The 263,316-nt window shown below is 37.5% G+C and overlaps 10 protein-coding genes and 1 long non-coding RNA gene across 25 annotated transcripts; 6 read left to right on the top strand and 5 right to left on the bottom strand.

Moving 5' to 3' along the window:
• Positions 1 to 4,542: 4,542 nt before the first annotated feature.
• mapk10 (mitogen-activated protein kinase 10) lies at positions 4,543 to 44,973 on the bottom strand. 6 transcript variants are annotated; one of them, XM_038274964.1, is made up of 13 exons: positions 44,679 to 44,973; positions 28,194 to 28,265; positions 25,601 to 25,770; positions 21,713 to 21,842; positions 21,240 to 21,298; positions 20,798 to 20,936; positions 17,981 to 18,146; positions 17,398 to 17,469; positions 13,842 to 14,024; positions 11,839 to 11,963; positions 11,689 to 11,752; positions 11,362 to 11,439; positions 4,543 to 6,675 (listed from the first exon to the last, which is right to left on the bottom strand). In XM_038274964.1, exons 1-13 carry the CDS (start codon positions 44,679 to 44,681, stop codon positions 6,533 to 6,535), a joined length of 1,404 nt encoding a protein of 467 aa, XP_038130892.1. In that variant the 5' UTR covers positions 44,682 to 44,973; the 3' UTR covers positions 4,543 to 6,532. The 6 variants fall into 6 exon arrangements, with proteins under 6 accessions (XP_038130892.1, XP_038130897.1, XP_038130894.1 ...); XM_038274969.1 differs by having other exon boundaries at positions 6,522 to 6,680; positions 44,679 to 44,972; XM_038274966.1 differs by having other exon boundaries at positions 6,533 to 6,675; positions 28,177 to 28,265.
• A 3,963-nt stretch (positions 44,974 to 48,936) lies between these two features.
• ptpn13 (protein tyrosine phosphatase non-receptor type 13) lies at positions 48,937 to 101,275 on the top strand. 5 transcript variants are annotated; one of them, XM_038275073.1, is made up of 49 exons: positions 48,937 to 49,278; positions 58,429 to 58,548; positions 61,302 to 61,468; positions 63,736 to 63,801; positions 64,715 to 64,900; positions 65,004 to 65,091; positions 67,085 to 67,717; positions 78,036 to 78,128; positions 79,633 to 79,729; positions 81,061 to 81,265; positions 81,936 to 82,010; positions 82,090 to 82,267; positions 82,666 to 82,816; positions 82,932 to 83,070; positions 84,182 to 84,334; positions 84,651 to 84,833; positions 84,954 to 85,116; positions 85,811 to 86,243; positions 86,701 to 86,807; positions 88,061 to 88,114; positions 88,232 to 88,321; positions 89,059 to 89,166; positions 89,254 to 89,385; positions 89,478 to 89,956; positions 90,312 to 90,428; positions 92,265 to 92,358; positions 92,432 to 92,517; positions 92,614 to 92,755; positions 94,000 to 94,214; positions 94,297 to 94,395; positions 94,472 to 94,839; positions 95,300 to 95,456; positions 95,536 to 95,691; positions 95,949 to 96,120; positions 96,229 to 96,439; positions 96,531 to 96,616; positions 96,696 to 96,757; positions 97,250 to 97,405; positions 97,572 to 97,737; positions 97,827 to 97,913; positions 98,001 to 98,107; positions 98,192 to 98,247; positions 98,347 to 98,444; positions 98,572 to 98,720; positions 99,296 to 99,386; positions 99,482 to 99,819; positions 99,898 to 100,113; positions 100,189 to 100,251; positions 100,343 to 101,275. In XM_038275073.1, exons 2-49 carry the CDS (start codon positions 58,434 to 58,436, stop codon positions 100,418 to 100,420), a joined length of 7,665 nt encoding a protein of 2,554 aa, XP_038131001.1. In that variant the 5' UTR covers positions 48,937 to 49,278; positions 58,429 to 58,433; the 3' UTR covers positions 100,421 to 101,275. The 5 variants fall into 5 exon arrangements, with proteins under 5 accessions (XP_038131001.1, XP_038130999.1, XP_038130998.1 ...); XM_038275071.1 differs by having other exon boundaries at positions 98,344 to 98,444; XM_038275070.1 differs by having other exon boundaries at positions 90,312 to 90,443.
• A 4,510-nt stretch (positions 101,276 to 105,785) lies between these two features.
• sdad1 (SDA1 domain containing 1) lies at positions 105,786 to 115,214 on the top strand. Its single transcript, XM_038275068.1, has 22 exons — positions 105,786 to 105,994; positions 106,068 to 106,172; positions 106,253 to 106,351; positions 108,161 to 108,271; positions 108,566 to 108,637; positions 108,722 to 108,822; positions 108,896 to 108,953; positions 109,038 to 109,112; positions 109,213 to 109,314; positions 111,518 to 111,587; positions 111,662 to 111,765; positions 111,876 to 111,933; positions 112,004 to 112,062; positions 112,137 to 112,213; positions 112,566 to 112,663; positions 112,779 to 112,855; positions 113,101 to 113,230; positions 113,327 to 113,418; positions 113,505 to 113,692; positions 114,387 to 114,471; positions 114,877 to 115,038; positions 115,132 to 115,214. The coding sequence occupies exons 1-22, from the start codon at positions 105,905 to 105,907 to the stop codon at positions 115,174 to 115,176; spliced, it is 2,058 nt and encodes a 685-aa protein (XP_038130996.1). The 5' UTR covers positions 105,786 to 105,904; the 3' UTR covers positions 115,177 to 115,214.
• Positions 115,215 to 117,911: 2,697 nt separating this feature from the next.
• Positions 117,912 to 127,922, top strand: klhl8 (kelch-like family member 8). Its single transcript, XM_038275074.1, has 12 exons — positions 117,912 to 118,010; positions 120,054 to 120,273; positions 120,364 to 120,425; positions 123,473 to 123,638; positions 123,770 to 124,090; positions 124,445 to 124,631; positions 124,849 to 124,992; positions 125,153 to 125,264; positions 125,372 to 125,540; positions 125,614 to 125,773; positions 126,099 to 126,300; positions 126,697 to 127,922. The coding sequence occupies exons 2-12, from the start codon at positions 120,076 to 120,078 to the stop codon at positions 126,818 to 126,820; spliced, it is 1,845 nt and encodes a 614-aa protein (XP_038131002.1). The 5' UTR covers positions 117,912 to 118,010; positions 120,054 to 120,075; the 3' UTR covers positions 126,821 to 127,922.
• A 2,644-nt stretch (positions 127,923 to 130,566) lies between these two features.
• Positions 130,567 to 158,977, top strand: LOC119776533 (macrophage mannose receptor 1). The gene is made up of 50 exons (XM_038274975.1): positions 130,567 to 130,769; positions 133,474 to 133,619; positions 133,700 to 133,812; positions 133,937 to 134,067; positions 136,240 to 136,463; positions 136,567 to 136,670; positions 136,759 to 136,877; positions 136,960 to 137,095; positions 138,334 to 138,416; positions 138,505 to 138,624; positions 138,707 to 138,808; positions 138,885 to 139,043; positions 142,584 to 142,666; positions 142,765 to 142,909; positions 142,990 to 143,034; positions 143,115 to 143,282; positions 144,454 to 144,573; positions 144,654 to 144,764; positions 144,852 to 144,884; positions 144,987 to 145,121; positions 145,208 to 145,354; positions 145,487 to 145,621; positions 145,730 to 145,887; positions 149,122 to 149,266; positions 149,346 to 149,400; positions 149,483 to 149,549; positions 149,658 to 149,791; positions 149,869 to 149,912; positions 149,997 to 150,170; positions 150,260 to 150,414; positions 150,498 to 150,611; positions 150,736 to 150,851; positions 151,339 to 151,493; positions 151,566 to 151,771; positions 151,849 to 152,026; positions 152,095 to 152,319; positions 152,418 to 152,587; positions 152,678 to 152,748; positions 153,629 to 153,729; positions 153,820 to 153,939; positions 154,107 to 154,244; positions 154,335 to 154,489; positions 154,574 to 154,673; positions 154,769 to 155,004; positions 155,661 to 155,844; positions 155,927 to 156,175; positions 156,274 to 156,456; positions 156,561 to 156,617; positions 158,076 to 158,221; positions 158,314 to 158,977. The coding sequence occupies exons 1-50, from the start codon at positions 130,715 to 130,717 to the stop codon at positions 158,356 to 158,358; spliced, it is 6,495 nt and encodes a 2,164-aa protein (XP_038130903.1). The 5' UTR covers positions 130,567 to 130,714; the 3' UTR covers positions 158,359 to 158,977.
• aff1 (AF4/FMR2 family, member 1) lies at positions 158,976 to 179,763 on the bottom strand. 2 transcript variants are annotated; one of them, XM_038274976.1, is made up of 19 exons: positions 179,538 to 179,763; positions 171,491 to 171,602; positions 169,227 to 170,006; positions 168,172 to 168,213; positions 167,884 to 167,967; positions 167,282 to 167,315; positions 166,903 to 166,960; positions 165,636 to 165,777; positions 164,747 to 165,532; positions 164,566 to 164,654; positions 164,285 to 164,477; positions 164,088 to 164,182; positions 162,771 to 162,834; positions 162,541 to 162,677; positions 162,278 to 162,349; positions 162,048 to 162,141; positions 161,912 to 161,952; positions 161,603 to 161,817; positions 158,976 to 160,944 (listed from the first exon to the last, which is right to left on the bottom strand). In XM_038274976.1, exons 1-19 carry the CDS (start codon positions 179,552 to 179,554, stop codon positions 160,823 to 160,825), a joined length of 3,177 nt encoding a protein of 1,058 aa, XP_038130904.1. In that variant the 5' UTR covers positions 179,555 to 179,763; the 3' UTR covers positions 158,976 to 160,822. The 2 variants fall into 2 exon arrangements, with proteins under 2 accessions (XP_038130904.1, XP_038130905.1); XM_038274977.1 differs by having other exon boundaries at positions 164,768 to 165,532.
• Positions 179,764 to 183,581: 3,818 nt separating this feature from the next.
• Positions 183,582 to 187,106, bottom strand: gsdf (gonadal somatic cell derived factor). Of its 2 annotated transcripts, none has more exons than XM_038275075.1 (5): positions 186,880 to 187,106; positions 186,390 to 186,547; positions 186,215 to 186,301; positions 185,785 to 185,915; positions 183,582 to 185,525 (listed from the first exon to the last, which is right to left on the bottom strand). In XM_038275075.1, exons 1-5 carry the CDS (start codon positions 186,999 to 187,001, stop codon positions 185,376 to 185,378), a joined length of 648 nt encoding a protein of 215 aa, XP_038131003.1. In that variant the 5' UTR covers positions 187,002 to 187,106; the 3' UTR covers positions 183,582 to 185,375. The 2 variants fall into 2 exon arrangements, with proteins under 2 accessions (XP_038131003.1, XP_038131004.1); XM_038275076.1 differs by having other exon boundaries at positions 186,215 to 186,298.
• Positions 187,107 to 194,786: 7,680 nt separating this feature from the next.
• On the top strand, positions 194,787 to 207,416 carry LOC119776558 (serine/threonine-protein phosphatase with EF-hands 2-like). The gene is made up of 20 exons (XM_038275024.1): positions 194,787 to 195,039; positions 195,152 to 195,214; positions 195,300 to 195,371; positions 195,482 to 195,499; positions 195,611 to 195,619; positions 195,862 to 195,989; positions 199,127 to 199,181; positions 199,278 to 199,453; positions 199,590 to 199,704; positions 199,782 to 199,828; positions 199,903 to 200,069; positions 200,926 to 200,962; positions 201,053 to 201,202; positions 201,291 to 201,638; positions 204,098 to 204,283; positions 204,397 to 204,539; positions 205,226 to 205,332; positions 205,417 to 205,580; positions 205,686 to 205,773; positions 206,908 to 207,416. Exons 2-20 carry the CDS (start codon positions 195,193 to 195,195, stop codon positions 207,090 to 207,092), a joined length of 2,217 nt encoding a protein of 738 aa, XP_038130952.1. The 5' UTR covers positions 194,787 to 195,039; positions 195,152 to 195,192; the 3' UTR covers positions 207,093 to 207,416.
• An 816-nt stretch (positions 207,417 to 208,232) lies between these two features.
• nup54 (nucleoporin 54) lies at positions 208,233 to 217,565 on the bottom strand. 3 transcript variants are annotated; one of them, XM_038275026.1, is made up of 15 exons: positions 217,459 to 217,565; positions 216,975 to 217,082; positions 213,582 to 213,662; positions 213,242 to 213,406; positions 212,202 to 212,285; positions 211,652 to 211,807; positions 211,216 to 211,442; positions 210,633 to 210,820; positions 210,328 to 210,524; positions 210,192 to 210,246; positions 209,893 to 209,986; positions 209,430 to 209,537; positions 209,127 to 209,246; positions 208,889 to 208,999; positions 208,233 to 208,732 (listed from the first exon to the last, which is right to left on the bottom strand). In XM_038275026.1, the coding sequence occupies exons 1-15, from the start codon at positions 217,499 to 217,501 to the stop codon at positions 208,604 to 208,606; spliced, it is 1,866 nt and encodes a 621-aa protein (XP_038130954.1). In that variant the 5' UTR covers positions 217,502 to 217,565; the 3' UTR covers positions 208,233 to 208,603. The 3 variants fall into 3 exon arrangements, with proteins under 3 accessions (XP_038130954.1, XP_038130955.1, XP_038130956.1); XM_038275027.1 differs by having other exon boundaries at positions 208,591 to 208,732; positions 213,371 to 213,406; XM_038275028.1 differs by lacking the exon at positions 213,242 to 213,406 and having other exon boundaries at positions 208,591 to 208,732.
• Positions 217,566 to 221,503: 3,938 nt separating this feature from the next.
• LOC119776546 (lysosome membrane protein 2-like) lies at positions 221,504 to 259,332 on the bottom strand. 2 transcript variants are annotated; one of them, XM_038275000.1, is made up of 13 exons: positions 258,906 to 259,331; positions 244,006 to 244,163; positions 241,721 to 241,868; positions 241,435 to 241,620; positions 241,228 to 241,319; positions 239,742 to 239,861; positions 231,101 to 231,279; positions 229,046 to 229,164; positions 226,205 to 226,278; positions 226,056 to 226,107; positions 225,104 to 225,256; positions 224,928 to 224,969; positions 221,504 to 223,124 (listed from the first exon to the last, which is right to left on the bottom strand). In XM_038275000.1, the coding sequence occupies exons 1-13, from the start codon at positions 259,026 to 259,028 to the stop codon at positions 223,026 to 223,028; spliced, it is 1,545 nt and encodes a 514-aa protein (XP_038130928.1). In that variant the 5' UTR covers positions 259,029 to 259,331; the 3' UTR covers positions 221,504 to 223,025. The 2 variants fall into 2 exon arrangements, with proteins under 2 accessions (XP_038130928.1, XP_038130929.1); XM_038275001.1 differs by lacking the exon at positions 224,928 to 224,969 and having other exon boundaries at positions 258,906 to 259,332.
• Positions 259,333 to 259,514: 182 nt separating this feature from the next.
• On the top strand, positions 259,515 to 260,585 carry LOC119776547. Its single transcript, XR_005279793.1, has 3 exons — positions 259,515 to 259,754; positions 259,961 to 260,080; positions 260,169 to 260,585. It is a non-coding gene; the product is annotated as an uncharacterized LOC119776547 (long non-coding RNA).
• The last annotated feature ends 2,731 nt before the right edge of the window (positions 260,586 to 263,316 follow it).

The raw sequence follows: 263,316 nt of genomic DNA, 5'->3' as shown, positions 1-263,316 counted from the left end.
TTGCTCTCTGTCCATCCATGTCTCACCTGGTGACTCATGCGCCCCCTCTATCCCCATAAGGTTTTTTTGTGTTTTTTATTTTGGATAGAGCTTCCATTTTATCTGGGACCGTTAGCAGGCTGTCTCAGACTTTATATACATCTGTCTGCAGAAAGTTTTATTCATCTTTCTTTTCTCAGCTTTGTTTCAGTTATATATACATCTTTCTGTGTGAATTGATGGCTTGTTTTTATACCCTGCAGTTCCCTCATTGGAATCTATTTCAGTGTTAGTTTTATCTATAGTTGGTGTGGTTGGCTCTTGCATCCGATGGTGGCCACATAAAGTCATTTAGGATTACCAAAAGCGTTATTTATAACAAAAAAAAAAACATCAATCTACCAAATACTAATACTTCTTTAATATGGGTCAAATGTTTGAAGTATCCTTCTACAAGCTTTTCACGATAGTGTTGGGATGTAGGCATACTGGTTAGACTATCTTCCTCTTTCAGTCCATTAACTTTTATGCCCTTGATCTACTTTATTTAATCCATAATCCTAAAATCTACATTGGCCCCTACCGCAACCAAAATCAGACTACATTAATAAGTTATCAAATCATTGATTTTTATTACCCTATGTGCAGCTGTGAGCAAGAAAAGTATTTTGTTTTTTCTCTGCCTACTACCAACTGGACATAACTAAAGATTTTTCAAACTATGTGAAACTGTCGGCTCTTACATTGTTATTTAGAGTCTCTAGCCATAAGCTATAATGCTCTTTACTCATGATGTCTAATTATGCACCAGTCCCTGCTGATTCAAACACTCACACAGCATGATACCACCATCTCTGTACTTGACAGCTTCCTCCAAATGTGACATGGCTAATTCTGGCCAAGCAATTCAATTTTAAGCAGCAGGAAACAAGACAGGTCTCTAAATTAAAGCTTTTGTCCCAGCATGTCATACAAACCATATCTAGCCTTATTGTGTATTTTTAAAGCAATGGCTTCTTCCTTTCTGAGTGTTTTTTCAGGTCATGCCCATACTCGGGTGGTTTTACTGTGGATATTGACAGACACCACAGATGGCTCTTGAAGAGAAAATACTTGCAGATAACAAGTGTGCTAATTGTGCAATAAAGAAGAAGTCCGGTCATATTCAGAATTAACACCTCTGAAAGTACTTGAAATACGAAATGTTTGCATACTGTTTAATAAATGAATTTTTTTTTTAATCAAGAGTAATTTTCATCTGAATGTGCTTTACTGGAGGCATCCATCTTTGTCAAAGAAGATTACTGCCACCTACTTGTTTGTGATGTCACGGTGCGATATCGGCTGTTGAGCAAGTCCCAATGCTGTATCTGGTGTTTTTCACAATGAGCTATTATCTAAGTGAACTTGAAAACATTCTCCTTTGAAATGTAGGCTACATATTATGTGTTTTTTCTCTGGCCAGAAGTTTGATGGCAAATCCTCCCTCTTCAAGTTGGCAATCCAACGTCGAACCCGTCTGTGCAGGATCATGAATCGGACAGGTGAAATAACTAATTTTTTTCTCTTTTTTTTTCTCCCGATGCATTACAACATCCAACTGCCTTACACGTGAGTATTGTCAGTTTAACTATTGTTCTCGCAAATTTCAATGGTGAAGTCCTCTCAAAATCGTAAATAAAGGTTGATTGCAGATGTTTCTACTAGTTCCACACTGTGATGCCACTGCCGGAAGATGTCAGGAGTGAGGTGTTGCTATATTTAGGCAAAATTGGCCGCTACCAGACTCAGTGATCTCAACTAAAATTGTTGTTTTTACTTTTTTAGTGATTAACACTAAATTCATTAAATCACCACAAACAAACGTTAGTTAGTTTTAGGTATAGAAAATGATCCATTGTTTATGCCTTGCTGACCGGACTTCTCCTTTAATAGCTCAGAATAGAGATTTATGTCATTTGATACTTTTTTTTATATCAAATTCTCCAAATAAAAAGAAAAACAAGTCAACAACAGTCCAAGATCAAAGGTTTTCTTTATTTTCAATTACATACATATACTTTTTTTACATACACAGTTCCTTTAAAATGTTGTGTTTACAGTAACAGCTTTCAGTAAGTTTTTTTTTGTTGTTTTGTTTTGTTCTGTTTCTCGTTTTCTTTTCCTTTGCGTTAATTTTGACTTTTACTGGAAACGCTATAGCCTGAAGCTTTGAGATCAGCGGGAAACAAATACATTTTCTTTTTGTTTTCAACCTGACGATGTCAAAAAGAAAGACTCATTTCAAACAGCACAGAGCAAAAGAATCAAGAGAGAAATCGGAAAAGAACCGAAGAAGGTCACCTGATTCAGATGAGCTATACAGGGTTTCATTGTTGTAGACTCTTCATCTGACCCTCACAGTAGCTTGCCTCCCTGTTCGAGAGCAATAAAAATGTTTATTGCATTTCTGGAATAGTGAGAATTAGTATTTACAGCTGAATTCAAGAGAAAGTAAAAGATTGGGGATAACTACTACAAGACGTATCCTACCCGGTGACGTGTAGTCTTTTTTTTTTTTTCAGTATTTGAAATAGTATTATGGCTAAATAACAAGTCAGTCATCCTCAGATTACAAATGAAAGGCTGAGAGATTTTAAGATTTTAAGCACATAAGAGATTACTTTCAGATCTTTTTGCAAAACTGTATCAGTGTTGACAGTAAAGTTTTTGAATCCAGTGGTTAATGTAACTGAACACCTATTATCACACAAACAATCTTCAAACAGACACCTTGGCTCTTCTTTAACATTCTTGTAAGCGATCACATCAAGACTCGGGTTTGGGTCACATCTAAAAATGATCTTGTGTTGTTTGCTGGTCAAATTCAAAGACAATGACACGCATGCTTGTGAAACCCTTTGTTTCTACATTCAGTGCTGAAAAACAACCAGAAGTTTGTGTGTCTGAACCCTCTTCATCAGTAGCATTAACCAGGATCAAAAGCACCTTTAATCACAAGAAAATTGTTCCGAGGGATGTTGAATAAAAAGATCAAAAGTTCACATTCATTAAAAGAGAAAAAAATAAAGAGATTAAGATGTGTCAATATTTCTACTAAGTGACCAGGAATATGTCATGATACAGAAAATAGAGAGAGATTACATGGATCAAAATGCCCTGTAGAAAAGCTGTAACACTACTGTGTGCGTTTGTGGTACAAAGGAGCCACCTCAAGCTGTGGATCTCCTTAGGTGAAAACATTTTGAAAACAAAGTATATTAAAGTCGCACCCTGTTTTTGAAAGACAGCCCTGACCCAGACCCTGTACAGAAAGCCCAGCTAGTCGTAGCTTATTCTAGAGACACCGACGTCAGTCCCAATCTTCCCTCCGGGAAGGTTTCTACATTGTGCACTGGCTTCAGGAGTGTTAACAAAGTAGCTGTTTGAATCCAAACATTTTTATGAAATCAAATCAAAAAGTAATATAGTGGAATGATTAAATACAGTACAGAAAGACAGACACAGCCATTCTGCTTTACTAATAGATGTAGAGCATTTGATCATCGGAACTTTGAATTTACTATTTATATTGCAAACTAGGAGTTTGTTTAGCTCATACAGCACAGTTTAAGTAATGTTTTTGTTTAAAAATAATTTAACAATTGGGTAATTGGGTCGTTTATACCAGCAGGGAAAATTTGATCGTTTTTGTTTCTCTGATTCTTTTGATTTCTTATGTTTTCGTCCAGTCCTCTGTTCCTCTTTCTACCTAAGCCAGGAGTCGGCAAAGAGCCATATTGGACCAAAAAAGAAAAACCACAAAAATGTAAAAGTCTTATATATGCCTTGTATATCAACACGGGCTCTAAGTTTATTATCACACAGTAGCAAAGGACTATGTGGGCTTAAATATATAATAAGCATTCATGATTAAATGTTTATCCTGGAGCAAATATCACATAGCAGCATGAGGTGAGGGAGGCGCAGTGAGCACTTCCATCCCGTGCCGCTTCACTGCCCTTCACCGCGAAATTGTGTTGTTGCATTGATGAAATTATAGAAACACGAAAAAGGAATCTTTCTATGATGGACGTGTTTCTATTGGAAGGAGCTGATTGAGTCATGAGGAACCAAGCAGGAACTGACCTCCATCAGAGCAGAGCTCTCTAACCCTGAAATCCCACATCCTCCATCACCATCATTCCATGGTGTTATTTATATTTTTAGGATTTGGGGGAAAATGGAAGAAGTTCCCATCCCTTCATCAGAGCGCTACCTGTTGGATCTGTGGACGGTTTTCCATCCTTGCAACCAAACTAGCAGAAGTATTGGAGATGCAATCCACTTCTTAAATCTATCTTTGCACTCCTCTAATTTATCCAGAAGTTCTGCAGCCGCAATTTTTCTCTCACTCCCAACTTGGTGGTCAGCTGTATATTTAGCTCACCTTCCCTGGAAATGCTTTTCCAAATGTTTATTTTTTATTACAGAGCACAAATGCAGGCAATCCTTCTGCATTGTTAATGAAAACAAATGATTCACTCCATTCTTTGAATTCTCTTTTCTCATTAGCAATCTTCCTTTTTTTCCCTTTGGGATCCATGGTTCGAGACAAGCCTGCAGCTTTATTTGCCTGGCACCGCGCCACACTGGTTGCAAGTTATGAAATTATTGTTTAAATATATCATACAAATTTTAAAGCATTGTAAAACATAATTCCTTTTTATTTGACCTCCTGCACACAATATTAAAATAAACAAAAAAAAACGATTTTCATAAATTTATGAAAAAGCTCCAGGGAGCCGCAAGGGGGACGCTAAAGAGCCGCGGGTTGCCGACCCCTGACCTAAGCACATACAAAGTTAAAAACTGGATGGCTGCTTGATTTTTTTGAAAAAAAGATGTCAAGAGCCTATAATTATTTCTAACAATAGTTCATTTTGTAACCCTGTTTATATAGGACCAACATTTTAGCATTTTGTAGACAAAAAAAAATTACTAATTTGATGGATAATTGAACAGAGCAGAACAATTAAGAGCTAAATCTGCAAAGACTTGTGGAGGTAAAGCTAGGAAAGGGCTCACCGACTGATGTTATCCTGAAAACAATGGAAGATAAACAGGACCTTCCCCGAATCCTTGCACCAAACTGTGGTTTGGGGACTTTTTTTTTTCTTTGGTAATTTCTGCAGCTGCAGTCCTAACAAAAAACAAAAGCTTGCCATATCCAGATTCCTCCCACTGGTATAAATAAATAGATGAGCCATGAGGCTTAAAATCATAAAGTGAAAAAATAAAAAATACCAGATGTACTGTATCCAGCTGCCTTTTTAAAACGTGTTGGATTAGTTTGCCGTAAAATTAAGAACAAGTTTATTTAACAGGTAAGTCACAACTACAAGGTTAACACTCCTCACCTGGCCCTAAAACTCCCCACTGCTTCTCGTTTGTCTCATAAAACTGTTAAAGGAGTCCAATGAAAGGAGGATTTCTCTTTGTGGTTACACCACAATGAAACTGATCTAACTCTCTTAACCCTGGAGGGTTACACAATGACATGCAGAGCTGTTGACCAGCCTGTGGGGTGGTGGAGGGACCCATTATAGCGCATGGGGAAATAGCAAGTTGACTCAGAAATCGGCTGCATTTCAAGCCTGATTTTACAAGCTTGTCCATGTTTTACCGACACACCCTAGTCCTACTGAGGCCATATCTGCAGTTTACATTGTACAAGAATAAAAGTGTGTACAGACTGCTTTTTTTTTAGAATATGGTGACTTTTGTGTTGTTTTAATCTAATCATGCACAACTACAGCGATAGGCAGAGGGGAAACTGAGATGGGAAGCAGTAATGTGGCAAGGTGCGCGCTAGTCAGATAAAAAAAATAAAGAAACAACCTCCCAGTGTACTGGCCTTCAGTCCCAATCTGTTATTCCTTCAGCTGTACAGAATTAGAGTATTTACAAGCAGTGGTGGGTTAGAGCAACTGCACATTCCCTGAAGACGTACAAAACGAACAAACAATCCAGGCAAAACTACATTTCAACTCGTGTTGGGGTGGGAGGGAGTCTGTAGGGGGTTAAGAGTTGAATGCAGATTAAAAAGGCATTTTTTTTCTGTTAGCAAAAGCAATGAAGACGATGGCAGCCCACCTTGCCACAATGATCGGCCTCAGACGCTTGTGGAAGTAATCAGGAGTCATAACGCACTGTACAGGAGGTGCAGGTTTACTGTATGGATGCCAGGTACTAGACACACGTGTGATGGGGGGATAGAAGCAAAGCAACTAGAGGATCAGTAACATATTTCTCAGCTCATTTACTTCGGCTTAATACCAATGCTGCTTTTTGAATGACAATGCGCACGCTTTGAGTATCATCATGTCAGCCTGTTCCCATAGCTTATATTTTTGTTTAGAATATACTGATGTTGATCTTTATTTTATTACATATTTTATTCTTTTGCCTCTTTTTATATTCATTTTTCAATATTTTTATTTTATTTTGTCGGTCGAATACGTTGGGTTCTTCATCTTCGGAAGAACATGGGGTTGCGCAGGCAGGCGGATAGTCACCTGCAACACCCCAGGGGTCCGGCGGAGGTCTCCAGGCTGCTGTCAGTGTCTGAAGCCAGGGTCTGGTCTGTGGACATGGAGGAGATGTCGTTGATAGAGGAAGAGGGAGGGAGGCTCTCGCTGCTGTTCACGGCTGCACCTGTGCTACGGGAATCAACAGCAGCAGGAGGGTTAAAACGGAAGAAAGTCCCAAAGAGAGCAAAGAAGTAAAAATATAAAGGCAGAAGACTCAATTTGCAAGCACAGACAGACTGCACAGGGGGATGAATACAACATTATCTACAAGAGCTACAGCTCTGATCAGAAGATTACAGGCAGCCGTTGGGGACATGAATGTTAGATTTGTTTAATGATCCGTTTAAAGGGTATTTGTACCAGACTGAACAGGTAATACAACAAACAACATGGTTGATATTTAAAAAGAATAAGGAGCACAAGTTTGACTTTATTATGGAATTACACCTCCAGGGTTAAATATGCACATTTATTCTCACTAATAATTGGTTCGATGTACCAAAGCAAGTTCCAACTTAACCATCTACTTTTTTCTGCAATCAACAAAAAGCAAAGTTTTAGTAAAATTTGTTGATTTGTTGGGTTGAGTTTAGGGCTCAACAAAGCACTGTCAGAGGCTTAAGGTTGGACTTACTCATCCTTTCTAATAAAATGCTTTAATTTGTTTTTGCTCATTGTCTAACTTCCAATAGGTAAATTTAATATCACACCACTTGCTATGTGCCAAAAATAACCAAATACATTGGTTTTATAACTTCTAAGTTCCCAAATATCATGAGACCCAGTTATATAATTTTGCATCAGGTTAGGGATTTGAAATTTTATGTAGAAATACTTTGCAAATGTACCTGTTTCTGCTAATTCAGGCTAATCCCACTGAGCTTGTCAATAAATAAATAAACTAGCAAACTTACCCATGTTTTTAATCTTAGAAACTTCTAGGGAATATTCAAGTCATTTGACATACATTCATACTTATATTAATGACATTCAAGCAATCAGCCCTTTACTATGATCCCAGCGCTCTGGCTTTAGTTCTTTATAACTTAATAACAATGTACATGGATGGATGGATGGATGGATGGATGGATGGATGGATGGATGGATGGATGGATGGATGGATGGATAGATAGATAGATAGATAGATAGATAGATAGATAGATAGATAGATAGATAGATAGATAGATAGATAGATAGATAGATAGATAGATAGATAGATAGATAGATAGATAGATAGATAGATAGATAGATAGATAGATAGATAGATAGAGCATTGAAATAAACAACTAGAAGAGCGCACAAAAGCTTGTTGATTGCTGCTGCCTCTACAAATGGCTTTGATTCAATCTATTTATCTTATATTTTGGCCCTGTTTGGATTTGAGAACATTTAGAATACATCAAAAATTGTGCACCAACTTCTTGTTTTGTAGTTTTTTTTTGTAAGTTTTTGATGTTGTATTGTTATCCATAATTTCAGCCTGGACAAAGCATTGTTCAAACAAATCATCAAGTTACCAAACTATTATGACATTCATGTTAATGACTGTATCCAAACGTCTGACCAGAAGTGTACAGTGAGCGCGTGAAGAGAGGAGAGTGATTAAGGTTTGGGTTCTGTGGGTTTTCAATAAAAGACCATTAAAGGCTAAAAAACATTCAGCCTTCTACAGGCAGGAGTTGTTTTCTCCACATTCTGTATGATTTCTGTCTTCAGAGGCTTCATGAAACTCAGACTGTTGCAGCATCAGTCACATCGGTTCATTATGAAGTCATTTAAACAGTTTTCCAATTTTCTTTCATTGATGGGTTTTTTGTAGTTAGAATCAATCAGCAGCAACATTAACCAGACCTCATCAGAGGACTCTTTAATCCAACCTGCAGGCCTGTGATTTCCCCAGTAACAGAGATTTACTGTAGTACTGAAATTAAGAATAGCTTCTGAAAATAGGAACTGAGATCCTGTGGATGCAAGAGAATCATGTTGCATCTGCAGGTTTTCTTCTTATACAGTGATGGATGATATATATCAATAATTGTCATCACAGATTAATCATATGGAAGCAGTTGACTTAACTTTGTAACACAACACCAATCTGTATACTTTAGGAGGTAACTTTCCCAGGCAGGTGGAATAACATAACTTACAGTAAGTTTAATACAGCATTCCAGCTGCAAATTATCAATTTATAATATATGAAGGATGAATCTAATTTAAAGTGCAACAGTTTGTTGATGAAGGCCAACAAGGAAACATGCTCCATCATCTATCAATTTAAGCAAACATTTGGGGTTTTTTTCTTCCTGATCAGACTTTTCAAACAGGACTATGCTAGATGCATGTGGCTTATTGGCAGCAAAGAAATCTGTGAGCAATTACTTAACCAAATGTATCTATTCTGGAAATGTGGGTAAGGTTAAAGAAAATACATAGGTTAAAAAGAGACAAAAACATTTAGAAATGTGGCTTTAAAATAAAAAACTAACAGAAAGGAAGACAACATACCTAATGCCATGGAAACAATAGTAAACAGTGAGGGAGTAAGTTGACAAACAACACAGGACCTGGTATTGTTTATGGGAATAAATGTCCCACAATGTTGTCTTATATCCTTCAACAATAGAAAAAAGCTGCTACCTGATGATCTTCATCATAAATAAATCAATAAGCCTCCTTTCCGATGTTCTTCCTCCATGTTTACTAAATATAACTAACTACTCTAGAAAGTTGTTTATTCTTCTGAGCCCAGAGAACCACAGATTGTATGTCATTACTTTGAGTTTTGTTGTTAAACAACATGTCTAAACAGCTGACATCATTTTGGTGAAAGATTCCCTGGATAATATTTGACAGCAGCTGAACATTACGGTTACGTAAGTAAACTGCCAAAAGTGAAACAGACTCAATGTGCGTAAAAAATAAGACTTACAGTATCACTGCATTTGGTTGACACTAACTAGGCTATGTCGGCAACACAGGAGAAGTTAGAGGCCCACTGGAGTAACAATGCAGGTCTATCTGAATGCTACCAGAATGAAACATTATTGTAATTTGTTTGGTCAGCACTTGTCATTCAATACATTTACTGTAAAGTGCATTTAGTTGGTGTTAAAACAAAGAAAGTCAATTGAATTGAACTACTATGGGGAATTACAGGCAAACTGGGCTTGCAGAGGAAAGCGTTTAAGCAATTGTCTGTCAGAGATACAGTAAACTTCCTCCTCCTCACTGGCATCTGGGTCCTGGATAGATGTCAAAACCTCTTCAAAAAACTGAGTGAAACTTTGGTTGCCTTCTATTTAAAGTCTGTTTTGTGGTTGCCATGACTGTGATTTGACACAGGCAAACAATTATGCAGTTAGTCAAATTTGCAGGTGGGTGTTAGCTACATAAATGAGACCATCAGTGAGATGTTTGGCTGGGTGTATTTCTGTCATTTTCTATTCTAAATGCCAGTGACGCCAGGTCGGCTACAGTTGTGAGTCATAAATGAGATTAAGCACTTTAATGTGTGTGTTGTTCACCTTGATTTTAGGCATATAACATTTTGGCTGGTAAAAAAAACAAACAAAAATCTCTGTGGCAGGTGGATTTCACAAATACCTGTAACAGTGGATGGTTGCCAATACCAAACTTCAGGCCCTGCTCTCGAACAATAATGCAACCATGCTTGATTTCAAACATGGCCATTTTGCATGTAAAAATGATATGCCCTTTAAATACAGTCTTATAATTTGCCTACTTAGCTAATACTTTGCATAACATAAGCGCGCTGTTGTTCAATTAGTGGAAAAACAGAAATAAAATTAAAAAAAAAAAATGCTGAAAACGTAGAAGTGAAAGTTCATTTAGGTGTGATTCTGATTGGTGTCATGTTTCCACCAGGTCCTAACATATATGTTATGAAAACAAACTGGTTCACAGTATTACAGATATGAAATTGTCAACTTCTGACTGAGGCACCATATGTGCTCTCTCTCCCTCGACTCCCTGCTGCAGTGAAATACTGTCTGCAGCTCCTGCACTGCGTCTGATACGCTCAGCATCAGACATTACACAGCAGCCAATCTAATTACGAGATGCAGATGGGGAAAGGATGACACTGTAAACTAGTCAGGAATAAAGGTATAATGGTGCCGAGAGCAGAAAAGTATGTTACAATGCTTTTAAAGAGGTTTAAGTCTTGGTGAAATACTTTAATACTAATGACTGACATGGATTTGTTTTGCTTTCTTATAGTCAAAGGAAATGTATTTTCTTTGTCTTAATCACCCTTATCAACATACTGGTGTTAAGCTGATTCTCTCATTATATTTGCAGAGGATTGTGTCTGGTTTTCTTGTCCAAACACCTGACTCTTTACTGCCCCCATGTGGTGGCTTGTATAAAGAGCAGTCATTGTTATTCCATGAATATTTATGTATAAGTTTAGTATACTAGCTAGCAAGGTACACCACACAGCCCAAACCTTAAACATGACACATTATATACACAAATACAAGCATGCACATGTTTTTTATTTTATTTTTTTTTATAGGTTTTGCCATAATTTCTTTTTTTGTACCAGAAAGAAGGTTTACTAGTAGAAGATTTCCTTCTGTCTTCATTTACCAAATACTTTAAAAAAAACACACACAAGAGCCATTTAAAGAAAATAACAATAATAGAAAAAACACACTCAATCCGAGATGCAAGAGATGGAGACATATGGTCAACAACACAATGGGAATCTCTATATACAAGGGATAACTCCATTTAAGGTTATAGTAAATTCACTTACAGAGCGATTAGGCTTATGCACTGAGAGTACCTGAAGGTGAAGGCTGTCCCTTCACAACGCCATTCTTCGTTCTTTCCTCAAAGTTCATCACCTCTTTATAGATTAGCTCTGGCAATGTGCACAATCGAGGAGAAAAATCAGAAAAGCACACACTGGCACAAATTTACTTTGCATTATCTGTGTAAGTCGCTGCATAAACATGAAAAAAAGAGAGGGGGGTGATTTGTGCACTTTGAAACTGCAAAAAAGTTGGGATAAAAAAAGAAAACATTTCCTAATTAACATATGAGCTAACTAGAGCAAAATCATCAACTTTAACATTTAGCTTTTAGTGTTGGTGATATTAGATCATTTTACCTTTCCACTCATCTATAGAGTGTTCTCGTTCATCCAGCTGCTTGTCATAAATCTGAGGTGGAGGCTAAAGTCAAAGCAGAGGCAGTTTGTTAGCCTATGGAACCATGATTGTGGTTTAACTACACACACACACACACACCACCTACTCACCGCCTCCACCTCAGCTGGATCGTACCACACATTAATGTAGGGATGCTGTAAGGCCTCATCCACTGATATCCGCTTAGCAGGGTCGATGATCAGCATCTTAGACAGCAGGTCTCTGGCTTGGCTTGCTGAGGTGGGAAAAAAAAGCAAAAAGGTAAAAGCTGATTTCAAACTGAAGAGACAGTATCACAAGGCTTTTCAACCCGGAGAAGGAAATATGAAATAACCTCGGAGGAAAAAGAGGCACATTTAAACACAAAGTTATTCCCATCTTATAGAAACTAATTAGACCTGGAAGATACGACTTAAATATAAATTAATTTCAAAATGATAAATTAAACAATTAGTAAAATAAAACACACACACCAACAGCTTTAAACAGTTTACTTTATCCTACAAAACGTTCCTATTTTTGGATATTTCCTTCTTCTTTTTTAGAGTCAAAGGTGCTAGCAGCGATTCTGTGATGATATTACTCAGGAGATCCCTACAAAAACCAAGTGTGTATTTGAAGTTCCTCTCTAGAAAAAAAAACCTGTCAAAGTATAACAGGAGAAGAAGGCAAAGCTAGAGCAAATCCAAAGGCACACTTTCATCACAAATATCTTGGAAATTGAAAAAAATGTTTAAAAAAAAGGAAAGAAACTAGGACCCATCCATTCTTTTTTTTTATATAAGCAGGATGAACAATATTTACTTCAGTTTCTCAACATTTTGGAATAAATAATAATGAAAAATGGCAAATGCAAATAAACATCTACATATCCCTACATTTAGATATCTAGTTCTTCTGAATTTCTCTCTTTTTACAGCAAAAAGGATCTTTTTTAATATAGACTAATTGTATAAGTTGATGCCCTGGGGTATGTCTGAATGGAGTTTTAGGACTTGCAATGCAGTTTGTATTTCCAAGCATTTTGAATTAAGAGATGAAAGTCTAGTTAACAGGGATTCCTTCCTCCTACTGAGAAGGCTGCATTGAACTGATTTCTCACTTCCAGCAGCTCCACAGCAGCTATGGAGCAAAGAGGCAGAGAAGACGGATGTCAAAGAAGAGAAAGGATATCTTTTATTGTTTCCTACTCTCCTCCTGAGGTTCTTTCTCTATTGCATCACTGTCTGTCAGAATCTAACAAACCAAAGACAAAAAGCAAAGAACAGTAAGTGTTCTCCTTTTTATTCAACCTGCAGCCTTCCCACTGTGCCTCTTCGGGTGCGTTTCCTTTAATATTGTCACCTCAACACTAAGCAGCTGAAATACAATTCATAAGTGTTTAACAACTCAAGAGCTTAGAAGTAGGAACATAGGTACATATCTTGTGAAATGGGCGCTCCGTCTCCTCCTTTCTCAGGTGGGAGAGCAAAAGATGATGCAGAAGTTGATCATTTGTAGAAGTGAAGTCAAATGGGAGTTCAGAGCTCTTAGTTTTAATAAGGAAGCTAAAAGGTAAGGATTTTACCCATCTACCAGGGATAGAGAATTCTGGGATTGTTTTTTTTTTATGTGTTGAACAAAACTTCCTTTTTGTATTAAAAAAAAGTTGAATACTTCTTTGCATTCAGATTTTATGTTTTTCAATGCAGTAACTGATTAATTACAATGTGAAAAAAATAGTTTACAGATACATCTGTTGGGATATAATGTTTGGGTTTATCTGGAAATGTACCAGTAACTTTCTGCCTCTCGGCAAATCTCTAACCTCTAACCCAAAAAGTGCGGATGTTGCGGATGTTGTGTAAAATATAGAAACTTCAAAAAACACACCAGTATTAAAAAACAAAACAAAAAAACCCTCCTGCATTGTTTCACTGCTGCTTTTACCCAGAACACCTTTGCTGCCAAAGATGCATCATCTGAGTAGATGCCTTTTATTACTCCACATAATTACTCACCACATAATTATGTCAAAATAAATCAATAAAGGAAGGGATTATAAAGGCTTTCAGTCTGTTTCATTAAGAGGTGCCCCTTGAGCATTGTGCCATGTTTGAACATTGCCTCTCACCTTTGAGTTTGTTGTGCTCAGAGTCAGCAGGGAAAAGGCAGTCTGGGAATAGCTTGGGGAAGGTGAGGCCTGCGTACTTTGGCCGGTTCTCCACGTAGTTCCTCACCGTGGGCTGCAGCTTTTTCAAGAACTCCGGAGAGGGCGTGCCCAGCTGCTCTATCACCTTGTTCCACTGGTCAATGTCTGGCGTGGCAGGTCAAGGATAAAGGAAACACACCTGGAATATGTAGGATCATATCATCCAGAAATGTCATAGAAAGTTGTTGTTTTTTTTGTTTTTTGTTTTTATGATATGAGCTTCCTAAAACCCCATCTTTCGGAAGGAAATTTAGCAGCTTAGGTATGTAAAAGGAAACAAGAGAAAAAAATTCCTGTTGAAACACTTATCGGTCACACCTTGTATCAACACTCTTTCATTTTACCAACCGATATGTTGCTTCTTTCCATTCATGTTTGTAATGACCAAGGCACCCTACAGTAACAGTCCAGTCAAGCGCCAGCAGAATGGCCTGGGCGTGCTTTTTTTTTTACTGTGACTCCACCCTTTCACTGAATTACAGGGTCTGACCAGGAGATGATGCTTCTCTTTAGATCTTAATGTTCACAAATCATTACAAAAATAATATTTTAGTACAAAGATTGATGTTTAAAAAGAAATTGCAGAGGACCAGCCAAGGATCCATCAAGGAACTAGGGGACATTTTGAATGGCTACTACTGTAGATCTCTGCTACTTTGTTTTTAATAGCTGGAACTCTTTCTCCACCTCCTATGCTTTTTTATCTTTTCTTCTAGAGGTTGGAATCATCAAACAGCCTGGGGTGCTTTTTCCTCAGGGCATCACATCCACAATGTTGAAGATGCATCATACAGAGCATTCATACAGCAAACTATGAATCAGAGTGAGGTGGTCTCTGAGGGTGGAAGGATACGGTCACTTCCAGGGAACAGCACTGTCCCCCTTATCAGCTCTCCAAAGATGCAGCCCACTGACCACATGTCCACTGGTGTCACAAAACATATAAGTCATGCGTTCCTGACCGAGATGAAATAAATAATCCATTGAGGTTGTTAACCTATTCTTTTTGTTTTGATATTTTTCTTTACTTTCAGAGAGAGCGCTTCATGGTTTTCAGTAATAAAGAAAAAGAAATTGAAAGCTAAAAGCTGTCAGCAGTAGAGACTGATGATTGGCTGAGTGAGATGATGATGCTTACAGGCTCATTGACCTTTGCAGGCAATTTCAAAATCACATTAAAGAAAATCTAAATTGCAAACAGGATGCAGAGCATAAAATAATGAGTCATCGAGCATAAGTCATTGAGCTTCATACACGGTATGTCTGCCATTAAACAATCTACCTGTAAAAATAACCTTCAGATTCCTTTTAACATTCAATCTCCTGCTGCAATAATCTATCCTCAAATAACCACTAACCTTGTGGTCTATAGACCCATGACCTGCCAGAGTGGGGAGATTGCTGCTCTCAATCATCATCTCTTAAACAAAGGAAGGTGTCGACTCAAACTTCAATGATTTCGCTCTAAATGTGTTAAACATAAGGTACTGCATCACCGTCGCCTAAGAAGTTAAAGATTAACCAAAATTTAATCCAAGCACATAAAGATTTGCAGTAAAAAAAAAATGATGAGGGAAGAGGGTAGATATAAGATGACAGCAATTTCAGTAAAGTTGCTGAGCTCATTGCAGGGTTTTCTAACAGTCCAGGCCATTAATCTTCCAGGGGCTGCAGAGCCGTACTCCCACAGACACCTGGTGTCTCATCACTCACTTTTGGCCATTTAACTACTTTAAATTCCAAATTTAAATAAAAAAAAAAAGTGATCTGTTATTCTGTTTTCAAAATATCATACAAAAATAAGTGAATAAAGCTTTGCCTGCAGCACATCCGCATGTTTTGTGTGTGGAAATGTAAAATCCTTTAAAGGTTTGTTGACTGATTGGTTTTAATCTCAAACAGCTCTTTACAAAGAGGAAGACTGCATTCAAGTCCCTGCATGCTGCATCTTTGTAGAACAGTTCTTCTTTTGGCTGTATTCAATCAGATAGCTCTCTAAATGTTAGGAGCATATATTTTAGATAACGGTGTAGAGGTTACATATAGCCAAATGAACCATATCCACTTAATTGCATGAGCAATTGGTGGGTTTGATCTAAAAATGTGTGTGCCCAAAGGATAATAAGTGCAAAACTGGTTGGGAACACCATATTTAAATGAGGAAATTCTGTGAATCTGGTGGTTTAAGTTTGTTTGTAAAAGAGCGGGGACTATCTAAGCCATAGAGCTGGGTACTTTTGATGCCAGTGAAAAAAAAAAATTTTAAAGGAAATAATATTGATAATAAACTTCATACACAATCCTCTGAAAAAGGTACTACTAAAGTTTTTTTTTTTAAAGGATAAAAAGGGCAAAGATTTATGTGAAACCTGAAAAACCTGACTTTGTAAATACTCTTGTAAGCCATCATAAACTGTAGCTTTTTCCATTACACTCAGCCATAAAACATTATTCATTTCTACAATTGCAGTTATAAGGAAGCCTGACCCTTTCTCTGAAAAAATATTGCAATCATGTAATAATGCTTCTCTGTATTTGTGTCAATTTTCGCTCTAACATTTAGACACTCTCTAGTGTCAAGATGTCCTTCATGTTCATACTTTTCCTTGGAAGGGAAAAAAAGGAGGTCTATTTAGCAAAAATACCAACATTCATATCAGAGATTCAATTATACCTCCTCACTGCAACTACACCCTAATAAATAGTGTACTAAAACTAGGAGGGCACTTTTAGATACTCAGAGACAAGCAAAGGGATGTGTTTTTGCCAGAAAAAAGTGTAAGTAAAAGCCAACAAACACAAATAGGAAATGCTGCTAAAAGAAATGTTGGACCTACAAAGTACAGGGTTTTCATGTCAGTGAAACGTGAGAGTGGTTTAGTTTACCTCTGTAGCACACAGCAAAATCAGGTCTGCAGGTCAAAAAAAAAAACTCTTTCAATATCAATTAAAAAGCAAAATGTACATTATATTTTATATTGATTAAGATGCAGTGACTTTTAAAATAGCCTGCTGTAGATTTGCCAGCCTCACAACCACAGACCTCAATATATTTTAAGATATATGTTAATATAAATATAAAGGATAGATTGTTTTTTAATATATATAAATTGAAATCAGATTCTTTGTAAGCACTCCTCTTATTTCCAAATGTCCCCACATTGAGACAGTAAATTAATTTCAATCGTGTTGTACTTTACCTTACTAGCAAGACTATGCAATTACCTTAATGTATCAGTATGTATTCATGGAAATCATCAAAAGAACTGGATTTTACTTTTACATAATTATTTTTGGCATATTCACCCTTAAATCATCTTATTTAGTATTGACTGCGTGCTTTCGATCCAGTCTAGTATTACAAAATGAGGTCAATGCACTATAAAGCCTAATAAGCAGGTTAATAGCTAATTTTGTGGGTTGAAATGACTTTATTGGATTACCATCATGCAATCTGAGTGTATATTAGCAAGGATACAGTCCCGCCCAGGGAAAAGGATTTTGTGGCGCACCATTTCTCCCATGATGCACCCCACCGACCAAATGTCCACTGCACGCAAAGAGGTGAAGGTGGCACGCAGAGAGGAGAGCAAAAAGGAAAGAGGGAGTAGCAAAGGTTAGATGAATCTCAGTGAGAATTAGTGATTATCAGATTATTCAATAGGTGAGAGAGGCAAGTTATGAGTCATTTTCATCCATAAAAAAAAAAAAGCTGAGGGAATAAGAGAAAAGGAAAGCAGAGCATTTGAAGGATTGATTATCTAAAGGAAACTGGATGACAGGCTGTCATTTTATGTTAGAACTCTGACTAATGAATCAGAGCAAAGCTGGCATTCAGTCATGTGTCTTGATGTTCTGGAGGCTTTAATTAATGACTCACTGCTCCAGCACTTCAGCTCTAGTGCAATTCAACCAGAATCAAGTTGTTTCCTTTGCGACACTCAGTTTCTATCACAGGATAAACACGGCTCAGCTGAAAGTGCTAGGCCCTCTAAACTTTCATTTGGAGCATTCTGGTAGGGATCTGTGATTCTCCAAACATAATCATTAGCGAATCTCACCATTTTCTTTGTATCCCATTCCCAGGATGACCTCTGGGGCTCTGTAGTATCGTGTCACAACATACGGGGTCATCATGAAACTCGTGCCTGCAGTTCTAGCCAGACCGAAGTCCAGGATCTTCAGGGTGCAGTCAGACTTCACTACTATATTGCTTGGTTTCAGATCCTGGAGAGAGGGGAAACAGTTTTGCGATCATAAATTATGCTAAAATGATGCTGCTGAGGGGGAGCATCCCAAAGGAAACATCTCTGCTGGGTAATTGGTGGAAGTCTGAGCTAAAACCCAGTGTTAATATGGCGGGGACTACCTCCAATAAAAAGGCTCATACAGCAGGTAGTTGCCATGGAGACTCTGCAAATAGGCTGTTCACAAGAGATTGCCCACCGAAGAGTCTCATGGCTCTTTCACTAAACACTAAATCCCACTCTTATGACAAGAGTTGCTTTTAAATCTCTTAATAGTCTCACACTTTTTATTTCAGAGCTTTTTTAGTGCAAGTTTACAGTTGTGATATTGTATTGTATTATTTTATTTCTTGGTTATATCTGTTTTACTAGGTGACAGTACTTTAAAATTCTTTGTTTGATCAGGTCTACCAGTCTTCTAATGCTACCCTGCATATTTTAGTTATTTCTCAAAACACATGAGATTCTAGAGACAGCAGATCACTTATATAAAAGAAGAAAATACACTTCCACTTTATCTTTGATGAGATACCTCCCTGTCACCAGCAATTATTCTGTTCAATACTACTGACTAGAACACTGTAAAACTACCAGAAGAATAAAAAAGGAGAATCAATAAGAATGGCGGACAGCAGCGGTTCCTAGACAATTAAACAATCAATCAATCTGCAGCTTAATTTTAGCCTCAAATAATCATCAGTTCAATCAGCAGCAGATATAAAATACACAGAGCTTTGAGGTGAGTTTGGGTTTTAGCAAACTATGATAAAACCCGGCTTCAGGTGCAGGATGCACTAGACCCTGCAACACGTGCGGTTATGGCCGAGAGGAAGGGGAGGAGTCCCGAAGAAGACAAAAGGCTTCAAGGCGGAGCTAGCTGTGTGGTAAGTTAGCCAATACAGGGTCCAGAAATGAAGAAAACCTCAGAGTCAGTAAGTTTGCGCCAAGATAACTGGGTTCTCCTCAGTCTTTTGACTCAGGAAAGGAGGAGGAACGGTGCATCCCCTCGGATCTCTGCTCTACTTAGAAATGACGGTGACAGTTTTTGTTCAAGGGCCCTAATACAGAAAATGAGTTGGGAAGTTGCAGATAATCTGTTCATGCTGATTTCAACCCCAAACAAACTTCTCCTTCAAAGGAATGATTAGAAAATGGTCTTACAGCTTCCCCATCCAGAATGCAGCACAACAGCATGTTTCCGAGCACAATGTGCTACAGTTGAGGTTTGTCTTCAAAGCAGTGAGCAGGATGCAGAAGAGGGCAAATGGCAGGTTCCCCCACCTATCATGAGTCACGGTGTATTGTCAGACCTGCTTTGGAGCTTCGGTTATTTTTGTTTTTGGGTACCTCAGCCCAACAACATCGTTCAGGGTTGGAAAGTAACTTCAGACTGCTGTGCCAAATCCAGACAGCCTTTAGCCTCATGGACATCATTACAGGACAGAAAGGCACATGGATGGTGTGAGTAAAATTAGGACTAGACCTTGATGCATCATTTGCACACAGAGTACATAGAATTAAATAATGTATTTCTGTTAAATGCCATGAGGTGGGCTGTGCCTATACGCCCTGCAAAACATTTAGGGATTCCTTATAATAATAACTGAACTTTATTGATCTCACATTGGAGAAATTTACCTCTGCATTTAACCCATCCCCTTGGGGAGCATTGGGCTGTCATTGTGCGGCACTAGGGGAGCAGTCAGGGGTTAAGGGTCTTTTCCCAGAGACCCAGAGCGGGATTCAAACCGGGTACTGCAACCTTCTCAGAGAAGAAGCGCACTGCTCTAACCCACTAGGCTAACACTATCCCCATAGTTCCCAAGTGCAAGATAGGAAGGTCCTATACTATGATAAAAAGCATAAAGCCTCTTTTTCCTAACCCCTTCCTTACTACCGGCACTGTTCGGACAGCACTTATCATGGGGACCACTGATGTACTCCTGCTCTGTGTTAAGAGTCCTAACTTGCTGTATTCGGATTGAGCCCTGGTGATCAGTCATGTGTGTGGAAGCAAGGAGACACCTAAAACATGCAGCAGGGTTGAAACCCGCTGCTATAAGGTCCTGCTTGGTCTTCTAACATCAGGAGGAGCCTTTTAGAAGTTATTTAAAACTTAGCAATACATAATTGACTATCTTTTTTAAGCAAATGCCCTTATCTTTACTGTTTAACTGCTTTTCACAATAAGGTAAATGGTAAATACTAATCCATGATAAGACTAATAGGTTTTAAAAGAGTCCAACATTAAAACAAAGTTTTTACGTAACAAAATATGCTTTTAATCTTTTAGTATCTCCTCTCTGACCAAATATCTTGTCTATGCTTCATAGTTGATCACTTTTTATTTTAAAATCCTTCACTTAACCAACATGAGCTTCATAACTTTGCTAAAGTTTAGTTAGCATAGTGATGCTTCATACAGATGCAGTAGCATACACTGGAAACACTGCATCCCATTTGATATTCTACTAATCTCATTTGTAGTGTCTGATCTTTGAACAGCAAATAGCCTCTCATATTCCTAACACTATGATCCCAGCCAAAGTATTGACCAAGCAAACTGCAGGCTGTAGGACTTTCAAATTAAACAAGTAGAGGAGAAAGGTACAGCTGATTGTCTCCTCTTACCCTGTGAATAATGCCGGCTGAGTGCAGATGTTTGATACCACACAGCATCTGGTAGAGCAGATAGGACATTCTCTCGTGGTCGAGCTCCATCTGAATCACCTGGCACAAGTTGGCATCCATAAGTTCCATCACAAGGTACCTGAGAAAATGAAAGGTGTCAGGTCAGAAAGTGATGCATTTGATGGGTTAACCCTCCATGGATCTTCTTCGTTTTAAAAATGTCTGCATTAAAAATAAAAAAAAACAAGCAGGGCAGGGCTGGGGGAGACTGTGCTAAAAGCAAATGCTCTCATTTATGATTTAGTGTGACAGCTTGAATCAGCTTTAGGTAACACCTCAAGTACTACTCCTGAATGAAAACATACTGGGCTAACAATTTATTATAAAAACACACATTTTTTTTTTTTTTTTATCAAAACAAAGATTACAAAAAAAAACTCACACATCTTGGAATTCCTCTAACGATTTCTGTGGTGTGAAGACATTTAATAAACTGATTATCTGTAAGAGAAAAAGTGCATTTAGTTAATTATTATGCTGTTAATCAAAAAGAGAAAAACAAATTGATTGAAATTGACTGAATGTTATACGCTATGACTGCTATGAAGAACTGGTTTAAGAAAACAAAATGGACTGAAGAGGTGGGATGGAGCCAAGCGAAGAGGATAATATGATGGGACACAGAGAGACGAAAACAAAGTACAGCAGTGGGGATTACTCTTATTCCTCCAAGTGCTCTCTTTTCTCACTCTCGCCACTTTGCTGCACTTCTGCAGGCTAACAGATGCATGGTCACTACATTACATGGGGGCTAGTGTAGACATTGTTTCAGGGAGATTTGGCCAAAAATAGAATCCTGCTGACAGCAGTTGTATTTTATTGTCTTTCTTCAGAAAAAAAAAAAAAACAACTTACATTTTTGTGATTGACACATTTCATGAGCACCAACTCCCTGTATGCCCTCTTGGCATGGGTCTGATTCTGGAAGGGTCTGCTCAGCTTCTTTATGGCTACGTTCCTGTCCAGGACAGCATCATAGCCCGCACTGCAGAGAAAGAGTAAGAGGGAGAGATAGAGCGCACATAATCATCAGTATTCCTTCAGCATTCATAGCTAGGTTGTTATCTGGGTGCGTATGTGTTTCCACGCTAATTGGGATTTGCAGTGACAGTCTGTGATCTCATAAATAAATCGAAAATTCTTTGTATGATAAAGTTTGTTTATGTAGAGGAAACCAATTTCTGTAGATATACGTTGAATAAGATATCTAGATCCTGCTTTGACATTTCTGACATTAAATCAGACTTAACTTTGTCTGTTTAGAGCAAATAGGACAACAGCAATATTTCTATTTGATAAATGATAATGATATGCAAACATGTTGCAGCAAAGTCAGTAGATGAAGAGTGTAAAGAGGACAGGGCTAAACACAGCCCCCACTGCAATAGTATCAGTAGGTTATGTCATATTTATCTCTAGTTTCCACTCAAAAGCTAGCATCCCTGCCTACTATAAGATATGCCAGGACTACATTAATATAAAATATAAAGTTGAGAATTTTATTTTCTCATATCATTTTTTTTCAACAGGACTGTGAAGAAGATGGGACTCAACATTACAGTTTTTTCCAAATATGTTTCCATTAGGAAACTAACATTTAGAAATACAGCAATGAGCAGCATCTTGAGCTCAACTATTCATCCTTTTCTACACTTATTTATTTTTAGTACTAGTTCCTGGACTAAATTGGCAAATGCATGGTGAGAAAAGATTATTTTAACAAAAGAAAGGATGAAGTCACTGAGCACATGCAATTACAGGGACTGGGAGGATAACAAAAGAAAACCTAATGAGGAATAAACAATAAACACTATTTAAATACAAATGAGAAATGACAGGCAGTATAAAAACTGGTGAGTGCAAAAACAACACAGAAAAGGTTTATATTCTGATTAATTCCTTTTATTTTTTATATCATACCTATAAGAAATTGTCACTTTAGGTCTAAAAACATTTGTCCTGCTTTTCATATCTAATGGACAAAAAAATCTTAATCTAACTGATTTAGTTAAAAAAAAACCTGTTTGAGAAAAACATAGGTACCAGCTGGAAAAGGTGTGTAATGCTGGAATTCATTTTGCTTTGCTAGCTTAGTGCAACTCTCCCCCTCCAGAGACCTTTTATATTAGAGCTACTTGCAGCCCGTTATGTTGACTTTCAGAGAAAAGGTGTGGAGAAAAATAAAGCATAAAAATGTCATATAATATTCAGTATTTTTTTTTCTCTATAGTATCCCTTTGATGGTAAAGGGACTTTTGTGGCATTTTATGCTTTACAGAAAATGCTGACTGTAAAGTAGTGTGGAGTTTTTTTTATGTCTCTGTAGAGGATGTATATCATAGATTCATAAAAGCATTTATCCAATAAGGATTTTAGTCGTCATCACTTTTTAGATGAGTGAAAGGTGATGTCATGACCAACTAAACTACTAAAAGCCTTGATCAATCTTTAAGATCCCTATAGGAAAGCTCTAAAATATTTAAATAATTATATTATATGCAAATCCCACTATCCGTTAACTAAATTGTATATTTTCTGTATTATATACATTCACATTATTTAGTTGATCCACCTAGATTTCCCTTTAAATGTATTTTTGTACCTGTTGTTATGTTATGTAGAGCAGGTTATTTTTATTTTGTCAGCACAAATATGCAAGAATCTTAATATTCATTTATTCGCATTAAAACACAGAGTAAACATGATAAGATTAGACTATAAAAGCTTTATTTGAGAAAAAATAGTAAGGTGCAGCTGCCTACAGTATGAAAACTACATTCAGACAGAGATCTGTGTGCTATATAGAGAGCAGCTAATCCAGAAATCTTAGTTTCTATGCTAAGGAATATCATTTTCCTCTAAGTATTTTCCCCAACTGATTAACCAGAACTGTAATGACATATGTTGCAAGTTGAACTCTCAATGTGTCAAAATAACGAGTAAACTTCTTAGTGTTAGTTTAATGATTTAAAAAAACAGCTCTGCATAAAAACATACAGAAATAAGACATTCTTAATTAAACTCTAGTATATGTACACAATCCCATTAGTCAAAATAAAGCTGATATCAGGGAACAGGACATCTCTACATTAGTGTTTGTTCAGCCTGCTATGTTTACGGGCAACAATATTAGCAGAATGACTCTTAACTTGTCTCATTTGCATGTTCTCTGGCTATTCTCTGGGAAATTGCCCGATTGCATAAGCAAAGCACAGTGCGCCCTTGCAGACTCAGAGATAATCTTTAGATCCGTCTGCTGGTGAGCACATTGCTTGTTTGATGCTAGCTGTTGTAAGTGAGTCAGACAGATGTTTATGTAAATGTGATTATGTCATCCATCTAAGGATTGGACTAAAGTTGAATAAAAAAAGGATTTTTAATGTTTATTCTCTATTGGATTGAGAAACTATTCAATGTTATACGTAAACAAATGCTGATACCTTTCAGAAAATACATCACTAAATCTGAAAACATCTGAATAAGAAACGTTTCTTGCTTGATCTTTCAAATCAGTCCCTGGGACTTGATTATTACCACCAGATTACACCAGATGACAGCTGTGGGACAGGTACAGTTCCATATACTCCCCGTGCCATCCGTCTCTAAAACATCCTCAAAAATGTGCAACATCTCAGGATTTGCATCAAATGTAAATTCAAAATAATGGCTCTGGAAGAGGGTGGCTAGGGTCGAGGAAGCAAGACATGGGGTAAAAGAGGGCATGTGGAGGGCAAAAGTGCTGATACGTCACCCTGGATCATCTGTGTGGATGTTTCTGAGAGGTTGTATTTTATCCCAGTGACACAACATTAAGATGGACATAAGTTATTAAAGTGTTTGGTGTGTCGACAGAGACGGTGAGAGGCATTTCTTTAAGTGGAGCCTTGGCAGCCGTTGCACTGCATTCTTGCAGAGAAGGCGTGAGGTGAATTATAATGAAATCAGGCTTCCTCTGCAATCTGGATTAAGGATTCATAAGGAGAAATTTATGTTAGACCCTAGGTCCATTTATCCGCAGAGCAAATAGAAGAAACGCTATAAGCTCACATCCTACACCTAAGATAAAAATTAGAACAAAAATGCTGTCCATGTTTTATGTTTCGCCTAAAAGAATTTATTTTTAATCTTTCTACATTCAAAGGTAAAATGTTTGAAAAAAAAATTATCAAAAATGTCAAACTTTTAAGATCTTAGAAAATAAACACACTTTCATTTTAACTGAGTAATATTTGTTTTATAAAATGCATCTGCATCTTATCACTTAAGATAAATATTTCACCAACGTGATGTGATAAACACTTGTTTTTTTTTTCTCTTGTATTAAATAAGTATAATATAAATAAGTATAAATAATCGTCAGAAGATGGCAGAAGTTTGTTTTTCATATATTTAAAAGCATTAATGAACATGAATTTAATCAGGAAGCATTCTGGTTTTACCAGATGTCTAAAACTCTTGGAAATTGTTTAATATGCTCAACATTAAATGGCTTTTCTGAATTACTAATAAATGCAGCTAAAGAGCTTGTTCTTATCCTATTTCCATAAAATAATGCCTGAGGCAGGGTTCCTAAATACTGGCTCCCTCAAATTCACCCTAATTTGTTGATTTAATCACCTGCTGAAAACTGAGATAAACTTTAAAAATGAGCCAACCCAATCATTAAATACAGATAGCCACATCAAACAGCTTCATGCTATTTAAACTAGGATATAAAAAAAATTGGCACAGCTGTGAACTTACCAGACGATTCCCTGAGCTCCGGAACCAATGGGCTTCAAATTCTGGTAACGCTTTAGAACTGTGAAGGTAGAGTCTCCCACTTCCACACTGTAGAACTGGTTGTCCACTTTGCTTTTGCTCATGTTGTAATGTTTGGCGATATATGACACATCCACTTGTTTTCCAAAACCCTGTGTGAGGCAAACGCAGCACAAGAGAGGAGTTACTCTTCATGGAAGAGAAAGCAGCGGCTAACATTTTTAACAGAACAACATAATTAATGCATTCAAGGCAATTAAATACAATCAAATAATACATCACATAGAAATAACATAGATATTGTTTTAATATTTGAAAAATGAACTATTTCAACAGGTATGTTACATTTTACTATATATTTCTGATTACAAGCAATAAAACACATTTTAAGCATTTCAGATGTTTCATGGTCTTCCTTCATATGGTAAATTTAAAATCCCCTTGAAAGATTCGGCTCTAAGCTCTGACTGCCAATTTATTGCTCCATTTTCAGATATATTGCTGAGGTTCCTTTCTCTGCTGATAGGTTTACTATCATTTTAATGTCTGCGTCCACTATGAGGGCAGCATATTTTCTTCATGTAATGTTTAATATCATTCAGATGATGAACATTTAAGCTCCTCCAATACAGTTATTCAACCAAAATAACCTTCCAAAAGGCTTTGGGCTCCTTAATAAATATTTTTGGTCTTATGTTAAGTAAAGAATGGGTCATTTTTGCCAGTTTCGTCATTTTAAACATACATATGCGACATACACTATCTACAACTTAGAAGTAAAGTATGGCATATACTGTTTTTAGTAGGTTTAGTAAAATGACAACAATGGGGACTTATTTGAAAAAAAATTATTTTTATGATTTTTTCTTAAAGGTAAAGAGGAGAATTTTTTGCAGATTTTTGTAAGGGTCTGCCCTATCCACTCCGAAAAAAAAAAAAATGTATGAACATGCACAACCCTTTACCCGCTTCGGAGAGGGAACACCTATTAAACGTGTGCAAGAGCATGGACAAGCATGTTTCTCCTCGTGCACGCTCTGTTTACAAGTTGCTGTTTCTATTGCTGTTTCCATTGCTTACTTTCCAAGAGAAGATTTGCAATTTTTCCACTATGTCAGACTCACCACCACCACGAGCATGAAGAATGGCCTTACATAAACATATCACCAGAATGATTTACAATTAGGAGGACCACTTAATTTGATGATCCACTCGGAAAACGAACATCCTCCACTATACCTTTAAATTTTGTAGTATAAGACTATATCTTAAACTGTATCAGTAAAATCTATCTATTTTTTCTACTCTTCTTTTCTCTAAATGGTTCAAAAATCAACAGCTGGTTTAAGACAGACTTAATTTACTGTAACTCCAGACCTAAATCTGAGTTTAACCAGTCCATCACGCTTACTAAGAAATCCTCTAATATGTCTGAATTAAAACAGTTCTGCAAAGAAAAAACTGCCAAAAATCCTGGCCCTTTGAAGTGTTTGTTACAATTTGGTTGAATATGTTCTTAGTTCAACCAAGTTGGTTTGCACAGAGTTTTATGCTTAAAAAATAAAATCATAAATTGAAAACAGCCTTCCATTTGTCTTGGATAATCCTTGACAGTTAACACTTGTTAGAGGATTTGAAATATGTAAACACAAAAAAGTGCGTACGTAAATAAAAGAAATCCAGTGATTTTTTAAGAAAACATTTTTTTTCAAATCAACATGTAAGTTTGCTCAAAATTAATATTACATGTTCTTCTTTCCCTTCAAGCAACAAAAGCATAGCAGAACAGGCAAAAACATATACTAGCTCTATTATTACATCAGTGCCACTAATTGCGTATCTCAGATAGACTTTATTACATCATTGTGCACACACTAGTCAAGCTTTAATTACTTACGCAACACAGGCGCGGAAATAGTGGTGCAGCAAAATAATAATTACATTAATTACGTACTGTAATTAGGCCACAGCTCTGCTTGGTACTACTGTGTGAGTCCTATAATGGCAGGAATGTCCCAAACCCATGATCGTATTGTTTTAACATCTAGCTGTAACCTTTCATTAAACAGAAGTACCAACGGTGGTTTTAAAATCGTAGATTAGATGCAATCTAACGAAGCCTGAAAAGCGCCAGAGAAACTTAATCTACAGTCAGATGCTGCCCTCCCACACATACTGGATGTATGGATTATGCATTTTAGAAATGAGTTTGACATTTAAGCTATGAAAGCTCAATGGGAGGCTAGAAATTAAGCCCCACTTTAGCCAAATGCCTCAACTACGGATAAACACTGGAGGTGTTGAAATTCAGTATGAAATCGATAGAGACTGAAATAGTTTTGTACAGTTGTAATTGTCAAGATGAGGCTAAAAGCTCTTTATGCTCTTTGAATCCCTTTAGGAAATATATAGGGATTCAGTCCATCACATTTGTTTCTATATTTTACATTAAATGAGTCTGTTTGCACCAAACAACATAGAAATCAAACAAAAAGACAGTAAAACACATGTAGCAAATAAGGGAAAATGGAAGGGAATGAATACTGTACCTTTTTTACCTGTAAGGAACACACACCTGACAAAAAGCTATCTTTACATCCAGGACTGGTTGGCTGCAGTTGTATAAGAAATGTCTGCTCATAAATACCTGGAAGACACAAAAAGGGGAGAAGCAGAGTCAGGGAGGAACACATAGGCAGGAGTGTGCAAATAGCTGTATTGAAATGATTCTCATGACATGAGGGATGACAAAAATGCAGCCTCCAAACATGAGCTCTGCCTATATGGAAAAAAAAGGAAAAAATAAATCTGCACCTTCAGATGGATCAGCTATATGCTAAAATGCAATAAACTGACTCAAGCCATTATAGGGCATCTGTGAAACTAATTCTGTGAAATCCTTCTTTGCAGTTTTTCTCTGCTGTGATATTGACTCCTTTAACAGCATTCACAGCTGTTTTCTCTCTCCTTTTTTGTTTGCCATCGATCACGATGAAAATGACCACGACCCATCCTTCTATAAATATTAACTGATCGATAAATCATTCCCTCATCAGACAGCAATGATCAATTTATATCTCTGCCTGTAGATAATAGAGATATAAGCAAACATTATATATTAATATGAGCTATTAAAGAATAATAATGTCTGATGACCTGAATATGTGAATTAAGTCCATTGAAACTGCATCAGTATAGGTATTTATAAATGCCATTACTTTCCAATTTATTTACCTGCTTACTTCCATATTTGTAAAACCTTTATAAAGTGGAAAAGTGGCCCTTTTAAAGTAGGTAATGTTTTAATGAAAGCATGATTTAATTTTCCAGACTTACATAAGGTACAAAATAAAAAAAAAGATCAGTAAATATTAAGCAACAATTAAACTCTGAGTCATACAAATTTCAAATTGGATTTGTATTATTTGATTAGTGATGTATCAACAACTTGATGACCATGATTATTGAAAATGGGATTGTTCTGCATAAAATTTGTGAAAATGCAATAAACTATGCAATCTGTGCAATTCAATTCCTAAGTAGATTTTTTTTTCCTTAATTATTATTATTCCCAAACCAAATTTCCCAGATATTGCTCTTTTGAAGCATTGCTTTTCAGTGTTTTCCTAAAAAATGTATAGTCATGTAGATATTTATTGGCACTACATAATGTGGATAGATGGACATACTATAGCTTTTGCAGCACCTAATAAGTTAGATTTTAGTATTGCTTAGTTTTAAAATGCCTGTGGCATCCTTTTTCACAAAAAAAGAAACTGAAAAGTATTTCATTGTGACTAAAGATGCAATAAAAGACAATTATGACTCAAAAAAGGAATATGTCTTTGTTAAAATTTGACAGTCCAAACCCGACCAGAAGTAAAGATGAAAGGGAAAATGGGGATCCTTAACTGTACCAATGCCAGTTAAAAACAGTTCAGATAGATGGCAGGCTGAGCAAAAATAACATTAATATGGTAAAACAGTGGAAGGTGCAATTCACGGATCAGTTTGCACCACTTTTCTCTAGTGAACAAGATAAACGTTGTCTCAAACAGAGCTATAAAACTGACAGGGGACGGGTGGGCCGGCCAAATGAATGCGGCCTATTGTAATCTGAGGATTCTTTACCTGTCAGTTACCTGTCTAAGTCTCTCTCTTTTTAAAAAAAATTTTTTTTTTTAAAAGGGATGGACATAGCATAGAAACTGTACTTTAATACACTTTTAACGGTTTCTTCAAACAGCAAGCATTTTATGTTTTATCATTGATCCTCATTACATAAAAATACATTCTAAATCTAGTAGTCTGAAAGTGCTTTCGTTAAGGAGACCTTAACCGCATTTCTGATCACCACTCATTTCAGTTGCAAATAATTTTTTTTAACAGTATTTTAACTGTGCTATTTTCCTCTACATATATTAGAATGTATAAAACGAGAGCACCTTAAACTCCATTTTATATCTCATCAACTCTCACCAACTTCACTTTTCCAATGATATCTTGATCTTCCCACATTTCCAAAGTGGGGAATTCTGTTTTCTGCCTGATGTACAGTATCACTTTTCCACCACACATAGTGATTTGCATGTATGCCTAAGATATTATTTTCTTCTTACCAGACAGGTCAGCTGACAGCCTTGACAAAACCTAAAGAACTGACGAGTGGGGGCCCTTCACTTCATACTTTGTATAGTCTTGATTGATGAATCTTTGAATGAGGTCTTGCCTAAAATTTTTAATTTTTTAAATAACCTTTTCTGGAAGCAAAAGAAACTAATAGTTAATTAAATAAGTGAAGAATATCTAATTCTTTATTCATTAAGGATAAAAAACTATACTTATGTATTTATTGCATGCATCTGAAGTAACATTTAAATGTTTACATTTACAAATAAAGATCTTTCCACTTTTTAATTTATGAAATATGCAACACATTTGGCTTTCCATACCTGCTCCAGTTGTAATTGATCCCATTTGTACATTTCTACTTGTGTGACATGTTTGAATTACTGCCTTGAAGCTGAATTGATAAATATGTACATATAAAAATACATTTTGTGCGTGTTTTTCCCCTTCAATGAGAAACCAAATTAAAATAGTTAATGTTACTAAACAAATGGAAATGAAAATATATTTTGTAACAGCAGTTATAACTAAATAATAACATACACAGTGACTCGCACTGGGGTGATGCAAAAACTCTGTGGCAGCTGTTTGCCTACACTGCAAAAATGTTCTGAAAATGAGTAAAAATGTCTTAAAATAAGTTTATTTATTCTTAATATGACTAGGAAAATAAGATGATCTGCCAATGTAATTAGCATTTTTACCCTTAAATAAGATAATTAGATAAAATGCACTTGAAAAAAGAGACTTCAGTTGTTGTTTTTTTTCTTATTTTCAATGTACATTGTCTTGTTACAATTGGCAAAGAGTTCATTTATCTGCTCAATTCAAGAAAAAAATGCTCTTATTTTAAGAAAAATTGACTTACTTAGATTCTAATTTTTTGCAGTGTAACACAAGTGGTTTGTTGCTTATTAGGAACAACAGGCATCAAAGGGTTAAACCACAAAATGTTCTGGTCAAATCTTTCTTAAGCAGTAAAGTAGGATTGTTTATTAATTCACTGCCACCGCTGCAATGTTGACGATCTAAAGTACTGTTAGATCTAAAGCTGTTCCTGCGGCTGTTGAGCCTCTGTACCCTTCCGGTTAAAGTGATGAAGCTGCTGCCTGACCATGTGAGAAGAGGAAGATTCAGGTTCTGTATTTTCCTGTCTCCACCTGCAGCGCAGTCCGCCTTACATATAGCAGCTGGACAAACATCAGAGAAACTGCGCAAGTGGCATAACCAGTTAGAAGGAATGGCTGGTTGGGGTACTTCCCAATACTGGAGTGGATCATTGAAAGAAACTAATAATAGGAAAATAGTTTATGAAACTTGTCAATAAAGCTCCAATTTCCTTGCAAGCATCTTTAAAAAACAATAAAATTTGTGGCCAAAGATGTGGCAGGCTTGTCCTTCTGACAAACCCATTTTAAGCGTATTAATGCCACAGCTGGAGTGAGAAAGTCAGTGTCTTACTCTTATTAAATGTAAGGCGACCAAAAGTCACAACCTGTAGGATTCAAAAATTGCATTTGTTAAAATTCAATTATACTGCAGTTGCAATTAATTGCCCAACTCTCACTGCCTAGATCTGCCTCTCAATGCACAGTAGCTTACTAACCAACCAACCTAAAGGTCAAAGGTCAGTCGGTTTAAAATCTAGAACACATTTATTGCAATGTATGATTTAAAAAAAACTCAGGTAGAACCAGATTTAATTATTTTAATGCTCAGTTACACTGTTTAACCTGTAGGACCAGTTCATTGTGTAAAACAAAAACATTTCCTGTTGGTTTTAATGTTGACAGAACAAAAACTTGTCCTTATATAATGCGTAAAGAGAAGATAATATAAACTGAAGTAATGCCATAACCACTGCTGTCAATGCAGAATAAAACTAGGTAAAGGGACTATTCATGCTGACACAAACATTGATAAATACATAATTCTCTCAGTATTTCTAACTTTCTTATATTACGTATAAAAAAAGCTTCTGTAAAGAGCACATAATACTTTTACCTGACAGAAGGCAAACAACTCGGTTTTTCTGAAGAAAAGCTTTTGTCGATTTTCTGCTGCTTTCATTAATTAAAAAAGTAAAATAATTTATACAGGAAACTGTATGGATGTTAAGGTATATATATATATAATCTGTGTGACTTTGGTTAAGTTCCAAAACTTTAACAAAATGTAAAATTACCGATGAGAGGATGTACTTTAATAGTTTGGTATGAGTGGAAAAATTTCAAACTTTTTGTATTACCTCTATTCTGCCATCCTGTATTACGGTCACAGCTCACGCTTTGATGTCTGTGCTCAAAATGGAACAGAGCAGCTCTAAGAGAAGAAATGTTGGACACTGAGGTGGCTGATGTATGCTGTGGCTTAATTTTCTGGCCTTTAAAAAAGTAGCACATTTATCCTATCTGGGTTTCATAAGGGATATGAATGTGTAGAATATAATGTCATGAAAAGGGTACAGAGAGGCGCTTTAAGGACGGCCAGTTAATAAATTATTTACAGCCCATCACTCAATAATAGTTACTACACCAACCTTTGTATAGTTGTGGAAAACATCACTGTCGCTACGAAGAATGGCAGATATTTGCAGATAATCAGACTGATCAATACTAAATCACTTTTAGTGGCTGGGCAGATAATGATCTGTGAACACAGATGTCTTAAGATCATTAAGAATGTTAGGAAACGGAATACGGTCAGGAAAATTCCTCCTAAAAGTACTTTTTCTTTCAATTTATCACTTAAATAAATTTAACTTTGTAAACGGAAGGCACATTTATTTGTATATCACAATTCAGTACATGGTGGATTCAAAGTGCTTTACATGAATTAGATAATAAAACAGAAGAAAAATAAAAGCATAATAAAAGAAAAAATATTTGTAAAACAAATAGATCTATTGGATAACAACCTTAATCCTTTATAGGGCACTCAGTGAAATACTTTTAAAATCAACATTTTAAGCCAATAGTGTTATTGGAATCCAGGACAAGACCTTATTACCTTTGTAACATTCAAAAAATATAGATATTCTGATGGCAAAAATAAATTCCAATGGGATAACAAGAAACGCCAACTTGCCTGAATATATTAAGAAAAATAACAAAAGTGCTTCTATAAGAAATTTATGAAAAATAACTTCAACAGTCAAAGGCAGCTCTAAACATTTTTTTTTTTTTACTTTGACTTAAGGAACTCAGACTTTGAGCACTTTTACTGTCTTCTTGCAGTTTTTAAGTGGAGCATAGGAACTAAATGCTACTTCTCCATGTTTGGTTGTAGTTGTGGGTGAACAAACTAGGCTTGAACTAGAAAATGTAACTAGTTACTACCTACTGTCTGATTATAAAAAAAGTGGGGGGAAAAGATCTTTAAATGACAGGATAAAGCTGTAAGTTGTTGTTATTGAATTGCATTAAACGGTTCCAACTCTGGATCTCCATGACAACAATTTTTTTTTTTTTTTTGAGTAAATTTCCAAAAAGAGTCAGTAACTTTTGATTTCATCCTCTTTGAACCGTCTTCTTCATCCATGAAAGGACATTTTTAGGTGACGAGGTGCCTTCATTGAAATAATGTCTGTTTTAACCAGAAGCTGTGACTGAGCAGAGACAATTAAAATCTAACCTATAGCCCACATCTTAGCTTAATGAGTAAAAAAGAGAAGACTGCCCTTTCACTGAAAATAAACCAAACTACTCTAAGTAATTATCCAGGAGGAAATAAACACGGAGAAGTAGACAAAATAAATATTCATGTAAAATCGTTCTTCTTTATTCTGCACATCAGCTCCCCAAGAAAAATGAAAACATTAGATTCTGAGCTTATTTATTCAAAGCTTTAATTCTGCTGATGGCAGTCATGCTTAAGGTGCTGCTCTCACTGTAGCTAAAACTATACTCAGCAGCTTTCCTCAAAAACCAATCTATCACTCTGGCTTTATACAGCTATCCCTATAAGCTGACCAAGAAGAAGGGAAAAACAGCTTAAAACAGATTTTTTTTTTAAGCTCTGCTTCATACAAGACAATGTTACAAGTCATTAATTATCTGTCATTTGTTAACATATGAAAAGATCAGTAGAAAGGACTTTGTTTTTAAAGACATTTAAATGTTTTTATTTCATTAATTGTGCATTGTAAATGTGTTCATTCCCCTTGAATCTTTCTTAGTTTTTACATATTGTAACAGCAAACTTTCATGTATTTTACATTTTATATAATGCAATAGAACAAAGAACAACTAAAAATACTAATCCTGAAAAATAATGACAATTATAAAAATCTTGAAAGTGTGACATGCAGCTCTATTGCCCTGCTCTATTATTTAGTGCATCCTTTCAACCACATAAATTTACAGCCCACTTATTATTGGACAAACATGAAGACCAAGGAAGACAGCAGACAGCTGTTAGAGAAGTTAAAGATGAGGGAGTCGGAGTAGCAGCCTAGTGGTTAGGATATAGAACTTGGAATCCTGAGGTTCTGAGTTTGAGCCCCACTCCCACAGACTGCCACTCTGGGTCTCTGGGAAAGAGTCTTAACCCCACACTGCTCCCCGGGCGCCCCATGATGGCAGCCCACTGCTACCCAAGGGGATTGGTTAAATGCCGAGGTAAATTTCTCCAATGTGAGATCAATAAAGTTAAATTATTAAAAAAAACTAATAGAGAATGATTTTATATTACCGTAAATAGTTTTGAAGAAGCTGGTGTGGGAGAAACTATGGGACTATTAGTCATGCATTCCAAGAAGGAAGGCAATATTGAAAGAAAGCCATAAAAAGTTTTTTAGTGTATCAAAGGGGGCACTCTAAACATCTGGAAGGTGCTCTCCTCATATAAGGAATTTCATGTGTTGGATAACTAGCTCTGTATAGCACACAGAACACACCATCCCCATACACAGTGTAGGAAGGCTCATGCTGTGGGGATGACCAAACAGCTGATTTACCTGTTAGAATGGCAGAGTTAAAGTCCAGACCTAAATCTTAACAGGAACCTGCAGACAGATTTAAAGAAATGTATGTTTGCAGATGTTCTGTATTTGATCTGACTAAGCTTCAGCAATTCTGCACAGAAGAATAAAACATATATTTCTAAACAGTATACAGTTTGTGTGTTACATCTGGGTACTACATGGGGGATGAATAACTATTCACACCAAACTGTTTCAATTTTTTTCTTACAAGTCTTAAACTATTGCATGCAAGCTTTTAGTTGTCACATGACAACATCCAGGAAATTCATAAAAGTTTAACAGGTCTGACAGTTTTTATGCATGAAGTTATCAACAATGATTAGTTCCATATACTATGGTGTCACAGAGAAAAATTGAAAAAAATTACACATACATTTATTGATCATGATTTTTGTCCCAAATCAAGTAATCAACTAAAAGCAATCCTATGAGTCTGTATTTGGCACAGAACACCAGTAACTTGTAGTTTTATTTTTGCTTCTGGCCAAGATGACATAAAACCTGCATATTCCTGATATGTGAATATAGTCAAACACCCTGCCAATGAAACCTTGTTAAATGATGCAAACTGAGATAAACTGCCAGCGACAGTGACAGCTTCACAGGAAGGGTTGGGAGCGAGTTGGCTGATGTAGGAACCATTAGCAGGAGTGTGATAAATGCCCTTGATGCCATATCAACTGAAAGTTGTTGGTTACACTAGATTGAACAGCAAGGTGAGAAATATAAAAACTGTAACAAAATCAGTGCTTTTCAAACTAATCAAAAGAAGGAAATACATAACTTTTTTCATATCTTAAAAAACAAGAATAAATGGTTTTATGTCCATACAACCTAGGTTAATTCTGTAGCCTCTCACAGCAGGCAACCAATACCTGGCAGGAGCTCAGACTTTACGTTTCTATCATGGAGTATCATGGAGTATCATGGAGTTTCATAGATTATAGATTGTAGATAAAGCTGGTCTGCTTCACTGCCATGTCCTGTTTATTGGAAATTTCAGCTGTTGTCAATTTTCCAGCCGACTCACAACCTGAGTCAGTTAAGTAGCCCCTGTCAAAACCATGAAACTGCTGTGCCATCCATTGATAGGAGTCATGAACATCTGGGCCAAGAAAGCTATTTCAGGAACAGACTGATGAATGATATGACACAGCAACAATGCAAAGACTACATCCTTAGTTCCTTTAAATGCAGATTTATAAAACACTGATCTGCCACTGTGTATGGATAGTAATGCATAATCAAAATAACCCAAATTACTTTAAAAGCTCTGACCTAAATGCAGTTTTCTACTCTACAGACTCACAAACAAATGTAATCTAGGCAGCGGCGAAAAGACCAAACTTATTTACAGAGAGAACAATACAATGTGGATAAAGTGGTAGTTTGACTCTCTTAAATAAACTAAGCCATATGCAATGTCCAAATTAACGGTTCCCCTTTCATTCCCATTTTTAAAAAAAGCTTTATGGATGTTAAAGAGGGACAGAATTGGTATCAAGGAATTAGTTACAATTAATGTAGAAAACAGTCCTATAATAAACCATTTTATTGCAAACCATGTTTTGAAAAACAACCTCTAATATAAGCTAATTTGTAGTGCAGAAAAGAAAGTCACACCTTAGGAATAATTGTTTTAAAGAAAGATCTCTGGTGATGCATATGCTGGCACACTAACAACTCTTATAAAATAAATGTAACTCTTGCATTTCGGCATTCATACATTCTATTTTGCTGGGATATAAATACAACGTCTAAATACAACTTTAGCCAGTCTTTAAATGGGAAAGATTGGAATTACTAGAGAGCAGGCTGTTTAAGAAAGGGAAATATGTGTTCTTCTTATCCTGTACTTCTTTAGGGGATGTAAGCAAACCTACAGCCAGAGCAATATTGAACTATGACAAACAATGCTGGGTGAGAACCTAAAAAACATTCAAAGTTTAGTGTTGCAAAAACCTGGAGTTTCCAAGTGTAAAATGCTCAGTAGCATCTGATCAGAGAGTATCGCTGAAGCTGGCCTCCCTAGAGCCAATACTTGAACAGATCCAAAATCAGGAAAAAAGCAGCTAACATCTCTGCAGACCCCACACATACTGGTCATAGGCTTTAAAGACCTTTGCAGACAAAAAAACTGATTTTAATCTGCGTCCCCTCAGGATGGATTCGATTTACCTGCACAGGTTATAAGATAAAGAAGATATTTCAAACCTATATTTGTGTTGTTTTAACCATATTACAGTGAGTAAAATCATAGCAGAAACAGTTACAACGCTAAGTTGAAAACCAACAACATGAATGTAGCATAATTCCCTGTTTGCTTAACAGACGTGGTTCTGAGTGTTTCTAGAAGCAAAAATATGCCACTGGATATGCCGAGTCATCAGATCACTTCATTAGGAGACGAAGTGTAGACATGGGATGGAAAAACACTTTATTCCTTACAGTGAATAAGAAGACACTGTACTTCACTAGAACATGGTGGTGCAGAGGTGGTCCTCCTCATGATGCAAAAAAAAAAGATTAAATATCAAACAAATCTAGATAAACCAAATGTAAAAGATAAAAATGTTTTAAAAAAGGAAATGTCAGAAAAGATTGCAAAAAACAATAATCCGGGAAAACCAAATCCAAATGTTATATTTTGGGGTTTTCCAAGTATGCCTTGAATGCTACTTTATTTTGTCAAAAAAAGTATTGATTTTTTTCATTCTTATGCAGGGATGTTTTTGGGAGTGTTAGAATAACACTTTGTAAATAAATACTTTAATCATGCCACAATCAAGTTACAAATGAAGAACTAACTACTTTATCCTGTCATTTAAAGATCAATTTTACCCTGTGTAGTATTTTTTATTTTAGTTTAATTATAGAAAAGTTCGAAACTAAAATTAAAAACTAAATAATTGGCATAACCAAGCTCAACTTACACTGACAATCAACTTAGTGAATTCAGTTTTACTCTAACCATCTTCTATGAATTAGTATCAGTAGCAGCTCATTAGTATTAAGCAATAAAAATGTTGATAAATGATATACGAAAAAATACCAACAAAAAAGACTTTTAACCTAAACCACAAATAGGTGCAACTGCAAGACTTAAGATATCAACTCATTTAGTTTTGTATCATTATAACAACAAAAGGAGCCTATCGATTATTTTAGAAAAAGGACTAAGTTGATGGGAAAATTTTTACTGATTTTTTTGAAAAATATCCAAATCTACTGAATTACCATCCAAAGTCTCTTTAGTTATGCTGCTATAGGCTTAGACTGCTGGAAGACACAGGGACCGTTTTTCATCATTCTGCTTCATTTTATTTCTATTCTCCTATTTTGTATAATTTGTCAGTTCAATTGCTAGCAGTATGCTCTCTCTGCTTTTTCTCATGGTAGCTTCATCTGGTCTGTTGCTGTTTGACTCTGACACCATCCTGGAGAGAAATATCAGCTGTGCTGCTGCCATCAACACCTTTGTTTATAGATGATTAAGCTTAGCCTGTTTTTCAGTGTAGTCCTGTTTCTCTGACTGTGACTAACTGGATGTGCTCTCTTAATCCTCTGACATGGAAGCTGGCTTGGAGTTCATCTGCCTGGCTGTGTGTTTCCTGGATGGGGCCGCCTGTGGAGCTGGTTGACTGTGACCTTTTGTGTCTCTGCTTTTTTTTTATTGTCCATTTCTGTCTCCTTGAACCCCGGTCGGCCTCCACACTGAGCCTGGATCCACTGGAGGTTTCTTCCTGTTAAAAGTGATTTTTTTTCTTCCCCACTGTTGCGACAAGCATGCTTGGTGCGAGGGATTGCCTTCAAGTCACTGAGTCGGTGCAATCAGCTGGTTTTCCTTTGATAGAAAACTTTGAATCAATTTAAATGTATGATCTGGTTGAATTGTCTCTCTTGAAGTGCCTTGAGATGACATGTGTTGTGAATTGGCGCTATATAAATTAACTGAATCGAAAATTTTATTGAATTAATGTAATAAATAAATAAAAAGTGGGTCCTGTGCAGCTGTCGATATGGGGATGCTTCTCAGTTTTCCGTAGCAGCATTTACAAATTACAGTTGTTGTTTGCGTCTTTTACTTATTGTGAATTAGGTATCAGGTGATTGTTTATTTTGTATGAAAGAAGCAGGACTAAAATATCTTGAAGAAGGGATGTGATAAACCTCATTGCACTTCTTGTTAACTCTAAGTGGGCTTTTAGGTTTTAACGAGCCTGCTAACTCACAGAAAGCTGCTCTAGATTTGCACACAGTGCCTGAGCTGCTGCGAATCATATCTCCATTATTAGCAGTAACTGTTTCGATGCGGTCACACAGGATTTAATCCGGCCATCTTTCTTTTTACTGCACTGAACAAGCTGATAGACGGCTTTAGTTGCCATGATAAAGCACAGTGCACTGGTCCGAATGCCCACAGCAGCCACAGTTATTGCTGCCTCTTGTATCCATCATCTTTTCCTTTCCTTTTGCCGCTCTTTCTCCTCCTGCCAAGGGCCTGAAAGCTACACTCTTTGTGAAAGTCACACAATGCACACCGCAGCATTGTCCGTATCCATCTATGTCTTCACTCCCCTCCATCCTCACTGATCAGGAGAACCTCCCTCTCCTGCCTCCCTGCCTTTGTCCCTCCCTCACTCCCACCACTCCTGCTGCCAGACTCCCAGGCTGCGTTGCATGCGCATCCCCTCCCCCTCCCTCTGTGCTCCATTGTGAGTGCTTGGTTCAGCAACCTCAGCCTCACTTCTTCTGCAGTATGCAGCTCTGTCTCGCTGTGAAGGCTAAGCAGCCAGAGCCAAGCGTGCCACAGCCTCCTATTTGGGCTCAGGGGAGGGGAAGGGAAGCACTTCTATAGCTGCAGGAAAACAAGACAGCAGCAGGACTGTAGAGCTCATCTACAGACAGATGAATGTTTACTAGCCTCTATTGACTTGTAATTTCAGAGCTTCAAAAATCCCTCTCCCTTGCTGTTGCTCTCCATGTTAACATACAAGTATTCAATTTAGGGAAAACGACTGGCAAATCTGCCAGTTCTGATTTTTTTAAGGGATGCATTATCCAGTCAGGACTGAGAATGGGGAACTTTTTCCTTTAAATCAGATTTATTTTCCTTATTCCAGTGAAGACATCAATTTTAATGACTTCCATCATTTTCTGTCTTTAAATACATAAGAAAATCATGTAACATGATATGCCTAAATAAATTAAATAACAAATCATTCAACGCATAAAAGGGGAATTTTTATAGTGGGATTGAAAAACACAGTCAAATCTGGAATCGGCGTATCAGGCTTTGAGGAAAAGAGATAAAAATGGTATTGGTAAGAAAAAGAGAGATTATCGCATTCAGATAAATGTTTTTATAACTATAAACTTTGAGTAAATCAGAAGAAGAAGAGAGAAATTTTATTTCATTTGACAACATTCAAGAAATATTTAGATTTTCTTTTTTTTTTTTTTTACAAAATCAATGTTATGACGAACCCTGGATGTAAAGGATTAGTATGTTATGGGAAATCTAAGTCCAACACATGCGTGCATCCTCATAAGAAACTCTATTAAGATCCTCTCCACATACAAAACCCTATTCACCAATAATGTATAATGTATAAGAACACTAGGAGAACATTTGCTGGTATAATGCTGTTTTCGGTGGCTGTCATTTGTCTGGATTTAATGCCCCTCCTCTAAAACTCATCCGATGGCCCCTGAGCTGCGACAATCTGTGACCTTTGCTGCCTCATAATTCTCTCTGCAGATGTACTCTTGGGGGATTGGGACAAAATCGGACACAGTTTTGAAGTGTTGCACTCAGCTGCTTTTGAAAACACATAAAATAAAGAGAAAAAAATAAAGCTGCATGTTAGGCACGCTAACTATTTATGTAACTCTGAATGTCACTCTACTGCTATGTTTCTGGGTTTTTGTGTGTGTGTGTGTGTGTGTGTGTGTGTGTGTGTGTGTGTGTGTGTGTGTGTGTGTGTGTGTGTGTGTGTGTGTGTGTGTGTGTGTGTGTGTGTGTGTGTGTGTGTGTGTGTGTGTGTGTGTGTGTGTGTGTGTGTGTGTGTGTGGTCACTATTAATGTGGCTAACACCAACAGACTGGGAATATTTGTATTTGTTAAAGTTCAACATCAATGTTTAGGCCGAAATTCAAAATCTTTCATTCAGTAATAGTCCAAAAATCTGCTGTGTATCCCTCTTTCAACATTCTATATTCCTTTATTGTTCATTCTGTAGAAGGTATTCACCAATAAACAACTTGAGGATTAACATAACATTATACTCATTCTTGAATCCCATAAATGTCCCAGAGTTTGTCTGTTTTGCTATTGCATGTTTAAGCCCAGGAACTGAGCCATTTGTTTAACATATAAAACCATATGAACATATGGATCGAAGTAGCAGGACAGTTACCCTCCACTGTTGGTTATTGACTTTTCAGAAGGAGGGATTGCTGTAAAACAGTTTTTTTTTCTATTTTTAAACTAACTAATTAACCAAATTAACCAGCTTGATCCATTTGATTTTACAGCAAAGTTAAATCCAAACACATTTATGCTGTTTACTATACTTAGGCCGGAATGTATTAGTCACCTAATAATACACTTTGAAAATCAAACTGCTCCTTTGTTTTTTTGACAATTTTTTTTTTTCAAAATATACATTATTTCATTATTATTAAATATTTACAATATTTGTAATCAATTATGTAACCTTAAAAAGATTTAAGTCAGATTCAAGAAATGTATAAAATAAATAAAACTTCTAAATAAAGTAATCCACTTCCCAACAGAATAACTTTTCTTACAGTTTTTATATAAAATCTTTAACAATATTTTAGTCTTCATTTTCTGTATTACTCTAATAGAAATGATTATTTAAGGTTGTGGTTTTTATTTAAGTTTGTGAGAGGTCTGAAAAAGGAGCAAAAAAAAATAGAAAATTGTGGAAGTGACAGTATTACTATGGATCATTAGTCATCCTTAAAAAAAAAAAAAAAATCTAGCTTTATGAATATTTAAAGAGTAATGGCAATAAGCCCCCTCATGTGATAACTATACATGTAAAGACAACTCTTTTTGAACTTGACTTATACACTGTGTGTTGTTTTATTTTTGGTTCCATTTGCTTGTGTTACTTTAGGGTTTTTGGATGGACTGGCCATTTTACATCTTTTTACCTTTGTACCTTTTTATTTTTTATGGCTTTTAATTTTATTCATCTCAAGCCTGACCTCAAACCTGAAAAGGAGCTCTCTTTCAAACGACATCTGTTAACCACTAAGAGTCCATTTCTATAGAGTTTAAAAGTAATTATTAACAACCCTGCAATATTCTAGTAAAAAAAAACAAAAAACATTTCTTGGTACAAAAAGGCCCTTTCTGCCAAATGATCATTTGTTCTTGGAAATGCATCATTTTTGTTTTAACTACCAATGATTTAAAGTAACGAAACCAGGGTTTTATGTGTTTATTAAATATAATTTCCCAACCAGAAGTTCTGTTTAGGCTCTCTTATTCAATTAAAAAACAAATGGTTCAAAAAGGAATAAAAACCAGCATAAAAGTTTTCCTAAATCAAAATGATTTAACATTTCCCAACTATGAACCAAACTAAGCCTTACCACAACAAGGTCTGTGTAAGAAACCCAATAATGACATAGAAATACGTATCTGGGATGATAGAGGGCACATTGACCAAAAACTCTTCTTCTTATTCTTCATTTCTTTTTATAGAAAAAAAACAACAACAATATTCTACTTTTACATAAAGCAAAAGAAAAACAAACAATAATATCTCATTGAATATTTCTAATCTAATATTTTAACAGTAGTAGCTCTGCAAAAAGCAAACATACTACTAACATTTGCATTAGATTGGATGAACCACAGAGTTTTTTCACCTTAATATAAGCAGTAAACATGCTCAAGTATATTTCAGCACATGGCTGCCTGAATGATGTCACAGGAGGAGGATGTTTACTCTCCTACTATCACCTGATGTGACATAACTAAGGATGGGCGTTGTGATGCTCCTAAGTCTAAGAAACAAAACGAAAATAAAATCCCAGTTATATGGTGCAGCTTCACTTTAATTTGCTTGGGGCTGGTTTCCATTAATCATTCTGCATTGCATAAACAAGCAACCTCTTCAGAAATCAATGCCATTAATTGTCAATTTGTGCAGACCTGCAGAGGCAGCTAAAAATGCAGACCTTTCTAGCGCCAGGACAAAATTTGAGTGTAAACACAAAGATACAGCTTTAGAAATCTGTTTTTTTCTGACATTTCAAGGAGCGGAAAAATGACAATTCTATTGCTCTTATAAAAGACAGATATCACTTTTATTGCACTTACTGCAGATATATCCCATGTAAGGTTTTGGTGATTATTCTTTTTTAGATCTGTTTCCTGTAGCTCTTTCCCATGCCTGCCTCCTGAATAATTCAGCAGCCAAGGTCACGGCGCTAAAACCCCGCTCTTTTCTGTCTTTAATGCAGAGGGTGCCTTTGAATTTCTGCAAACATAAACTTAACAGCAAAATTAAAATCTGGCCCCAAAATAACTAATCGGAAGGTTTAATGAAGCAGCTTCTAAATTAACACTATCTGTTTTTTTTGCATACATGGGTGATCAGTGCTAGAGATCGGATGGGTTTAAACTGTAAGGGGGGTTGCTTTGTCTCAGCGATGTGGAATGAAATTCCTCAAGCTTGGATGATTTAGAAAACATTACACCTCGAAATACCACAAGATTATGGCTGAAAGACATCCCATCCATTCCGTACGCTCAGTTTTCATAACAAGGCCAATAAAATCTGTTTGACATACAAACACTAAAGCAGCTGCAGCAAACCACAGCATAGAAGGAGGATAAAAGAAACACATCACACATCTATCTCTCTTTATTCAGAATGATAGAAAGCACTAGACTTGCACTATCGATAGTCCTGTCAGACTTATGAAACATCCAGGCTGGTCTCACATCCTGGTGAAGTAGGGGTGCTCTGCATAATGCACAAGGTGCGCAGCTGACTTCTGAGGAGGAGGAGAGACAACCAAGCCCTGCATGAAAGGCCTTCTTTACTGGGGTTCGAAAAACAGTCGCCCAACATCAATTCATAGTCCTAAACACATTTAAAAAAGGCTGATTAAGCTGTTACATAAAACTAATGCAGACTATGCTTTATGCTCTGTTTTATTTTACACCATTAGGTGATGTATATATATTTTTTTTCTTTGTTTGCAAGTGAATTGAATAAGCTCTGTTTTTTGGGGGCATTTCTATAGAGAGGCACAACTGCTGCTGTATATAGGGGGATTTCTCCCTATAATTGAAATCTCAAAGTGGACTTCATTAACCTTCAATTTCCAATCAATATTCTTCACTCCATCTTCCTGGCAACTAGTGTGGGTGGTGGGATAAACAATGTAAAGCCTTACCATTCCGTGCCAGCTGATGACGATCCCAGTCCGGAGCCAGTCCCTTTCAAAACATCCCCACCAGAAACGTTGCGGTGACCATTGCTGGGGGTGGAACAAAACATAAAAAGCAAAAAAGGCGTTTCAAAAAAAGCAGGGAAATGAAGAAATGAAAACAAGTTTTAAAAAAAACGGATGGAAACCGGTGTTTGCTGATGCTGAATCACTCTCCCCAGCTCACCACCTTACAACCATTGTGCTGCAAGATGCTGGCCGTACCATTGTAAACCCACCAGAGCTCAGAGACGGAGAGGGAGGGATGGGGAAATATGTTGCTATGACAACCGTCCTGGACCATGTCTGACGTCAAAGCAGAGAGAGGGAGAGATCACATGGAGACAGCAGATGGGAGGGGTGAGGGATATCATCTGATCTCACCCTGTATGCTATGGAGGACCAAGAGAGTCACTAAAAAACAAAAAAAGCTATTTCATTTTTTTTCTTTATTCTATTTAGTTTTTCATTTACATTCAATTTTGCAGGTGACACTCCTGGTCCCTAAGTATGGAGGACCAACTCTGCCATATTTAGAAATAAATACAGAAATAAATAAATGCTCAATAAATAAATAAGCATACAATTAATTGCCCCCAAATATACAATAAACAAATAAATGTTGGTAGAAAATTAAATTATACAGTGAGACATAAATATATGGATCTCATTTAATTAGCTGATTTATTTAATCGCCTTTGTAATAATTAACTTATTTATTTATTTATTGTCCATTATAATCTTTAACTTTATTTGTTTATTACTTATTTTTTAAGTCTTTATTTATGTGCATGTGATGATATTTTTTTTCTGTTTTATTCTTCCTTTGTATTTTTTTGACACATCCCTCCTCATTAGCATTATGAGGAAGAAATGCATAAATAAATGTAAAAACAACAGGCAGAAATGTATATATATATATATATATATATATATATATATATATATATATATATATATATATATATATATATATATATATATATATATAATTTTAATTTCTAGCTTCATTTATTTGTTTATTGTATTTTGGGGGGGGGGGCAATTAATTGTATGCTTATTTATTTTAGGAACATTTATTTATTACTGTATTTATTTTTAATTATGGCAGGATTGTTCCTCCATACCTGAGCTCACTGAAAACCAGTTAAAGCAATCACAATTTCTCATCAGATGTTTGATAATTGGTCATTTTGTGCATCATGTGTGGCAGTACAACCAATTATTTTTTTTCTTTTATCTCCATATAAAAGTATGATTTGTAATATTAAAAAACTGATTAACTAAAAGGATTTATAATTCCTCTTTAATAAATCAATTTAAAATGTTTAGTTAGAAAGCGCTTTTCAAATAGGATTTCTAATTGAATAATTTAAATGGTAAATTTGAAGTGGTTTTTTTCTTCTTCTTCAGTGAAACTTCTTGTCCTCCAGACATGTCATTATTATTATTCATATTATTTATATCGATGTTATTTTTTTTATTTTAATGTTATTGTATGGCGTTGTAGGTCAAAAGGTTAGTACATTTTATTTATACTTCACCTGTATTAGGCAGAGAGAGAAATAAAAATAAAGTTAAGTTTTAGTTCCATTGCATTATTATGGGATTAAAAACATTATTTTTCATCAAAGAGCAAGAAAAGAAATAATTAAGTGCAGATCATTTAAAGAATAGAATTAGATTAGGAGGATCATTGATATGAAATATTTTGTATTTAATCTTTTCCAAATATTACTGCTAATTCTTCTAAAACAAAGTAAACAGAAATAGACTGAAAAGTCTTGAATTAAATGTACATTAATTGCATAAATAAATTTAGCATATGCAATTAGCCCAAAGATCTTTTTTTTTTTTTTTATGAGATATTATATGCATTAGAACAAATATATATAAGTCTTTATACTAATGTTTGAATTCTGCACCTTGGAATAAAAGGAAATCTCTGATAGTCAAATAATCAAGCCTTATCATTCCTGCTGCAGCTTGTGTCAGATGAAGCCAACGTGATGTAAAGACCGTGTAATAACGAATAACAGCCACTAGATGGCGGAAAAGGGACCTTGAACACGCAGCGCTTTGAAGTTCCATGCGGGAAGGAAGTTCTCAGCTGAGTATTGCTTCCTGAATGTGTACATGATTCCTTATTTGGGATGTTGTGGGAAATCCAGCGAAATCTTGATTTTTGCTGACTTTCAAAGAAGTTTAAAAAAAAAAAAAAAATTTGGAATGACAAAAGATGGTAATGATTATGCATTTTTGCACACTAATACGTTCTTTATTAGATTAATAAAGCCATATTTTGATTGGATATGGATATTTAGATTTTCCTCATCCACCCTTAAAAGAGTAGCACAATTTTTATTTATTTTTTTCTGATTAAATGTTACACTGTTGCTTATGTGAATAAATGTACTTTTCTTTGTTTGCTTGCTTCCTCTTGGAATAAATGATCAGAACATTATTTGGAATACATAAGGGGAAAAACACAATCTTAGATTAAGCTAAAAAAAAAAAAAGCGATGAATTGGAGAAGTAGGCAAACAATGTGTGTTGTTTTCTTTTTCTATTTTAAATCTAAATTGTAATAAAAATATAGAGAAAATAATTTGCTGTGATAGGTATTATAAATACCATGTTTGGCACCAGCTGGTATTAGATTCTTGCAGTATGATAACCTTTCTTATGATTAAATGTATATACATTTAGTTGTACTATCTGATCAGGTAGCAGCTGGAATAAATAGTTGTTCTGTCAGCTGTCCTGATGTGCGCAGCTATAGGTGTGGAGGGTGCATGTTGTCTTATTTACATTAGGTTAAACATTTGCAAAAGAAAAAACAAACTGACACAACAATCAAATTATTTGTTGTTTTGGTATAATCTTTTCTGATATTGTGCATGTTCTGAAGTCAAACTTTATCTTTTCTGAAACTTCAAAACAAAAAATAAATCAATAAAAATGTATGTGTGCCTGTGTACGTAAGCTATTAAACTGGACAACGCTCATGAGTATGGTCTGAAATGCTGTGTATTAAACCAGACTTTCAGACCAAGTGAATTTGTCAGAGAAGAAAAAAAAAAAACAAATAAAAAATCCTAAATTAATAATGTAATGATTAACATTTATTAAATAAATAATGTGATTAAAATAATTAAAAAGATTAATTACAAGTAAAACTGAGTTTAACAAGTGGTTCAGTTGTTTACAAACTTTGTAATTAAATCCTTCAATTGTGTATGCAATTGATCAAGGTGTGGTTGCATGTGGAAGGTTGCCCCAACATAAAATCTGCTTGGCAACCCTAGGATTTTGGGACCTTATCCTGTACCTTATATGCATTGATACCATACTGGTAACAACTTCATGGTTACCATTACAACTTATATCACAAAACATTGAAAAATAATTAAAAACAACAAAAGTTAAAAAATTAGCATCTGGCTGGGAAAAAGTTATCAGTCTGTTTTATTTAACATTTCATACATTGTCTTGTTTGGTTTTTGAGATGAAAGGCACACGGATTTGTATGGAAGAGGATTAGGGCCACTGAAAAAAAAATCAACTGATTTTTAAATTTTATTTCAGTTTAATATGGAAAAAAGGCCAGAATTCTGACTTTAATCTCAGAATTGTGACTTTAATCTAAGAATTCTGACTTTTTTCTCAGAATTCTGACTTTAATCTCATAATTCTGACTTTTTTCTCATAATTCTGACTTTAATCTTAGAAAACTGACTTTTTTTCTCTGTATTCTGACTTTAATCTGAGAATAATTACTTTTTTCTCAGAATTCTGACTTTCATCTCAGAATACTGACTGTAATCTAAGATTCTGGCATCTTTCTCAGTATTGTGACTTTAATCTCAGAATACTGACTTTAATCTAAGAATTCTGACTTTTTTCTCAGAATTTTGACTTTTTTTCCTCAGAATTCTGACTTTAATCTCAGAATAGTGACTTTAATCTAAGAATTCTGACTTAAACTGAAATAGAATTTAAAAATCAGTTACTTATTTATTAATTTTTTTTAGTGGCCCTACTCCTCTTCCGTAGATTTGAACTGCTCAGTCAATTTAATAAACCAAACTCTGCTCAACCTTTCCCTGCTGGTTGTGTGTTGCCATGGCAGCGGTTGAAATGACAGTCCTCAGGAAGGAGCCAATCAGCGGCCGCGCTTAGGTGTCTGGTTACTCCCAGTCAGTCCACGCTAGATGGCAGAGGGGAGGGCTTATTCCGCTGCTCCACAGAAATGGTAACTTTGTTTCGCGGGAGGAGAGCACTTAACTGAGCCGAAGCGAATAAACGGGACTCCCAAACTTTAAAACTATCTTTTAATGTCCATGTTTTTAAATTTGAAAAGCGGTTCAGTCAAAAGGAAAGCTAAAACGGAATGAGCCGCGCGAGCGCAAACCTGTTGCCTGTCTGCTTGTCCGTGTAGTTAACTACAATCCAAGATGTTGCTTTGTGGATGGGATGGCGTCTGGAGCCGTTGGTGTGTGGATTCTTAGCTTCGCCGGAGTACTCCAATTTGTTTCTCAGTTAACTGTCTGATTCTCCTTCCTGGGTAAGCTACTTTTGAACATATTACATTTTTCGTTTGTGTTTATTATTATTATTTTATTATGTGTGTGTGTGTTTGTGTTTGGCTAACTTTAACCCATCTTTAAAACCTCAGGGATTAAGTAATTTTGAGCAGACTTGATTGTTTTCGGTGCGTAGTTAACAGATGCCTAGCTACAAACCGTTGGATTTTTTGATTTTACAAGTTTGTTAAGCTTATGTTCACATTTGGACCACATCTATAAAGATGCAGCATTTTAATTGGGTGGTAGAGAACCCCCCACTACAAAAATAGCAGATACTTTGCTGTCTAACAGTTTCCAACATCTATCACTTGAGCAGTTTGGCTAATGTTGACAAAATAGACCACATGTTTAATGTTTTAGCACACATTTCCCCTTGTTAACAAAGCCTTTAGAGCCATATAATCAGTATTGACTGAAGGTTTTATGGGTTGGTATGTGAGAAGGCATCTTTAACCCCCTCCCCCTTCATTAACATTGAAATATACTAAAGTTAACTCAGAGTAAAAGGTCAGGGGGAAGCTAAGCTAAAGAACATTCCCATCCTGTGCTGTCATTGTAAAGGTGATCTGAGCATCTTTATGGGGAGAAATGTGGAAAGCTGCTCTTGTGTAGTGAAGAAGGCAGACTGTGTTTTAGTTTTGTTTTCAAGAAGAAGAAAAAAAAAGAAAAAGAAATGCTCTCCATGTCACAGTTCTCATAGCAACCCTGTGATTAACAGAAATGGGGCGGATGAGGTCCAGACCAAAATGAGAAATGAAGCAAGGAAATAGTCATGGCATTTCAAGACAGACTTTAGTGGAAAACAAGAACTGTGGATAGGTGGATAAAAGTGTTTTTTATTTATTTGTGGAGGAATATTTTTACTAGGAAGTGCCAGAGTTGACCCTGTATTGGCCTGTGTTCTGAGTAATCTGGAAAAGTACATCTGCTAATGCTGTAGATGGTATGTAAAACACAAAGAATGTGAACCAACCACTTTTTTTTTTGCTTTTTTTATGTAGATGAGCCAGTGCTGTCACTTATATCCTGCTACTGTTTCTTTCACATAAAACCCAGCTAGGCAACTGCATTTATAGTTTGTAATTTATCTTACAATAATGCACAGCTTATATTATGTGGAGGTCAATGATCCTTGACTCCATTCAGCTTAGATCTGTGATAAACAAAACAAGATCTAATTCTTTTTTTTTTTGATTAGTTTTATTTATTTTTGGGTTACTAACATAAATAAAATCCTAAAACTCTCCACCATTGTGGTTTACAATCATATCACCCAAGAGTATGTGCATTAGTTTTTTTGTTAGTTTTAGACAAAAGTAAGCAGCATACACAGCAAGGAGAAACTGTGTAATAACTTGTAACTCAAAAGAGAACTAGAAATAGGTAGTTTTTATTGTTTGTTGATCTAAACGGAAAAAAGCTTAACTGGTGCTACTACAAAATAAAAAAATAAAAAAATAGAAAAATGTCCTGTTAGAGCACCAGCATCTTCTACACTTTACCATGGCGGACACTATGCTAAAGCGCCCACATGTCATAACTTTAGATGTTTTGCCTTTTGATACAACACCAGATAACAAAACAATTTGCTTTTTAAATTGACAAAGTTTATTTAATTCTCTCTTAACTCTTTAACTCTTACTTTAACAATTGCATACTCGGGGAGTTATGGTTGAAATTATATTTGAGGGACCAAGACAATAATTCATTGCATCTTGTCTGTCTCTGCATGGCTCCATCAGCTGGATTAATTCTTTCATAGGTTTACAGGTTTCGCTGTTAAACTTATATATATATATATATATATATATATATATATATATATATATATAATATCAACATTCATACACTTGTTTAATATTGTTTAACAGCATTTCAATGCAAATGCAAGGCTACATGTCAGATGGATGATGGCCTCTGTGGGGGTATAAAGAGGAACAATTTGTTACAACATTGACCATTCTGATATTATGGTCAGCACTGCCTGTTTTTTTTTTTTTAACTAGGAAAATAAGCATTGGATTTCCATTTGAAGTAGACCACTGAAAGTTTTTTACTTCTAGTTTTCTATATAATCGGATTTAAAAATAGCAGTTTTGTGTTCAAAAGAATATTAAAATAAAGATAATGTTTGTTTGATTTTCTCTACAACTCATACAAATACTTTACTACAAAGCAAAGCTGCCAGTTTTGGGGAAAAAAAGGAATACTGATGATTTCAAATCTTGCAGTAACGATGCTGATTACAGTTAGCCTAATTATCTTCACTTAAAGGGATAGTTCGGTATTTTTGACATGAATCTGTATGGCATCCCCATCACCAGTGTCATGCAATCACACTGACTTACCCCTGGCAGCGTCCTGTGAGCAGAGTTCTCGTCCAGTTTTGGTCAAGCCAAAAGTAGTCCGGCAGGTTTGCTAGACCCAGCGAAATAAAACGTTTCTCTTCCCAAAACATTATGTGTTCAAAAGAGTGATATTTTTGCATCCCAAAAACGTTGTAGTGGAAAAAGTCACACGTCGTTATCACTTGGTCCTATTTTCTCTCTGTTCGTATCAGTGCGCGCCGTCATTCAGACAGCGAGCTCAACAACAGCCAGATGCATGTCTCCCTCCGCCTAGCTCCTAGCTGGGCGGAGGGAGACATGCATCTGGCTGTTGTCAGGTTAGTAGGCCCTAGCTGAACTATCCCTTTAAGGCAAGGCAAGGCAAATTTATTTGTATAGCACAATTCAGTACAAAGACATTGCAAAGTGCTTTACATGATTAAAATACAGGAAGATAAAACAGAATCAAAGCAAGTAGGAAAAAAATGATAATAATAATCAATAAATAATAAATAAAATTAAAATACTTTGTTTTCCTCCCCCAACTGAATGTTATTTTTAACTGGAATAAAAATAAATCACTTGTTTTATGACATGTAGAGATGGAGCCTTTGGTCTTATCAACATGGAGAAGAGGTTAGATTAAAAAAAACAAAGAGTTTTTGTTGTTGAGGCCGTGCATCCAGATGGATCCAGGGTTTTAGAAGAAAAGATAATTATTCAAAATGTGGTTCCAATGTTGAGCCGGGTTTTAACGTTACTCTGTGGCCGTGTCACAGTATTACCAGAGGACCTAGAATTTACTACTTTTTTGGTGCTTTGTACAGTTATATAGACGTGCATTTCTTCTAAGATGTTTATGTAAAGATACCCTAGTTTGGACTGGGCACCCAATCACCTACCTGTCAACTGCTTTTCTGCCAGGGTAACAGAGCGCTGGTGCCTGTCTCTAACAGTCTATGGATAAAGAGCGGGGTACAACCTGGACAGATAACCAGTCCATCGCAGCCTGCATGATACCTCACTGTTTAGTTAACTCCTTAACAGCGTTGTTTCAACACATTTTAGTATGTGATATAGGTTCTCATCAGGTATCATCCTACAAATCTGTGCGCAGACCCATAGCACTGCAAAATTACACAACACACAATATTTAAATGCATATGCACAACATATCAGTATACTTGATTCCTAAACTGATGTTCTAGATGAGGATTTGCTTTAGTGTTATCAATCTGCAGGGTTGATATATTTCCCTGTGTTTGCCTTTCAGGAGTTCACTGATTCTCCCCCTTACATGTCCAGCCATGTGGGCTAATAGAGATAACCTTATCAATGTGTGCTCATCGCTTTTATAATTTATAATTTATAATTCATCTAAATTTACAAAAATACTTTTGTTACTGAATTTTCCTGGCAAGAAAAGCCAGCATTCTTTTTAAACCTCTCTGTTGGCACCCATCACTGCCTCTGTTCTCCATTTCCAGATGTCCTTGCCAGCTTAGACCACAGTTCTGATTTTTGGAGGATATTATCAAATTCCTTCTCATAGCATTTGTTATGATTTTTGCTTCCCAAAACTAGAATATATCTTTCCTATAGATGAGTTGCTTTTCTCTGTTTTAAAGAAGCAGCTTTTGTTCTGTGTTTTAGAAATGGATCATCCTTAAAGAACAAAGTGAATCATTTTTATACGTAGTGCCTAGAAGTGGGCGTTTTCTTATTCATTTTTCTAGGGAACTGTTTTCAAATCCATCCAAGGAGTTGTAATGGTGTCACACACAGGAAGGTGGGTGGAGGGGAAAATCTTCACAAGTGCAAAGTAAAAATCAGGTTTCCAGGATTATTTCTTTGAAATTCTCTCACCAACAACAGCAGCCTATTGCTTGGTTGGTGTTGTTCTTGGATACCTGGGAACAAAGATCCAAATAGCAGGCTCTAAAATGGTGAGGCCTTTCTGCCTTCAGATTGCTGAACACCCTCGGTAATGAGCAGAACCACGGCCCAATGAGAGGGTAGTTGGCCCGTACAGCGCTCTCAGCACAGATAAAAAACATTCCACTGTAGGTCTCTGTTGAAATAACAAGGGTCACAAAACAATCAGCCCTCACAGCACCCGCTCTCCTCTTTCTCATGGCTAATGAACAAGATGGTTGGTATCCCACTATATGCTCTAACTTCACGCCTCCCTTTGAGTAGAATGGTTAACCTGCATTCCTGCATAAACATTTAAGCTGGGGAAGGGCTTACTCATTAACTCCCTTCAGAAAACTCCAATTCATAGAAAGGACATTGTTTCACATATTGCTTTCAGCCAAAAAATGGAACTAATGAGTCTGGTGGCCCAGTTAACTGCAACAGTTTATGGAGAAATTATATTCAGATAACAGAAGGGCTTCATCCCCTCTCTATAGCCTGTTTCCCACTTAAAATACCGTATTAACGTGTGTTTTTCAAACACGGGTCGACCCGCTAACAATCGGCATTTGTATTTTCCTTCCCATTGGCAAAAAATGCTGGCTCTAACCCCTCGCTGGCAAGCTGCATGGCCTCTGTCCCCGCAGCTGCATATCTGGTGATGCCATCACGCTGGGATAGCCTTGATGATGTCACCACTGCAACACTCATCAGGAAAGTAAACAATCGAGAGAAACATGTAAGGAAGCCAGGACATAGTCAATGCTTAATTGTTTCGCTCTTTTGTCCCTCCGAATATCTCTTACCAGTGCAATGCCATGTTTATTAAATGTAAACAGAGTGGCTTCAGCTTGTTAGATAAGATGCAACTGGTGCAGTGTGTTGTTGTCCATATATTGCGCTCAACTTTCTTTAGCGAGTCCACCCACCTCTTTTGTTCCCAAAATATATCGATCAGAGCCGAGCTGATTTTAACACGGGTCGCTAGCCAAGTTGTTTGACCTGGGTAGACACGCGTTAGTGAGCTATTTCCGCTGCCATTAAAAGCCGATTGTTCCCGGGTTTAAGCTGTTTTTTTTTTTTTTTTTTTTTTTTTTTTTTTTTGGGGCAGTGGGAAAGGGGTATAAGTGAAAGCTTTTCAAGTTATAGAGGGGATAGTTTGATCCAAATCTTTTGTGTTTTCCTTCTTTATTTGTTTTGTTTTGATTTCTGGCCTTGCAGAGTGAAAATTGCTCCATAATGTATCCGTTTACATGTATGTCTGCATCAGCCACTTGACTCCACAAACTAAAGGTATGCCATCTATGGAATCCTTATTGAGGCCCACGATGATTCAGACCTAAGGGCGAATAAAAGACCTGACAGGCAGGTTATACTCCTGCAGCACTGTGTCGCAGTGAGCTTGTTGCAGATATTTTTGATTTATGCCCAATATTGAAGCGTGGTCTGTCCTATGTTATTCCTCGCCACAATGCAAGAGGGACAATCATGAACTCGCTGTGGGTCTAGATACGGTCGAGTAAGTGAGGAAGTGGAAAAACGCAAGAGGCAAGTTTGTATGACAACGGAGGGACATGAGGGCGAAAAAGAGTGGGGATCCAGGTGGAAAAAGGGTCCCAGTGTTCTTGCGCACCTTTGCTCTTCTATTTAGTCCAACTTCACAAGTTGTTTTCCATGAAAGCGGTCATAAAAACAAAACATCCTTTCTGTCTTCCCTGCAACGCTATCTGCGGCACTGTCTGCGGTCACCTACTATTTTGGGGAGGTGCACTGCAGAAGGGGGGGGGGGCACATTTGCGTTCACTGCGACACACACACAGACGACCTGGTTTCTGGGTATAAACCAGTCTTAAGGGTGTCCAAAGCTCAGCCCAGGGACCACCAACAGACCCTGGGCTGCACTTTGGATGCCCTTAGGCTAGCAACAAAATCTAGACAATTTCCTGTGTTCTTGGAGACGTTGTTAACAACAGATGCACCAATAGCTGAGTTTAGTGTCTTCAGCGAGTAGTAAGTGAGTTAGCCCCTCCCTGCTCCAAAACACTGGAGCCCGTTTCTGCAGTTAGAGAGAAAAGGCCGTTTCTACTCTTTTTGCCCACCGAACATGAGCCACACATGTGCAATGCTTCCGATGAAACCCCCTGAGTTAACCTCATCCACCGTGTGCCTCTGTTAACTTCCTTTAGGCTTAATTGCTTAACAAACTTTCGTTTTTTTAGTTTCAGCTTTTAATCACCTTCTGAAACACTTAAAAAGTGCCTTGTAAAGTTTACCTTGAGTTTTAAATGTATTTGTAGGGTTTTTTTTGTTTTTTACGGCACTAGCGCATTGTTTTTCTGGACAGTAGGCTCACAGGAACAGGGGTATGGGAGAGGGGAAGAGCCATGTTGCATGCCCAGATCGAGGAACAAACCCTCCGTACACGGGCCGTTTGCGCCATCAAAGCACGCCCATTTGTAGCATTTTTAATCACATTCTGTCTTGCTAATATTTAAGTACTTATAATATGCATGTAGGTGAAAGTGATTACTTCATGACCCCCCTCCCCTACGTTAATAAAACATTCCAGTGAAGAACCTTCCAACATAGGCTGGATCCTTTGAAGACCTCAAAAACAATTAAGGCTGGAAGTGGTCATCTGTGAATTGGGAAAGTCTAACCTTCCAGCCTCAGGGTAACTGAGGTGTAACCCTGACAGCATGAGGCGTGGACCTATGAAGTCTCAACAGGATCTTTTTTAATATAATTTTTTTCTGATATGCATTTTATTTATCAGAGGAAAACTCAAATAAATATGGCATCATTGTTCTGACTGGCCTTACAGAATAAAAGGTCAGCAAACAAGACAGGCCTTCAGCAATTTGTGTTCTGATTTTTAGCTACACTGCTAACAAGGTTTACAAGTGTAAATCACATTGGATCCAAATCTTCCTTTGGCTTGAGTTTGAGGACAACCTTATATTGTACAGGGCAGAACCAGGCAGGTAGTTCAGCGTTTTACTGGAAACCCCCATTTGAAAAAAGTGAATTTAATTTTTTTAAAGGCTCTAGTTAAGAAAATTCATACTGTCCCCCTTTTGTTTCATTTGGGAAATCTAGTGCTCTTGTGTTTTAGTCAGTAAATACCAATTTCAATATCATTTTGATGATGAGTTTGTTAACTTTATGTTTTAAAATCAGATCAAGTAAGGCACTGTGAAATAACAGTGAAATTAGCAGAAGTGCAGCAATAGGCTTTTTGTTGTCCTTCACCGATTGGTCTGTGTTCTCTTTATTTTTTATGACATTTTTTTCAAGTACTGTAACATAAACTTACTTTATTCACTTTGTTGGAGTTTTACAGGGAATCGTATAAATATGGAACTTTGAAATAAACCGTCTGTGCCTTAGAGCCTTTGGTAGATTTAGTGATTTATTTATTTCAACAGAAAAAATAAGAAATGACTAAATACATCAGAGATAGATAATCAGAAACTTACGAAACTCTTCAGTTCATGAATAGTTTTTTCCCAACTGCCACTTAGAGTTTTGACACCTATTGACACGAAATGTTGGGTCCACTAATTATGATAAACTGATGTGTATTTGATATAGGGTCACATTTCTGTCTTCTGATAACATGATAAGGAGGTGAGTTCGATAGAGGGATGTCATGGCTTAAGATGATTTATTTAGAAGTAAAATGTTTCCATTCATGCTAATTTCAGTGTTTGAACCTCAGTTGATATTTCCAAGCTATTGTATGGTGCATCTGTTTTTATAGGAGATCCACCTAATGGCTAAAAACAAGCTTAAATCTGACATTACTTTGATTAAAAAGTTCCAACGTCAATATTAACATCAGTTTACTGTTTGGGGTTTGTATTGTTATTTAACCCATGTTTTGTAACAAAATCGTCTTTTGTCCCTAAAGACGTGGAACTGTAGCATCGTGCAAATAGTTTCTGCACAGCCTGTTAAAAGACAGAAAAACTGGAGCTTCCTGTTCTGCTTACATTGTTAACATGCCATTGATGAATCGGGAAGATTAGAAACTATTGTAACCACTGTAGAGCTGTGGCTGGAGTTCAGACAGAAACTGTGACAGATCAGGGGCAACTTTGCATGTGTTTTTATCTCATTCACGTCCGTGTGTGAATGACTCAGCCAGCAGATGCTGTGGAGTAAACGCATCCTGTTCCAACTGGTTGTATTGGTTTTATTTCCATACAAATTAAAGTCATGTTGAGTTTCCTGGTGTATCAGTTGAATGTCATGTTATGCTTCAGGTTTTAAAACATGACACAAGCGAAACAGCTTTAGGTTAAAGGGCCGTTAAGTTTTGATTCAGCCTCAAGCTGATCTTGATCTCCGGCAGAACTTGGTAAATAAATCTTCTATACTATAAAATGTTACTGAATTCAACATCCATATACCCTTTTTTGTTCTGTTAGTATTAGTAATGTTTTAAATTAGATTGACTCTTGCAGATTTCAAGTTTATTTGTGTTGCTGACTATTTACTACCAAATAAACACTGGGAAATTTATGACTGTATGGTTCTAAGGCAGTAAAGACGGCAGCTTCAAAAACGATTTCAAACATATTCGAGACTGTTTAGTTGCTGACATGAACAGAATTTAGACCCAGAGGTCCTGCTTTGCATTTTCTGAACTCGGAGCTCTGATCAGCTCTTATTCCTTCAAAACTCTTATTTCTTTCTTCTAACAAGACAAAAGTCAATATGGCATTTTCTCGCTTGTTATCAAGTTAAAAGAGCAAACAATAAACTTGGAGGTGAACATGAGCATGTTAATTAGATTTCATATGACTTTAAACAAAACTTTTGGATGAATGTTTGTGATATTGTGCGCAGATGATAACTGGTTCTTCTCTACCTGTGCAGGGAAGATGCATGTGTCTCTGGCAGAGGCCCTTGAAGTTCGAGGGGGCCCACTGCAGGAGGAGGAGGTATGGGCCCTGCTCAGCCAGAGCGCCGAGAGCCTCCAAGAACTCTTCAACAAAGGTAGAGCTGCACCTTATTTTGCTTTTTATCTTTTCTGATTATCCAGTTAATAATCCATCATTCAGAGAGACTAATTATTTATTTGATAGATTTTTTTTTCAGCAAAGTAAAGAGGGGGGTTAATAGTTTATTTATTCCTACTTATTGATCTAATTTTTTATTTTTTTTTTCCAAAGAGCTGTAACATTAACCGTAAAAAGACAGATAATAGTTAGTAGACTTGACTGCAGATCTTACTTAAAGTACATTTTTTTCCCAAAAAATACCAAGGACGTCAAATTATAGACATGGTTAAATTTCAGCTTCCAGAGACATTTTATTTTTTGAGAAATCTCAGGCAGTGTCTGAGGGAAAGGTACTGAGGGAAGTTTTACTCCAGAGACACTGGAGAGGATGTGAGTCTGCAGAAATCGGCGTCCTGCATGTGGCTTTAAAAACACTTAAGGAGGTTCCTGCTTTCACTCTTTATTCCAGTACCTGATAACAACCAATGTGTCATCTAAAGAGTTGACCATTGTAGATTCCCATGAAAAGCAGTAACTTGGACGTGACCCTGTGCGTAAAACCAGCCTGACTCCATTTTCTGGTTTTGCTTACTGGAGCCTGTGCTGAAAAATCTTATCAGCAAATGTTTCTGAATAATCCTCTAAGGTCACATTTATGAAAAGATCAGAAGGCTTTTTTGGTGTGAAGGATTTTTTAGATAAAACAAGAATTACAGCTGGATACTTGAAGGTTTTCCATCTTTATTTTGTCTTCCTTTTGCTTTTTCCCCCCTGACATTCCCAGTTGTATTTATAGCAGCATTTTATCCTTCTACAGTGTGTAGTCGTACAGTGTAACTTGTGGCCACTGGACTGCTGAGTGAGGCTAAAATTTGAATAGCAGATGTTGGACCCGGCAATTATAGTCCGTGAACTGTGTAAAGTCTGTTTGCATCAAGAATTTTTTATTAATACTCTATATTCAACCCTTACAATCCAAGCAAATTGTAGTTTAAAAATCTTAGCTGCTATTTTGAGTCTTTGCAGATATTCTCTTTGATATTGGCTGAAAAAACCCAACATAGAATGTAAACAGTTTATCTAAATTTAACCCTCCTAGTTTCTGTTTATCTTGAAAGATGTGAAGGTGTGTAAAGATCAGGAGATTGTTAAAGTATTTGTAAACGAAACCAGTAGTTTTTTTTTTCTCTCCATGCGTAAATTGCAGTTTAAGAATGAATGTTTTTGAAAAACTGATGGGAGTTTTCCTGATTACTAATAGAATTACCTTCCAATACTCCCTACGTCTAATAATATTAGCCTGTAAAATCATTCATGTGTTTTTTAACTTTGTGTTTTGTGATGTTTAAACCTCCAAACTTTAAGGATTTCATGTCACAAGTCAAAACATAGTTTTTTTTACTGCAGTCACAGCTAAGAGGCTTTCAGGGTTTGTCTTTAACAGCTGCACAGATCTAGAAATGGTACTTCTTTTGGTTTTAGATCAACATCAAATGGAAGGAGACATGTTTTTTTTGCAGGTTTGTGCGTGTTAGCTAACTTAGAAGTCACCTCCTCCTAAATGTGCATGGGCCAACAAAAACAAAAACACTGCCCTACTTCAGAGTTGTGGTTTTGTTTCTTTATTTATTATGAATTTTGCATGAACACATTTTACTCCTCTGTGGCGTTTTTGTGGACTGCCTTATCATCAGCCCAAACAAACGCCTCTTTGCTCTCTCCTCTGCTCGTTGTTTATGTCCTCTTCTTTCCCTCATTTTTCTTTCTTTCTAATGTGAAAGGCAAACCGTAGCCTCAGTCTCACGTCTTCCTTTTCTTCTGTAAGGTATTTTCATGCATTTATTCCCACCCATCTCACTATAAACATTCCTAGTTTTGCTTAAAAAGTATCCCCACAGAATGACTCTTCCATCATTATGCTCACTGTAGGGATAGTGTGAGTTTCAAATAATTTGCAGGCTACTCAAAGTCTCCCGAGGTCTTTAACCATTTTCGAAACAGGCATAAATGACCTCTTGGGGTAGAAATATGTGTTTTCAGGAAAGTGTGAAAATTTGCTCTACTTAAGAGCAACAATTCAGATGAATTTCTAATCAACGGTTGTTTAGTTGCCCATCAGACAGCAACAAAACATTAAATTATGAGAAAAATCATGATTCCTTGTGATTGAAACATCTTTGAATGGTCAGATGGGTTTAAACAGGAAACTTGTATTTACTTTGTAAATTCCAGCTATTGAAAGCAGAATTTTTTTTCCCGGCTCGTCAAATTGAGCTCCTCTCTTCCATGCTCCGCTCTTCTCAAACTGAAGTATGAGTCGAAGAAAAGAATTTTGCAGCACAGCTCAAACATTCCTTTGTATATTTTTAAAGCTGTCTCTAACCATAGCACTGCCTGTGGCTTTGTAGGAAAAGGGATTTATGCTGTGTAGTCATTCCCTTTTCGCTTCCATGCTTCAAGATTTTTGTTTTTGCAGAGTAGGCAAGCAACAAGTGTTTGTGTTTACTTCAGTCAGCTCGACTATCCATAAACACTAGAGCTCTTTGCAGGAACAGCCACTGTGGATAGACATGTCTAAGTGTGAGACATTTGGGCTTTAAATGTCTGGACAGAATTTGATAACTAGTTTTGAGATTTAGAGGACTGTACTTTAACGTTTATTTGTCTCTGTGCCCATTTGGCAGTTTTCAAAAGTTCATCACTGTCTTTTATTCATGTTTGTGTTTTATTGTTTATTTCCATCTCCAGACCCTGCAGCTATGGGCTTCATCATCTCACCCTGGTCCCTCCTGCTTATGCCCTCTGGCAACATTTCATTTACAGATGAGTATGTCACTCAGCAGGACTTGAGAGCGTTCACAGCCCCAGAGGTCATGGAAGGCATCTCTCTGAATACGGTTTCTGACATTGAAAAGGTGTGTACTGATGGGTCATGCATACTGTGACAGAAACATAAACATTCTTCCTTGTGTCTTTATTTCAGTGCATTGCTACCAAAGTTCTGTGATGCACTCCCGAAAATAAAATAGTGTAGAGCTTTGTAAACATCCTCCCATTTATTTCCTTCTTTTATCTGGTAGCATGTTGTCTTTCTTTTTTTAATGTGACATGAGTGAGAGTGGAGGAATCAAACAAAAGAACAAAAGAAAACTGTCTTAAGCATCTTCAACGTATCAATCTTTAGCAGATTGGTGATGGCAGGAGTCTTTATTTGTTACCTTAAGGCAGTGGATCTGTAAGAGTTTTTCTAAAGGATCACCAACATTTCAAAATCCTTCATAATTTAGGATGGACCAGGTTTAAAATCTTCATAGGTTAAAACAGAGTACATTTGCTGTGAAGCATTCATCCAAAGCATTATGTGCTGTTTGTTTTTAGTCTTTTTAAAGTAGGCTACTTCTCCTTACAAAGTATGGTTAACTTTAAATTGCTTCTTACATCTCTGTGCTTCTCTTTGACTTGACTTTATACTCCTGACTAACCTGAATCTTTTTCTACGTGGTGCCTTCCACATTAAAGAAGGTTGTGGTTAATGTGTTCACTGACTCGATAAAGGGTAGGATTTTTGTGCGGCTGACGAGTCAATAACCAAGTCGGATGCAATCAAGCTGACAATCAGCTGATTCCGATCAGTAATTAGTTTTTTATTCCCTCCATCTTTAAGTAAAGAGATTTCTGTACAGTTGAAAAAAAAAAAAAAAACAGTCTCTGCCAATGTTCAGTCCTAAGGTCCTTAAGTGTAATCTATTAATTCAGACTCGCCATACCAGGTCTTACTCTATTGCTGTTTTAATTTTTTATTTATTGTTTCTGGTTTTAGTACCGTTTTGTCACAATATACCAGTTCTCCTGAATTACAGCATTAATCAATTCATTCCTGTCACAGTAATCATTTCTAGCTCATATGCTGAAGTTTACATAATAAGGTTTTTCGTTTGCAGTTCAGTACATCTGTGAATAGTGCTGTAAAGGTGACTATCTCTCATGCGAAAGACAAAAAACAGAAGTCGTTTTTTTTCAATAAATCAATGAAACAGTTTTTTTTTTTTTTTTTTTTTTTTTTTGCCAGTGGTGTGTAAATAGAAATGATAGTCAATGAGATTTGATAGAACTTGTTCCGACTTTAAGTACCAGACTGAAACAATGGGAGAATCTGTCCAAAGCTCAGAAGTAAACCATCTTCTGCTGTTGAAAGAATCCCCACAGCCCTCTCATTTCAAATCTGCTACTCTGGTAGAATAACTGAAGGCTTGCATGACTGAAAACCCGTCTCTGGCTCAGACCCACTAACCTCAAACAGCTTTGTGCTGAGTCAGTTTTCCGAGCCTGTATCTGCCTCTCCAACTGAGTTATTTTAGTGCAGAAGTTAAATATCTGTTTCCTTCGTTTTAAGATTGAGTGTAAATACATGTCAGCTATAAGAGCCAAGGCTTTCTTTTACTGTGTTCAACCTGTGCTTTATTTTATTCCTCACTGTCAAGTCTTCAGGAACTTTCTGAAAATGTTGCTGTGTCTTTAGGCTCTCACTCAGTCTGTTACTAAAAGACCTCGAAAGCTATGTTGCATTCTTTGGCAAACCCTGAATTATTCTTTACTCTACCAAGCCCAACATTCAGGGGAAGTCATTTCTCTCCAAGGCAATGAGTAGAGAGTAATAACAGGAAAATGGAAAAAAGAAATTAGGGAGAGACTTTCTCTATGTTTGTGTGGGGAGTAATATTCAACTTCCATTCTCTTTGGTGGTTGGTGATCCTTTACCTTTATGGAATTAAACTTTGTCTTTATAACAAGGGTGCACTGATATATTTGGAAGATCAGTGATTGGCCAATATTTCAAAGTGTAACTGATCTTATGTATTACTGCAGTGGGCTGAATAATCTTCCACCATCAATGCTCTAAAGTTTGATTTATATTTAAGAGCAGTTATTCAATACTTTTTATTGTATTTATTTGTACTGCTGAATGTTTTTCACTATAAGCTCTTATAATGGCTGGAATTATCAGTTATTAAAAAAAATTAGTATCAGACAAAATAGGAATTGACATTCCAGGGCTTTTAAAGATTGTTGCATCCCTAGTTTATATTATTCATTCTCTTTATGTAAATTTCTGACTAATCAGTTAATATTATAATTTTTTTTAAGACCAATGATTAGTTAAATAAATGTTTTCCTTCCACAGATGCACATGTACTCACTGGGGATGACATTGTTTTGGGGAGCAGACTATGAGATTCCCCAAAGTCAGGTAATATATTTTAAATAAAGAAAAAGAGGAAAAAAAAAACATTCCACTAACACCATACCGGTTAGAAAAGGTTTTGTTAAAATGTAAATGGTCCCAGAGGCTTCTTTGCGGCCTGTGTCAAAATGTGTATTTGTTTTAACATCCTGTCACATCTGGCATGACTTCTATCAGGAAGTCTTATCTAGAAGAGGAACAGTGTTTCTTGGAAATGTTCTCTGGAATGCATTTGGAAAATGAAGATGGTCAGGTTCCCCCCGCATCTTCATGACAGTCATTCAAGTGAAAAAACATACATGCTTCACAGGAAGATCTACTTTCATTGCACACTTTTTTTGTGGTCTATTTTTGTAGCCATTGAATTTATCAATACAATCTAGTCCAAACAGCTTTAATGAGAAATAGATAACAGATATATCTTGGGATTTTCCCCTATACTTATCTATTACACCAGACTTGACAAAGGAAATTAATTATTATTTAGATGTCATAAATGTCTGTAATTTACATGTAGTTTAAATGTAGTTAGTTTAAAGAAATTCTAACGAAAGGTTCTTATTTAAATTATTTAGTCTTTGTTTTATATAACATAATTTTAAAGGAAACCACAAAGTAATTAAAATGTAGTTTTGCAGAAAATGTGGCATCTAGATTCCCCAAAGCCATAACTGAAATCACAGAAGGATTCTAGTTTTTCACCTAGTTATTGCAGTCTTCTGAGTAAATGGTTCTTTTGGTGTTTTACTATAAGCGATTAAAATAATTGTTTTATTTTTTTCCATCTTTTTATTCTAAAATACATTTTGATTGAAGCTATTTTCAAACAAGGTAGTTTTTATGAAGCGTGCAAGTTCAGATAACTTGATAAGATTGCTTCCCATATTGCTTATTCTTCTCCCTCTGTTTTCCTGTGCAGCCCATGAAACTTGGGGAACATCTAAACAGTCTACTGCTCAACATGTGTGACGACGTCACGTTGAGTCGAATGTCGCTGCGAACGGTGCTGGACATCTGCAGCAAACACATCAGAAACTCCAGCTGTGACCCTCCTTTCTCCTACGTTCGGAAACTGGTCCGGTTGGTACTTGGCAGTCTCTCTCAGGTATATGCTTATCTTTATATATCTATATCTATATATAAGTATATCAGTTTTACCTTTTTTTTTTATCCTTACATTGTTTCTAACTTGAATCACCTTTTCTCAGCTGGATGGTCTGCTGACGGATAGAGAATCTCTTCCAGAGCGGAGTAAGGAGATTCGAGAAAGGTTGAGAGGCAAAGGTTTGCCATCCGGTAAGATGAGCTGCTTTTAACATACTCTCTATACTGGGAATCCTCAAGGTTCATTGCTAGGCCTCTTGAACCTGTACTCTAAGAGTGCTTAAAATGCGCTTTAATGTTTCATATCGAACCTAGGGAGAACAAAGGAACATCTAAAACTTCAGTAGATAAATAACTTTATACAACAAGATTCTTTACTGCTAGTAATGAATGGAAGTAGGGGTGGGAAATATATCTAATCAAAGTTTCTCAAGTTTCCCCACCCACAATAGTTAAAATGACTATCGTAACCATCAAGTACAAATTTGTATGACATTAAGCCATCTGCTTCTGTTTCACTGTTAGTTTTATTTTTCCCCACACACTTTAAATGCATCATAAACCCTTCTCCAAACTGGATTATTTTCCACGCTTCACGCACACTACAGCAAACAAGAAAATACGGAGACCGCAGGTGTTTCATCTGAGCAATATATGGCAGCGGTTTGGATTTCACACCGAGGCCGTTGAACAAAAGATGGTAATTTGTAAGAAGTTCCGTAAAGCCACTGCTGCAAAAGGTAGCAGTATAAATTTATTCCACCACCTAAGAAGTCATCCGCTGCAAATCAGCTGTGAAGCCGATAGCGATGGCCTCACCGTTTGAAAAAACAATCACATATGAGAGAAAAAGGAAGAGATGGAGGGAAATCACAAACACTATTTATTAAATTATTAAAAAAATTTTTTTTTTTTTAGATGCTCTAATACCTGTGTTGTTATGTGGTCTTGTTCAGAGGCTTTGCAGGCATTTTCTAAACTTGGCAATGTTCTCAAATTTACAACTTATTGCGCTTTTTTTTAAATTCCCAACACTTAAAAATCAATACAGATAGTTTTGAGATGCTCATATTTTGGACAGTATTTCGACATTTGTTTTTGTAATTTGAGGTCAATTTCTTTTTTCATCAGCATTTATTTTAAATGATTTTTACATTTTTAAATTGCTTTGTTTCCTGTTTGGTTTCTGGGATCTTGTTAAAGGTTAAACACTATTGTTTGTGTAAACCTTTGCGCTGGTTAAAATAAAAAAATTTTTATTTGAAACCAAAAAATTTGCATGCCAGTTTGAATGAGTGAAGCTATTTTAGTTACTCTATTGTTTTTGAAGGTAATTTAAACACATTATGCTATTTATCGTGTATCGTGACTAAAGCCCAACTATATCATGTTAGTTTTTCTTCGTATCGCCCACACCTAAATGGAAGTATGTTTTCCTCTTAGAGTGTCACCTTTATTTACGCTGAAAGTCTTCAGAGCAGCAAGACAAATGAATTTAACAGATAGCTCAGTTGTGCTCATTTGTATTCTCAGGCCTAAGCTTTGGAACAGAAAAAGACCTCCAAAGAACAACACACAAAAACCTCTAATTCATACTAAGTTCGGGAAAATATGACAGACCCTCCTCTGTGGTTTTTTGATCATACGGCTTTTCTCCAGGCCATGCGAAGGACGGCCAAAGCCATGGCCGTCATCCAGGTTATGTAAGCACTGCATGATATTGATTAGATTCACATTTTTGAGTCACCAGTGAAGCTGCTGGTTTGCTGTTTGTATCGGTGCTTTGTTTGCCTGGGTTAACGCCAGCCTGGGTGAGGGAAACTACATGCAAAAAGGATCAATCCATTCCTTAGCATTGCTCTTCTGTTGGAGCAGCTCACTCCCTCATTCTTTCACCTGTTTCTTAACCATCTTGTGTTCACTCTGCTCAATAGATAGATTGCTGAATAAATAGCTGTAAAACGGAAGTTCTTCCATCAACCTAGTTTTTACTAAATAGTAAATATATCTGAAATATCAAGTTTCAAGTTTATGGGCAGCTAACCAGTAATCTAAAACACAGCTGAAAACCTACTGTGAAAACATGGATGTTTACTATTTCTTTCTATTTAATGTTTCTTTAAAGATTGAGTTATCGAGGAGGTTAATCTGGTTGCTTTTAAATTAATGTAATTTCCTTTCTTAGGGAGGAGTGCCGCCTCCAGAGTTTTGGAGCGATACAAAGCCAGAGCTCAGGAACATACCGCTCTAAACCGGGGCCTCAGTCGCTCTATGGGCGCGCTGCCGATGCACGACTTGTTGAAAGGGGACGAGGGTGCAGCGCCCCAGAACTCCCTGTCTGACTATCACACAAACTCTGACTCAACGGCAGAATTCTACCCCAAAGCTCCTTCACTCCAGCACCAGCTTTCTTATCCCTACCTGCATCCTCTTCACCCCCAGATGAAGGGCCGGCCGGTGGAGCTGGACCGCAGGTCTTTACCCTACTATGTCACAGACAGAGGGCCCAGTCAGCCCAGGAAGATCTGGGCTTCCTCTGTGGACCTGGCTTACATTGACCCAGAAGCTCTTCGCTTTGGGGCTTTGGAAGATGCTCGGAGAGGGAGCAGTGCTTTAAGTACGCAGTCTGTGGGCAGGCGGAAATCCCCTTTGTCTGTGGCCAAGGAGGGGGATTATCAGTACTCTGAGATCGGTGGACTGAAGAACAACAGGTCTTCTCACTTCTCGGCCCTATCTGTCGGCTCTGGGATCCCTGGCGCATATGATAGGATCAAAGAAAAACAGAGGAAACTGGAGGCTCTGCAACAAGCAGTCAATGGTGAGTAAACCTGGCCTGACTATGTGTAAGTTGAGAGCACTGTGTTCTGTACAGCTGTGGATCTTCAGATGCCTCACTGATTGATTCAGTCCAGGTCTTTGGCTTCAGTACCAGAGAGAAATATTTTTGATAACTTCAAGTTAGGAGGGAAAAGGAATGTAGAAAAGAATGATTCACTTGGAGTCTTTATCAGAAGTAATTTGTATCATTGACTATGTATTTTTATTATTTATAGAGTTTATTTGTTTGTTCTTATTTGAAAATAATACTAGATAACATTTTTACCCAGTCTGATCCAATAATCAGTATTGATAAAACAGTTTAACAGATTAAGATTTAAAATGGATTCTTTTTAATCTGATCCAGTCTGATCTTAAACTGGATCAATTTCTAGCTAGCATTTTATTAATATTCAGCAATAAATTAAAGCTGTAATGGTAGCTATTTGGGGCATTAAGAACACAGGAAAATGCATTTTTCAAAAACCGATCTTTGGTTAATCAATCTTTAGGAATTGATAAGATTATAAATTAAGAATTGGAGAGTTTGGAATTTTGTTTTTGTTTTTAACACTGTCCTAGTTTAAAATATGAGTATCATTCTTTTTTTTATGCAGCAAAACTATTTCCAAACCAGGCTTCATCGTTATGTGATTTAGAACATATTTTGCCGAAGGAACATTCACGTTTCTGAAGACAGAATTTCCTTAGCTTGCTTTATTCTTTTATAATTGTTTATCTTTTTCTGAATGTTTCTTAACCGTGTGCTAAATGGAGCGCTGGTGCATTTATTATCCACTTATGTGTGGATGTATTTGCATAACGTCTACAAAGAGATGAGTTTTCTCTTCCAATAAATCCTTAATTGAATGGAACCTGAAATCATTAGTCATTTTTTTAATATATGAAATGCATAATTACTTAAAAATTAATAGGATAATTTCTTCTATTCATTTTTAGAGAAAAATTTTAAATTTTTGCAACACCCTGCCGTTTGATCAGAAGCTTTAATCTGTTTTCTACTTTGTTAAATTAATGGTTTATTTCCCAACATTTGATTGCTTTAAATCAAGTAGCCACAAGTTTTACAGCATATGTCACAGACGGTAACATTTTCAGGAAAGCTTTTGAAGCTATTTTGGCAGCAACTGACTAGCTTTATGATGGTGTTTTAACCATATTTTAATGTGATTGCCCTGGAGGGAAGGAGAAAAATGAAAGTAAATAAGAAATAACTTGGCAACTATAGCCTGCAGTAGAATAAAAAGTGTTTCATTTAATTTTTTTTTCCACTTCGTTTACAGAAACATTCACCATTTATTAAAGAAGCGGCTTTTATCACACATCCTTTAATACTGGACAAACTATCAGCGCCTTCTTTGCCCGTTTCCGGCAGTAATGCATCCCAAGAAAATAATTTAGGAGAGAAAATGCACAAATGGTATAAAACCAGTCTTTTACCTCCTAAACTTTAAATACCTGCGTTGCATCACATCTCTCATAACAGATGCTTTGTCATTAGTGTTGCGCAATTTAGGGGTTTCTTGTCAGACGTCATGTCTAGGTAATGTACACTATATTGCCAAAAGTATTTGCTCACCTGCCTTGACTCACATATGAGCTTAAGTGACATCCCGTTCCTAATCCATAGGGTTCAATATGACGTCGGTCCACCCTTTGCAGCTAGAACAGCTTCAACTCTTCTGGGAAGGCTGTCCACAAGGTTTAGGAGTGTGTTTATGGGAATTTTTGACCATTCTTCCAGAAGCGCATTTGTGAGGTCGCACACTGATGTTGGACGAGAAGGCCTGGCTCTCAGTCTCCGCTCTAATTCATCCCAAAGGTGTTCTATCGGGTTGAGGTCAGGACTCTGTGCAGGCCAGTCAAGTTCATCCACACCAGACTCTGTCATCCATGTCTTTATGGACCTTGCTTTGTGCACTGGTGCACAGTCATGTTGGAAGAGGAAGGGGCCAGCTCCAAACTGTTCCCACAAAGTTGGGAGCATGGAATTGTCCAAAATGTCTTGGTATGCTGAAGCATTCAGAGTTCTTTTCACTGGAACTAAGGGGCCAAGCCCAGCTCCTGAAAAACAACCCCACACCATAATCCCCCCTCCACCAAACTTTACACTTGGCACAATGCAGTCAGACAAGTACCGTTCTCCTGGCAACCGCCAAACCCAGACCCGTCCATCAGATTGCCAGATGGAGAAGCGCGATTCGTCACTCCAGAGAACGCGTCTCCACTGCTCTAGAGTCCAGTGGCGGCGTGCTTTACACCACCGCATCCGACGCTTTGCATTGCACTTGGTGATGTATGGCTTGGATGCAGCTGCTCGACCATGGAAACCCATTCCATGAAGCTCTCTGCGCACTGTTCTTGAGCTAATCTGAAGGCCACATGAAGTTTGGAGGTCTGTAGTGATTGACTCTGCAGAAAGTTGGCGACCTCTTCGCACTATGCGCGTCAGCATCCGCTGACCCCGCTCCGTCAGTTTACGTGGCCTACCACTTCGTGGCTGAGTTGCTGTCGTTCCCAAACACTTCCATTTTCTTATAATACAGCTGACAGTTGACTGTGGAATATTTAGGAGCGAGGAAATTTCACGACTGGATTTGTTGCACAGGTGGCATCCTATCACAGTTCCACGCTGGAATTCACTGAGCTCCTGAGAGCGACCCATTCTTTCACAAATGTTTGTAAAAACAGTCTGCATGCCTAGGTGCTTGAATTTATACACCTGTGGCCATGGAAGTGATTGGAACACCTGATTCCAATAATTTGGATGGGTGAGCAAATACTTTTGGCAATATAGTGTATTTTGTAATAAGTGTTTAGCAGAACATCCTTTGAACATAAAGTGTGGTCTCTCAGCATTTTTAAGCTGTAACAAAAGTTTGATATTTTTCTACAGCCCTGAGTTATGAGCTGTTTTATTCCATCCTTTGTTTTGGAGGAGACGTCTAGGTTACTATTGAGTATTTGGGGAAAACGGAAAGCTAGAACGTGTAATGAACTGGGTAGTTGAAGCAGGCTATATTTGACAGCTGGAGCGAAACGTTGACCACAGTAGGATGATGTGAACAGTCAGGCACTTGGATTCGTTACCAGTCGTGTAGATGAGTTTAGCTGCTGTGTGGAGGGAGCATTGGTTTGAATGGAGTGTCATCTGTGTGGGCTCCTCGGGGTATTCAGGCAGAATGAGTCAGCAGCACAAAGTTTTGCCCAAATGAGTGACTCTAATTAAAGGACGGTATAATTCTAGCCTGTAGTTGCCCTTTGTGATTTACAGGGGGGAGGGATGTTTGCACAGTCACATGTTAACGTACGAAACAATTGTTGCACTTGTGTTCTTCCTTAGGATAAAAGGCCGCAGAGTTTATGTTGCTCTCAAAGGTTTATTGGAATCTTAGTAAAAAGCTCCATAGGGAGGCTGCTCTAATACACCAACTCGCATGTACCTGCGTGGGTTTGAAGGCCATCTGGAGGAGGTGGAGAAAGATGAAGGTTAACGCCAACATGGTTAGCTTCATATAATAAACCACAGTCCTATATCTATACTTCCCATCCCTTGTATTGATTTTTCTACATGCTCCATCTACAACCTGCTTGTAGCCTCCTTTCTTTGCTCGCTACTATTCTATATTGTTTAATATATTCAGGGTTTTGATTGAAGATGTATTGATAAGACATCATGTGATAAAAACACAATTACTATGCACAATAGCTAAATAGCTAAATTTGTCTGCTTTTTAATATAGAGTTTTATCATAAACATTAACCAAGTAGTGGAAGACGTTACCCTAAATTAATTAATTCATGATTTTTCATTTGTTAGCGATGATTGAAAGAACTGTTACTTTCAGAATTTGGTTGGTTGAGACTTAACATCACTAATTATGCTCTCCAGATGTTTTATATATTGTGTCAAAGTGAATGTTTTCTGTCCTGCAGTAGGTTCCAGGCCTGTTCAGTGTCCATCCATTCAGTTTTTCTTACACACTTAATCCTCTAAAAGCTCATACTGCCTATTGGCTGGTGCCCATTTCCATAGGTCATTAGACGGAAGACATTTAGGCTTTTAATCTTTTTTCTTTAATTCTGTCAATTTAATTGATCTGATTCATTTCTAAAACCCCACCACTGGATTATTTTTTTATGGTGCTGTTAAAAAGATTCAGCTTCTTGTCCTGTCAGAATGAAACTAGTTGGTGAAGGATTGGCCACAGACTCCAGACCAGCACAGCCGATACAGTGTGTAATCACAGTATTAGGGGTTGATGGTGCAGAGTGTCGAATGCAAACTCAAGTACCTGGGGTCTGTTTATTATGAAGGTTAAATATTTCTTAGTAAATGCAAAGCTTGTTTGTTTTTAAGATTTTTATTAAAGGAATAAAAAAAAATAATGAATTTTTCGCTTTAGTTTAAATAATCTGGTTTCAGTGAGCTGCAACTTGAGTTATATATATATATATGCATATTTTTTGTTCATCTAAAAAAAGTGTTGTATAAGCTCAGTCTCTGATTCTATAAAGCTCCAAACTGATTCCTTTTTTCATCTTTTAGCAAGTCTTTATGTTGTCCGCTCGCCTCGGTGTCCAGGGGCATGTTGCTACCTGACCACCTCTTTGTCTTTCAGTACCCTGACAACTCCGAACCTCCCCCCTGTGCCCTAAAAAGCTTTAGCCTTCAATGAGTAGAAACTTTTCCTTTCAGACCCTGAGGCTGTAATTGGAGTCATGCATAGCGGATGAGGGAATTCCTAAGATTATTGGAGTTTTCCGGCTCTCGGTGGCAGGTTATTCTGCTTTGAGCTGGGGTCGACTCCAGTAATGGAAAACAATAAAAGAAGACTTCTAAATGAAAGAAGATGGGGAGTGTCTCTGTGTAGGTGTAACCACAAAAAGTCCAGCATTATGTCTTTAATTCCCTGTTTTAAAGATTCTTCAGTAGAAATGGTTTAAAAATATGACAGATATTGAATATTGTATAATTATTTCCGTTGAACGACTAATCGCACCTGTGATCCGCACCCTCTAGATGTTTGGTGCTTGTATTTGTTTTTTTAAATGAATCTTTTTGAAGAAAATTTGAAGCTATGACCATTAAAAGTATTGTGAAGGATTATCACGATTTTTTTTAAAGACCTGCCCTTTCCACTGAAAAAAAATGCACATGCACAGCCCTGTACCTGCCTATTAAATGCGTGCGAGAGCATGCTCAATCCCATTTCCCCTCGTGCACGCTCTGTTTAAAAGTTGCTGTTCTCATAGCTCAAACATGCTTACCGTGTCTTAACGCCAGCCCTAAATCCCTCAATCACTATATTCAATTCAGTTTATTTATATAGCGCCAAATTCACAACACATGTCATCTCAAGGCACTTTACAGTTCAACCAGATCATACAGTCAAATTGATACAAAGTTTTCTATCTAAGGAAAACCAGTTGATTGCATTGACTCATTGACTCAAATACAATCCCCCACACTAAGCATGCTTGTAGCGACAGTGGAGAGGAAAAACTCCCTTTTAACAGGAAGAAACCTCCAGCAGAACCAGGCTCAGTGTGAGCGGCCATCTGCCGAGGCCGACTGGGGTTCAAGGAGACAGAAGCAGAGATACAAAAAGCAGCTGTAAAAGGCGGCCCCGTCCAGGAAACACACAGCCAGGCAGACGAGCTCCAAGGCAGCTCCCATGCCAGAGGACGAAGAGAGCACATCCACTCAGTCACGGTCAGAGAAACAGGACCACACTGGAAAACAGGCCGATCTCCAACATCTATTAACAAGGGTGTTGATAGAAGCAGCACAGCTGATGTTTTTTTCCAGGATGACGTCACAGCCAAATAGGAACAGACGAGGCAAAGCTACTCTGAGGAAAAGCAGAGAGAGCAGAAGGTTAGAGATTGAACTAACAGATTCTGCAGAATAGGAGAACAGAGAGAGAATGAAGCAGAATGATGAAATGGGGGTCCCTATGTCCTCCAAAAGTCTAAGCCTATAGCAGCATAACTATAGAGATAGCTCAGGATAACCTGAGCCACCCTAACTATAAGCTTTATCAAAAATGAAAGTTTTAAGCCTAGCCTTAAAAGTAGACAGGGTGTCTGCCTCACGGACTAAAACTGGTAGTTGGTTCCACAGGAGAGGAGCCTGATAACTAAAAGATCTGCCTCCCATTCTACTTTTAGAAATTCTAGGAACCACTAGTAAACCTGCAGATTGAGAGCGAAGTGCTCTGTTAGGAACATAAGGAACAATCAGATCTCTGATATAAGATGGAGCTTGGCCATTTAAGGCTTTATATGTGAGAAGGAGGATTTTAAATTCTATTCTTGATTTAACAGGAAGCCAATGAAGAGAAGCCAGGATAGGCGAGATATGATCTCTCTTTTTAATTTTCATTAGAACTCTGGCTGCAGCATTTTGGATCAGCTGAAGGCTTTTAACTACAGTTTGTGGACTTCCTGATAGTAAAGAATTACAATAGTCCAGCCTTGAAGTAACAAATGCATGGACTAGTTTCTCAGCATCACCCCTGGACAGGATATTTCTAATTTTTGCAATGTTCCTCAGATGAAAGAAGGAAATTCTAGAAACCTCTTTGATATGGGATTTAAATGACAGGTCCTGATCAAAAATAACACCAAGATTTTTTACTTTATTATCTGAAATCAGTTTAATCCCATCCAAATGAAGTGACTGGCTAATCAGTTTCTTTTTCAGAGACTCTGGTCCAAAGACTATAACTTCTGTTTTGTCTGCATTCAGAAGCAGAAAATTAAGAGTCATCCAGGTTTTTATGTCTTCAAGACATGCCTGTAATCTATGTAATGGGTTAGCTTCATCTGGATTTATAGACAGATATAGCTGGGTATCATCAGCATAACAGTGGAAATTAATCCCATGCTGTCTAATAATTCTACCAATTGGGAGCATGTATAAAGTAAAGAGAATTGGTCCTAGCACTGATCCCTGTGGTACTCCACAGGTAACCTTTGAGCGTGTTGAAGATCTATCATTAACATGAACAAACTGAATTCGATCAGATAGATAAGATTTAAACCAGTCTAGTGCTGTTCCTTTAATTCCAACAAAATATTCAAGTCTTTCTAAAAGAATATTATGGTCAACTGTATCAAATGCAGCACTAAGATCCAACAGGACGAGCACAGATACAAGTCCATTATCTGAGGCCATGAGAATATCATTAGTGACTTTCACCAGAGCTGTTTCAGTGCTATGATGAGCTCTAAAGCCAGACTGAAACTCTTCAAAAAGTTCATTATGGTGGAAGTGATCGCAAACTTGTTTGGCAACTACTTTCTCAAGAATTTTGGATAAGAAAGGAAGATTGGATATAGGTCTATAATTGACCAAGTCATCTGGGTCAAGAGACGGTTTCTTAAGCAGAGGTTTAATTACAGCAATCTTAAAAGCTTTAGGTACATATCCCTGTAACAGAGATAGATTAATCACATCTAAAATGGAGGAGGAGATCAAAGGGAATACCTCCTTAAATAACCTGGTTGGAACTGGATCTAACATACAAGTTGAAGGCTTAGATGAAGACAATAATTTTGCTAATTCAGAGAGTTCAACTGGATCAAAGCAGTCTAAACCCGGTTCAGATTCCATGACTACCTCAGGTACAATCGCGGATAGAGGAGTGCTTATGATCTTATTTTTAATAAGATCAATCTTATTTATAAAGAATCCCATAAAATCATTGCTGCTAAGAGCAGGTGGAATGGACGGTTCAACAGAGCTATGGCTCTGGGTGAGTTTGGCAACTGTATTAAAAAGAAATCTAGGATTATTCTTATTCTCCTCTATTAATGAGGAGAAGTATGCTGCTCTTGCTTTACAAAGGGTCCTCTTATACAACAGTAAACCATTTTTCCAGACTAGGAAGGACTCTCGCAGGCCTGTGGAGCGATATTTTCTCTCCAGTTTCCTAGCATTTTGCTTCAAAGTACGCAGCTCTGCATTAAACCAAGGAGCAAGCTTTCTATTTTTAACGGTTTTCATTTTCAAAGGAGCTGCGTTGTCTAAGGCAATACGCAGAGAACTAGCAACCCCCTCAATATATAAAGCGGGGACTATAGTGGACTAAATAGCAAACTCAGTTAGATTACTATTCGGACATATGATCGCTGCTTTTTGCTCCACGTTTGTCACTACACTCCACTCCAAGCATTCCAGGATATATCTCTCCCTTCTGAGGCCTTTCTTTTCTTCTCATACACTTCATAGTCACTTTTTCTTTTACGACCCTCTGCCATTTTCAAAGAACCGCATTGAGAGTTGTGAGCTTTATATGACTGTCTGAAACCGTAACACTACGCATCTTTGCTGAAAGTGCGCATGCGCAGAAAATAAAGCACGTAGGACGGCCTTACGTAAACATATCACCAGAATGATAGGCAATTAGGAGGACCAATTATTTAGATGATCCACATGGAAATAAATGATTGACATCTAAACCTTTAAGTTGGTTTTCATAAAACCATTAGGACTTAATTGGAAAGGTTTTTCCTGTTTGGAATTGTGGAAGCAACTTTAACTCATTGCAAGGTAATAGAGTACTAGTCCATTTATCATATTTTAGTAATATTAATTTAGAATAGTCGTCCCTTTCAGCTAATACATTTCAAAACATGTTCACCTATGATAAAGGAGATGAGTCTTTGTCCCTTCATTTCCACCATGAAGTGTAATGGTCAAGCTGATACTATAACTTTTTCTGGAAGTATGACAATATTTTTTAGTATTTCTTTTTCAGACCACTCACTGGCAATGAACAGCAACTGGTGGGAAAGGGGGGGGGGGGGGGGGGGGGGGTCTTAATCACTGTTTTCTCCACACAATGGTTCAAGAAACCATCACTTCTTCTTTTCTCTTTAAAGAAATTTCAACTGGTTTTACTTAGCAGCACATTAAGACTCCAGAACCCATTGTTACTGGTAACAAGGGTTAGGATATATTTACTCTTTTATTTGGAACAACAGCTGTTTGTCATAGACGGGTTCAGCAGATGTTCTTGAGAGCATAGACCACTATAACAGTCCAAATTCATATAGTTTAATAAAACAGGGAAGTAATGAGGGATCTTGGTCATCTGCAATTCATCAGTTGTTTGTTTCCCATTCAATAAAAAGTCACATTGTTCTTTTTTTTTACTTATCTTTCTGGGTAAATTTGTTTTCATGAGCTAAATGAGATTAATAATTTCTCTGTATTACCTTTTTTCTTTACTCATTAGGTTTTAAAGATCTGCCATATCAGGTTGTCCGGGCAAGTGACTGCATGTGCGGGTAACTGCATGAGTCTGCCGGTTTCTGAGAAAATGCACACGTCTTTTTAACTGCATGGGAAAAGTGCACAAACCATTTAGTCTCTGTACCTTTTTAACAACAGGATTGCATAAAAGGAACTTGTGACTCATTTCAGCAGAGGATAGGAAAACTATTTTAGGTGACTGTCTGACCAGTCCTTCTGCCTCCTAGTATCACTTTGGCTGCCGCTGGCCTCCGATGCATTTCCTTGAGTTGTTTGCTGAGGACCATCGTCATCATGAATAGAAGAGAGCTCAGCTGAGCTGTAAAACTGAACAAGATTTCCGAGCACAGACTGAAGAATGTGGTTCATTTAAAGTATGTGATGACACCAAGGAGCAGGACTTTCAGGTTCTGTGAACTTAGGAACACATGACTCTTGGATTAGTGTTCAAAGTTTATTGTTTATGCTTTCTTCTTACTGACGAGTTAAGTTCAACACTGAGTTTATGAAGCAATACTAAAAAAAGACATGTGTTGAGCTGGCCTCTGCTTGCTGTGGTTCTACCAGTCAAGCGAGAGAAAGGCTACGAACCCTGATAGAAAACCTGATGAGAGACACGCCTGAACACTTGTGGTGAATCCACCTTCCTGTGGAGTCATCTGGAGCCTTTTTACTCTTAGTGTTTACCAACAGCATGACTAATACCAGCATTTTATTTCCTTATTGTACTGTCTTGTTCAATGCCATGGAACATGTAAATGTGTTTTCAAGTGTTTTTTTTTTTTTTTCATAAAGGAAAGCATGAGCCACTCATTAAGCTGTCCCATTATGAATGGTGATGAGGTTGTGTAATAGTGTTTTTGTGTGATGTTGCTTCAGAAATAAATCAGTTTCATCCTAACATGATATCAAACATGTTGGTATAACCATTATGTAGATTATGGGCATGAGTTTTTTTTTTTTACCCCATTTCATGCATGATCAATAGGTCATGATTGATTGACTGTTAATTAGAAGAATGTTTACCTTTCAGACCCAAACCGAACCCACCAAAGGTACAACAGTGATTACAGTTCATCTAGTGAAAGCCCCTCCGTTGCCTCTTCGGATCCAGACTACAGGCAAGGTAAGAAACATCCTTAAACCTTTAATATTTTCACATGGATTTATGAAGACAATCATTTCTTTTTGTATTTATATCCAATTCAAACTAATTCAGTAATCCGATTCAACTATTCAACTATTTTAGTAATCGATTAATCGTTAACTTGAGTTTAGCAAATGTAAAACATTACTTTAGGTGACAGATCAACCAACTCTCGAGCAAGTACTATATCAAAATTGTAAAAAAAAAAAAAAATATATATATATATATATATATATATAAAAAATTCCACTTGTGTTAATTCATAGTTTGGATGCCAAACTCTTCCCCTTTTAGGTCAGTTAGCGTTATTTCTGTTTACCTAAAAAAGAATTGATGTATTACAGAGATTACTTTTTAATGAATACTTTTGAGTTGTTTTTTTTACTAAACACATACCCATACTTTTCATATTTTAGTATGGTCTAAAACAAGATTCAGTTCATAATGTGTGCTGAGGCTTAGTGCTGTTATCTTTATTTTGGGAAACAATGATGCTACCTGTAATGATATTTAAGGACAAGAATCTTTGCTCTTGGTTCTTTTTATCCCTAAATCACATGCTCATTGTTTGACGTACCTTTCCATTTATTTCCTTGACTGGTTCCTCTGCAGCTAACAAATAAAGGCCCAACTATTATAACAAAGAGATCTTAGGATTATGCATCATATTCAACTTGAACATTTTTAAACAGGTCTTCACTTGTTGAAGGATGAATAGAGTTATGAAATGCTTCATAGTCAGGCCTTTCAATAAATTACATTTGCAATATAAAAGCAGTTTTTTCAAATCATAGATGCATTTCATTTTGGTCACGTTACATTGGAAAAAGTAAGACACCAATTTTCTCACTCTGGACCTTTAGGTGGCATTAATACACTTAAAGTCGGTTTGCTGCCTCACAAAAAGGGAGAGTTGCTTTAGCACGAAAGTAGAAGTAGCACTTTCCCTTCCAGCAGTAAAGTTCAACAGGATTGAACCTGGACAAGAAAGATTTTAAGGTTATAAAACAATGAAACCAAGCAGTGAAAAATCTGCATGTTTGTGGTTCGTTCAAAGAGAAAAAAAATACAGAATTTGTTAAAAAAAAAAAAAGAAAATCACAGTTTTGACTTTTGGTGAAACTGTTCAGCCTTACCTCCTACAAAGGTATTGTTTATATTTGGATTTTTTTCCCACGCTACTCAAATAAAATAAAATAAAAATTTTGGCCACCACAACATGGAAAAGCTGTTATCACTCTTAGTACTGCTAAACTGCAGTGTCACTTTATGCGCACATTTAATGCAAGTCAGCAGATGTTAATAATGCTCCTGGCTTTGCCTGACTTAAGTGTTCCCTGTAACTACTGTTCTGCTCAAACATATTCATGCAAGTTTAATCACATCACCTTGTGGGTGTCAGGAGGGGTGTGTTAGATTGATAAAAACTGAATGTAGTGCTTTGTGCTCATTTGTGCAGCTGATATTCCCACATCTCTTGCAGCTAAGAAACCTGCTGAGGTGACGAGGTACGGCTCCCAGCTGGCACTTGCAGAACACGATGCCCTGTCACTGAGAAGCCACAACTCACAGAGACATAGGTAATAAACATAAGGCCGAATGCAGCTGTGGATCAGAGGCTGCCTGATCCATCACACATTGACACCTTTAAAGTTGATACTGCTTCATTACTTTTTTTTCTTCCCCCTGGCCCATGTTAACTGGATCTTTCAGAAGTTATTTCTCTCTGATGCTATCCAGCATCCCATTTCCTCTGCAGGCGTTTCTACTTATCCTGGTGCTGGTGCAGTACTCTCTGAAAACACAGGGGGCAGTACACCACATAAATAGTTAAAAGATAGTGAGTGAGACACATTGAAATCAGCTGTGTTCCCAAAAAACATTTCCTATCATCTTAGTTCTGCTGTAGGTAGCTCATTGCAATGTCTCACTGGGTGAGTGATATTTTGCATGTTAAGGGGAGCTATGAACAGCTCCTCCCAGTATGAAGAAAAAGAAGGAACTAGGAGTGAGTTAAATTAGATAAGATGATGAAAAGAAGGGAGAAAGAAATAGGTAGGGCTGTGAAGCAGAAACAAAATATATAGTTTCTCTTTAGCAATGTTCAGTCTTACCCTCTACCCTGCCCCCTTTTACACAAAATCCTGGTGGAAACTCTGATTTACTGGTCAGTGTGAGTTATTCTATTTATGCCATTACCATACCAACACTGTGAGATACAAAGCCATGCAAACTGTCGGCAGTTCGTACGCCAGAATGAAGAAAAGAGACCAGCACATGTATTTAAACTTTGCAAGGAAAAAAAATCAAATGCAAACACAAGGAGATGCAAATCCCATACACACCCAGAACCGTCTTGGTGTGGGTCACTCTGGTAACCGCATCTATTGTTCCCGAAAATAAAAACGAAAAGAGCCGTTTGCCTGCATAGTCATTTTAACTTAAAGGGTTTCTTTATGGTGTATGTTTTTCTTATTGCATACATGAAGTCATTTTAATTATTGCAATGACTCCAGTCAGCGCACTAAGGCATACAGGAGCATCTTTGTCTTGAGAAAAGGTGATGTGTGTGCGCGCCTACTCATAAGGCTTGCTGCCCTCCTGACCCGACCAATGAGCAGAGCAGCATCAGACAAAGCCGTCCCATTTTAGCCCTCCAGGCTACACACAGCTGGTGTGGCACAGCAGGATCAGCCTCATGCTTCAGTTGTGAGATCATCAAATGTGACATTCACATTCAGTCCTCTTGATCTCTCTAATCTCGACATGACCGGCCTAAACAGCCTGCTGTTGGTACGCCTTCTCCATTTGGAAGGAGTCCTTTTGATCTGCAACTGTCTTTTTTTGAAGTTGTGTTTTAACAAATCATCCATCCATAAATCTTTACCAGTTAACATTGGGTTCCCTTCAGGCACAATGAGGGTACAGCTGACGAAAGTGCTGAGATGCTCCTTCAGAGGCAGGAGGAAGAGGTGCAACGACTGCAGACACAACTAGCCAACAGACTGTCCAGGGCCAACTTCTACCCTGCAGACGAACCCCTTCTCCAGCCTCATGCTTCAGCACTTGACCTTCAAGACCCTCTGTATCCTCCTTTATCGCTCCGCAAAAGCAAGGTTTGTGTACTTTGTGACTTGGCACTTAAAGATATGCACCAAAAGAGATAACCTTAATCCATCATAAAGACAACTCAGAAAATCCTAATCCCCCATGTCTATAGAATCTATCATTAATACACCTTTATTTAAGCTCCCTTCATCCAAGCAGCTTGAGGCTCATACTGAGGTTCCTGATGATGCATGTACAAATTCAACTTGCATAAGCTTATTGGCAACAAAGTTGTTGACTCTGTCCTCATTTGATGTTGTGCAAATGCAAACTGCTGACTCTATACTTTAATTTATTCCTTTCTCTGTTGAGTTAATTGTAAACATGGCGCTTTTAGGAATTTTAGAGTTTGCTCCAGATTTATTCCCTCTATGATTGCAAATTCAGTATAAAAAAACGTGTTAGTTGGTAAATACAGGAGCAAATTTGCTGATGTTGGCATCAAAGCCTTAACTCTACTGCAGTGTGCTGCTGTAGTACTCGATTATGCACACATCTATGTGAGAAAGCTCATTTGTCATGTTTGTGGTCTGTTTGGTTGATGGGATTTCAGTTGTTGGGGTTGATAGTTGGAAGTTAGGTTGTCTGCAGGGCAACGAAAAGCATAAAGGCTACAACAGTATGAAATATATAAATGTAAGGAGTGAATAAAACTTTTCTATCTTTATATGTATATAGAGCTTTTATGGACCTGAGTTTGTGAAGATGGCCAGCGAGCCGTCAGTTCCCTTATCTGTGCCTTCGTCTATAATGGTGAGCATTTAACGCTAATCCTTCTGGAAATAAAATTATTCTGGACCTTCATTAACCACTGCTTCTTTTCTATTTTCAGCAACAGAAGCGCAGTAAAGGGGAAGAAGTGCTGAGGAAGGTCAGCGTTGTTCTCCTAAATGGGCAAAAATTAGAGCTGGGCTGTGACCTTAAGGCGGTTTGTAAGGACGTTTTTGATATGGTGGTGGCACACGTCGGCCTGGTTGAGCACCATCTCTTTGGCCTTGCATACCTCAAAGGTAATTTTGAGATGTTTAGGATTCTTCTGGTTTGCCTTGATATTTGATACTTCTTTTTCAACATGTAGACTGAACTTATACTCTCCTAAATGCAAATATGTGCCCCTTGAACATTTTCATACTTTGAAACGTAAAAAAAAAACAAGCTTTAGTTTATTTTGTTGGAATTTTACAGGGTGGAACAAGACAAAGTACTTAACTAGAAGTGCAGAGATGATTTGGTTTTTAAAATTTTGATAGTTTGATCAGTCTTTAATCAGACTCTCTATCATTCTCTGGATTTTTAATCACATAAATCCCAGTCAAAAGCAATGAAGGTATTGTTAATTATCAAACTTTCAGATTGACTTAACAGTATTCTTCTGCCTTCCCTAACCCTTTAAAAACATTTACCACAGAAACTGAGTTCTTCTTCGTTGAACCCGATGCCAAACTCACTAAAGTGGCTCCTGATGGTTGGAAGGAGGATCCCAAGAAAAGAAGATCCGACGTGCTTTTTAACCTCTTCTTGCGCATCAAATTCTTTCATGATGATGTCAACCTCATACAGTAAGCTCAAATATTTGAAATCCCCTGCTCCTTAATACATGTTCCCATGATGCAGCCCGACAAAAGCATAATATTTCAAGATCTGTTTGACGCTTCTTGTGTCTTTGATAAACAGACATGCTTTGACCAAGCATCAGTACTACCTGCAGCTGAGGAAGGATATCTTGGAGGAACGGATGCACTGCAATACAGAAAATGCCCTGCTGCTGGCTTCACTGGCTTTACAGGCTGAATATGGCGACTACCAACCAGAGGTACCAAAGTTCTGCTTTCAATAGTTGTAATACTAATAAAAACTGAATTGTTTCTTTTTCTTACTTATCCTGCCTCGCAAGTACCTTAAGTACCATATATTTTCTTTGTTAATTTGCTTCTAAAAAGAAAAAGGCCATATCTTAAATGGTTTTAAAGGAGAAGTTCGGTTTTTTACACTTTAAGCCCATTTTCTGTAGTGTCCAGGATGAAATCGAATGAAGGACACCAAAATTTTGACAATTGGTCCTGTCTCTGCTTTTTGGCTCATTTAGAATCAACCCCTGGCTGCTTTAGAATGGCTAGCATAGAGCATGTCCGATAATGTCCTTAAAACAACCTTAAACGTTCTTTTTTTAAAATATGCTACTCACCGTGTCGTCAGCGCTGTTCAATGACGTTCCAAAAAAAGTTTCGTGAAGAAAAAACGTTCCTGTAGTGTTTTATTTAGCATTTTGTAAATCCCATTGAGTTCTGTAGGAATAGTCAATATTCCGCTGCCACCGGAAACGGAAATGGGGCCTGTTTACACAGTTGTAGTCTTTTCGCTTCACTCTGTGTACTCCGACGTCGAGAATCAAGAATCCACCTTTCGTATTCCATTTTCAGAGTTTTTTAAAGTGTTTAACAGAGACGTTAGCACCTCGACGTCGGAGTACGCAGAGTGAAGCGAAAAGACTACAACTGTGTAAACAGGCTCCGTTTCCGGTGGCAGCGGAATATTGACTATTCCTACAGAACTCAATGGGATTTACAAAATGCTAAATAAAACACTACAGGAACGTTTTTTCTTCACGAAACTTTTTTTGGAACGTCATTGAATAGCGCTGACGACACGGTGAGTAGCATATTTTAAAAAAAGAACGTTTAAGGTTGTTTTAAGGACATTATCGGACATGCTCTATGCTAGCCATTCTAAAGCAGCCAGGGGTTGATTCTAAATGAGCCAAAAAGCAGAGACAGGAGCAATTGTCAAAATTTTGGTGTCCTTCATTCGATTTCATCCTGGACACAACAGAAAATGGGCTTAAAGTGTAAAAAACCGAACTTCTCCTTTAAGGATCTGGTCAATTCCTCATGAAAATGCAACTGTTGTTTATGTCTGTGCTCCAGCTTCATGGGAAGACCTATTTCAGACTGGAGCACTACCTCCCTTTGTCCGTCTTGGATAAGGTGGGCCAAACGACTCTGCGGGAACAGCTGCCTAAACTACACAGTAACTATTACGGAGTATCGGAATCAGAGGCAGAGTTTGAGTTCCTCAAGGTTAGCAAGAACAAAATGACCCGAGTTCTGATCCTCTGTGTGGTTAAATTAAAATGTATTTCACTTTGGACTTTATCAAAAAATTATTTAAACAGAATACTAAGAATATGTATGATGATCTAAAAAGTCTTGAACTTATGTATAAATCATAAAATTGTAATTCTTTGTATATTGAAATTCCTTGTAGGTGATCCTTTTAACTCAATTTTAAATATTTGGTACAACTTCTGTTGTCATAGAAGTCAACTTACTGTTTTTTGTTTGCAGTTTTGCGGTATTTACTATTTAAGAACACTGTGTGTTGTTTGTTTAAAAGGTAAGCCAGAAGCTGACTGAGTACGGAGTCCATTTCCATCGAGTGCTTCCAGAGAAGAGGTCCCCAACGGGCATCATGTTGGGGGTCTACTCCAAAGGAGTGCTCATTTTTGATGTGCTTAATGGAAATCGAACGCCTGTACTAAAGTTCCCCTGGAGGGAGACCAAGAAGATTTCCTTTGCAGTGAGAAATCATCTCTTATCTATAAATTATACGTTTTTTTTTATTTTATTTTTTATTTTTTTTTTTTATTTGTAAAGATTAGATAAAATGTTTCTCACCGTTCTTTCTTTCTTCCTAAAGAAAAAGAAAATTTGCCTCCAGAACACATCGGATGAAATCAAGCACCTTTTCCAGACTGACAGCAACAGGACATGCCAGTATCTGCTGCAGCTGTGTTCTGATCAACATAAGTTCCACCTGCAAACGAAGGCACGCCAAAGCAACCAGGAGCTGCAGGATCTCGGTATGCCAGACGTACGCAGTCATGCAAACATAAATGGGTAGAGCTTATAAACCAATGCAGCCTGGCAATCTGTAAACCTGTACAGCAGGAACACCAATTTTAGAAAGTAAAATTTAAGCTGTGAGATCTGACACCAGGAAGCATTATTGTTAATATTTTTATACTGGTACTGTTTAAAGATAAGAATTCAGTCTTTGTAGAATTTTTTTATCTAACTAAGGAAACCGACTGAGAGAAAGAAAAGGAGCTGTTATTGAAATAAAATAAAATGATTTTCAGAATTGTTATTAACATTGTAAACAATGATTCTGTTACATCTTAAAATATTTGTGATATCATGTTGAACTATACAGGCAAAACTGGAGATTTATCAATTTTTTCCTATCTACATTGAAGAAAGGGCATTAAATACAACCTCTACCCCTCCCACTCACACTACTGTAGCAAATTCAGCATTGTTTTAAAGCTGAGCTAGAAGTCTTTAACACCTTACTCTAAAGCTCTGAAAAATTTTCAAGACTAATATCTCATTTAACGCCTGATATTCCAGTAGGGTCAACAAAAATGTTTAATAATTGCCTGAGAAAAGCATGAGGTGTATTGGAAAGATCCAAAAAGACACCTCTTAGACATAATGGAATGGAGTTGATCATTTCCCCAATATTTGTATATTCTGTGTCTTTTGTTTAATCAGAGAACTGCCCCTTGAGCAGTATGCAGTATTCCATTGACTCGCAAGCTGGCGATGCATCAGCCAGGGCAGCAGGCCGAGTCAGCATGGCCCAAAGCTTATCCACACGCTCCAATCCAGACCACCTGAAGAGGATCTCCTACTCAGAGGTGGCCCTCAACAAGACACCATCTGGCTCGGTATTAGTCCACGATGAGCTCCACCTTCCAGGTTACAACCCATTAGCATCTACCGTCTTTCCCAACCCCCGGCTGATGAGTCGGTCCCACCACAACCTGGCTCAGATGCCGGAGCCTGAGGAGAACCCAGTGTTGGAATTGCTGCGTTCATCCAAAAGCAGACTGACCCAGCCTCAGATAAACCCAGCAGCATCAGGTTTCCAGCAGCATCAGCGAGCAAACTCCGACACAGACTCTATTTCTCACCCTCAGGATAAGTAAGTAAAGAGAACTTTGATCTCGAGAAGAAAATTATTACATCTCTGTTTTGAATTAACTTTTTTGCTAAGTCATTTTATCTACTGGTTCCCATGTTTCTTTGTGTGTAGTTTCTATAAACCCTCATCACAATGAAACCAGTAAGATTACTAACTTGTTCTTTGGCTTAAGAGACACTAGAGACGGATCTCTACCTCAGCCTAATTGACTCTCTGGGGGGGGATCTCTGCATGTGGGGGTACACAATCCCCTGGGTCCATAGGAGCCTCTCCCTGGTTATATGTGTGCTGTTTTATTTAGGGCTTGTCACTTTATGTTGTCATGGACTTTTATCGCATCGATATTTGGTTTAACATTACACACAAACAAATGGGCTGCAGGAAACGGATGGTTAAGTTTTGTCGATTCTAAAGGTGCCTTATAAATAAATCTTCATTGTTTTTTGTTTTTTGACAGGTATTTGGGTGGAGTTTTCCACAACAGCCCATCATGGCATCTCAGTCAGCCTAAAAAGGAATCTGACTCTTCTTCTATAGAGGACAATGGACAAGCATATGTAGTTGGTAAGATTATACATAATTAAAAATAAACTATATCAGAAGATTTGTGCTTAAAAACTATGCTAGAGCTTTGTCTTACTCCAACAGTAACATGGATTAAACACATTTTTACTGCATTAAATTGCAAGGAAAACCTGATAAACTACGGTTTCTTTTAGCTTTTAATTTATTTATAAGCACCAGTTACATTAAGTGGACAAAGCAACATAAAAGAAAAACTTAATTTAGCTCTTATAAAGTCCCAAATATACCACAAGTAAATACAAAAATGAATTGTAAAAAAAACTTAATGATTACTTTACTGTGTAAACCATCAGAGGACAGAGCCAGAAGATATGATGAATGTTTTACTTCTTAGTTTCCAGTTTCTCCCGCCTCTCAGCCAGTGTTTACTTTGTACAGATTTAACGACATATCAGCAGAGGCTCTTCCAGACAAAACATTTCATAGCCTCAAAGTCTGAGATTTTCCACTGGAAAGTAAACATTATTGGTTTTATTAATTTATATTTGAAAGTTTCTTAAAAAACAAAACAAAAAAAAGTTTCATTCATCTTCATTTTACAGCAGTAGATTCTAAAGTTTGTATTCCTTGGTGGTGAAAAACAACCAATGCACTTTTGACTTCAGAATTTAAACAGAATAGCCAAAAAACATCTAATGGATTTTTATATAATTGATGTAAAAAGAGAATTTATAATACATAGACAGATGGAAAAAAAATAAAAAAAATAAAAAAAAAAATATATATATATATATATATATATATATATATATATATATATATATATATATATATATATATATATATATATATATATATATATAGGCATCAATAATGTTAATGAACTTAGAAGTAATTCAATAGCCTTTTAAGGATCTTTTCTACATTTTTACTTTGTGGGGTTTGAGGCTTAATACTTTATGGTTTATTGTATAACAGCATAGGTTCGGTATTGGCTTAATGAGGAACCATTAAGATGGATTTTTTTACTACTGTGTTTATCAGTCATTGCCTCCAAACAGAAACAGTAGGCTTGGTCATGTAAGGAGGAGAGAAGAATGCAACACATTAACTTTTACCTGCAGTAAAGCTGTGTTTCTTGTGTTATTTTGATTATGCTTCTCAATAGGTACAATAGATTTACTTATATATACTGACTAATTATCAAGAGAGGGACATTTATACTACGTCTCCTACTCAAAGAGAATAATTTACTAATGGTTGGAATGGCTGCTCTCCTGTGTTGTTCTCAGGTGTCAGTATGCACAGTTCCTCTGGAGCCTCTTCAACACCAGCCTCTGTTAATGGTATGTCCATGGTTTGTCATCGGTGTAATGAATTCACAGTGGCATACTGTAGATCACGCTTATTTCAACACATGCTTAAGAAAAGAGTAAATCTTTTCTTTTTTCTGTATTGGACAGATTCTCTGAAAATAAAGCTTAATGAGCTGCCATCTCTGGAGAGGGATATCACAGCTGTAAACCTGAAGAAAGATCCCAAGTATGGACTGGGTAAGCATGCAGTTATTAGCATAGCATATCTGTCTGTCATTTCCTCATTCACAAATCTGAACAGGATTCTACATCAGTCAGTGGCTTTCGGTGCTCATGGGGTCCAATGTAAGAGGAAGGAGCTTGCGGAAAAGTTCTAGTGTTTTTATTCCTGAGATTATAAAGAAATTAATGAAGGATTTGAGGATTTGCTGCGGTCCATCAGGACCAGAACCTCCCGTCACAAAAACAGTTTTTTCCCATCTGCTATCGGCCTTATCAACAAGGCCAAGACCCGCCCGTGACACTGGACAATGTTTCTCTCCCCCATTCAGGATTTCTGCGTTACATTAACGCACAGTCTACTGTTTGTATATAGCTTCTGTGTATATATATTTATATATATTCTATCTTATTTTGTTATTTTGTTTTGTTTTGTTGTTTTTTTTGTCTGCACCAACAACACCAAGTCAAATTCCTTGTAAGTGCAAACCTACTTTGCAATAAACTTGATTCTGATTCTGATTCTGAGAGAAACATTAGGAAAACATACATGTGAAAGTATTTGCACATGTGCTGATTGGTGTACGTTGTGAATAAATAAAGAAATTAATACCGTTCTGCTTGGACTCCAGATAATGAGCAGTCGCTTCAGCTTAACAACAAGGTTTTATTGTTAAAGTTGCTTCTGCTGCGATGAAACGATTCCCCCAAAGTTTCTTATTTGCAGCATCACTGGTTGTATCTGTGTGTTAAAGGGTTCCAGGTTGTTGGAGGGGAGAGCTCTGGTTCTTCAAACCTTGGTACAATCATCAGCTCAATTACTCCAGGGGGTCCGGCTGATCTAAACGGCCAACTTAAACCTGGTAGGACATTGATTCATGGTTTTAAATAGATGTGCTGTGTTTCAGATTCTTAGTTATTGTTATATAACAAAGTTGGAAATGTTTCAGGTGATCGACTGATATCTGTCAATGATATAAACCTGGATGGATTCTCTCATGATGAAGCAGTTGAAGTCCTTCAAAACACTTCTGATGATGTGACTCTGGTAGTGTCACAACCCAAAGAGAGGCTTTATAAAGGTAAACATAGAAACGTAAATCTGTTTTAGTTTCAATTAAAATGGATAAATATTGGCCTAACTGTGTCCTGCATCACTTTTCTGTCCCCTCAGAATCTCCTCCATATGTTTCCAAAGCACCAAAATCATCTTTTAATTCACCTAGACAGGCTCAGAGAGGAGAGCTAGAGATTGAGGTGTCGTCAGAGGATCATCGTAGCACAGTTAGCCCCAGCCCCCCTCCCCATGGTCCTGGTACTCCCTCAGTTGCCTCATCTCCAGTACGTCAGCAGACCAGCCCCAGCTCTCAGGATTCTAGGACGAACAGTTCTTCTAAAATCAGCGCGCCCTCACATGATAGAGTCCAGCAGGCCTTAGAAAGAATGAAAGCTGCATCCTCAGCTGAGGGCACTGCCGAACACGGAGCACTGAAACCAAAGGCTGAAACAAATCTTTCACCTCCAGCCCTGCCTCCAAAAACTAGAAAAGTCAAACTCTTAGGAGCTCAAGTTTCTGAACAGTCTGACCGGGGGGATACAGACATGGATGAAGAGACGTATTCCAGTAACCAGCAAAAACTAAAGGTCAAAAAGGTGAGGTTCTTATGTTTTTGAATTTCTTACTTTCTCCTTATTTTACTTTTCTTCAACAACAGTTGTTTACTCTGAGGGACCAACAACCCAAGTACACAAAGTCGTCTTTTAATGGGTTGGAACAAATCTTTCTCTGATTAACAAGCATCCTGTCTGCCTGATGCTTGACACCACTAACTGCATGTTATTACCTTGCCTTCCAGCATCAGTAGAAGGCAATTTTGACCTGTATACTGCATGATGAGCATCCGTTTGATTTGACTGCCTTAACAAATTCTCCTTCTTCACTCGGCCTTGATCACCTTTCCCTCACTGCATGTTTAATTCACCTTGATGCCATGTTCTCTGTTTGCAGGAAAACATCATGGAAAATGTAAATGGTAATGCCCCAGGGGTCAATAGTCTCCGTCCTGGAGATCTATTTGACGTTGAGCTGTCCAAAATAGACAGCAGCCTGGGCATAAATGTCACGGTACTGTTCGACAAGGTTTTCACCCTCTCTTTGATTTGGCTCCTTTCTGGCTCATCTCCTCACTGTTGCTCTTCGTTGTTTGGTTTGGTTTCGATTTGCAATCTCTTCATGCTTTGTTTTGGAATTTTGCTTGTCCTTTTTTTAATCTGAACATAAAAAAATGCTAATAAAGTTTTTAATCTTTAGCACAGTGGCAGTAGTTACTAACAGCTTTGTAAAAATAGTTGCTTTGTAGATTTTCCATGGCTGGCTTTGTTTTGTGCTCGATGGCTCTTTTTTCTGGAGAGATATTAACCCAGCTTTTCTCAGGAAGTGTATAAGTTGATTTCATGGGATTCTATAACTTCTCACTCAATTACCAGCTACTAGACTACATATGCTGCCTTAGAAAAAGTAGAACTATCACTCATGCTCTTAGCAGCCATGACACCCCTCCCCAAACTTTTTGCTACAGTTTCTTAATACTTTGGAAATGTCTTATGTAGTATTGTGAGCACTATTCTCTTTTTTTTTTTTAAGAATGAATTTTTATTCTGTTTTTTTTTGTCACATCACAGATTATCATTAAATACCGACCAATGGTGGCTTTAGTAAACTCAAAATGCAGTTGTTAAATGATAATTTAATACATTAATAAGGGTGGTCTCCTACACCTGCAAACTGATACCCTCTCCGGCAGCTGGGACTTAAAGGTTTAAGTGACTTACTTTGATTAAGCCACTCTAAACCATTAGTTTTGTTTCAGCTATCCAACAGTAGTTCAGACCATCACGATGCCACAGCTGTGTTCGACAGTCTGTGTGTCATTTTTCCCAGACGTGGAAGTAAAACTATTCTCCTTCTCTAAGAAGTAAAACTACTCATAGAGAAGTAGTCCTACCTCGTTTTGGTAGATATAAAAACCCAACAAGGTGAATCACTTTTCTATTTATTCTCCTCTCACTGTATTTAGATGCGGTCTTAAATTCAAAAAAATTGCTTCTTAATCTGATGGATGACAATACGTTTACATCTTCTTCTTTCATGTTGACTCGTGATTTGGATAAATTATCTCATTTAAAGGCTGCATTTTGCTTTTACTCCTACTATATGGTGATTGGGTCCAATCTGGTTTATATGTTTTTTTCTTTGTTATGTACTAGCATTATTTATATTTTGATCAATGGAGAAGTTTGTTTCTGAAAGCTTTAATGTGACAAACAAAGCAAAATTAGGTAAGGTATTAAAGGACAAAATTACTGTTTCAGAGTACTACGCTTTCCATCGTCTTAACTGTGAATTGTGGTAAAATTATCTTTGGTCCTTGGAGCTCTTTTCTTATAACTGATATAAATCAAGAAACAGTTGCCTGGTATTAAAAGCATGTTTTTTTTCTTCTATTTTTTAGTAGCTGAGGGAATTCCCTTAAAAGAAATGAACAGATTAGTGATCTATTGTTCTAATTTATAGTAAAGACTATGTTCAACAGGAATCATTTAAAGTTTATGATATTATTAAAATCTTAAGATATGCTAATTCTCTTTAGAAAAGTTGGTACATTTGATCGTAGTTTCAATAACATTTTGAAAAAAAAAAAATTCTTATTAATTGTAATAAAAAAAGATTAAAATATTTTCCCCTCATAAGCAGGGGCGTATGTAGTTTCCAACAGCAACTGTTGTATTAAGGGGGGCTCCAAATGTTTTAATTTCTAGACATTTTCTTTAACAAAGCAAATATTCTTTTGCTCTTTAACATAGACTATAGAAAAAAAAATCATCACATCTGCCATTAACCCAAATAGAAACATAGTACGGCACCAACTTCCCTTTGGCTGAAGAGCTTTTAATTTCCTAGGGTGGAGCTAACACAACCGTCCGGCACGGAGGCATCTATGTGAAAGCCCTCATTCCACAAGGAGCTGCAGACCTGGATGGGAGAATACAGAAAGGTGAGCAGTTAAAAACGGATACTGCAAACACTGAAGTAAAGACCAATTAATTTTGGGTGTGTCATATGCGCAGGTGATCGTGTATTAGCCGTCAATGGAAGGAGTCTAGAGGGAGCCACTCATCAGCAGGCAGTTGAGATCCTTAGAGACACGGGCCAGGTAAGGGCTGGCACTAACTGGGATAGCAAGCTGCTCGGCAGCCAGCCAGATGGCCTCTGACAATATGCGAATCATATGGGGTGTGTGTGTGTGCAGACGGTGCAGTTGCAGCTGGAGAAAGGTCATCTATCTGCAAGCAGCTCTCAAGCTCCACTCACCCCTCAGCCCACTCCGCGTAAGGACAAGGAGCAGCCAGCGGAGCCTAAAGTTAAACCCGAGTACAGCTTTGTCACACAAGGTAAGACAAACTGCCTCAATGAAGCGTTGACACCAGATCTTCATTTCACACAAAAAAAGGTTCTTATCTTGTGTACTACTAATTATTTGAGTCAGCAATTTTTCAGAAATGGGAACAATACTAGCCTTTGTTTTCACTCCCAGAACAGTAACTTGCCATAGATAATCTGATTTGAAAGGAAATGAGCATGTCTGCACAAGCCATTAGCTGTGCACTGGTGCCCTTTGGGTGGTCAGGACATGCTGAACTTCCTAGAACTGGAAAAACATCTAAAACACACGTATTCCTGGAATTACTTTAATGAAATATATTTAAAAACACGCGTTGTTCCTAGTGTTGGGTTTTTCTTTAAGTGTTTGTTTAATTTCAAGTAATTGTGGAACAAATTCTTGTTTTACAGTGAACACTAAATGACAAAAATGTAGCTTTGTTAATTTTAGGATTATGTGCTTCAACTTGGTTTATCGTATTTAGGTTTATGTTGAAAAGCATAGTTCAAACCAGCCGTGATTATCCTTAGTAGTAAGTAACCTGCAAATGGATTTATTATTTGAGTTTTTTTTAATTGTTCCATTCTAATCATAAAATGTTATGACAGATTTCTTGGTTGTGTGTTTTCAACCATCAAGAAATAAGGAAGGAGATTAGAAACCTATGCATAGCACACGTTTCAGGTTTTTTTTTTTTTTTTTGTGAAGAGAAAAATATAGAAATAAACATTTTTCTAAAAGGTTCAAAGGGTAAAAAAATGAATAATTAGTAAAGGTTTTGGATTTGGTTGGTGCAGACTTGCTGATGAAAATGTTAAGAACATTTAATGTGTGATGCTGTTATTCCGCATTTCCTATTGGAAGGAAAAACCAATAATGGTGAACGTCTCTTATTCAGTCAAAACCAGAATGATTGACCGCTGGAGTTGTGTGAAGCAGGGCAGATTTAGTTGTAAAATATAAATGAAAAGCTGACCGAAACAGGCAGCCTTGAGGCAGGAACTTCAGTGGCTAATTGTGACTAATCAGGACTACAGACTCTGAAAATGGTTAAACCAGAGAATTCCAATGGCTGACTAGCTTCTGATTTACTTGATAATTGGATTTGTGTCTGGAAGACAGTGTGAAGCCAAACAGAAATTTCTTCTAATTTATCAAAGAAAGATAATTGAGGACTAGTACCTGTCTTTATAAATTGAAGCTTAAAGTAATGTTGGTTTTGGTTTTCACTGAGTATTAACTTCTTCACAACAGATAACGTATTTGAGGTGCGTCTGCTGAAGAACACTTCTGGACTGGGCTTCAGCTTTAGCCGAGAGGAGCACGCTCCTGGTGAGCCCTACGGTCCCAGCTTGGTGAGGGTGAAAAAGCTTTTCCCAGGCCAGCCTGCTGCAGAGAGTGGCCGCATCAACGTGGGCGACGTCATCCTACGGGTCAATCAAACTCCTCTCAAAGGACTCTCACAACATGTTAGTAATTATTTTTCATGCAATTGGAGTGCTAATATTTCAGCTGGAGGTTATTGGTAGTTTATTTTTATTCTGCTCCTAGGAGGTGATATCAGCCTTGAGAGGAACTGGACAGGAGGTGACTTTGCTCCTCTGTAGACCAGAAAAGGGTGTTCTCCACGAAATAGACGCCTCAGCTTTGGTAGGTTGGTTAAATAGAACTGCTCTCTCTTCTTTAAGGGAAAAAAAAAACTTTAATTTAACATAATTCTTCACAGACACCCAAACCATCCCCCAGAAAGGTTCCTGTAACCTTCGCAGAGCCCAACCCGAGCGTTAACAGAACTGCTTCTCCTCCTGGGACGACACAGAGGGGCCCTGTGGAAGAGGCTCTGGCAAGGCTGCAGATCAAAAGCCCCGGCCGACACAACAGCTACAGCGACAGCACTGATGGTGATGAGGAAGTAGAGAAAGCTTTCACCACGGCAGAGCAAAGTATGCAAAACTGGGACAGGAGTGTTTATCAAACCCCCAGTAGCAACTCGGAACTGGGACGCTATGACAGCTCTGGTCAACTGGACGGCAGCTTCCACTCAGCTTTTTATTCACCCAACTTGTCAAAGACGAGATTGGACCTCAGCAACAGGTACCTCACCTCTAGATCAATACGTCAGCTATGCATGATTCCCATTCTGTGGGAAATTTCCAATTGCTGCACTTATAAAAACATTGATCTGCTGATATTAATTTCCACGAATTCCAGTTTATTTTAAGAACTGTATAATATGATATAGAAGCAGCATCATATTTGTATTCATATTTGATGTTGAGTGTGTTTTAAAATAGGAATAAAACTGTTTCAGCTGCTAAAGACTTTTATCAACTGTTAGCATTGGAATTAGTTTTTTTGTGGTAATAAAAATACAGTTTCTTTACTGAATGATGTCTAATCTTTTATTTTAAAGATGGTTTGCTGTTTTTGGATTGTACATTCATTAATCAGGAAATATTTGCGTTTTGGGGGTTTCTTTTCTTTTCATCCATTCGCTGATTGGTCCCATTTAAGCTGGAAACTAGTTGATATATTTTTGCAATTGCTTTAAAAGGAGTTCATCACCCATGGAGGCAGACATGGAGTCCTCCTCTCTGCCCAAGTTTTCGTCCGCCTCTCCGCCAAGCCCCAATCCTCTGCCTCCTCCGATGCCTCTGCCCTTGAAATTCAAAGCCCCCAGCAACGGACAGGACGTGGAAGAACCGCCCCCGGTAAGGACTGGTGTAGATCTATACATCAGATGTAGATCTTGCTGTTGGATCACTTACTGAGGTGCTTTGTTTGTTTTAGGAAGCAGAGCTGAAGATCTCTTTACAGAAGTCAGAAAAGGGCAGCCTTGGTTTCACACTGACAAAAGGCAGTGATCAGGGCTGTTACATCCATGACATTGTCCAAGATCCGGCCAAAACAGATGGCCGGCTGAGGCCTGGTGATAGAATGATAAAGGTAGGAATATATTTGAAAGTGTTAATGTAACACAAAAATACATGAACATTGCTGTACTACCTGTTAATTTTTATGTATAGGCTTTATCTTTAGTTTTTGTCTTTTTAATATCTGAATATCTGCTATCTGGGATCAACAAAAATCAAATGACAGATAAATCAGTTCAATCTGTCAGCTTAACACACTGATTTTTTTTTTTCTGTTGAAATCCCTTGTGCTTCTGTCTTTCATTTTGTTTATTTTCTCTTTTCCATCAGGTTAACAACACTGATGTGAACTCTATGAACCACACTGAGGTGGTTGATCTCGTTTGGGCTGCACCTCCAGTGGTTGATTTGGTGGTAGGGAGGATTCTGGAAGCTCCCAAATTCCCATTAGAAGCCCACCTCCTCCCTGATATTTGTTTCAAAAATATCCAAGAACCTCTGGGTATGAAGTTAGCTGCTTTAAAAAAAAAACAACCTTGATTTTGTTGTCAGACTTTTTAAATCTTTGTTCTGAATATACTATTTTTTTGCCTTTTTTTTTCTTTTCAAGGATTGGTCCTCGATGGGGGTAGGGACAGCATTTTTGGGGTCTTATTTGTAAAAGACATCATACCAGGTTCACCAGCCTCTGAAGAAGGAAGCCTGAAACCACTTGATCTTATCCACTACATTAATGGTGCCCCTACTCAGGACCTAACACTGAGTGAGAGTACAAGACTCCTGGAGTTGTCCCTTGATGATCTTTGTCTAAAGGCCACGAGGTATTCTTCATCAAACACGAAGCCTTTCTGTTTTATCTTGGTGACTTTTGGGATTTTTATTTTTTTAATTCTTCTGCTCTTTATCTCTTAGAGATGGATTGCCTGTATCTTCTGAACACAAACGTGTCACCTTTCTGGACAACAACATTGGCTCCAAGCTGTCCTCCAGCGTTAATGGTTTGTTTTGCGTGTTTTTGTTATTATTCTATTTAATTCCATGTTTGTAATCTAACTGTAGCAATTGTTTTTGTTTAAGGCTTCATTAAAAGGGAAGATTCCAGACACTCTGAGGATCTCACTGCAATCTGTCCTGCAGAGGTGAGTTAAAAAACATGTGCTGAGTTTTGTTGGTGCATACTATAATTTATTTTTAAGCAAGGTATTGCCCACAGCCTTCCATAGGTTTTCAGATTCCTTCGATAATTTTATATAATGCTAAATTACAACCACAGAATTAAATGCATGTGAAAGAATTAACTGACTAACGTTAAGTGAAAAAAAAAAAAATTCATAGTTTGGGAAAAAAAAGCTCTTCAAACTTACAGTGTGCTTGACCAAGATCATTCAATTCACCTAGTAAAGCATCGTCATGGCAGCATAATGCCTTGGGGATGCTTTTCTTTACAATGCCTAAGAATGAGGTAATGGAAAAATTTGATTTTCATTTTACAATCTTTTTCTATTAAAATCTTAAAGGCTTAATCGTATTTTGCAAGGGACTAAAATGTTGCAGCCTTTATTCTAAATGTTGGAGGTGTCACAGTGAGTTTCTGTTAAAGGTGATCACATATTTCCCTGTTGTGAGTGCAGGAGGAGATCATAACGTTGGATCTGGAGAAGCCTCCCTCTGGAAGTCTGGGTTTCTCTTTGATCGGTGGGGAGAGGGGAATTTTTGTAAAGTCCATCACGCCAGGAGGAATTGCTGAGTCCTCAGGAAAGCTGCAGGTTGGAGACAGGCTGCTAAAAGTAAGTACTGTTACTGGTTATGGTATACTTGCTGCTTGTTTGTAATTGCAATAGCTTATAAGCTTTTTTATCTAATGCTTCTGTCTAGAATAAGTATTTAAACCTTCAGAAATAACACATAGCCTTATTTATGGCTTCAATAAGACCGGCTGTCTCCATCTTCTAGGTAAATGAGGATCTGATGACCAATATTTCTCACACCAAAGCCGTCACCACCATTCGAAAAGCTAAAGGCCTGGTACATCTGATTGTTTCAAGACCACCAGACCAGAACCCTAACACATATCTGGCTTATCTGCCTCTAAACTCGGACAAGTGCAATGGAAACACAGGTACAAATAGGGCCTTGGTGTTACCGTTTTTTACTGCAGAGATTTTAAGACTTGGATTTGAATTGGACCACTTTTTTTTTTTCTTTAAGATCTAAGTGATGACAGCGGAGTAACCACTAAGCCACAGATGTCAGCTGAACAGAAATCCATCAACGTTCCCGGCCTACCGCCAATAGGTGCAGCAGAGCAGATAAATGCAGAACGTTATAAAACTAAATAAGACACTGAGGATTTTTTTTTATGCTTCTGCTTGAACTCAACAGACTATGACGATGGTCCCCCAGTGGATAAAACTGAGCCGGAGCACAGTGCAGAGCATTCAGAGGACACAGACTGTGATGGATCCTCTTTACCTGAAGACTCTCCTGTGGTACAGCATCATCAAATCACACCTGATAAGGCAGTTGTTTATAGGTTTTGCTGTTAGTAAACAGGTTGTTTTTAATCCACACAGAGTTCTCGTAAGCTGACGTGGCATGAAGAGAGCGTTGACAGCCCAAAGAATGAAAAGTAGGACTCCAATTTGGGATCTAAGATAGCCAAAGTGAGATGTTTTATTCCTACCAGCTTTTCTAAATATATGTTTGTTTTTTTGTGTTAAAATAGCAGTTATCTGCAGATGAGTGCAGTGCAGCCAGAAGATGATGACTTCACATGGGGGAGTGATGAACTCCCCATAGAAAAGATCGGCTCCACACCAACACATGGTAGGGTTTGCTCTAAGGGGACAATCTAACTTTACCAGTAAAGCAATTCTGTTTACTATGTGGGAGGCGGGTTTAGAAAGGCATATCTAAATGATCTGTGTTTGATTAAACTTTTTACCTCACACAGATAAATTGATCATCACTAAGGAGGAGCTGACCACTTTGCCCCTTGTTAGAGTGGTTCCTGGTGGCCAGTACACAGGAACAAAGCTCAGCTCGGTCGTACGCATGATGAGGGGCCTGCTGGACCAGAAAGTCCCACTTCAAGAATTTGAAGTAAGACTGAACTTAAATAACTTTTTTCTGTCCTTTGTGTGTCCCTGTAATGGACTGCTTACCTCTCCCCTAATGACCAGTGATGATAGGCCCCATCACCCAACTAACCCTGCAGGGCATATACATCTTTATTAGCTTTCAACCAATTTATCTGTATATTGGTCCATTTCTTTATCCAATTGTCCGTCATCCACTCAGCTGTCCAGTCTGTTTTCCACTAATTATATACCGTATCTAAAGGCATTGTGGGAAAATTTGCATCCAGGTAATCGTAATTATTTCTGTTTATGCCTTACAAAATTAAAAGACTGGGAAAAATATAGAAGTTTTGATCTGAGAATTGTATATAAATTTATATTCCTGAATATAAGTTAACTTTAACATTTAGTCATAAAAACACAGCTTGACATGCAAGGACTGTATAAAGATATAACCGTATGGCTCTACTATTATGGAAGCCTTTCAAACATCTCCACCTAGCAGTCTTAAATAGGACCCCTTCGATGTTTGGGTAACGCCAAACGAAAAGATTTTCAAGAGAAATTAACCTCAGTTTTCCCCTCTCTCCATGTCAGAATCTTCAGAACCTCCAGCCACTCGATGATTGCTTGGTGGGTCAGACCAAAGAGAACAGGAAGAAGAACCGCTATAAGAACATTGTTCCCTGTAAGCAAAGCGTCACTTCTGTCTGTTTCTGCTTGGTGTGCAAGTTATTCTTTTTTTATTTCAGTAAAAACAAAAAACATGCCTGTGTGTTCTAGTCGACACGACTCGCGTGGTCATCGGCAAAGACGGCAGCTACATCAACGCCAACTTCATCAACATGCAAGTGAAGGACGAGAACTTCCTGTACGTCGCCTGTCAGGGACCTTTGCCCACCACACTGGGCGACTTTTGGCAGATGGTGTGGGAGCAGGATTCCAACGTCATCGCCATGATGACGCAGGAGATCGAGGGGGGCAAGGTGAAATGTCAGCGGTACTGGCCGGACACACCCAGGACGGCAGAGATGGTGGACGACAGGTTGCAGATAAAGCTAGTCAAAGACCAACATCTGGAGAACTTTGTCGTCCGACTCATTGAAGTCAAAGACGTCCAGGTGAGGACAATACCTGATCTTCATCTGTCTCACATAAGCCACACGGAAACCCTAACAGTTGAGCTTTTCTTTCTGAAGGCGAATGAATCCAAGCTTGTAACTCATCTGAACTACACCGGGTGGCCGGACCACGGGACGCCCTCACAGCCCGAACATCTGCTCACATTCATCTCCTACATGAGGCACGTTCACAGATCAGGACCCATCATCACGCATTGCAGTGCCGGCATCGGCCGCTCAGGCGCCCTCATCTGTATAGACGTGGTTCTAGGCCTCATCAGTAAAGATGCAGATGTAAGTGTTGAAACCGTTGTTTCAAAGTCTGCTTCTTTTCATCAGTTTTTCTAATGATTTTTTTTTTTTCTTCAGTTTGATATTTCAGATGTAGTGAGAAATATGAGACTTCAGAGACACGGAATGATCCAGACAGAGGTGATTTACTTTTATCTCTCTAGAAGCTGAGATTCATATCTTAATATCTGCAATTTCACCCTAATCTTTCACTTCTGTTTTGCTTTTTTAGGAGCAGTACATTTTCTGCTATCAAGTGATCCTCTACGTCCTCAGATGCCTTCAAGCAGAAGAAAACGTCTCTGGATAGAAGATCTTTGGTGACCAGTCAGAGCAAAACAGAACAAAAGTCTATAAAGGCAAATATGCCAAACTAGGTTAAATTTTTAATGCCTTAAACTTTTTTTTTTTTTTTTCTGAAGTCATTTTAAGAAATATATTTTTGCTTTTTGTCCTTTCCGGCTGCTGCTCCTTATCACTGCATTTTTGCAAGCTGCTGATTGTATTTCCTATCAAACAAGAGAACATGGATTTTTTTTATTTTCTTTCAGATTTTTTTTTTTTATTAATGTTGACGATGAAATGATTTTATATTTTATGTGAACCATTTCTGTGTATTTTGATGCTGGAACTGGCCTTGACAGAATACTGTGTCAGTATTTGCTATGTAAATCTATTATACAGTTATTAAATACTGCCTGAGGCAAATGATAAACTAAAAGTGTACATATAAATCTCTGGAAGAATTAAAACAGATATGTTTTAAATATCATGTAGAGGAAAATTTCTTTTAAAAATAAGATTGACTATTACAGTTGTATTTTTCTTGTCATGTTTTGTTATAGGGAGCTTTTTGACAGCGGTTTGGTTTCATTCATGCCACGTAAAAGAGATGCAGTCACACTCTGATCATTTATTACAGTTTTATCATCATTGATGGCTAAAAAAAAAACATCCAAAACATCTGACAGGCAGGAAGAAAACCTAAATTATATACCTAAAGTATTTCTGTTTCGTTCCATACCCCTGCGACATTAATGCCATTAAAGTAACTGCACTCTCAAGTGTTATGTGGGCTGGGTTGTGGTATATTATGCTCTAATGAAATGTTCTTGTTTGTCTAAAAGTTTGTACAATAAATTCTTTGAGTCTTAAAACTGATAAACATTGACACACTGTGTAACAGTGCAGGGTTTGGGTAGCTATTTTTGCATGTCTAACCAGTATGTGTTACATTTATGTATAGGCAGTCTAAAAAGGCGCAATTGGCATTAGATCAATGAGTGGAGAAAGACACCGATTGGATGACTGCTCCTTTACTGGTTCTTTCTCTATGCTGCCAAACATGATTTTAACTTTCTTAAACTGGAAGGATTCTCTTTTACAACGTATTTCGTTGGAGTTGAAAATAGCATACGATGCAAAGAGATTTAAAGTTTTTAAATGTAGTAAAGTATGAACAAAGCAAATAGAGTTGTTTCTTAAAGCTATTTGTTCTCCATTGTCTGAGAATGTTGTCCTCTATCTTTTGTCATTCCCTTCTCTCTGACTCTTCCTGCAAGCTTTTCTGTCTTGTCTCTTTTCACTTCTGCCTCTCTTTATCAGGGATACATTTCTTTTATTGTCTTACTTCTCCCCCCATTCCTTTTTCATGTTTCCTCCTTGTGTCAGATCATCCTTATATTTCTGCTTTCCTTCCTAGTGTCCTACTATTTCTTTTACCTTTAGTCGCCTTCTCTCCTTTATTGGCTCCTTCCTTTCCTTTCTGATCCAGTCTGTGTAAAACTCAACATACAATAGGAGTATAGATGACAGACTTCTGGTAAACAAAACCATTTACCATTCCATCTGTTTTCTAAGGAGCAGTTAAAAGATTTAAATGCAATTCTAGGCACATTGGTTCTATATAAGGGTTATTTGTATGTGACCATAATTATGTGCTATATTTTCTACCTAATAATGCAGTTACTATGTTTTGATGTACAGTAGAGCTTCATTACTAAAAGCTGGTAAGGATTTATGCGGCAGAGCAAAATTGCATCAACCTAATAAGGACCATTAAATGGAGACTCAAATGCATATATATTTTTGTAAACGTACTTCTAAACAGCTGCTCTTTTAAACTAATTTTACAGAACCAATTAAGAATGTTTTGTATCCGGCATATTTGCAGGAAGTGAAATCCACAATGCGCTTACATATTTAAAATCAAAATGTCTTTCTTTACTTTAAAACCATTCTTCCTCTAAGTTGGATCCAAATGACTTTCTCTGCTGTTAAACTAGAGGAGGCTTCAGACCAATTGATATTTATATTTTTCGTTCTAAGTTTGAGGAGGGAAACATTAAAAAAAACATTTCTTCTGTCTGTTGCCTCAGTCTAAATTCCTTGAACAGATAAAGAGCACTTCACTAACAGATGGCTGCACTGCTGGAAATCCTGTCATAAGGTTTTCTGGGATCAAACTCTTATGGCTGGGCCAGGTTGCCCCCTTGTGGATAAACATTTGAATCAGCAAATATTAAACTTGTTTAAATCAACCTTAGATTTTATGGGGTGTCTGTTTGCTGTGAATAAATGACTACAGCAATAATGTGAGAAATAAAACCAGTGTAAGAGTTAAAACTGAATTTGTTATCAGTCATTAATAGGCTGATTTGTTTAGGATCCTAAATCTCTTTTTGTGTCATATAATCTGACAGCTCCACCCTGCTAAAATGCTGCACCCAATCTGGCATTAGGATTAATGGTTTAATAATTTAAAATACACGCATTGTAAAACTTAAGCTTTAACATTTCATTGAAAAAGGCTTTTACTTGAATTCTGCATAGGCATCTGAATAAATAAATAGATATAAATCTATTTAGGGAAATGGGTAGCTTTTCTTTTTGGACCTATATAACGACCAGTGGAAAAATTCACTTGTCACATCGGCTCAATAGTCAAAAGAAAGTGACATATATGAATATATATATCTATATATCTATATATATATATCTATATATATATAGATATATATATGTGTATATCTGTATATATACCTATACACATATATATATATATATACATACATATATACACATATATGTATACATATATAGATATATAAGTATATATCTATATATATATATCTACATATTCATATATATATATGTGTGTGTGTATATGTATGTATATGTAGAGGTATTTATATTAATAGGATTTTTTATACATATTGTATATAGCAACTGCACAGGGTTTGTCAGTTAGTCATTTTTCTTATGCTATATAATAAGATGAGATAGACTATTGATCTCACGGTGGGAAAGTTCACTTGTCACATTCGCTCAATAGTGAAAAGAAAGTGACATATGTGTGTATGTATATATATATATATATACAGGTGCTGGTCATAAAATTAGAATATCATGAAAAAGTAGATTGATTTCAGTAATTCCATTTAAAAAGTGAAACTTGTATATTATATTCATACATTACATACAAACTCATATATTTATATTATTTATATTATTTATTTTATTTTGTTTAATTTTGATGATTACAAATGACAACAAATGAAAATCTCAAATTCATCATATCAGAAAATTAGAATATTACTGAAGACCAATAAAAACAAAGGATTTATAGAAATATTGGCCAACTGAAAAGTATGAACATGAAAAGTATGAGCATGTACAGCACTCAGTATTTAGTTGGGCCTCCTTTGGCCTGTATTACTGCAGCAATGCGGCGTGGCATGGAGTCGATCAGTCTGTGGCACTGCTCAGGTGTTATGATAGCCCAGGTTGCTCTAATAGTGGCTTTTAGCTCTTCTGAATTGTTGGGTCTGGTGTATTGCATCTTCTTCTTCACAATACCCCATAGATTTTCTATGGGGTTAAGGTCAGGAGAGTTTGCTGGCCAATTAAGAACAGGGATACCATGGTCCTTCAACCAGGTACTGGTAGCTTTGGCACTGTGTGCAGGTGCCAAGTCCTGTTGGAAAATGAAATCTGCATCTCCAAAAAGTTGGTCAGCTGCAGGAAGCATGAAGTGCTCTAAAACTTCCTGGTATGTGGCTGCGTTGACCCTGGACCTCAGAAAACACAATGGACCAACACCAGCAGATGACATGGCACCCCAAACCATCACTGACTGTGGAAACTTTACACTGGACTTCAAGCAACGTGGATGAAGTGCCTCTCTTCTTTTCCTCCAGACTCTGGGACCTTGATTTCCAAAGGAAATGCAAAATTTACTTTCATCAGAGAACATGACTTTGGACCACTCACCAGCAGTCCAGTCCTGTTTCTCTTTAGCCCAGGCAAGACGCTTCTGACGCTGTCTGTGGTTCAAGAGTGGCTTGACACAAGGAATGCGACAGCAGAAACCCATGTCTTTCATACGTCTGTGTGTGGTGGTTCTTGAAGCACTCACTCCAGCTGCAGTCCACTCTTTGTGAATCTCCCCCACATTTTTGAATGGGTTTTGTTTCACAATCCTCTCCAGGGTGCGGTTATCTCTCTTGCTTGTACACTTTTTTCGACCACATCTTTTCCTTCCCTTCGCCTCTCTATTAATGTGCTTGGACACTGAGCTCTGTGAACAGCCAGCCTCTTTAGCGATGACCTTTTGTGTCTTGCCCTCCTTGTGCAAGGTGTCGATGGTCGTCTTTTGGACAACTGTCAAGTCAGCAGTCTTCCCCATGATTGTGTAGCCTATAGAACTAGACTGAAAGACCATTTAAAGGCTTTTGCAGGTGGTTTGAGTTAATTAGCTGATTAGAGTGTGGCACCAGGGGCCATCAATTTTGAACCTTTTCACAATATTCTAATTTTCTGATATGATGAATTTGAGATTTTCATTTGTTGTCATTTGTAATCATCAAAATTAAACAAAATAAACATCTGAAATATATGAGTTTGTATGTAATGTATGAACATAATATACAAGTTTCACTTTTTAAATGGAATTACTGAAATCAATCTACTTTTTCATGATATTCTAATTTTATGACCAGCACCTGTATATATATATATATATATATATATATATATATATATATATATATATATATATATATATATATATATATATATATATATATATATATATATATATATATATATATATATATATACATATACACATATATGTATATATATATGTATATGTATATATATATATATATATATATATATATATATATATATATATACATATACATATATATATACATATATGTGTATATATATATATATATATATATATATATATATATATATATATATATATATATATATATATATATATATACATACATATATAGATGTATGTATGTAGTATATATATGTATATATATATGTATACATACATATATAGATGTATGTATGTAGTATATATATGTATATATATATATGTATGTATAGGTATTAATAAGATTTTATATATATATATTATATATAGCAATTGCACAGGGTGTTAAAAATTGATTGCACATTAGTTATTGCACAGGTTTTTGCAGTTATAGTGCCGCATTGTAAAGCCTAACATTTAATTCTCTTTCCAACAACTTTAATGCAAGTAGTTTGAATTGCAAAATCGTCTTGATATAATTATTTGAAAAAAAAGAAAAGGGGATGTAATTATATGATATCTGCATTTGCCATACTGAAAACCAGAAATGACGACTGTATGACCGGACGTGACGTATCCCTGTGTTGTCTAATGGCTGCGTACACATTGGCCACGCTTGTCTCTTAATAATTATATTTTCTTTCACTTTTTTTAACGTTTCCTGGATTTTCTGCAGCCATGCCGGGAAGGCAGAGCAACAAACTCCCCAACAACCTGCCGCAGCTTCAGAACCTCATCAAGAGAGACCCACAGTCATATGTGGATGAGGTGGGCGCTGGGAGCAAACATCACCGGTAGAAGTTATGCACGCGGTATTCAAGATTTCTGCTTTCTGTCTCAGTTTCTCCAGCAGTACCGACATTATCAGTCCAATGTGGAGATCTTCAAACTGCAGCCCGACAAAGTCAACAGAGAGCTGTCGGAGCTGGTCGTGTTTCTGTCTCAGGTAGCCTAGCCTAGCATCCAATGTGATAGCATGCATCATGTACTGCAAATGGTGGATAAACATGTCTCCCTGCGTTTCAGGTGGCTCACTGCTACAAGGAGCAGCTTTCTACATTCCCCAGAGATCTGTCCCAGTTATTACTGAGCTACCACACAGTCATGGAGCCAGATCTACGAATGGTGAGAGGAAGTTTTTACAGTAAAGACCTTAACAGGTGTTCTTAATTGCGTTGTCACGATTCTAAAATGATCAACTCGATCCCGATACTCAGGAAAATATTCGATACTCGATACGACTTTCGATACCGCAAGGATAAAAACAACGACCCCAAAGTTTAACACAAATATTTTCATGAATAAATAAAATACAGTAAATACATGCAAGAAACAATAAGAACAATATTTTGAGGTTGTACGCTGTGCAAAATATTAAGTAAGCTTGAAAAACAACTAACAAAATTAACTTAAGTGTTCCTTCCTTCCACACATAATAATGACACTAGCCAAAGCACTTAACAAACAATAATAATTCTCAGCAGCTTCACCTGTTGCAAAAGAAGTGTGAAACTGAAAAGTACACAGAATTATTTAATCACACAGTGTTCAGAAAGTGCATTTCCCTCTATTTTACACTCTAGATGAATGACTGTTTGGGTGCCACTGTTGGTAGCACTGTATCGATACTTTTGAAATCGTATTGTATCGTGTACGGATACTTTTTAGTATTGATACGTCTGAAATTGAGTATCGTATCCAGATACAACGTTTTAGTAGTGATACTTTTTTGAGTATTGATAGTTTTGACAACCCTAATTCTTAAAAGGTGCAAAAGTAGCATCCCCCTTGCGGCTCCCTGGAGCTTTTTCAAACATTTATGAAAATCGATTTTTGTTTTTTTGTTTGTTTTAATATTAAATTAATTATGCTTTCCAATGCTTTAAACATTTGTATAATAAATAAATGTAAACAATAATTTGAATCATAGCCATAGAGATCAGTGGTCACAACTTGCAGCCAGTGCAGCATGGTGCCAGGCAAACAAAGCTGCAGATGTGTCTCAGACCATGGATCCCAAAGGGAAAAAAGGAAGATGGCTAATGAGAAAAGAGGATTTAAAGAATGGAACGAATCATTTGCTTTCATTATCAATGCGGAGGGATTGCCTGCTGTTTTGCTTTGTAATGAGAGGTTGTCAAAAAATAAAAAGAGTAATTTGGAAAGGCATTTCCAGGAAAGGATAAATATGCAGCTGACCACCAAGTTGGGAGTGAGAGAAAAAGTGTAACTGCAGAACTAATGGATAAATAAGAGGAGCGCAAAGATAGATTTAAGAAGTGGATTGCATCTCCAATACTTCTGCCAGTTTTGTTGCAAGGATGGAAAACCGTCCACAGATCAAACATGTAGCACTCTGATGCAGGGATGGGAACTTTCTTCCACACCAAGGAACGCTGGTGACGGAGGATGTGGGATTTCAGGGTTAGAGAGCTCTGCTCTGATGGAGGTCAGTTCCTGCTTGGTTCCTCATGATTAAATCAACTCCTCCCAACAGAAACAAGTCCAGCATAGAAAGATTCCTTTATTGTGTTTCTATAATTTCGTCGATGCAACAAAGCCTAAACCGCGCGGTGAAGCTTTACGCAATGGTATCGTTCCCACACCTCATGCTGCTATGTGACATTTGCTCCAGGATAAACATTTAATCATGAATTCTTATTATATATATAAGCCAACGTAGTCCTTTTCTATAGTGGGATAATATGCTTAGAGCCCGTGTTGCCATACAAGACTTTTACATTTTTGTAGCTCCAGACAGATTTATTTATTTATTTTTTTTTTTGGTCCAATGTGGCTCTTTGAGCAGTTTGGGTTGCCGACCCCTGGCCTAACCACTAGGCCGCCACTCCCCATATAATAATTTAACTTTTATTGATCTCCCACTGGATGAATTTACTTTCTGCATTTAACCCCACCTTGCCTTTTTTTCAGACCTTCTGCAAGGGACTGATTCTCCTGCGGAATAAGAATCTGATCGATCCCACAGGCCTCCTGGAGCTCTTCTTCGAGCTGCTGCGGTGCCATGATAAGCTGCTCAGAAAGGTCAGTTTGTTCACTATCAATTACAGGATGCAGAATAGAACCATACCCACTTGGCTCCTTTGCATTTTGCATTACAGCTTTAAAGTAAACCATCTATCTAGTAGACAAAAACAAATCTGAACAGATCTGTTTTTGTGAATGTTCAGAAATTTAAAGTAGATCTAGTCACTAAGCTGTGACATGTTGGATGAGCTTTAAGGATTTATGGTTGTAACATAGAAAATAATAGTTCAACATGTATGAATGTTTAGCTACATATATGTGAGCTTATTTCATGTTCTGTTTTATCTACAGACTCTGTACACACACATTGTGACAGATATAAAAAACATCAACGCAAAGCACAAAAACAACAAAGTCAATACAGTAAGTAGAGCGTGTCAGAGTCTACATCAGCCATCTTTAAATGATTCATCCTCACTGCATGAGTTTTGTTTTGCTGTGTTTCAGACCCTGCAGAACTTTATGTACACAATGCTGAGAGACAGTAATCCCATAGCAGCAAAGATCTCTTTAGATGTGATGATTGAGCTCTACAAAAGAAACATATGGTGGGTTTAGAGTGGAGTAGAAGGCGGACGTTTCCCGTAAATCATTGTGTTCATCATTTTTTTTCTGCCTCAGGAATGATGCCAAAACAGTTAATGTCATTACAACAGCATGCTTCTCCAAGGTCACAAAGGTAGGGTTATTGTTTTTAGAGAAATTGGTAAGCATGGATCTGCACCACCAAAAGCTGCTCTCACTCGATGTCTCTCTGTGTTAGATTCTAGTTGGAGGCCTGAAGTTCTTCCTCGGCACAGATGAAGATGAAAAAAATGACAGTGATTCAGAATCTGAGGTTTGATAAACACAGTGGTCATGTTTATTTGTAAAGTTTTAGTCTCAAAGTGAGTTGATGTTAAAAAAAAAAGATCTGTTTTTTTTCCTTTTATGTATAGAATGAAGGAACGTCTGTAAGAGACCTGATGATGAGGTACAACACAGGCAGAAAAACCACCAAAAACAAGAAGAAACTGGAAAAAGCGATGAAAGTCCTTAAGGTAACAGTATATAAAAACAGAGTTTTTTTGGGGGGGGGCTTTGTGCTCACCTCAGGTTCAATGTTTTTTTTCTTCTAAAGAGGATGCTTGATTAGATATGAAGCTCTTTCAGGAGAAATATTCTAACATAGATATTTTTTCTGTCAGTGGAAAAGAAATTGCCTTAATTACAGGTGAAAACCTGGAATTAACCAGGTCTTACATAGGAAAAGATGTGCATTCTTACCCAACTTCCCGATAGCTCCCTTTGGTTGAAATGACTCCAGAAAGACTCCCGTCTCCATCTAACAATGTCTGACATTAATCTGAGGAAGTGTTCCCCCCTTCCCATGTATGCCTTGTTTTCCACTCATCTCACAGTAACTCAGTTATAATCAGGGCTTTGTATTTCTCAGCTTTTCAGCTTCGGCTTTATTTATTAATGTTTTTTTGCAGGTGATCTCACATTTTCATCAGACAAAACATCCTTTCAAACTATGTCATTTCCACCTCCATGCTTCACAGGTGTTACTAGATCTATGCCAATCTTTTTCCAGGACAGGGTTGGGCTGCCGCTCTGAAAGCAGGAGTCAAAAGGACGACTCAGACGTGCAGTAATGAAGCGAAATACCACTTTTGATTTTGATGAACGATTAGCATTATAACACAGTTGAAAGCTTAAAAATTGTTTTGCATGATATAGGGATGTAAATAATAATCGTTTTGTATCGATGCATCGATCCAACAGCCGACAATCCGATGCATTGATACGTCCGCAAGAGTATCGATTCATGTTTTTTTTTTTTTTTTTTTCTCCGGTCTATTTTTATCCATTTGCTCCTGCACGTAATTCTCCCTCCCGTGCAGTGGAGGCGCTAAACCTATTTTGCCCTCCTACCTCGCTTCCTGGTTATACTCTTACAACAGTGTGTTGCAGTAAGCTTGACACAGACATTTTTGATTTATGCTCAGTATTTAAGCGTGGACTGCGCTACACACTGTGGGTCTAGATACGGCCGAGGCGGAGAGGAAGTGGGAGCGAGTTTAGTCCAACGACAGAGGGACATGAGGGCCAAAAAGAGCGGGGATCCAGGTTGAAAAAGGGTCCCGGCGTTCTCGCACTCCTCGCTCTTCTAGCGGGTCAAACTTCAGAGTTGTTTTCTGTAATTTCGGTCATAAAAACAAAACAAGCCGGCCTACTGTCTGCGGCACTGTTTGCGGTCAGCTACAATTTCGGAGAGGTGCAGCGGAGCGTCTGTGGAGGGGGCGGGGACGTCTGGAGCCGAGGTATTGCATTGCACTGATTTTGTGCAGTATTTTTTGATGCAAGGCCTTTTAGAATCTATAACATAGGGGCATTATTATTTTTAGTGAATGAGGTTTTAATAGGAATAGGTGGACTGCAACTTTTCTACTTCTGTTGTTTGCTGTTGTTTCTAAAAAAAAAAAATGCATAACGATATTACAGCTTTCATTGATTAATTTCAAATTTGAAACATTGTCTAGCCTGTAAGGTGTAAAAAAAAAAAAAACAAAAAAAAAACAAAAAGAGTTAATCGAATCAAATCGTATCATCGTGTATTCTTGAGTATTGAAAATAATCCAATCGTTGGGTCAGCAAATCGTTACTGAATCGAATCGCCTTGATGGGTGCGATTTACACCCCTAGCATGATATATGCCTGTGTAAATTGCCAGTCGTCCTGGTCATGGTACTGGGAGACCCCTAACCAGAAATGCATTGTATTTTTTAGGTTATTTTTTTTTTTTTCATTTTCTAAGCATTAGTTGGATATCATTAAGATAAACACAGTCCCTCATATGGTGTCTTAAGTTGGCTTTTTCTCCAAAAAAGCTGCACACTTAACCTGGACTTTCGATGCATACAGCTTATGACAGTGAAGTGAACATGACCATATTTATAAAATGCAGCAGTGATCAAAAATGTAAATGGTGTAGTAGAAAAGGAAAACCAGTTTAAAAGTAACTGTGCGAAAGGTTCAGTGCAGAGCAAAATAACTAAATATGGTGCAAAATATAGTTGAACATTGTGTTGTTCTATTTAAAGGGATTATGAAAAAATAAACCACATTAGTATTGCATATACTTATAGTTTCCACAGTTGAACAGTCTGATGGCAGCGCTGGGATGAAATGTCCCTAATAGAAGGAAGATGAGCCCTGATGATCTGATCTTAATTTTATGTTTTTTTAAATTTCCTGCAGAAACACAAGAAAAAGAAGAAGCCTGAGGTCTTTAATTTTTCTGCGATTCACCTCATTCACGATCCTCAAGGTAGACTGGCCTACAGGCTCAGGGTTCTTATTGTCCTTTACTGAGCTGCTAACAGTCAAATCTATCTTCTCAAGATTTTTCAGAGAAGCTCCTAAAGCAGCTGGAAAGCTCCAAGGAGCGCTTTGAGGTGAAAATCATGATGATGGAGCTCATATCTCGTCTTGTTGGGATTCATGAGGTGGGTTTTGTTATTGTTTGGGGCTAATTAACAAGAAAAATCCACCTGTCTGTTCTGTGTGGTGGAAGAGCATATTGGACTTAATAGTTTTTGTTGTTTGCCCTCTCTAGCTCTTCCTCTTCAATTTCTTCCCGTTCATCCAGCGGTTTCTCCAGCCGCACCAGAGAGGTGAGGGTAACTCCCAGTTGAGGTCTGAGTGAGGGGGGGAGGTTTTTTCTAAACATCATTGTCTCTACAGAGGTCACCAAGATCCTACTCTGTGCTGCCCAGGCTTCACACCAGCTGGTTCCTCCTGAGGTACGTCCCAAAACTGATTCTGGAGGTCTCATCGATTTGACCTCATGGTGTGACATGTTGTCTCTCGCCTGCAGATCATCCAACCTGTGATCATGACCATCGCAAACAACTTTGTGACAGACAGGAACTCCGGAGAGGTCATGACTGTCGGGTACGTGGTTCCTTCACAATAAACACAGGGTCAAGATGTCAGATTTCACCTATGAGGCTAGAGTGTATACTAGAGGTGAGCACAGCTGGGTTGAACAGACCGGATGTACAGTTTTCTGTTAACAATGCGTTCAATTAAGGAATTCAAAAGGGGAAAATTTTAAAACAAGAAAAAATAACTACTGGTAAAGCTTCACTGTGTTTTATATTAATCAGATGGTGGTTAGTGACACATAGGATCTAAAATTGATATGAGGGTGTACACAACCTTGCAACCTCCTCTAATGATTTACATACATTAGAGGCACTATGATGGTATTTCAGTGTATTTATCTTCTGTTTTGCACTCTTAGCATCAACGCCATCAAAGAGGTGGCCGCCCGCTGCCCGCTTGCAATCAGTGAAGATCTGCTGCAGGACTTGGCCCAATACAAGACCCATAAAGACAAGAGTGGGACATTTTTTGTGCTTTTATTTACTTATCTTTTGTAATATTTTTAGTATTTTTTTTATAATCTTTTTTTTTTTTTATTCCCATTCATGTTTTTCTTTCTTTTTTTTTCCAGATGTTATGATGTCTGCCAAAGGACTGATTCATCTGTTCAGAAATCTCAATCCACAGTTGCTGCACAAAAAGGACAGGGTGAGCTGCTGCAAACTTAAACCCTTATTATCATAAGAGGTATTATTTACAGAATAAGAAGAAATGAGCACAATAAAACTTAAAAAGAAGAATTTATTGATAGCTTTTTACTTTCTAATAAAAAATAAATAAAATAGAAATGTTAGTGATGGGTTATTACAATAAATAGATTGTTTAAATAAAGAAAAAAATCTAACCACATCCCATTGCTGCGTTAATAACTATACAGGAAATGTGTTGTTTAGGGGAGACCCACTGAAGCATCAACCGAGGCCAAAATAAAAGACTATGGAGAGCTTGAGGCCAAAGATTACATTCCTGGAGCTGAGATCCTAGAGGTGGAGGAGGAGAAAAAAGAGGAAGATGAGGATGAAGGTCAGCTGTGGTCCGACATGCATCAATCTGGTGTAATGCTGCACATCCCTTAGAGATCTGATTTTACTGCTAATGTTGTTCTCCAACATTCATCAGATGGTTGGGAGAGTGCGAGCATCAGTGATGACGGTGAGGACGGGGAATGGGTCGACGTTCACCACTCATCTGATGAAGACGTAGGCGAAGTGGTGAGAACGATGAGGCATCGACAGCCAGACTGGGTCCTTTTGTTGGTTTCCTTTCTTTTTTTAACGTCTCAGAAATGTCTTTTAAGGCTGAGAAGCTCCAGAGCATACCGGCCGAGGAGAGGAAAGTGAAGGCAGCGGCAGTCAGCGCCAGCCGGCTCCTCACTCAAGATGACTTCAAGAAAATCCGCCTGGCCCAAATGGCGAAGGAGGTGAACGCCGCTCCGGGGAAAGCCCTGAAGAGGAAATTAGAGGAAAGCGACAGTGAAGAAGACAAGTGAGATAAAAAAAAAAAAAATACAATATATAGCAATATTTTTAGAGATGCACCATCAGAAGTTTCTGCCTACTTTTAGGTTGACCTGTAAAGTTTAGGTCGATGTCTGCTAAGCAATCTTATATGAAGAAAATGTAAAAGATTTGTCTTTTTTTTTTGTATGAAACAGGATCAGTTTAATTTTTATATTGCACTTTTTCAAGAAACAGTCTCCGAGATGAGGATTTGATCATAATTAGTACAGAAATAATGATTTATTTTTTATTTTTATTTTAAAGAAAAGAGAAAATTATTCTGAAGTGAGGCATCTTCTATTAGCATTTTTCTAATTCACGTTATTCCTTGACCAGCTTAAAAAAAAACAGAGTAGCAGCCGTTCTTCTATCTGCTGAAATGCTCCCTTTCTCACTCTCAGCCTAAATGACCCAGACATTCCTCTGATGTCATGTTAAATGTTCGCTTTATAATTGTGTCTTAAAACAATGGTCTTTAACCCTCTCGCCCCGTATGGAATGCTAGTCATTTCTTTCCACAATAAGAATATGTGGGGCGTTAAGATCGGATTCATTATATAACCAGAAAAATATCAGATACATTTTTTTATTGTCAGCTAAGCTGATGTCTTGGTTAATCTTTTTATTTGATTTTAAAATTTTCCATCACCTTTGTTTATTCTGAATCCTTTTACTTTCAGTGGGGAGCTGCTGACACTTCGAGACATCGAGAGACTACATAAGAAACCAAAATCAGACAAGGAAACTCGACTTGCAACGGCAATGGTAACTTCTTACCCCGCCTTTACATTTTTACCCTAAATGAGGAATAGGGCTGCAACTAACGAATACTTTGCTCATTGATGAATCTGACGAAACTTGTTTTGGATTAATAATCAGATGCTAAAATGTTCTTTTAAGAGCATTTATTACAGAATTTAAACCAAATGAAGCGAAATTTTGTTATAATTGCTTTGCTCTTTTACCTAAAGGTATGTTTTAGTCTATATATTCAAGTTAACAATGAATAGATTATAAAATTAGTTGACAATTATTTAAATAATGGATTAATCCAATTAATTGTTTCAGCCCTAATGCAAAATAATTTAATGGTGTAGTGACGGCCAGAGAAGAACATTTCCCGCCATTAAGCCGTTATTCATGATGGATAAATGTCTGTTCACTGTCTAGGCTGGACGAACGGATCGGAAAGAATTTGTGAAGAAGCATACCAAGCTGAACCCGCACGCCAGCACCAGCAACAAGGAAAAGAGAAGAACAAAGAACTTCATGATGATGAGACACAGTCAGAACATCAGAACAAAAGGCAAACGCTCCTTCAGAGAGAAACAGGTATAGATATTTTTATCCAACTGTGGCTAAATGATAATGAGAAAAACATTTTGGCAACTTTATGAAATTAAAAATTTATTTTTTTTCCCCCAGCTTGCGCTTAAAGCTTCCCTCCTGAAGAAGAAGAAGCACAAGTAGGAGTATGAGGTTCTCATATTGGGTCTGACAGCCACCACGAAGAAAACAGACTGGGTCAAATAATATTGTACATCCTTTAAATGGCATGTAAACTCTGCAATTAACTACAATAATTGAAGGCTTTTTTAAATAAATCAGCTGTATTTTTTGGGGACGTTACATATTTGTACAATAAATCTCCATGAAAATATTGAGTTGGGATTTTTTTCTTGCAAAGATGTGACATAAACTGAAATAGTGATGGCTGCTGTTTGTTGTATAATTCATGTCAGTTCCATGACCTCGTTTCAAGATTCCTCATTTTTACAAGCACCCACAGGAATTTGCAGACTCCACTCTAATATGTAGTAAAGAAAGTCGTGCCAAACTGCAAAGAAGTTAATGTGTAATTTTATGAGACTCCATCACACATTAAAGGTCAGTTATATACCTATTTACATGTTAACCCTTCACGCCTTTGCCTGCTATATTTTTCGCCTTAGTTTTAAGGTTTTAGTGTTTTCAACAGGAAATCCTGTTAGGACAAATAACAGTTGAGCTTTACAGAGTAAAGCAATTTGTTCTGTTAAATGTTGGATTTGCAATTTATTGCATGTCATCCCAATGTACATCTAAGAGAAATTAAGCTAGATTTTAATTATTTTATTGCATTTGATGGAGAAAAAGAGGAGTAGATTAAAAGATTTTTAATTCCATTTTTTGTATGTAATGTTCACAGTGGGATCCATGTTCACTGGAGATTGTTTCCGAAAGCTTGGATTACAATTAAGACAAAGTTTTGATTGGTGTATGGATTTGTTTTGTTTTACTAAAAGGACTTTGCTACCTTTTGTGTTTGTTTGCAAAAAAATCAGCGAATAACGCAATATTCTTAATCCTTAAGAGAAATACGGTTGTTTTTAGAAGGCAGAGTAACAAATGAATTGGGATGTTTAGAGGATGAGATGATTCCATGGTGTTACGGATCTCTCCAGGATCTGATCCCTTGCACTCCAACCACAAACTATTTCAGACACTTCCCTCTGGCAGGAGGCTGCGGTCCATTGGGACCAAACCTCACGCCACAAGAACAGTTTCTTTCCATCTGCTACCAGCCTTATCAACAAGGCCCAGAGACCCCGTGACACTGCCTCTGTTCCTCCCACGTTCAAAACCTACATGCTACACCAACATAGCATCTCCAGTCCTCTTGCGTTACATTAATAGTCTATTTGGTATATAGTGTATAGCTATATATTGTGTATGGTATTTTGCAGGGCTGCCAACTTTTCACCAAACCTTGGGGTGAGATTTAGAAATAGTTCAGGAAACTGTCAGGGTTAGATGAGGATGGGTGCAACTATAGGCTGGAGGTTTTCAGAGGATTTAACTGAAACAAAGTGGCAAAATGGGATTTTTATTGCAGGGTAAATGTTACTGAGTAACAATAAGTGTTCTGTAGTTATGTGGAACATTTTTCTCACAATATACATTATTTTCTACATTCTGTTTTTTTTTTTTTCTTTTAGAGAATTGAAGTAAAGCATAATGGGCCCTACTTAAATACTTGCATATTAAATATACTTTAATCTAAGAATTTCACAACTTTGCTCATTAATTATTCTCTGCAGTTCAAGTAAATTAAACAATGGGGAACTACTAAGCTATAACGGGATTACTGACACTGATACAGGAAACAGGGCAATTGAAACCTATGCAAACTACACTGTGTATGAAAATTTGGTAATAGGCTAAGAATTAAAAAGCATCATTCATTATGTTATTACTTTTTCTTTCAACTGACAAAACGGCTAAACAATTCAGACTTTCTAAGAGGCTGTAGATTTTATAAAAACTCACCATGACAGGAGACAGCACTTCTCTGGATGTTTCATTTGGCCGTTGTGATGGAAATACTGTTTTAAACAATTTAATGGACTGGAATAAAGATAAATGAATAAATGTAATAATAAAAGAAAATCCCTGTGGTTTCTCCTATATGTATCCAGGATAAATTAGCTGTTCTGCACATCCTCTCTGAATGCGGTTGGTCTTTTCTTGGGTGGCTGATCATTTGAAAAATAAAATGCAATGGTTATTTTTCTTTGTGTTCTTAAACCTGAAAGCTTTAAGAATTTAAATATTTGTGTTGGTTTAGTTACTCCTAAATGTCAATGGGAGATTATTAAACTAGACTGAGCAATAATTATTTAACTTGTGAGCAAAACATTGGACTAAAACTGGGACCCAAAAAAAAAAAAAACACCAGGTGAACACCAAGAGAAAACAAATCATTGGATGTGATCCTTTTTAGTGTGAATATATGGAGCGAGAGTGTGTTAATACCTTGAGATGGGTGAGACTCACTCCCAATGGGTGAGAGTTGACATCCCTGAATTATTATATTATAGGTTTTATATTATATATATATATATATATATATATATATATATATATATATATATATATATATATATATATATATATATATATATATATATATATATATATATATATATATATATATATATATGCTATCTAAATTAATGCAGTGGAAGGTAATTGCATATTACAGTTAAAGTACGGTATTGCAAATGTATATGTAAACAATTGTTACTGTGAATAAGTAGTCGGCAGTAATATATATATGTATATATTTATTTATTTATTTATTTTTATACACCAGGTCAAATTCGTTGTAAGTGCAAACCTAGTTGGCAATAAATCTGATTGTAATTGTAGTCCTTCGCCGACACGTTTTCCCCCCCCGACTACAATACCCAGAAACCCCTTGTCACAACTGTTAAGCTTACCACTCAAAGAAGCTGGCACTTTAAATCTTTCTCGGAAATGAGGTACGTTGTTTGGCTATATATTTAAATTAATGAACAGTTCTTTTAACATTTTACTAGACTTTCTATCGCTGTGCACTGAATATGTCGACATGTCACGGTTAAGCTCTCGGCGTTTCCTGACAAGCTAACTGTCATGCCGATGCTGTTAGCAAACAAGCTAGCAGTCAACCGTTAGCCTGGCTAGCTTCATTTATCAATTTAATCACCTTCGTTACAATTAACCTGATTAACTGACTAGGAGTTGGGTTAGAAATGGTATTATAAAAAGCATGGTAACGTCTGAGTAATCGTACACGAAAAAAGGTGACTTACGGCTTATTTTGTTTGGGGTACGATATTTAATTTTAGCTTTAGTTTAATAAATCACTCCATATAGCTACAGTGTATTTGGCTAATATTGGTCAGAAATGCTTTCTAGCTAAGGATTTGTTTTAACCATATTGATTCTGAACTTATATTATAATGCTAAAACTATATTTAGGACATTGAATAGTGGCACATTTGTTAAAGATAAAAATGTTTGTCTTGAAATGGGTAAAGGGACTAAATGTTGAAATATTACTAATCTGATTTACTTCACAAGGCACGACCAGGTATGAGCCGTTGGAATCATTATCTTTAAAAAAGAAAATATACTTTTACTTTTCTCCCAAGTCTGAATAAGTGTGGAAAAAATAAGTCTACATTTTTTTATATTGTGTATTATTGTTGTTATTGTTTTTTTTATTTTTTTTTATCTCAGTCCATTTTATATTCTAGTCATTCCATTGATTTGTCAGTCTGGTTATCTGTTCATCCTTCTGTTTGAGTCATCTTGTGTTGTTTATTATCTTGGTTTGTGATGTGTTGTAAACTTGAGCGTGTGTTCTTTATTTTCTACACTCATAACAAATTATGAGTTTTAGGATGTTTGGTAACCCTGAGGAAACAAAAGTACTGACAAATAGTTTTCAGTTTTTGATATATTTCTTCATGTCTTAAAATGTTGAGGGTTTTCAAAGTGGAATGGAACTGATTCTCTGTTCGATTTTAAGGGACTTGATTTCTGCTCTCACATCTGAGAGAACTAGTGATAAGGGGTAATACACTGAGTTTATTTAGACCAGACCATTCTAAGGTCAGGAGATACAACATAGCAGCTATTAGGTGTGGGTAAAGTTTAAGCCCTGCTCAGGCTGATGTCTTTACTATGGTGTTTTCATCTCATCAGTATCAAGGATTTTGATTAACTGTTTGTCTTCCACTGTTAGAAAATTGACTGAATTTCTAGAAAATGGATCAGGATAATCTAGGGCTGGGCAATTAATCGATATTATCGATTAATACATTTTTTTTTTTTTTTTTGTTTATGAACCTTTTAGGCTTTCATAGCTCAGAGTGACGTCCGCTCATCACTTTTTCTTCGTAGATGTGTGCTTTTACCTGATAAACGGCTTCTCTGTGTGCATCCACTAGCTGTAAACATTTAGTTTGCTGGATGTTCATTGTTGTAAAACATCAATATTTTATGATAATTTTTTGCACATCTTGAACTTTCTAGTAATATATTTCATATTCATTGTAAAACTTAAACATGAAAAGAGGGATTTAGTCAAAATTGGTAGTAAAAAAAACATTGGTATTTAATTTATAGGATATTATAATCGAATAATTTCATCAGAAAAATATATATAAAAAGTCGTACTTTATCCTTAAATGAATTTGAATTTTACTGCGAGTCAACACAGGAATTCGCCCTACAACCCAGTTCTACTTGTAAAATAAGTTTATTATCTGTCATTGACCTCTTCAGGTGATAGTTATAAAAGTTTAAGTCTTATTTAGGATGTTTTGTTGACATTACATGGTATGTATTGGTAAACATTGCAGCAAAAATGCTCTGGTTGTATTATCGTGATGGTACAAGTCTGTATCTTATATTGTTTTTGTGTGGCATAGTTTAATAAGTTAGTAAATAACCATAGATTATGTGCTTCCTATATTCTTGTACATTGGTGTTTTCGCTGAGGGTTTGTGTTACATTTTCTCTCTTCTTCTTTGCAGGTGCCATTTCCTGTAGCCCACCATGGCACCGGGGGACGTGGTGCCAGAGAATGCCAAGCAGCAGAAGTCCAAGGAGAAACGTCCAGGAAACAGGGCGTCCAAAGCAGAATGTGAGCCTGACGGCTCATTTGTCTTTGAGGCTCATGAAGCCTGGAAGGACTTCCATAACTCTCTAAGGCATTTCTATGAAGTCGGGGAGCTGTGTGATGTCACACTGAAGGTAGAAATGGCTATGCCCTTTGTGTACTCGTCAGCATAGTTTAATTTACCGTTTCTTGCATCATGTATTCTGTGCTTCTCTTTCTTATAGGTTGGCAGTAGATTGATACCATGTCACAAGTTAGTTCTAGCTTGTGTTATTCCCTACTTCCGGTAGGTTTAGTTTGCTGTGTTTCTTTACCTTTGGTACACAGAATTGCCTTTTTTTCACTTGTTTGAAACAACTGAAATGAAAGGTATCAAAAATATATAATAATAACCATAATTGACCTTAACAAATATCACACTGGAGAAATTTAACTCTGAATCTAACCCATCCCCTTGGGGAGCAGTGGGCTGCCATTGTGCGGCGCTCAGAGAGCAGTGTGGAGTTAAGGGTCTTGCTCAGACCCAGAGTGGAGGCTGTAGGGATTGAATCGGGTACTTGCAACCCTCTCAGTGCACAAGTGCACAGCTCTAACCACTAGGCCAACACTCCCCTTTTGTGAAATGTGGAAATAAATGTGGAATGTGGAAATAAATTATTTTGATCAATTGTATAACAAAAAAAAAAAAGAGTTCAAGATCAGATGTACAGGTGCTGGTCATAAAATTAGAATATCATGAAAAAGTAGATTGATTTCAGTAATTCCATTTAAAAAGTGAAACTTGTATTTATATTCATACATTACATACAAACTCATATATTTCAGATGTTTATTTTGTTTAATTTTGATGATTACAAATGACAACAAATGAAAATCTCAAATTCATCATATCAGAAAATTAGAATATTACTGAAGGCCAATAAAAACAAAGGATTTATAGAAATGTTGGCCAACTGAAAAGTATGAACATGAAAAGTATGAGCATGTACAGCACTCAGTATTTAGTTGGGCCTCCTTTGGCCTGTATTACTGCAGCAATGCAGCGTGGCATGGAGTCGATCAGTCTGTGGCACTGCTCAGGTGTTATGATAGCCCAGGTTGCTCTAATAGTGGCTTTTAGCTCTTCTGAATTGTTGGGTCTGGTGTATTGCATCTTCTTCTTCACAATACCCCATAGATTTTCTATGGGGTTAAGGTCAGGAGAGTTTGCTGGCCAATTAAGAACAGGGATACCATGGTCCTTCAACCAGGTACTGGTAGCTTTGGCACTGTGTGCAGGTGCCAAGTCCTGTTGGAAAATGAAATCTGCATCTCCAAAAAGTTGGTCAGCTGCAGGAAGCATGAAGTGCTCTAAAACTTCCTGGTATGTGGCTGCGTTGACCCTGGACCTCAGAAAACACAATGGACCAACACCAGCAGATGACATGGCACCCCAAACCATCACTGACTGTGGAAACTTTACACTGGACTTCAAGCAACGTGGATGAAGTGCCTCTCTTCTTTTCCTCCAGACTCTGGGACCTTGATTTCCAAAGGAAATGCAAAATTTACTTTCATCAGAGAACATGACTTTGGACCACTCACCAGCAGTCCAGTCCTGTTTCTCTTTAGCCCAGGCAAGACGCTTCTGACGCTGTCTGTGGTTCAAGAGTGGCTTGACACAAGGAATGCGACAGCAGAAACCCATGTCTTTCATACGTCTGTGTGTGGTGGTTCTTGAAGCACTCACTCCAGCTGCAGTCCACTCTTTGTGAATCTCCCCCACATTTTTGAATGGGTTTTGTTTCACAATCCTCTCCAGGGTGCGGTTATCTCTCTTGCTTGTACACTTTTTTCGACCACATCTTTTCCTTCCCTTCGCCTCTCTATTAATGTGCTTGGACACTGAGCTCTGTGAACAGCCAGCCTCTTTAGCGATGACCTTTTGTGTCTTGCCCTCCTTGTGCAAGGTGTCGATGGTCGTCTTTTGGACAACTGTCAAGTCAGCAGTCTTCCCCATGATTGTGTAGCCTATAGAACTAGACTGAAAGCCCATTTAAAGGCTTTTGCAGGTGGTTTGAGTTAATTAGCTGATTAGAGTGTGGCACCAGGGGCCATCAATTTTGAACCTTTTCACAATATTCTAATTTTCTGATATGATGAATTTGAGATTTTCATTTGTTGTCATTTGTAATCATCAAAATTAAACAAAATAAACATCTGAAATATATGAGTTTGTATGTAATGTATGAATATAATATACAAGTTTCACTTTTTAAATGGAATTACTGAAATCAATCTACTTTTTCATGATATTCTAATTTTATGACCAGCACCTGTAGATCAAGCACTGTGATAAGATATTGCTGGAAATGATGGATGGGAATGTGATGGTTTTCTGTTAAATTAACTGTTAAGAGTTTTTTTTTTTTTATCGGGGACAGTACTTTAATGGAGTTTCTGTTATACATAATTATTCTCTACATTTCTAAGATTGTCATACCAAAATGTATCACTTTCTGTAGGTTATCTGGCTATGTGCTTTGTTTTGTATTTTTTATTGTATGATAATTTTATGCTAGTTTATGAATTCACAAACTCCTGAAAATACTTCTCAACAGAAGCCAACAGGTTTGTTAGCCTCAAATACAGACATGTTCCAAAGTAATGTAATGCAGTGACCTGTGTGATGATAACCAGAAGTGACAAACTGAAGCAAAACAAAGATGGCTCCACCACTTTTTAGCTGGAATTCCCTCTATCTTTTTTGAAAAACAATTAGAAGGTAGAGTCTGTACCTTTGTGGAAGGGAATGATGTTTGCCCGTTCCTCCGGACCCGATTTGGAAAGACTTGGATTTATAAGTTAACTCCGCTAGTTGTGAAACAAATTAAGAATGTGACATGTCACAGCTGCTACTGCTGCTGTGATTGGCTGTAATCTCGACATGGGAGGCATCTGCCACTTGGTGATTCCCCAATCAGCTCGAAGAATCAAACTGAATGTCCCTCTCCTTTGCAAACACTTTTCACAGGAGCCATTTCAGATGGATGAGCGCTGCCATAAACAGATTTTCTCAATATTTTCTCATTATGTATAATTTGCAATTACTATTTGATACCCTGTGCAATAACCTGTTTCTCTACATTTGACACCCAGTGCAATAACTATATATATAAATATCCATCTATATAAATACCCATAACCAAAGCAAGTGGGTAACTTTGTTGAACTTAGATTTGTTTATTAAGTACTTGTATGCATTCAACAATGGGGATTGAAGTTGATTATTTGGATGTTTGTTTGTTTTTGTCGTATCAGATATTGAAGTGATAATCCTTTATGTCTCCTCAGGGCCATGTTCCTGTCAGACATGTCTGAAGCCAAGCAGGATCTTATAGAGATTAAAGACTTTGATGGAGATGCCATCCAGGACTTGGTGCACTTTGCCTATTCCTCCAAACTCACTCTAACTGTTGACAATGTTCAGCCTCTGCTCTATGCTGCTTGCATCCTGCAGGTAAACAAAATACTCTCTCTCTTTAGTGTTTTATTCTGAAGGTTTAGTTTAATGTAAAATGCAGTTTAGATTTGATAATAAAAACCCTACCCCATGTAAGGATGAATGATCTACAACCTTGACTCTGATAGGTGGAGCTGGTTGCCAGAGCCTGCTGTGAATACATGAAGGCCCACTTCCACCCCACCAACTGCCTTGCAGTACGAACCTTTGCTGAGAGCCACAACCGTGTGGACCTGATGGACATGGCCGACCGCTATGCCTGCGAGCACTTCACCGAGGTGGTGGAGTGTGAGGATTTCACATGCGTGTCACCCCAACACCTGCGCACATTATTATCCTCTTGCGACCTCAATATCCACTCAGAGACACAAGTGTATAACGCAGCTGTGAAGTGGCTGAAAGCAAACCCGCAGCACCATGAAGCCTGGCTGGACCAGATAATGTCTCAGGTTAGACTATTTTTATTATGAATCTTCCTTCCTTCCTTCCTTCCTTCCTTCCTTCCTTCCTTCCTTCCTTCCTTCCTTCCTTCCTTCCTTCCTTCCTTCCTTCCTTCCTTCCTTCCTTCCTTCCTTCCTTCCTTCCTTCCTTCCTTCCTTCCTTCCTTCCTTCCTTCCTTCCTTCCTTCCTTCCTTCCTTCCTTCCTTCCTTCCTTCCTTCCCTCCCTCCCTCCCTCCCGGGGATTTACAAGTGAAATGAAAGGACAGGCAACCCCTAAGTGTTGTCTAGAAAAGTTTATACTCTTCATGGTAAAATATTTATAACCTCTTGCTGTTAGTTAATTTCACTCCTGCTTCCTGCAGGTGCGGCTGCCGCTGCTGCCGGTGGATTTCCTCACAGGAACAGTGGCGAAAGAAGAGATGATCAAAGGTAACCTGGACTGCCGTGACCTGATGGACGAGGCCAGAAACTATCATCTCCACCTCAGTAACAAGGTGGTCCCAGACTTTGAGTATTCTGTCCGCACAGTCCCACGGAGGCACACAGCAGGTACTACTATATGGGAGGATTTCTGAACTTCTTTGATCAAATAGTGACCTCCAGTGATTTCTGTTATGGTAAAGGAAGCTTTCTGTACTGCAATGTATGCATGTTCTTGCTGGTGTAGTGCTGACTGTTTGGAAGTATCTTTGTTGTTACATGTCAAAGAGCCAATTATTTGTGGTTTGTTTATGTATTTATTTTTTGCATTTGTCTCATTGTTTAGGGGTTCTGTTCTGTGTGGGGGGCCGGGGAGGTTCTGGGGACCCATTTCGTAGCATCGAATGCTACTCGATCACTAAAAACAGCTGGTTCTTTGGGCCTGAAATGAACAGCAGACGGCGACATGTGGGAGTGATATCTGTTGGAGGTGAGAAGATTTTCTTGTGAGAATACTTTAGGAAGTAAAATCAGTTAAGAAATTCTAGAAAAGATTGATTCTACATCGTGGGTCTCAGCATTCAGGACAGGATAAGACAAGAACACTTGATGAAGAAAGTTAAATGTTAGATGTTTTTTTGGCCCTACAGGCAAGGTTTACGCTGTTGGTGGCCATGATGGTAATGAGCACCTGGGGAATATGGAGATGTTTGATCCACTGACCAACAAGTGGATGATGAAAGCCTCCATGAATACAAAACGGTACACATAATATTATTACATTTCTAATTTAAATCCAGTTTAATGGTTAATGTCAAATATAGAATTGTGTAAATATGAAATGTAAATGTTTTGATGTTTTTTTGCAGGAGAGGGATCGCACTGGCAGCTCTGGGTGGTCCTATATATGCTATTGGAGGTCTTGATGACAACTCCTGCTTCAATGATGTGGAGCGTTACGATATAGAAAACGACAGCTGGAGCGCTGTGGCACCGATGAACACGCCCAGAGGAGGAGTTGGCTCTGTGGCTTTGGGGGTAAAAGCAGGAAAAAAATCAGTCGTTTATTCAGTTTGGTACATGATTGAATTGAATTTTTTTTTTTGTCTAGAGTTACGTGTACGCAGTGGGAGGAAACGATGGGGTGGCGTCACTGTCCAGTGTGGAGAGGTTCAATCCCCACCTCAACAAGTGGACGGAGGTGTGTGAGATGGGCCAGCGGCGGGCAGGAAATGGAGTCAGCAAACTCAATGGCTGCCTCTACGTTGTCGGTGAGAGGCAACCTACAGTCTGAAGTTGTCCTGTTTATGGTTATCGCATGCTTTAGATTCAACATCTTTAGTTTTACACACAAAGGTTTGAATTAAAACTAAAGTTAATGTTTTGTAAAGCGCTTTTGGTCACTGACAGGTGGAGGTTTTATTGCAGAGCTTAATCTGAAATGATGCTTCAGTATTTATTGTTAGATAAAAATGCGAGTTATTTTTGCTCAGGTCTTTGTGCTTCATACATGTTGCTTTCATACATGCATGACCACTTGTTCTTCATATAGCATCCAGCTTTTAATAAATGCATCTTCCCTATGCTGTTCCAAAGGCGGCTTTGATGACAACTCTCCCCTGAGCTCCGTGGAGCGTTTCGACCCTCGGTTGCACCGCTGGGAGTACGTGGCAGAGCTCACCACCCCACGCGGAGGGGTCGGGGTCGCTACGGTAATGGGCCGGGTGTTTGCAGTTGGAGGACACAACGGGAACATATACCTGAACACAGTGGAGGCGTTTGAGCCGAGGATGAACAGGTAAGGTGGAGATGAAGATGCCGTAAATTATTCAGCACCGCACAGATGTTTTTCTTTGATTCTATCATAATGCATCGATGTTCTGATGGGGATTTTTTCCCCCAGAGCTTGTTGTAGGACGACGATTTGTTTTTGAGAACACATTGCTTTAGTTTGCATCAATCCCCTGTCTGTTGATAATGTTTTCTGCGGGGATCAGTTTGCCTGACCAAGGATAAGACTAGCTTAGAATAGATGAAATGGTGGCAAGGTTTAATTTACCTTGGAGAGTGATAGACTGTTTTCTAACTTGACTACAAAAAAACTAATAAGGATTTTAAACTTTATATGAACTAATTTGATTTCTTTAGCAGCAGACTTTTAAACTTTTCACTTGTTCTCCTCTTTTTGTTTTAGATGGGAACTGGTGGGTTCTGTGTCCCACTGCCGGGCCGGAGCCGGGGTTGCCGTATGCTCATGTCACGTCAGCCAGATCAGAGACGTCGGACAGGGCTCCAGTAATGTGGTCAACTGCATGTGACAGCCGCCCCACATTTGACAAAGGTGACTGACCGCAGAGTGGCCATTGGATCCAATCGCTGCACTAAACACAGAGAGCAGAGCAGCTGGCGTATGCTCAGTCAGCTGTATAAGAAACATTAGAGAGAAGGAAAAGACTTGATTAAAGGAAAAGCACAGCAACAATTTTCATTTCATGATTCTAGACTTCTGGTGTTATTTGTAATCTTTGATGGGGTATTTTGTACTGTATCTTCTTCTGTTTGGACTTTTTTCAGTAGATACTATTTGCTGAGATTTTATTTAGAAAAACCTCCTGAGAATGATCCTATTCAGAAAAACAAATACTGTAATGGCCAGTAAGAGGATTATTTATCTCTGAGAAGGCTGCCTATATAGCGCTGCACTGTTTTCATATATCTAGATCAGTACTCTACTGGACCATCTATCTGAGTTTGGATGTTGTTAAATTTTCCTTTACTCTCACTTCAAGATAAGTAAAGGGTTTCTACTCCTGGATTTGCAGCTTTTTCATGTGTTTCTTTTTCTTTTTTTGCTCGGTTTGGGGAATCCCAAAACTACTGACTGAGATAATCAGCTGAATCCTTTCCTTCCATCCTTTCCTTCATTGCTGACAGAGGTGTTATGAAAAGATCAAAGCAATATGTTGCACCACTTTAAGGTTTGTATCTGCAGATGGTTCCATTATATTTCAATATATGAACATTTTTGTATAATCCAGCAATTCCTAACTACATAATCCTTTTGCTGTTCTCTATTTTCCTAGAATAGATGTGAAGTTTGAGTATATTTTTGTCCAAATTCAACTCATGTATGTATTTAAGTGGTTCTGCCAAATGGAAAAGGGGAATATTTATAACCTTTGGCAGAATTTTCGCAATAGGAGCTCAGACAACTCTTTCAGATTAAACTATTTGTACGAGAAGAATTACAAAGAGTTGCTCAGATATGGTGCAGCTGGTGTTTATCAATCATTTTTATAGCTAACTTGAAGCCAGTTTTGTCTTTTTAAATGTCAGTGTGTGAAATGTGAGCTGCGTGACTTTATTGTTCTTACATAGTGTGGATATAAAATGGTTCAATAAAGTTGTTTAAATATTGTTGCTGAGACTCTTTTTTTTATTTTTTTTTATTCCCATTTTACATTGTAATAGTTATCATCCATATGACATCTTATTCCTATAAGAAAAATTTTATTACAATTTCCCTGTAAAGCCGCTCATTAAGAAAAACATAGGGATTGAAGTTTCTGGCATGCTCATTAAGGACTGTGGTATTCTTTTTTTTTTTTTTTTAGGGTTGATGGATGAACTTTAATGTAGAAATAAGAAATAGGTGCGCATTTTTGTATTTAGTACAAATTAAGTCCACAGAGATTTAAAATTATACGTACGAGCCTGACTATTTGAATACACCCCCACTGCTGGTGTATGCAAGTTGGAGAGAAAGCACACAACGCTTGGCTATTTGCAAGCTCCTGGCTAATTTAAACTGTGTATGAATGCTTGTATCATAAATGGTCAAGTTTATCAAAATAATTGATTTCTTGGCTTTTAAAGCACTAATATTTGGGTTGTGAGCAGACCCAGGACAACCTATAGAGACCATGTATCTCAGCTGGACTGGGAACAAACCCCTCCCCCCAGAAAACATGTCTATGAAAACCAAGGGCGTAGGTTTGATCTCAACTTTGGTAGAGACACTATTGGTCTTAAGTTGAATTGGTCTGATGTCATTGGTCCTACTCATTATGCATGCTCCTATTTTTTTAATGCTTGATGTGAGCATCAGGGCGCATTTCATTTAAAGAGAAAACAGCTTTTTTTGCTACATTTATACAAATTTTATAAGCACTACACACAATATGCTGTTTATCAATGTTTGAAGCATCAGTGGCTCAGAATAATGTAAAATTGGGACAACTTAACACTTTGAAAAGGGTTACATTTGAACTTACCAGTGACTAAGAGAGAAGGTAAACGTCTACAATTTTAACCAAATATAGTCTAAATATGTCTGTTGTTTATGTATTTATCCGGTGTTTTCTTTTGAAGGAATAGAATTGTGCAGCGGCAAACACAGGTAAAACACACTCAAAACAAAGCAAAATAACATATCCAAGGGACTGCAAATAGATTAATTGTATTTACGTGGACATGGGAACTATAAGAGGAACTGACACTGAGCATTTAAAATATTAACTTCAATATACAAGTTGTGAGACAAGAAGCGCCTGCTGGAACAACACTGTATTGTAAATTATAAACATGTTATTCACATAGAATTATTGGTAGGGACATGTAGGTCAGGCCAAAAGTTTGGTAGGGACATGTCCCTATAGTCCCTATGCAAACCTACGCCCATGGTTAAAGAGATGCCTTGGTTTCCCAACCCAAAGAACCCAGGACTGAAAGATGATTGATGGACAGATGGTACCGTTACAGAAGTTCATTAGCCCAGTTTAATCCAAGACCAGTTTTGCATTAAGTTTGGGATCGGTTTCCTGTAAGAACACCAAACTGCCGTGTCACCCATTTATTTGTTGGGGTTGTTTTGAAATTTGAAGAACTTAGACCATCAGCAACACGCTACCACTACCATGCTTGATACTGGTACATTGTTATATGTTTAAAAGCCTCAACAAGACTCATCTAAACATTTATTTTTAGATTTGTTTTGTAAATTGATATTTTTTCACCATCTCAGAATGGTTTGGCGTGAAGCTTGTTTCACTATAGACAGTGACACCAGTATCTCAGCATCTTCCAGGTTATGATAGGTTTGAGTCTTCATGGTCCAGGCTTAATAAATGTTGTGAGCCAAACACACTGATTAAAAGCACCAAGTGAACCAGGAAGTGAACCTGTTTATTTTAGATCCATAAATAGTGGGCTTTCTCTGCAACTTGCTTTGGAATATTTTCCAAATAACAGTGTTTGCAACTGTGTGTTGATTGGAAGGAATAAAGTAAATATGAACTGATAAATGGAGTCCAACTTTTGCACACCTAAATACCATAAAAAAAGGGGGTAAAACAATTCTACATCAGACGTTTCATCGAAGTGAAGATGACGGAAGTATAAAAGAGAATTTCATAATGAATGTTTTGTAACATCCTATATGATCCTTGTTAAAAAGTAACCATTTGAGACCAATCTGAGCTGGTTAGCTTTATTGGCATCCGACATGTGGCTGTTGTAAACATTGTCTTCTGGACTTTAGGGTTCTGCTGTCAAAGGTGTTATGTACAGTCCTACAATCTTCCTGTAATTGCAGGCTTATTGTTAAATGCGTTTCCAATTATTTGTTTACGAACACTAGAAGTTTTGGACTTTTGAATAAAGAGATTTATTTTACTTCCTTAAGGTTTACAATTGGATGGTTAAATTAGCTGTAATCACTGCTGTCTGAGTCATTTTGTATACAAACAAAAAGGTTGAGAGCAGTTTGATCAGATTACATATGTGTAGCTGTTTACGTGTTTGGTGTAGGGTGTGTTTTGTATGTTTTAGGGTAAATGAAAATGAGGTTAGCCTTAACTAATGCAAAGAAAAGACTTCAAAATAATAACTGAAATCAAATCATTTTACATACAACACACTCCGCAAACTTCAGTGGGATTTACTGTATACGTCATCTGTGCAGCTTTAATAAGGGCGTCTTTGCACTCTGCCTTGTTTTTCTTTTCTGTTTTATTACCTCCAGTCTTTGAACTCTGGACAAACATTAAAAAGAGGAGAACCACGGAGAAGATGCTCAGACATCAGGACACATAGAGATCCAGCACATCCTCCATCGACAGGCTGAGGGAAGCTCAAATAAAAACAAATTTAAAAAAGCAATTCAATATTAGGATGTGCAGAAATACATCCTAATTACTGATCAGTGATAAACAATGGACAGAAGTATTTTAGTGAAGCTGCTCCTCTTTGCTGCTTGTCTTGCTTGCGGTGAGTTTCCATCCCTTTCTTTCAGAAAATGTGTGAAAATTCTTATTTTTTTTTCTTTAAATTATTTATTTTTTTTTATCTTTAAATTTCATGCCAAACATTTAATTTTTAAAAGCATATGAACAGAGAAAATGTATGAAATAGGATTAGATTTTTTTCATTCTAAATCTATATAAAGACTATTATATTTAGCATAAAAACAAACTATTAGCATTTAAAATATTAAAACTCTGCATAGATGGCTGGATCATTGAAGTTAAACAACTAGATGTCACTATACTTCCTGTCAGTAAAGAAAGAATAAATCCAATCCAATCCATAAGAACAGCCACCTAAATTTGAATCTTTTTATGGTTTTTATGATTCATTAAATTTTTTTTTTCTAATAAAAATGTTTTAGTTGACCTCATTTGGTCTTTTATTCAAGTTTAGGGGGGAACAAATGGTTGCTGCCTTAGGAACACAGTTGTTAGACATTGTGTGTTATGTTAGCTCAGTAGAGTGGTTGTTAGTACGGAAGGATCAAATCCGATCCAAAACCTTTCTGTTTGAAGCTTAAATGTTTTCTGTTAATAATTATCCAAAAAACATGCATAATAAATTAATAAGCCACTCTGAAGCCCAGGTAGGTTTTTGTTTATGTTTCACTTTAATAGAGTCATCTACAGTACCATTCACTTACTAGTGGATCACTGGAGACATTAGCTCCCAGTATTCAAAGAAGCTCCATCCTACGTGCACAAAGAAGCATCATCACAGATTCTTCCCTCCTGCAGCTATTAGAATTTATAATCTTCAGTTCCCCACCAAAACCTCAATAAGTTGTTACATTCCTGCTGACAACTCTTTCCTTTTTTTGAATAGTCTTTTGGATTTTTTTATGCACAATTATTTGGCCGTTTTCTATTAAAATCTATTTAATTGTTGGCAGACTTCAATCTCTTATTCCTATTTTTGTTTTTATCTCCTTACCTTCGTGTACATCTGCATGCTCACATTTCCAGGAAAACCTTTCTTTCCCCACTTTGAGGCAACAAAGGATTTCTCTGTTGTTATATTTGTTTAAGTGTGACTCGCATATGAAATAAGTAAAAACTTCAGTGTGACTCTTCCTCTGCATCTAGTTTTCTAGGTGGCCTTTCAACCAGTTAAGGTCCTGTGCAAAACATGTGATCCTACTAAATTGTCTGTAACTTTGTCAAACATTCACCTAAAGATTTGTGTCAGAATCCAAAGTTGGCTGAAATGGATTGTAAATATGAACCAGTCATGAGACTTTTATGATTGATGACTATTAAAATGGTTTACTGGCTTTTGGGGATTTTCTGAACCTGTTTTCATCAGAAATTTTCTCACTTTTACTAAAATGACAGGGATGCTCTGCAATCTTAGAAAGTAGCGGTGGTTATAGAAAACAAGTGGTGCAAGGAGAGAGACATTAATTTTTTCTTTTCATTTAATATCTGAAAGCCCCAATGTATGTTGTTCCAACCAGGTTAGATGCCCACTTCCACTTTAGCCATGATTATCGACTGCTTCTTTATCTATGGTGTAAAGTTTAGCTAGAACATTATAAAAAACAATTTCAAGCTGTAATTTTTAAAGCACAAACCCGGTACAGAGACAGCAGCGTGGCACTGATCCCTGTTTTATGTATTTCCACTCTAACAGGCAGAGAAGCTTCCCCTAAACCAAACATCTCCCATTTAAGCATTAAAAAAAAAATTGCAAAACTAATTTAGGAAACACTACGTATCAAAAAGGCTCTACTTTCTCTTATCTGTTGCTCGTGCAGATCCAAGTTTAATTTCTCTTTAGATAGCTGTGAAACCTTGCTACCACTTTAGTATACCATATACCGTATATGTTTACTATAAGTCTTTGATTGTGATGGCAGTTAAAGTTAAAAAAAAAAAAGTTTTTATAACCATCTTGTGTAACTCTTGTATACATATAAAAGTATAAATGGTTGAAATTAGAGGTTTTTTGTCAGGAATATGATGTGATATTGAAAAATAGTTTGGAATAATGCATTTAGTGCAAGAGATAAAACATTTATTAGATTGAGTTTGTTTTTAAGTTGTTTTCAAGCAAATTTCTTCCATTTCTGCAAAAATGTAATGCTTTCATTTGTTCTTACATATACCAATCTATTAACCACAATATGATTTCTAATTTTCGTAATTTTAATATGTATCTATATATTGCATCTTTTTTTGCTGATATTTAAGTTAGCTTTTGGAGGTCTAGGCAAATTTTGACTAGAAACTGCAAAGTCAAAAAAGGTTGGCGAACTCTGGTCTTGTTCATTTTTAATACCGTATATTCAATATTATTTTAAGGTATGTAAATGCAGCTAACACCCATTTAAGCATCTTTTTATGGGTTTAATAAAAACAAAAATGATTTTACAGAACAAAAGTGTGACAGAGGGAGCAATAATAAGAATATGATTTTGAATTCTGAGCTTAATTAATTCTTTAGGCACAAAAACTTTTCATCTGAAGCCTTTAAACCTGGTTAAATCTTAGAAACTGTGGTAGTCAGATTGGCTACTTTACCTTCTGATTAACACAACTTGTAGATATTAGTTGCGAGATTAGCTTATATTGCTTTTACAAACATTGTCTCCACTGTCCATTTCACCATAATGTTCTCTGAATCAACATTTATAAAATGACATTTAATTCCCTCCCCTCTTTAGCCCACAGTCAGTGTCGGGAAGGTTGGAGGGAGTATGAGGATAAATGTTACTTCTTTTCAAATGACACAAAGTCGTGGGAGGAGGCGAATGCATACTGCATCGAGCACACCAGCCACCTGATGAGCATTCAGGACATACATGAAAGGGTAAGGATGCAAACACAGGTGAGAGTAAAACCACCTCAAAATCAGTTTTAAGCTCTCTGTTTATCTGTTTCTATATCTAGTTATGGGTGCGAACACAAATCGGCACAGAGATCTTCTGGATCGGCTTGAATGATAAGATCGTAGAAGGTGTCTGGGAGTGGAGTGATGGGAAACCTTTTATAGAATATTTATTGTATGTATATAAATCAGTCCCTCAGGTCTGATCAACATTGGTTTCATTTTCCTCCTTAAATAATGAGGATATATCTTTTAATTTCGAGTCCATTCATCAAAGAACAGCATTCCCTTTCCTTCAGGTACTGGATGTCCGGCCAGCCTGATAACTGGAATGATGAGGACTGTGGTGAGTTGGTAGGAGAAAGCTTTGGACAGTGGAACGATGAAAACTGCAACAGCAAGAGGAAATACATCTGCAAATACATCAACGGTAAGGAAACCTGGATGCAGGCTCTAAGTGGTTTATTTCCATTTATGTCCACAGGGACAAACTTTATTGTTTTATCTATTATTCAGACTATTGAATGTAAGGAAATGTAGGTGTCATGATTTGGTAGTGGATAGATGACCCAAAATGCAGAGGTAGGGAGGCAGAGGTGATTTCCTTGTGGGGTTTAATTAAAGGTTAACAGAAAACAGAGGCAGGAAATCCAAAAATCCAAGCATGAAAAACTAAGTCCAAACAAACTGAAAACCAGGAGTCCAAATATCCAAAATCCCAAAAATCAAAACATGAAAACAAAGTCAAAAAACAAACCAGAACACATGGAGACATCAGGGGGGATTCAATCTAGAAGTGGAAGGCTTAGAGAGACGGAGTTGGAGGAAGTTAGACGAGGACCCAGCAAAGAAGAACGGAATAGAGAGAGTATTTGTAGGAGACTGAAACAAAGAGAGGTTTAACGAGCAGATTAGGAGCAGATGTAAGCAGAGCAGAAACAAGAAAGGAGCAAGAGAAATAAGGAGAACTCAAGAGTGCAGCAGAGGGCAACAAATAAAAACCTGAGAACTGAAAATAACCACAAAAAAATAAATAAGAATTAAACCACTAAGACTATAAAACATGGAGTAAAGCAAAACTGAACACTCAAAAGAAAAACATAACAGAGCCAAGACTGAAACAGTAACTAAGAATAAACCAGAGAACACAGCAAAATTAAAATAAAACCACTAATACTAGAAAACAAAGAGTAAAGCAAAACAAAACACTAAAAAGGAAATATAACAGAATCAAGACTGAGACAGTAACTGAGGAAAACCCAAGAAACACAACAAAATAAGAATTAAACCATAAAAACCTATAAAACAAAAAGCAATAACAAAAGAAAAACATAACAGAAACCTAACAGTAGGTAACAGATCCCACCCATTTGAATGTCATCTACCGTATTGAGCCACTTTCTGATGTTTCTTTTAAGTCGAATTTGTATAAAAATATGTCCACAATGTTATTTTGGTGCAAAACATAAATATTAATGAACATGAAAAAGGTGGGTATTTTGGAATCTGATTTTTTGTATTTTATTATATTTGTCCTTTGAAAACAATTTCTTATGTTCCTTGATTTAATAAAAAACCCTTACACCTGTCTTATCATCTCCATGCAGAGGTAAAGTATCCAAAAATTGTACTGGAGTGAAAGTTATACTACTTAAAATCCGTTTTTTGTTTTACTCAAGTAGGAGTATAAAGGGACTTAGTAAAATATGTACTCAAATACTACGGTAAGTAATTATTGGTGTGTAACATCTGATTTAATGTTTAAAATTATGTAATCAGACAGACAGCTATGTAAGAAGGTGATGCATGTTAGGTAAGAATAAAGAACTTGCAACAACAATATCTACGGTTTATCTTATTTTTAACCTGATCTCCAAATAGCTCAAGTTCATCATGGTTAGTGGAATCACCAGAAGGTTTACTTTACTAAGAATAGAGATGCATTCAAAAGAATATTATCTTGGTAAAAAGTACAGTAAAGTACAACTCGTTCTAAAAGCATTTTTCTCTAAAAGATACTCAATTAAAAGTAACTGAGTAAATAAAGCTAGTTACTACCCCTCTCTGTCTGCATGTAACATATTTTCCTTGCACACTGCTGTGCTCTTTGTTTTCCAAATATAAAAGCTATTTCTATCTCAGGGAGGCACATACTGGAACAAAGTTACTTATAAATTGTATCACATCTCTAAAGAAGCAAGAGATTTCTGTATATTTTCCAGATAAGAAAAAAATATTTAGTTTTCAATAAAGCTAACTGATCATTAGAAAACTACAGGAAGCAAATAATGACGGGAATTAACAGTTTTTTTTTTTGGGTGCATTTTGAATTTCGTAAAAGATCTTTTGTTTTTAAAGCTACAGATACTCTAACAAACTCGGGTTTTTCTGACTGATGCTGTTTTGAGTTGAGTAGTTTGCTGAAATGCTACAGGCTAGTCCCAGCAGGTTTCTATATTTTGATATGACCTGTTAATAATTTGGTGTAAAGCACATTTCAGTACAGTTCCAAACAATCCAGCTGATATAGTTAATCACAGCTGCTTCCATACTGAGATGGTTTAGTTAGGAAATAGTTAAAGCCGTTTTCCATCTCCTGCAGCAAATCCTGCCCCACAGTGTGACTTAGCCAACGGCTGGCGGCAGCACGGCTCCAACTGCTACAAGTTTAAGTCAGAAACCATGAAGAGCTGGTCGGCAGCCAGACTTGACTGTTTGCAGGAGGGAGGAGACCTGGTTTCTATAACCTCACTGGAGGAAAATACGTATATGATGGGAACACTGTCATCAACACACCTGGACTTCTGGATTGGGCTCTCCACTCTGGTGAGTTGAATATGTTGATGGATTGAGACATTCATGTGTCTGCTGGAGGATAAAAGATAAATTTTGACCCTTATGACTTTGAAAAGGAGTTTTGTTTCTCCAGAAATGCAACAAGATTTCATGTCAGCTTGATCCTGCGAACAGCCAGTTTGCCTGGTCTGATGCAATGCAGGTGGGATTCACCAACTGGGATGGCAACCAGTCAGTGTAAGACCAAATATCTCCACAGAAAACATTTTGACTTATTTCTATGAAAACGTCATACATTTGGGTTAAAGCTTTTATTCTCTAACAGAGACCCACAAGTCGGCGGGTGCGCTGCCTTAATCAAAGACTCGTCGGAGGCATTTGGAAAGTGGAGGTCCCATTTGTGCAAATATGAGCGTCCATACATATGCAAACGTCTAATCAGCAGTAAGCTCAGCTAGATGTGATCATTTTTCCGAGGGTTCCCTTGTACTGTTTGGATTGTGAGTGATGTCCTCTCTTCTTCCAGCTATCTGTCCTCCGGGTTGGCAGAGCTTTAAGGGAAGCTGTTACTGGATCGTCAGTAACATCAATATGTTGACCACTTGGCATGAGGCTGCAACCGCATGCTCTGGTATGAGCGCTCACCTGCTGTTCATTAACAGGTAGAGACCAAAGAACATTGCACTTAAAAAATTGTCAGAAATGTTTATTTTCTCTTTTATATCACCATCATCACATAGGATATGAGTTGAACCTTTTATACAGGAGCTTTAACACATACCAAAAAAAAAAAAACAAAACAAAACAGAACGTAACAGCACTTTTAAATTACACTTGTTTAACAAATTCAAATATATATATATTATATATATATAATGCAACAAATGAAGGCCACCAGTAGAGTATTCTCAGTACATCTTGCAGTGAGGTAGCTCTGGACAAAAGTTATGTTTGTTTAGATATAAAACCAGAAAATATTAAAATGAGAAACTTTCTTTTTTTTCACCTTTTGCTTTATTGCTCCAAAATAACTAAAAACTAGCACTTAAATTGTAATGCAAACACTATTGCAGCATATGAAAAAATTTTATTCAGTTCTTCATTTCTGAGCTGATTAAATCTGAGGTGGGGTTTAATTGGTTATACCTTCATTTTTTTTATTCATAAAACTTATTCAAGTTGTTTAAAAAAATTAAAAATCCTTTTGCATGTTTAATAACATCAGTTTTCAGAGTCGTAAAAGGAATAAATCCAGCTAAAGGGATTTACGTTTTTCGTATGGATATTATCTTTGGAAACAACCATGTTGGTTTAAAAAAAAACAATCCTGGGGTCCTGTTTTTTTCTATGAAATGTTCTGGTTCAGCCTCTACGGAAGAGGATTAGGGCCACTGAAAAAAAAAATGTTAACAGATTTTTTTTATTTTATTTCAGTTTAACATGGGAAAAAAGTCAGAATTCTGACTTTAATCTCAGAATTCTGACTTTTTTCTCAAAATTCTGACTTTGATCTCAAAATTCTGACTTTGTTCTCAGAATTTTGAGATTAAAGTCAGAATTCTGACTTTTTTCCCATGTTAAACTGAAATAAAATTTAAAAATCAGTTAACTTGTTTTTTTTTTCAGTGGCTCTAATCCTCTTCCGTAAGCCTCTGTTAGAAACATTACCTGCTTTCTTTATTGCAAGCAGAGGATCACAGTGTTTCACAGTAAAAGAAAGGTTAAAAGCCTCTTGGAAGGATTTTACTGTGTGTTATTGAGAGGATACATTCCTCGTTTTGTTGTTGACAATAATAAAAAAAAAACTAAAAAATAACCAAAATTTTAACTTTTTTAGGCAGCTGAAGTTTCATTTTTGTAATGTGATTTTTTTTTATTTGTCTTTTTTAATCACACAAAGTCAAGAAGAGCAGTTTTTCATAAACGGGAAACTTCCAGACTTTCACCAAGTTGACATTCCTGACATCTGGATCGGCCTATCAGGTCCTCCATTGGCTTTGATCAAATCTCCTATTTATCCATTGAAAAGTCCCTTTTAAGTTCCTATGATAAAGTTCTGATGTGCCACCAGATATGTACCAGGACGGAGACTTCAAATGGACGGATAAAAGCAAAGTCGAATTTTCAAATTACGGAGCTGGCTGGCCCCGAAACACGATTGACACGTGGGACTGTGGTCAGATCTTTACAGGTGAGACTCTCCCCTCTGTCACTTTGCACTTATATAAACTGTTCCTGCTGCTAGCTTCCAGAATGATTGCTCTGGTTTTTAGGGAACTATGAGGGCAAATGGGAAACAACCAACTGCTTTAAGAACCTGGGTTACATCTGTGAGATGACAGGTGGAATGAACCCTCAACCCACTGCATCTCCTGGTTAGTTCCTTTTCATCCGCCCTCTGTATGTACATTGCAGTCCCAGCTCTACCAGTAACTGTTGTGTTTGCTTCAGATGGCCACTGTGACAGAGGATACCTGCTGTATAAGGACTACTGCTATCACTTTGAGAGCGAGCAGGTGAAAAACTGGCATGATGCCGAGGCTCATTGCACCAAAGAGCAGGGTCATCTGGTCAGCTTTCATAATGAGGAAGAGCTCAGTTTCCTCACTGGTGGGCAGCTATGGATTATAACCCCATGCATCAATATTCATACACTTTGAATTTTTCCATTTTACAACAAACTTAATTAATGTGATGGACCAAACAAAAGGTGGAGTATAACTGTGACATAAGAGAAACAAAACATAATTTCATCTCCCTCGTTAAAAGTCTAAAAAAGTGTATTCTGCATTTCTGTTCAATGCCTTTGATTTAATTGGAGCTGCATGTTTTCCTATTTCTACTATAACCCATGACTTCTGTTTCTTTTAGGAATAGTTTCCATTTTTGCCATTAGTACCAGCTTTTCTGTTGTGCTGAGGAAAACCACCCTAATAACAGAACTCAGTGATGCAACCATTTAAACCATGAAATTGTGCTATTAGAAGGCGGCTCTTTTTCCAATACATATGATCAAGACCAGGGGAAAAAGTTCAATCTTTTGTCAACAGATCTTCCCAATGGGAAACTCTGCAGCTTTTCCACAGTTGACATAAACCTGCTCTCATGTGTAGCTATTTATTTTAATAAACCTTTTAGCTCTTTACGGAGCAACCAAATAAATTAGTAACACTGGATTTTATTTGGTAAGTTAAGCAAAGGGAGCTGAATACAAATGTAACTTTGACTGTTAAGTAATATTTCATAGGTGACTTGAACATTGACTGGTTTGCTAAAGATTGCCACTTGAAAAGAAAACTGTTAACTACTGCAAATGCATGTGGACTTACTCAACTGATAAACAAACCCACAAGAATATGTTTCAAGAACGATGGCACTAGTACATCTACCTGTATAGATCATATTTTCACAAACCGTCCTGAACTATGTAAAAAGGTACTGTCTATTCCCACTGGTAGCAGTGATCATAATTTGATCATTTCTGCATTAACAACTAAACTGAGTGGCTCAGGAACTACAGTCTTATTTAAAAGATCCTATAAGTTGTTTAAAAATGACAAGTTTATTGAAGATGTTCAAGCTTTATGCTGGTCTGATGTGTTGGCTGCTAGTAATCCAGAAACTGCTCTATTTAAATTTAACAAGCTATTCTTGCCATTGATTGATAAACATGCACCTTTGAAGAAGTTTACGGTCAGAAACAACGTCACACCTTGGTTGGATGAAGAACTGAAAAACTCTATGAAAATAAGATGTCAAATGAAAAGAACTGCAGTTATGACAGGAAATAAAAGTGATTGGGATCTATATCGTAAAATGAGAAATTCTGTTACTAAACTTAATAATAAGAAGAAGAAAATGTATTTTGATAATCACGTTAAAAACATAGGTAAAGATAATAGGAAGTTATGGAATGTTTTAAATCAATTGACTGGTAAGAAAAACAAAATAAATCCATCTTTTTTGGAAACAGGGGATAAACTCATAACTAAGCCAATAGATATTGTAAACCATCTCAATGATTATTTTATTAAAAAATCAGATAAACTAAGAGAAAATATGCCTAATCTAAGTAATGATATATCTTATCTATTAATAAGAAATGAATTGATGAAAAATAAAAACTTAAGGTTTAAACTACAAAGTGTAAATATAGATCAAGTAAAGAATCTTTTAAAAACCTGCAAAAACAAACCACCAGGTGTAGATGGTCTTGACGGCAGGCTTCTGAAACTAGCTGCTGACTTTATTGCCCCTGCTCTAACCCATATTATTAACCTTAGTTTTAGCTGCTGTACCTGCCCACAGGCATGGAAGCAGGCTAAAATAGTTCCTCTGCCCAAAGATAAAAAAATGCCTTTCTCCGGTTCCAACAGTCGCCCGATAAGTATATTACCTGTATTATCTAAAATACTGGAGTCTATAGTACACGATCAAATTAATAACTATTTTTATACAAATGATTTATTAACAGATTTTCAGCATGCATACAGAAAAAGTCACTCCACTGCCACTGCACTGACTCACATGTCTGATGATTGGCTTAGAGAGACTGAAAAAAAAAAAAAATTACAGGTGTTGTATTTTTAGATTTTTCTGCTGCTTTCGACATCATAGATCATAACCTGCTATTAACAAAATTATCCTGTTACGGGTTTGAGCAATCTGCAATCACATGGATGTACAGTTACTTGTCAAATAGAACACAGACAGTGTTTTTCAATGGCAGTTTCTCAGGTATCAGAAAAATTACATGTGGAGTACCCCAAGGTAGCTGTCTGGGTCCACTATTATTTAATATTTTTACTAATGATTTACCATATATTTTACATAAGGCTAATATTGTCATGTACGCTGACGATTCAACTATATATACATCAGCAAGTACACAAATTGAATTAGAAACTGTTTTAAATACAGAATTACAATATGTAGTAGATTGGGTCAAATCAAATAAACTGGCATTAAATACTGTAAAAACTAATTGCATGATTTTAGGTTCAAATTACAATATTAAACAGAATCCTGTAATTAATATTAAGATTAACAACGCAGTTATTGAACAGGTGCATGAGACCAGACTGCTGGGTGTAATAGTTGACTCTAGGTTATCATGGAAAAAACATATTAGTAATATTATTGCAAAAATGGGAAGAGGTATATCCATTATGAGAAGACATGCAAATTTCTTAACTTCAAACATTAGGAATTATGCAATGAAAGCACTAATATTGACATACCTCGACTATTGCCCAGCAGTTTGGTCAAATGCCACTGGAGAATATATAAATAAATTACAACTTATACAGAATAGAGCTGCTCGTGTAGCACTCAGATGCAGCTACAGGAGAAATATAACATTAATGCACAAAGATCTTAATTGGTTGTTGGTCAAAGATAGATTGTTGTATTCATTGTTAATTTTCATAAGAAATATTTCTAATTCCAAATTTCCTTCTGTTTTGTTCAAGCATCTTTCTTTCAGTGTAGTAAATCATCAGTACAGTACTAGACATGCAACTAAAGGTAATTTCACTTTACCCATAGTAAGAACTAATGCCATGAAAAATACTGTTGTGTTCAGAGGTATGAAAGAATGGAATAATCTGCCAAAACATATCCTGCTTGCTAATAATGTCAATAAATTCAAATTATATGTAAAACAGCATTTATCAAAATAATATAACTGAATGTTTATATTTATATGTGTGTGAATATGTATGTGTATGTATGTTTACAGGTGTAAGTGTAGAATGTGTTTTATATTTGTCATATATCACACCCGCATGAGGGTACATATGTACGTTAATATGTGTATATATTGTATATGTATTTTTATATGTGTTTGTGTATTTTCTTTTTCTTTCAAATATTGGTTGTATTCTTAGTTTTGTTTTTAATGTATATATTTTTTCAGGACCCCAGGAAGAATAGCTGCAGCATAGCTGTAGCTAATGGGGATCCTTTCAATAAAACTTAAACTTAAAACTTAAGTCACAGTTATACACTACCTGTTGGTCTCTTGCATAGAATCAAATAATAAAAAATGCATAAAAGTTGCTGCTGTTTCATGACAAACGATTTAAAAGGGTTTGAATACTTTTTGAATACTCTATTGACGTTGTTCAGCGTATCTCTTTTTTTTCACAGCTCATATGCCAGGGGAAGCCTGGGTGGGCTTAAATGACATCACAGCTGAAAGCGTTTTCGTGTACACCGATGGAAGCGCTGCAGTAAGTTAACCATAGCTAAACTCATCCGACAAACTCTCATTCCGCTGTAACGTCTCAGCAGCACCTCAGTTTGTGTTTCTCTTTGCTGATGATGTCAGGACCTCCTCCCCTGGGCGCTCAGCCAACCAGACAACTGGGAAAACAATGAGGACTGCGTTCACCTGACAGGAATGACCCACCCTGATCCTGGGAAGCTTAATGATGAAAAATGCACTGCCACGAAGGAATTTGTTTGTAAAAAAGGTGTGATGCTTTTACACATCTTCACTTCCTTTATCCACCCTTCTCTTTTTGTAGTAACCTTTAACTTTCTTTCACCTTAGCAAAGGGTCAAGGACCTCCTCCTCACCCTCCAACGTCTGGACCAGGTATGTTCCTCTGCTCCCAGTCCTGTTACTAACTCGTCTTTCAATGCATGTGGATGTCTGAGTTGTTGCATCTGCTGCAGGATGGAATGAGAAATGTGGCTCTTGGACCCCTGACCCTTTCAATGACTACTGCTACCTTTTAAACTACCTATCAATGAGAACCTGGGCAGAGGCTCGAGCTGACTGTGTCAACCAGGGAGGGGATCTTCTCAGTATCACTGAACCCTTTGAGCAGACCTTCATACAAGGTAATTAACGCTCTAAGCCATCTTGCTCCTGTTTTTGTAGTATATTGTCTATTTGCATGAATATAAAGCAAAAAATTTTCTAGTTGTGGTGAAGTACATAATCCTCATTCATTTTCAGCGTCTTCATACCCAGATCCTGCTTGGTTTGGGCTTTAGGGATGTTATATTAAGCTGCTAAAAGAGTTTTAGGTGAACATCATAATTTGCTAATTAGTAAAACAATAATCATGTACCTTATGCCTACAAATATATACATAATTATGTTATGATTATTAAATATCCAGTGGCGTCCTGAGATTAACTTTAAAACCTAGAGTCAATTTTAAATCAATCTATCAAAAGAACCCTTTCTATGGATTTACTCCTGTTTGTGCACAACTCATCTACAAAAAGTGAAACCTGCCTCACATTGTCCTGGCTGTAAACACTGCATACCAAACTTGGCAATATTTTTTTTTACAGAGATAAAAAAAAAACTTTAAATGGTTGAGTGAAAAGACAATAGTCATAACTTGATAAATACAGTGTATGAATGGCTTTTGGTGATGGTCTTTATTTTTTAGAAGTGCGCTTTAACCATTAATTATGCGTAGTAAATAAATGGACTTGAGGAAGGCGAAAAGATTGGTGAGAACAGCAGAGAGGATTCTTCCCATTTCATCCCAGCGCTGCATGTCCCGAGCCATCATCAGTGACCCCTCACACCCCCACCAGGGACTGTTCTCGCTGCCACCCTCTGGGAAGAGGCCTCGCAGCGTTCAATCCATATCCAGGAGATTCCAAAACGGCTTCTTCCTCACCGCCATCAGACTGCTGAATGTTGAAAAAACTTAAAAATCACGTCACAGACTCTGCATCAAACTGACCATATCAATGTGTGTTTTTGAACCATGTTTTTTTTCTCCGACACTGTTTACATTTGTCATGAAAGCTGTACAAAATCAAATTTCGTCTGTGTATACAACATGACAATAAAAGTTGTCTAAGTCTAAGTAATATATATTGAATATTACCACATAGCATCTTTACAGATTTTCAGGTGAACTGTAGCCTCCCTGTTTCAGTTAATGAATTGAAGCATATTAGGCTCCACAGCCATACAAACATCCTTAAAATCATTAACTTATTGATGTGAAAAGCAGCTCAGCGAACCGTTCTGTTTCAAACGCAGCCCTGATCCAGCAGACCCCAACTGGGATCTCCCTGTGGATGGGAGGCCATGACTCAGTCACGGAGGGTGGCTGGGAGTGGACGGACGGCTCTCCGTTTAGATACATCCGCTGGAATGCAGGTATATATGAGGGTGAAAAATATGGGTTATCTCTGAAAACCAAAGCAGTCAGACAGCAGAATTTATGTTCTCTCTGACAGGTAACCCAGATGATTATCTCGGCGAAGACTGCCTGACGATACTTATTAATAATGGCTACTGGAATGATGACAACTGCGAGAGCAAGAGAGGATATATCTGTAAGCGGAGAGGTGAGAAGCTTTGCTTAAACTGCTGCTGAGGCTAGAGTATTAAATAATATGTCGACAGAGAGCTAAATGTGAGCTTCTTATTTTCAGGAAAAACACCTGAGCCTCCTCCCCCACATGATGGTAAAGAAGACATCTCCCTACTGCTCCCTTGTGGGTGATATAAGATCAAATTCTATAAAATACCCCCAATATTGACATCATTTTTTTTTTTTTTTGGTTCAGGTTTTATGACAGCAATCGTGTGCCAAGGATCTACTGCCGTCCTCCATTGTCCACAAGAGAGTGTGATAAACATCCAGTCTGCTTTCTACGGCCGAAAGAGCGACGACATCTGCCCACACTTTGATGGATCTGAAGGTCCTGCTGCCTATTAGCTATTGCAGAGTGTTTTGTGTAATCAACCTATTTTATTTATCCGTTTATGATTTTGACCTGCTTTTCAGGCAGCTGCACTGTTGAAGGAGTTCTTCCTCAGTACAGAAAGGCGTGTGATAACCGTCCTTTCTGTTTTGCCTATGCCTACACCGAGGAGGACCCCTGTCCCACTGTGTCTAAATATCTGGAGATAGTCTATAGCTGTGAGCAAAAAGGTAAAATCTTTATCTCAGTTTTTATTGTATTTTTGAAAATGAAAATACTTTATACTGTCGATTTTTTTTATTTTGTATGTAGGATCACATTATGTTCACAGTTTATATAAAATAAATGTTGCCTTTTATCAGTATGTTTGCACGGCCTGGGTGTCGAGGATGGGAACATTACAGACATCCAGCTTTCTGCTTCTTCTTCCATCGGCTCCTTTACCGCACAAAAAGCACGTTTGAATGGAGATTCCTGTTGGATGCCCTCAGGAAGTGGTAGGAAACTGGTTTCTAAATATCCTTTGACTGTGAGCTTCATGTTAAGTCCACAGGAGAGGCCTAATTGGTCGACTTAAGGTAAAACAAGATGTTCTGCTCTTTCAGCATCTTCAAGCTGGATCCAAGTGAACCTCGGTCAGATCAGGAAAGTAACTGGGATTGTAATCCAGGGTTGTCCTCAGAGTGACCACTGGGTCACTAAATTTAAGCTGCAGCACAGTGTGGATGGAACAAGCTGGAAGGATTACTCAGCTGATGGAGAAGTGAGTAAGAGAAAATTTTCTCCATAGTCTAATGTGGAATCCATCCATCCATCCATCCATCCATCCATCCATCCATCCATCATCCATCCATCCATCCATCCATCATCCATCCATCATCCATCCATCCATCATCATCCATCCATCCATCCATCCATCCATCCATCCATCCATCCATCTTTTTTATGTTTGCATAAAAGTATTAAAACTAAAATGTTTTTTTATAAAACTACATGAAAAATCAATAAAACATATATTTTTTTAAATTTGACATGAAAATTACTTCATCTTTGAAATACCCAAAGGTGCAGTGAGTAGCGCTGTTGCCTTGCAGCAAGAAGGTTTTGGGTTCAATTCCTTGCCCGGAATCTTTCTGCAAGTTTCTAAAGTTTGCATGTTCTCCCTGTGCATGTATGCGATCTCTCTGGGCACTCCAGCTCTCTCCCACAGTCCAAAAAAATGACTGTTAGGTTCAATGGCAACACAACAATAGGCCCTTAAGCAACCTTATCTGGGTGGGCCCCATATGAAGTAAAACATGTAATAAAGGTTCAGGATACGGCGACAGTTCCATGAATTGGCCAAGAAGATACAATTATGCAATTCTCAGTAGTATATGATCACACACGGAAAAAAAAAGAAGTGACTACGCACCTTAATTGAAACCATTAGTGACAACGCACCACTATATGTTACAGACATCCCAAGTTCCAAGAACTAATTTCATGGAGATTAGACATCCGACCCGAAATGTGCCCCATACATACACACACCCCGCATTCTTGCCTGCACAATTGCAGTAGTTCTAATCCGCACATGATGCAATTATTGTACTGCCTGCAGTCTCACTCGCATAAAAAAAACACCACCTCGCATAGTCTAAAATCCGGGACAGTTTAGCTAGCGGGCATCTGTGACCCTCTCCATTCATCTCTTGGTGGCAATCTTTACTCCCTGTAGCACAGTGGTTCTCAAACTTTTTCTGTCATTCCCCACTTTGGACAAGGGGGAATTTTCAAGCCCCGCCTGTCCCCATCGCCCCAACACAATGCTAATGAAATATTCAACAATCTTAAAATGTTCCAATTTTATTGAAGTAACAAGTAGTATCTAAATACAAATCTACATCAAATAACAGCAAGCTCAAAAATAAAGAAAATAAAAATGCAGCTGTGTCAAAATTTGTATCAAGCTCAAAGATAGAAAAAATTAAAGTGCCACTCTGCAATCTGTTAATAAAAGAAAAGAAGTGAAATCCATCTGGCAAGACAGGTCTATTTATCCCTGCATTAGTGGCTGCAATGAGCCTGTTTTGCATTGCAGTTTCTCAAAACGGGGTTGCAGGCTTGATACTGCCACTCTCAAGTCATGCTCAATGTTCTGCTGAGATCTGTATTTTGTTTTCATTGAAGCAGCAGCTGAAAAGCCCATCTCACAGAGATATGATGTGGCAAAGGGAAGAAGAATGCACACAGCTCTCTGCCCGATGAGTGGATACTCGCTCTCCACTCCTAACCAGAAACATGAACATGTGGCTGTGTGAATCAAACGCCGTTATTTATTTAAGATAAAATATTTCAAATTCAGTTATTTATGATCAACCTGCGCCGTCAATTCCGGCGCATGTGCGCTTTATTTGCAGTCTGGACGCAAAAGTTAAACATGCTGTGTCTCTGCTCTGACTGCAGCGCTGATAGGGACTCCTGCAATAGCGGGGGAGAACGGGGTTGGGACGGGGGAGGCGCCCCACGGCAGCACCTGCCGCTGGAGGACAAGAAAAGGAACGATACGTGCTTTCACGTAAGAGTCTCCAAAAGGCGCTAGATTTGTTTTTTTTGAAAAAGAGTCGCTGGAGGGGTCTGAAATATAGCGACAAAGTCGCTGAGTTGGCAACACTGGGGCGCGAAAGTTTATTCTGTTACAAATAATATGCCGACGTCACGTCAATCATTATTTTGGCACTTCAGTTCCAGGTGAAATTTTTCTCATATCTAATGTTCTTTTAATTAGACTGCATGTAGGCTAGTAATGATTACTTTGTGGGTTTGATTGGTCTAAAAAGCGGCAACATACAGCTATAAGGACAGTTTGCTCTCACACATTCTACATTTATAGTCACACACACACACACACACACACACACCGGAACTTGGCGCGCCCCACCTGTCACGTCTCAATTCCCCACCAGTGGGTCGCGCCACACACTTTGAGAACCGCGGCTGTAGCAGCAACGTCCACATCTGCCTCTATGGTTCTTTCATAGAATGTGTTTATTTTGGTAAGTTTTTTCCGTTCTTCCAGCAGCTCTTCTCTCCTTTTTCTTTCCTGGAATCTGCTTAAGTACCTCATTTTGGTATCCATTGTCTCTAACACATTATACGTAACGATTACCCCAGTCGGCCTCAGCAGATGGCCGCTCACACTGAGCCTGGTTCTGCTGGAGGTTTCTTCCTGTTAAAAGTGAGTTTTTCCTCTCCACTGTCGCTACAAGCATGCTTAGTGTGAGGGATTGTATTTGAGTCAATGAGTCGATGCAATCAACTGGTTTTTCTTAGATAAAAAACTTTGAATCAATTTGACTGTATGATCTGGTGAACTGTAAAGGGCCTTCAGATAAACTGAATTGAATTGTTATGGTTTTAATCTACACTGTGGATTACCCATAATTTCAAGTCGTATTGTAAAAAATAAAATACTCAAATACATCGTTCTTTTAAGATCTTTAAACATATTATATGAGTGTATTTTTTACCAACCGTCTAATGAACTATACACAGTTATTAACATTTTAATTAAAAGTACCACTGTCTACTTTGCTATTGGTGTCGTGTTTAAACGCTCACCATCATGTTGAAATCTGGCATGTGTTGGGGTATAAATAAGGTCCGGGTTTGGTCAGTTACTTTAGCATCAGGTGGGTATCAGGTAGTCTACAATTGCGTAGGGGGCCTACCAGGTGTCAGTGATGGGGCCCCTAAGGTCATTGCGCGTAAGCAAGTGCTGTCTCTGCTTACTGATGTTTAAGCCATTGGTTAGGTTCATTAACTTCTCTAAATTGTGCTTATTTTGTGTCTCTGTGTTGCCCTGCGACAGACTTGCAGCCTGTCCAGGGTGTACCCTGCCTCTCACCTATAGAGTTAGAGATAGGCCTGAGAGGACATAGTGGGAGAAGATGGATGGCCTTTTTTTTTTTCTTTCTAATAGTTACTTAAATATTTTTTTCTCTCCTATTTCAAGTTTTTTCCAGGTTCAACAGACAGAAATATCCCTGAAACTCAGCTGCTTGGCACACCAGTGTCCGCTCAGTATGTCCGCCTCCTTCCAGTGGAGTTCAACGGTCAAGCGGGCCTCCGGTTTGATGTCTTGGGATGCACACCTGACTGTAAGGAAGTCATGACACTTTCTCCATTATACTATTCTAATATGGAAAATGCTCATCTAAAATAATTGCGGCTTGACAGATGCAATTACATGTGCCGACAAGCCCAACTTCAGTTCTGGCCATGATAAAATGACGTGAGTTGAATCCAAAACATTTAATTGTTTCCGCAGCATTTGATTCATTGTAATTTATTCAGTAATCTTTCTGTATCTTAAGGGTGCATTGCCAAGCAGGCTGTGCCAAAGCAGATTACCAGGTGTATGGCACATCTGTATATCGTGGGGTATGTAATTATGTCCTATTACAGTATGTGTATCACCATGAGGTATTTCGTGTATAGGACAATCTAAATGATTTCCTTTATGTTTGTTTGGATAATTTTCTGGAATAGGACTCAAACATCTGTGCAGCAGCCATCCATGCAGGAGTTGTTCTCAATGAGAACGGAGGAGACTGCACCTTAATAAAAGCTCCAGGACAAAACTTTTATCCTGGCTCCACCAAGAACGGCATCACCTCCAGGCAGTGAGTTAAATGTTAATGTTCTCTTTATATCATGTAACCTAAAGCATAGAAGTTCATTCTAATTCTTATTTCTTCAGATTTGATGGAGACTATGAAGTCTCGTTTTCTTTTGCAAATGGGGGTGAGTAAAGATTTAATCAGTCTAAATATTTCAAATGTGCTACATGATTTCTGTTTAACCCTTGTTTGTTCTTTCTGCCATCAGAGCTGAGATGCTCTGGACCTGACTGGTATGAGTTTGGAGATTTCTGCTACAAACCTTTTGGAGACAAAAAGACTTGGCATAACGCCCGGAGCTCATGCAGGAATCTGGGTGCTGACCTTGTTTCCATCCAGTCCATGAAAGAACAGAGCTGGGTGGAAAGTTACCTATACATGGGTATGTATGCGAATGAAACCACTTAAAGTTCAAGAAGAGAAAAAAAAACAAGCATCCAAGCCTTAAATGTGAGGTTTTCTCCTTTGCAGCCACCAGTAATGTGTGGACTGGTCTTAATGACCTGGCCATCCCCGGTCTGTTCATGTGGTCTGATGAACACATAGTAACTTTTACCTACTGGGCACCAGGAGAGCCCAACAATCATAATGGCTTCAGTGAGGACTGTGTCGAGATGTTACATCAGGTCAGGTCTCATTTTTGCAAACAATCCAGCCAGCCGGGTACATAGATGTTCTTTGTAGCTAATAATGATCCATTTCCTTCCAGACTGGCAGATGGAACGATAAATCCTGCACACAGCTTAACAACTATGTATGCAAAATGCCCAAAGCACACTACCCACTCCCCTCAGTCCAGCCCACCATTTATGGATGTCCTCAGGTAGGACTGTCCAGATATTTACTCCCTTTCCGTCACCTCTTTGAGTTCCACTTTATGTTTTAATCTGTACATAGGAACAGCAGCAATGCATTTAACAGCCAAATGTTTTCTTGGTTTATTCCAGGGTTGGGATGCATATGGCTACTCATGCTACTGGATGGAAGAGACGGCCAGGAGTTGGTCTGATGCTAAAGCCTTCTGTAAGGAGAAGGACGGCTTCCTGCTGCACATTGGAAACATGTGAGTATTAAATGTCTTTTTGATTTTTTCTTATAGCATAGCCATGAATTAGTGTAGAATCATTTGCTTTGTGAATGTGTTTGTAACCCTTGACCCTTCTTTCTTTCTTTTGTTACATCAAATTTAAGCTTCCTGTTGGTATGTTTTGCACAGCATGTGATCGGCCACATCTTTTTATAATAATGAAACTTAAGGAAAAGTTTGTAAAATAGCTCATAGTGAATTGAAATGGATGGAGAATAACTATTAACAGAAATGATCAAGTTCAGATTCCCAGATGGATTACCATTTTGCATTTGTTCTTTGGTATTTATAATATCATTTCAAACAACAATGTTCTTACAAATTTATGAGACCCAAGACAACAGGTAAATTTATGCCATAGGAAGAATAGGTAACTGTATAGGTAACTGTGAAAAAAGGACATAAAACCCATAAGAGGTGATGGATTAGATCCTGATGTGACGTCTTTCATGTTTCACTGCAGCTATGAGCAGTCCCATTTCACAGTGGCTCTGACTGGAAGGACTGGCTTCTGGTGGATGGGGCTCCGTGCCCAAGGAGACTTAAGCGGAGGGGTCGACTACGTGTGGGACAACGGTTTACCTTTGACCTTCACTCACTGGGACCAAGACCAGCCAGGTAGTAAAACTAAATGTAGCCCCGCCTGAGAAGTAGGATGTCTAATATGGTGGAAATGCAATTATTTTAAAGATGCTGAGGATGGTACCTGTGTGGCTATGACGACGGGTCAGATTGGTGGTTTCTGGGATGACAAACCCTGCTCAGAGGAGCACGCCTTCATCTGTGAAAAGTTCAGACCTGATATCACCCCACCTACCGAGGCTCCAACCCCTCCTCCTTCACAGGGCTGCGCTGATGGCTGGACAGCTTTGCCCCACTTCAGGAACTGCTACAAGGTAACGATGACAGGGAAGCAAAGGTAAACTTTAGCAAAAGGAGAGACTAATATCTTTTCTTTTTCTGTGTGATGCAGCTTTTCCACAATGTAGACTGGTCCCAGAAGAAGAGCTGGGGCACTGCATATGAAGACTGCATATCCAGAGGTGCTAATCTGGTCAGTATCCACAATCAGGAGGAGGAAGAGTTTTTGTCTCTGTACACTAAAGGCAGCACTAAGTGGATCGGCCTCAAGCACAACCCTATTGAAGGTGGTGAGTATCGGTAGAGGTGTCATATAAATTTTAAACGAAACCACCTAATCTCTCTTCATGTGTCATAGGCTATTCCTGGAGTGATGGAACACCACTGTCACACACAAACTGGGGTTATGGAGAGCCAAATAACCACGAAGGCCGTGAGGAGTGCGTGGAGATGGTGAGCAGCACCAACGGAACCTTCTCCTGGTGGAACGACCTCAACTGTGATGCACATCAGGATTGGATATGCATGATTACCAAAGGAAAAACTCCAGTCATTCCCCCAGCACCTCCATCTCCTGTTCCAGGTAAACTTTCCCCACGAAACACCAGGGCCTCAGGACATGATCCGGATTAAATTATCTCTCAAGGCTTATTTTTTTTTTATGCATCCTTCATCTTCCAGCTCCTGAGTGTGGCTCAAATCCTGGCTGGAGGAAGAACGGTGACATCTGTTACTACTACAACGACACAGATATAGTTGACTTCCACACAGCCATGATGCGCTGCTATGCAGAGAAGGCTCAGCTTGTGTCGATCCTCAGCAAAGATGAACAGGCATATGTTAACAGCATGGTACACCTTGTTTCTTTGACTTTTACAGATGAGATTTACTGTGGGCAATGAGAATAGGTCTGTTGATTTGATGTTTCACTATTTCCTCAGGTGGGGACAGGGAAGATAGCTGCAGCCTGGATCGGCTTGAGGATGTTTGGCATTGCAAGTGGACAGTACATGTATGTACAGTTCAACATGAATCAGTATTGTAATTCTAGAGTAAAGGCATTCAAGGACTATAATGATCCATGATGCATAATTTCTTTGCCATTTTCCAGTTAGCCACAAAGGAAATGAATGGACTTTCAGACAGGGGTAGTTTCTTTATTGACAACGATGCACCAGCACTGTGTAACTTGTTATGTTAGAGAATTTGAGAGCATGTGAATGATTTTGGGGTCAATATACAGAATGTGATGCATAACAATGCACAGTGCTAGCTGCTCTTCTAAGAACCTCACATATGTACCTTCAGAGGGTCGAATACGTCACAGAGTGAGTTATTTTATCCATATTGCAGCTTTCGGACAGTCTGAGTTCCCCTTAACCACCAGAGCTAACTAAGCTAAAACTTATGGAACAAAATAGTTATGACACTGACCTGGTCATGCATTTTGTCTTTATAGGGGCGCATCTTTATAGGTAACTCCATAACTTCTTAATCTGCTGATCCAGAGTTGTCCGCTATCAGAATCGTAAACACAGCTGGAGAGTGCTGTGTTGGCAATGGACCTTTGGGGGGGTTAAACCTGGAAGTTACAGATCTAGCGCCCCTAGTGGCTAAATGACACACAATGATACTTTAAAAAATAGGTTAGATTTGATCAGCTGGTTACTCTATTAATAAATAAACACTGAAAGTAAGATGGCAGACACATATTTAATAGGTTGCTGACTTTCATTCTATGGCTTAATTTTTCAAAGCTCGCAATAATGTTTTTTTTTGTCATGCTAAAGTAAACCTTTTCCAGGAAAACTGGAAGGAAATACTTGAACCGATTAGCAAAAAAATTAAAATAGATGCATCCAGGCACAGGTGAATACTCTGTCTCTCCTCAGGTGGGTCGACTCTTCCCCTTTAACCTACACCCACTGGTCTCCGGGTGAGCCAAACAATGCCAACGGGGAGGAACAGTGTGTCCAGATGAACAGAAATCAAGGTTCAAAGACTTAGACTTTTCTTTGCTGTGAAACCTCACCATGCACACCCATATTCTGACTCGCTGGATAATGACCGCTGGTATGTTAAGGTGGATGGAACGATGCCAACTGTGGCCGAGCTGGAGCGGGTTATGTGTGTAAGAAGTTTCCTGGAGACATCCACACACCTCCTCCCCCCACACAACCCTGGGAGGGCAACTGTCCTGCAGGTGGAGTACAGATATAACATTAGAAAGACCTTCAGACGTCATACAGTAGTGTGTTTCATTGAAGCTTAAAATGTTCATGGAACTTTAAAGGTTTTCTTCATAAATGAGGGTGGATGGGGTCAGAATGCAAGGTTTTCTTCACTTGCTGCCATCTTTCTATCCTGTAGGATGGTTACGTTTTAAGGACAAGTGCTTCATGTTCAAAGGGAAGAAAGATGAACTGAAAGCGAACTGGTCTTATGCTCGAAGCTGGTGCAAAGATCAAGGAGGAGACCTGGCAATTATTGATAACCAGTATGAGAATGGTAAGCATAAGCTCCACTACCAGAGCAGCTCATTGGGCTCATTCCATCCAGCTTACTATAAGCTCATTCTTGTTTATTTTTTTACGCTAGACTTTGTGGCTAGTTACCTTAAAGACTTGAAGCTCCCGACTTGGATCGGTCTGTCAGATCTTTTAGTGGAGAATCAGTACGCCTGGTGTGATGGGGTCAGTCCAGTGCTGTACACCAACTGGAATGAACATGAGCCCAACAATGTAGGAGGAACGGTAAGGATCTTGTAAGAACTGATGAGGATTTTTAGCCAATGCCTTCAAAAACAGGTTAATGATCTTTGATATTCTACTAAACAGGAACATTGTGTGGCCATGACTCATGGCCCTCTCTCTACCGGCAAGTGGAACGATGACGCCTGCCACAAAGATCATAGCTTTGTCTGCTACAGAAAGAAATGTTAGTCAGATAAATTTAATCTTTAATTAATTCAAACCCTTTAAAGCTGCAGTTAATTAATTTCATCTTGTTTCTGTGTGACTGGCTCTGATCAGCAAGCAGCATTGAACCTCCTCCTCCTACCAAAAGCCCCTGCCCAGCTGACTACATCTCCTGGTACGAGAACTGCTACAAGCTGGTTGAGGAACCGGCTACCTGGGATGAAGCTCAGACAGCCTGCGAAGAGCAGGGCGGCAACTTGGCCAGCATTGACATGAGCTATGATCAGGCCTTTGTGGCTGGAGTCGTCCTGCAGGGAAAGGCAGATGCCTGGATCGGATTAAGGCGCAAGGTGCATTCAACATAATCTTTAGCTATAGTGCCTTTTAAAGGGTGGAAGGATGATTGTCATTTTTTAAAGATTTATATCTGAAAGGGTTGATATGCATTTTATATAAAGCTCACCTTGATAACTGCTTTTTAATGAATAGAGCCTCAAGTCTTTAAAGGAATCTCCTACAGCATCACACTGTTTTCACCGTGCCTCACCATCTTTTTTGGGAGATGAAAGATATGTGTTGGTGTTGTCTGAATAGAGCGGATTCTTTCATGCTTGCAGTGCTTCATACTTGGGGTGTGTTAAATACAAAACAGGACTTCTCAAAGCACACTCACAGAAATATTTCACCCAAATTTTAAGAGTTATGTAAATTTATTACATAAAAAAATTACCATTTATTTTCTTCCGATAAATTAAACTCAAACTTAATAAATAAACCTTACATGATCTATATCCATTTGTATAATAAAACATATTTATTTGAAAAACCTAATTGTGAACTCATTAACACTAATGAGTGTAATTATTTTAAATACATAAAGTTTATTTTCCTCCTGATAGATTCTTGTAGAGGACTTACAAGAACAATAATCTAGGCTTATTTATCTAACTATTTTTGCAAAGGAAAATAGATATGAAGAGTAAAAACCAAATCTGCTGTAATGCAGGAGGATGGCTCCTACACGTGGACAGATGGTTGGCCAGTTTTCTTCACGCAGTGGGGTCCAGGGGAGCCCAGTAACATCAAGGATGAGGGATGTGTCAGCATGCATGCTTCCATCTGGTTCCATGGGACCTGGAATGACACCAAGTGTGACCAGGCAAAGTCTTACATCTGCAAGATCTCCTCGGGTAAAACCAAACAATGCTGGGCATTTACTTCTCTTGAAATAGTGTATAATCTGAATATGTTTTGAAACATTAATGTTTTCAGCAAAACCGCCTCCGACTCCCAGCCCTGGCGATGGGAAGTGTTTGCCTTTCTGGGTTCCCTACGGCCATTACTGTTACTTTGTGTACGATGGGAAGGAGGCCTTCTCCTGGAATGATGCCCGACACTTATGCCAGTCATACAATACTGAGCTGGTATCCATCCACAGCAGAGCAGAGGTGGAGTTCATCAGGAACTTAAACTACACCAAACACCACAACATCTGGATCGGTCTAACCCGGGACGGAAACTGTGAGTCAAGAAAGAAATAAACCAGGCAACTTTAATTATTCTCTTACAGATTAATCCTTGCAAACACACAGCTATAAATGCAATGTTTTGTCGTTTAGTTGGTTGGGGGTGGACAGACAAGACATCCTTGGGATTCCTTAACTGGGCTCAAGGTGAGCCCAACTCTGCCTTCCATCCCGGGGATATCGCTGAAGAGAACTGTGTGGAGATGTATCCAGACGGGCACTGGAATGACAACAACTGCCTGCAGAAGAGAGGCTTTGCCTGTCGCCATCGCCAGTGTAAGGCGCTTCAAATGCCATTTCTGATGATATGTGATGTTTTACTTCTGCAACCAATCTGGATGTGATGAAATTCTGAGTTTCTGTGTTAACTTCTATTTCAGATCATACAACGGATGAAAATAAAAATCCTATTTTCCCCACTGATAGCCCAGGTGCAAGTAAGTATGGATAATCCTTTAAATAACAAAGTAGATCTTCATGCACGTTTCATTAGATTGTTACACTGTTCAGCCTTATTGAAATATCTTGCAGAAGAAGGTATTCTGATCTTTGGTTAGCCTACTTCTTTTCACACTTTACATCAAGCACTGAGGGCCCAAAGTTTATATTTAATCTTTTAATAAAAATCCTTCGCCTTATTCACTAGGAGCATGAAGCAGAGCCGTTTATCTGCAGCTGTCCATCTTGGACAGGTCACCAGTCCAATGCAGGGCAATTAGATTCACATGAAAGTTTTATGCTTTTATGCTTAAGATCCATATTAGTTTAATATCTCCAATAATGAAACCTTTAAAAAGATTAACAGTAAATTAGTGAAGTCCATACCTTCATGAATTCAAACTGCCAAAGTATTAAAACCATTGAATAGTTGTAACACAAACTGTAATTTACTTATGAGGCAGAAAACATGAAGATCTTAAAATACATCTGGAAAAAGTTCAATATTTTTTTTAATCTCTTATTTTTAAAATGTGAAAGTCAAATCCAATCTAGATTAATTTCAGAATGCAATATTTCAAGCCTTTATTTTTGATAATTATGATGATTATAAAATTCAGTGCCTCTTTATACACAAAATCAATAAAGAAAATGCTATTTTAAACACAGACTGATTTGTATGTACTGAATATATATCTTGTCTCTGTGCAAGAATTACTGCATCAATGCAGTGTGGTGCCTGGAGGTGCTCCTCGTGCGGCGCTGCTGGGTTGCAAGGTTGCATTGCATTGTTGCCTCTAATGTCCCTTATCTTCGTCTCGACTGTAGCACATTACAGTCTGTGGAAAATTCTTCCTAGACTTCAAACTACAGACCACTAATGGTTCAATTATTCCTCATTATAGCCCACATTAAATGGAGTGGCTGACAACAGAAAGCAACATGTCTTGCCTATGTATAGGATTCATCTCTATGCAGCTTCATCCACACCATGTGAAGTTCTCCCAAATTCTTTAAGGGATTTTTGATCCATTGCTTTATAACCTTTTCTTTTCACAATTTTCCTTCCACTCAACTTTCTAACATGCTTGGGTATGGCGCTATTTGAATAACCACCTTCTATAACAAAGATATTTCATTTACCCCTTGTGGATTGAGTCAGTGACCATCTTCTGCACAGCTTTCCAGCTAGCCCAATGATAGTGCAGTCGGCTGACCCATACTGAGAAACCATCCAGAGGCTCGGGAAACCTTTTCAGATCTTTTGAGATATATAGATTAGTGGTGCTTGTTTCCAATAACTTTTTCTCACAGTTTTAATTTTTCATCATCTTGCAAGCCATAAATAAAATTTGTAAAAATGAAGTTGTGATGAATCCAAGTATGAGATTCACTTTAATGTATCTGTACAGCATTTTAAAAGCTGCAGAATTTAACATACAGTTGCATCTCTACAGACAATGGGCTGATGGTTGGCGCTACCATCGGAGCAATCGCCTTCTTCTCCTTGATAGCTGGATTGCTGTTCTATGTCTTCAAAGTGCGGGGATATAAACTGAGCAGTCTCACTTTGCCGACGAGAACGAGTACCAACATCGATGTGGTGGGTCATTAATGAGCCGGTTTCAGCTCTGTGAGAAAATCAGGTTGAATTCGTATGAATCTAATGTCCATCTTCTCCCTCTTCTGTTGCAGCCGGCTTTCAGCAACCCCAACTTCATAGGAGAATCGGATACGTGAAGCTTCCCTGTTCTCTGCTTTTCAAAGAGAATATTTTTAAAAATCCTGGTGGTTTAAAAATTATTTTTCTTTTAGGATTAAGCAGTATTATGGATATCTTAAAACAGCTAAAAATTTGTAATAATATCATTTGCTTTTCTTTCAAGTGATGAGAATATTACTAAGATTTGTAACCTCAAAAATTGTAAAACGTTTAATGTCACCTTTGCTCCCTTCAGTATCGACCATTACACATAAAAAAAAAAAGATTTTTAATCAATTTTTTTATTTTCTTTTGAAAATCCTTCAATTTAAAAGTCTTGCTTTTTCAACCTCTAATTAATTAAAACAGTTTGATCCCAGACAGATTTTATTGTGATATCTCAGACTACTCTACATTTTTGGACCTTTCTCATAATAAAATACTAGAATTTGAGTCTTAGCATCAGCATCAACATTAAGGAGCCCAAGTTCATTCCTAGAGATGTTTTTACCAACTTAATAAAAGAAAAACGCATTATCTCCCTTATGAAAATTGTCATCTTTATGAAAATGTTATTTGAAGCTTTTGGTATAACCTTTAAAATTATATCATTATTTTGTTCAAAATAAAGCAGAGAAAGCCTCCCTCCCCCATCAACCTGTGTCATTTCCAGTGTTTATTCATCTTTGTACACTGCAAACACAGTTTTACAAATTTTCACAAAATGAAAAAGAAACATTTTTCTTTCAAAAACCGTTCTGAACATTTTCTTTCCCAGTCAAAATATAATTGAACAATTCAAGACGGCAATTCATAAACTGAGCAGCCAAAACAAATGAAATTAGAGCCACAGGATGTGAACAGAAAGAAAAAGAGAGGCGAATGTTGCAGTTCCCCATCATGTACAGGGTGGACATTCATCTTTTCATACTATAAAGATCATTTCAACAACATCCTGCTGAAGGTTACATAAAAAGAATTCCTAATTACATAGCGGTCGGTCCTTATTTAAAATATATCACTTGAATAGAAACAAAGCTAGGAGCAATTTCTGATCATTTGATTTAAAGACCCAAGGTTATACCTAGACCTTTTAGAATTTCATGCAAACAATTCATCCTCCCATTCTGTATATAAATAAAAGGTGGTGATATCAACAAAACATCATATTGCTCTGGGTCAAAGAAGCACAGTCCAACTGGTTTATTGTGGTCTTCACTGCTCTAACGTATCTAAAAGAATTCATGAACAAAATATGTTTGAAAAAAAACTTGATTTTGGTAGAGTTTTCCAGCTGCTTAAAATATGACAGAAAAAGACTTGAATAAGGTGTTCAGCGGGGTTGCACATGTTCTAGGAGCAAAAGTGGGATTTAGATCAAATACAGACAAGCCTGAATATTGCCATCTTAAAGCAAGATTTTGACACCACCACAGATATAAGAGGAAGAACTACCGTGGCTACTGAATCATTCATTTAATTCTTTCAGTTATCCAGCTTTTACTGTTTTTTTTTTGTAGCTTGTGCCAACAGGAGCAACAACCACAGAGACGAGAAGCTCTTTAAATTATTCAGCTCTAAACTTTTTAATAAAGAGCTGAAGTGTTCTTCAGCTATGGTCTGATGAACCCACCATGAACAAACATCACAACAATAAGATCACCATCACCTTGATCAGAGAAGACAAAGGCTTCTCGAGGCACACCAAAGTTTTACAGCAGCAAAAAAGAAATATTAAGACAAGGAAGAAGAGCTGGTTTCCACCTATGCACCATTAAAGCTCCAGCTGCTCTTGATCCACAGTGCTTTCTGCACCTTACGGTGTCTGAGAAGGACCAAACTAAAGGCAAGTCTCCAATAATTCAACTTCTTCATAAGGCACATAAACACATCTTTATCCATCATTTGTGATTATTGCACATAAAAGAAATGTAAAACCCAAAAGGTAGCTTAGAATAATAAATTAAAGGCTGATTCTGATTTGTGTGGCACTATAGTAGAAAACTTATTTAGATCACAGGGATCAGGTCAAACTGATGTCTCACAAATAAACACGAAGCTAGCAAACAGATCTGCAGGGTCAACAGACCGAAGATGATTTAAGTGCCATGGTATCCGGTCTCCTCAGAGATCATAATACTAACAAAAGCTTAAAAAAAGAACAACTCAAATCTCAAAATACTTGAACCACATGTCCTTGATTAAGAGGGCAGATTCACTGAGCCCCAAAAATGGCACTTTTGGTAATAAATTAATATCTTCCTCTCATGTTTGCTTTCAGCTCTGGTTTCAAAATCTATTTAATGCTGTTAATTGAAAGAAAAAAACAAACATACACTGGGGGTTCAGATGACAGATGTTTTTGTTCTAGAGATATTGTGAGAAAAGTGAGGAGTTCAAAAACAAATCATCTCCCATTGACTTTGGTAATGAAATAAGACTAGACCAAGAAAAAAAAAACCTGCGGATAAGACTGACAGAGGACAGTCTAGGCTCCTAGCATCATAGCTTTTGGCTGTCCAGTCTTAACCAGTTGATCCCTTGTCTGATGTAACGGACCATGAAGCTCATACTTGAAATCAGCTTCAGTGGGCCCAGAGCAGCGTCCAGCTCTGTGGAAATACCTGAAATACAAACGTATTAAATTGGATGAATAAACAGCTTTACAGAACGGACTACTTTAAACGAGAAAAAAAAAATGTTTATTTATTCTCAAACACTTATCTAGCCTGTTCAATTGGAAGCCATAAAAAAAAAAAAATTTTTTTTGCTTGTATGAAGGTATACTTGCAGCTGAGCTTTTGAATTTATTTTCACACCTTATAGTACCAAACACTGGTCTACCCATGAAAGTTAATCAAGACAAAAATATTCAAACATGGTTGACAAAAAAAAACAAAAAAAAACAGCTCTTTTGATGTTAATATGTTTTTTATATTAAAACCTACGGATTAATATTCTAATTTCACTAATTTTACAGTTGGAGGAAAATCATAACTAAGGATTTTATCCATTAAAGTTGAAAGCATGCATCATTGGATACATTTTTTGTTTTGATATTAATTCTTACTATTCTATTCTGGAAACACAACAGACTCTGTATCTGCAGCAAAAACTATTGTGTAAAAAAAACTCCAAATGTATTTTTCTTTAATTGTTGCTATCTTTTACTTTGTTTAAGACAAGGAGTAAAGATGGTGTTAATCCCAATACAGCTAATATCTGAGTTTAAAAGGGTAGGATGCTAGCTAGCTAATGAGCTCGATGGGTTTTCATTCTTACCGCTGCCTTTTTGTGCCAGTTCCTCTGCCTGCTCCCACAAGTCATGAGCACTAACAAACAGTGAAGTGATGTTGACATAAGAGAAAGCCATTTGTTCTATGTTTTGAGGAATCGCCACAGTGGCACCATCCACAGCGATACTAGACCCACTGTGATTTGAACTGGGACCTGAACTGGCTGGAGATGGCACACTGGGGGATGGGTTTTCTGCTGTCCTAAAGAAAGAAATATATACATATATATTAAAAAAGTTGAATATCTGTATAGAGGGACTAACATCTCAATTATTTAGAGGATAAAATGACTTACTTTGACGAGGAAAGATGTTTTTTGGGCCCCTGAGCAAAGTTCTGAAAGATGATCAGAATTTAACATTAGTATGACAAAGAAAGCAAAGACGATTATAAAATGTTCGCTTTTTAAAAATTCTTATTTTTTTACTTACACTAAAGTGATCTGTAAGTGTTTTTGAAAACTTTATTGCGATCTTTTGTTTGTGTCGAAACATGGCCATCTGCAGGAGGGACTGGCATTTCAAACTAAAAGCATGATACAAAAAAATAAAATAACGGAGTGGAAAATATTAGATAGTGCTACAGGATGGGAATAAAATAAGCTGCAGAAATCATTCCTCATTATTCTAATAGCCAACAGGAGAAGAAGCTTCACTCTTACCATAAAGCTACAAAGTCCTTCTCTGAGGGTGCAGCAGAGGAGTCCACTGGGTTTTTGAGTTTCAGCACAAATCTGTGAGCATGAGACAAACATCAGCATGAATTATAAAAATTATTCCTCACACTTCGGTTGAAGTACACTTTACAAATAAAGTAAGATTTAAATGTCCTGTATAGAAAAAGTATTTGGGGGAATTTTCTGAATAAATCTGTCTGCAATACATCCCAAAGCCCCTGAAAGAGTGCTGAAGTATGACGTCTTACTTGAGGAGCTCCACAGTCTCTGCAAACATCGTATAGGAAGACCCTGAAATCTGGGGGTCTTTCTCCAAGGCAATGCCACTCTCAACGAAGAACATGGCTGCTTCCAAGTAGGTGAACGCTTTACTGAGCTTATCTGGCTACACAGACATAACAGAATATGAGTAAAAAGACAGCAAATCCACTGATATGTAGAGTGTAGTGCAATAATAATAATAAAAAGAACACCTTACATCTGCATCTGCTTTGTGCTTAAGTTTTTTAGCCTCTTTTATGTAATGGTTCACTGGATACTGTCTGTGAAAACACAGCATATTGAGATAAACATATTTCCTAATGGAAAGATAAAATGCATTAAACAATAGCATTGATCTTTTATCACTTGAGAAGAAACGTTTTCACTGTCACTATATTCAGGCTCAGTTTATCGCTAAGTCAAGTCACACTGTCACTGTCACTACATGTGTTAAAGACTAAATTCTGAAACTCAATGATGCAGTCTGTTAGGGTTCCTTAATAGAACACAGTTAAAATATTAACCTAAACTTGACTGCATCATTTAATCATTACGATCAATTTGGAAATAACTGACTTTCAATCAGTTACCATGACTGGATTGATTGATTTTTTAAAAGTGTTTTGAGGACACATGTTGTGAACATGATGTTATTTAAATATATAAATTCAGATTAAAATAAAAAGACATTAACTTCAATCTCAAGTGCTTTGTTCAAAAAATAAAAAACAGATGCACTGTTAAAATACACCAAAGGAGCTGCCGTCATGTAGGAAACATCAGAAGCGCTAAACAATATATTTAAAGGATTAAAACTTAATAGACCCATTCTCTGTCGCTCCTTTAAATCCTGAAATGAAGAAAAGGCCCTAATGAAAGGAAAACAAACCTGCAGTAACTAGCAGAAGTATTTACACTGGATGAATATTTTCTAAGTTTTTTTTTTACTTTTACGGAATGACTATGACCTGGATGACTGAGAATCTTCATCAGATCACAGTTATGTGCCGCTGTTTTCTCAAGCTATTAGTTTTTCTTCTTCTATTTAAGGATTAAAAATGACACCATGATAAATAATATTTAGGTCAAACAAAACAGTAACATTGGATAGCAAATGAAGAGAGCAACAATGCATGCGCTTCATGTGATTCAAGGCAGGGGTGCTGAATGCACTAATGAATCAGCAAAGACATGCATGTATGTAAAGACAAAAAAAAATTAAGAATACATTGGCATAAAACATTGCATTGATATACGAGTCTATCTCTAGCCCAAATTTTGGAAATTCTTTAGAAACTCTTGTATTTTTTATTTTTTTACTCATTTTTTTCTCTGCCTTTATGATGCTATTTTTCCACTATTTTCTCCAAAAAAAAACACCTCTGAGTGTGCCTGCACCTAAATCTACTGAAGTTTGTGGCGGTAATATGGCAAAATGTAGAATAAAACATATTAAATTGGTACAAATCCCTTTTCAAGCTCTATAAGAAAGAAAAACCTGGATTTTCTTGGTGGAAAAAAGCAAAGATTGTACCTTTTGTCGATTTTTAACAAGGATCTGTTGCTCGCAGCTTCTTTCTGGGGCTGTGAAGTTGAAGGCACAGCGAGTCTGCCTTCTGGAGTCTTTCCCTGACATTTTAGAGAGCACATTAGGTTAAAACATTTAGTTCAGTAAACAGTTAGCTTAATCATATACAGCACCACATATAGTAATGACGTCTGAACAATCACCTTTTTATGGAGTTTTCCTTTGATCTCCTTGTGCTTTCTGGACTCCTTGCTCTTAACAGTCTCCTTACTTTCCACCAGTATCTTTGCAGAGCGGTTCTGTACCTTTGAAGCTTTAGTTGTGTCTTTGGAGGAAACAGGTTCCTGGGATGTTTTCTTAACCTTTTTTTGCTCTTTGCCTGGTTTGTTTGAACCCCTGAGGGAAATAACAGAGTTGGTGAAAAGCCACGTCTGATATGTAGACAAATGAATATTTAAACCCGTCTTTGCTTATGTGGACGTACTCTACTTTCACAGAAGCAGGGTTTATTAAGGTTTGCTTTTTTTCCAACTTGGGTTTCTTTTTTGGAGGGCCTTTAATCTCCACCTTGACCTAAAAAAAACAAAAACATTGCTTAGAAAAATATTTTCTGATAACCACGAGTACCATCTGAAGCGTCCCTCCTTTCCCCACAAATTCCTCACATTTTGGCTCTTTTTATTTACTTTTCCAGGTGTGGATGCTTTGGAAGACTCTTTGCTTGCTTCTTCCTTCTCCATCTCTTTTGCTGCTCTCTTTTCCTTCCTGGGAACCTCTTTGTTATTACCAGGAACTCTGGAGAGCAGACTGAGATCAAACTTTACCAGCAGGGATTTAGGAGGCCGGTAGTGGTCCAATGAACTGCTTGCTGCCTTGCTGGCATTATTCAAGTGCTTGTGGGTTGATTTGTGAGGCACCTTGGTCTCTGTATGGGTTTTGGAACAGCTGATCTTGATTGGAGGAGCAGGAGACAGGTTATGATGTTTAGTGTGTTTAGTCCTTTTTGCTTCTTCTTTAGTGTCTTTTCTGTCCTTTTTGTGATGCCCTGTTTTTGATTTTGCTTTCGGATTGTCTGTTAAACGTGGCTTTGTGTTTTCTGTGGTTACATGTTCCTCAGTTTTAACACAGATTGCTGTTTCGGGGCGGTCTGTGCAGGAAGTCGCTGAAGCCTTTGAGAGTTTCCTGGAACTGCTGCAGTAGCTCGCACCATCAGGAAGGCATGTTTTGCTGTTGTCCTGGCTGAAAGAGCCCGCCCGGCTACTTTCGCTGCTCCGCTGAGGAACAGCAACATCAGCTGTAAGCTCTTTTTGCTGAGATAAGGACTTGGATCCCTCACTGGTGTCTGCACAGGTCTGCTTGGAGGTTTGAGCATCAGTGTTTGAGTTCTGCTGACGGGACCTTAACCACTCTCCCAGCTGCCAGTCACAATGGCTTACTGCGACAGAATCAGGCTATAAAAGGAACAGAAAATCTGGAGTTAAATAAAAGCAAAATAGGCAGGAGCGAGATAACTGTATTGAGTGATAATTAAAATGTAGTAAATGAATGAAAGACCTCAATTTTAACTAGTTTGCTGTCTAGAGGTTTCGGTGGTTCCTTCACAGAGACATCGCTGTCTGACTCGGACTCTACGCTGCTCTCCGAGTCGCTGGAGCTCGTCGTCTCTGCATCACTGGAATGTGTAGCTGTGAGGGACCTAAAGAAAAAACAAAATTACAAAGACCGACATTAAAAGTACCTTAAAGTTAACAACTAATTGGAGCTCTGGGTTTTAAATATAAACTGGTCATTGCACAAGGCATTAAATAGTAATTGCAGTTATTGCACAAGTTATTGCAGTTAGAGTGCTGCATTGTAAAGTCTGGTTGCAGCGGTGATGAATGACCTGCAGTAGCAGTCCTTTGTACTCCTTTGGGAGTAAAAGTCTTTCACTAAAGGAGCTGCTCAGCTCCTCTACAGACTGTAAACTTGGACAACACACTCCTCTCGGCCACTTATATATGAATTATAACAGCCTGAGGATGTCCTGCCATCATATATGAGGGAGACATGTTATGTGTCTCAGACAGACCTGTTCTGATGTCAAATGTGTCCCAGAACAAAAGCAAAACATCCTCTGACATTTTGGCTAAAGCAGCTAAGGCAGTGCGATTAAGACGGCAAAGTATGTAATGAACAGACATGGGCTGAAAAGCCACTCATAAAAAAAGAAGCCATGAGAAGACGGTCAACAAACGCAATTAGGGAAACAGACCTTGATATTAGTCTGCCTTATAGAATGTGAAAGTAGAAATAATCTGCACCATGGTTAGACAATCTCAATGCTAGGCATTATCAGTGCATAAAAAGATTTTTAATGAAGAATCCTGAAAACAAGTTAAACAATTTGACATTCATTCTAAAGTTAAGGAAACATAAAATTAATTTGGCTGAGCCATTGTTGTCTAGTGAGAATGGGATGGATTTGGGGGAATTTTCTGAATCAGGTAAAAACTAATCCAGGGAATTATAAAAATAGGATAATCAAATGGTGGGGAAATTACGAAATAAAGTAGCTAAACTAAAATCAGCATAAAAACTATAAATCTGTATGTAAAATAAAACAAAGTTATTTGGCTGATCGAACAACCATGACCATCCAAGAATACTGAATGCACAAGAATTTCTCCTTCATTGATATATTTTAAAGATTTCTGCATTCCATTTGGGATTAATAAAGTATTTTTGAATTAGATTTAATTGAAGTAATTACTGAGTGACTTTATCCTGTCTGAGCTTATATTAAAAAACTGTACATTACATTATGGATGATGTTACTTACTTTGATGAGTTCTCCTGGCTGTAGTGAGACTGATCTTTAATGGAAAATTCTGTGTTTTCTGAGAAGAGAAAAAAGGAGACACTTATTTTAGTTGAGAGGTTTGGATCAAATAAATGGGACCAATAAGGGACACTAGGAGATAGGGACAACAACAGAGAAGAATAAATTCACTTTAGTGGGGCTACAGATTAGCCATTATAGTCACACATTTAAAAACAGCATTTTGTTCATTTAGTTATATTACACTGCAGCCCAATACATATATTATTTAAGATTCACTTGTAAATTGCTTTAAACCTTAAGCAGAAACACAACTCTGGATTAAAATGGGTCCAAATAGATTAGACAGATCGCCCAAGACAAACTGAACATTGCTCACTTTCTTCTGGGCAGGAGGAGACTTGTTCTGCTTCCTGCAAGGACAGAAAAAAAGGTACTGTATTAGTCATCTCAAATCTTTTTCTCCAGCTTCTTCACTGAACAAGTTGGCAGAAATGCAAATCTGCAGGTTATTTCTCTAAACCAATATGATCTTATTGAACATATGAGAACCTGTCTCTTTCTGGAAGGTGGCTTATGTTAACACAACCCAATGTATTTTTAGTCACAATCTTTCACTTTTAAATATGCAAAAACAAAACAAATGTGGCACTTGTGGTTTTTAAAGCCCATTCAAATAACCCTTTGCTTTTTGAAATGTTAATCCAATTTTTCATTTAGAGAATCGCATACATTTCTTGCATAAAAACAAACGGGAAACACTTTAGATTGTAGGAATGATCACCATTTTAAAATCCAATTCAGGACAGTATTGTTGCCCCCTGCCGTCTGTAACAACAGCGTAGTTGGAACGCAGGCAGAGGGAAAACTTTAGATTGACGGAAATAGTATTTGCAAGAAGGTATTCATAAAAAAAAACAAAAAAATACAGAAAAAACTTCAATAAAAAACAAAGAAAAAGATTAATTTTGGATATTTGACCTTTGCTAGGACTGGAGACTGCGATGGTTCAGGCTTTGGTGTGTGTATAGCTGTCAGCAGGGGTGGGCAGGACTTAGTCATCTCCTGTCGAGACAAACACCAACATATTAAATAAGATGCACTTAACACATCCTTCAATGTTTTGATAAAGAGTTAACAAAACAACAGGAATCAGTCGGACAAAAAAGCATCAATACTGTGATCTGAAAAAGAATTTGCATTGTGACATATTTCATCTTTCCCAATTAGAATTTTTCACTTTTCTTAACACCAATTACGATCACTTACCCTTAAGATATCTTCTACACATAGATCTTCATCAGATGTTGCCTTTGAAAAAGTAAAATTGCAACATTGCAAAATTAAAAATTAGGACAACAGAAAAAGGGATTAATCACAATAATGAAAAAAAAATGATGCAATAGTTGGGGATTTTAACTTACATAGTCAGATGTAGAGAACTTAAACATTACTAAATTAAAAAACAAAATGACTGAGTAGTATTATTGTGGACAGTAAACTATCTAATTCAAGTTTATTTTTTTTTTCAGTTTCTTGACTACAGGTTTTATTTTCTTAGTTTCATTTGTTTGTCATTTTTTTAATGTTCAGTTCTGACTGTGTGCAGTTATGAATTTTGAACATTTCAATCACCATTTTCTCTACTTTTTGGATTAAATAGCACAAAATGTTGACCTAAGGAGGCAGAGAGGAATGGTCAAAGATAAATCTCTCTTTGTTCTGACCATGTGAAATTTTATGCAAGAACTTTGACAGAAAGGAAGAGTTACTATCGGTGAATGAAAAATGATACTGAAAGTATATTGAACTGAAAGCCCTGAAGTGTTCAGTGGATCAAAAGCTGCAAGGAGAACCAGTCCAACCTATGTGGCAGCCTCTGGGTCGCTTAAAGCTACAACAGGGTGTTTAGAATCCTAAGGTAGACCAGTCAGAACAGAATGGATTTGTTATTCGTGCTTCACGCTGATTTTATTCAGCACCAAGTTAATGGATGCCTGTAGGTTCCCTTCTAACATCAAGACAACACAGCCCCTGTCTGGTTGAGACAACCTTTAAAAATGGGCGTGTTTTACTGAGTCATCTGTCATAAAAAGACTTGATCCTTATCTCTGACAGACGATAAAAGTTTGTGTTTGCCCAGATGGAGAAGAGCATTGAAGATACAATTGGTTCAAAACAATGAACGACCAGGGGTTTATGCAGACAGTTGCATCTTACTAGACTAGTCCTCTCACATCCAATAGATATTACAGCAAAATTTATATAACAGTTGTCTTTTTATGAGGAAAAAAAACAAACAAAATAAACAAAAAAAATCTCACCTCCAAAAACTGAGGTATTGTCTTTGTTTTGGCAATGTCAGTTTTGTCGATCAGTTCCGGCAAAGATTCATAGTGCTCCGGTGAAGGCTTCAGCTCCGGGGATTTGTTGACCACCTGGTCCTGACCATCCATGGGTCGCACATAGGCCGTCGGCTTCTGGGTCATCACTATCCCAGCCTGCTTGGATGACAGCAGTGAAGAAAAGGTCTGGCAGGGCAGCGTGTTAGTCTTGGCTTGCTGTGGAGGTGGATTTACAGGTGAAAGCTTAACGCTCGTCTCCCCTGAGGAAATATCTGGGGAGCCTTGAAGCTGAGGCCTATTGAAAGTGTCCCTGGTATCCATGTCCATATTGTGGTCAGAGGAATGTAGGACGGGAAGAGGCTTAGCATCAGGAGAAAGGGCAGAGATCTCCTGGGGAAGGCCGAAGACTTCACGCTCCTTTCTATGATGTCCTGAGTGACTGAACTGCCCATGGCTCAAAGAAGTGACCGATAATCTGGATGAATGTTCATATTGGTTTAGAGAGGAGCCAGACGGGGGCGAGGAGAAACCACTATTTGATGTCCCATTCAGGCTTTGAGTAGACATGGAAACGTCCCGATCGTGGAAAAGAGTTCCGTTTGATAGATCGGCACTTGGCCGGTTCTGATCAGACTGTGAGAAGGTCGCGTAAGAAGGAATGGGTAAAGCCTTAAGTGAAAAAGGGGCGGTATTATTCACATCTTCGTAGCTGCCCAGCATTCTTTGGATTCGATCAGAGAGCTCATCCCCTCTGTTCGTCTGAAAAAAACAAAAAGCACTTCTTAGGAAACCACAATGATTTATACAAAACATTTAAAAGAATATTAGCAACAATTCCTAACAACTTACAATAAAGACAGCTCTTTTCAACCAACCATAAAAGGGAGTGAGTGAGTAAGTGAGTCTGTGGATTAAAGAAGGAAAACCTCCTTCAAAATGCATTGTACTGATGTTCTATGTGAAACTGATAACATTCAGGTATTAGAATCACCCCCTCCCTTCCTAAATCTGCTCTTGCCGTCCTTCAGCTTTTAAAGCTACATTTACAAGAAATGATTAAGCTAACCAGCGTCCATCAGGCGCATCTATCAGTCTTGTTCAATTATGATTGTGTCCTTACAGAATGAATGTCTTGGAGAACCAGCTAGTGTTTCACTGACCTTAAGGCCCCCTGCTTTGCCCCACAGAGGCTGAGCTATTTTAGCCACAGAGGGTGTTGAGGCCATTAGCAGGCTCAGTGGAGAAAGGCAGACTACCTTTTCAGTGACCATCTTATAGACATTCAACAAATCTTTTGTCATATTTCTTTTTTTTTTAAATAAGGTCAGTAAGATTTTATATGTCTACATGAAGGATAAAGTGGTGCAGTGCTGACAGAATGCTTCTGAAGCATTTCCATTCAGGAAAAAAATCAACAAAAAAACTACACAGTAATCCTCAAAGAGGACTGACAAACAACCCTCATAATAAGGTGATGCTTTTTTTAAACACAGCAGTCAAGCTTTAAGCAGAAGCCTTTTTAGCAAGCTGCCCACCCCGGCAGATAGCCTGAGTAAATGATCCACTAAAATCACTTATACTCTAAAGAGTAGAATATTCAGGATTTACTTATTTTTAATTTGCCCAAAATAGTTGCCCTGCCTGGACTGGAAATATTACTATTCCTCAAAATACCAGAGGATAGAGCAGCGGTGGAGCAGTGGTAGAAAGCATGACCCAAATATATAGCATAACCTTGATGCATGGAGACCTTTGTTGCAGGTCTTCCTCTCTCTTCCTCTCTACTTTTAAATAAAAAGACCACTAGAGCCTAATGAACAAAAAATAGCGAGGGATAAATTCAAATATGGCAATTATTAGAAGGGTTTGACGCTAATTAGTAAGAGCAGTATAAAAAATTTGGAAATTTATTTTAAAAAAATAAGACAGACCTTTTTTTTTTCAAAACTGATGCTACTCTAATATTTTAATATCATCTGACAGATGCTAACATGTCTAACAGGAATAATGTGATTAAGGTGACAGATGGCTCTGCTTAAACTGAACTTTTACAACCTTTTTGAGCAAAGCTAAGCTGAGCATATTGCTATTCATAGAAACCAGTAGTTAGGAGCTATACTAGGTGGCCTACTAGAGTTTACATATACACAGTTCAGGTCGCCTGGACTGATCCACTAGGTGGCCAAATAAATAACAGCCAGTGTTGTCCTCTCTGCATTTTGTTCCATCCTGTCAGATCTTACCTTATACGGTTCTGCAAAGAGTGGCACATTTTCAGCATCAAGCTCCTTGGACAGGCTGGTTTCTTGGATTCTTTGTTCCCATGCTCGGCGGCGAAGAAGGTTCCTTTCTTCACTGGGAAATTACAAAGAAAGACATATTAGCTTTATTTACACCCCCTTTATATGTATGTCATGTCGGGAGTACCAATATATAAAAAGTCTGAGATAATGTCAACTATTCTTTACTATAAAAAATTGTGGATTTTAATTATCATTGCTAAATTTAAAGCCAACAACTGTTACATTTCCCCTTAAGATTAAACAACAATTAGCTGTTATAAAGAAGTAAAATCTGATAAAACAAAGACAGATGTTTGTCTTTTCTGACTTGATAAACCCGAGGGGAAAGCAGCAGTGTCAGAGGAGATTAAATCTGCAGAAAGGGGCGTAAACTGACACAAGGTGCGAGCAAAGAATCGTGACACATCGTTCAAATCAGTTCTCCCAATATCCCACATATTTCATTTTATTGGTGATCTTTAACTGTAATAAATAATAAAAACGTAGAAATTCAACAATTAATTTGGAATTATGTTCTGCTATATGTTTCAAACATCTGAACATGAACACTGCATTTTTAGTTTCACTTTTTTCTTTTTTTTTGCTCCCAAACCACTGTGCTAATCATTCCCGCTGACAGGAATCCCAGCAGGACGCTGCCATGGCAATAAGAGGAGCAGCAAAGATTTGGGACCAAGCCAAACAGATGAGCAACCCTTCATTAATGCAGCAAAAAGACTTGTTAAACCACAAGGATACCCCAAACTGGCACTGCCCAGTCACAGGGGTGAACAACACCGCAGGTGGCTGCTCAGAATCACACTTTGAGATAAGAATGACTAATTAAGATGATGCAAAATTGGCTGATATGATTTATTTAGCCATTACTAGTGTGGGCAGATTTGGTAACCCATCAATTAATAGAAGTCATTAAGATAAGAATATTTAAGATCTAGATTTAGAGTTTGGAATTTATAAACAATCTGTATTTTCTCATTGGATCCCAACAAATCAACTTGCTTTCAAATTTACATAATACATCTAAAGAACATATTCTAATTTGTCTAATTTGTTTGTATTAAGTCAACATAAAAGGGAGAGTATTTTTTGGACTTCGCTAAAGCAGTGTGACATCACAGCATTACACAGTAATAACTTAAATGAAATATACAGGTGCTGGTCATAAAATTAGAATATCATGAAAAAGTAGATTGATTTCAGTAATTCCATTTAAAAAGTGAAACTTGTATATTATATTCATACATTACATACAAACTCATATATTTCAGATGTTTATTTTGTTTAATTTTGATGATTACAAATGACAACAAATGAAAATCTCAAATTCATCATATCAGAAAATTAGAATATTACTGAAGACCAATAAAAACAAAGGATTTATAGAAATGTTGGCCAACTGAAAAGTATGAACATGAAAAGTATGAGAATGTACAGCACTCAGTATTTAGTTGGGCCTCCTTTGGCCTGTATTACTGCAGCAATGCAGCGTGGCATGGAGTCGATCAGTCTGTGGCACTGCTCAGGTGTTATGATAGCCCAGGTTGCTCTAATAGTGGCTTTTAGCTCTTCTGAATTGTTGGGTCTGGTGTATTGCATCTTCTTCTTCACAATACCCCATAGATTTTCTATGGGGTTAAGGTCAGGAGAGTTTGCTGGCCAATTAAGAACAGGGATACCATGGTCCTTCAACCAGGTACTGGTAGCTTTGGCACTGTGTGCAGGTGCCAAGTCCTGTTGGAAAATGAAATCTGCATCTCCAAAAAGTTGGTCAGCTGCAGGAAGCATGAAGTGCTCTAAAACTTCCTGGTATGTGGCTGCGTTGACCCTGGACCTCAGAAAACACAATGGACCAACACCAGCAGATGACATGGCACCCCAAACCATCACTGACTGTGGAAACTTTACACTGGACTTCAAGCAACGTGGATGAAGTGCCTCTCTTCTTTTCCTCCAGACTCTGGGACCTTGATTTCCAAAGGAAATGCAAGATTTACTTTCATCAGAGAACATGACGTTGGACCACTCACCAGCAGTCCAGTCCTGTTTCTCTTTAGCCCAGGCAAGACGCTTCTGACGCTGTCTGTGGTTCAAGAGTGGCTTGACACAAGGAATGCGACAGCAGAAACCCATGTCTTTCATACGTCTGTGTGTGGTGGTTCTTGAAGCACTCACTCCAGCTGCAGTCCACTCTTTGTGAATCTCCCCCACATTTTTGAATGGGTTTTGTTTCACAATCCTCTCCAGGGTGCGGTTATCTCTCTTGCTTGTACACTTTTTTCGACCACATCTTTTCCTTCCCTTCGCCTCTCTATTAATGTGCTTGGACACTGAGCTCTGTGAACAGCCAGCCTCTTTAGCGATGACCTTTTGTGTCTTGCCCTCCTTGTGCAAGGTGTCGATGGTCGTCTTTTGGACAACTGTCAAGTCAGCAGTCTTCCCCATGATTGTGTAGCCTATAGAACTAGACTGAAAGACCATTTAAAGGCTTTTGCAGGTGGTTTGAGTTAATTAGCTGATTAGAGTGTGGCACCAGGGGCCATCAATTTTGAACCTTTTCACAATATTCTAATTTTCTGATATGATGAATTTGAGATTTTCATTTGTTGTCATTTGTAATCATCAAAATTAAACAAAATAAACATCTGAAATATATGAGTTTGTATGTAATGTATGAATATAATATACAAGTTTCACTTTTTAAATGGAATTACTGAAATCAATCTACTTTTTCATGATATTCTAATTTTATGACCAGCACCTGTATACTAATTTATTCATACATTTTACAAAACGGAAGTTTAAAAGGGTGTAATTGGATTAAGAATACAACAACACAAAATGCAGTCATATCATATTACAATAAAATGAGCCGATATTCTTTTTGTTTTACAATTGATCCTGAAAAGTTGGGTGTAATAAACTTCCTCAAATGCAATTAGGAAATTTTCCTAAATATATTTGATTAGCTATCGTCATTATGATAGCTTATAAGAGACTTCAGGATTTATTTATTCCATAGGTTCCAAAGTAAGGCAAATAACGTTTAAGACAAAACTAAAACATCAGCACATATCCCAAACTATTTGTATTGTCCATGAGCCTTTTTTTTTTTTTTAACTACAGTAAGAAACAAAAAGCCATGTTTTTTGGGGAAAAACAAAAAAACTTTCATTCAGTTTTAATTGATTCTAAACCACATTCAGAAAGAACTTGAAGAAATTGCATTGAGCTCAGTCTCATTTGACTTTTACGCGGTTCTTTTGTGTCATTGAAAGCACAGCTTTCTTTAGGTCCTAGCTCTGTGTTTTAATCCGGCCGTGTTTCGGACTTTGACCAGAAGCATTGCAACACATGGAGTCTTTTCTTCTTTATCCAGTCACTTGGAGAGTTGCTACCTCACTTCTGGTTGTTGTAATGTTGCAGAACATAAATTAAATTAGCTTTAGCTTGCAAATTGGTTGCTTTTTTTCTATTCTACTATAGTTGGTTAACAGCAGCCATTTTGTGGCATAACCATGAGTTTTCCAACACATGCACTTTAAGTATGGTGTTTTGTGAAATGTGATGATGAATAACAACAACAACAAAAAAAAGATCACAATATAGTTTCATTTTTTCAATGCCTTTTCTGAGACATTACTGTAAGTAAAACACAGAAATAGTGAAATATGTGAAGTGCAGTTCCTCTGAAATTGTATTTACTTACTGTGGGGCCTTTATCTGATCATAAAGACGGTTAAAAAGCATTGCTTTTTCTTTAACTTGTAATCTCAGTGAAATGATGTGAGGCATCAGAGACACCAAACTAAAAAATTTGTGCAAGTACAGAAAGTGGATGAAGTGAAGGGTCAATCAATTACAATGCGTAAACTTTCTGCAGCTTTTGTGTGCCTTTGGTAAAACCTACTTAATTTTTTCCAAGGAAGGAAAAAAAATGAAAAAGGGTCATGGGAGAGTGAAGGTTTTTCTAAAGAGCAAAGGTTGCCCTACAGTGTTCAGGAAGTATTCTGCAGGGAAGCTTAACCATTGTTCTACAAAGTGTGCACAGCTTCAAGTATGAATATTCTCACATGCCTGGTGCAGTTTCAACTTAATAATGCAGTCTCCTGACACATGCTAGTTTGAGTTCTTAATTTGACTTTGTATGATGTTCAGAAGAAAAGAGTCTGACCCTTGGTGCTTCTACTGGACAGAACCTGACAGCCTGGTGCTAAATTCCACAGAAGACATTGAGAGGTCAAGAAAAAGAAAAACACATTTCCAAATAAACAAAAAGATGTTACAGAGAATGTCCCAATGTTATGCCTTATTGACCAATACCTTAGAAACGTAGGGTGTGCCTAAAACATTACTTCAGGGCCCAGATGCGCTTGAAAATGGTCACTGTTATGCTGAAAATCAGCAAATATGCTCTTTGTTTATGAGCTGTACAGCCCTTTGACTGATATACAGGCTTTCTCCCCTATGCATCTCAGCACAGAAGCAGGTTATGCCAAAACGTTGACTCCTAATGTGCATTACAGCAACAGAAACTGTGTTTTTAAACCCATTTACTTCCTTACTTGCACAAGTATACAAGAGAGAAGCGCTGTGAAGACGTGAACCCCACATTGTTAAGACTTACATCTGCTCAACAAGGCAGATGACATGCTACAGCAGAGAGCAATTTTACAGTACAAATAAAAAAATAGGGTAAGAAAATGGAATATTATCCATTGATCTATTATCTTATGTTTAACTGAATTTGGATGGGAAAGTCAGAAGGTACAGGATGGAATCTAGATATTCCTCTTTCAGCTCATTCTGGGATCCAAAAGAGTTCTAAGGCAAAACAAAAAGTTGTTTTTTCCAGGATTTCCATACTGCAAAAAATTTCAATCTAAATAAGTATTTTTTTTTTCCTTAAAATAGGTGTTTTTTCTTGAATTGTTGATGTAAGTGAGACACATTGCCAATGGAACAAGACAATTAATATTTAAAATAAGAAAAAAAACACAATGGCATTGTCTTATTTTAAGTGCATATTATCTAATTATCTTATTTTAAGAGTTAATATACTTTTTCCATTGGCAAACCATCGTATTTACCTACTCAAATTAAGGATGAATACACTCAATTTAAGAATTATTTACTTTTTTTGCAGTGGAAGTTCTGGATCTGACTGGAAATCCTCCAAAGCAATCCACCAAGGAGCTTTTCTTATTTTGGATATTTGGACCAAACTGACTATATTGATGATGTTATAGATTGAAAACAAAAAAACAAATTCAGCATCATATTGAAAGAGATTTCTTTGAAAACAGCATACTTGTTGTCGACAATGTATACAGAACTGCAATGTAGCTCCTCAGAAGTGTTTTTTTTTTGGCAAAATAAAAACACAGCTAAATTTCCTTAAGGAAATTTTTATTATATAAGATCTTTATACCAGCTGCTGGGACTCTAGTAAACCATTGAGTAATTGCTCTTATTTTTTAACACTATGAAAGACTCAACACATACCCTCTGAAAAAAAAAAATTAGACTATCTCTTTTGTTTTCTGCTATTAAGGATTCATGTTTGCAATATTTGAAACAAAGCAATGAATTCTGATGCATTCAAATATTTTTGCGTTAGTATAAGGGTTTACATAGATGTTGATAGAGGTACACTAATTAAAAGTTTTATTTTGTTTGTATTTTTTTTTTGCTGAAACTTCCAATTCAGTTGTTCTTTTAATGGATTCTGAGACAAAAACTCATGTGTCAATATTTTAAACTTTGAATACATGAAGGAGAAAATATCATGCTGCAGATTCACCGACAAATACTGTAGATTTAAATCAAATGGAAAAAGAAGCAAATTGACCAAATCAGCATGTTGTTAGATTTTCTCATAGACTACAAAATATTATAGTGAGTCTTAATTTTCGACGCATCTCATTAACAGAAAACCATTTTAATCATCAAAACCCTGGTAGATTCTAATCTCTCGTCCATCAACTGATGCATCAGTAGAAATTATACTTTTCCCTGTACACCAAACCTGACTCTTATATATATTATATATATATATATATATATATATATATATATATATATATATATATATATAAAAAAATTTTATTAGGGGTGTAAATCACACGCATCATGGCAATTCGATTCAGTATCGATTTCCTGACCCAACAATTCGATTATTTTCGATACACAAGAATACACCACGATGACAATGTTTCACATTTGAAATAAATCAATGAAAGCTGTAATATGTAATAGCAAATAACAGAAGTAGAAAAGTTGTACTCCACCTATTCCTGTTAAAACCTCATTCACTGAAAAGTAATAATACCCCTGCGTTATAGATTCTGAAAGGCCTTGCATCAAAAAATACTGCACAAAATCAGTGCAATGATTACAATGCAATACCTCGGCTCCAGACGTCCCCGCCCCCTCCTCAGATACTCCGCTGCACCTCTCCAAAATTGTAGCTGACCGCAAACAGTGCCGCAGACAGTAGGCCGGCTTGTTTTGTTTTTATGACCGAAATTGCGGAAAACAACTCGTGAAGTTCCAAGCCAAGGAGCCCCAAACTGATGGGGAGATGGAGCGGGGACCCCCTAATTTTATATATATTGATGAAATTGTGTTATATCAAACTAGTCCTATAGTCACGCTATTACAGATGGAGAAATGTAGCGGAAGTAATTTTACCCTGGGATTATTACAGTATTCCTAATTGGGATTCCTGGTTGATGGGACAGGTGTTGTGAATGAAACGGTGCCCAGCTCGAAAGAGCTCCTGTGTGTCGCTGAATGTGTGCATTGATGACTGAAAGACATCTTCTGCCTCCATTGATCTATTTACTACAGTGTGTTGAACTCATTTTAATTTATACTTAAAGACATTTCAATTAGTTGAAAAAATTGCAGGGAAGAATATATATATAAATATACAAAAGTCTAATCAAGCAAAACTTTCTCGACCCCCATGCAGTACCTGCGTGGACCCCCTAGGGGTCGCGGACCCCCTGTTTAAGACCTCTGATACAGATTCATTTTTTTACAAAATAACCATTAGAATAAAAAATCCCTTTATTTTCCCACAATGGGAAAATTCTGGTGTGTACAGCAGCAAAAAAGATAAAAAAAAGATAAAGATAGAAAAGATAAAAAAATGGACTATAAAATAAATGTATAAGAATAACATAATAGTGAAAAGTTAAAAGATAAACAATAAAATACAGTTATACTGTTAAGTGTCTAACTTTGTTGCCTTTGTTAAGTGTCTAACAGTATAACAATTTGTTAGTTGCAACTATATATATATATATATATATATATATATATATATATATATATATATATATATATATATATATATATCAGATCTGAAATTTATTAGGAACATTAGAAAGCAAAGACTGGATGGGTCAGAACAAACTGAACACACACACACACACACACACATTTTTTTTTATGTATCTATTGTCAAACAGAGAGTATTAACCCTCACAAGTCATGCTGAGTAATTTGTTGTCAAGCGTCATTCTCTGCTCTGAGCTGGATGGAAGGCACTCAGACCTATTTAAAGGGACAGCTCCGCTTCACTAACTAAACCAAGTTTTTTTTTTTTTTTTTTTGTCGAACACGTAGCTGAAGAGAAGCATGTATGATCATAATGAAGCTGGCCGTTTCATCTGAAAGGGTGTATGCCCATATAAATATCATGCATAAACCCCAAAGCTCCGACTCGCAGCTGGTAAAACCCAGCCAGCCCTTTCCAGCTGATTCCACCTCCTCCGTCGACCTGAATCCTCGCACGTCTCCAAGTTGGTTTGACACCTCCGACGTTCATTCCCTTGGTTATAAGCACATAAACTCTAGCCAAACTAAGTGTAACCCAAGACGGGACCAAAGCCCCGCCACCAGCTGAGGAGCATTAACCGGGGTCAGGAACCGTCTAGGCGGGGGTAGCTGCTACCGGTTAGCCGCGGAAGGTTGTGCCTACCTCGGTTGGGATGCCATGGTGCAGTGCGCCTCTCGCAGCGACCAAAGTTCGTTGTCATTCGTTGTTTCTTCCTGGGGGTCCTCACCGAGTGGAGGTCTCCACACTTGGTCACATTGTTTACCGGTAAACTTAATATAATTGTTTCAACTGCTTAGAGTTTTTATTTATTTTGTAGTTGTCAGCTAAGTGAGCGTATTTTGGGTTCAGTCCAGCCCGTCTGCCTATCGGACTGTTCCACCCTACCCAGCCACCCGGGGACCAGCCTCGGGTTTTATACACTAATTCCACCGAGAGACGTTTAAAAGCAGGAGTTTTACCGATTTTTGTTCTTTAAAGATACAAAAAATACAATTAATAACAATAACAGCGGCGTTTTATCGTGGCTTTGTTAGGAATTATTTTGACACATTCTCTGCAGCTCATGTAAAGTTTTAGACATCACCCCTACATGACTGAACATGGTACTGCCATCTGGGTGTATTATGTTGAACCTACTGGACTGTCAGTTCAAAACAACAGTTTTATGTGAGAGTAAAACTAATAATAAAGAAAGATAAGAAACCCCAACATTGAAACAATCTACAGCTATATTCCGAGAGACAATAGAAATAAGAAACATACCTGATAGATCCGATTGTTAAAGACTTGGAAAGATCAATCAACAGCTTTTTAAAAAGAAATCTATGTGGGATTTCCAAAAAGTTTTGCTTAAGTGTCACATCCTGCATTTTTTCACAACATGTCACATTAAAACCAGAAGCTTTATTTTATTTTATTGGAATTTATAGCGGCAGTCCGACACAAAACAGTGTGCAGTAAGTACATGATTATATGGCCACATTTTTTAACAACAACAACAACAAAAAAAAGATCTAACATGAGTGGATGTTTTTGCATGGATTTCATGCTATCCCCTCCTTTTCCACTGTTTCCTCATCCTAACCTTTAATCAGACAAGCAAATAAGAAAAAAAGGCACAAAAAACAAAATAAAAACAACAAACAAACAACACAAAAACAACCTACAACTATTTAATTTTAAAAGTACCCTTAACAGGTCACACAATGCCCAGCAGGTGGCACTCTTTCCTTGCATTGGTTGAAATACAAATACAACAGAATACAATAAACTAAAGGCTAGTGTGCTTTCCATAACATGCTGAATTATATTAAACTGTCAGGGAGAAATTGGCAATTAATAGGGCAGACTTCCTCAATATACAACTATGACACAATTGAAGAAAGCTATGCATTTTTTTGCATTTCTAAAAACACAAAATCTGCTCCAGCCTTGTACTTTTTGCAAAAAAAAAAAAAAAAAATCAATAAAACCAGATATTTATTTGAAGAGGGAAATAATTGCTTGCACAGCAACAGAACCCTAAATATTCAAAAGAGTCATGGAGTCATGCTTTAGAGTTTTACGTTCTTTAAGTCAATTAAAAAAAGTGCACAACGTATGTTGTGTAGGAACATGTCTAATAGAAGCAGCAGATTCTCTCTTCACTTCAATGCTTAGATGCGGTCATCAACTTTCAAAAAAGACACAAAACAACACCAAGCGCATTATAAGAGCGATAAGATTACTTTCAAATGATTGCATATTCATAGCAGCAAACAGGCTTGACATGAAAATGATGATGTGAAAACGGTGATGTATTTACTCCTGGAAGGATTAAAAAGTAAACACCTGATTGTTTTGACTGTTGGCAGATAAATAACTTCATGCAGCTTACTTAATTGGATTTTTTTTAACACATTAAAGTCTTTTTTTTAATTACATCATCAATAATAATTTGTATTGAGTTTAATCTTTTTTTTTCTTGACGCAACAGCATTCAAGGTTGAAAAATATTGTTTATTATTTAAAAAATAGCTTTCAAAATACAAATTTTTTTTATAAAGGTAAAAGGCTTGCACAGTGCTTCATTTGTCAGGTAGAGGTATTGAGTATTTAAGATAAATCACATTTTAATTGGCATATAAATGTGAGCATTGTATTATTTTTTTGTTTTTATTCATAGCTAATTATTATGCCTTGCATGTAAAGTGACAAGCATGCATCTCATTCCATTAATTTCTTTATAACAATACGTTTTTACAAAGAATGTTTTCATTATATCATTATATACATTTATATAAAGTTTTTCAAAAGCCAAATCTGGATTAAAAGTAGGGCTAAAGGGACTTTTGTGGATGTGTGTGGCATCGAGCTCTGCGTGACTTTCTGGACCAGACCACCTAGTTTTGGTCTCCGGTTTACAGACACAATCTGAGCTGAACACAACCACTTGTTTAAGCAGACAACCTTTCTTCACTAAGCTGTCCATTAATGTTCTTAGTGGTCATCCTAGAACTATCTGCAGTTATTTAAATCAGTATCTCTGGCTTAATCATTAGTAGCATTGACCTGAGGCTTGTCTTGATAATCTACAGCAATATATTCTATTTACAAAATAAAGTTGGCTATATTGTATTGAACTATTATTTCTCCTTAATACTTTTTTAATGTGCTGATTATATATTTACAGGCTGTTTGCACAGTTCATTTGAAATAAGAACTTTGACCAAAGAAACATCCCTATTAAAGTACCCTTTTCCTCTTATTATTTTCCTATCCGAGATCTTCTTGACTGGGCTGGTTTACATTTCTCTGCCAAAATGTAATTAGAAACGGAGGACAAGTAAGAAACCTGTCTCCCAGTTCGCTTTCTTGTGTAAAAACTTGCACGCAGAACAACTTCTCTGTGCCCAGCGTGGTGAAGTGTGGCGTTACTTCGTAAATAAGTCCACAGCTCTCTGCTATTGCTGTAGGGCTGTTGTTGTTGTCCAGCGTTATGGGATTTGGACCAGTGGTTCTGACGTCCAACTGTTCATTTCCCTCTGCTGATACGTCCACAGGCACCACCACATACGCGTTCTTGAAACTATCTCCTGTGAGGCACTTCAACGTGGTAGACCAGCAGTATTCCCCGGGGTCTCCTGTTCATAAAAATCAATTGATAAATGACTTAAAATGACTCGGATTAGATGTGAAGGATGTAAATATTACCATTTGATGCCGGCAGCTAAAAAAATAATAATTTTTATATGGTAATTGTAAAAATGTCTCTAAAAAATCACTTAGTTTATTTAAAAAAAACAAGCATAAAGCTCATGACAGATTTTAGCTGCAAAGATAATAAAATATATATTTATACAGACATGATCACTTACTTATCATATCCAATCACCTACATAATAATCTACATTGTTGAGGTTTAAAGGTTCTACATATTCTTAACTATGCATTATTATAATTTCATTATCATATGGTTTAAAGTAAGGAAAACTAAATAATTGGCATCTTTAAATAATAGTATGAATGTGAACTGAAACTAGATTTCTTGCATATAATAAAAAAGTTTCTATACATTAGTTAGTGATGTATCAAAGGGAGTTTCTGTGTCCAACTCTGCCAAAGTCTCTTTGTTTCTTACCTTCTGTGGAGTCTGTCATCCGTATGTTGTGGTTGTCCTGAAGTTGCAGTTTTTTAGCATATGTCATTGAACTGCACGCTATCAAACAGTCCGTTGGTAGTTTCATGGAGCTGGGCTTCAGCATCAGCAGCGTTTCTTTCTCTGAGCACTTGACTGCCCCAGTACCCAGCAAAAGATGGGACATCAAGCCAAAGGACACCCAAATGCTGAAATACCCCATCATTCTATCCGCTGATGATCTTAAGAGACTAAACTAACTGTGCACAGACGCCTGCAGCATGAGTGAAAACATCAGTAGCCAGTCAAAAAGACTGCAGAGTATCAAAGTTCCTCTGAGCAGCACCTGGTCTTTCGAAACACACAGCCAACATTTCTTCAGCTCAGATTTCCCTCCCTCTTGGCTTCATTTCATCAATTTCTGCTTGTCAAGCAGGCATAAAGGACTAGCTTTAGAAAGAGCTTCATAACATCAATCCTTCACTTTTAAGGATATCAAGGCATTAAACTGACGGAATAAACAAACAAAGCATTTGAGTAAGTTTTTATTCAAATAATTAAAAGCAAGAAATCACAGAATCATTACAAATGATTAGAAAAGCAAAGGAGTGTCCTAAAAATTGGGTCTAAAAGTGTTTTTTTTTAACTGAATAGTTGCACACGGTGTAAATAAAACTCAAAAACTTAAACTGTGAGGTAACTTTGTGACGTTAATACAAGAATTACATAAAAGTACTGAAAAAAATGAGAATTGTCACCACTAATAAATCATATTAATTTACATAGATAAAAACAACAATAAAACAATAAAAAAGCACTGAATGTATATTGAATATTGAGAGAAGCATTTTTTAGCAGTAGATCTACAGCTAAAAAAAAACAACAGGGAAATAAGTGTTTCAATTTTAAAGTTTGAATAATTAAAACATGAAAAAGAATTCTTACATAGGAAAAATTGATAAGATATACACTGCAAAAACGATCTTAAAACGAGTAAAAAAAAATTCAAATAAACGTATTTACCCTTAATTTGAGTTGGTAGATACAATGATCTGCCAATGGAATTAGTATGTTTAGCCTCAAAATAAGAGAATTAGATGCAGTTGCAGCTGCAGTTTTTTTTTCTTATTTAAAATGTAAATTGTATTTTTTTACTTACCTGCTTAATTCAAGAAAAATGCACTTAATTTAAGAAAAATTTACTTACTTAGATTTAATTTTTTTGCAGTGTATACATATAAATGATCATCTAAGAGTTTAGCACATTTGAATTAAAGTCTCTTTGATAAACATAGAGGCATTTGTTTGTTAGAAAAGACTGGACATTTCACATTACCAGTGGAGAGTCGGTCTTATTTGTTGTCAGGTTCAAATTAAACCGACACCAGGTTTTAATTGCAGGGTGTTTTTCTGTAAACATTCTGAATGTTCCATCACTGCACTTTAATTATTCTAAAAACACAAATGCTGTTTCCTTTAAAAGGTGGAATGCCCAAAGGTTGTATGCCAAGTAATGACTTGGAATAAAAAATTGTAAAAGTGTTTTTATTTATTCCCTAATCTTTGTTGATTTAGTCTTTAACTGATGAAATTTTACATTTTTGGTACTTTTATATGACCTTACTTTGTACTGTTTTTATGAATACAGTAATTTTACAGCTTTGAGTAAAAAAGAAGACTATAATTATTATAATTTCATGAGGTTTAAAGTTTGATTACTTTTATAAACATTCTAGAGATTCCAAACCAAGCGTTCACTTTAAATCAATATAAGGCAATGTAAAATATACACACTTATTTTCGACCCTGGATTCCCTGCTGAGAACAAATTGTAATCTTTCCCATAGGAGGACATAGTGGCCTCACTATTCAGTGAAGAAAAAAAAAAAAAACTGGCGTGTGGAGTATTTGGCATAGCCCTCTCTCACATTTTTGAAAGGAACACTGAGTAACTGTTAGCAGCTATAAATAAATCAACTGTCCTCGAGAGGATCATTCATGTACATGTCATCGGAACCTTTCTATGGTCTTTTCCTGCTGAATTAGATTGAAAATCAAAGCTTTTAAAAATACAATATCTTTTTTTCATGTCTTTGATGCTGATTTTTTGTTAAAACAGCACATTTATGTAGTGGTCATGGGCAGAAACATATTTTTTATTACTTGCAGGCTCAAGAAATCTGTTTTCAGTACAAGGGAGCAGCAGGAATTCAAAACCGAGACTTTGCTTTGGTTCCCACGATTACTGCTGAGTACACTAAATAACAATTAAAGATAGAGAAACAGACAGCAATACAGGTGGGCGATCTGTGTACAAAGATGTTTTGGGATTTTATGCCAAAGACTGCAGGACATACCCCAGTCTATTCTACACTGGGCTGCTGGGCGTTCCCAGGTCTGCAGCCACAGCTTCTTGTCAGCATCACCGGAGAGATGACAATGGCGCCGGCTTCATCCATGTAGACCAGATTAAGGTTTTCTTGCAAGGTGGGCTGGCAACATGGCAAATGGCCCTAAATGCACAAACAGATCAAAAGTCAGTCAATCCTCTTATACACAAACTTTGTTGCTTCGTAAAAAGTTGCAATACTAAGTTGTGCTAGAATGAAAACACGAAAACAACAAAAGATAGTCAGAGTTTACAAATAGGGAATACTTAGATCAATACATCAGAACTGGCATTCAATAATATATATTTATACATGCATCGCATTTATGTTTTTCTAGAAGTTGAGCAAACATTTCGGGTCTATAGTTTGTCAGGATGCATACCTGTGTGCTGGCATCCTGGACACTGGAGGAGGAGGAGGGACATTGCATGGTGCCATCTGCAGGGTTGCACAGAGCACACTGAACAATGTTCAGGCTCAAAGGATGGATTACCCAGCTGTCCCAGCCCAGGTCTAAAAGGTACAAAATGTGAAATCAGATCACAGAAAAAACTGTTTCTGTGTATTAATTTTTACTGTGTATTAATTTTTAGAGGGCCCGGTGGCGCCAGTGTACGGCAGCCTCGCTTCTGTCAGTGAGCCCCAGGGCAGCTGTGGCTACAATGTAGCTTGCCACCATCAGTGTGTGAGTGTGTGTGTGAATGGGTGAATGAATGTAGTGTAAAGCGCTTTGGTCAAGTCTCCTAACTTGAATAAAGGCGCTATATAAGTACATGCCATTTACCATTTACCATTTACTGATTGTTCAATACCTTTCATGAAGATCTCTGAGGCTACAGAGCAACATCTCATTCCTGTGCTGTTTCCACTGTCCTGCGGTACAGGGTAATCAGCAGCTGCTGAAGAAAGAGGGAGATTGTCAGCTTAAGTGACATAACGCACGGTTGGTTCCAAACATCCAGACCTGGCCTTATGGATTCCACTTACCTGCAATCTTCCTGACACTTTGAGGGATAGTGGTGAATGTTCTCAGCCACTGCTCACGGACGCTATCTATTGTACCAGCCGGCACCTGTGGCTCAGTCTGCATGTTGAGAGCCCTCAGCAGACCCTTTCTGATGGACTGCAATGACTCATCCTGGCACCTGAATATTACAATCATCACATTTTATATTCTTACATACATTTTTATCTAAAATGTATGTATACACAGCAGTTTAAACTAGAATTTGTAATGTAATAAGCTAACATTGTTATGAAATGTCATAAATCTGAGAGGGAGCTGAGGTATTTTGTGATAAAAGGTGGACACTTGAAGGGAACGATTTAGAACAAATGTTGTAAAATGACCATGAGACACAGAGAAATTACAATTCAACCATATTCCATAATGGTAAACCTTTACAAAATATTTCATGTATAGAAATAAACACAAAATCTTACACAACATCAGTACAACTTATTGGATGACACTGACCTTTGATGGGAAAACTGAGAATTAGCTGAAGTTGCAGGGTCCTCACTGAGCGGATGCAGGACGAATGCAATCACCACTGAAGACCCAAGACACATCAAAATACTTATGATTGCAAAATACATAGCGGTGGAACAGTGTGGCCAAGGCAGGTTCCAAGACAACAAAGAGGATAGTTCTTCACGTACTTCTTCTGTGGTACTGTTAGTTGGGGCCTGGGAACCTGAGTTTTTATCTTCTTTCACCCCAGTGTGGCCTTGAGATACTAACACGGTTGTCTTGCCCCCCTGCTCTGTGTGAAAAAGTGCTAGGAGGATGATCCAGCAGGGGAAGACCAATAGACAGACCCAAAAGAAACATTTCGGAATGAAAGGTGGGAAGAAGACTAAATTAGCAAAGCCACACATGCTGCAATATGTGCTTAAAAGTGCATCACAGGACAGAGCTTAGACTGTTCCAGTTTTTTTTTTTTTTTATGCAGTTCTGGAGTTATTTTGCCAAATGTAGAGTGTAATAACGATCCCTTAAAAAGTATTCACACCTTTCACCACCTTTTTTTAAGTTACAACCATACAGTTCAATGCATTTCAATTTGATTTTATGTTATGTCCCAACAGAAAGGAGCACATACTGCCAAGTGAAAGAAAACAGATTAATCCACTCATTTGTCCATCTGTCCATCCTCAACAGAAAAAAATGCTGACCTCTATCTGACTCTTAAGTCCTTTAGTGTTTGCAGCAAGAGGCTGCATATATGCTATAAGTTTGTGAAGAGCGTGATCTCTACTGCCATCATCTACTGGGGTTACAGCATCAGAGTGAATTACATAAAAAAGCTCAACATGCTAATAAAGAGGCCAGCACTGATCAGGGAACTCCTCTAAAAAATGTTTCACAAAGAAGAATTCTTCATAAAGTAAAGAGCATTGTGGACAACCTGTCAAACAGCAATAGAGTGTCTTCAGTCAGAGGCTTTTTCAGTTCCGGTGCAAGACAGAACTCTATAGGAGATCCTTCTTGCATATTGCTTTAAACCTTTGAGATCCAATAACAGTTTATTTCCCATTTGGAATGAATAAAACATGTTTAAATAAGGTTAAATTGAATTAAATTCTAGTTGACCTTACTTTTGAATTGAATAAAATAAAGTAAAATAATAAATTAATAAATTGAACTTAATTGAATTGAATCGAATGGAATGGACTTTACCTGACTTGACTTGAATTGAACCGAGCCTTTTTTAAATAAAATAAAATAAAGTAAAATTTAATTTAATTTATTTAAATACTCAGTGGAGCAGTGGGTAGCACCCCTGCCAGAAGCATCTGGGTTTGATTTCCGGATCAAATGGATACCAGAACCCCTCGTGACCCCAGCTGGGATAAAGCTTGACAGAAGATGGATGGATTGATAAGAAGGTTCTCGGGTTAATTCCTGGCTCGGGGTCTTTCTGCATGAAGTTCTCATGTTCTCACTGTGCATGCATGGGTTCTATCTGGGTACTTCGGCTTCCTTTCACAGTCCAAAAATATGACTTTTAGGTTAAATGGCTTCTCTGAATTGTCCTTAGTTGTGAGTATGTGAGTGAATGGTTGTTTGTACACTGTGTCTGTGTTGCCCTTCGACAGACTGGATACCAACTGGAGATAGGCACCAGGACCCTTTGCGACCCCAGTAGAGATAAGCCGGTCAGAAATGAATGGATGGATAAATTAAATTAAATCAAATTAAATTGAATTGAATCGAATTGAAGTGAAGTGAACCACACCTTTATTAATATAGGTATTCTCATTGAGATCATCTAATTTTCAGAAAAGTCCTTTTTTAATAAAATTCAATAAAAAAATATTTTATCTAATTTTACCAAAATATTAATATGGTTATTTTAAACCTCTGACTCAGTTAAATAAGCCATTAAAATATGAGTTAGAAAGTTATATTTCCTGGCTTAACATAACGAGTATCCTCCTCTGATAAAGATAGCAATGGTGTTATTCCCTTGCAGTTGTTTATCAAGGCCACGATAGAAATGTAACAAACAAATGTGGAAAAAATGCTGCAGGTGATGTTGCAATCTTGGTGCCAGAGGGTTGGAAAAAAAAAGACTTCACAGAGTTAAGCGCTACACTACACACTCGTTCTTTGTCCTCTGGTGCCCTCAAACAAGATCCTTTGCCAAAAATGGAGCTGAAGCAAAAACTTTCTCATGAGGCCTAAAACGGGGTATCTGATCAGGTGCACTGGATATCAAACCATATTTCATCCAGAGAGCAAGAGGAATGTCTGCTACAAGCAGAAACAAGACTTGTGGTTTTCTTTGTGCTTAATATTGCATGTGAGATGGACCTGCAGAAAGAATTCATGACAGCATTTTGCACTGCAGTATCTCACGGAAGGGTTTATACCCTGTAAAAGTTTTACAGGTTTGGTTACAACCATTAACTTTAATTTATTTATTTATTTGAATTACTGATATGAGGTCGTAAATAATTTTAAAGTGAAATGAAAATCCCGCTTCATTTTTTGTTTGTTTGCTAGAAACTAAGACATAAAGAGTGCTGCATTGATTTGTATGAGAGACTTTATTCTGATATCCTTAAATAACATCCAGATTTTGGAGGTTACCAATCTAGTAAATATAGACCGCTTATGAATAATCTGAACACACCATTTCAACTGTAAAGGCGTGTGGTGGCAGTAACATGCAAAGGGGGCGCCACACAATGGCAACCCACTGCTCCCCAAGGGAATGGGTTAAATGCAGAGGTACATTTCTCCCGTGTGAGATAGATTATTATTATTATTATTATTGTTATTATTATCATTATTATTATAATTATATCAAGGAAAGAGGAACTAGTAAAACAGGTAGGAGGATCGGTGGAAATTAAAGTCAGTCCTTGAGAAAAAAAAATATTTGAGGCTGCAAAAAGACTTAACCTGGGCTTAAGTTTAAACTAATTTGAAAAGAAATAGTAAAAAAAAATATTTTCTATTATGCAAAGATAACTGAGACACTGAGACAAATACTCCAAAATGTTACTACTGAAAAAAAATACTAAGTAATGACAAAATGCAACTGCATACTAGATGTCTCCGCTTTGTATTCATAAAAATAAATTAAAACATATCATTTACTTCAAATGACAAATATACAGACAACTTTGTGCTGGATTATCAAATATTATCTATACAAAAGACATTGATTTAAAATTTTGGAGGCTGTTGAGGAGGTCTCCGATGCAAACAAGAAATTTGCATCTGTTGAGGTGTGGAATGATTGATTTGAGGATGGAAATTCTAGAAACATACAAAAACATATAAACACACAAAAAAAAAAGCCAAAGAAAAATAGGCCCTGATACCAATAGTTACCAGGGAAAGAGCAACAATAAAAAACCAACAACCTTACCTGGACTGTAAACATCACCTCAACGATCAAAAGGGCACAAAAGTGCATCAACCCATCCTCATGACTTTCTACAGAAGCACCATAGAGAGCGCTCTGACCAGCTGTCCCACTGTCTGTTGTGGAGGCTGCAGCGTAGGGGTGTGCAAAATAATCGTCATGATGATGCATCGTGATTCTAATTTTCGTGATCTACTGCATCGATTCTTGATGCCAAGTATCGATTGTTAATTTAAAAAAATTAATAAATAAAATTGCATGCTTGGTTGGAGAACATCAGCCAAAAAACAAGTGTAATACAACTTCCAGTCTAGTAGATGTCGCTGCGGATGTGTTGAAGCATGCTGCCTTGTGTCACAAGCATTTCCGGCCGCGGGATTCTGCGCTGAGTCATTCAAAAACAAAACATGGAGGAGAAAATATTGCAATGCATCGCAATAATTCAAGTATCGTGATGCATCGTGATAGAATCGAATCGTGGCCTATGAATCGTGATTCGAATCGAATCGTGACTTCTTTGGCAATACCCACCCCTACTGCAGCGCCTCAGCAGAGAGGATCATCGAGGCTCCTCTTCCCTTCATAAAAGACATTTTATCCCAGTGCTGCGTTTCCTGAGCCTGTAACATTATCAATGACCCCTCACACCCCCACCATGGACTGTTCTCCCTGCTGCCCTCTAGAAAAAGGCTTTGCAGCATTTAATGCAGGTAATAAAGTCTAAGTCTAAATCATATGAAGACCAGGTGAGTCCGACCAAAAGGAAAGGTTAAAAAGTCAGGGTCAGTTTCAAAATACAGCACAAAAATGTAATAACAGATCTGAAACCTCCATGAAATCCGGAAAAATATGAAAATATTTATATGGTAATATCAAGATATCTGTTATATGCTTATATCGAGGTTTTCAGTTATATGTCAAGGTTAGGACAGTTGAGATGTCTGTCAGGATCTATTACCAACAGATGAATGGTTTTGGAAATATGAAGAAAATATTTGGTGTGGTAATGGATCAGATGCTTGACAAGTCTCTACAAAACTGCTGAGATCTCTATCACAGCTCTCATTATAACCCATTATCTGCAGGTCGGAGCTTCTCTTTTTGTTCAAGGTAGCAGGATTGTAAGCACGTACACACATTTGAAAATATATTTGACGTGTTACGTAATAAATATAACCTTAAAGCTATGATACATGATTCATAAGCACTTACCATTTCTAGTTACATTCATATCAAAAGAAAGTATTCTCTACCAAAACAGCCATGTGTCTTTGCATAGTCTGACCTTGTCTATTTTAGTCGTATATTCTTCATGTCCTACTCTGCTGCCTCTTTCAGTAAGCTTTGTGAGGTCATTAAAGTTTATTTGCTTTCATACTTGGCTGACTTCAATGTTCTCCTGTTTTCAGATGAGGGCCTTAAACTGAGTTAGTTTTCTTTTTTTGGATCTTATCCCCCAAAGGCTGAAAAAATTGATTCTACTTGTAATAAATAGGAACCAGCTTCTGCAATAATTATGCATGTTCTGAACTTGTCTAAGTAGTTATCAGCACATTTGCCTTGCAGAAAGAAGGTACTGAACTCAAGTCACGGCCAGGGACTTTTTTTTACATCAGCACATAACCTCTATAGGCATGTGGGTGGTCTATGTGCGTTTTAAATGAATTATCATTCTTTCAACTTTTATTTGTAAGATTTATGTTTTTTTTAAACATACGTTTTAGAGTAATGTTTCTTAATTGATCAATACTGTTTGGCACTCTTGAACACTGACTCTCAATATATTATATAAATCCTATATTTTTATTAGAAATGATTAACAATTGTTTATTAAAAATGTAAAACTTTGTATGAATTAAAACTTGTGTTTCTCACACAACATACAGTATTGTTATTTATCTCCATAAAGCTACAGGGTATTTTAAAACTCCATATGTATTGTTTTGTCTAAGAGTAGTCAAAAATCTTTGATTTATCTTCGATCTGAACAATTGTTGAGTGTGGAAATTTATTTCCCTTTTCAGATATGTTGGGTAGGACAAGATGTTGTTATCCCAATAGATACCTAAGGCACTGACGAGGCACTGTGGCCATCAAGTGGGTGAGCGCATCCTTTGGGTTCTCAACCATCACGTGCTGGAGCCCCAGGCCAGGGCTTTCCTGCTGGTTCACAGCCACTGGCTCCCCTTTTCAGCGGCCCTTGAGAGGTCCTTGATTGTCTGTCTGTGGGCCTTCCCTCGCTCCGCCATCTCACTGAGTTGCCTAGATATTCAGGTGGCTATAAGTCCCCTGCAGCCTACTTCCACCTGGTGTACCTTCACGTTCCATCCTTGTTGTGGGGCATCTGCTGCAAGATTGGTGTATCTCACCTTCTTCCGCTCAAAGGGTTCCTCTAGGTCACCCACCCAGGGTACTGTGAGCTCAATGATGAACACCAGGTTGAGTGAGGGAAACCACATAATGAGGTCTGGACGCAGGTTGGTGGATGCAATTTCCAGTGGAAAGAAGGTTAAGGCCCACATTCCATTACTTGACTCAGAGATACTAATTCATGGTTTTATTACATCTTGTTCAGATTACTGTAGATATTTTCACTCTGGTCTTGACCTGTAGTCACTTTGGCGTCTGCAAGATCTTCAGAAATGAGCTGCCACTCCTTTAACAGGCAAGCTGCAATGTTCTGTTGGTGCAAGCTTGCTACGTATATTTTATATGATATATGACTTTATTTATTTTGTGTACTTTATTAATTTTTCATCGGATATAGCAACACAAAGTTGTGGATAACTGTGACATTGAAGGAATTTGGACTTTTGCCAAGTCAGCATCATCTGGTTTTAAAAAGGCAGGTTTAACTGTGCAAATGAAATGTTTGGTTTCATTATTTCCTTTACAAAGAGAAGATTTTTCTGGTATTATAACTTTACTCCTATTTATTTGTGTGGAACCTTTTTTTCTTAAAACTTTTTGTTATATATATATATATATATATATATATTATTATTATTTTTATGAAAGTAGTCTAACCGATCACCGATATGTGCGGCCAATATATTCGGATCGATTCTTGAAACAGATGCACCTTTTCCTTCCTCCATTTACATACAAATAAGTACACATAGATAAAAAAACAAGTTACAAAAAAAGTCAAGTCTCAACTTAAACAACAACAGAAAAAACATAAACAAATCAAACAAAACAACAACACATAACAAAAGGAGGGAAGGCAAATGTATGCACTTCAAGTGATCTTCTGGCATGGCTGCAGAATGCACAAATAAATCGGTGAACACATGCAGGTATTGTATGATGCCAATAAAAGAGAAAAAAATGCTAATATAATCCAAAAACATTTTATGCTTATATAACTTTTGTTACTCCTGAGAATCGGATAATTTGCCTTGAGGGGTAGATTTGGCCCACGGGCCTTGAGTTTCACACGTGATCTAAAACATCCTGTTGTAGCTCTGTCTGGATGTTTAGATTTTCCTAGCCTATATCCAGATTTAGTTTCCTTTTTCTCACCCCATTAACTCTGACCAATATAATTTTTTGCTGAGGAGCGAACATTAGCCTCTTCAGACCTGCGAATTGACTGCCCACACACAAACAGACACGTGCATGTTGTAAATCTTTGTGGGATAGTACACCTTTGGGTCACTTGCAACCTTCCATGAATAAAGGGAGTCCTTGAGGGCCAGACGCCTCCCACCAAACTGTTGCCTTAGGTGGGAGTCACAGCATGGCCAGCTGCTGTTGTCTGGGATCACAGGGAGCATTTCTCAACCGATGAGTGATTTACTGAATTAATACCCATGCAGAGTAGGTTCACTGGAGGATGCTTCCAAAAATGTATTTCAACACATTCACATTGAGAGAAGTAATTCCTCCTGTTGGCAGGTGGTTATTTTTTTCGTGCTTTGCAGGGAAGTGGAAAAAGTAGCAGACATAAGGCCAATGCAAAAAAAAATCCAGATTCAGATAATCCAGGTCCAGAAAGATAAAAACCCTGCCTCGTTTCCCTTCATCCTGTTCATTTAATCAGGTTATTAGCCCCTCAGGTGATTAGTTTAGAGGTGGAATTTCAAAAGGTTGGAACTGATTTTTGTACAGGCATTTTCTACTGGACCTGGATTGGAGTTGATTAAATCAATACAATATAAAACAACAGGATATTAATGGGAGTTGTTAACTTGTTGCTGTAAGCTGTAAACTGTTGATAATATTAAGTCAAAATACAGGAAAAAGTTCTTGTTGAAAATTTTCAGTTTGTTTTTTCTTTTTTATTGAAATATTAAGGAACTGATAATATTTTTTATTGTTGTATCAGATAAGTCAAGTATCATTACTCAGATCTGTCCAATGAGTCACAATGATGGCTCTCAGCCGTAGATGAGACCACAGGAGATCCTTTTGAAAAGCTTGCTGCCCTTTAATAGAGCCCTCTCCTGTTTATTCAGCGTAGATGTGAGCTGTAGTAAAGTTTAATCCTAATCCATCTGCATCTTGTTTTGAGTGAGTGATTACAGTAGCCTCTTCAAGACGCCTGGCTCTGATATTCCCCAGATCTTTAGCTGATGCATGACTCTATAACAGAATCGCACATTTACAGCCACCTAACCTGCAGATCATTTATTTTGATCAAAGCTTTTCTTCTAGATTCAACAGTGCAGCTGGAGAGCTTTAAACAAAAGGAAGATACAAAAAACCAGAGGAGGTGACGGGAGGTAATGAATGAGGGGTGACTATCGCAGGTGAGTTTCCTTTATGTCATGTTTACTGTTTAAAGAATAAAAAATAGAAATAATGTTTCTTAAATAATGATGACAACTCCACATTAAATTGCAACATTTATCTTCTGTTTAGACATTTCATTCAACAGCTGTTTATTGAGTTGGAATCAAAAAATGGTAGAAAATCAGCTACTTTGTATGTAGATATTCTATTACTTAACCATTTCCAGGTTGCAGAACACAAGGTCACATATCTCAGACTCACTCACATTGTTTCTTAGTGGGAAAGCAGCAAAGGGTCATGGGATGTGGCATGGGAAAGCCCAGAATCCAGCAGAAGAAATGTAACAGAGGTGCATAGTATTTCTTTTGTTTTATTTTTTTTTTTTATGTATGCACATATAAATAATTATTTTTTTATTGCAAATCCTCAGTCCCTGTTTTTTTTTTTTTTTTTTTCCAGTGAGCTTCTCAGTTCCAGGTAACTTTACAAAGCTTTACATAAACTTTAACAGTTAAAATCCTTGCTTAGACCTATTAATTTGTGTTTAACTGCTATAATCTTAACCCATATTTCATGCACTCTGGAAAGCTGCCACAGGTAAGTCATTTTCTAGCCAGGATTGTATTTCCTGCTTTCTGTTATGTTTTATTACTCCAGGTCAAAGTGTTCCTGAGTTGTAGAAAGAAAACACTTCTTGGCCCTTGAAGGCCCTTTTTAAGCCTGTGGGCTCAGATATCCTAAACACCCATTTGGACAAGAATTTCCTCTTGGATGAATTTCTATGAAACCCTGCCATTAAGTAAAGTTTCTAAAAATGTTTTCCTCTCTCTGTTTCTCAGCAATAAGAGCAGCTCTGTTGATCCAGCGCTGGTACAGACAGTATGTTGCTCGTCTGGAGATGAGACGCAGGTGCACATGGAACATCTTCCAGTCTATAGAATATGCAGGGGAGCAAGATCAAATAAAGGTGGGGTGTACATTTTGCACAGATATTATTATTCTGAAATGGATGTAAGAAAAATATCCACACAACAGAAAAAAACTCACTTCTGTTGATTTTTTTTCTTAGATCACTTTGTCTGCAGTTTTTTAATAAAATGAATTTGGTAAACAACACAGATTATAGTATAATTGTGCAGTAAAAGAAAGATTTTTATGAATTTCAAAACATTTTGAAGTTAAAGAATCTGAAAAACGTGGCCAACATTTTCATTAAGTTTCTTTTATTTGGATACCACCAAATAAACAGATAAACAGATAGATAAATGAAAATACAGCACAATCCTGTTATCTTACATCTTAACCCTCCACTGGAAAAATCATTTAGTGTATTTGGCTTTACAGTGGTGTACTGTTTAGTGTAAAGCCCTTTGGAGTATTCTGACTTTATAAAGCATAATATAAGTAAAGATCATTTAAACCATTCAAAAGGAGTAACCCCAAGTTAGAAATGGTTGCTAGTAACTACAGTTAATTGGTATCTTTTCAATTAACACATTACAGATGGGAGAAAAAGTGTATCAGGCTTCAGCATTAACTAAAGTTGAGGTGTTGATGTATGAAAATCAATGTTTCTATTCAATTATTAAGATAAAAATATAATAAAATAAACAAATTAAAATTAAAAATAAAAATGTTGCTCTCATAAGCCACTTTAGCTTTTGCCCAAACTTGAAAAGGGTTTCTCTCTCCAAAGAGACAGGAACAACTCAGCTCAGTCAAATATATTCATACGTTCTTATCTTTAGATGGATCTCACCTCAGAGCAATATGTTTAGGACATAAGTAGGTTAATAATCTACACACATATGAGATAAACATTAAACATTAGAAACAACAAATTCAATCGACTTTGAATATTTAACAAAGTTTTTAAACCGTGTTTTCCTAATTTACCTTTAGGTTGGCAGTGAATGAAAACATTAAAAAAATTATGCTGCAAGCCGTGCATACTTCTGTGTATTCAAACACAAACATTACATTAAACAATAAGCAAACTGTTTGTGCTTGTTTTAAGTGTGAATCATGTAAACTTAGATTGTCTGTTTCCGTTTGGAGAAGCTTTCACCTGAAGTTGGTTCTCTGAATAGAGTTCAGCACGGTGAGCATGGGTGAACCTTATAGATTTGCCTGCTGAAATTGAGCAGCAATACAGATGAGTGTTCCTGATTCTTTGTAAAGCACACTCCAAATGTGTGAAGATGGTCAAACTAATTAAGCCTGACAGATGTGTTGGTTTGACTTGACGTGCTCTTTGAAAATGATCGAGGAGAATTTCCAAAAGGGAGCGTTCTTGTGGCCTTGCTGCTGGTTTGAATGTATTAAACAGCCTCTTAGTGCCACTATTTATTGGGTCAGTAATGAACTGTTGAATCTCTTGAGAACAAAATACAGGTGCTGGTCATAAAATTAGAATATCATGAAAAAGTAGATTGATTTCAGTAATTCCATTTAAAAAGTGAAACTTGTATATTATATTCATACATTACATACAAACTCATATATTTCAGATGTTTATTTTGTTTAATTTTGATGATTACAAATGACAACAAATGAAAATCTCAAATTCATCATATCAGAAAATTAGAATATTGTGAAAAGGTTCAAAATTGATGGCCCCTGGTGCCACACTCTAATCAGCTAATTAACTCAAACCACCTGCAAATGCCTTTAAATGGTCTTTCAGTCTAGTTCTATAGGCTACACAATCATGGGGAAGACTGCTGACTTGACAGTTGTCCAAAAGACGACCATCGACACCTTGCACAAGGAGGGCAAGACACAAAAGGTCATCGCTAAAGAGGCTGGCTGTTCACAGAGCTCAGTGTCCAAGCACATTAATAGAGAGGCGAAGGGAAGGAAAAGATGTGGTCGAAAAAAGTGTACAAGCAAGAGAGATAACCGCACCCTGGAGAGGATTGTGAAACAAAACCCCTTCAAAAATGTGGGGGAGATTCACAAAGAGTGGACTGCAGCTGGAGTGAGTGCTTCAAGAACCACCACACACAGACGTATGAAAGACATGGGTTTCTGCTGTCGCATTCCTTGTGTCAAGCCACTCTTGAACCACAGACAGCGTCAGAAGCGTCTAAAGAGAAACAGGACTGGACTGCTGGTGAGTGGTCCAAAGTCATGTTCTCTGATGAAAGTAAATTTTGCATTTCCTTTGGAAATCAAGGTCCCAGAGTCTGGAGGAAAAGAAGAGAGGCACTTCATCCACGTTGCTTGAAGTCCAGTGTAAAGTTTCCACAGTCAGTGATGGTTTGGGGTGCCATGTCATCTGCTGGTGTTGGTCCATTGTGTTTTCTGAGGTCCAGGGTCAACGCAGCCACATACCAGGAAGTTTTAGAGCACTTCATGCTTCCTGCAGCTGACCAACTTTTTGGAGATGCAGATTTCATTTTCCAACAGGACTTGGCACCTGCACACAGTGCCAAAGCTACCAGTACCTGGTTGAAGGACCATGGTATCCCTGTTCTTAATTGGCCAGCAAACTCTCCTGACCTTAACCCCATAGAAAATCTATGGGGTATTGTGAAGAAGAAGATGCAATACACCAGACCCAACAATTCAGAAGAGCTAAAAGCCACTATTAGAGCAACCTGGGCTATCATAACACCTGAGCAGTGCCACAGACTGATCGACTCCATGCCACGCTGCATTGCTGCAGTAATACAGGCCAAAGGAGGCCCAACTAAATACTGAGTGCTGTACATTCTCATACTTTTCATGTTCATACTTTTCAGTTGGCCAACATTTCTATAAATCCTTTGTTTTTATTGGTCTTCAGTAATATTCTAATTTTCTGATATGATGAATTTGAGATTTTCATTTGTTGTCATTTGTAATCATCAAAATTAAACAAAATAAACATCTGAAATATATGAGTTTGTATGTAATGTATGAATATAATATACAAGTTTCACTTTTTAAATGGAATTACTGAAATCAATCTACTTTTTCATGATATTCTAATTTTATGACCAGCACCTGTATGTTGTATCTGTTTTTATTGGAGGGTTGATGCAACTCAACTGTGTGTGATTGTTTACCATAAACTCTTTTTATATCAAAGTCAGTTTGAAATTATTTCTCTTCTCACAGCTGTACAACTTTTTTGCCTTCCTAATGGACCACTTCACTCCAGCCAGCAGTGAAAGTACGACAATATTCCTCAGAGATTTAGACTGGCTCTCTTATTTCCTCCTTACTGTTGATCTACCTCCTTTTGAATTCCTCTCTGTCTCTAATCAAGGAAACCTTATATCTCACATCTTTCGTGAGAATGAGATCTGCCATGATGCAGACTGGGAACGATATTTTTGCTACAAAGGCATCGAGGTGCCCGACAGCTACAGTGGCCCCCACCTAACCTTCCCCATGACATTTTGTGGGTTGTCAAAGCTAATGGAGGCTTTTAAGCATAAACAAGTAGGTATACTGGTACACAAGGAACTCAGATAGTAGATAAAATAAAAAATAAAAAAGCCCAAATGAGAAAAGAAGATCATCATAGTCATTTACAATATTTGTTCTGTGTATTTTTTCATGTTATTTTTCCTAGTAGCAGCTCCATGCTCGTTATGTTCTTCAGATTCTTGGAGAAACTTGGAGATTTTTACAAATCCTTCCAAACATCAATCATGTCTCCGTCTGCCCAACCAAGGAGATTACAATATGTGGTAAACCAAAGTGGTCCTTTATAGATATTTCACTAATATTTTATCATATGCAAAAATTTGGTATTTTGTTATAACAGGAGATCTCCACGGGCAGCTAGAAGACCTGCTGTTGATATTTTATAAGGTAAATAAACATAACGAAGGTCCTCATATTGTAATTCTGGATGCCCAGTTAATAGTCTTTGTTTTTTCATCCAGAATGGTTTACCATCATGTGAGAAACCCTACATCTTCAATGGAGACTTTGTGGATCGGGGCAAGAATTCCTTAGAGATTCTGCTTATCCTGTTCGGGTTCTTACTTGTTTACCCCAATGATGTGCATTTGAACAGAGGGAACCACGAAGATCACATCGTTAATCTGAGGTAAAATCTTCACTTTAGCCTCTAATTCTATTCTCATTCCTTTTTACAACACAGAGTGCTAATCTGGTAACACAGGTGGATCTATAGTTGATGTCAGACTGCATCATAAACACCCATAAGCATCCTTTTCAGGCATAAAGTTGTAAAGCATTTTAGGGCCAGGTTGTTTCTTAAAGTGATATCCTATTTTTTGCTGTCTCATCAAGAACTATTTAGTCTGTCATCTAAGATACTGAATAAATAAGGCACAAATATAACCCCAACTATCTGGATGTCATAATTGATTTAAGCGATCTGACCCACATGCAGAGAACCACTCAGAGCAGGAAGGGTCTTCTGTATCAGTCTGTCTTGCATCGGATCTAGAGAAGCGTCTCACCGAAGACGCTCTATTCTTGTTTAAAAATCTTCTGAAGATGGAGCTCATTGTTGTCCATAATGCTCACACTCTCCACCACATACTTATATATAAAACTGTAACTGGAGTGTGTAACAAAAGTAATTTCCTTCTGGGATTATTAAAGTATTTCTGATTCTGATTCTGATTATAGAAGATATGCAGAATAATACAGTCGATTTTGCAGGAAAGTTGATCTTATAGAGTGTTGATTCACTGGAGCTGAATAAAAACTCTTCAGACTGTTCTTTGTAAAAGCATTGCAAACCAAGTAGTCTTGGCATAAGGCCTCTGGACTGGCCTACCTCATCTGTAGCAGGGGTAGTGGGGCTGCAGCTCCCCCACTTTCTGTTGAAACTGTAATAAACCTGAGATAACAGCTAATCTGGAAGACTTAAATGATTTACACTGAACTAATTTTGATATTCCAGTGTGTTTTTATTTATGTGTTTTCTGCAGATACGGTTTTACAAAAGAAGTCTTGGTAAAATACAGAGTGAGTATCGACAAAACCCTAACCAATGGCAACATGGTGTTACATTGGATTCCATCATAGATGATTCTACATCTTGAATTTAACTTTTAGGTCCATGGCAGGAAGATTTTAAAGCTGCTCCAAAAGATCTTCAGCTGGCTTCCTCTGGCTACATTGATCAACGATAAGGTCCTTGTTGTACATGGGGGGATCTCTGACTCAACCGACCTTGAGGCGGTCACCAGAATCGACAGACACAGAGTAAGAGAAGCTTTTGGCTTTAGTCAGGTGTGTGGGTTTTGTGCAATGCAAATCCACAAAATAAGCTGTTGAATGGGTTATTTTGCAGTATGTGTCAGTCCTTCGACCTCCTAAGATGATCCGCCACATGCTCAATGGCAATAAGGCAGTAATCAGCAGGAACGAAGATACAACCGGACCAGCAGAAGGCCGTCGCCGGGTACGCTCCCTAACCAACACCTCTAACTCAGCTCAGAGGAACAAAATGCCACGTCGTTCTCTCCACAACCTGCCTACTACTGGAAACCAGCTCAACTGCTCTGTGGAAGACGAACTGAGGAAGAGACGCAGGCTGGCCGGGTTTGACCAGACTTACAACGAAATAAAGACGTCAGATTCTGACTCAGACCCAGAGTTTGGAGAATCCACAGAGACACACGGTCAGGAGTGGAAACAAGTAGGTGATGATAGATATTATTAAAACAATCCTCTTGCATCAAGTATGCGATGAACTGATCTTCATACTTCTAGAACACGGATTCTGGGGTTTAATGGTCATAATAAACTGTTTCAAATGTTTTCTAGCTTGCCTCACAAAGAAACAGACGACTCTGCATTTGAGATGACAGTGAAAACACTATAGAAACTTTTTAAGCAAAAAAACCCCCCAAAAAACATAATGTGATTCCATTTATTCAAAACAGAAAATATGTATACATTTACCAGAGCTTGTTGTGAGGAAATTTCTCCTCTTTTTTCAATGTGTCCCATTCATGGATGAAATTTTGATTTCAGAAGTGGGTGGACGCAAGTATCCATCCAATCACAGATCCGATTCAGTGGCGCATCAGATGTTTGCAAAGTGAGCTTCTTAGGAAATACAGTGGTGACAGTCAATGACACAGGAAAAGCATTGGGCCAATCAGGAGCTTGTGGACCATCTAAACTCAGGGAAGTGGGCTTCAGCTTGAGCTGCGGTTTGCTTTTGGCAGAAAAAAGTTCAGGGGACCATGGTCCTATTAAAGAGAGATATTAGGGTCCTAACAAGAGCCTAAGCTGCTGTATTAGTCTCTCTATCTGGTCAAACAGCCGCCCTGCAGCTACTCAACACTCCAACTGTATCTACAAAACAGTATCATCCAAATTCCATTTGATGGGTCAAGCTCATAGTATGTGATCAGAAAATTTTCCAAACTTCTATTTCTTGTAATTAAATGAAATGTAGGTCTTATTCCAGTGTGCTGACTGCCAGTGTGCATAAGCACGCAGGGCGGGCTTACATAAAATGTAGAACTGCTAATAGTAGATAAAAACTTCTGTCTCTGCGGTTTTAATGGAGGGAAATAGAACCAAGGGAAACTGAACCATAAAATGTGTTCCGTTTCTGCTTTCCTTGTCCAGGTTAAAACATCTGCTCTTGTGGCATTTATTGTTGATCATATAAAAAAGTGGAAAGAACAATGCTTTGCTATAAACCCTAATTGATGACTTACAAATCCTGCAGGTATTAAAAACAGATCGAATTAGCAGATTTCATTTTTTTTTTGCTCCTCTAGATAGTCATATTTGATTAAATGGAATGTCTGTGTGCTGTTTTACAGCAAAGCGGCACTGCTATGTAAAATCGGTGTATTAAAGTAGTCGATCCTCATCCATAATTGGAGAAAACTTTTCATATTTCAAGTCTTTTCTCCTGAAAACAACACTGGCTAATTACAGCAAAGGCAGCTGCAGTCAAAAAGACTTAAAATAACTAAAATGCATCATATTTGTTGACTTTGTGTTTTTTTTTACTGGTGGTCTGTAAGTCGGACTCTCTCTTATGATCTGATATATTTTACGTGAACCATTTGTCTCAAAATAGTTTCTGAGCCTGATGTTTACATGTTTTGGTTTCTGGGATTTTTGAAACCATAAAAAACAAGAAAAGTAAAACAAGCTAAATGCATCATACCATTGAATTTGCAGGACACGCTCTTCCTGAATGATCATGTACAGACTGTTGAAATTCTGCTGAAAATTCACTTTCCTTCCTTCTAAAAACGCTGAAGAAACATTTCTATGTATAATGTAATGTCATACATAGTGCTTCATCTGGGAGTGAAATGTAGTTAACCCCCCCCCCCCCCCCAAAAAAAATCGAATTTTTGTTAGTCATTAAACAAAAGATCATTTTTCCTGAAAAAACATATTGTAACAAACACTAGAACTGGCAGATTTATCAAATCTATCAAAAGGATTCCCAAACTGTGACCCCTCCCTCTTCTTGCTTACAATTAAGAGGTAGTTATCGGGTTATAAGTCTCTTAAGCTTGAATGCTGATTTTGACACACTTTTTTACATGCAATTCATTTTTGATGTCCAAATAAATCAGTTTTGACCCTGCACTCTGCAGTCCCCGAACAAGACCCTTAACCCCTGACTGCTCCCCAGGCTCCACACAGTGGCAGCCCACTGCTCCTCGAGGGGATGGTTTAATATGCAGAAGTGAATTGTATTATTGCTATTTATTTATTTGTTTTCTCTATTAGGAATGTTGGTCTTTGACTACAGTCGGCAATTATTGAAAAGTTTTTTTTTCTGTATGCAGGAATGCCTGATTTCAAATTATTTGCCTCCTTAACCTACAACAATCTCCTTTCTAAGGACCTTCCAGCTCCACTTTGGTGTAATCTCACTTTAACAAACAGGAGCAAACAAAAGGATTTGTTCTGAGGTTTAAACAAGGCAAACCCATGATTGTATGCCTGTGTCATTATTGCAATTTGAAACTCTTTTAATAACCATGGCAGCGACATTTTTTTATTACCGGTACAATGGACAGTAAACGTCTTATATTATGTTTTTATTTGTGCATTTTATTAGAGTGTTTTTTATTATCGTTATAACTTATCACAAGTAATGAATGTACTCAGATAGTGGATCTTCTGTGGAGCGACCCACAGCCACAAAATGGCTGCATTCCCAACGAGGTGCGAGGTGGAGGCTGCTACTGGGGGCCGGATGTAACTGAGGAGGTGTTGGGAAGACACAACCTTCAGCTCCTCATCCGCTCCCACGAGTGCAAACAGGACGGCTATGAGTTCTGCCACAATCGCAGGGTGAGCACAGGAAGATACAAAGTAAAACACAACAAAAAAAATCTCAAAAGACGAGTGAAAAAAAATAATAAAGAGTTAACAATGGATGTTTTGTTCTTCACTGTTAACCACAGGTGCTGACCATATTTTCAGCCTCCAATTATTACGAGGTGGGCAGCAACAGAGGAGCATACATAAGGATGGGGCCCGATCTGGTCCCTCACTGCATTCAGTACCAAGCCAGCAGCACATGCAGGGAGCTGACCTTGAGACAAAGGTGCACAGTTACAAAGTTACAGAGAAAATATTGAGAGAGAACAGCAACGTTCAGAAAACTTCTAAGAAAAACATTTCAAAGTGTTCAAATGTATTTTTTTTTACTATATTTTTGCATTCAAATACCTTTTTCTTGATTTAATTTTTTTTTTTATAAGGGACAGTGTTTTTAATTAAAAATACATATAAGCAACCTTTTTTAAATTGAATAATAAAGACACAAATCAAATTTCATACAAATCAGAATGTATATATATTTCAAACAGAAAGATAAAAAAAAATCAAAATAAAAAAAAAGACAATTTTATATGGCTAACAAAAAGATATAGATACATTCAATGTTTTTCAAAGTTTGTAAAAATGTTTATTTGCTTTGATATGGAGGTAATGAATTGATAGATCGAGTTAATATCTGAAGCTGCTTGATCATTAATGATACATTAGTAAAAAAGACTCATTTTCTGTAAATAACTGTTTTAGTTTTAAAGAGATGAATTTTACCTATATGTTTAAGAAAATTTGTTTACACTGAAAACAGAAATATAAATTGAAGGAATTATTAAATTATTTAAAACAGTCGTTTCAACGCCTAATAAAAAAGGTGTTTCTGTGCCTTTTTAAAAAGACCTTTTCCTTTCAAATTATAATTTTATAGACTATTTCAAAGTCTGTTTTTTTTCTCCCCAGTGTTGGTTGGACAGAGAGATCAGCACTGCGAGCTCTAAGGCAGCAACTCTTTGTTCATAAGTCGGATCTTATTGGAGCCTTTCAGGAGTTTGACCCAAACCACACAGGTACAAGAACAGTGGAACCACTCTTAGAGTCAATGAACATGAAAGCAGATAAAGAAATTAACTTTTCAATGCTTCCTATCCAAGGGCGGATCTCTCTGCACCACTGGGCGACAGCTACAGAGAAGGTACTCAACCTGGGGCTACCTTGGAGGGTGCTGCGCCCTCAGCTTGTCAACAGGGCCCAGTATGGTATGCTTAACTACCAGCAGTGGATTAGGGAGCTCTCCATTACTGAACCCAAACCAGAGGTGTGTTAATCTTTTTTTATTTTGGTATCTTTTACCTTCTGCTCACATCCTTCTTAATATTTCATAATTATTGTCATTTTAAACATAATTTGAACCTCCTGGCAGGTGTCAGATACCAGTATCATGGAGACGATGTACAAACAACACTCTAACCTCGAAACCATCTTCCGGATTATCGACACAGATCATTCAGGTGAATAGAGCACAACTCACCTAAGGGGGACCAAAAGTTCTGCAGTTATTATTTAGATTTGTCTTAACTATAATTAAATACAGAACAGATTGAGTAAATTAATAAATGGCTAATGTTTGATGACCGGTGCCTAGATGCAGAAGGTCTAGGATCCAAATCCCAACCTGGGCTCTTCCAGCTAGTTTTCAATGTTCTCCCATTTTCTCTTGACGTGTCATTGGTTAAGCAGTATATTCAGTCAACAACACTCTACAATCTTAACTAGCTGCAGATAAGATCAGGGGGTTATTCTGATTAAAATAGATTAAATAGATTAAAATAAATCCAAGGCATTCTGCTGCCACAAACATGAAATAAGGAAAATGAAGTTATACTATTTTTATGGATTTTATATACCTCTTTAATTCAATTACAATTCTATTATTTCTTTTTTTATATATATTTTTATTGCACTTTTAAATAATTATTGACAAAAATATCAATATATATATATGTATTCACCGCATTGGCTTGTGGCACTTTTGAATCTCTTCTCTAGGAGAGGCAATTTTCAAACTGAAATAATAATCTGCAGCTATTCTAAAATACATAGATATATTCTGAAATCGACTATTCTGATTTCTTTGCAATCTACAATGTTCAATATTTATCCATGACTATATCGTTATTAATAATGTAGGATAAAAGTGTTTATTACAAATTTATTTTCAGTTAAAAATGTAATCATACATGTAATAAACCATATTCCGAAATCTTACGTAACTAATAAATTCAAATAGTCATTTATTTATGCATTTAATACTTCTTCCTGTAGAACAAAGAATATTAAACCATTCAATACCTAAATATATGTTTTAACCCCCTAGTTTATTCAAAATGTATTCATGTCCTCATTTAAGATTACATACATTTAACTCATCTAAACATTTAAATACATTTTTCCGACATAATTTTCTTACTTATTTTCAGATCATGGCACTTTTTGCCCTCATTTTAAATGATTTTAATTTAAAGAGTTTTAACTTTTTAAATTCCTCTACTGGCGGGTGACATTTCTTTTAAGCTGCATTTTATTTGAAATAATAAGATGACAGCAGGGCCATAAGAATAGGTAACAATTTATCATTCTTACAGGTCTGATCTCTTTTGAGGAGTTTCGTCAGACCTGGAAACTCCTGAGCTCACATCTTAAAATGGAGATCAGTGATAAGGCCATCGCTGACCTGGCTCAGAGCATGGACTTCAACAAAGACGGCAGCATTGATATCAATGAGTTCATGGAGGCCTTTCGACTAGTCGACCTCTCCACACACGCCTGATGGATAGAAGTAGGAGCAGAAGTAGCATTAGGTTAGTGTTGTGCTTTTTTTTTTTTTAAACACATTCTCAGGATCAGACTAAGCACTTTGTCATCATTGTTTATTTCTTAATGTGCTTGATCACTAAAACTACTGTAAATCTTGTTAGATCTTCTGAACCTGAATCTTCTATATTTTATGGATAACTTTTCTGATTATTTAATCTATTCCAGGTGTATTTTAGGTGTTTTCTACCCAATATAGTTTAATCATAATTTTCAACTATTTTTTTACTTTGGAACTTTTTGAGTGGTGAAAGAAAATAAAAACATTTGGTGTAAAATCCTTTTGTTGCCTAATGAGACTCGGTACTTATCACATTACATGAAATTGCTCCATACAAAACACCTCAAAGTAGCAAATCCTCTGAACATGTTTATGACTAGTAATCCATAATTCCTTGCTTCTGGGGAATAACAATAGAACAAGGAGACCCTTTTTGCGTTAGACATTCAACTTCAAAATAGGTGATTTGTGTTGAGCTTGAAAAGTTCAGTTTAGGTAACGGGACATGAGGTTGCCTGTTTGTGTTGAGCTGCAGCAGCTGGGAAAGGCTGACAGGAAAATAAACACCTGCATGAAATTGTTTATCTGATTCCCAACTTGTAGATTTAAGGCACGTTTTCCCCATTTGCAAACCGAGCAGATCATACCCACATATTTAGTGTTTTGTCAAACATCCAAAATACAAATGCATCTGGTGAAATATATAATATGGTCTGTGAAATAAGTAAACATTTTTGAAATACTAGTTATTTTTCTGTAAATATTCATGTATTTTCTCTTTAATCAAAAACAAAGTATAGTAGTTATTTTGTTATCTCTTCTGTGCATCTCACGTTTACATCTAGTTGTGCTACAGTGCCTTGGGATATGGGTGACCCTATTGCATGAGGGGATATAATCGGTTTCAAGCCAACTAATAAGTTCAACTGCCAATCAGCCTTTTCATTCCAGTAGGGGATGCAAATCCGGGACATAAATCCTATCAACTGAAGCCCTGCTTTGATGAGATGTAGGAAAGCGCTAATCTATAAAGGTAAACAGGAAACATACCATGCAATTACCCCCCCCCCCCAAAAAAAAAAAAAACTTCTACTCCACCAATAATATAAATTTAATTCAAAGAAAATTTATTAGTCTTTTACCAGCATTAAAAAAAGAAATACAAAGATGTATTTACATTGCTTTAAAGCATGGCGCACACTCTCAGCCTGTTTACTTGCCAGACACATTAATAACCCAACATCCATAATCTGATTTTACCTGAGGGTATCCTGCTTTTATTAGACACTGGTAATAATTCTTTAATCTGAGTCCAGACAGCAATGAACATTCAATTATACAAGCTGCAAAACTGTGATAAACATGAGCTGACATCCCTCTATGGTGAAGGTTGGTCTGGGTAAGAAGTTTTTTCCTTTTCAGATTTACTAAAGGTCTGAACACACGTTGCGATTGGAGAGGACCGCTCAGCTTAAGATGCCCCCTCTCATGTGTCCGCCGTCGTTTAGTCCATGTTCTATGAGTTTGATGTCTTCCATATCATCTTTGATGACGCTGATCAGGTGACTTAGACCGTCTTGCTGCTGCTTTAAGTGCTGAAAATGTGAAGCAAAAAACAATGATCAAGTAAAAGATAAAAACACCTCAAGTTTCTTCCAAATATAGTTTGTGTTCGAGAATCAAAGTAATTCCTGCAAGCTGATGGAATACAAGCAATAGATTTATAAATATAGACAAATACTGAATCCTACTTGTTTGATTTCTCTGAGGAGGTCTTCATCCACATTGTAGCGCTCTTCTGATCTCACGGCCCCAAAGTGGTTCTGCATTCGAATTTGGGACATCAGTTCATTCAATCGACCCTGGATAGAAAGAATTTAAAAAACACCACATTACAAAACAAAAGTAGTCTGTTTGTTTAATGTTTATAACTAATGAAAAGCTAAATCCTTTCAGTGGACAGGCTGATCTAGGTTTGCACAGACTTGCCTTGAACTGTGTGGGTGCATTGAGTTCTGATTGAATGGTGTCCAGCTGCACCCTGAGATGCTCCTCATCCACTTGGATAGCGTAGCCGCTTTTTCTCTGAATCTCCTGCTTTATCAGGACCTTTCAGGAAAACAACGCAATGATTAATATGGCAGGGTTACCGAAGAGGAATTTACAGAGCAGGGAGGGATGCGGACCATGCCAGGACATTCAAACTTGTGGAAACTTTGTGGAAAAAAAACAAAAACCAAGGGGGGAGCACAGGGGATCTGAAATCAAAGGTGAATTGAATTCATAAATTACCTGCAGCACCCTGTGAGAGAGATCCATCAGCTTCCTTTTGTACTGAGCAATCTTTGCCACAGTTGTTGCCTGGTTTTTCTGCAGCTCACTGATGTCATTGGAGATTATCTAAAAATAAAAAAGGTGTAAATAAAAAGAATATTTATGCATGTGTTTTTGATATTCCTTTATTAATTTTACATTTATTTTTTAGATAATATATATACCCTTCTAGTCTAAGGAAACATTTTCTGAAATACCTTCCCTCCCTGCAGATTGCTCTGGTATTTCTAATAATTCCAGAAGAAAACAAGTTGTTGGCAGTGAGCACTGACTGGACATCTGTGCACCGTCCTTGACACCTACAAATATCTGCCCCTGAATTCCTTTTCTAACATCCAAATGGCCCTTTGTCAGTTTCTATCCTATTTACACATAACATAGGCTAAATCTAGTAACAATAGCAGTAGATATTTTTACTCACATCCACTCTGGTTTGGTGTTGTTTGGTCATCTGCTCCTGGATCTGTAGTCTGCGGAGCAGCTCCTTAAAACCGACCATGGGCACAGGAATTAACCTGGAGGAAAACCAGAGAAATGAGCCCTACATGGGAATGTATTCAACATCTTTAATGGATTTCTGTTAACTTATTAGAAGTTTTAATTAGGGGTAGTGAAAGCTAAATTAGACATCAGATATGTTGAAAATGGTTCAAGGGCAGACTCTAGTTAGATATGAGCTGCTTGGATGGAAGGAAGAAAAGAAAAACATTTCCATCTTACTTCTCTGGGTCAGGGTTGTCCACCTTTGCTTGTTCCCAAATGATGGGATCCACTCCTGGAGATGCAAATGCAGAGATCACAATTTTAGCTGATTTTAACAAGTAAACAACATTTCTATCCTGGGGAACATATCTACCTGCAGGAGCGTTTTGCAGCAGCTGCTTCAGCTGTGCTGGGGTCAGCTCTGTTCGCGTGACTGACATGACCACTCCAATCTGGCCGAGCTGAGCCTTAATGTTGGCCTGCTCCAGAAACCCAAAGAGGGTGGAAGCTGGGATCCTCTTGGAGGTACCGTTGGGGGAACGTTCCACTAGATAAATGATAACCTCTGTCCTGGATGTGAGAGGACGGAAGAAGACGTTGATAAGTCATCATGAGTAATCAAACCATCAGCTTGGTAAGAATTAGAAACCTCTTGGATGTGAAGCTACAGAAACGTACTGATCGTTGGGCAGAGCTTTAACACCCTCCACGTTGACGGTGAGAGTTTGGTTGCTTCCTAGAACCTTGTGCAGCGACTCGACCAGCTGCTGCTGCTGAGCACGTACATCAGGTTCCTTTTTATTCAGAATCAACACGACTAACCCATCTTCATCCTTGCTTACTGGAACGCAGCTATAGCCAACTGCCTGCAAAGAGATGAAGCACATTTTTTCAAAGCAGAAATACAGATGATTTAATGGAAGATCAGCAGGATTGGTGGACACATTGGAGTGATGGAAAAAAAATGTCCTTAGACTCATAAATGATAATATAAACACATTAATAGAGACAAAAGAAAGCAACAAATAACTTGGATGAAGGTAGGGATCAATGGTTGGATGGCTGAACCATTAAGGGTTTGGAATAGAAAGATGGGGGATGAGTGGATGGACAATTAACACAATAAAAAGGAGGAAACAGCCTGAAAGTTCAAGTATTTTCTCAGAGCAAATACTTTAAATTATCCAAACTGCATATAATTATTTAATTTTGTTAAAATGAAAGAGTGCCAACTGTATGAACCAACTATCCCCATTTTTACCTTGAATCTGCAGAACGGGTTCTCCTGAGTGAACTCCACCGACGGGTTGTTATTAGCATAGTAGCCCTTCCCTGTTCCCCAGTAGGCCTGCAGCTGGTTCCACTTTGCGAGTATGGAGTCCCGTTCATCTCCTAACAGGGTGGGGGCCGACAGAGCGGTGACCTGCTGGTAAAGCTGGGTGGGCTGTGCTTGACCCAGCTGCTGGGCTGGCTGGCCAAACAAGCCTCCTGCTCACAGATAATAAAAATGAATATTTTAGACAAAAAGGGAGTTAAACAGATTGTCATGGTAAGATATGTGTGCTTACCAAACGTATGTTCATTCAGAGTTGAAAAAATAACAAAAAATGAAGTTTCTATGCTTGTTATTACACAAGATAGCCTTTTTTTCTGAAATATTTCACATAATCAAATAAAAAAGCTCAACATTTACTGACCTTGTGGCTGTGCAGTCGACTGGATATTAAAACCTCCAAACCCGAGGCCAGTTGTTCCTAATCCAGTTCCAAAGCCTGTTGCTCCAGTGGTGGTACCAGTTCCAAGTCCAGATGGAAACCCAAAAGCTTTGTTCTGTGTGTTTCCAAACAGACCTCCTAGGAAAGAATATTAGGATATTATGATCTGCAGGAAAACCAGCTATTAAATCTACAATACCTAGAAAATATTAATCCAGCTTTAGCAGAAGAATGGCTGCTTAAGCTAAAGGTTCAGTCCCTTGTTCAGGGGGAAAGGGTGACATCTTGTGGCGGGATAGTGCAATACAGCATCAGTTATTTGTAATCTAAATAAAGGGGATAGGGCTGATCAATACTGGAGAACAACACTGTCATTATTTCCCAAGACAACATATAAAGAGGTTTTACTGCAACCTGTAGTGACCACCCTTAATGATGGCATTGCAGAACACTTTATGATAAACAACCATACTGAATGACACAATTTAAAATAATCAATAATTCACATTTTGCTCAGATCTCTGTCACCGACCTGTTGTGTTGGAGGAAGCAAAGTTGAAAGTGGATCCTGGTGCAGTAGCAGTCGTTGTAGTGGTCCCAAATCCTCCAAATGCCCCTGAAAATCAATGTGAATGATGGCAAGTTCAATGACAGGAAGGTGATGAAACAAAAGTTAGGATGACAACAACACTTTCATCAAGTGCTTGATGAAACATCCGAAGGGGTTCGACAAATAATTTCCTTCGATTTTGGTTTATAGAACATTCCACATGTGCATAGCAGAAATGGGTGAATAACTCAAAACTTTTCATGCAAATGCTATGACTTAAGCCAGGCATACACTGTGTGATTTTTTTTTCAATCGTTGCATGCAGTTAAAGCTCACACTGTGCGACTAAACCTCAGGGTTACGTCGTACAGTCTGAGGTCACAGGTCATGATGTCTGTGCAGCACGACGCTCTGATGCGATCTACCTGCTCACACTGTACGTCTAAAAACTACGTGGGGCTCAGCTCTGCAGTGAGATGGAGCTGCTCAGACTCGTCTATCTGGAAGCCAAACGAGTAGAAGAGGAATATGAGGTTCACTAGAGTGAACCGCGCTACCTTGGGAATTTATGCAATTTTATGCTAAAAGCCCTAAAAACAAAAGGCGATAATGTATTGGGACAAAGACATGGCTGAGCAAACGTAGATACTAGGGTCTGTCAATTTTACAGAAAGAAAGGACCCCCGGCATGCTTCTGTGTTTACATCTGAGACAAAGAATAAAAAGAAGAATCCTTGTTTGCGCATCCTCACTGAGCGATTTGCCCATGACGGTCATGGACGCACAACGCACGACCAGGCTAAAAGTCGGCTCGATCGGATAATTCTAGCACAACTGAAAAAAGTCGACCCAAAAAGGGCCAAAAAACTGTGTAAGCCTGGCTTTACAATCACAAAGTAAGATGGAGAAAAAAAGCAAAACAAAAAAATAAAAAATACTGCAACACATTGGGGCAGAAAAAAACGAAACAATAATGCATGATTTACAGGCACAACATAAACAGAATCCCAAAGACCCTCTACCTGTACTAGCCAGGCTATTACCAAAATTTAAAATAGAGCCAGTTGTGGTTGCCGTACCAAAGCAACCTACACTGAGGCTGATTGCTGCTGGGTTTGCATTTAAACCAAACCCCCCAAAACTAAACCCACCAGCTGTAGTGCTTCCAGCTCCAAGCCCCCCAAATCCTGCAGCCAAAGCAGGCAGGCAGCAAAGGAAAAAAAATAGGAGAGTACATGGTGGAGATAAATGACAATACCAGAGCTGGAAATTACTTTTATTATCAGCATCTTTCATGTTCTTAAAGGAGAAGGATCAGAATAAGCTACATGTTTCATGCTTTATAAAGAACATTCATCTTACCAGTGTTGGTGGAGCTAAAACCAAACCCTGGGGCCGATGCAGCCGTGGTTGTAGCTGTGCCAAAAGCAGGAGCTGTCAGAGCTGTGAAGTTAGAACAGATTGTTGCTTAAAATGTTACCCAGACGTACAGATAAGCATCAATATACATCACGGTTCAACGGGAGCAGCAGTCTCAGTGAAACAAGTAGTTGGCCTGAGTGAAGAGAAATAATTTACAGTGCTTTGCAAAAGTATTCATATCACTGGAACTACATGTTTTCAGGCTATAAGCACAAGATGCAATATGTTTTATTGAGATTATGTTATACTGAGCATTTATTCCCAAAGTTGGGGTCCTTGATCAATTAAGATCCACTACAAAAATTAAACAATCATTCATGTTACATTTTTTATAGGTGTAAAAAGTTTGCTTAAAAATAGCCACAACTAACTATCTTGCTTTTAAAAGCTGTCTGAAATCCTATCACACCTATGCTTAGTTTGTTATGTAGAAATATCTTTATTGTTAACCAATAGTTAGGAGTATTGAGTCAATTCTGATGCCACTTTTTGGTACAATCAAGCTGCCATTTTTTTTATATCCTATTGAGCATATTGGCATTGTGATTTATCAAGAGCAATAGGTTTCAAAATAAATAAAACTGCTTTTGATGGAGAAAGAAAACAACTTTTCTTGCAGTCTACCAAACACAGGATCTTCTCAAAATCTTAGCATATTGTGATAAACTTCATTATTTTCCATAATGTAATGATAAAACTTGAACATTCATATATTTTAGATTCACACCAACTGAAATATTTTAGGTCTTTTATCGTATTAATACGGATGATTTAGGCATACAGCTCGTGAAAACCCAAAATTCCTATCTCAAAAAATTAGCATATCATGATCTCTGAAAAAGCTATGCACCTAATCATCTGAATCAACAAATTAACTCTAAACTAGGGATGCACGATATAATCGGCCCCCTATCGGTGTCGGCCTGTATCGGCCTTAAAACTGAATATCGGACATCGGCCACCCCACCGATATTTAACCCGATATTTGATCAGCTTCTGAGTTTCTAAAGTAAAAAAAAAAAAAAAAAAAAAAAAAAATACTACTTCTTCTTCTTCCTCAAAAACTTCTTTTTTACAGACTTAAAACTTCTAAAGACGAGGGAAAAAATATTGATACATTTAAATATCACAATATCTTCATATGCTGATATATTTCCATTTAAAAACACCATATCAATCTCTTTTACTAATGAAATATTGCTATATGTCATCGTTATGCTACAAAATCCCCCGAAAATTCACGAAATTTTGCCATATTTTTATATGTTGATATATTGACGCGGTATCTATCTATTTTACTAACAAAATCTCACAAGAATTTGCAAAATATCACGAGAGTTTGTAACAGAACGATGAAATTTCACGAGATTTTGAAAGTAAAATAGATCGATACCGCGTTTTTAAAAATCAATTTGATATCAGCATATGAAAATATATTTGAGTATATTATTTTTCAAAGTGTCAGAAATGGATAACAAAACTGCTATTTTCAATGACTACTTATTTTTGTCCAGCTTTAACATCGGTATCGATATCGGTTATCTGCTACATGAGTTTTAAAATATCGGCATATCGGATATCGGCCAAAATCCCAATATCGTGCATCCCTACTCTAAACACCTGCAAAAGATTCCTGAGGCCTTTAAAACTCCCAGCCTGGTTCATCACTCAAAACCCCAATCATGGGTAAGACTGCCGACCTGACTGCTGTCTAGAGGGCCATCATTGACACCTTCAAGCAAGAGAGTATGACACAAAGATATTTCTTAATGAATAGGCTGTTCCCAGAGTGTATATGAAGGCACCTCAGTGGGAAGTCTGTGGGAAGGAAAAAGTGTGGCAGAAAATGCTGCACAATGAGAAGAGGTGACCGGACCCTGAGGAAGATTGTGGAGAAGGGCCGATTCCAGACCTTGGGGGACCTGCGGAAGCAGTGGACTGAGTCTGGAGTAGAAACATCCAGAGCCACTGTGCACAGTCGAGTGCCGGAAATGGGCTACAGGTGCCACATTCCCCAGCTCAAGCCCATTTTGAACCAAAAACAGCAGCAGAGGCACCTGACCTGGGCTACAGAGAAGCAGCACTAGACTGTTGCCCAGTTTTGCATGTCATTTCGAAATCAAGGTGCCAGAGTCTGGAGGAAGACTGGGGAGAAGGAAATGCCAAAATGCCAGAAGTCCAGTACCAATGTCAAGTACCCACAGTGCCAGTGTCAAGTACCCACAGTCAGTGATGGTCTGGGGTGCCATGTCAGCTGCTGTTGTTGTTGGTCCACAGTGTTTTATCAAGGGCAGGGTCAATGCAGCTACAGTAGGTATCAGGAGATTTTGGAGCACTTCATGCTTCCATCTGCTAAAAAGCTTTATGGAGATGAAGATTTCATTTTTCAGAATGACCTGGCACCTGCTCACAGTGCCAAAACCACTGATAAACTGTTTACTGACCATGGTATCACTGTGCTCAACTGGCCTTACAACTCTCCTGACCTGAACCCCATAGAGAATCTGTGGGATATTGTGAAGAGAAAGTTGAGAGATACAAGACCCAACACTCTGGATGAGCTCAAGGCCGCTATCGAAGCATCCTGGGGCTCCATAACGCCTCAACAATGCCACAGACTGATTGCCTCCATGCCACGCCGCATTGAAGCAGTCATTTCTGCAAAAAGAATCCCAACCAAGTATTGAGTGCATAACTGTTCATAATTATTTGAAGGTTGCTAATTTTGTGAGATAAGAATTTTGGGTTTTCATGAGCCGTATGCCAAAATCATCCATATTAAGACCTGAAATATTTCAGTTAGTGTGCAATGAATCTAAAATACATTAATGTTAAAGTTTTATCATTACATTATGGAAAATCATTAACTTTATTACAATATGATAATATTTTGAGAAGGACCTGTATATGTGGTAATCAACGGTGTGAAAAAGATGATCTAGTTACATGAAAATAAAAATGCATGTTTTTAAACTTTATGAACCCCAAAATCTCCCCATGATAAATTATAGGGGTTCTATTCTTTCCGAGGACAAGGAAGCTGTTCAGAGTTTGTAAGATGGGTGGATTTACATGATTAGAAATCCTGTTAGAAAACAAAAAAAAAAGACTCCAACTAGAATCCCATTAAAAAAGGATAGAAGATTGAGTTTATAAGCCGTCCAAATGAATATACATTTATATAAATTTAACAGGTACGTATACTTTAGTCAGGCACTGTAAATGACAAACCGGCTGAGCTGAAAAAATAAAACTAAAATAAACCTTCTACACCCAATCAGTTTAGGCGTTGAGTCTGGATAATAACTGCTCTGAAACCATTTCAACACTTACTGCCAAACCCTGAAGAGGCGGTGGTCGTGGTGGCTGTCGGGTTAAAACCAAACGTCGTTGAAGCGGTCGTTTTGGCACCAAACTGACCAAATGAAAACCCGGAGGTGCCTTTAAGAAGAACGCTTATATGGAGTTAAGCTCGTTTTAGCTACATCATGCATTAAAAGAAAGCAAGCTAAAGAAACATATTTAGTAGTTAATTGATTTAAACCGAGGCTTATGGAAACTTAAACACAAATAAGACATTTGTATATGTCTTACTACACATTAAACATGTACGTTCTCCAGTGCAAAAGGCTACAAGCATCCCCCAGTTATCATTAGCTTGAGTACCACACTGCTAAATGCTATTAGCAGCAGGTTAGCCGAAACGTCCAGTCTACCAGTTAGGTGTACAACGTATTAGTCAATATCCCTGCAAACCCGCTTCTGTAATACACATTAGACATCTTTAGTTATGATGAAGACCAAATATCGCTCGTACCTGCCGCTGTGTTGGTCGCAGCACCGCCAAAACTGAACGCCATGGTGACGACTGTCAGGGAACCAGAGCTCTTCTTCGCCTTCTTCTGCAGCGGCAACTACTCAGGAAAGTGGAGCAACGGCGCCCTCTGGTGTTTAAATCTTTCTTCGTCCTTCTTATTATTCTTAAAAAAACAAAAAACGTTATTGGCCGTTGTTAAATGAGATATAACTTAAAAAAATGTTAAAGTTCAATCGTATATTTTACAGAAAAACACAAGCATAGGGAACAAAAAATAATAAGATAAATAAACAAAACTAATTAACCAAAAAACACCCAGGGGTCTGCTACATGTACATTAAAATGATTATATAAATTAATTGTTTTGATTGATTTATGATTGATTTTTCTAGTTTTTCAATGGTATTCCAACAAGTTGTAAGATCTGTCATTTTAAATATATGAAAGGAGGGCATGTTTTTTTGCCAAATCGATAATATTTTGCTAAATTATGGTTGAATTAATTATATATTTTTATTCTTTGTTAAATGGATTATTGACTATAAGAAGGATTTATATATATATATATATATATATATATATATATATATATATATATATATATATATATATATATATATATATATATATATATATATATATATATATATATATATATATATATATATATATATATATATCTTTGTAAGTGGAGCTAGAAAGCAGTGACATGGACACAACCAACAAAAATATGTTCAATGTTTTTACCTTCACATTCACAAAATGTACAATTGTTACTTACAATTACTGTTATTACTGCAATTCTTACACACAATGTTGAAAAGAATCTCTTTGACTTTGTTCATACCAATATATTGATAAGGTACTAGGAAGATCAAGTTCAACAGTTTCCTGTCCATGGGAGTCCATCTGTGTTGACATACTACATACATACTGTAGTGGTAGAGACTGGTACAAGCTGGTTCCTGATTTAAACATTGATACAACTCTTATCTGCAAGTGGAATTCCAGCTATAGTAGGAGAACCCAGTAAAAAACATGTAGAGGGAGCTGTTGAGATGCTTTGTGCAAAAGAGATATAGAAAATACTGCTGGGAATAGAACTGATCATCATTTCAAACTCTTCTCCAGAACTATCAATGTTATATTTTTCAAGAAGAGCACATGTTATTATGAGCATTAAAGTCACCACACCAAATGACCCTGGGATAATTGTGCCCTTGAACAAAAAGTAGACTCAGTAACTCTAACCTGTTACATGGATTATAAGTGCAGTAGTCTCTTTATTGTTCCAAATTTCCACTACGATGTACTTGTGATCACCTAAAATCCTGGATGGAATGTCTTTTTTCTCTTTTAATTACCTCACATCCAGCATAAGCCAATCTATGGGCCCCTCAACAGCTCACGGCCACAACATCTGGGTTGCACTCCTGTGCTAGACTTCCAATAATCATGGTCTTGCACATCCTCTTTTCTGATTACAATTCTTTGCAATGTGCCCAAAGCTCTGGTAGTTGTAACATCTCAGTAGTTTCAGCATATCATCTCTAACTTGGTAGCATATAAATCCCCAAAATAATTCTTTGCCAGGTTTTCCTTCTATAACTCAATAAAATTGTATAACTTTCCTTTTTAATGCAATCTTTAGTGGAACCCATTTTTATTAGATTTATCACTTTCCCTCCTTGTTTCTTCATCCTCTTATCAATGGATCTTGAAGTATTTTTAAAGTTAATAACGACACCTAGTGTACATACGTTTGTGGAACCTCACAGCCTTATATTACAGAATATTTCTATATTTGAGTTTTATAGTAAAGAATAAAACATGGTGTGGATTTTGCTCTTTGTCGCTTTCAGGTCCTAATTCTCTGTTTAGATTTTACTTCTCCCTGCTTCTCCTACTGTTTCTAAGCTGGACATTTAAAAAACCCTTTATCATACATGACTCTTTCTCTTTCTTGACAACCCTGATAAAGTGCCATTTTCTTCAATGACAACATATGGCAACAACCACAGAATTAATTTTGTTATTGGGGTATCTGTTTGACAGGTTTTAATTCAGTGCTAAACAAACATCCATAGTGAGCTATGAAAACCCATCACTTCAGAAACCTTAAAATTACCAAGCTGAGGCAAACCTTGATTAATGCAAGGAGACATTTCTCCTAAAACTATTATTTTATTGTTGTGAACACATTAAAAACATTACTAACAGTCAACATTTCAAAAGCAGACAATCAAAGGTATATGTGGAAATATCAGTAACAATAATTTCACAGGATAGAACTTCATATTTTGGCACCAAGCATTCTGAAATACAGTAATCTGTACATTCTCAGTGTTTTGGTTTTGTATGTGTAACAAGAATAACTTACCTTCTTTTAAACATCTGCCAGATAGATGTTCTATAGTATAATACTGCTTTTTTATGAACACCTACATTTCTATCTATAAATGTATCGCTATCGCGTATAAAAAGAAGCTTTTTTCTTCTGAGTAACTGGGTTAATCTATGCTTTGAAGAGAAAAAATACGATCTAATGAAGATGGTATAATCCCTCTGCTGTTTTTAGATATGTACATAGTTATGCATTGGGAACTGCTGTCAAAACCCAGGATAACATGTTTGCTAACATGTTGGAGGAGCAGTCGTCACAGCTGGGGCTCATCACAGTTTTACATGAATCATTCCACAGCATTTTCAAGATTGCATAAAAAAATCACATTAAAAATACAAACAACCTTCCGTCTCTGATTTCACGCAAAAAGCAACTTCCATCAGTCCTACACTATATTGCCAAAAGTATTTGCTCACCCATCCAAATTATTGGAATCAGGTGTTCCAATCACTTCCATGGCCACAGGTGTATAAATTCAAGCACCTAGGCATGCAGACTGTTTTTACAAACATTTGTGAAAGAATGGGTCGCTCTCAGGAGCTCAGTGAATTCCAGCGTGGAACTGTGATAGAATGCCACCTGTGCAACAAATCCAGTCGTGAAATTTCCTCGCTCCTAAATATTCCACAGTCAACTGTCAGCTGTATTATAAGAAAATGGAAGTGTTTGGGAACGACAGCAACTCAGCCACGAAGAGGTAGGCCACGTAAACTGACGGAGCGGGGTCAGCGGATGCTGACGCGCATAGTGCGAAGAGGTCGCCAACTTTCTGCAGAGTCAATCACTACAGACCTCCAAACTTCATGTGGCCTTCAGATTAGCTCAAGAACAGTGCGCAGAGAGCTTCATGGAATGGGTTTCCATGGTCGAGCAGCTGCATCCAAGCCATACATCACCAAGTGCAATGCAAAGCGTCGGATGCGGTGGTGTAAAGCACGCCGCCACTGGACTCTAGAGCAGTGGAGACGCGTTCTCTGGAGTGACGAATCGCGCTTCTCCATCTGGCAATCTGATGGACGGGTCTGGGTTTGGCGGTTGCCAGGAGAACGGTACTTGTCTGACTGCATTGTGCCAAGTGTAAAGTTTGGTGGAGGGGGGATTATGGTGTGAGGTTGTTTTTCAGGAGCTGGGCTTGGCCCCTTAGTTCCAGTGAAAGGAACTCTGAATGCTTCAGCATACCAAGACATTTTGGACAATTCCATGCTCCCAACTTTGTGGGAACAGTTTGGAGCTGGCCCCTTCCTCTTCCAACATGACTGTGCACCAGTGCACAAAGCAAGGTCCATAAAGACATGGATGACAGAGTCTGGTGTGGATGAACTTGACTGGCCTGCACAGAGTCCTGACCTCAACCCGATAGAACACCTTTGGGATGAATTAGAGCGGAGACTGAGAGCCAGGCCTTCTCGTCCAACATCAGTGTGCGACCTCACAAATGCGCTTCTGGAAGAATGGTCAAAAATTCCCATAAACACACTCCTAAACCTTGTGGACAGCCTTCCCAGAAGAGTTGAAGCTGTTCTAGCTGCAAAGGGTGGACCGACGTCATATTGAACCCTATGGATTAGGAACGGGATGTCACTTAAGCTCATATGTGAGTCAAGGCAGGTGAGCAAATACTTTTGGCAATATAGTGTATCTTGTTTTTGTTTGGTAGCTGGAGGATGATAAAATTCATACGGAAAAAACACTCCATTTATAAACCTCAAATACAACAGAAGGCACAGCAAACCTGATATTTTACACACAGCTACAGCAGTTTAAACCCTTTTTCTGAATAAAATATGTGTTAGTTAGTTAGTAGTTGTAGAACGTGTAGAAATCTTTTCATATTAATGGCTCAAGGTGTTTTAAGAAAATATTTGATTCTGCAGTAGAGTACTCTCTGTCTTCATTTATTGTAAGTTCTGTGCACGGTCCAAGACCAAACATTTCTACTGCCTAAAAATAAAAAATAAAAAAACAATTCTGGAAACATGACTTTCATTTTGAAGATCATATAAAGCCAGAACTATAAAACAAATGTGATGCCAATTTTTAAAAGGCATCATGAACTACCGCTATAAGGGCGTTATATAATATGACTGTGTTTGAGTTTAAAAGGCAAACAAAAGATGCACATGCCCAATCCTGTCCTTGACACCACGGTAAGCAGAGGAATAACAATAAGCTAATGGTAATTTAAACAGGAAATAGAGGTTGGAGGCATCAAAGAAGAAAGTTATCTTTATGCGCAAAGCATATTGTGATAAGGTGAAGCTGTAGAGTAATTATTGTCTCACCCAGAAGTAAAAAATTATTAGGGATCGGACAAAAAAAAAAAAGATTTATTTTTAAATTACCTGAATTTTCTATTACCCAGTTATCTTGGCCAATATTTTCTGTTTTCAATACTTGTTTCACAAAGAAACATCACAGACCACTTGCTGTCTAATTACAGGTAATCATGAATTAATTAATTAGCTAATCATTAACTAGTCTGCTCTTACACTAAAAGAAGACAATAGGAGACTTATCCTCTACAGGTAGGATATTAGCTGTAACTTTAAAGTCAAACTTTGCTGCAAAAATCCTGACCTAAAACTTACAGATCTGAATCTATTCTACACATAAAGATTTCTACACTAACATTTACAATAAAAAAAAAAAACTGAAACAAATGTCTGACTTTACAAAAAAAAAGAAGCTCTGCAAATACAAAGTGTTTAGTTTGAGCTCGATCAAACATCATGGACAACAAAACGTCCATTTCCCACAGTCTATACATAAAAATCCAAATATTTCACATCATGACTGCCGACGCGTACAACGATACACGATTTCCAACACTGAGTTAGGGGTGAAATGGAGAATAGACTCCATAATACTGAACTGATTGAAATTTCTTAAAGAGAATACTTTAAAAATAATTTGACAGCATCTTAGACGCCCTGAGAGGATGACTCTGATACAAGTACTATATTTATAGACGCCAATGTGCTGTTTCCCTAAATGACTCCCGGTGTTCAGGCTGGGTATATTCTAGAAGCCGAAAGCACTGATCTCAGAAAATGACAATAGACAGAGCAGTTACGAAAAGATTGGAGACACATAGGTAACATATACATGGCATGTGTTTAACCAGGAAATTTAACATGGATAAAATGTGCCCCGATCCTCAGGCTTATTGCTCCGTCTTAGCAGTCATGCCGATGTAGGTTCCATTCTGGCCTTCGTCCTTCTCTTTGACCGGCGTATAAGAGGTGTCTTCTTCTGCTGAGGTCTGCATGGATGAACAGGTGATGAATTCATTATTTTTTCATTTTGTAAGGATCAAGGGTTAAAGGCTTAACATTTACTTGTAGATTTCTGCTGATGAGCTTTAACAGTTGTCGTAAAATGCAGCACAACCAAACCGTGTTAAAGCGTTAAAACCATGTGTGATGAAGAAGGAAATGCAGTTCCATTGAGAAGTTTATAATCACTCATCCTGAGCAAGTATAATCCCCTATATAACATACATATTTCTGTATTTCTTTATTTTCCATATAGGTGAACATGTCCTCATCGTAGTTGTTAGCATTTTTTTGCATTGCAGGAAGCTTTTCTGCACAGAGACTGTAATGTTCTGTTCATTTGCTTGACGTACTTGAGCTTTCACCAACCAACTAAAAATAGGTAGGTTAGACTCATAATACCTAAATTATAAATATATATATATATATATATATATATATATATATATATATATAATTTAGGTATTATCAGTCTAACCTACCTATATTTAGTTGGAATTGCTAAATTTAATTTAGCAATTGCACCAATAAAACCAATAAAAGTGATAAAAGATCCAATAGTTGGATCTTTTATCACTTTTATTGGTGCAATTGCTAAATTAAATTTAAATCATTTTGTTTCGAAACAAGCAGGAGGTTTTTAAATTAATACATCTAAAACACTCAATGTTAATCTCTTTCGCCTAAATTCAACACTAATTTTGATGTGTGTTTCAGATCATCATTCTGTTGACAGTTTTCAGTGGCTATTGGTGGATATGATGTGATGTTAATTAAACTTGGAGGTCGTTCCCAGTCTGCATTTGTCCAACTAATGTGTGCAATCTACCAGCTCCACTGAGCTCCTCTGCTGCTGCTATGATGCTGTCACTGACATATTACTGTTCCAACATTCTTCTTAAAATTGAGGATCTCTATTAACTGAGGCAGAGAGTGCAGGTTTTATAGCAGAATGTTAAATGTTCCTGTTGCCAGTAGGCTTTGTCATTTAACTCAATAAAAAAAAAATGCCTGCATATGTTTGTTCATGCCATAATTTACCAGCCTACTACTTCCTGCTGTCTTATTCGTCTTTTTGCCAGGTGTTTTGTATGTTTGTTAATCATGCAATGTGAAAAAATTAGTTTTTATTGCAGTTTTGTGGAACTTAAAACATTTTTTATGTTTCTGGTTGGGAAATTCCTTCTTTAATACAGTTTGAACAATTTGAAGGTCAATGGAAATGCAGCGATTGACACTATCCTGAAGCAGGAAAAAAAAAAAAAAGAAGACCAATAGCAGGAATTTGGAAAGCCCTAACCGCGCTAACCCTGGCTCTATTGAAAACTATGCTTGAATACAGAATCTGGAACGGGGGGAAAAAAATTATTTTAAAGGATCTTTACTAACTCTGTCAGGATGTCAGGTATCCATCCAGAAGAAACACCAGGTGCTTAAAAAAGATTAAGATCAAATTTCTATGCGATATTTAACAAAACTTTGTTTGTTGGTATGTATATATTTGAGCCTATATTTTTAATTTCAGCAAGTTTGGATTAGAGGAACCAAACTTGCTGACAAGTAAAAATAAAAATTCAAGTAATCGTATCAAATTCTTGTCCTAAAACTTATCAGTCTTGTATGTCTTATTATCAGCCCAGCTTAAAAAAAGTAGATAATTCGAAGTTTAAAATAAAAGGTTCATTCTCAGGTTAAGCACAGGTAAACTTCTCATTAGAACTGTAGGCGATACTTTCAGAAAACAATTAAAAAGACAGCAAACAGTATTAATTAAACACAGCCAGACTTACAGTATAGGCAGCCTTGGTAAACACAATGCGCTTAACTTCCTTCTGCACAGAGATACATGGTGATAAACACATGCCAAGAGGAAATAGTGAGGGGTTATGAAATTAAATTAATAAGAATTAACAAAAACTACTGTAAGTGGTTAGAATCAAGCTTTGTTAAGGAGGAGACACTGTACCTTCTGTTGATGGGCCATGATCAGAAGGATAACAAAGACTAGCAGCAGGATCCCACCCAGCCCTACGATAGCAAGTGGGAAGTTGGACACCACTTTGACAATTGTCAGCAGCTTGTGTACCCGTTCTGCAGATGCATCATCGATCACCACGCTCTGCATCAATACACAAAGTTAAGGACTGTTTAGTTGAAAAAAAAAACAGGTATTTAAAATTACCATTAGGTGTAAAACTATTTTTTATAGAATTTATGTTAGAAAATAAAAAATGTTCATGCTTAAAACTTATTTAAGTTCCTATGATCCTATGACCTATAAGCAGATTTATAACAAAGAGGCAATTATAATTAGATTATTAACAGAATGTAATGATATCTCAGAATTTATTGTTTTACTATAAGTCATAGGAGCCTATCCAGCTATTGGCAAAACCCGTCTATGTGTCTATTTACAGTTGTTATCATTTTAAGGGCTGAAACAATTAATCGATTAATTGTGATTAATCAACTAATTTAGTAATCAATTAATCATCATTTGGAATATAGAGACTATAAAATGTGTCTTTAGCTCACAGAGCAACCAATCTAAAGTAGTAATCATACCAAGATTGTAAAAAAAAATATATAAACATTTTGCATTTAAGAAAATAAAAAACATTGTTAAACTTTACTAACAGTTAAAAAAAACTGCTAGTATGCTCTATCCAGAACATCTCAAGTGGAAAGGTTTTAGTTTTACATGATTTATTTTCATTAAAAATCTTTAAGGAACTTTTTTCTATCTGATTATTAATCAGTTAATTGAAAAAATAATTGATTAATTATCTAATATTTTTTAGAATTTTCTTCTACTTCTGTTAAACCCACACAAGATCCCACACTCCCAGCTAATGCATGTTTTTTCCTGATTGAAATGAATCCAAAATGACTGCTTATGCATGAATAGTATTACTCACCTCATTGAGGAACATAACAGGGAAGATAGTTTCATTTAAGAATTTTGTGTCTCTGATTAAAGAAAAAGGAAAAGAAAGAACATATTATAATCCTAAATAGTTACAAACAGATCTTAGTGTTTAATCTGTCCTGCGGTGCAAACACTTACGGGTATCCAGCGATTCTGTTTAACAGGATATTAACCTGTGCTCTTTTGCTTGCACGCACAATTATTCCAGTTGTCTGTCAAGATATTCCATAAAAACAGTACATACATTATTACTGTTGCTAAAAAATTCTGAGATGCAGTCCTGTAAATTCATATATTATAGAAAAGTTTTTATTTTTTAGTAACTCAACATGTGCAACTTGATAAATAATATATACTTAACGTCATTACACAATTTTTGACTAAGGTGTTGATTTAGATTTTTGGTGTCGGTTTACGACTGCTGAAATCTAATTTATATGAACAAAATCGTGGAAAGTAAAGTGGAAGGAATGGTGCGGTTAGAAGAAGCTACAGAACAGACACGGCTCCTCTATGAAAGAACTGTAAGTTAAAGCTCATTGGTTTCAGGGAAAAATACTAGGTGTGAACTGCAGCTGCATCGAGGCCCCAGGTACACACACATATAACGTATATATATATATATATATATATATATATATATATATATATATATATATATATATATATATATATATATATATATATATATATATATACACTATATTGCCAAAAGTATTTGCTCACCCATCCAAATTATTGGAATCAGGTGTTCCAATCACTTCCATGGCCACAGGTGTATAAATTCAAGCACCTAGGCATGCAGACTGTTTTTACAAACATTTGTGAAAGAATGGGTCGCTCTCAGGAGCTCAGTGAATTCCAGCGTGGAACTGTGATAGGATGCCACCTGTGCAACAAATCCAGTCGTGAAATTTCCTCGCTCCTAAATATTCCACAGTCAACTGTCAGCTGTATTATAAGAAAATGGAAGTGTTTGGGAACGACAGCAACTCAGCCACGAAGTGGTAGGCCACGTAAACTGACGGAGCGGGGTCAGCGGATGCTGACGCGCATAGTGCGAAGAGGTCGCCAACTTTCTGCAGAGTCAATCACTACAGACCTCCAAACTTCATGTGGCCTTCAGATTAGCTCAAGAACAGTGCGCAGAGAGCTTCATGGAATGGGTTTCCATGGTCGAGCAGCTGCATCCAAGCCATACATCACCAAGTGCAATGCAAAGCGTCGGATGCGGTGGTGTAAAGCACGCCGCCACTGGACTCTAGAGCAGTGGAGACGCGTTCTCTGGAGTGACGAATCGCGCTTCTCCATCTGGCAATCTGATGGACGGGTCTGGGTTTGGCGGTTGCCAGGAGAACGGTACTTGTCTGACTGCATTGTGCCAAGTGTAAAGTTTGGTGGAGGGGGGATTATGGTGTGGGGTTGTTTTTCAGGAGCTGGGCTTGCCCCCTTAGTTCCAGTGAAAGGAACTCTGAATGCTTCAGCATACCAAGACATTTTGGACAATTCCATGCTCCCAACTTTGTGGGAACAGTTTGGAGCTGGCCCCTTCCTCTTCCAACATGACTGTGCACCAGTGCACAAAGCAAGGTCCATAAAGACATGGATGACAGAGTCTGGTGTGGATGAACTTGACTGGCCTGCACAGAGTCCTGACCTCAACCCGATAGAACACCTTTGGGATGAATTAGAGCGGAGACTGAGAGCCAGGCCTTCTCGTCCAACATCAGTGTGCGACCTCACAAATGCGCTTCTGGAAGAATGGTCAAAAATTCCCATAAACACACTCCTAAACCTTGTGGACAGCCTTCCCAGAAGAGTTGAAGCTGTTCTAGCTGCAAAGGGTGGACCGACGTCATATTGAACCCTATGGATTAGGAACGGGATGTCACTTAAGCTCATATGTGAGTCAAGGCAGGTGAGCAAATACTTTTGGCAATATAGTGTATATATATATATGCAGGATGCAGGCTACTGCAAGATTCAGCTTAGTTCATTTGTTTTGGAAGTCATTTGAATTCCTTTTCTTTCCTTCTGTTAAGCCACATCTGCACCAAACATAACATTAGAGGCGGTCCTTCGCACAGGAGGAAAAGGAACAGGACTGTTTCTGGTCTAAAATCCTAAATTCATCAAATCCACATGCAGCCCAAATTTCTATCTGGACATACGTGGATAATCCAGGTCCAAACAGTAAAAAGCCTATGCAGAAATTAGTTCAACTATTCACATTTCCAGTTCTACAACACAGACTGGGGATTTATTTTATGGACCTGGATTATCCATCTCTGACTTTATGCCTTCTGCTGTCAAGTGTTACAGAAATGCAGCAGGATTTGATATCGACCAGCAAAGCTAAAACTACTAGAATCTGCTTTAACATTATGTGTGTGTTAATGGGCAACAAACTGGCCTGACCTGAACCCCAGAGAATATTTGGGATATTATTAGGAGAAAAAAAAGACACTGCAGACATAAGCAGAAGAGCTAAAGGCAGCAACCTGGGGTTCCTTAAAACTTAGCAGAACAGCTGACTGGTTCCTTCATGTAACAATAAAGTAAAGCAGTGAGTCATATAAAAGGAACTCCATTAGGTATTAAGGCTATTGCATTCATGTCAGTCACTTATGTTTTACAATTCTTTGATTCCTCTTACTGTATTGTATAATATGTGCAAAGCCATAATGTAGTTTTCTGACCTGAAGTTGTTTTTTCTATAGATTTAAGCAACACCCACAAAAAAGGGCAGAATAAAAGGCCTGAAATATATGGTTATGGAAATACAGATTTTCAATTTTTAACTGGATTATTAAAACATGTGTTTTATTATATCCAAAAAAAAAAAAGATATGGCTTGTGGTGTTTGGGTTGCACTGCCACTTGTTAACCAGTAGATGGAGTAGGAGCACATCTTTATATTTTGGAACATAAAAAGTTTTGCATGGTTGTGAATAACAACAGTGTGGTCTGGTGGCTTACCGGGTTGAGGTCTAAGAAGGTTTGATGATGTCTCCTTTGCGGGGACAATCCTCCAATGGCTTCAACATATTTATTGTCTCCCAGGTAAAAATGAGGAAAGGAGGCGACTACAGGGGCACCTATGAGAGGAACAAAGTGCAATTTGGATAATTTCAGAGCAGTCAAACCAAATTCTATTCATAACCTTAAAATTCTTTCAATAATCAAATGATGGGTATTCTATATACACTTTTTTGCCATCCCTGCCAAACACTGGATTTAACCCTGTTTTAACTTCAAAACTGCTTTAATTCCAAATGAAAAGATGTCCGAAACATTTCTTAGGGATTTTGGTCCATACTGACAGATGCTCCAGATTTACAACCTTATCCCATCTTAACTCTCATCAGTCAGTATTCTTCTCCATTCAGATGGTAAATTTCCAATTGAATTGTACCTAATAAAATGGCCATTGGGTGTAAATCACTACCTAAAACAGAGGCTGTATGTAACTGTCACCTGCTTGAATAAACAACCCCATATGAATCCTCTCCAAGCTGCTCTCAGTGTTCATGTTTATCTATCTACACACACGCTGGGGTCATGTAAAGGATAAACAACCCTCACAGACACTCACTATCCGAACGCAGATAGCATTTTCTCCTTTATTGTTTGATACAATCAAGGTGTAACTTGCCCTTCCTTAAGGACAATGTGAAAGATCACTTCTGCTCTAAAAGATGTTGTCCAAACGAAAGAAAAATAAAATGTGGAAACACAGGGTGACAAAAAGTCAACATGTCTGACTCATTAAATGCTGTCTCGATAAAGGATTTTGCGCAAACAAGTCCCCGCCACTTATTCTCACTGGGATCAAGTTGGGTGAAAGGTAAGGCATATTTGTGCTCCATGGATGTAACTCTGAGCCAAATTCATGTGCCTCTCATGTTAATTGGCAACTATCACAAAGTTAGAGGTGGGAGCAGTTTGAGGTGAGGGTACAAAGTGGGGCAAAGGTGACAGATTTCCTTCTCTTCTCTTTGGCAGCGGATGTTGGACAAAAAAAGCAGCCCACCCGCAGTCACCTGAGAGCATTGTTCACATGACAACCCCGCAAGGTCACGGTGGTGCAAGTGGGCCGCTTGCCTTTTTTTTTTCTTTTTTTTTTATCAGCACAGCCTTGGGTGACCTTAATCCTCTACTGCAAAACTCTTTTCTGTTGGTGGCTAAACAGAGCTGCTGACCCCAGCAGAGCTTTGACTTTTATAAACTCTCGACATGTTTTCTAATGTTTCACCACTTCCACTGGCGGCGAGTTTGACAGCAGATATTGCTGACATATTGATGCTAAAATAATTGAATTGTTTCAAGCAAAAAGGCAGTAAGGTCTTTCCTGATCGGACTGAAGGGTGAAATCAGGTGACAGGGCTTACTGCCACAGGCTGCAGGCCCAGTCATGGTCAGATGGTGCCTGAGGTGAGGCATGAGCTAGAAAACCGCGTCACGTGAGACCTTCATTTTCTGTTTTACTGCTGGTAATATAACTGAAACCTTTATACTAACGATTATTTTGCAAATCAAATAATCTGTCGATTGTTTTTTCGGGTAATGGATCAATAGCCAAAGCTTCCTTAAAGAAGATTTCTAACGAAATGAAACCAGGTGAAACTTAAACTTTTCCAATTGAGGAGTTCTGGATAGAGCATATTGATAGACGAAAACTTTTTTTTTTTTTTTATCTTAAATGCAAAATGTTAACATATTTTTCTTTTTTAAATTTTGGTATAAATACTGCTTTAAGTGGGTTGATCTGTTAGTTAAAGGCACATTTTACAGTCTCTATAATCCATTTAACAATTAATCATTAACTGAATTAGTTGACAATTATTTCAATAATCAATTAGTCATGATTAACCCGATTCATTGTTTCAGCCCCTACTTTATACACAAAGAAAGACAAAAAGAAGAGTACAAAACAAAAACATAAATACATGTAGCTGTTGAAGCTCTGATGAGGCATGTTTGGGTTCAAAGACTGCTTAAGAGCATAAAAATGTGCTGCAGAGTGAAGATTACCGTTCCGACAGGGGCTGACTTTAAGAACCCCAGAACCCAGGCATTCCTTAGGGGTGACGCAGAAACCTGTGTTGGCTGGGTTCTCCTCTTTGCTGGCCAAAACGGAGCGGGGAGGTGTAAAGCGGTAGGCAGGGATTCCTTTCACCTCAACGTCCTTCTCAAATTCCATGTAGATAGTCCTGAACAGTAAAGTAAAAGGCAGAATTTATAACCTTAGAAGTATAGGAAACAATGGGGAGATTTTTTTTATGTTTGTTGTTATTCTTCTGCAGATCAGAATACTGAAAAATGTGACCAATCTGTTGTTTCTTATGCACAATAAATTAAATGGCATTTAGCCTGAATATATATAGTATAACAATAATTAGCATTAGTGGGAGATTTAGATATAAAATCATTTTCATTCATTAGAAATGTGTTTATGATAAGAAATAATAAAGGGTTAGTTAAAGGCATATTTTAATCAACATTAAAGGAGGTAATTTAGCGACCAAATCCCTTTGGTTCTCTCCTCTCTCTGTCCCCTGAATTCTCAGCCGTTCTCAGAAACAGTTTTCCCCTTATCAGCTTACAATGTTGCTCTTTGGTAAGTCACACAGACTAAACAAAAGAAGCTTAGCGCGACATGAATGTGTTCTCCGACAAAATAACTTGTTCAAAGCTATGAAGTTAAGTGACAACAATGCCACAAATTGACTGGAGCCTGTTCCAGGGGCTGATTTTCACACAGGACACCATGAACACCAAGGGCACTTTGGACACGCCTTAAAGAATGTGATGCCAAGGCAAGTAATGATTGGCTAATAATTACTGTACTACTTATTGAGTTTTTTTTCTTTTGCTGCATTGCAACCACATATTTTATAGTATTTTAGAGGAATTCTTTGACAATTTGACAATGGGCCCAATGTGTATCCGCCCAACTTTAAGGTACATGCAGAGGAATTTAACAATGCAGCTAAGTGGTGGTGGCAGAATCATAATGAGTGGATGTTAGAAAATGTATTTAAGTTTTAAAAACTTTAAGAATGATGACAAGCTTTATATTGCTGAAAAAAAAATACAATGTATAGAAAAGCTACAAGGAAATGATTAAATTAATGTCTCACATTATCAACTAGTAGTGCATAACTGGTGGGGCTTCATCCACAAAAATGTGCCACTTTAGTATAAAGTTACCAATATGTAGAGTTGATATTAATAACTTCATCTTAATTTACTTTCATTATTACAGTGGCCACAAAATTTCTGATTGGCATGTCTTGCTTAGTTATTACCTCTTTGGACAGGAACTGCTTTGCCTCTAAACAAAACCATATGATCTCGAAGCAACGGTTGAAATTGCTTCATTAAATTAAGTTTTAATTAAGCTGAGAGGAGGGTGTTGTCCAAGCTTACATCCATCATGGACAATAACTCTCACCCCCTGCACCAGACTGTAGAGGAGCTGAGAAAGTGAAAGACTTTTATACCCTGTTGGCAAAAAGGAGCGCTACAGCAGGTCATTCATCCCTGCTCCAAACTGAATGAATGTTTTAAAGCATTTACTATATATATATATATATATATATATATATATATATATATATATATATATATATATATATATATATATATATATATATATATATATATATATATATATATATATATATATATATATATATAATATATATAAATGTTTTTTCCCTCCTTTTGGTACCGTCTTTTGACTATTGAACAGATGTGACAAGTCTTCCACTGTGAGATCAATTGTGTCTATCAATTAAAACACCATTCTCATTGTTGCTATATCATTTTCTCCAAAAGATATTTGGATAATATCCTTCATGTATTCTCAAGCTTATGGTAAAACCTTGTCCATAAAGATCACATCAGTGTTTCTTTAAGTCCTATTTAACACTTTTATATACCGGTATTTAAATATATTTTACAGTTATTGCTTAATACATAGAAAGCTAGGTGGATAAACAAAATTATTATGCTACATAACTGTTGCCACAGCCCACACTTTAAAATCTGGGACGATTCAGTCCAACAGTGAACTGCACAAATCATCTCAATAAAATGAATCTCTTTTATCCTTTGCTTGATCTCCTTGAGGATTTCATTTTTATGTGAACTTCACTTTTGGTATGTGCTGTAAATGTCTAATCACGTTTGAATATCTTATCTGTCTTCCAACATTCACACGAGAATTGCTTTATTGTGAAGGGCCCATCCCACCTCTGTGAATGATTTCAGTTATATAGTGCGAAGGGAATCTGGTCTATCCTTCTCTAGGAGAACAAAGCACTCCATACACTGTCTGCCAAGTGTCAGGGAGGAAACACAGCCTACCAGTGGTGCAACAACACTATGTGGACCTTTCCCTTGACCCTTGAGAGAGAATCCAAAGAAAACATGTAAAGTGTCTCTTATTTCAGGTACAGGACTGGGAATCTCTGCCCTGTAGTTGGAATGAGAAATAATCATAAATCTGCTGAAAGTTTAGATCAGCGAAGCTCATATTTAAACTGTAGTTTGTTTTTTAAAGCAGCTGGACCGGCATTTCAGTTTCAATCCAAACGAAAGAGTAGAGGAGTAAAAGAGCAAAGTACAAAAGTTATTTTAATGCTTTTCCTCACAAAGGAATTGATAACCTATGAATCGTATCCATTGTTCTCATTTTACAAACACAGATGTTATGTTACAGATGATTAAACAATATTGTGTATATCCACCTTTTGGTACAACATTTTGAGTCATTTTGTGTAGGTCTATTCCAGCTTCCCAATTATAGAGAAATTTGGTTGTTCTTTTTGGTAATATAGTTAAAGCTCAGCCAGATTATTTGGAGAGTGTCTCTGAACATCAATTATGAAATCTTTTTATAGTCCTTAATTAGATTTAGGTCAGGACTTTAAGTCGGCCACTACAACACAAAAATATGCTTCTATCTATGATAAATCAGTCAATTATAGCACTGAGGGTATGTCTAGGATTATTATCCAACTAGAAGGCGATCCACAAGAACAGTCTGAAGCTTTTTGCTAGGTTTTTAAATACTTTAATTTGCTGTACTCAATTACAGCCTGATGTTTCCCCAGGATGGTGTTTTAATTGATTTGCATGTTAACTATATGGTTTCTGTCACACTTTAAAGCTACAGTGTGTAATTTTCAGCGACATCTAGCGGTCAGACTGCAGACTGCAGCAACATGAACGTCTCCCCCCCACCGCTTCTCCCCCCCAACAGTACGGCGAGCGTTACGGGACAAAATGTCTTCCACGACGTCCGCATCACCTACCTTCTCAAGTGATGAGGTTTGTTTACATAGATAATTTTACAGATAGTATTTCATTAGTCTGTGTAGGGTATAGATTTCATGTAGACTTAAGATAATAAATATACCCGTTATTTTTTCTACGTCGTTGTGACGTTTTGGTGAGCTGCTTTGCATGGTGATATAAACAGACGAAGGAATTGTAGTCATTAGTTTAACAGCGAGATTGTGTTCGCTGGAAGAATATATATTCCCCGTTTACAGAGTCCAAGTCTTGTTTGTGGCACAGGGGTTACAAGGCAAGGAAGAGGGAAAGGAAGAGGGCAGAGAGGCCGGGGTGAGCGTGCAGCTGGGGCCAGGCGAGAGAGGGGAGCCAGCGGGGTGAGAGCAGAGGAGGAAAGGCTTGAAGATCTCCAAAGGAGCCGGAGAGAAGTAACCGAGGTATATATCCAGAAAATTATTTTACAGAAAATTACTGAATCATTACCTGTGAAACGTCAGGGACGTTGCTGAATAAGTATACTGGAGAGTAACAGCATCATCACGCAGCATGTTATTGTTTTAGACAGGTCTGAGCATCCTGTACTCCAAAAACTGCAGTGATATTAGACAATTGTGTGTATAGGATTAATTACCTGTCCAAGAGAAAACTGGCAACTTGAGCGTCACTTTGAAAACCTTTTTCCTCCATCAGTGACTTCCATCGTGTAAATGCCGTGCCAATGTTGATCCGTGTTTTTTGTCGTTTCTTGTCACTCTTGCGTTTATTCTCGTCGTGTTTCCGCTTCTTAGATGACGGGGGTTCGGTGTCCGCCGCTTTTCGTTGTGATACAGAGTAGGCATGATCCTCCATTCGTCTGATGTTTGGCCACACAGTGCCAAACAGTTTGCAAAGTCACTCACGCCTGCCGCCTTGTTTACCTTTCTTGTTACCGAGGCGCAGTATACCTGCTTCTTCTTCTTCTTTGGTTTCAGGCAGACTAAACGCTTCTCAGGCATAATACTGCCATCTACTGTTCAGTACCGTCTCAGTTCATCTCTCTCAACTTGCCGTAGTTATTTTCGAGCGTCATGGGAGATCTCGCAATCGCTAGTTTGTTGCCTCTGCGCTGCCGTAGCGCAAAGATGTCAGCCTCCATGGCTGCGAGACCCGCTCCTATGTAATTATAAATAACGAATTCTAAGGCAACGCAAATATTATGGTTAAAAGGCTGAGCTCATAGGTGATGATAAATAACATAGTTATGTATAATATATTAAATTTCTGAATTTATATGCCTGTAATTATTACACACTGTAGCTTTAAATAGGACTTTTTAAGTCTTTTGCCTGTCTTCCACCAGGGCTAGATCTGTTGAGTGCATGGATAGCAGTCGCCCTGTGGATCAACCTTTTCCTCTGAGTTAAAGTAGAAATAATTAAGTGATGTCTTGTTAGGTTTTAAAGGCATACAGAAGTTAAAAAGTGAAAAGTTTATAAGTGCTCCTTCGCATCTTTAAAAGATGATCTTATTTTTAAAAGGTTCAGAAATGTTCTCAAACAAGCATCTGATGCTTTCACTCAACAACTACAGTTATGCTCTAAATAAGTTTAGCAATGGTGCACTTTATTTGGTGACTGTTGATGGCAATTGGTTGAACTTGATTTTAAAAGGGTTATTTTAGTATGGGGTCTGAATATAAATACATACCATTTTTTTATCTTTAAAAAAATTTAGAAAATGTTTCCTTCAATCTCACGTTACGAAGTACTTGGTAAAACTTATTAGAGTGGAGCAACTTCACAAAATGTGAACACGTTAAAATATCATTTCTTTCTCCATTATTCACACTAAAGTACTGTACTATGTTTCATCACTTATGATTCAACAGTCACCAAGGTCCAAACCGTGGTGACTACAGTGGAAGCTTAAGGCATGAGGCATGTTGGTATCTGAACCATCACACCTGTCTGCAGTACGTCAAAAAGTTAGCAGATTTTGCACGTCAGCTGTCAGTTTCTGGAGCAAAGGGTCACTACCCAGCGAGCTTGCAGATGGGAATCCTGGCACTGTTTTTAACCAGCAGATCAGTCCCAGATGTCAGTAAGCACATGTTTTAACCATTTGTACACAGGCTCTGAGACGCAGTATGTGTGTAAAAGGTCACAAATGCTATTTAAATGAATATTTCCTCTTCAAATTAATGCCAAAAAAAAAAAACAGGAACAGGGAGGTTGACTCCCTTCTTAGTTGCTAAAGCACCGACACAATGACAACATCAGGCAAAAAGTAAGTAGGTGAAAGAGATTTAGGTAAAGGGTCTTTGGTTCATGTCCAATCAGAGCAAGAGCTGCACGCTCCATTCTCCTAATAGACTCTTTCCACACAAAAAAAAGAGGAAGACGTGGGCCTCAATAGGGGAAAGGACAATGCATGCATGATTCCCAAGAGGCATGAATTAATAGCTGGGAAATCAATCTTTACTCACACTATAAAAGTACGTAAAAGGGTTAGATCCCCAAGGATTAAGATTTGATGTGACTCTCTCTGACTTCCAGAAATCCATAAATACTATATATATTGGTTTCAGAATTTTCTGTAGAAATTTCAGGCAGCTCATCAAAAATGAGTCTCCAGCTCTTAACAGGTTTTGATAGAAATGTAAAACTTTCCACAGGAAATGTCAGCTGTAAGGAGATTAGCCATGGAGATATCTATATGGAATCAGGATGCTGTGAGCGGACAAAGAGGATCCGAAATCTGTTCCAAGAACAAGACGTATTGTTATACCCTGTTAGAAAGGAACACAAACACATAATGTGATGTCAGACCAAACAACACAGGCTTAATAACTTCCTGTTGTCCACTATTCTGCTCGTTAAAAAGAGACCTGGCTTTTAATAGAATTAGAGTTGTTATCCATAGCAAAACAAGCATGACCTTTCATAGCACTGATTAACTTAAACCATGATCAACAAAAACCTTCAGAGAGCACTATTTCAGTGACGTTCATGCAGATGACTTTAAGGATATCTTAAGCCGGGCATACACACTGTACGATATTTTTAATTGTTGTACTTAAGTGCAGCTCAAGCTGTACAACTAAACCCCTGGGTTTAAAAGTTGACGATGTACGTTCTAACACTGTATGACCCGACACTCTGATGCGATCCAACTGCTTACACTGTACGTCCAGAAACCACACGTTGGACTCAGCGCAGAGAGATGGTGCTGGTCAGACTCGTCAATCTGGAAGAAGAAGAACTCCCTTGTTTGCAGATGCAAAGTGCTCGAGGTTCTGGTAAATCGGCTCATAGACATGGCGAATTTCAAATATGTTTGATTTTCTCCCAAACTTACGACTCCTGATTGGGAGGTGGTTGTGAGAGACTGATCGCCCCTTGTTACCCCCTGTATACTATAGAATACAGGCGAACGATGAGATTGAAACTTGGCCCCGATTGATAAAATTCTCACATGACTGGAAAATCGGCCCGAAACTGGCAAAAAAATCATACAGTGTTCGCCGGCGTTTATTTTACAACCACAGCAATAAAAACTACAGCAGGCCCAATATATTATTATGGTAATAAAGCAGACTATACTCAGAAACCAGGTCATATGCATGTGTCTCGCAGTGAGTGCAAATGTGCCCCTGACACAGACACTTTGCTACACCTCTCCAAAATTTTAGGTGACTGCAGACAGTGCCGCAGACAGGAGGCATCTGATTGTTTAAATCTACATCGGCTCTACACTATGCGTTTTTCCTGTTTGGTACCATACCGGCTTGTTTTGTTTGTATGACCGCCATTGTGGAAAACGACTCGTGAAGGTGGACCAGCTGGAAGAGCGAGGTGCGGGAGAACGCTGGTACCCTTTTTCCAGCTGGATCCCCGCTCTTTTTCGCCCTTATGTCCCTCCGTTGTCACACAAACTTGCCCCCACTTCCTCACCGCCACAGCCGTATCTAGACCCACGGCTAGTATATTGTCGCTCTTGCGTACTGGAGTGAAATAACATAGCACAGACCACGCTTCAATATTGGGCATAAATCAAAAATATTAGTGACGAGTTCACTGTGACACACTGCTGTAGGAAATATAACCAACCCTTAACACAAAGTGTAAGACTAGTAAGCGAGAACAGGACGCTAGCGAGCAGTTCCACGCATCAACATGCAAGCGCTTAAGGCAAAAGTAAAGTCCCTCAAAAATGTAATCTAGACAAGAAAGCTTTTATTTGGCGCCAAGATTCTGCCAACAGTGCAGACACTCAATAAAAACTCCTATGAAGAGCTTCATATAAGTGCTCACAAACTGACGTGTTTAACATGTTAGTTGTGTAAATAGAGTCCCACGGGCCCCAATATATCCCACATGAGTGCTTGTTCCTTCTCTGCATGTGGGTGGTTTAATTTCCACGTGAGCGTGCCACCATCCTCCTCGCGTGATGATCTCTTTCTGCTTGTCACTTCAGTCCAATCCCTAACTGGCCCCTAAGAACTAAACTGGAGCACTAGCCCTCCATTTGCTTGTTCCGATGGGTACGCCTCTTTTAGTGCCATCTCAAACCACCAAGTGGGTAGGGCCAGAGTGGACCGTCCAGCCCTTAAATTGCGTCTTAAATAGAGTCTGCATCAGTTGCAGGCTCGCTGGAATTTGGCAGAGGGTGTAACGGCGACCTGACGGCAGAGAAAACATGTTCCGGCAAATGCGGATTCAGCAGTTTTGCAGCATCTTTGTTAAACTGACAGGATATCACAAGTTATATATGAAAAAAATGCAATTAAGTCCAAATCATAAATAGCCTACCTCATTGAAATAGTTTTATTTGACGGTAAATGTTAAGAAAGGGCACAATGTTTGATATTATGTTAACCTGCCTCACAGAGCTACAGCCACGCAAATGGGGCGTCACCGTTTTGCCATAGACAGTTGCTTTCCTTTTCCATTGTAGGAAAGAAGACATTAACGCTTATAATGGCCCACCACTAGATTTAAGCAAAACAATTCACATGAATATTGATAACATGCAATCATGTTATCAAAACCCGGTAGCAAAAATTTATGTACAGAGGATTATAAAAATAGAACTACAACCATAATTAAAATTTTTGCAAAACTGCACAGCACTTTAAGAATACATGACAGTAAATTTAAGTAAACTAAGCTCATATTGGCTGTTTAAATAAAAAGAAAAGAAATCTCTACTGTTTTTGAGGCAGCAGAAGGATGTGGGGGATCGTTTATCTATACATTAGCTATTTTGCACCAATCAGCTGCGGGTGAAAAAAAAATATGCATCTAATTGGAAAATTGAGCCAAATGGCCAAAAAACATTGCTAGAGCATTCGACCTTCACAAGCACAAGAAGAAGTGTGGTTGTTGACTACCTGCACAGGTCTGGAGTGAAGATATACAGACGTTCATCCTTGCTCAGAAAAGGATGGAAAGCACTTCCATCTGATCCAGAGATGCTGTTACTCTCGTTAGTCGACCAGAAAGTCAGCTGCCTGAAAAAACAAACTACAGTTTACATTTTTAGCATTTCATATTTTCTAATCAATTTTATTGTTCTTTTAGCAAATAAAGAAATCATAATGTGTGCAGAGTATATTTACGTCTTTAGTTTTTTTGTCTTTTTAGTTTTAATGTACTTAAAAAAAATTTATTATGTTACTTAACAGGTACAAAATAAAACCTAATCTGGCAAAGTGGATGAACTAATAACCTAATTATCTTCATTTTTTTTAGAAACTGTGTTTAGTTTCACAACCTAGGTCTTCAACAGTGCAATACCTGCAAAATAAGAAATCCCTTTCATTTAAACTTGATAACATTAAAATAACTGTGTCTTAACAGACAACAATGCCATCATTTTGTTTCAGGAATATCAAGCATATCAAAAATTGTTAAGAAGGTCACAAAAGAACTACACTGCAAAAAAAACTAGAAATAGGTCAACATTTCTTAAATTAAGTCTATTTACTATTAATTTGAGTAGGTAAATAAAATGATTTACTAATGGAATTAGTATTTCTACTCTTAAAATAAGATAATTAGATAATAAGCACTTGAAATAAGAAAATGCAGATGTTTTTTTCTTATTTAAAAAATGAATGATCTTGTTCAATTGGCAAAGTGTCTCACTTACCTCCTAAATTCAAGAAAAAAATTAACTTATTTAAAAAAAAAAGACTGATTTAGATTGATATTTTTTTCCAGTGTAAGGATAACATCTGAAGGGCTGCAGGTCTTTAGCTCATTTAAACTCAGTGGTCATGTTTCCATGATTAGAAAGACTGGAAACCTGCTCTTGACGAATAAAGAACCAGAGCAATGCAACAGACTCATAGCCAGTTTTTTTGTGCTTGGTTGCAGGGAAACTGGTGGTGTAACTGCTTTTTGTAATCACATAGATTACAATTGTCACATGTCAGCAATTAGTAGACTTTTTTATTTTATTTCTATGTGACTCGTGTAAAAACAATACATTTCTAAAAGGAGGAAATACTTTTTCAGACTCACTGTTTTTTGTTGCCAACAAAGCAATCAAGGCAAAGTTTGATAGATAAAAAGGAGATTTTTGTTTTTAAAATCACAATCATTAACAAGTTTGCTTTGTTTATTTTGTCATGTAATCTACGGCACTTCAAAAGGCAGCTTCCCCCGTATAAATGGGTACAGTGATTACAGCACTTAGAGTTAAGTGATCTGGATTTAATAGACTTAAAAGAGACGAAAAATCCAATAGCAGGATGTCCTATCCAGCATTCTGTGGTAAGAGCTGCTGTCAAATCCAACAGGCAAGAAAACAAAAACAAAAAAACACACCCATAATGTAATGGGTGTGTTTGTGTGAGAAGGCAGCAGTGCTACCTTTGCCCCTTCCAAGTTTCGATGCGTCCATAATCTAAGTAGTTCTGCTCTCCAGTGTGGAAGACGAATTCCCCGTCATTGCTTTCATTTTTCTGTCCCAAACAAACATTGGTATCATTAGAATGGACACATTTATTGTAAGAACAATAAAAAAGACCCTCTCTAATTAAAATGAGCCTTCAATTTTTTGTTATAGCTTGCCCATACCTTATACATAAGGCCGAAGTCCTTCCCCACATCAGGGCTTGATTTGGAAATGCGCTCCAACAAAGGGTCCTCATAACCCCAAAGTAATTCTTGTACAGTCCGAGTGGTAAAGAGATTGCTCTTAGAGTTTCTTATCATCATGCCCATAAAAAAGGCCTTAAAACCTTGTGCCTTGTTCATTGCAGCCTAAAGTCAGGGAGTTGAGCAGATATAAGGAAATGTTTACCCCAGATGGACTCACAGTCTTTTTTTTTCATTTATTCACAACCTTTAATTCACGACTCACCCAAAGAGGAATGTTGACAGTGGTTATGGTGTCTACAGCTGGGTCACCAATAGACTTTTCCATCAGAAACACAAAGCTTTTGGTGTTGTATGCTGACACCTTTTTACCGTTGTCCACCATGGTGACATTGTCCTTATACCTGTACTCTCTGTGCAAAAAAACAATTTTCAGAAAACAATTGTTACTTTTCTGTTAACCAACCACTAATTAAACACAGATATGCATACACAATGAAAAAAAGAAGACTTGTAAACATTTTTCAGTTTTTCTTGTAACTTTTCCTTAAGGTTTAAATAGCCCCATTACCACTTAAAAGGCTGGGGTTCTCCAGAAGCATTTTTTAAGGGTCTGTGGACCCTTTTAATACACACTTACTAGGGTAATTTCTCTTACCGCAGGCATTGTTTCTACTAAACGTCTAGTCTGTACCAAGGAGGCAGAGCCTCATACTATCAGACTGGTGTCGCTGCTGAATCGGTCCAGCTGTGTGGTCAGATCTGTGCTATAACTGCAGCCATAACATTGCCCACTCAACTGGTCCTTTCCCATTGATAATTTTAACACAAAAAGTTGCTATAAGGTTTATTTAAGCAAGAAGGTGCACTTCCAAACTTTATTTTCTTCAGCATAGATATTTTAAGTTATGTAATGAAGGTAATAATTATAAAGATTTTTGGCAGTTTAAAGGAAATAATGGAGTAATGATCAGACAGAGAACTTTTCCTTGCACAACAAGATATATCTAGTCTTTTAAGACTAGCTTTTCATGTAAACCTAACTTGGTGGAATATATATATATATATTTATACATACAGTATATATATGGTATATACGTATGCATTCTTTAAATTTTCAAGGTTTGATGCTGATAGCTCTGCAAGATGGGGGGTCAAAACATTGCCATCATTTAGCTTCTGGAGATCCAAGTTCTTTTATCGCTGACACTGTCTACAGTTTCTACTTGATATGAGTATTTCCTTATTATTATATAAGGTATAAATTCCTTCTAAATTTGGCCTGACCTTAAAAAACAACATTGCTGTAGATATAATGTTTACCTGGTTGTTAATATAATGAAAAACAACTGTCATCAGTTTTTAGTAGTTATTGTAAACAATGTCCTTCTATCATGTAAAGAAAAGGATTAAAGGACTAATATCTCAGCAGGACCTGGAAAAACAAATTAATTAATAATATTCACCCTTAGTAGAATTGATTACTGAAACCTTGTCTTTACAGATCTGCCTAAAAAGTCCTTTAGAGAGCTGAGGTTGATCCAGAATCCCGCTGCCTGCATCCTCACCAAAACAAGGAAATTGGAGCACCCCAGTTATTACGCCGTTGTTACACTGGCTCTCAGTATCTCAGACACAAAACACTTGAAAACACTCCTGTCAGTCTATTAATTACTGAATGGTTTGCTCCAAAATACATTACAGACTTACTGCCAGACCTTTTAGGTATCCTGGCTTTAGTCTATTTTGTATCCCTAGAACCTGAACCAAGTACTAAGAAGCAATTTTTAGTCCATATGTTCCGCGAATCTGGCATAAACTTCCAGATAATTATAAAAGTGCTAAAACTATAAAAAAAAATATTATTTGTTAAGCTTTCTTTCCAAAATCCCTTTCATTTTTGTAATCAATCATGTTATCATTCTTATACAGCTATCTTATATCACTGCTAACGACTCCACATTTCCTGAAGAGAAATATGTGTTCATGGAAGAACACATCCAATTAACATTATACTTTCCTGCAGAAATTTTTCTAGTAAAAACATATCTGCTGTTGTGTAAGAAAGCTAATAGTGAAGCAATCTATATGTGCATCAATTAAGCATATTGAGTTGTTAATCATATACATGTCATTGGTATTGATGAAGTACCAGACTGCGGCTGTTTTAGCAAATGTCTAATCTTAAATGACTCATATCAATAACAGACACACACATGAATTCAGTGGGAATATTTTTAACAGTTAAGCACTTGGGGTGTAATTCTTTCTTGCAATAATTGCTGGCTTAGGGCAAAATCGCAGCTGCTAGGATGCATATTTTGCTTTTGATTTGCTTTTTCTACAAAGCATCATTAGAGCTCTGTCCTCCCCAAAGTTTCACTTATAATCTTGCAAGTTGGTCTAAAGTACTTTTTGGATTTCTCTCCAAAATGTGCATCACTTTTACACTCCATTGAAAGAATACTCTAGTATAACACGGACCAACCAATCATGTCACTTACAGTAACTAAAAGTAGTTCCAGGTTCAGGTTTGTTTGAATATCTTACCTGTATGTGTAGGGTCCAATCTGATCGACCTTCGGTTTGGCCCCTTTAAGGAACTCCTCCACATTGGTCACATTAAAGAAGAAAAACTCCATAAAGACGGGCGGGGGAGGGGTCTTCCATGACTCAAAAACACGGCTGCCCTCCACTAAAACAATCTCCTGTTGAGAGGAAAAATCACAAGAATTAATATATATATATATATTAGTAATAATTTTGCATTTTTGGTTCTGAATCAGTTAAATCTAATAAAAAAAAACTTTCTCAAACGAATTAAAATTTGCCACCTTTCTACTGTAGAACTTGTTTTTAATGTGCTTTTTTTTTTTCAAGAACGTTTGGCATGCCTTTTCAAATTCCGACTTTTTTCCCCATCTACTATCTTAAGAATAAAATAATCATGTAGTTTAAGAAAAAATACATTTAAAACAGGGATTTACATTCAACAATGAAGCACACAAATGATGAGCGGATCATTAAATAGTTTTAATCATTGATTTCACCGCACTAATCATGTTTTCATCTAAAGTTCAGTGGTTTGTTTCTAGTAAAAACACCCCGAGAAGAAAAACATCCTTCTGGGTGGGTGCAGGAGACTGTTTGTGGGGGGGAACGGCTGGTTAGGTGTGGGACAACAGCTCTGGCTATGAACATGAATGAGGGGGGACCCTTCCTCTGCTCCATTGTCAGTCGTTTCCCTTGACGACCAGCACTCAGAGAGAGCGCCTCTGACGGATCAAGTGATGTATGAAGCTGGATGCCCGCTGTTTGTGAGGGACTCACTACGACCTCAATGATTTGAGCCACATTCCTCAGGATCGAGCTTTTAGAGTCCCCAGAGGCCTGATGGCCACACTGTTTGATTACAAAGTATGATGAAACTAGAAGCAGGGAAGCAGGGATCTTTTTTTTTTTTTTTTTTTTTTTACCAAATATGTATTGAGTGGCATTTGGACTTTACTTCAAACTGAAAGTAATGTGAAAATCTGACATGCCCTAATTGTGTCAGATTTACCAAAGGCATTAAGGAGGTTTTTCAAGGGAATACAACCCCCACTTTTTAGAGCTCATTATTTGTGCCAAGAGACAAAACCTTAACTGAGTAGCCAAGGACAATAAAGCTGTCACCTTAAATTGAGGAACAGAGAGTCTGTTGTTTTCTGCCATCCTTTCTGAATAATTAATGTTATAACCCCACTCAGCATGTTGGAGAAAATACATGGAAAACAGGAACAAAAAAATCCCTCCCATCTCTGTACTTACCACTGCTCCTCTTACACCACACCCTATACATAAATACACGTGGCAGGTGAATACACAAACACATAAAAACTTGTGCTTTGATGTGGAGACTTTCTAATGCATACATAGATGTGAAAAACACTGAGCACAGCTGGAGGCATTCTTTAAATATTTTAGTGGAACCACAAAAGCTTTACGTTCTCAAAATGTGTTTGCTCCACCAGCAAAACAAGACAAGCATGAAGTGCTCTTAGTGTAAACTTTGAAGTCATTAAACTCATAACTGTGATTCAGATTTGCTCTCAACTGGCTGCAGTGCCTGTGGGGTCAGCTAGTTACTGCTAATGGATCCAGGAAAATACAAACGGAAAATCTTAAAACATGATTTAATCTATCAAAGGAATAAACTTATTGGAAATAACACCTAATTACTGGTCTTTGCAATTTAACAGACAATGCTACAAAAATATGTAAAGAAGAATTAATTTTAAGAACTCCCATCTCCTTTTAAATCCTTGTATAGCAACTGTTGATGTGAATATAATGACAGGGCTGGGTTTAATGTCTGTCCTTCTCAAACCACTGGCTGGGTCAAGGTTGATGCATACCACTCTGTGTACCTAATATTTTGGCCGACTCAGGGGTGGGAATTTGTAGGGCAAATATGAACTTACAACAGCAAGCCACATGTAGAAGTAGAAAACACTGTTATTTCCAACATTTTTAAAGCCTCTTTGTGTCATCAAAAAGGTGACAGTAATTTATCGTAGTTATATTTATGAGCCAAATCACACCCCACAAAGGATCATGGGTGCTGAAATGATGTAATTTGGCCACACAGACCTCACGTACATATAAAGCCTAAACTAAGCTTTAGGCTCCTTTCGGTCAAAGCTTGAGCTGGGTTTAATTTCTGTTTACGTTGCAGACTCAAAATGTCAATCGAACACAACCCATCTAACATCATAAGATGATAAAAGATCTAGAAAAACAAACACATCTTTTATCAACTAGAATTATCAAAATAAAGTTCTAAGGATGTGGGACCTTATTTTAGAACAGAGGAAAAAGGTAAAATTGAATCAAACCTTATTAAAAAATCTTATCTAGTGTACAGCACTGCAGACCACAAATAAGTAGACAATTCCTGTAACTGTTGGAGCCATAAATCTTGCTCCCTACTGAAAAAATGTTTTTAAAAAAATAGTTTGTAACCACTAACTTGGTTGTTAAGCAAACAACTGACCAAAAAACACCAGCAAATGTACTTGTACATGGTTCACAAAAGCCAAATCAAAGTGTTGCTGCAAACTGGACAAAGTTCAGACAATAATGCCATTGAACTGCTGTTGAAAGACCTTAACGGGACTCTTCTCTGTTAAACTCCCCAATTGGATGAATTGAAGTATTCTATCTGTTAATAGAAGTGACAAAAAATTCCTGCATAACACTGTTAAATTCTTCTTGCCATTATCTTTTCACAGTGGAAGGAATATATATATATTTTTAATGTTCATAAATAATTAAAAAACAGTTTTGTTTTTACTCTGTTAATATTTGACTAATATAAATATGCCTATGTTGAGCTTCTTTAAATCTCAGCCATGGTTCTCGAATGGAAAAAGGGGAATTCCTCTTTTTTTGGGGATCAGTTCTCCCAAAAGAAGAAGACTTTAAATATCTTGGGAGTTTTGTTTTTGAGTAATGACAGATTGTTGAATGGATCTTTCATATTGAATCAAAAGAAAGGTCAAAAAGCAGAGCTTTTGATTTACAGTACCGGTCTGTCTATGTTACAACTTTCACATTTGGCCATAAGATAAGGACCATACCCATCATGGGCATGACCAATAGAAAGACATAGTCTTCCTCCTCATAGTGGCTATGCTTAGCCTGTGAAACTGGAGGTTTTCCACAGAGTAAAATCCAGGCAGTACCAATTCATGTTGAGGGATGACATATCCCTCCCAGCCTGGGAACTACTTCGGACCGCCCAGCATAATATATTGTGGTTGGAAAAACAAATGTATAGTTTTCCTTCCAAACCTTTTTAACCTCTATAACCCAGTTTCATATAAGGGGAATGCAATGTATATGTCTTTCGATGGATGGATGATTTTTATTTTTTATAAAATGGAAACAAATATGTTTACTGTTCCAGCTCTAATTGTGAACATGTCCTGCAGAGTTTCCATAACATGGAAAGAACCCTTTTGCTGCCCTTATGGGGTTATATCTCAAATAGTACCTACTGTGGTTAATGACAACAATCTGCAAATGTGTGTGGTTGTCAAACTTGCAACTTGTACCTGCTTTTAATGCTATTATCAACAGAAAACACGTGAAGTGTGACAAGAGTGTGCCTCTGAACCATCATAAGTGATGGGGTGGAGCTTGTATATGTACGGTATTTCAAAAATGACGTTTAAGTGTTTTCAACTAAAACAAAAGGCTCTTTGTGTGTTTCCTTTGAGGAGAATCTCAAAATTTGAAATCGCTTGAAAACCCAGCATCAATGGGCTAGGTGAACAAACTAAATCAAATATTCTATTTCTAACATCAAATGATCAATACGAACTGACCCTTAATGCTCACACTAAAAAACAGGGGTTTCAAAACCCAATGTGTTTTCTATTATATCCTAAACAATGACAGACTCAGCAAAAAAAAGACAGGCTAGTGCTCCAAGAACACATATGCAATGAGATCTGCATGAAGCAGTGATTTGTTAAAAACAAAAGAGCGTCACACTGTCAGTAACTGGGAAATGATGAGAGGCATAAGAAAGTCTCCAACACAGATTATTGATACCAGACTTATGACTTTTTTCAACAAAATATCATTAAACAAACATTTTGCAACGAATTGCAGAAGCAAAATTACGCAAAATATTTGAATACTGTACTTAAAAACAATTAATTTCAAACATCTTTTTTCTAATGTCATCATTTCACTCCAATATATAATATAATCACCCTGGCAGTCTAATTAATGTATATACTAAGAGATTTATTTTCAGTGAGTAATTTGTATCATGTCATGATGTGATCATTTTTAACATGCTTTCATATCACTTCGTAAACAGACACATAGGAATGAAGAGAAAGCCCCAGGTCCCGCTATAAAAAAAGAGTTTTAAAAGGTTTCCTCAAATATACTTTAATAGTTCCAAAGCTAACAGCATCAGCCCTCACTGCCACAGCTTGCCAATATTTAGATAAGGCATGATGTATATTTTTAGCATACAATTTCATATTTACGTGCATTTATATGGTCAGGCCTGAAAACTCCTCATTCTGATAAACTCAAACCATTTACATTTGAAATATATTAGTTAGGAAAGTATGTGTTTATTATAAAAGATGAAAAGAGTGACATATACGTAGCTGAGAACGGCCCAGGATAAAGTATATTCATAAAGTTATTTTGTTTATTTACTAATAAATAAATAAATTGACTCATGTGCACCGAGGAATCAGGGGCGGATCTAGAAAAATATTTATGGGGTGGCAAGAGGGGGGCAGGAATTTTTTAGGGGTGGCAACATATGGCATTTGTTTACACTGAATTTAATCAGTTATCACAGTTTGGTGAGAATAGTATGTACAGTACTAGTGTTTCATGTGAAACAGTTCATATTAATAATACATCGTACAATGAGATCTCACTTAATGGGAGATAGAAGAATGATAACACTACTTCTAGAGGGGCCTTATGACAGGAAAGGTATTAAGGTAAGACACAGGTGCTGAGTCGCAGATGTATGAGATTGACTGTCAGAGAGGCAGCTTTGAGCATTTGCACAAGAAGAAACGATACAAACAAAAAGTTTCCCATCAGAGATCTATGGACTGAGCTGTACTAAAGTGAGCAGAACTACACAGTAGAAATAAATGGGTCAAGGCACCCGAACAAGGTACTGGACATCTATGTAATGTTTACTCTGAACACACATTTACCCCATTTTTTCCTCAGTAACTTGACATACAGCAGTTAAGGCAACATGAAAGGGACATTTCATACATGTAAATATGCTGTAGATAGAGCTGTATATGGAGGACCAACTCCGCCATATTTAAAAATAAATACAGAAATAAATAAATGCTCAATAAATAAATAAGCATACAATTAATTGCCACCAAAAATACAATCAACAAATAAATGTAATTAGAAATTATATTATAATGGCAGGCAGAAATGTTAAAAGGGCAGGCAGAAAGAAATAGCGGCGAAGAAATAACTAGGGTAAAAAAAATACAAAGGAAGAATAAAACAGACAAAAATATGATAACATGCACATAAATAAATACTTAAAAATATAAGTAATTAAAAAATGAAGTTGAAGATAATAAATGACAAAAAAATAAATAAGGTAAATATTAAAAAGGCAAAGAAATAAAGAAGCCAATTAAAAGAGTGATGTACCTTTATGACTAGCTGTATAATTTCATTTCTACTTACATTTATTTGTTGTTTGTATTTTTGGTGGCAATTAATTGTATGCTTATTTATTTATTGAGCATTTATTTATTTCTGTATTTATTTTTAAATATGGCAGAGTTGGTCCTCCATACTGCTGTATCAACAAATCAACAAAAAGGCGGGTTCTGTATGTTACATCAAAATCTCCACAAATCTGAAAAGAAGCAACAAATACATTTTGCTTGTGAGTAGGTTCATACGGGTAATTTCTGGATAGTTTCATATTATATATACAAAAAAAGAAACAACAACACTGCTTCATATTAAGCAGGATTTACACCAGTATCACATTTTAACTTTTAACACTTTTGGTTTTATTAAAGGAAATATCAGATTTTCTCAGGTGCCAAAACAAAATGTAACAGCTCTGTAAAGGCTCACCAGAGAGCATAACATAAAGTTAACATGACTATAACAGCTGAATGCAGTGATTTCCATGTTGCTCAGCAAAACGCTTCACTAATGTATTTAGATCCAATGCCTTTGTGCGTTTTGATTTGAGTAAAACAAACTTGATCGTCTCTTTTCTGTCATAGTTGACCGCAAATATGTTTTTCTGAGCCTGAGACGTCAGGCCTAACTAACATCATAGTTGGAGAAATAACGTTCTGCAACCTGATTTTTATCATCTCAAAATCAGCATTGCAGCTATGCTAGCAGCATTGTGCTCTCATTATGATTTTATTTCTCGATAGATAGTTGATCAGTTTTTACCTGTTTCATCCCGTGTCTCCTCCCCCCATCACCCCTGGCTCCCTCGCTTTTCCCCATTCGGTTTTCAAAACAATCAGTCTCAGTCGCTCTCACGTCATCTCGTGCTGCATTCACTGCAGTCCGACATTAGAAATTAGCGGTCGTAATTCTCAAATGATCCATAATTTATAAGCCTCGCCACCCCTACCGCCAACTGGGGTGGCAGCTGGGGTGGCAAGGCTGTCATTTAGGGTGGCATTTGCCACCCTATGCGAGGAATTGCTGTACCTGTTCCTGTCCTCATCTAACCTTGACAGTTGCTGATATTTGCATAAGTAGGGGCCACAGTTTGAAGCACTGTTGCCAGGGATGGGGTGACCATAGTGGGAATCAGAGAGCAGATAGGGATGCAGTCTAACGCACTGACTGCCCTGGTGCTTATCGCCCTCACAGCTGCAGGTGGCTCAGCACATTAAGAGGAAATACAAACATCCCCTCCCAGTATAAAAGAACGAAAGAGAAAGACGTGGACTAAGCAGCAAAGATGCTGTATTGAAAGATTTTTGGAGAAGAGGATTTTTTTCAGATGCAACTAGTAAGCAAAAGGAATCAGGCAATTATGATGGAGCCAAGGTCTAAATGAGTACAACAACTAAGGAAGGGACAGGATGGCTTAGCGAACACAGCCTAGATGGCCCTATCAGCACATCCCAGACTTGGCAAAGAGCATTTAAGGAAGCCTTTAATGTTACACCATACCTGTGCACTTACCGGTAATTAACCTGTAATACCAATTAAACCAATACTGAATGACACAAATAAAAGGCACACATTTTTATTGCAAATGAAAACAAATTAGGAGAGTATGTGTTCAAAGTAAAAAAAAAAAACAATAAAAAAAACAATTTTAAATGGATACAAAAATTTTTTTGTGAAAAGTAGGCCAGTGTCAGTGGTGGTCATAGAGTTGATGCAGAGGAATGGTAATATTAGTTGGAGGGATGAGGGAGAGAAGGAGGAGAGAGAGATGGGTAAAGAGGGACAGGAGGAGGTGAAGGAGATGGAAGAGGATGAGGAGAAAACGAGGAACATTGAGTGGGAAAACAGATCCAGGTAGAGGTTCAGTGTGCAGTAATGGTTTGGAAATAGATCTTTTCATAGAATTATAGTACCGTATTTTCACGACCATAAGGCGCACCATACTAAAAGGCGCAGTCTCAGTTATGTGTCCCATTTCTGTATTTAACACACACATAAGGCGCACCGGACTATAGGGCGCGTTTTTTATATACAGGTACATGTCCTCTACTACCTTTAAATAGCTCTACTGCGTATTTAAAAATACAGCGGGGGCAAACTGAGTATGACTGTGCTTTATTCATGTATTTATTACAAAGTATTAATCAAACCTGGCAGCTGGCCGTGAGACAGACACATCGCAGATGACACAGCGCTGTGATCCCTCCTAAATTAACTTAAAATCCTGAAACCTGCCGACGGAATTTGTTCGCTTTTATTACCGGTATCCTGGTGCCTGCAGTTTAAATTATTTAGATGAAAAACACCTGCCAGCCACTGCATGAACCCGGAGGCTGCCCAGCCTAGAGGCTGCTGATGAAGGGATTTCTGCTGTCGGTGCACCGCTGGAATGTGGGGGTCTGAGCGCCTCCGACAGAAATAGATAATCTGGATGAACTGACTGCAATTATGAAGTTTTCAGGTGGACTTTCTCACTTAAAAACATATTAAAACTACTTTATTCCCACTGATCACAGCAAATATAGCTGCAAGATTTAGATTATTTAGATGAAAAAACACCTGCCAGCCACCGCGGTGAAGAGGAGGAGACCCGGCCCAGAGGCTGCTGTTGAATTAAGTTTTCAGGTAGAAAAATAGAGCGGGAGCAAAACTGAGTATGTTTGTGCTTTATTCATGTATTTATTACAAAGTATTAATCAAACCCATCAAAGTCATCATCCTCTGTTTCTGAATTAAACAGCTGCGCTAAATCAGACATGCCAATTTCCTCTTCTTCGCTGTCAGAGTCACTTTCCGTGCAGCGCGGCTCCTCAGAAATAATGCCGGCTTTTGCGAAAGCTTGAACAATAGAGCCAGCAGACACATTAGTCCAAGCATCTACAATCCATCCGCAAACTGTGGCGTAACTTGCCCGGCGCTGCCTTCCACTTATCCTGAAACTGTGGTCTCCGTCTGTCATCCATCGCTCCCACGCCGCTCGCAGCCTTACTTTGAACGGCCGCTTTCACACCGATGTTGGGCGGTTGAAGTTCCTTTGTCAGACCCCCGGGATAACGGTGAGCACAGCGTCCATTTGATTCACCATGTTTTTCTCATCAGCTGTGAGACGGGCACGCATGGAGTCACAGATTAACTGCGATGGTGATGCGTGGAAAAAAACACCTGTTCTCCTCACATACACCTCCCTCAGCCACGCTTTCATCATCTCCTCATCCATCCAGCCCTTTTCATTGGCGTTAATATCATATGTCATCAGAGCGCTGTGTCTGTCTCGCTGTCAGCTCCCCGATCAGCTTCTCTGATTGGTTGATGCGACGCGTCCAGCAGCAAAACTTCAATTTTTCCATCTCGAGCAGCAGCAGCGCCTATACGCGCGTCAACCATTGACTTTGCATGTAAACTCGCTGCTTCTGCTGCACCTGCTGCGTCCCGTTCACACCGATGTCGAGCGGTTGAACAGCGAGCACAGCCTTAATTTGTTTCCCCATGTTTTTCACATCAGCTGTGAGATGGGCACGCATGGAGTCACATATTAACAGCGATGGTGATGAGTGGAAAAAAAACACCTGGTCTCCTTACATTCAGCCACTCTTTCATCATCTCCTCAATGAGGTGGTCTCAAAAGTCGCAGTTACAACACACATAGGGCGCACCGCACCAAAGGGCGCACCGCACATTTTGAGGGGAAAAAAAGACGTTTAAGTGCGCCTTATAGTCGTGTAAATACGGTAATATTAAAGGATTTAAATCAAACATGTGCCTTTTTAAAATCTAGGAACAGAATAAAAAGTGATTTATTTCAGGACCATTTTACATTTTAGCATATAGTTTTAGTTGCTTTTCCTTATTAACCTACTTTGATTTCTATTATACTTTAACTTTTTTTATACTGCAAAAAAAGAATTCATATTAAAACCATGGTCCCACTTGTAGGTTAAGGTCTTAGGTCTTACACTTTCTGTAAAATGATTACCTCCCAGTTTGCAGAAAGAAGCAGTTTAGGTTTTTGTTTGCTACTTTTGAAGGCGTCCCAAGTGTGTGAATCTAAGCATGTTGCAAAAACAAAAACAAGATGCCATCAGTGCTCTACACATGGTTCATTGAATCGGCCACCTCTGGGAATGAGATCAAACGTCAGCAAAACCTTTCAACCAAAGAGTAGGAAAATTCGAGCCAAAGGAGAAAAACATTTAGATGGTAACAGTGATGTTCTCTTTCCTCTTCAGCTTTGAACAGCAGAGATAAAATTTAAATTAAACTTATGGCAACTGATCCTACAAATGTGCAAATGATAGTTAGATTTTAAAGCAACTGATAGTGCATTACTTCAATGCCTTTTAAGACAGGAATACTTCGAAAGCAAGCTGTTTACAATTGATAAGAAAAGTAAGAAGTAAAGTATTACAGCTACAACAAAAGTGACATCAAACCATCAAATATATAATGAAAGCTGGGACAGAGAAGAGAGGAGAAATGGTAGGAGATATAATATGTTATCACAGAAGGATTAGTAGATTGTAGATTTCAGTACTTTCCCTAAGGTCCTCTGGTTGTCTTTAAAGCTACACTCTAGATTGGTCTCTCGCATATTGCATCCTGTTTATACTCAAAGATATAAACATCTGACAAACAAAGAAATACAAACTACATAGCTATGTTAATAACTTTACAAAAGATGATAAATCAATCCTGAATCATTTTTGGCCCAGTTTCCACAACCATTAAAAAGTAGAGATCTGTACTGGTTGTCCCCCGTCCCTCTTTTAAAGAATTAAAAGAACACGATTCTTAAAGTGTTACCCTCTTTTTTAGGTAACACTGTAGAGGAAGATGTATGATGGTGTATTAGCTCCAGAACAACAGCATAAGCCCCATTTTCACTACCCCTCTGAAAACCGATCGCTGCCGAGTTTGGACCGAGCTTGGATCAGTTAACCGTGCAGAGCTTGGTTCCTTATGTCCGTTTACACATCCCGCTAGCACGGCTCCATGCCTCACGGTGACGCTCTACGATACTGCTGCTAGGAGTGAAGGAGGGAATCAAGCAAATCACAATTGCAGATGTCCGCAACATTTGGGAAGTTATGTTTGGTTATAATTGTGATATTTCCTTGTTTGCTGAGAGTCAGAGGAAGAGGGCAGCAAGAGACGGCTTTACGAAAGTGGTTACGACAAACGATAGTCTAATCATGGCTTACAGATGTAGGAAACAACGACAGACTTTGAGGTTCATCACACTGCAAAGCAGAATCATCACTGGAAATTGTACGGCATTGTCGGGAAGGTAGTATTTTTAGGAATGTCCGAATTTTCATGAGTACAGAGGCTGTCTATTAGTGGATGACACGGTCAGCTAATGTACCCTTTGTTACCTGAGAACTCAGCCTGAACTGAACTGTCCTACTGTTGAACTAGTACTAGTTTGGTGCTGTTCAGTTGTGTCTGACATGGTCCGATTCAGATTGCATGCCATTTACACTCAACAGTTTTCTCGGTTACCGTGCTCTTTCCACTCTCGGCACAGTTTCAAAAAGGTAGAGTAAATGGGGCAAAAAACTGTGCTTGTTTGCTTACTTAGGTGGGCTAATATGAGTGGTTATATATTGTGTATATATATATGTATGTATGTATATACAGTATGTATGTGTATATATATCTATATATATATAGATATATATCTATATATATATAGATATATATATAAATAACAAGGCAAAATCCTTCATCTTTACCGTCGACAGGCTGCAGCCACGTCCCGAATTCCTAATTTTCCAGCTTCTTTTCCGAACATCCAGCTTTACAATCAATTGGAAGCAGTTCCACGCCTGATATATCTGATGAAATTGTTTTTATAAACATTTTTTTAAATGCCACAGATAATCCTATTTAATGAATTTTAATGCGTTAATTTAAAAAGTAATTATTTAATTGCTTTTAATGATTTTTAATGACCCGCGGAAAGGGAAGGAGGTAAGGCAAGGCAAGGCAAATTTATTTGTATAGCGCAATTCAGTACAAATACAATGCAAAGTGCTTTACATGATTAAAATATGCGAAAATAAACCTGAATCAAAGCAAGTAGGAAAAAAAATAAATAAAAAACACAGAAACAAAAAAAACAACTAAAGGATTAAAGAAAATAAAAAACTTGAACTAATGATGTTTCAGTTGAACTGTTTAACTAGAACAGTTGAAGGCAATCCTAAACAAATGTGTTTTTAGTCCTGATTTAAAGGAACTCAGGCTTTCCGGACTTTTACAGTGTTCTGGAAGGTTGTTCCAGATAAGTGGAGCATAGGAACTAAATGCCGCTTCTCCATGTTTAGTTCTGGTTCTAGGTATGCAGAGCAGGCTGGAGCCAGAAGACCTGAGTGGTCTGGAGGGTCGATACACTCATAGCAAATCTGTGATGTATTTAGGTGCAGATTACGACAAGGAGGGGCCCCAGGACAGAGCCCTGGGATACACCTGAGGTGACGAGGGAGGGGGTGGATTTGAGGGTCTTCAGTTGAATGAACTGAGTATGGCCAGAGAAGTAGGAGGTAAACCTGCCCACCGGAGTGTTAGTGATGTCACTTGAGGAAAGCCTGCTGAGGAGGGTGGTTCGTCAGATGGTCTTAAAAGCTGTACTAAGGTCGAGAAGGAAGAGGATGGTGAGTAATTCAGTGTCAAATGCCATTAAGGAGGTCATTAGTGATTTTGATGAGAGCTGTTTCAGTGCTATGGAGTGGCAGCAAACCAGACTGGAACTCTTCATACAGGCTGTTGGCAGATAGGTAAGAATGAATGGGGTCGGCACAAGGTTTTTTTTCGCAATTGGGGTGATGTCAGCGGTTTTGAGAGGTGTAGGGACAGTTCCAGTGGTGAAGGAGGTGCGAATAATAGCGGAAACTAATACAGAAACATTTCATAAGATAAAACTCCTGACAATCTGCTGTCCCTGCTGACTCAGTTTGACTCATTTTATGCAGCACGGTCGAGAACAAGCAAATATCTGCTGTAAAGACTGTATGAATATACTCAAAAGGAAAATATGTTAACACAGCGCTTTTATAGCATGCTGTAAACCAGCATGCTGAAGTAACAGAAACTATCACTTCACAGCACATCAACTCAAGGCACTTTACAAAGGAAATTAAATCATATTATACAGACTTCGTAGAAACTTAAAATTTATAAATATTAGGGCTGCAACAACGAATCGATAAAATCGATAAAAATCGACTTTTAAAAGCGTTGGCAACGAATTTCATCATCGATTAGTTGTGTCGCGCGATTATTGCGTCATCCGCCGCGCCGTCATCACTGCCTCTTGACTGAAAGAGGAAGAAAAAAAATATGGCAGAGCGAGTCAGCACCGCAGGTGCTGTGTTGCCAACTCAGCGACTTTTCAGACCCCTCCAGCGACTATTTTTCAAAAAAGCGACTAGCGACAAATCTGGCGACTTTTTTCGGTTTCACTGGCGGCTTTTGGAGACTCTTACGTGAAAGCATGTATCGTTCCTACTCTGCCGTGGGGCGCCTCCCCCCCGCTCCCGCAGGAGTCCCTCTCAGTGCTGCAGTCAGAGCCTCAGCGTCCAGACTGCAAATGAAGCGCGCATGCACCGGGATTGACGGCGCAAATTGATCACAATAATTAAAATAGCCTGCGCTTTGTAAAGCGAAAAAAGTGATAACATGCAACTTTTTTCAAAAGAAATTAACATGGCACGGAACCACCATGTTTGTTTGGTTTTAAAGTGGGGAAACGTTACGTTAGTTTCTCAGGTAGCTCATCTGATGCTTTCCTTACCGTGTTAGTAGGTTACAGACAGTGATAAGGTTGGCTACTTATTTTACTTTTAATTTCATTTGAATTAGCTTAAGCAGCGTTTACATTTACTTTATAAATAAATTAACTTGCAAATTATGAGGGCAAGGCTTTTAAAGTTTAAATCTTCTGGCGAAGATAAAGTAAAGAAAATCCTGCAATTTATGGAAGTAAAGCAGAATAAAATCCAGCAAGATCAGTAATATGTCAATTAATTATATGCCACATTCCCATGTAAATTGGAGTCTTTGGAGGATGTGTTTTTTAGCACCCCTAGTTCTCTCATTTTTATTCCAAATACAATTTATAATTTGAATCACAGGGCTATTTTTATCTCTATGGTTCAGTATTTTCCCAAGTAGCAACTTTAACTGCTATACTTTCCTGTCTTAAAAGGCAGAACTCTTCTAGTCTAAAAAAACTTATTTGTTGAAATGGGGGGCCTATTGTTTGAACCCCTTAGGGGCTTTAAAAACAGAAATGTCTTTTTTTGCACTTTATGAAACAAAGTACCCTATATTTTGTGGATGTACAGCTACATTTCTCATGTAAGTTTGCGTAGTTTTAACACAAACATTTATTTTTCATATTGCACCAGTACAGTTAATGAGCAACCTGTACTTGTGTGCTTGTTTGTTCTGTCTAAATGTTTATTTTGGAATAAAGAGGTTAATATAAAAAATATTTTTTGTCCGATTCATCGACTAATCGAAAAAATAATCGTCCGATTCATCGATTTTTAAAATAATCGTTAGTTGCAGCCCTAATAAATATTAAAACAATTTTTATGAAATTTACTCACTCATAAAAGCAAATAGGTTTGCTTTTACGATTATTGCATTTGCAAATAAATAAATAAAGCATTCCTATGCAAATTTGTTCAGGTCTCGTTAACTTGTTTTAATAGGTGGGCCAAAAACAATCAGGATTTGGATCATCTGTGCAAAACACATATTTCCACACATTTATTTCACCCCCTTTGGCTTGCAGCAAATCACAAATCGAATTTCTGGTGGCAATCTTTCACCAATGCTTTACGAAAATGTGGATCTGGGGAGCTTAAGTAAAATACACCAAAGTTTTAGTTAATAAGATGTCTGATCAAGGGTTATTTTTGTAGTGAACTATGAATCTTGGCCTTCACAGTTGGTATAAATGAGCAATCACTAAATAAGTGCAAATGATGACATGCAAAAAAACAGCTTATAGTTATGCTTATGTAATTATAAATGAGAGCTGTGTGCCAGCTGTATAATGAACTATAGGTCACAGAGGATGAGGGGGAGTTGTGTTAACACAATCCCCTCATTGTTGGCTTCTCCCTTACAGATGAGTCATCTTGTACTCACTCATAAGAGAGAAACTTATTGACAGTTAAGTTCAGAGAAAAAAACTTAATATAGGAAAACATTTCTACCTTTTTGAGGCGGCTCTGCATCATATTGCGGAAGACTTGAGCCACCATCAGGGCGATCCCACTGACCAGCAGGAGGGCGCAGATCGCTCCAACTGCGTAAATTGCGCAGGATCTTCGCGTCATGGTTGCAGATGGAAGCAAAACTGAACTCTGGAAGGATGGATGGAGATATTCTTTTTTCCTCTTATACACACACACACACACACACACACATTTGAGACTATATCTCAAACTGGCGTTGATTTCCACAGTGATTTTAATTCACTTTGCACTGAAAAGTTGAGCAAAAGTTTCGAAAACGGCGCGCGACAAATGCCGGAGCACGAGGTTCCCCGCCACACGGGGAAGTCCTGCTGCGAGTAATGAAACCACGCGACTTCTGCTCCGCGTCAGTCTGAAACACATGAACTCAAAAGTGAAGCAGAGAGTATTTGTAGCGGGCCAGAACATCTCCCTCCTCCAAGCGAGGAGCCACTGTGATTGGTGGAACAAGTGGGAGAGCAGTGGGCTGAGGACGCTCCTCTCTCAACGCAACCTATAATAACCTTAAACTCAAACTGTAACAATAAACCCCCCCTCTGCTCAGTCTCTAACTTCCCTCTACTCTATGTTCAGCTGGGAGGATCAGGTCATCAGACGCAATAGATATATTAGACATAATGCAGTGAGTAAAGTTGACAAATCTACATGTTTTCATGGGTGGTTCTAGATGGGGGCCAAAAGGGTGCCAGTACCCCTGTAGGACCGGTCCTGGCCCCTTTTATGCCCCCCTGTTCTGAAAACATTTATTGCAAAATTTAAAAAATAAGTCAGGTTTTCTTGAAATAAGTGTAACCTTGATTTGGGCAGGTAGGTAAAACAATTTGCAGATGGAATATGATCATTTATGCTTAAAATAAGAAAAAAAACAGCTCTATTATCTAATTCAAAGTACATAGTATTTAATTATTGTGTTTTAATGGTCAAACTGTCACTTCCTTTGGAAGATCATCTTAGTTACTGTTAGGAATCCAGTTTTTATGGATTGTTTTTGTGTTTTCTTTTTCCACCACTAGATGGTTCCCTGTGTTTGTTTGGGCCTCCTCGCACACCTGCGGCTCGTTGGGTCATCATCAGATGAATATATGAACAGGGGGCTGTTACTATCTCAACGCCAGAGTGTTTGCCAGTATTGGGTACTCTAGCCAAACTGAGATTAGCTGAGTCTAACCTTTAGCCTTGTCTTTCTGAATCTAAGCTTGCTTTGTCTTTGTTCTCCGGCAGGAAGCCTTCCTGATCCACTGGATAAGCCTACCTTCTACCCCCCTGGAAGGATAAACTGAGTCACAATTGAGCAAGGGGAAAACTCCACATAATCAAGTCTTTTTCAGGAAAATCCGGTGACAGTCCGCTCCTTTGCTCCTCTGGACCCAACGTTAGTCTGCCTGGACGCCCTCCCACGAGTTCTTTCATCTCTGGATAAGACCCCACAAACTGGATCCAAAGATTAACCAAGAGTTCCCCAAACGTGAGTGCCTCTCCTGCAAATTACAAGCCTCAGTCATTTTTTCTACGGTCCCTGAACTGATCATTGTGATCTCCCCTTCAGAGTTTCCGGTTCCGGTTCACCAGGCCGCTGAGGTCCAACAATGTTACCCAGCTGTATATCTCTCAGTCTGTGTTTTTTTGTAAACCACAATAAACCTGTTAACTTTTTCCCTTAGCTTCTGAGTGTGTTTCTGCATGTGGGTCAGATCAAATTACCGGTAAATCTACAGATTTTTATAAATTTTTACTTGATTTAGATCAGTTTTTACAGTGAAATATTATGTTTTCTAGAATGTTATACACAGACTGTAAATGATACATCACTTGGACCAAATAAATATTTTGTCATTTCAATTTGCATAAACAAATATTTAGAAATCACAGTCAGCTTTAAGCTTGTGTTATACTAAGACAGGATCACAGTTTTCATGTTAGATCAGGAGTCTTCAGCATTGGTTTTGTGGCTCTTTTAATATACTACACAATGCACTCTTGCTCCGCTATAAATTTGTTTTGCATCTCAGATCTGAGGGGAGAGGTTACATGTAAACAGATCTTACTTCATAGATACAGTTACAAATGGAGTCAGCCCTCATTTTTTATAAATCAAACAGTATTTTCTCTAAAAATGTCTAGTGTGTTTTAGATAATGCAATACTAGTTCACTCATGTTGAACCTGATCAGATAGTTGTTTATGTGGGTACAGCCTTTTTTAATACATCCCAAAAACAAGCACTGGAAATATGTTGCCTTGTACACAGCATACCCTACTTTTCACTTATATGGTTTAGGAAAAACTGACTTGTTTATTTAATAAGGCAAATCCTATATCTAAACTAAAATAAATCTTGATCTAAAGCTATCCTACTCTAAAGCAATCTAAAGCTGTACTTTTTACTCTTGCAGTCTTTGCATCGAGGTTAAACAAAAGTCATCTATTGAAGACTTCCTCAAAAAAGTGTTAGAATATATTAATATGTAAAAGTTCACACTCAAAGGGTGGGAAGATAAAGCAGTGCCATTACATTTAGGCTTTTCTTTTTATGTAAAAAAGTGTATGCTCCTAAAAAAGCAGACTTTTATTTTGATATAAGAGGTGTAAATCTGTTTTCTAATGGTTAAATCTCCTTTTTTCATTGTTTACTAAGTTCATGTGGTTTCCTAAACCTGACTTATTTCACCATCTGAGTTAGAAATGCACCCCTCCTCGAACCACCACCTGGGCTGAGGTTGTGGTGGAACGATAGCAGTCAGAAATAGTTGTGCTCCCCCCCACACATATCGTGGGTTCTGAAACCAAGCTCCTTGAGAGAGGCTGGACTCTTTTCTACTCTGGGAGGGACTGCTTGTCTCCCCCAGCTCAGCGTCTCATGTTTGAATTTACCCCGGTGGGCGAAAGGGTCGCTTCCCTTCGCCTTTTGGTAGGGATGTCTCTGTTGTTTCGGCCTATGGGTCGAACGGCAGTACCAGGCCATCTTAGTATCCGTGGGGGGCATGTTTCATTATCAGACTTTGTAGTCGTATCCTCTGACCTTCTGCAGCACGTCTTGTACACTCAGATGAAGAGTGGGTGGAGCCGTCCACCGACCACCACCTGATGGTGAGTTGGATGAGCTGGAAGATGGGGAATCCAGACAGACTTGGCATACCCAAGCAAGTAGTAGGGTCAGCTGGAAACATCTGGCTGAGCACTCAGTTTAGTGCTTTTTGCAGAGGATGTTCTGCTGCCTCCCTCCTGATAAGACCTGATAAGACCTACAGCATGCACTGGGGCGGTTCACAGCCAAGTGTGAAGCTGCCAGAATAAAAAACAGCTCCTCCAAATTCGAGGCCATTGTTTTTGACCAGTAAAGGTGACCTGTCCCCTTCAGGTTGGAGGAGAGTTCTTGCCTCAAATAGAGGAGTTCAAGTGTCTTAGGGTCCTGTTCATAAATGAGGGGAGGTGTAATGACTCGATGCCATCAGCTGGGTTTCCCTCAATAGAAAACTTTGAACAAATCTAACTATATAACTCGATTGAATTGTCTCTGTAAAGTGCCTTAAGATGACATGTGTTTTGAATTAGAGCTATAGACATAAAGTGAATTGAAATCAAATTAATTGTTTATTTGTACTTAACCATTTATATGCTTATTATTTCCTTAATGATATTTACTTCAAATTCAAACATCAAACTCTTTTACTGACCAAATGAAGAGTCCTTTTTCATCTTTCTATAAATAGGCTTTAGGAAATGACCATTGTCCTACAGTGGCCACCTGTGGTTTGCATTGTATAGGCAACTGCAACCTAAAAATCCTGGAAACAGATTTTGTTTCATCTCTAGACATTAGCTGTATGGTCTATATAACAGGAAGAGGTAACCACAAAGCTCACTGAACCTCAAAACCATGTTTCCTTGCCTTTGTATGAAGAAACAATGCGGAAGGTATATTGGGTAAACATATGTGCCTATATGAGCAGTTGAGTTTAAGATCTGAGAGAAACCATGATCACTGGGCCGACAGCTGTTGTTTTGTAGTTTTTGTTCCACATGCAGAATCACACAGCTAACAAGTGAATTTTTATATTTTATTTACAAAAATTATTAGAATATTGAAGTGGAGAATTGGAGGAAATCAGTTGAGCTTTCTGGTTGGTGTGGGGAGAACGCAGACTGATCAGGAAAGAGTTGGTTGATGACAACTAATGCTTACTTGAGAGATGTAGGGGAGGTAGCATGGATCTGTAGCGGTTTGATTCAAGAGGTCCAGGGTTGATACTTGAAAAAAAGTCATGCTGGAGAACTGGTGGGCAGGTGAAGACTGAGAGCTGCTGCACATAGGTAAGACATTTTCCATGAAGATCAGAGACAGACGGCAGGTGTGCTGGTTCTCTGGAACA

The sequence above is a fragment of the Cyprinodon tularosa genome, unplaced genomic scaffold, assembly GCF_016077235.1.
Source record: "Cyprinodon tularosa strain WSP-4 unplaced genomic scaffold, ASM1607723v1 ctg94, whole genome shotgun sequence".
Taxonomy (NCBI): Eukaryota; Metazoa; Chordata; class Actinopteri; order Cyprinodontiformes; family Cyprinodontidae; genus Cyprinodon; species Cyprinodon tularosa.
The sequence above is the reverse complement of the archived record's forward strand: the minus strand, read 5'-3'. Positions and strand labels throughout refer to the sequence as shown.

Bases quoted from the DNA above. Each gene is read 5' to 3' on its own strand.
- sdad1 (XM_038275068.1), top strand. From the start codon at position 105,905: ATGCCGGGAAGGCAGAGCAACAAACTCCCCAACAACCTGCCGCAGCTT. The intron at 108,823-108,895 runs GTGGGTTTAGAG...TTTCTGCCTCAG, and splicing joins CTCTACAAAAGAAACATATG to GAATGATGCCAAAACAGTTA. The intron at 111,934-112,003 runs GTGAGGGTAACT...TTGTCTCTACAG, and splicing joins TCTCCAGCCGCACCAGAGAG to AGGTCACCAAGATCCTACTC.
- LOC119776558 (XM_038275024.1), top strand. From the start codon at position 195,193: ATGGTAGAAAATCAGCTACTTT. The intron at 205,581-205,685 runs GTGTGTTAATCT...ACCTCCTGGCAG, and splicing joins TTACTGAACCCAAACCAGAG to GTGTCAGATACCAGTATCAT. The intron at 205,774-206,907 runs GTGAATAGAGCA...TCATTCTTACAG, and splicing joins TATCGACACAGATCATTCAG to GTCTGATCTCTTTTGAGGAG.
- ptpn13 (XM_038275069.1), top strand. From the start codon at position 58,434: ATGCATGTGTCTCTGGCAGAGGCCCTTGAAGTTCGAGGGGGCCCACTG. The intron at 65,092-67,084 runs GTAAGATGAGCT...TTCCTTTCTTAG, and splicing joins AGGCAAAGGTTTGCCATCCG to GGAGGAGTGCCGCCTCCAGA. The intron at 99,387-99,481 runs GTAAGCAAAGCG...TGTGTGTTCTAG, and splicing joins CTATAAGAACATTGTTCCCT to TCGACACGACTCGCGTGGTC.
- LOC119776533 (XM_038274975.1), top strand. From the start codon at position 130,715: ATGGACAGAAGTATTTTAGTGAAGCTGCTCCTCTTTGCTGCTTGTCTT. The intron at 143,035-143,114 runs GTATGTTCCTCT...CATCTGCTGCAG, and splicing joins CCCTCCAACGTCTGGACCAG to GATGGAATGAGAAATGTGGC. The intron at 149,267-149,345 runs GTAAGGAAGTCA...GCGGCTTGACAG, and splicing joins CTTGGGATGCACACCTGACT to ATGCAATTACATGTGCCGAC.
- mapk10 (XM_038274964.1), bottom strand. The intron at 21,299-21,712 runs GTAAGTTGTTTT...TTTCTCTTACAG, and splicing joins AATGTGTCAATCACAAAAAT to ATAATCAGTTTATTAAATGT. The intron at 11,964-13,841 runs GTGAGAGGCAAT...TTCCCACCTCAG, and splicing joins TGAGCACAACAAACTCAAAG to CAAGCCAAGCCAGAGACCTG.
- gsdf (XM_038275075.1), bottom strand. From the start codon at position 187,001: ATGTATTTTGCAATCATAAGTATTTTGATGTGTCTTGGGTCTTCAGTG. The intron at 186,302-186,389 runs GTAAGTGGAATC...CTCTTTCTTCAG, and splicing joins AAGTGTCAGGAAGATTGCAG to CAGCTGCTGATTACCCTGTA. The intron at 185,526-185,784 runs GTATGCATCCTG...TTGTGCATTTAG, and splicing joins TCCAGGATGCCAGCACACAG to GGCCATTTGCCATGTTGCCA.
- klhl8 (XM_038275074.1), top strand. From the start codon at position 120,076: ATGGCACCGGGGGACGTGGTGCCAGAGAATGCCAAGCAGCAGAAGTCC. The intron at 124,993-125,152 runs GTGAGAAGATTT...TTGGCCCTACAG, and splicing joins GGGAGTGATATCTGTTGGAG to GCAAGGTTTACGCTGTTGGT. The intron at 125,541-125,613 runs GTAAAAGCAGGA...TTTTTTGTCTAG, and splicing joins TTGGCTCTGTGGCTTTGGGG to AGTTACGTGTACGCAGTGGG.
- aff1 (XM_038274976.1), bottom strand. The intron at 164,183-164,284 runs GTGATTGTTCAG...CTAAAATGTCAG, and splicing joins AAGGAAAACTCCATAAAAAG to GGAAAGACTCCAGAAGGCAG. The intron at 161,818-161,911 runs GTAAGTCATTTT...TTCTTTCTTTAG, and splicing joins AAACATCTTTCCTCGTCAAA to GACAGCAGAAAACCCATCCC.
- nup54 (XM_038275026.1), bottom strand. From the start codon at position 217,501: ATGGCGTTCAGTTTTGGCGGTGCTGCGACCAACACAGCGGCAG. The intron at 213,407-213,581 runs GTAAGATGAATG...CTTTGGCTGCAG, and splicing joins TTTTAGCTCCACCAACACTG to GATTTGGGGGGCTTGGAGCT. The intron at 209,538-209,892 runs GTGAGTAAAAAT...TTTTATTTTTAG, and splicing joins AACACCAAACCAGAGTGGAT to ATAATCTCCAATGACATCAG.
- LOC119776546 (XM_038275000.1), bottom strand. From the start codon at position 259,028: ATGACGCGAAGATCCTGCGCAATTTACGCAGTTGGAGCGATCTGCGCC. The intron at 241,621-241,720 runs GTGAGTCGTGAA...CCCTGACTTTAG, and splicing joins CTGTCAACATTCCTCTTTGG to GCTGCAATGAACAAGGCACA. The intron at 239,862-241,227 runs GTAGCACTGCTG...TTGTTTTTTCAG, and splicing joins GAAACTTGGAAGGGGCAAAG to GCAGCTGACTTTCTGGTCGA.